Source organism: Gobio gobio (assembly GCF_949357685.1).
Source record: "Gobio gobio genome assembly, chromosome: 17".
Classification (NCBI taxonomy): Eukaryota; Metazoa; Chordata; class Actinopteri; order Cypriniformes; family Gobionidae; genus Gobio; species Gobio gobio.
In genome coordinates, this window is record NC_137110.1 from 16,527,617 (window position 1) to 16,815,974 (window position 288,358).

A 288,358-nucleotide genomic window follows, 5' to 3' on the forward strand; every position below is an offset into this window, starting at 1 on the left:
GCTATATATTAGCTATATTTTTTAAAGTATTACACAATTCACCAATGCCCGTTTGTCATGTATAGGCTATACACCAACCAATCGTGATCTGGCAAAGCAAGTTCAAATTCCATTGGGCGATAAGCGGTAATTTTCAGTTCTTATTCATAAATCGGTTGAAAATTACATGGACAGACGAACTAACGTTTGTGGAACAATTTCCTGCGGTTTGGCTCATTTTATAAATTGCATCACTGACAAAATGGATTTTAACAGACAACAAACAAATCCCTGCACAAAACCACAGCAGCAAAAGTCGCATTAATGGTAAGTAGTGTTAAATTCACTTGTGTTTATGTAGCCTATATTGATACACCGTTTACTATTTCATGAAACTATCAAAGTTAACAAAACCCAAGTGCCACCGGCACCTACAGGCCTATTATGTAAATGGCGAAATGGTTACATGAAAGGACTTTATTATATTACCATTTCTTATGTTCATCAAGCCTGCATTTATTTGATAAAAAAACAGCAATATTGCGAAATATATTAAAATAATGGTTTTCTATTTTAAAATAATTTAAAATATAATTTATTCCTGTGATGCCCGGGGATTTTCAGCATCATTACTCTAGTCTTCAGTGTCACATGATCATTCAGAAATCATTCTAATATGAGGATTTAATGTCAATGATGGAAACTGTGATACTCTTTTAAAGATTCTTTGATTAATAAAAAGTTAAAAAGAACACAATGTAATAATATTTCACAATATTAGGCTACTGTTTTTTCTGTATTTTTGATTAAATAAATGCAGGCTTGATGAGCGTAAGGATATGTATGTATTTATATATATATATATATATATATATATATATATATATATATATATATATATATATATATATATATATAAATATTTTACATATTGCCCCTTTTTTACATTTGAGCCCCTGCCCCTGACGAACTCTCTGCACGGCCCTGTTGGCAAGTGCTATTCACACTAGTGCCGCCTAACAATGCCTGGTTGGTCCAAACAAGACAAAAAAAATCCTGCATATTTCAATGGCGCAATCAGTAAAGCAGTAAGGTAAACTGTAAAGTCCCTGTAAAGTCAAAATTAAATATGTGTTCTGAGTTTATCACACCACAGACAAATGTGTTATTAACCACCAAGCCAAATTTGAATCATAAAAAAATTCACCAAGTTAATAAAATAGCTTATCAAAAACTTGAAAAAATAAGCAGCATTCTCTGCTCTCAAACGCTGGGGGCGTGGTGTCTCGTGGGAAAGCTGCCATTATGGAGTGAATTTTGTGCCATAATTAAACAAATAAATCCAGCGTTTTGCAAACAAACCCGATCTACTTTCCAAAGGAAAACTCGACTCGCAAACAAAGCGATGTGCAAATACAAAGGTCAGTTTGAGCGAAAACGCAGAGGAGTAAAAATATATATATTGTGTTTTGCAAATAATAAATGAGTGTACATCATATTTCACAAATAAATACAAACCATCCTACAAATTGCATGTAACCTTTGAACAAATATTAAATCTAGTCTATACAAAAGCATTCCTGTCTGTTACAATCTCTCAGCTTAATTTTCTCGCAAATGCAGTTTGGGCAGATTTTCTCACAAATGCAGTCGAGCAACTTGGGTCAGTTTACGCTAGTCGGAGAAACCCTGAAACACATTTTCAGCTGATGAAAATGAGCGGTGAACAGTTTGTGTGTTACTGTATCTATTATTAATCTTTTTGAGATTTTCACTATGCCAACCCTATTTCAATATTTAAAAAAATCGCAATAATTTAAAGATATTATTGTGACCGATCAGTGCATTAAAATGCATCAATCCATCCCCCATACCATTTATCCACTGTAGTGTAACAGGATATAAAAAAGAATTTACTTTTATGTAATTTGTACATATGATAACATGCAAAATAATGTAAGGGTGTATCGTGTCACAATATATTGCAATACGAAAATGCAACAATATGTATTGTGGATTAAAGTTTAGACAGATTTAGTTTTGAATGAGATATTTTAATGTCACATCAAATATGGTAAATCCTGAAGGGCACACATTTGAGCTTCCATTTTTATTAAATGTTTTTAAGAAATTAAAAATAAAATACATTTTAAGCAGAGTATGGCTATATATTATAAGCAGAATGAAGAATATTTATTGACATAGCTGTCACCATTTCCATGTGCATGGGGGGAGTATGACCAAGCCCAGCCTATAAATTCCCCTTACCTCAAGTGTTAAATGTAATAATTAAAAACTATAGCCTACCATTTGAACTATTTTGGATTTGTTCAAAGTATTGTGGGTGTATTGTACTGTATTGCAAGATCAGTATTTTGTATCAAACTCAGTTGTGACATGAGTGAATTATTACATGCCTGAAATCAGTTTTGGAAGAGGAAGTTGCTCAACTGCATTTGTGAGAAAATTAAGCTGAGAGATTGTAATAGACAGGTATCTGTATGGACTAGATTTGGTATTTGTTCAAAGGTTACATGCAATTTGTATGATGGTTAGTATTTATTTGTGAAATATGATGTAACGCTCACTTATTTATTATTTGCAAAACACAATACATATTTTTACTCCTCTGCGTTTTCGCTCGAACTGACCTTTGTATTTGCACATCGCTTTCTGTTTGTTTGAGAGTCGAGTTTTCCTTTGCAAAGCAGGTTGTGTTTGTTTGCAAAATGCTGGATTTGTTTGTTTAGTTATTGCACAAAATTCACTCCATATGCCGTGAGCACACAAGACAACCCTCACATACAGCTCACGACGGCATGGGAGGATGAAGGCCCGGGCGGGAGATAATCGGTTCGGCACCATTCTGCAGTGGATTATCAGTGAATCCCAGTGGTCTCCGATGAAAGTTTGTAAAACCATCCGGTGTAAAGTCACTGCAGATGCAGGTGTTGGTGGTGATCCTCAGCTCTCCGTCAAGGTAGCTGTTCACAAAATTAATCCACCGCTTCTTGATATCATCGGTTTTGTTATGTAAACTGTTTTGTAAGTTGTAGGGCCCATTGACCTTTTTTTTGTAAAGAAAGATCCAGAGAAACCAACTTTGATACATATTTATTGAATTAAAATCTGATTACATAATTCAAATACTAAAAGGCACGTTTATTGAGAGTAAAAACTTGGTTACGCTTAAAGTTTTATTCAGGATAATAGAAGAAAAAAATCTTGCATGCAAGCATTCAACAACACCATATAGAAAATATACCACGGCTCTCTCACCACAGCAAAAGCTTAAATAATCAGTCAATAAAACCCACTTGGCCATTTCCCCAAGTATAAAACATGAAAATGAGTAGTGCTGTGCTATCATTAACATATAAAAGATAAGTCATGTATCTATAATAAGGCACGAGTGTGTGTACAAAAAAAATCAACCTGAAATACACTAAGTAAAACTGTTTGTCTACATCATCTTAAAACATATATTAGCCTAATTTACCAAAGCCTGAGATGTGTGCAAAACCAATAATGGTACAATTGATTGGCGCATACCAAATCTCTCAACTAATCGCAAGGCAACTTACTGGCTCTGTGAACACTACAAGCTGGCATAAGAAAGGCTTCTTTAAGTAGAATGTGACAGTGAAACTGGTCCTAACTTGAGGATAAACTTGTCGCTAATATGTTCCCCTCTACCATCTTTTCCACTTCTAATTGGTGCAAATGTACGGCAATCTCAGTTACTGGCCAGTGACTGATGGATCGGAGGCTGAAAGCAACGGACATGTTCTACTGGCATGTTCTCTCCATCCCCCGACTTCAGGTACTTGTTCAAAATGGCAAAGATTTCGTCGTTCAAAATCTGGAACTTGCGAATTCGTTCACCCATTTTCTTTAGAGGCTAAAGTAGGAGGGAAACGAATGGATTAGTTGGTGTCTTGATTGCAAGAAGTTACATGGAAAACGCACTGAACTCGCTTAGAAAAACTCACCACGCTCTTGATGATCTCATCTTTGCCGTCATGTTTCTGCACCTTCAGGAGATGGTAGCTGAAGTCCAGGATATCGAAGCGTCTGTGCTGACCGAGTAATGTGATAATCATGCAACCGGCCCAGTTCAGACCATCTCCGAAACATTGCCTAGAAGAGGTTAAAAATGCTTTAAAAAGCTCAAAATCGTTATGTCATTGTAAACAGCCGTTCTACATGACGGGGAAAAACAGGTGATCAGTTTCCACTCACTCAACGGTGAACTCGTGAGCTCCCACCGGGATGCAGTACACAAACTGCATGGCGCTCCACAACCTGTGAAACTCCACGCACTCGTCCACGTGCATCACGCCGTTGCTGGGCAAGGGTCCGCGCCAGATCGGGTCGTCCAGATAACCACGGACGCGAGTCAGAATGACCTCGAACATGGAGAGACCGCAGCACAGTCGCTCTTTAGTCAGCAGGTCACCCTCACGGGCAATGGCAATTTGCTGATGAGAGATTGTACAGAGTATTGATCAAAATCGGACCAGCAAGGCTCACTTGTTAAGTCCGCATCAAGACACTGCAGACTTTACTACTACTTAAAAAAAAAAAAAGTTAAATATAGCTGCAAATAGGGCTGGGTATTGACACAAATTTCCCAATTCAATTCGATTTCTATTCACAAACTTTCGATTCGACTCAATTCAATATCGATTATTTTGGATATTATAATACATGGAACATTTTCTGCGTCAGTTGATACTACATTAGCCTACTAAAATTGAAGGTAAAAATTGACTGATTTGTATACAAACACTTAAATGACACTAAATTGTGTTTTTTTTAAATAATAATAAAGTTATAATATTAACTTTACAATTACATAATCATAATTCCACTCCAATTAGTTTTTTTTTTATGGATTTAAATGGTGGCTGTCATAAAAACTTGCCAGATTTATTCATACATACATGCATTAAATATTGAAGAACATTAAAAATGACAATGAATATCCTATTTAATGTGGCGCATATAATTATAGAGTACATTTTTCTCGCTGACTAACGAGTTTATGGACACTGGATATGTTTTTTCTGAGGTAAATGTGACGTGTTTACAAGGCGTTTTACTTGCATCTTTCTGTGGTTGAAACACTGATTGAGCTATTCTATGTGACTTGATACGGATTTCGGTAAGTTGTACTGTATCTTTTAACACACTTTCAGAGGCTCATTCATGTTTATTTCACGCTGTTACTGGTATTAAGGCGGAAAAGAAGATCCGTTCATGTTTGCTCCACGCTGCCGGTTCTCTTGAGCTGAACTGCAGCAGAGCGATCTCGCGCCAAAACGGCATATGTTTTTGAATTTCGTACAAAAATATACATAATTTACATATCAATAGTAATGAACCACAAAGATTATTGCGATTTATTGGATGGGAGGCGTGCTACAATGTTTATTTCATTCATTAACTGAAAACAGGATGACTAATCGATTCTTGGGATTTAAGAATCGATATTGTTTTGTAAAAGTGTGAATTGATTATAATCGAGAAATAAGTTATTTTTTACCCAGCCCTAGCTGCAAACCACAAATATTTAAGATTGTTTATACATTTTGACCAGTAGGTGGCACAGTCACATCATTAAAGGTCTGGGGTCAAACACCAAAGAATTCATTGGTAATCATCTTGTACTTAAAGTAATGTTTTGTTTATTTCACTTGCTTTAACAACTTCCTAAACATTCACTATAACTATGGAAGCAGATTTTTGCCACATAAGGAAAATAATTATGCTTTGGTAAATCATAATTATGACATAAGTTATAACTTGACGTGATCTGACATGAAGACCAAGCTTGGTAACTAGGGGTGTAACGACCCCCTCATGCCATGATTCGATAGATATCACGATACTGAACTCACGATACAATATTATTTGCGATAATCCAAGGCATATGCTAAAAGGTTAACAATTTTTTTTACTGTTGTTTAAAATGCTAAATTTGGTATTACATTGGGGGTGGAAATGAATAGGCTTAGACTTGGTGCTGGAAACCCATTGCACAAGACAATGGTGACATCAGAATAAACATTTTCATAATCCTGAAGATGAAAATACACAATTATTTTAGACGAATATGCTTGCCTTCTGTCACTAGAGCTAGATATATTTTAAATAATGCCACTTTTTACACTTTGAATAAGAAATTACCAATGCCCTTATAGAAATACCAATTCATGTAATGAAAAGTGACTGATAATAGCGGTGTTAGCAGAATAAAGTACTTCTAATTTCCTCAAGTAAACTTTAGCCAGAAATCACCATTTTTATTTGAAAATAATCAATTCGCCCATTACCACTGACACAACTCATCAATAAAAAATGAATCTGGAAGGCTCTGGGATGAGATCAAAGCAGCAGTTAAGTGTGTAATTGAAGATGCTAATGACAATAAGTTGATGTGTATGCTAGAGGCGGTAAAGCAGCAGAGCACGACTAAAGCGGCTGTCGGAGCGGTGATGTTTCACCCACCTGAGGGGTTCCCAGACGCTCAATTAGAGGCACCAAATGCAGTGCTGTGTATTTGGCCTCCAAACGCTTCATCTTTGCATCCAGACGCTCGCCTTCTGCTCAAGTGTGGGAATGTAGAGAGATTATTGGATACGTTTGAGGAAATGCTCACTTAAAGCATGCTAAAAATACTGAATATTCTCAAGAAACATACATAAACATGAGCTTACCTTTAACGTGAACTCTTGGCAAGATGTTCTGGAAGGGCGCTGCATGCAACAAGTCACACACCTCCTCTTGAGACTGCACGAAAGGAGAACTCATTTCAGAAACGTTCAATTCAAATAAGAAGTCTGAGACAAGTGCTGCTTTGACACATCCGTGCATAATCACAGAGTTTTGGTGCATTCATTTAGCTCTCAAGATGACAAGGATGAATTCTGGTCATATTGGTGAAGCACTGAAACCATTAATCACTGGCTCAATGTTCATGGGTCTTAATGCAATAGATATCATAAACTAACAATTTTACAACATTTATTAATCTTGATTAATGTTTTTTTCTTAAATTCTAGTAGCCTACTGTTCATTATACATGAACTAATGATAATATTGACGATTTATACAACTAAAAATGAAGGAGATTTTTTTTTAACCATAAACATGCTGTAACAGTACTGTTCGTTAACACTTCCTGTTAGCTATTGTAATGTTAATGTGTGGGATTACAAATATAAGAATCTGTTCAAAACTAAGGGAAGTACATTGTATTAGCATTTAAGGAAAAGATGGTGACATCAGATGAATCGTTATGTTAAGCAAAGTTTCGAGCAAGAGTTTTCTGCCAGTTCCTGTTCTCTTTATTGTAAATCAAATGAGCCAGATTACTGAGATTCTCACCTTTTGTCTTTGCAATGGCCCTGTCCCATTTTTGAATGGTTATGCTGATTGGATTAGGACTGGTGACACTCTTGAATCTGGGGCAGGTATCTTTACTTGGATACTTTATTTGCATGCTTTGTTTAAGGTCGTCACCCATTTGCTTTGTCTCCTCTGCACCCTAAAATCTATATACACTACAATGTATACTGCCTTAGTAGACATGATGACTACATATATCCTAGTCTCTTGGTCTTTGCTTCTGAGTTTCCAACAAGAGCACGTTTTTTTTTTAAATTCTCTATACATTGTTTTTATGATATACATCTCTAAAAAATAAACAACAGCAATCATAATGAGCATGCTGAAGGAGTAACCATTAGTAAATGAGTGATGCAAGCCAGAGAGATTAATATTTCATATAAATAATATATTGCATTTAGACAAATATTCTTCTATTTAGGGGCTCAAGAAATGCTGAATACCCTCACAAAAAAGCATGTCCGATGAAGCCGTTTAGACATCCTTGGCACAGATTTCTATGGTAACCAAGTGCGGTTCCAGTAGATGGAGCCATGCAGTCATATACACCACTGACAGGAGCAATTACGGACGAGGCTGTTGACATTTAAATTAAAATGCAGAGAATTACAGCCGACAGACTGGATTGCACTGACCTTGCCATCAGGCAGAGCAGGTACACATAGAGGCATAGAGATTTTCCTCAAGCAATTAATTTTGACTAATGGTTGACAATTAAACAGCAGTTTATCACATCTGAGAAGAGCCTCGAGTGTCTGGATGAATGACTCTATTCTCAACCATGCTGCAGTGATGTTTCAGCCATTATGCAGTGAAAACCCAACCAACTTCTAAACAGATCTAAAATGTAGTTTTTTGTTTTTTTTGATTGGATGCTTTTAGATTTCAGATAAGCTTGAATAATGATGATCATCATTCATTTTTGAAAATGAAATGTAGAATCGAAAGGGCACACAGACAAAACATGTTATACTGCACTTAAAAGCCAATGAAGTCTTGTATAATTATTATACACACAGTTTTGGATCTCACATTATTGAAATATATCTAGGTGTTAAATTGGGACTTAAGAGGTGGGGGGACTATTACGACTATAATATCACAATGTAGCACCTAAATATAAACATTTTCTCACTCATAAATTAATTTTAACCTAAAGTTGGAGATTTCAACTACCCCAATAAAAAAGAAAAAAGTGGCTGAAGTCTTGGTCGATGATTATTTATACTGTCTTCACGTGATATCGGACATTTCCTACTTCCCACTTCTGGAGTCCTGATTACGAGCTAAATCACCTTCAAGTGCTATATTGTCAGAAAAAACAGGAATCATGGAGGACATCAGGTTTCTTCTTGCCTATTTATTGGGAAAATCGTATTAAAGCCAAAATGATATTTAGCGTCCCATTCATAGACAACCATATAAACATTCACTCCGCTATCTAGATTGTCAGCTTGCTAACGAGTCTGGAAATTCGGCTATTACAAATACAGGCTATTTTCACTGTGTGTAAAACATACCATAAGCTTCAAATTATTACTTTAACAATAAGAAAAGGCGATGTAGCTTTTGTGGAAAAAAATAGCTGCAATCTTTCTCCTCTCTGTGCCATATTTAAAGTTTAGGGCCCATCCAAATCGGGAACTTGGGTATCAAAATTACCCCAGAGCTTCCCAGTGGTAAACATGACTTGAGAGGGCGTTCATGTCCAATTTTAAACAAGGAAACTCGTATTTACGATAATTCCAATTGCACGTGCTTTGGATTTATTTATCTCCTAAAGGGGATAAACTCATTAACAAATTACATATCAACCCAAATTCAAAGTTTGCAAGCAGCCAAATGGTCCGTCTTTGGGGACACAAACATTTAATTTCTAGAACATGTTAGATATAAAAAAAAGTGTCAAAAGGATGTGATAATCATTCATCACATTTGATTAAAGTGAATTGTTACCATTCAGAGTCTAAAAAGAACAGAAAATAAGCAGCAACGGCGATGCTTATTTGTCAAAAGGTGTATAAGCGATGTGACAGCATACCAATAACATTGGTTGTGCTTTTTAACACTAGATACCAGGGGTCGTTGCATACCACTGTGTAAACCACTGTGTAAAATATACCCATGCACATGACTACTGTTCAGATATGGCTAAAAAACTTATTATGTCACTGTATTATGCCACTGTCTTCACAAAGTCAGTCTAGAGTCATGAAATTATTATTTTTAGTCATCAACTATGTTTTCATCCTGTTGTTTTTTATGTTCAAGGCTATTTTAAGCAGGCTACACTAATCACTGAATATAGGCTAAACCAGCCTGCAATGACTGAGAATTTGAAGGAAATAAATACATATTTGGGTGGTGTAATATTTATCCAGTGTGACTAAAGTGATTACCGCTATCATTGCCTAGTAACATAGAACGTTAAAACATAAGCACAAAAATGCCAGCGTAAAAATAAAGCATTATATAGGTACATTTGACCTGCTGGCAGGGGATTGTAAATAACAAAATTTTAGTCAAAGTCAATGACTGGGAGACTTGGATATTTTGTTTAAAATCTGTACATTTGAAAAACAGCCATGGGTAAATTTTACCCTGTGGCGGTTCTAGTGTTAAAGTGACAGTGAAACAACAGCACTATACAAAATAACCTGGCATGCTCATGCAGGCAGTGTGATCTATAACCTGTTAATAATATACATTTTATCAAATGTGCGCTGCTTTCATTTACAGTATGAAATAAACCGTACTCTGTAAGATCATTACCTTATACCGAGCATTGTTATAGGGGCTGGTTGTTCAAAAGAAAAAAGGTGAAGCTGATCTGGCTTCTTAAAAGGGTTGAAAACTGACACAGAGAAAATTGACAGTGCTGCCACATGCAACATAACTGCAGATGTGTTCCCATGACAACAGTGTGATAAAGTCAGACATCGTAAACACTGAGCAGGTGGCAGACTAAATGGAAGTCACCTGTGCAGTGTATATATTCCTTTTTCCTGTCATGGGTTCATGAATAATTCCTAAAAACGAAGAGATTCATTCATGATTGAAGACTTTAGTGAAGCTGTGTCTCATGTCACTCATTTCAGCACAAAGAAGAGAATATAAAAGAAGCCAAATCTCAAAAGAAGATGTGAATTAGTGAAGCTCTCCACCCACACCTCTCTTTTTACTGTAAGAAAAGCATGTCAAAACCACATTATCAATCTACTGAAAAAGATCAGTTGTGATGGCATGTGTTAACTGACCCTTACATTTCTTCCCTTAAAAGATAATGGCAAAGTAGGATTAGTCAGTAACATTTTCAAGGCAGTGTTTAGTGATGTGGCGAGGACAACTTTCTGAATTATGGTGTGAGTGGTCAGAGACGATGTTAGCAGAGTTGTATCATACCAAGCTCTGTTCACTCAGAAGGCAGAAGAGCAGCGCATTTCCAACTTCCCTCAGGTTCTGGAAGCACACGGTCTTCAGCTCAGCATACTCCACAATGTCTTTCAACTGGTGGTGAAAGAACTCTAGAATTCCTGCATTCGGGAGACAAAATCACGCATTACAGTAATGACAGCTTAATTTTGTTTTAGGAAATGTTGAAGCATCTTTTATAATTTAACGCAAATTAGTCCAAATTAGTCTCAGTCTTATTCCATCATGTAAGCAGAGTCAACAGTGCTTACAGTGATTACAGTGTTTGGTTTCATTTCTTTGGTTAGACATCTATAAAATTTTCACTGACAGCCCAAATTTTGTCTTGTTTTAGCCTAGACGTCAGGGCTGTGTTTGCACGGCTATTAGATGTCTTTTAAACACAAAATTGCTAGCAGGGAAGTGTCGTAAAATGCAGTCCACTGTGGGAGGTACTTGATATTGATACACAGCTCCTGGGGGCTATATAGGCCTTTTGAAGCGAAGCTTTACAAACTGTAATCTCTAACTTCCGCTATCTGTCATACGTGCGTTCACGAGAGACTGGCGGTTCCAGTGTATGACGTAGGACGCAGGTGTAGCGCAAGTTCCGGTGACAAACGCAGAAGCACAGAGGACAGAGCAAAACAACACTTGGTTCTTGCAAGAATTAGCATATTCTCACCGGAGCGTCCTACCTCATACGCTGGAACGCCAGTCTCTCATGAACGCACGAATGACAGTTAGTGTCAGTAATGGATTACAGTTTGTCAGGGTATTTTTCTTACACAAACGCTTCGCTTTAGAAGGCCTTTATTAACCCTCCGGGGCTGTGTGGAGCACTTTTATGATGGATACATACACTTTTATGGACTTCAAAACAGAAAACAGCCATTCACTGCCATTATAAAGCTTGGAAGAGCCAGGACACTTTTAATATAACTCTGATCAATGTTCCCTCTAATTCCTTTTCTCGCAGAGCAAAACTTTTCTCTACTGGGCGGACATTTTGGTCACCTAGGCAAAAACATTCTTTATACTAGACCTGTACAGCATACGTAAACACACACAAAAAGTGGTTTCATCATGCAGTTATAACTTTTAACTTTAATGTGCCATTTCTATTTTATTTAACCCTTGATGTAACTTAGTGATATATACAATTTTTTTTTTTAAAGCAGTTAATTCAGAAGTCACTAAATTAAGCACATTTTATTTTGACTGAGATTGTTTTTATTGGTGACAGGCAGCATTAAACCATCAAACTTAAAGGGTAACTAAATCCTAAACCAACTTTTTTTAGTTAATGATCTGCAAGACTGGGGCTTTATTAGTGCTGTTCACTGATTCGAGTAAATGTTTTGACATTTGGGTATAAAGTGTTTTAATTCTATAATATATGGTGTAAAACCGCCTGAGTGCTGCCCTCTTAAGGTTGAACGGTGGCTACTGCAGTTGAATTTTCCTATTGGACATTGTAGGTCATCGTGACGTAGGATGGTTCTTCCAACGGCTCACTACACACACCCCTGGCATGAGCTCACCACGCCCTCAGAAATGTTTTCCCTAATCACATGATGAGAACGGCTTCACTGAGTTCACTATGAACTCTCATGTTACATGAAGTAGAAACATTATGAATGAAACTTACTTGACACTTGCTTTAACATTGTAATGAAGAAAATGCTGTTAAATAATGCAGTTGTCAGTACACACCAGTATTTTTTTGCGATATGTATGAAAATTATCTGTACACATGACGGGCGTCAATAAGGAGACGCACTTTCAAACTCTGACACGCAAGTGGTTGCCGTGGTAACGATCAACAATACCATAACTTGCTGGCTTATATGGTCTAACTTTTATTTGAGGAAATCTGTTTATAATAGGCTATTAGGTTTGAACCTATTGGTCCATATCCAATCCATATTTAAAACTTTATAAAGTAAAGTTTCGGCCGACCGCCTTCCGTGTTCAATTTATGGAAAAGTCTTGAAAGGTCATCTGCCGATCGAAAGACTAACGCGACCAGGTACACTCGTCTTGACGTCACGTAAGCAATCTTGAGTTTCACTTTCAACACTTTTCCACGGAAGGCGATCGACTAGAACTTTACTTGATAAAGTTTTAAATATGGATATTTTTCTTACACAAACGCGTCGATTCGCTTCAGAAGGCCTTTATTAACACCCCGGAGCCGCGTGGAGCATGTTATTCGATGGACAGGTGCATTTTTTATGGACTTCAAAAACTATTTAACTCTGATTATATTCGTCTGAAAGAAGAATGTCATATACACCTAGGATGACTTGAGGGTGAGTAAATCATGGGCTAATTTTCATTTTTGGGTGAATTATCCCTTTAAGCGCACAAACAACTGGGAAAGAAATCGAATGTGTGTCAGTATATTAGATTTGTGCATTTGCTCTTAAAGTGACAGCAGCATAATATTGCTGTCCGCGTCATTAATGTTAATCAAACAAAAAAAGAAAATCACCTAATGTTCTTGACTGAATAACTACAACCAGTGTCGCATATATTAAATTCATAGCGAAGACAGTGCAGTGTTGTACAGTTTTGTTAACTAGAAGAAAAAAAGCGGAGTAAGCTGTGCTGTGTCTTAATTTTGGCAATCAAAGGAAATGACTGAAATTATCCAATCTGATTTAATTTGTTGTATATTGCAAATTATGACAAAAATATGTGCATTTTTTTAATTGACTGCACTAATTTATATGTATGTGTGTGTGTGTGTGTATTCAACAATGATTTCTGCATCAACCTTTTGTGGTTTCATCCCCATTCGTATATTCAATCTTCAACAAGCAGAAGCTTTTAGCTACATATACAGACCCTTTGCCATTTTCTACCCTCCGCTTTTTTTCTCTCTTTTTACACCACCCACTTCATTTCATTCTTCCTTTAAATCTTTTTTTCTCCAGGCTGTCTGAAACCCACATAATCAGACAGTCATGATTTCGACATGGAGTGCACCCTCTCAGTATGGTCACCCAAAATGTAATAAACAAAGAGAGAGAGGGATAGACAGCGAGAGGTAATTACCAAACCATTTCAAGTCAAGAGGGGTCTGATTAAGTCTTATAAAACACCTATCATCAGCTTCGTAAGCTCTGCTAAAAGCACCAATGTGTGAAGGACACGACAAGACTGCCAATCTGCCCAGCAGCACAGTTGGACTTACTAAAGCTTAATCATTTAGTGCTCATCATCTACTTGGTGATATTTACACAGGGTCAAAGTTCCACTCTTGGGTCAGAAAATAAAAGGCTTGTTTAGGAGTCTCAAAGTAGTGTGATTTTCACCTGGTGAGCCGTACTCGTGGCGAGGCAGACGGCATATCTTGGGCATCACTTCCATCAGGGTCTTCACATACTGCAGGATGGTGCCCTGAAGCTGCACCGGAAAGAACAAGACGACGAGGTGATTTCAGCAAAAATGTTTGCTAATACCAACACAATGATCTGATTCAATTAAGATTCTTTAAAAATGATGCATCATGAAATCAGACATTTGGTATATACCCTATCATTGAATGCATTCCTGGGAATTAAACCCATGACCTTGCTTGTTGCTAGCACCAAACAATTTTCTTTAAGAGCTTTCTTTTCAGAGAAATTAACATCATTTAATAATTTTTCTGTTATCACTGTAAAGCTGCTTTTAAGCAATCTGTATTGTATAAAGTGCTTTATAAATAAAGGTGACTTGACAAGTTACACAGTTTGAAACCACGAAAATTAAGGCATCACTTGAGAGGCTCTAGTAGGAACGTGGTCGGGCATACATACAAAATACAACATGCCTTTCCTCTCACACATTTGAGAGCCGCTGATTAAAAAATAGATTATGCCTAGGGTCTGGCAAAGCCCCCAGATCGCCATACACACTTCAATTTGCATGCTCGTGCACATACCAGGCTTTTGACGACCTTTAACAGCTCTTCCATCACCACAGCGATTCCCTGGTATCCCAGAAGTCTGCAAATAGCCTTAATATGCGGAGGTCCCAGGAAGTTCCGGTAGAGGCTGTATATGCTACTGTATGCCAAATTCAAGGCCTGAATCATGATGATAAAGAAAAGAGAGCATGTTATGGAATGGAAAGCTGAATAGTTTATGTTGAGGCATAGTTTGATTTGTTAGTGACTACTCTTTGTATGTCTATATGTAATGAAAGTAATAGCAAACCAGTAACTTTTGCAAAATAAATTAAATAATAACATCTCCTCCCTTAGTTCATTATAGGGAAAACAATCTGGTTACTGTAAGTCATACCCAACAATACAGCTCAGCACCAACTGTGTTTTTTACCCAAATGCTGCCAAACTAAAAAGGTATGTGTATATATATTTCAATCATGGCATCTTTTGAAATGGCAATGTTCTATTGCTGTTGATTATTACTGCTGCTTCAGAGCAAGTATGGACTTGCTACTGCCAATAGATACTCATACATGCTGCTGCGTTCATGTCAGATATGCTGCTGCTGCATGAATAGAATATAAATCCCGTAGCGTAGCATATCTAGGCAGGTGGATCTGGAGGATTTCGGAGTGAATCTGACGGCGCACTGCAGGACTAGCATACAAAAAACACTGAACGAGACTATTTGAATGATAAGCAAGCAATCTCACTGGCTGTAGAATCAGCAGAGGCCAATCTTGCGCCATGTGGTAATGACATTATTGCATGTAAAGAACCTATCAGCACGCGCCCTCTAGAGTTTCATAACTCAGACACAATTCACAAACACTAATAGCATCTCATTTCATTCAAAATTAACCATGGCTAGCAAGGACTAGAAGGACCAAACTAAAGATACTTTACAATGTGATAATGATTTTCTTTTAAGCTTCCTTTGTTTATTGGTGTCACGCGGGGCCGGTTCTAGGCATGGGCAGGGGTGGGCTGAGCCCACCCAAACGTCTGCCTTGCCCACCCAATCAGAATTTAGGAACCGATAGTGTTAATCCATTTTTACGATTTGTGCATTGACTGAGGTGGGCTCGTTTTGTGTTGAAAGGTCGAAGGGCTGTAAAATGCCCCCAAACCATCACAAAAATAACACCAGAAATGTGCAAATTTTTCTTTATTAACTGAAAGTAACAGCGCAGCACATAACATACTCAGACTGTAGCAGAAAAGCAGAGGTGAAAACGGGCAGAAATATTTGCGTGTTATTAAGGTAATTACGAGGAGTTGTATTCGTGAATATGTATCTTGTAAATATTAATATACAGCTCTGATTTGATTTTTGATTTATGCCAAGTTGAAATTATCTAAAAAACCTTGCTCATAAGAACACGCATTTATTGCATGGACAGAGTTAGAACATAAAGTAAGTGTTTAAAAAGCATATGCATAGTTCAGTAGAAACCTTGCCCTCTTTGGCTTGCTGTTAAACTGAATGTAAGAGGCTGTCTGCTTCAATAACAGCACTGAATAAGAATGCCCTGTTTGTCTTTTAATCAGTTTAGGGCCATTCACACAGGGTGCGTTTTTGTGATTAAAAACACGAGACGCAGGTCAGTGCAGATCTAGAGACGCGTTTTTTAAAAGTTATTTTAAGTTGAGTGCTGCGTTTTAGAAAGCATGTCGTGTGCGGTCCTCTGCAAAAGTATGGAAGCGAGATGTGAGTGCAACAGTTGAACTCGTCTAGGGTGATGTTTACATTAGAAACGATAGAAAAGTAGCTCAATTGAAATTAAAAAACATTCTTTGTAGCATTGAATTGCCCCTTTCCACCCTTTTTGCCATAGTTTAGGATTTCATTCTGTTTTCTTTCCAAATTATCACTGGACAGTAGAATAGTCAAAATGTTAGCATTTTATGTGAAAATAAGATTAAATCATGTAGAGGTATGTTATAAAATGGTATAAATATAGTTAATAATATAACAAATATAGCTGCAAGCAGCAATACCGGGGCCAAGCGCAAAGAAGAAGACAAGACATGCCAAAATGGCTGGCAGTGTCAGATCAACTGGAGCAATGAGCAATTAATCACCTTTTAAGATGATTTTAAGCAAAAGGCTGAAAATGCATTGTAGTCTGAGAGTGTCAGACCAACTGCAACAATGAACAATTATACAGTTTAAGAAGATTAGGCAAAATGGCTGAAATATCATATATTGAGTCACTGATAATGTAAGTTAATAGTTTATCACTTTTGACCAATAGGTGGCACAGATACAAAATTGATATGGTGTGGTCAGAATAAGGGAACAATGACACATGCAAAGTTTGATGCCAATATGTCAAAGCATTGCAGAGATACATCCTCAAGAGTCATTTTGGCATCATGGCTCAACTTCGTCGCTGCGGTTTACAAAAACGGTTTCATCTATTGATGCAAAATCCCTAACTTTTTGTTGACACAGTCTGAAGATGATACGATTCGATTTTGGTAGAAATTGGACAAACGGTCTAGGATGAGTTTGAAAAAGTAGGTTTTGATCAAATAAGAACATTGAGGACAGGATGTTTGACCAAATATGGCAAAATTAGTATCTATGTTCTCGGCATGAGCCAATAAATGTATTATGACCAGTTTCATTAAACTAGGCTAATTTAATCAAAAGTTATTAGCATGTTTGTAAATTTTGTTATAACCTCTGACCACAAGGTGGCACTGCCACAAAACTTTTTGAGTACCTTGAAAGCATGGTGCGGAAGACATGATTTTTGGACAAACAGTTCAAAAGTTATAATCAAAAATAGCCATTTTTTGTATCTCCGGACCAGCAGGTGGCGCTGCGCCGAAACGCTGCATGTTGCCTCAGGTCATGCTTGTGATGACATATACCAAGATTGGTTTGAATACGATAACGCGTTGTGGAGATATAGGCTTATGAGTGTTTTTGCAACCGCTACGCAAAATTTGTGTGCGCGTTTATCAAAAACGATTTGACAAATCAACTTGATTTGCAAGATTTTTTGTCAGCATGGTCTGAAGATGATATGGTTCAATTTCTGTGCAAATCGGACAAACCGTCTAGGACGAGTTCACAAAAGTAGGTTTTTTGGAAAATTAAAAATGGCGGGGAAATTATCATGACCGAAAATGACATCATAGGGTGCAATTGAATCGGCATGAGCCAATGACTCTATTATGACCAGTTTCAATATACTAGGCTAATTTAATCAAAAGTTATTAGCATTTTTGTCAAGTTTGTTATATCTTTTGACCACAAGGTGGCACTGTCCTAAAACTTTTTGAGTACCTTCAGGGCATGGCATGGAAGTCACATACCGAGTTTAGTAACAATCCGTTCATGTGTTCATAAAATACAGCATTTTAGCTCATAATTCAAAATGGCCGACAGCCAAAATGGCTGATATGGTAAAATTGAATATCAGACGACTCGGCATGCCGTCCTGAATCTAACGAGACCACTTTTATGATTTTTGGACAAACGGTTCAAAAGTTATAAGCAAAAACAGCCATTTTTTGTATCTCCGGACCAGTAGGTGGCGCTACGCCGAAACACTGCATGTTGCCTCAAGTCATGCTTGTGATGACATGTACCAAGTTTGGTTTGAATACGATAAAGCGTTGCGGAGATATTGCCTTAAGAGTGCTTTTGCAACCGCTACGTAAAATTTGTTTGCGCGTTTATCGCAAATGATTTGACAAATCAACTTGATTTGCAAGATTTTTTGTCAGCATGGTCTGAAGATGATCTGGTTCAATTTTCGTGCAAATCGGATGAACCGTCTAGGACGAGTTCTCAAAAGTAGGTTTTTCGGTTAATTAAAAATGGCGGGAAAATTATTATGACGGAAAATGACGTCATAGGGTGCAATCGAATTGTCTTGAGCCAAGGAATCAGAGGAAAAAAGAATTTCGTTTCTAGCCCTTATGGTTCAAAAGTTATTAGCATAAACATGAGTCTAATTTTGGACTGATGGTGGCGCTAGAGGGATTGAGTTAGAGACTCAAAATTTCCTATGGTGACATTTCAGACTGTCCTCTATTAGTGTGCCAAATTTCATAACTTTTTACCATACGGTTCTATGGGCTGCCATAGACTTCGTGGCGGAAGAAGAAGAAGAAGAAGAAGAAGAAGAAGATGAATAATAAATATAGCTGCAAGCAGCAATACCGGGGCCAAGCGCAAAGAAGAAGACAAGACATGCCAAAATGGCTGGCAGTGTCAGATCAACTGGAGCAATGAGCAATTAATCACGTTTTAAGATGATTTTAGGCAAAAGGCTGAAAAATGCATTGTAGTCTGAGAGTGTCAGACCAACTGCAACAATTAACAATTATACAGTTTAAGAAGATTAGGCAAAATGGCTGAAATATCATATATAGAGTCACTGATAATATAAGTTAATGGTTTATCACTTTTGACCAATAGGTGGCACAGTTACGAAATTGATGTGGTGTAGTCAGAATAAGGGAACAATGACACATGCAAAGTTTGATGCCAATATGTCAAAGCATTGCAGAGATACAGCCTCAAGAGTCATTTTGGCATCATGGCTCAACTTCGTCACTGCGGTTTACAAAAACGGTTTCATCTATTGATGCAAAATCCCTAACTTTTTGTTGACATAGTCTGAAGATGATACGATTCGATTTTGGTGGAAATTGGATAAACGGTCTAGGATGAGTTTGAAAAAGTAGGTTTTGATCAAATAAGAACATTGAGGACAGGATGTTTGACCAAATATGGCAAAATTAGTATCTATGTTCTCGGCATGAGCCAATAAATGTATTATGACCAGTTTCAATATACTAGGCTAATTTAATCAAAAGTTATTAGCATTTTTGTCAAGTTTGTTATATCTTTTGACCACAAGGTGGCACTGCCCTAAAACTTTTTGAGTACCTTCAGGGCATAGCATGGAAGTCACATACCGAGTTTAGTAACAATATACTAATGCATTTGTAAAATATAGCATTTTTTGACAAAATTCAAAATGGCCGACAGCCAAAATGGCCGATATGGTAAAATTGAATATCAGACGACTCGGCATGCCGTCCTGAATGTAACGAGACCACTTTTATGATTTTTGGACAAACAGTTCAGAAGTTATAAGCAAAAATAGCCATTTTTCGTATCTCCGGACCAGTAGGTGGCGCTGCGCCGAAACGCTTTATGTTGCCTCAAGTCATGCTTGTGATGACATGTACCAAGTTTGGTTTGAATACGATAAAGCGTTGCGGAGATATTGCCTTAAGTGTGTTTTTGCAACCGCTACGTAAAATTTGTTTGCGCGTTTATCGCAAATGATTTGACGAATCAACTTGATTTGCAAGATTTTTTGTCAGCATGGTCTGAAGATGATCTGGTTCAATTTTCGTGCAAATCGGACAAACCGTCTAGGACGAGTTCGCAAAAGTAGGTTTTTTGGAAAATTAAATATGGTGGGGAAATTATCATGACCGAAAATGACGTCATAGGATGCAATTGAATCGGCATGAGCCAATGAATGTATTATGACCAGTTTCATTATACTAAACTAATTAAATCAAAAGTTATTAGCATTTTTGTCAAGTTTGTTATAACTTTTGACCACAAGGTGGCACTGCCCCAAAAAATTTTGAGTACCTTCAGGGCATGGAGTGGAAGTCACATACCGAGTTTAGTAACAATACACTAATGCATTTGTAAAATATAGCATTTTAGCACATAATTCAAAATGGCCGACAGCCAAAATGGCCGATATGGTAAAATTGAATATCAGACGACTCGGCATGCCGTCCTGAATCTAACGAGACTACTTTTATGATTTTTGGACAAACGGTTCAAATGGTATAAGCAAAAACAGCCATTTTTTGTATCTCCGGACCAGTAGGTGGCGCTGCGCCGAAACACTGCATGTAGCCTCAAGTCATGCTTGTGATGACATGTACCAAGTTTGGTTTGAATACGATAAAGCGTTGCGGAGATATTGCCTTAAGAGTGCTTTTGCAACCGCTACGTAAAATTTGTTTGCGCGTTTTTCGCAAATGATTTGACGAATCAACTTGATTTGCAAGATTTTTTGTCAGCATGGTCTGAAGATGATCTGGTTCAATTTTCGTGCAATTTTCGGTTAATTAAAAATGGCGGGAAAATTATTATGACGGAAAATGACGTCATAGGGTGCAATCGAATTGTCTTGAGCCAAGGAATCAGAGGAAAAAAGAATTTCGTTTCTAGCCCTTATGGTTCAAAAGTTATTAGCATAAACATGAGTCTAATTTTGGACTGATGGTGGCGCTAGAGGGATTGAGTTAGAGACTCAAAATTTGCTATGGTGACATTTCAGACTGTCCTCTATTAGTGTGCCAAATTTCATAACTTTTTACCATACGGTTCTATGGGCTGCCATAGACTTCGTGGCGGAAGAAGAAGAAGAAGAAGATGAATAATAATAATAATAGGAACGGGAACGGTTTCAATAGGTGCCTTCGCACCTTCGGTGCTTGGCCCCTAATAATAAGAACGGGAACGGTTTCAATAGGTGCCTTCGCACCTTCGGTGCTTGGCCCCTAATAATAAGGATATCTATCTATCTATCTATCCATCCATCCATCCACCCACCCACCCATCCATCCCAAAAAAAAAAAAGCCCACCCAGGATATCTGCCAGCTCACCCTTCTATAGGTGCCTAGAACCGGGCCTGGTGTCACGTTACTAAACCCAATTAAAACAAATTGTTTTTAAACTTTGGCAAACAATTCGAGTAGTAACAAAACTAGGAAGAAACAAGCTATAGTTTTCTTTATTGTTGACCGCTTAAAGATTAATCATAAATGCATGAGAATACATGTCCGTAGGTGTTGTGGCAGTGAGTCAGGGGAGACAGGTCACCAGTCTGAGGGAGTGTTTGAGGAGCACAGTGGGGGAGGAAAATTGCCATGTGTTCCTCAAATGATTGAGGGAGAAAAGATGCGTAAGAGACAGAGGACAACTAAGAGAGTTCAAGCTCTCCCAGCTGTAATTCTGTTTAAAATGCACTCTACGCAAAACATTGAGGTGTCGTCTCCCTCCTCCCCACTGCTCTCTCTCTCTCTCTCTCTCTCTCTCTCTCTCTCTCTCTCTCTCTCTCTCTCTCTCTCTCTCTCTCTCTCTCTCTGCTTTATGTGCCGTCTGCTCTTCTAATCAGATGGAAGAGCTTTTCAGTGCAGCGGCATGAATGCGGAGCTCTTTCTGAAGCAGACTTGAGCCATGCCAAACAGAAAGCTACAGGTCACACACTCTCACACTTCAGGGGGATTCTGTCTGCAACAGCGACACAATTTGTCTGTGAAGTGACTCTTCTCATCTCATACGGTAAGATTTTTTGCTTCTTTACCTCTCAATTTCAGTTTTTCCAGACACACCTCTGTCTCTGTTAGATTACCCCAAAAAATGTTTTTAAATAGGTGTGGATTACCTGTAAAGAATTGTAAAAGACCAATTTAGATAAGTACTGTCTGAAAATACTACTAAAGATAAATATTTAGCAGCTATGCAGATCTGAAGCAGATTGGAAAGAGTAACAGGTGCACAGAGCGAGAGAAGACACATTCTGTTTTCCTCAGAGGGACTTGTCAGTGTTATTGACAGTCTGGAAGATCAAAATGATTAGTGCTCAAGCTTTCACACGGTGCTGACTGCAGAGTAATTACAGTGTGAGAGTGTAACGTAAAGATTCACCACTCAAAAGTCCAATGTGGTGATTTATTGATTGAGTTGATGGGCTTCAAACAAACCAAAGCCATGAGTGGCAAGAGAAACAAAACAAATGGCAACTATTATGAACGAACAAATGCACATTTTAAGCCAAAGATAGAATATTCAGAAATATAGAGAAACCTCGTTCTGCTCTTGAAGAGTTAAAGCAGAGGATATTAGATACAACATTTAAGAAAAATAGAAATTAAAACTGTAAATAAAATAATCATGTATCAGTGTTTGACCATGCATAATGCATGGAAGATCTTAAAACAGGGAACATTGAATGAATAATTATTTGTTATATATAACATGGCAATTTTAACCTCAAAATTATATTTATTGGGCTGTGATGCCATTCAGTTAAAATGACTGGAGAGAATCCCTTAAGAACGTCTCTCTTGGCAAGGGGATATATAGATGTAACGTCAATTGGAAATTCCTCTCCAACTCATTCACATAATCCTGCTTTAGATACCTTGATACCTAGTTTTGGAGGGAAAAAAAATTGATACAAAGTAATCAGGGCGGATAAATAAAAAAATCTGGTCTTGCACTCAATAACCTGGTGCTTTCCCCCACTAGATAAATCTGCTTTGCTTAACACCCTGCTAGAGCAGGGCAATTGTACTTGAATGGAGAAGAAAATTGAAATGACAAAAGAGGATATAACCATGAAAAATTACCTACTCGACCATTTTTCACCAGTTAAAGACAAATTAGACAGAAAAGAACAAAAAGAACAGAAAAAAAAGATACAAATGTATTGACTACTGCAAATGGACAAAACGTATGTTTACAACAAAGCTGCAGGTTTTTTTATATATCCGTTCTCAACCATCAGTGTTACTGATGAATTCCTTTAATGCCCTTCAATTCAAAACCAATTTCAGTCCTGAAACCAATGATTGAAGTTTTCCAATTATTTAACTCTTTCCCTGCCGAACACAGAATTTTCAGTTATTTGTGAGAAAACGCTTCTCCGCCAAACACAGAATTCTCTGGGTTTCCATGTTTAAACTGTTATACGGTAGGGGGCGCTATGACACATCTTCTGAAAAAGTACTGAATCTCCTGATCAAAACACGTGCAAAAAAGATGCAACTCATATGTAATCATATGCATATGTAAAATAACGCGATCGTCAACATTAAACAGCATATTAATCAAAACTGCCTTATGTTACTAAATGAAATGGTGACCCAGAATGAGCTATATGACTGTGCAAGCCTATGGGGTGTTGATGAACTCGTATTTAAATATGGATATTTTTCTTACACAAACGCATCACTTCGCTTCAGAAGGCCTTTGTTAACCCCCCGGAGCCGCGTGGAGCAGTTATATGATGGATACATGCACTTTTACGGATTTTAAAAAAAAGAAACAAGTCACTGCCATTATAAAGCTTGGAAGAGCCAGGACATTTTAATATAACTCTATATATTTAATATTTTATTTGTCCGAAAGAAGAATGTCATATACACCTAGGATGACTTGAGGGTGAGTAAATCATGGGGTCATTTTCATTTTTGGATGAACTAACCCTTAAGCCAGAATCAAGCCCATTGGTAACTTGTTAGTTTTTTGTCCTCTATTCTTCCAGGTTCTTCCAAATCATTGCATGTCATCTCAAACCAGCCTTCATCATCAAACTGTGCGTGCATAAGAGACTGAGACTCGACCTAAAGACAAATTCAACATGACTATCACCATTCAGAACGTCACAGCCACCTCTGCCATCGTCAGCTGGCCGTCTTCTCCGGGCTGTGTGGACACATTCTACAGCGTCATGTATCACCCTAACTGGAACAGCCTTCTAATGGGTTACACGCGCAAGAGTTTCCTGCGCGAGGACAGGGTTCCCGTGAGCCAGACGTCTACCAGTCTGGGCAACCTCAGTCCTCAGACCACATACATCCTCTGCGTCACCTGCCAGTCTGCCAATCCCACCAGAGAGCAGTGCCAGGTCTTTAGTACCCTAGATGAGGGCACTGAGCTCGGGGGGAGCAGCAGGGAGCTGGCGATGGGTGTCTGGCTGGCCAGCAGCATTCTCTTGCTGATCATCGCCGTGGCTCTGCTTTGGGGATGTCTCCACACCATGTGTCCAGCAAAGAGGGACCCAGAAAGAGCCAGCCAGCCAGGTCCAAATAATCCACACTTGGCTCTGACCCCCATGGGTGGGAGCATGGGAAGTGAAGGAAGAAAGTGTCTATACATGCCCGGTTGCGGCGAGGAGGACTCTCAGAATGCAACAGTGATCGAGAACCCTTTTCGAGTCGAGCATGGCAGAGAAATGGCAAACGGGCAAAGTCGTGAACTTCGAACACCAAGTAATAAACACAGATTTGGCCTCGAGTCAGAATAACTGGGCTACCAAATTGTCACTGTTATATACTGACCCCTAAAAGTCTAATTATTATAACTTACACAATGAGAATCGCCGGGGTGGAAAGCATTTTGAGGAAATGAGGCGGAGACAGTTTGGATGGGCTGATGGGGTTAAATAAGCATTTAAATGTCAGATGAATACATCATTAGCTAATCAACCAAGGAAACTGAAGGAGGCCCTCTAGCTTACACTGTAATTCTATGGACTTAAAGGTGCACAAAGTATTGTTTTGGCATACCTTTATAACAAGGTTCAATTTGTAAACAAGTTAATGCATTCATTATCAGAATTTACTAATCTAGGTTTATGTTAAATTATAACATTTCACACCATTATTTTAATTTCATTATTTTAATCATTATTCCTGTTTGAAAATTATAATTTTTTATGCTTAAAGAAATAGTACCAAATTTTCTAATAGACACAAAATTAAGATTCCAGCCATACCAGACGTATATATAGCTTTAATGCAATGATTTTAGTGTCTCTGTGAGTTGATAGTCTCTCTTTGTGCATTCATGGATATCCGTCTCTGTTTGAAATGTACCTTGCGCTTACCTATCTACCTTGCTTAATAAAAACATTTCCCTGTATGTTATGGTTTGTGAGAGGCATATTGTAAGTGCAAGTGAACAATGGAGATGTAACTGATCTAGGTGCGATTTAAACTCTTTTAAACCCACCTTTGAGCCATAAAGGTATTGTGGCTGGGCGTTGGGAGGCTTGTCTCTCTGAAACTCTTGAGAAAACGGCAGTACAGTGCGAACAAATCTAAAAGAAAAGAGTGAAAAATTAATTTGAGCAATTTTGTATTATTGGCTTTGTCACCCAGTTATTGTCATCTCTGTTCAATCAGGCTGCGCTCAGCATGACCACTCGGGGCCCATTCACATGTAACAATACAGTGGAAAAACTCATCACACAAATCAAATCACAGATTTCAGAGTAGCAGGTTTCTAAGGGAAAATTACAAAAAGGCTACAAATATATGTTCTGGTTAAAGTAACTGTAGCTGCGAGTTTAATATAACAGGAGCAGGTGAGAAGAGGCATCAGTGTGCTCTGTGTACCGTATCCATCACGTCTCCCGAGAATCAACAAGACACAATGACTCAAATGAGTCATTCACGCTTTATCAAAAAAAGGTCTTCTCAGGGGAGAGCTGGGACCTTCTTTGCATCCCGAGCTGAAGCTAATATTGCATCCGAGTTTCTGAAATCTTATAAAGGTATCCTCCTTCCAGTTATGAACTGTATTGACACCACAGCTGAACCCCGATAGTTCATTTTGATACTATATGGCTAGTTATGATGAATTTTAAATTCCACAAAATGTTAAAGCCACCTCAACCTGACAGTGTAAAGATGACTTTAGTCTTATTTTTATCCCACATTCAGTTTACTTGCACATCACATCCATACACACCATCTTGAAGACCTCACAATTTAGTTTTGAAACATTTCTCACTATGGATCCTTACAAAGCGCTTTCTTTTTCTCTCTGCTGTATCTTTGAATCCTTGAAAAATTATTGTGTTCGGCGATTATTCAACAATAAAAGAGATGCGAACAGAAAAAGTAATTGGATATAACAGCAAAAGATCGACTAACCCTCAATTCACAGAAAAAATATTGATAAAAAGGTAATTGATTTGCCTCAATTTTCTGCAGATTACACACTTATCAAAAGCGGCAAACTCTGTGTACAAGAGTGTGTCTCAAGTGTGGAAAAACATTTCTGAAACATAACAGTCCTTTCCTGGTTCAAATAAAACAGACATTTCAAACATATCTTTTGATTATTCACATTTAAGCATAGACTGACTATCAATAACTAATGAATTAACTCAATAATTAATCATTCTCTAAAATTAAAGATAAAAGCAATGCTCCATCTTGATGCAAGTGCCTTGGGCGTCTGGCTTGTGATGAAAGAAATGTACTTTGCAATTTGACTTTTAATCTCAATCACTTCTGTTTAAATGAAATATGGATGAATCAATACATATTGCAACAGCTGAAGCCTGAAAGTCTACATAATATAGCTGCTAAAGTGCATTATACAGTTATATTATTGCACAACCATATCAGTAAAGATTAGTAAAGCCTGCATGACTCTTTATTTATATTTAATAATATATTTAACAACAACAAAAAAATCTATATCATTTCAAAATTTCGGGGGGCTGACAGGCTGACCCACCTGTTCGTGGAGCCGTTGTAACAGTAGTTGGGCAAGAAATCGTAGTTGAGTTCCCAGAAGACATGGAGAGTGATTCTGCCATAGGGTGCGGATACGTTGTGGTTTGCCTCGCGAAACATGGCATCAATACTGTCCAGTGTCAAATACTTACTGAGGAGCTTGTGGGTCATCCGGTTTATATCCAGTAAACCCTCTAACTCCTGATCGTAGACAAATAGAGAAAAGCAACTGAAAAAAAAAGCCCTCTCACGTTCTGACACAACAATGATGTTTACAGACAATGCATGTATATGCAAGCACACACAGACTTTGACAACAATTTGTATGAAAACCGATAATGAGCCTTGGAACAATTTCATGGCATTTTGAAATGCTCAGTCTCAGTCAGATGTCCAATGTCTATACATTCACGCACACACACAACTCTACAGGAAGCAAACATTAATAAAACGATTCACTCTCTTGGCTAAATTATTTCTGCTGCACTGAATTTCAATACTGCTATGAGAGCAACCTCTCTTTCATTAGAAATCCTGAACAGGCAAATTTACACAGCTAAAACAAGCTGAGCAAATTCAAGGTCTCCGTAAGAGAAAAATGAAAAATGCATGTTTCCATAAAAACACTTGAAGCATAAGGTACCATGATGGAAGTAAGGTCCTCGCTCTCAAAGCGGTTGATGGCTAGCTCTAGAGATTTGTAAAGCGCAGAGGACACTCGCTGGGTGATCAGGCGGTTCAAGTCAATTGATCGTCCAAGGAGCTGCAAGAGAAAAGGACAAAACAAGATGAGTGGACTTAAAGACAGCATTAATAAACAGAAATGAATGTTATCGTACAGAAGAGTGGCCATTCTTACCTGTACATGTCTCTGTTTGAGCAGCGTCTCGTAACGATTGGAGGAAGGCCACGAGATGTTGGCACCTTGATTCTTACATTCAGCTCTTAGTCTCTTATCCAGAAGGAGACTAAAGAGAGAAATCATGTAACAGAAAATAAAAGATACTTTTTAAGTTCCAACAGAAAAACTGTTATATATTGGTCCTGAAAACGAAATCCGTCCAAATAAGGTTTTGACCAGACTTACCTTCCGGCAAGAATCTTGTAGTAGGCAAAAATTTGATCAGCAAGTTTGTAAACAAACTGGTCAAAGCAGAGATTCACCTGAGAGACAGAAAAAAATCCAGATGCACAAATCACTTAAAAGACCATTAAAGGAAATGAAAGGGATTTTCAACATTCAACACTTTTCCATGGAAGGCGGTCGGTCAAAAGTTTACTTGATAAAGTTTTAAATATGGATATTTTTCTTACACAAACGCATCGATTCGCTTCAGAAGGCCTTTATTAACACCCCAGAGCCGCGTGGAGCACGTTATTTGATGGACAGATGCACTTTTTATGGACTTCAAAAACAGAGCAACTATTACTCCAATTCTAATGCTTTGATTAGCCTGGACTTTTGTAATATAACTCTGAATGTCATATACACCTAGGATGACTTGAGGGTGAGTAAATTATGGGCTAATTTAAATTTTTGGGTGAACTATCCCTTTAAATGCAAAATCCAATAACTGATTTAAAAGACTTTTTTTTTTTAGAATGAGTGCAGAAGGTCAAGAGGGTTTTACCTCAGCTTCAATCTCGTCGTAAAGGAACTGCTTTTTAAACTTTGTGAGAGCGTAGTGTGCGCTGTCGTTGTACAGATCCAGTGAATACAACACGTACCTGTGTAGATCAGACAGACTTGTGAGCATATTTCATGAAAGCATTGTTTGTTTTTGCACATATATGGGAATTCATGTACTAAAAATGTGGTTACACTTCATTTTTAAGGTGTTCTTGCTACAGTGTAATTATACATTTAAGTACTGAGTAATATTCATTAACAACATGTACTTACTATAGCATTAGGGTTTGGTTTAGGGTTAGTTGCATGTGATTATGCATAACTTACTGTTATTACTATAGTAAGTACATGTAACGCCTGTAACAAGGACACTGTAAAATAAGTGTTACCAAAATGTAATTTTTGTTCTCACTCCATCATAGAGGCCTCTTTAATCTCAAGGATGTGGTCAGTGAGGATCCAGGGCATGGACATCTCAATGGGGAACTGGATGCGGCGGCCCATTGTGAGCTCCAGAAAGAACTCACGGAACCAGAGCTGGGACAAATCACAGCACTGCTGCAGTGTCTCTGCAACACAACACGCATGTGCAGGAGACAAAAAATTTACAGCGTCTGATCACATTCAACTAAATAGACTGGTCCGAAAAACTATTTGTACACTTAAAGTCACCATGAAATCAAAATCGTCAATTCTTATTTTTTTAAATGGAACGCTGCCGTGTTTATTATAAATGATTTATCAGCGCACATAAAAAAACGTGCCCTAGTCTAGTAAAGCAATTAAAAACATTAATGTACCCCTCTCCCTGGCTATGACATCTCTCTGATTGACTGGCTGTGAGGCCAGTCAAGTTTCAATCCCTCCCCCTCTATCAACTTGTCACTCAAATAAAGCAATTGCAGCAATTAGCATACAAAAACTTTCTATGATCCAATTATTTCCTGATGGACAAAATCAAGTTCCTTCCTACAATTTTTTTCTTGTTTGAGAAACCGTTGCACTTGGATACACATCAATACAGAAGAAAAGATGGTTGCAATTCCAGTTTCATGCCTCACTTAAAATGTACACATTATTTAAATAAACTATTAAACCAAGTGGCATGTGCAGACAAATGATAATGGAACTTTACTCAGGACTTTTTAAAAGTTTGACAAGCAAGAAGTGTCCAAATACTTTGCAACACAAAATTGTTTAATAATATAAAACCTAGCAAATTTTTACAAATATTGTAAATATTATGCTGTTCACTACAGCTTGAAAGTGTGTTTGTTTTATCTTGCTTGTTTCTTTAAAACAATAGTCATATTAGTGCTAAAGCAATGACATTGACGCATTTTTAAATGTTAGGCCTCTGTGGACGCTGTATTAGTACATATTGGTATGCAAAAAAAGTTTGTTTAATTTGTATAGTTATATAGTTGGACACTAAAAACATGGTAATTTCAGATCAGTGAACAAACAACAAATGTCTAGACTGGGGAGGACAGGCCTGTTCCTGTTCCTTACCACTGAAGTTGAGCAGATGAGTGTAGAAGAATGATTCGCGATGGAACTTCTCGATGTCCAGGATGGTCGGTCCCTCAAGACTACTGCGCAGTGTCTTCTTTGAGCCGCTTTTATCAGCGACCAAAGACTCCAGCATCGTCCTGACCATGTACAGCTATACAAAGGAACAGAAAGCAGCAGATAAAATGACATTAAGTGTCTGATGCAAAGTTGGACACATCTTTACTCTCCACACGTTCAGCCACTCCCCGACAGACAGATTCACATCACCATTCTGCTCTCGACATTTAAACACTTGTGGGGCGTTCTTCGTTGCATTATAGTCTGAGAGCTTTAATGTGCTGATGGAGGGCACACAGGGGTCAAAACCTCCCTGGACATGTCAGACAGGCATCAAGGACTTGTCTGTATCTCTGCCCTTGGATTCCATCTGGAATTGTGTGTCCCCGTGTGGCACTGTATTCTAATACTGAGAGGCTACATTCACACAGTCATTGTTAGGATCAAATTATCCTGTACATAATACAAGACAGGGGTTTTCAAACTTTTTGATGCAGGTCCCTCAAATATGATCCCCTTGTGAGAGACAACCTTCCGAAAATATCTGAGATTAAGACTTCTCTTGTTTCCCCACAAAACTATATGCAGATTTATTTCATAATAGTGCTTACAATGGAATAAAATAATGGCAATTAATCTCATGATTTATGACCAGTTTTTAGAATAATATTTTTAAATATTTTATATATAAATATAACATTTGTCTTAAATATATACATGCATGTGTGTATTTATATATACACATAATAACGATACACAGCACACACATATATTATGTAAACACAAACTTTTATTTTGGATGAGATTAATCGATTGCCCAGCACTTTATTTATTTATTTATTATTAAAAATTTATTTATAAATGTATTTATTTTATAAATAAATAAATAAATTATATATATATATATAAGGGATGCCACAATTCTCAATATAACATTGAACCGTTCGGTACGGCATTCACGGTTCAATAAGCGCTTGTGAATTGCGTTTTTTTCGGTTTCGCATTTAATTAATTATTTTTCTACAAATTCTATAATTTGCCTCCATCCCAATACTGAACAACGCGACATACATTCACACCACACGTTAGTGGTAGAGTTATACTCACGGAACACTATAGTTATTCACAATCATGAAAGTTCATTATTTGCATGCGTTTTAAAGCCTTGCCGGTTTCATTCGCGTGCGCGGTTTTAACATGCGCTTTTCAGAGCGCGCGCACTAAAAGCCTGTCAAACACGTGAATACTGAACTAAGTAGTCGTCTTACTGCGTTAATACTGTCAAATACACACAAGGTTAACATAAACACAGTCGGTTATGTCTAAAGTGAAAGTAAAATCGCAATCGTGTCTGTATATTAGATGTGTAGAGGTCTTAAACTGACAGCAGCGCAGCCAGTGAACACGCGGTCCTTAAAGGGACAGTTCACATATAAAATTGTCATTATTTACTCACTCTAATATTGTTTCAAACCTGTATTCATTTCTCGATGACAGAATTTTCAGTTTTGAGTGAAATATCCATTTAATGTTAATACAACAACAAAAGAGAGAGAAATCACTCACTGCTCTTGACTGAAAAACCAATACAGTAGCTAAGAATCAGTGTATATTTTATAGTGAAGTCTATGTAGTGTTTTATTTTTACATTCGTTCATTCGTTCAATTTCATACTTAAATGCTGCTGTACAGCTCTGAGCTGCCAGTGTAAATCTTTATATATATTTATTTTATATTATCCAATACACTGAATGTGTACAAGGTTTTTTTTTAAAGTAAAGTTTTAAGTTTAAGTAAGGTTTTTCAATTCTTTTAAGTAAAATAAAGAAAGAGTATTGCAATAAAAAAATTGTCTTTTTTCTCTTTAACCTCTTGCGGTTCCTGTCGCCTAAGAATAGAATAACAAAAAATGTATGTGACAAGCCATCAGAACCGAACCGAACCGAACCGAAAACCGTGGGTAAAAACCGAGGTATGTATTGAACCGTGGACTAACTGTATTGTTGCATCCCTAATATATATATATATATATATATAGTAAACATGGTCGGTTATGTCTTGAGTGAACGTAAACACAAAACGCATGATCCGTCTTAAAGTGACAGCATCCTAATAATCCTGCGACTGTCTGTGTTTTTAATGTTAAATGTTAAACAAAACCAAAAAAAGGACAAAGAAGAAAACTATAAGACCTGCCTGAAGAGCACCATTTATTTCATTTGTATCTTTGTTGTATTGCTTGTAATTTGATTGTTTGGGTTTTATTTTATTACTGACTGTTTACTTGTCTTTAAATATGTAGGCTATAAAATTAATATTAATTTATACATTTGGTAAATTTTCTTCTGTCACGGGTCATTGGTGGGTCTGCCTGACCGTCCCATCCATCCATCCGTCTATATATATATAGACACACACACGCCTATGTACACGCCTATTATACAGAACATTGATGAGTCAAGAATAAAAAATGAAAAAATACGACATAAGAACAATCATTACTATAAAATTAAACTGAATCTGGACACATGTATGAATCTCTCTCGAAAAATACCAGAAGCAAAGCACTGCGATCATGTTGAGAGGCATCGCCGATTACAGCTCAAATCCCAGAGGCTCTATTGACATTCAATACAACACCCTTCCGCAGCACACCGGATTCAACTGTGCTTCATGCAACATCTGCGGCAGAAGCAAGTGGAAGATTACAAGCTCTACTGAATGACACTGGGGGAGTGTGTCACCGTGTGTGTGTGTGTGTGTGTGTGTGTGAGAGTGAGTGCTTGAAAAAGCAGATAGCAGTATACCTGGTTAGGTTGTTTCAGGTAAGGAGTTGTATACGGTGAAAAGGGGATTTTTTTAAATCAGCAAGAACAGCTTTCAATTTTCAATCAATTTTCTCAGCCTGAAGCATACTCTGTCTACACTAATACATGACCCCAATCGACTCAATGTCGACATATATAGCTATGCGATATAAATTTCACGTGCTGTAGCATTCAGAATGGAAATCATAAACTACATGCATTTGAACTCTGTTACCCCCTTGAGTTCTGAGGTTTGTTACAGTCACTGTAAGAAAAAACGTTATGCATATATAATGGGGTTGCTATATTGTCTGCATTTGTGTAGAGCATTATTCTGCCCTTTATATGGTATAGAAACTAGAAATTGGAGAGCTGCATACTTGAGTGCTGGAGGGTCCTACAGCACGACGAGGAACTTTGATATCAAATCCCCCTTTAGGGTCCTTCTCGCCCCTCAGCGCTGGGTCATTATGTGGCTCTCTGCCCGTCTCCCAATCACAGATGGTCTTACGGATGGCCTGGAGGACACTGGAACAACATCACTGTCAGCTGCCTTACACAGACTTAAACCACTAGAGCTAAGACAGAAAGGCCATCCAGTTTGCTGCTCTGTTATACCTCTGGACGACGTTCTTCTTCCTCTTGATAGCCTGACGCAGCGGTTCTCTGAGTGTGACCTGGGCAAAGTCTTGCAGAGCTGAATAGATGGTGTGACGGATGGCGTGGTTGAACACGCTTTCCATTCGGCCCATCAGCACCTGCAGGCCCTTTATCATCGCAATGACCTAAACAAGTAGACGGAAGCACATTCAGACAGAGAAATGGAAAACGAACACCGACTCCTAAGAGTTACTTTGGATACACTAAACCAGGGTTATTCAAATCTTGCCCCGGGGGGCCAATGCGATGCAGAGTTTAGCTCCAACCCTGATCAAACACACCTGAACATGCTAATCAGATTTTCATTACAAAATCACAGGTAGGTGAGTTTGATCAGGGTTGGAGCTGAACTCTGCAGCGCATTGGCCCTCCAGGTCAAGATTTGAATAACCCTGCACTAAACAATTGACACTTTTTTTTATTTTTAAACGAATACATTTATTTGTAAAATTCACAAAACAGTTCATCATTAATGTCAGTTCAATCATTTATCTGATTCATTAAATTAATTCAGAGAGGATTCATCAGGCCGATTCAAACACAATTTTAGGTACTGAATTTTAGGTATTCTAAAGAAATAAAAAAAAAAAAAAATTATACAAATATTATTCATTTTAATTAAAATAAGATTAAAATACAATTAATTTTATAATTTAAAAAAAATATATTAAAGGACACCTGAATGAATTGCTCAGCATCCCAAAAAACAGACATTGCCTAAAATGACAGATTCATTCTTTATTTTCAGACTAGGTGTCGAGTTCATAGTGGTGCAATGACCTTTAAAATAGTTGTGGATGTATTTTGTGCAGAAAATTATAATTACAATGCTACGCAGCTTTGGACCTGCGGCTGTACTGACCTCCACCAGAGCAAACTTCTCCTCGCTGGTGTAGTTGTATCTGGTGGCACGTTCATACTCCTCAGCATTGTCTGGGCATTCTTTGTTGGAGTATTTGTCTGTAGGGTGCACCAATTTCCAGGAATACTGCAAAAAGGAAACCATTTTACAATCTTTCATGTATAAATACTATGGTCCATCATCTCCAACCTAATTGGCAAAAAATATAAAAATACATTTTACTAATTGCCAAGAATGGACTTGTTTCAGGCTGTTTCCATGGCAACAACATTTCATAAGACTGCCAGTATCGAGTGTTTTGTTTGGAATGTCTGTTCCAAGGGGGAAAAAAGTATAGCTGGAACTGAATATTAAAGTAAAATTAATTATTCAAATCAAAGGTGAAAATGTTGATGGCCTTGTGGAAGTAAGAGAAAGAACATACACCAGTGGACTGGCAGGCCAGGTCCACTCAATGAATGAGGTTCAAGCTCTTTGTCTTGAATGGGTGGGTTTGCTGGTACTGAAAATTAGAGGTTAGTTAGTCTTTAGTGAGTGCAACAGGCTGTCATATCTTTAAGTGCGTGGTGGGAATGACAGTCCTCAGACAGAGTAAGACATTCGTGAAAATTTTTGCCTTTTGAGGAACTCAATTAAACAGCTCTCAGAGACTGGGCACTTCATTTAGACAGCACTCATTAAAAGAGCATTTGACAGGCTGGTATTTGGTACTTTGCACGCTCAGAAAGCCTCTTTCATGTCTGCTTGAACACAAAACACAAAATGATGTCAAAATGCCCACCGTGGCAAGAATCCTAATACACATTAGAAACAGTTTTTTCGCATTTACAGGTCACCAGGTGTACGTAAAAGTCGATCGTTCTTTACAGATGACGGTATGTTTGGACAGAAGACGAGACGGAGTTCTTTATTAAACTCATAAAAGACAAGAGAACTACAGGAATACTGGATTCTAAACAACAAATAAATGCCACAAATTATCATTAAGACCTCGAAGCAGATATGAGCAGATTTGTGCTTTCCTTGCCATTAATGCTTGGATACCATGCCTACGTCTCCATCGATTAAAAATAATGTGCAGTGCGGTGGATGGGATATACATAAACCTACCAACATATGTAGCATAATTTTGGACTTATCGCGAGAGGAAAAAAATAACATTGAATAACATCAGTTAATGGAAACGCTGTCAATTCACAATAATTTTTTATCGACTTTTAGAAAATATCGCAAAAGTTTTGCACAAATCTGTAATGGAAACGCGACTATTGTCAGTTATGTATTAATTGAACGTAAACAATTGATAACAAGCAGCAATACCGGGGCCAAGCGCAAAGAAGAAGACAAGACATGCCAAAATGGCTGGCAGTGTCAGATCAACTGGAGCAATGAGCAATTAATCACGTTTTAAGATGATTTTAGGCAAAAGGCTGAAAAATGCATTGTAGTCTAAGAGTGTCAGACCAACTGCAACAATTAACAATTATACAGTTTAAGAAGATTAGGCAAAATGGCTGAAATATCATATATAGAGTCACTGATAATATAAGTTAATGGTTTATCACTTTTGACCAATAGGTGGCACAGTTACGAAATTGATGTGGTGTAGTCAGAATAAGGGAACAATGACACATGCAAAGTTTGATGCCAATATGTCAAAGCATTGCAGAGATACAGCCTCAAGAGTCATTTTGGCATCATGGCTCAACTTCGTCACTGCGGTTTACAAAAACGCTTTCATCTATTGATGCAAAATCCCTAACTTTTGTTGACATAGTCTGAAGATGATACGATTCGATTTTGGTGGAAATTGGACAAACGGTCTAGGATGAGTTTGAAAAAGTAGGTTTTGATCAAATAAGAACATTGAGGACAGGATGTTTGACCAAATATGGCAAAATTAGTATCTATGTTCTCGGCATGAGCCAATAAATGTATTATGACCAGTTTCATTAAACTAGGCTAATTTAATCAAAAGTTATTAGCATGTTTGTAAATTTTGTTATAACCTCTGACCACAAGGTGGCACTGCCCCAAAACTTTTTGAGTACCTTCAAAGCATGGTGCGGAAGACCCATACCAAGTTTCGTAACGATAGACTAATGCGTTTGTAAAATATAGTATTTTAGCACATAATTCAAAATGGCCGAGAGCCAAAATGGCCGATATGGTAAAATTGAATATCAGACAACTCTGAATACCGTCCTGAATCTAACGAGACAACTTTTATGATTTTTGGACAAACAGTTCAAAAGTTATAAGCAAAAATAGCCATTTTTTGTATCTCCGGACCAGTAGGTGGCGCTGCGCCGAAACGCTGCAAGTTGCCTCAAGTCATGCTTGTGATGACATGTACCAAGTTTGGATTGAACACGATAAAGCATTGTGGAGATATAGCCTTATGAGTGTTTTTGCAACCGCTACGTAAAATTTGTGTGCACGTTTATCAAAAACGATTTGACGAATCAACTTGATTTGCAAGATTTTTTGTCAGCATGGTCTGAAGATGATCTGGTTCAATTTTCGTGCAAATCGGACAAACCGTCTAGGACGAGTTCGCAAAAGTAGGTTTTTTGGAAAATTAAATATGGCGGGGAAATTATCATGACCGAAAATGACGTCATAGGATGCAATTGAATCGGCATGAGCCAATGAATGTATTATGACCAGTTTCATTATACTAAGCTAATTAAATCAAAAGTTATTAGCATTTTTGTCAAGTTTGTTATAACTTTTGACCACAAGGTGGCACTGCCCCAAAACTTTTTGAGTACCTTCAGGGCATGGAGTGGAAGTCACATACCGAGTTTAGTAACAATACACTAATGCATTTGTAAAATATAGCATTTTAGCACATAATTCAAAATGGCCGACAGCCAAAATGGCCGATATGGTAAAATTGAATATCAGACGACTTGGCATGCCGTCCTGAATCTAACGAGACCACTTTTATGATTTTTGGACAAACGGTTCAAAAGTTATAAGCAAAAACAGCCATTTTTTGTATCTCCGGACCAGCAGGTGGCGCTGCGCCGAGACACTGCATGTTGCCTCAAGTCATGCTTGTGATGACATATACCAAGATTGGTTTGAATACGATAAAGCGTTGTGGAGATATAGGCTTATGAGTGTTTTTGCAACCGCTACGCAAAATTTGTGTGCGCGTTTATCGAAAACGATTTGACAAATCAACTTGATTTGCAAGATTTTTTGTCAGCATGGTCTGAAGATGATCTGGTTCAATTTTCGTGCAAATCGGACAAACCGTCTAGGACGAGTTCGTAAAAGTAGGTTTTTTGGAAAATTAAAAATGGCGGGGAAATTATCATGACCGAAAATGACATCATAGGTTGCAATTGAATCGGCATGAGCCAATGACTCTATTATGACCAGTTTCAATATACTAGGCTAATTTATTCAAAAGTTATTAGCATTTTTGTCAAGTTTGTTATATCTTTTGACCACAAGGTGGCACTGCCCTAAAACTTTTTGAGTACCTTCAGGGCATAGCAAGGAAGTCACATACCGAGTTTAGTAACAATATACTAATGCATTTGTAAAATATAGCATTTTTTGACAAAATTCAAAATGGCCGACAGCCAAAATGGCCGATATGGTAAAATTGAATATCAGACGACTCGGCATGCCGTCCTGAATGTAACGAGACCACTTTTATGATTTTTGGACAAACAGTTCAGAAGTTATAAGCAAAAATAGCAATTTTTCGTATCTCCGGACCAGTAGGTGGCGCTGCGCCGAAACGCTGTATGTTGCCTCAAGTCATGCTTGTGATGACATGTACCAAGTTTGGTTTGAATACGATAAAGCGTTGCGAAGATATTGCCTTAAGAGTGTTTTTGCAACCGCTACGTAAAATTTGTTTGCGCGTTTATCGCAAATGATTTGACGAATCAACTTGATTTGCAAGATTTTTTGTCAGCATGGTCTGAAGATGATCTGGTTCAATTTTCGTGCAAATCGGATGAACCGTCTAGGACGAGTTCGTAAAAGTAGGTTTTTCGGAAAATTAAAAATGGCGGGAAAATTTTTATGACGGAAAATGACGTCATAGGGTGCAATCGAATCGTCTTGAGCCAAGGAATCAGGGGAAAAAAGAATTTTGTTTCTAGCCCTTATGGTTCAAAAGTTATTAGCATAAACATGAGTCAAATTTTGGACTGATGGTGGCGCTAGAGGGATTGAGTTTGAGACTCCAAATTTGCTACGGTGACATTACAGACTGTCCTCTATTAGTGTGCCAAATTTCACAACTTTTTACCATACGGTTCTATGGGCTGCCATAGACTTCGTGGCGGAAGAAGAAGAAGAAGAAGAAGAAGATGAAATATAGCTGCAAGCAGCAATACCGGGGCCAAGCGCAAAGAAGAAGACAAGACATGCCAAAATGGCTGGCAGTGTCAGATCAACTGCAGCAATGAGCAATTAATCACGTTTTAAGATGATTTTAGGCAAAAGGCTGAAAATGCATTGTAGTCTGAGAGTGTCAGACCAACTGCAACAATTAACAATTATACAGTTTAAGAAGATTAGGCAAAATGGCTGAAATATCATATATTGAGTCACTGATAATGTAAGTTAATGGTTTATCACTTTTGACCAATAGGTGGCACAGTTACGAAATTGATGTGGTGTGGTCAGAATAAGGGAACAATGACACATGCAAAGTTTGATGCCAATATGTCAAAGCATTGCAGAGATACAGCCTCAAGAGTCATTTTGGCATAATGGCTCAACTTCGTCGCTGCGGTTTACAAAAACGGTTTCATCTATTGATGCAAAATCCCTAACTTTTTGTTGACACAGTCTGAATATGATACGATTCGATTTTGGTGTAAAATTGGACAAACGGTCTAGGATGAGTTTGAAAAAGTAGGTTTTGATCAAATAAGAACATTGAGGACAGGATGTTTGACCAAATATGGCAAAATTAGTATCTCTGTTCTCGGCATGAGCCAATGACTGTATTATGACCAGTTTCATTAAACTAGGCTAATTTAATCAAAAGTTATTAGCATGTTTGTAAATTTTGTTATAACCTCTGACCACAAGGTGGCACTGCCCCAAAACGTTTTGAGTACCTTCAAAGCATGGTGCGGAAGACATGATTTTTGGACACACAGTTCAAAAGTTATAAGCAAAAATAGCCATTTTTTTGTATCTCCGGACCAGTAGGTGGCGCTGCGCCGAAACGCTGCATGTTGCTTCAGGTCATGCTTGTGATGACATATACCAAGATTGGTTTGAATACGATAAAGCGTTGTGGAGATATAGGCTTATGAGTGTTTTTGCAACCGCTACGCAAAATTTGTGTGCGCGTTTATCGAAAACGATTTGACAAATCAACTTGATTTGCAAGATTTTTTGTCAGCATGGTCTGAAGATGATATGGTTCAATTTCTGTGCAAATCAGACAAACCGTCTAGGACGAGTTCGCAAAAGTAGGTTTTTTGGAAAATTAAAAATGGCGGGGAAATTATCATGACCGAAAATGACATCATAGGTTGCAATTGAATCGGCATGAGCCAATGACTCTATTATGACCAGTTTCAATATACTAGGCTAATTTAATCAAAAGTTATTAGCATTTTTGTCAAGTTTGTTATATCTTTTGACCACAAGGTGGCACTGCCCTAAAACTTTTTGAGTACCTTCAGGGCATAGCATGGAAGTCACATACCGAGTTTAGTAACAATACACTAATGCATTTGTAAAATATAGCATTTTAGCACATAATTCAAAATGGCCGACAGCCAAAATGGCTGATATGGTAAAATTGAATATCAGACGACTCGGCATGCCGTCCTGAATGTAACGAGACCACTTTTATGATTTTTGGACAAACGGTTCAAAAGTTATAAGCAAAAACAGCCATTTGTTGTATCTCCGGACCAGTAGGTGGCGCTGCGCCGAAACACTGCATGTTGCCTCAAGTCATGCTTGTGATGACATGTACCAAGTTTGGTTTGAATACGATAAAGCGTTGCGGAGATATTGCCTTAAGAGTGCTTTTGCAACCGCTACGTAAAATTTGTTTGCGCGTTTATCGCAAATGATTTGACGAATCAACTTGATTTGCAAGATTTTTTGTCAGCATGATCTGAAGATGATCTGGTTCAATTTTCGTGCAAATCGGATGAACCGTCTAGGACGAGTTCGCAAAAGTAGGTTTTTCGGTTAATTAAAAATGGCGGAAAAATTATTATGACGGAAAATGACGTCATAGGGTGCAATCGAATTGTCTTGAGCCAAGGAATCAGAGGAAAAAAGAATTTTGTTTCTAGCCCTTATGGTTCAAAAGTTATTAGCATAAACATGAGTCTAATTTTGGACTGATGGTGGCGCTAGAGGGATTGAGTTAGAGACTCCAAATTTGCTATGGTGACATTTCAGACTGTCCTCTATGAGTGTGCCAAATTTCACAACTTTTTACCATACGGTTCTATGGGCTGCCATAGACTTCGTGGCGGAAGAAGAAGAAGAAGAAGAAGATGAATAATAATAATAAGAACGGGAACGGTTTCAATAGGTGCCTTCGCACCTTCGGTGCTTGGCCCCTAATAATAATAATAATAGGAACGGGAACGGTTTCAATAGGTGCCTTCGCACCTTCGGTGCTTGGCCCCTAATTAATAAAACGCATGTGTCACATTGTATTTGCTCCGTGCATTAGGTCTTATATATATATACACACATATATATATATATATATATACACAATACACAATATATTTGTGTGTACTGTGTGTAATTATGTATATATATATATATATATATATATAAATACACACTCCATGTGTTTACATAATATATATATATATATTATGTAAACACAAACTTTTATTTTGGATGCGATTAACACTAATTGTTTTCCATCACCATGTCCCTTTAGGGGCTCCGTACAAATCTCTACTGTCTCGCACATGTATCCACAGCTTCAACAAATCTGAATCTCACATTTTTATTTTACACAATACTTAATTCGAGATTCAATTATTTGGTGTTTTCTGCAGATATATTGATGAGCAGCATGAATCCAGCCAAGCGCCACCAACATAATCATCATGGGTCAAAAGTTTCCCTGGGTGGCGTTCAGTTCACATACACAAATATGAGTGTGAGTCCACTCACCACTTCCATGACCTGAGCACTCCACTGAGAGAGCAGCTGCAGGCCCTGCAGAGCCAGATCAAACAACTTCCTATATTCAGAGTCGGTCTTCTGAGACTCCTGACGTCCTGAGCCGGTCACCACCTGCAAAAACGAGAAAAGGAAACGATGATAAACAGCAAGTGAACAAGATAGCATAAACATCTAACACAACTTCTGTCATTAGGGAGAAAGCGAGCAAATTAATGAACCACTGAAATCTCATCACACAAGCTAATGACAAAACACCAGGATACATGCCGCATCCTACAGGAGCAGGGGCTGCATTCGAAATGAACAAACAGAGGGGGAAATGCCACAACCCTGCATCTATGCATTTGTTTCAGCAATCCGAGACAGCACAAGATACAAGCACCGTGTCAAAACCCCTGACATCTGACAACCATCGCTGTGGAACGAACAAACTAATTCCTCCCCGCTTCTCCTCGCCACTGGGCTGCTGTCACTGATAGCGGACTCCAGTTGTCTTCTGGCTGTCAATGTGTTCTCATTACAGTGCTGCTGCCATGTCTTAATTCAAACCCACGCTAGCCTCCTGCCCTTACATTTCCATATTCATCTGTAAGACTACCGACCCCAGTGGCTCTGAATGCAAACTTTGAGTTGCGGAGACTGAGTCTTGAAACCAATCAGCCGTGGAAAAGGGAATAGTGTATGAAGCGAGAGCTGCTCGCCCTCCCACGGCTAATGAATATTCCTGAAATCTACTTTACTGAAATCTGATTTACTTTAAGAACTAGAGTACTAGAGACATACATACACATAAATACAAATATATATATGTATGTATATGTATATGTATATATGAATTAGGCATCAGCATATTGAATGTAGAAAAATCAGAAATACACTAATGGTTGTAATACTTTGTAGCAACTTTGTAGCAAAGTATAAGTAAAAGTTAAGTTATTTTAAATTGTAATAATATTTCACAATATTAAGGTGTTTACTATGTTCTTCGATCAATCAGACTGTGAGCATAAATGACATAAAAAAATTCTTACTGACCACAAAAAAAATAAAAAAATAAATCCATGCTTGATGTTTAGCAAAAAAGTCTGTAGCAGTGGGAGATTGAATCCATTTAGTTAATATCGAGGATGATCACTGCAGCCAAAATGTTGTTTTCAAAAAAATGTTTGTTTTCTCTGAGAACGACTCAGAGAACTAACTTCATCAGAGGTCTTATGTTTAGAAAGAGCAAGTCATTTGGTAGATTAGGTAACAGTCATTTCACCCCCCTGCCGACGTCATGGCAATATGAGTCAGTCAGTGCATGGTGACTGTGGAGTCCACACTGCATTTGTTTAGAAAGACAGTGAAGGAAATCTCTCACCTCATTGTTGCTGTAGCGAGCCAGCTCAGAAATGAAGCGCATATGATCTTCACGGATTTGAATCATCTGCTCGCAGATATTATACTGCGGACTACTGCCTGAAGATGTGCACGACCACCTAGAGGATGGAAGAGGCCAGGCAATTAAAAACCATGAAGGATCTAGTAAATACTTCACCCAAATATTCAAATAGACCATTTTTACTCTGAAATTCTGATTTGTGTACTGATAACATTTTTATTTAATTTTTTTCATTTTACAGCTCCATTTTTCCAAAATTTACAAAATCAGCATGTGGACATAGGCAAATTATTATATTTTTATGATGAATTTGCAATTTCAGTTCTCCATTCATTGCAGTTTCTTGGAAAAGACCAGCCAGTACATTGTTTAAAGTCTTCTTCTGTATTCCACAAACGCTAAAGTTATATGAGTTTGATAGGGCAGATTTTCATCTTGAATGATCTATTAATTTAAATAAAATAATTTAAAACACATCTGCAAGCAACAGTGTTCCTATTTAAGTATGGCCTGCTAGGGCACTCACCTGGACTTGTTTTCCTCATAGTGGGCGCTGGTTTTAATATAGCGGGACAATTCAATCTGCATGTCACCAAACAAAGGCACTACCTGCAATTGCTGTAAGGGTAGAATGTAGAATGTCAAATCACATCAAAATCTGTCTCAGGTGACCCTAACACAAGTGGTCAGACGAGACAGACTTCTCTGACCAAATGCATTCTCATTTGTAAAGGTCTGAGATTTCATGACCATTACATCATCAAAAGCACAGACACACACCTTGAAAAACTTGTCAATCTTTGTGAGGTTGATTCTCTTCTTGGCTTCCAGTTTGTAGATGTTGCTGTTGTTTCCATCCATGAGATAGAGACCAAAGCCCATCACCTACAAGACAGTCACAACAAACTATGTGGAACAATGCTTTAATAATTTCTAGATTTTTAGTTGTGTTTTAGTTTCTACATTAAACTTTTTGAATCTGCTTTGCAACAATGATTGTTTGGCCAAGATGATGATACATAAATATCAAGATTCAAATTTAATATTTTCAAAAGTCTGAAAAATCAAAAGTGACCATATGGACATCTATTATGTTACAAAATATGTTCAACTATTTCAAAAAAACATTGTTCTTTTAAACTTTCTATTCATCATAGAATCCCGAAAAAAATATTAAGCAGCACAATCATTTTCAACATGATAATGTTATTTTTTTTCCTAGAGTATACAATCAGCATATTAGAATGATTCCTGAAGGAGCATGTGGCACTGAAGACTGGAGTACTGATGCTGACAATTATATTAAAATACAAAAAACTGTTATTTTAAGTTGTAATGATATTTAACAATATTACTGTTTTATTGTATTTTTGATCAAATAAATGCAACCTTGGTAAGCATAAGAGACTCATTTCAAAAACATTAATACAATCTTATAGACCATAAACTTTTGAATGGTTATGTAGACAGTTCAATTATTTAAACTATATAGTAAATGTACATTTTACAAAACGCTAGAGGATAGTGTGTAAATGTCAGAGTGTTCATGCTTACTTTGAGCAGCATATGTTTCTCACTGGGGGTGAGGTACATCTTGTTTTCGTAGTAGTCAACACACAGGTTAACAATGTCTGCCAACAGCTCATCAAACCCACTAATCACCTCAAGCTGCTGCTGTAGGGACTGAAACAGAGATGCCCGTCAATATAAGTAAGTCATACACAGAACATGTCTGAAGCACTGACACATGTATTAGTGTTTATTATGCTGCTGTATATAGAGACACGAGTAAATTCACAGAATTTCAGGGTTCAAGAACACTCTGTCAATCAACGCTCTCTGTTTGTTTAATTCTCTGTATTAAGTGTTAGTTTACAGAAGATGGTGTGGTACCTGAGTGATCTTGTTGTGGTTTGCCAGGAACATGGATAAGTTCTGAGATTCCTGAATGGAGGATGGCTCGGACATTTTCCTCAGGAACTGGGCAGCTCTGATGGACAGAGAGGAAATTATAAGTAAAGAAGAGAAAGACTGATGAAGGACATATCGCAATGAGGTCAGTTCAAGCGTTGTGTCTCACTACAACAACAAAAAAAAATTAATTCAGGCCAAATATAATAAATTGTTGGATTTTTTTTTTAAGAAAAACTAACATTTCATGAAGAAAAAAAAATTCTGACACTTCAAAAAATACAATATATTTCCAAAAGTTTTGGAACGCCTGCCTTTACATTTTACTTTTAATGACATCCCATTCTTAATCTATAAGGTTTAATATGGAGTTGGCCCACCCTTTGCAGCTATAACAGCTTCAACTCTTCTGGGAAGGCTTTCCATAAGTTTTAGGAGTGTGTTTATGGGAATTTTTGACCATTCTTCTAGAAGCGCATTTGTGAGGTCAGGCACTGATGTTGGACGAGAAGGCCTGGCTCGCAGTCTCCGCTCTTATTCATCCCATAGGTGTTCTATCGGGTTGAGGTCAGGACTCTGTGCAGGCCAGTCAAGTCTTTATGGACCGACGCTTTGTGCACTGGTGTGCAGTCATGTTGGAACAGGAAGGGGCCATCCTCAAACTGTCCCCACAAAGTTGGGTGCATGAAATTGTCCAAAATGTCTTGGTATGCTGGAGCATTAAGAGTTCCTTTCACTGGAACTAAGGGGCCAAGCACAACCCCTGAAAAACAACCCCACATCATAATCCCCCCTCCACCAAACTTTACACTTGGCACAATGCAGTCAGGCAGGTACCGTTCTCCTGATAACCGCCAAACCCAGACTCATCCATCGGATTGCCAGACAGAGAAGCGTGATTCATCACACAATCCAAGAAGCTCTCTATGCACTGTTCTTGAGCTAATCTGAAGGCCACACAAAGTTTGGAGGTCTGTAGCTATTGAATCTGCAGAAAGTTGGCGACTTCTGCGCACTGTGCACCTCAGCATGTGCTGACCCCACTCTGTGATTTTACTTGGCCTACCACTTTATGGCTGAGTTGCTGTTGTTCCCAATTGCCTCCACTTTGTTATAATACCACTAACAGTTGACCATAGAATATTTAGTAGTGAGGAAATTTCACGAATGGACATATTGCACAGGTGGAAACCTATCACAGTACCACGCTTGAATTCACTGAGCAGAGAGCGGCCCATTATTTCAAAAATGTTTGTAGAAGCAGTCTGCATGCCTAGGTGCTTGATTTTATCCACCTCTGGCCATGGAAGTGATTGGAAAACCTGAATTCAATGATTTGGAGGAGTATCCCAATTCTTTTGGCAATATAGTGTATGTAGCTTTTGTTTTTTGTTGTGGGGAAAGTGAAAATGCAGGAAAAGTCATATCTACGGAGCCCTGGAAAAACAAACAGAATAAACAGCGATAGAGACAGAGAGAAAGGCAGCAAGAGCGTGACAAGAAAAGTTAGACGACATGGAGGAAAACCGGATGGGTGGTTGACAAATCTGACATTTCATAAAGTGTGTTCAGTGGGTGGGCATGCTGAAAATAAACTCAAATACACACGAACACTTTGAAAGAGCAGGGAGAATAAAACCAGAGCGCTCCTAGTCTCTTAAGGGATATGATGGCATGTAGTTCTGTTCTGTTTATCATAATTTTATATTGACTGTATAAATGCACTAAATAAAGTCTGTACTTTGTAAATTTCTATCCATCAAAGAATCCTGAAAACAATGCATCATGGTTTCTAAAAAAAAATATTAAGCAGAACAACTGTTTTCAACATTGATAAGAAGAAATGTTTCTTGGGCACGAAATCAGCATATTAGAATGATTTCTGATGTCGCTGAAGACTGAAGTAATGGTTCCTGAAAATTTGCCATTATAGAAATAAATTACATTGTAAAATATATAGAAATAGAAAGAGTTCATTTTAAATTGTAATAATAGTTCACAATATTACGGTTTTATCGTATTTTTAATCAAATTAACGCAGCCTTGTTGAACACAGGAGACTTCTTTCAAAGACATTACAAAAATCTTACCAGCCCTAAATTCTTTAACAGTAGTGTACGTGTAAACGTTTTCTTGGATTGAAATGTCTGTTTAATGCCAATTGAGTACCAAAAAAGCATGTATGGATCAGTGATAACAACTGACTAGAAGATGTAGCATGACTGCCATCTAGATGCCACATGTATTAGTGACTGGGCTAGATGCAGAACTGAGGCTTACAGAGAGCAGTCTGTGGTTACCTCTTGTAGGCGGAGTGATCATTTTTGACGCTGCACTTCATGTTCTTAAGTTCGTCCAGCACTGCAAACATGTTGATGAACTTCCCCAGTGTTAACAGATAGGCTTCAGACACAAAGTCCTTCCTCCGCTCAGCATGACAAAGACGTCGCACTTCCCCACAGAAGCGATCTATTGCTGTCCTCTGGGAGGGAAGAAAAATGAGAGTGAAGCATTAGTGTATTCTTACAACATCTTGTACTCAAATTCTGAAAATAGCGTTAAGCGTTACCTGAAAGTACATGAAGTTCATTAGTTTGGTGACTTCAGGCTCGAGCACCTCCACTGTCTTCTCATAGATCTCCACTCTGTTAGGCTGTTCATTACACTTAACCTGAGAGAGGGACAGATGGACAGGGTCAAACCAAGACTACTAGTCTGTGTTGGTGGTGTTGTGAGTTTTTTGAGAGGCTTTGGGCGTTACTAATTTACCTGAGGGATAGCTCTTGAACAGCTTCTCCATGTATACAGCATCACAGCATACTCCTGTCCTTCCTCTAACATCTCATTCTGCAACACAGCAAAATGTCATTGCCGAAATTAAAATATACTCAAGTAACTGAATGCAGCTGGATAAATCTTTCCTTCCTGCCCCCCTCCCTCAAAAAAATACAGTTTTAGGATACTGAAACAAGTTATGAAGTCAATGAAGAAATAATATAAACGGTTCTGCATCATTTCTAGATTAGTCTATAAAGTATTATTTCTATAAAATAAATCATGAATTATAAATGTTTTAATATTGTGAATATTTTAATTAAACTCAAATTGTGATGAAAATGTAAATGTATAATTAATAATAACATATTCGATTAAAAACGACTACTAATACTAATAAAAAAGAATCCTTGCAACAACAAAAAAAGGATTCCTAGGCTTGTGATCTCAGAATTTTGCATCAAACTGATTCAACAATAAACCTTTATCACATGTTGAATATATTCCCAAAGAACAGATTAACCCACTTAATCTTAAGATCTTAACAACTTTGAAAATCTATGCTAGAGTAACAGAAAAAAACCTTTCACTCAGTGTGTGTAACACCAAACTACTTCCACACACACACTCCTCAATTCCTCACTGATGCCAAACAGTTCCTGACAGCTATTACCTATCACTAATAGAGCACACAGCAGTTCACATTCAGTACAAAAACCATTCAGAGTGGCCCACTTTGCTTGGCCAGGCTCCTCAAATGAGCATGGTGAACGCGAACAATGAGAGACTCTAATGTGCCCTCTTGAATCATTTCAAGCCCCTGACCGACTCCTTTAGCAAGGCTTCCAAAGAGCTGGCTTGACAGACTGGTTCAGACAGCCGAGGTTAGCTTTACAGAGCTTTGATGAGTTGGGTTTTAGTGAATTAAAGAAGGGCAACCCATGAGTGGAGTCGAACAGGCCAAGCTGTTTGTGTGGAAATGCTGAGAGGATCTTACCATGTTGGAGTGGACGGTGGCTTGCTCGATGTAACGGGCGATGCCTGTCACGAAAGCATTGCGGTCCTCAAAGTTGGTGTTGAAGTTGGGCTGAGGGTGGCAAAAAGCAGCAGTATGGTTATGCAAGCACTATTTTGTATGCGTTTAGGTAATTTGGGTTTATATATATTCTAAAATACACTGAAGATCTAGATTCAGTGTGCCACACATGGCCTGAAAAATGAATCTAAAGCCTTTCGATCAGCCCCCCTGGTGGCTAGTTGCAGCATAGGTTATAAACCCCACCCTTTCCATGTAATCAAATGAGATACGAGCCAAACTAAGACTTTAAATAATTTTTTACCAAAGATGGGTTGTGTCATTTTAGGTAGTCCTTATCATGCAAACATCCAGAGTGCAGTTCCAGTGTTCAATTTTCCCAATCAGTTTGGTTTTAGTTCAATTTAGTCCAACCACGGACCATTGGCTGAACATCTAATGCATAAGGGACACTTTTCTAGAAACACTTCAGTTTCGAAGTCGCCATCTGATTGGTTGAATTCTACAGGATCTCCGCGAGACGTGTGTGTGCTGCGTTCTTTAACGGTCCGCCTGAAACACATATGCTGTGACAGCAAACGTGTTTACAACTGTGACAATGAACGATTACCAGGATCAACTAAATGCTGGATTTTCAAAAGTAAGTGACGTTCACATCTCCATTGTTGCAGTAAATTTGCACATCGTTCTTGAATGAATAATTAATATAATAATTTATGAATAATTTACTTTACATTTTCACACCCCTAAACATGACGCAGAACAAATCGAACTGTGCTTGGTTGCGTTACATGTCAGTCAAATGTCCTCTTGGGCGGTCCTCGTCCAATGAAAGCTGCAAAAGAGTCCAGACCTTCTGCCATCAGTCTGAAGGTCTGGCTACGCGAGACTAGGTTTTAGTTTGTTATTTGATGCTATAAAACAGGGTGTAACATCATGATTGACAGCTGTGTTTTTCTACAAAGGAAGGAAGTGGAGACGCATCATCTGTTTTTTTTACAGTCTAGGATCTAGATGATAGGCTGCTCTGGGGTCAGTTGCAGTGATGCCAGTAACGCGTTACTCTAATCTGACTACTTTTTTCCAGTAACGAGTAATCTAACGCGTTACTATTTCCAAACCAGTAATCAGATTAAAGTAATTTATCCAAGTCACTGTGAGTTACTATTTTTGTCATTTTCCTTAGTAAAAATATATATTTTTGCTTTCTTGTTGAGTCTCAGCAGGGGTTTTCCTGCATAGAGAATTACGAGGCGGCCACCTCCGTCAAATTTCTTGCCGCCTCCGTCTATCGACAAAACTCAAGACAGGCAGTCACTTGCTCAGATTAGGCATGTTGTGGTAATTAAATAATCATCAGAAATATATATTGTCACATTATCCTTCAGCAAGCATTATTAGCATATTATTATTTGCTAGTAGCCTACAAAGTCATCTAAAGCCATTCCATAGCTGAATGTCTTTCCTCCGCTGTAGCTGTCATTCTCCGTTCAGCAAAAATGCGCGTCGCGTTCGATTACAGTCAGCTGCACGGTAAAGCTCACTCCATATGATATATTCCCGTTATAATACTTGATATGTTGATAAAATACTTTATCTTGCTGAAGTTTATCTAGCGGTTTCTGAAAGATGTTGTGCTCGCTACCCAGGTGACAACACAAGGACTATTAATTAGCATCACACGCACAATAACCGGAATTTAAATCTGTGAAGAAACAAATAATCAGTGAATGTTTGGACCGATATAGGCTACATAGTAGACTAGGATTTGTGGGCTCAACGCTCATCTTCTCTTTATGCCGTGAACTTTTCAATGTGCACTCGCGCTGCACTGCACAAACTGATTCCATGTTGCTTTAAAGGGTTAGTTCACCCAAAAATGAAAATTCTGTCATTAATTACTCACCCTCATGTCATTCGACACCCGTAAGACCTCATATTCGGAACACAAATGAAGATATTTTTGTTGAAAGCTGATGGCTGAGAAAGGCTTCAGATAGGCCTCCATTGGCATTCAGTACATTTACACTCCCAAGACCCATAAAAGTCACTTAAAACGTCGTTACAAAGTCCATCTCACCACAGTGGCTCTACAATAATTTTACGATGTGACGACAATAGTTTTTGTGCGCAAAAAAAATCAAAATAACACCTTTATCCAACTTGTTCTTGTCTTCCGTGTAGGCCTCCACGACGCATGCGCGAGAATATGACGTAGCGCCGGTGTTCGGGAATCCATGAAATGCACACTTTAGCCCGATTTTGAGAACTACGCCGAGACCTAAAGCACGATAAATGTAGAATTCAACAGCTTAGATACGTGCGTCTTCCTCTGCTTGTAAACAAATCGCTTCTGGGTCATGTGTCCGAACGTTGGATCTGCGTAATATTCTCGCGCATGCGTCGTGGAAGCACACACGGAAGACAAGAACAAGCTGGATAAAGGTGTTATTTTGATTTTTTTTTTCGCACAAAAACTATTGTCGTCGCATCGTAAAATTATTGTAGAGCCACTGTGGTGAGATGGGCTTTGTAACGACGTTTTAAGTGCCTTTTATGGGTCTTGGGAGTGTAAATGTACTGAATGCCAATGGAGGCCCATCAGCTTTCAACAAAAATATCTTCATTTGTGTTCCGAATATGAACGGAGGTCTTACGGGTGTCGAACGACATGAGGGTGAGTAATTAATGACATAATTTTCATTTTTGGGTGAACTAACCCTTTAAGTGCATCATTCTGCACCCGGGATGCGCATAAGCGCTTTGTTGCCGCTCTGTTTTGAAGCGTTTCATATATTTTCATAGTTTTGTGCACTTAAAGATTATTAAAAAATATATTGTTCTCACGTATCGATCATATAATTGTTGTCCCTTTACAGAGCTGCACATTAGGTTTACAATAAACTATAAATCTTGTATTTTATATTATTTGTGTAGGCCCATATAATTATTTACATTCATATATAAATATAAATTAAAAAATTAAATATAAATTGTTTTTCATAAATGTATTTAATAAGAACACAAAGTAATTCAGGGTTCTTGCAGGTTTCAGAAAGTCAAATTTAAGACCTTTTTAAGACATTTTAAGACCATAAAGATTGAAATTTAAGACCTATTCGATGCATTACCAAAATTATTTAAATCAAAGAAATAATTAAAAAAAGCAATAAAGCAATGACATTAGTAACCCTCCACAGCCAACAACGTACCAAATGCCCAAAACCTTAGGCCCAAAATGAAAATAGGCTAAAACAAACTTGCCCTCAAATAGAATAGATTACAAAACAGCATATTAATAGCCTAATAGAGATTGAACAGGGGATGCACTAGGGTGATAGGATAAACTAGGGATGCACGATTTGGGGAAGATTTCTAATTGTGATTATTCTGGTTAAAATGCAATTTTTATTTTTTATTTTTTTACAAATTAAAAGTGTATGCATATAACATTTTATATATTAATGTTTATATATTAACGAGACTAATAATAATGATTATATTCAATAAATACAAATATTTAACAAATTAGAAATATTACTATTACAATAACATTTTAATTTTAATTATTAAAAAAATTAAAAATAGAGTATTTAAGAATAAATATAACAATATAATAATAATACTAATAAAATAACATTTATATTTTACAGAAAACTTATTTTACAAAAAATAAAACCTGCTGGGTTACCTGTTAATATGCAGACAGCCTATGACTAAAAATCATTAGAAAGGTCTAAAGATTTATTGTAAAAAATAAATAAAAAAATAAAGAAATTCTGTGCTTTTTATCTGTGATATCAATTTCTTAAAGTCTATGTATTTAATATGAAATATGAGCCTCTTATGCATCCACTGTGGGGGAAAAACTGTACATTGGAGAAAAACATATGGGTTGTCATATAAATTTATTTAGAGAGAAGTATTATTTTTCATATTTGATACCCAAACGTTTAATTCATACTGGAAGCCAGAGGGCGCCCTCGAGCAGAAACTCCACATTTCCCTCAGAGAAGTAATCCTTAGCCCTAATGTGAAGCTAGCGATGTAGGATAAACTGAAGATAGAAACGCTTTGACTGATGAAACGAAGACAATAAACACGACTGCATCAAGCTATGGTGTATTTGAGTTTTTCAAGCCTTCACTATTGTCATAATAATAAGGTATGCAGTGCTGATTGAGTGCAGACTGTACTTGTACCTTTTCATTAACATGTTTAGATTTTATAAAATTAGTCAAAATATTTTTTTTGGAGATACAATTTCAGGATATACATTGTTGACGTTACTGTTAAAAATGCACTTCCAATAAAGTGCTGGCAAAAACGGTTGTCATTTTTATGTTGAGGCTGCAGAGGTGTTGTCGGCAACGGATGAATGTAACTAATAAAGTAACTTGTAATCTAACTTAGTTACTTTTAAAATCAAGTAATCTGTAAAGTAACTTAGTTACTTTTAAAATCAAGTAATCTGTAAAGTAACTAAGTTACTTTTAAAATCAAGTAATCTGTAAAGTAATTAAGTTACTTTTTCAAAGTAACTGTGGCAACACTGGTCAGTTGTTACCTGGTAAATGAGGGACGAGGGCAGAGGCTCGATGCACGGCTGCTGATCCGGGAGCGGAAGCTCCTCCAGCAGGTCCACATTGGACAGAGCATCTTCCAGAGTCACTGTGGACGCCATCACTCTAGAACAAAACATGAAACACATATGAGACAAGAAACCTGGCTATGTTCAGGATAGCATACTGCTAATGCTATAAACAAGGTATGAATATTTTATGCATGTAGAAGACTACATTTGTCAAAATGTACAGTACACAACAGATCATTTGACAAGAATACTGTATGCCCATCTCAAAATGCAACACGCTTGACTTGACCTTCCACTTCAAAAGCGATGAATCAGAACAATATCAACTGCAATTTATTTCTTGAATCAGTATTTTATCATACTGCTAAAGATTTTCACACAAAGGCATTCCAGAGCTGAGATGACAACTGGACACCACTTGGTTTGAAGCACTTACATACTGCTTTTAAATACACTACCGTTTATAAGTTAAGTGAGTGAGTCAGAAATTAATGTCACTTGACAAGGATGCATTACATTAATCAAAAGTGACAGTAAAGACATTTATATTTTTACAAAAGATTTCCATTTCAAATAAATTATATTCATTTCAACTTTCTATTCATTAAATTCTGAAAAAAAGAAAAAATAATTATATAGGAGATCAAATGCTTTGAACATTGATAATAATAATAATAATAAGAAGAAGAAGAAGAAGAAATGTTTATTGAGCAAGAACAAGAGCATTTTAAAATTATTTCTGAAGGATCATGTAACACTGAAGACTGGAGTAATGGCTGCTGAAAATTCAGCTTTGCAGCACAGGAATAAATTACATATTACATTTAAAATGCATTAAAATAGCACCAAAAAATTTTTAATTGTAATTTTTTACAATATTACTGTCCTGTGATCAAATAAATGTTAAACATACATAATAATAAACTTTAGTGATCATAATAGACTTTTCAAAAAAAAATTACAGCAGTGTACACTCACTCATACTATTTGCAACATTTCATTATTATTATTATTAATAATAATAATAATAATAAAATAGCAACAACAACCATTAGAAGACATTAGTAATGTCTTCAAGACTATGAAATAAAAATGTTAAACCCACATCGTTCTGTACAAAACACTCCTGACACTCTATATTGTTTTGATATCATAGATAGTAAGCAATGCATTAACATAAATAAAGGAAATGTTTGGAAACCATGGCAACGGGGCAAGCAAGATGTTTAATAGTTGACAGGAAAAAATAAGACATCAAAAAAAATCCTAGCATTGAAAATGGGCAACTTTTTCACACCTCACAGCGTCGACTGTCAGAATGAAAGTGCCCTCCTCCTCCTTCTACTTCCTCTATTCCCCTCATGGGGCAAAACCTCATATTCGCAATAAATCACTCCTGTAAAGAGAAGTTCATGCTGCTGATTTAACTGCTAAAAATTCCAAACTCTCACAGAAAATTTTAATTGTATTAAATAAATTGGTCTGTCACTGCAAATAGCTGAGTGCAAGAACAACATTTTGCCGTTCACTTGTTTTTAATTTTTGCAGCTTGTCCAGAACTTGTTCACTAAACAAGTGAACTGGCTGTAATTGTACATCATGTTTTAGCATGGACAGACGTTGCTTAAACTGGTAATGGCCAAAAGTGCACGGCAGTTGCTGACAGGACAATTAAAGGACATCAAAAGAGGAAACACAAAGCAGGCCTGAGGAACTGGAGAAGGGCTACTGTGGTCTTGCAGAGGTAAACAACTGAGAACAAAAATTTGTCAGATAAATACTGAAGACATCCTTAGTGTGCTGTGGACATCACTAGCAAGCACACATCTAGACTTATTTAGGAAGGCACTTGTGTATCTGATCATGACACACTTGTAGAGTGATAAAAGAGAGAGGAACTTAGGGGGGGGGGGGAAGCAGAAGGAGATTTGTGATGAGGAAGAGAGTGAGTAGAGGCGAGTGGGTCACTGCAGTCTATCATGAAGAACAGAGTGTCTCTAGAGTCACAGTGATGTTATCAGACACTGCTGTGGTTAACACTGACAGCTGCATCTGCCGAGAGCTGAAAAAATGTATGTGAAAATGTGAATCACACACTGAATTAAAGCTGAAGAGTGTCATTTGTTTTAATGTTAAAATACAGTCTTCTATCAAGAACTGTGTAACGTGCATAGACAACAATAAGTAAGCACTCGTAGACTGACAGGACTACTTGTTTAGGCAGAAGGGGTGGCATTTTGGAAATCTGAGGGCCCTGTTGTTTTCCTTAGGTCATTTTTTTTCTCAACCTTTCAGGCACTTTTGGGGCCCTTAACATGCTCAAAAACTCTTGAACTTTTGCATGTACATGTTTGAATCGTCGGGCCAGGCACAAGTTGACATGGGGGGGGGGGGTCGCACATGATTAAAAACAACTTTGTCACAATTTAAAAATATATATATTTTTCTCCTTTTTTGTTTAAAATGTTAAATTCTCTGGCTTTAATGACTGGTAAACAGTTCGCAACTGCTCCTTAGATGTCAGAGTCTATTTTTCCAGTTGCCTGGATAAGAAATGTCATAGGCCTCATCTTTTAATATCAATTTGAATAACACAATAAAGGCATATAACCAGTTCATCTGTAGTGCCCTGACAATATAGTTTTATATAAATAGCTTATTTATTAGGTTAATAAAAATATAAAAATTACTTTTATTATATACAGTTTATTTAAATGATCTCATGGATGTGGCTGTGTGGATCATGGTCATAGTGGCACCAGCTGACTGCAGTAAATTTAGCTTATGTCTTTTTACATTTACCGGCTTTAAATGCATATTGCCCGTCGTGCCCTGAAGTTACCGAGGTGGCACCGGGGCTTGGGCCCATCATCATTGCTTGCAGCTATATTTATTTTTGCAATTCAGTTAAGTCACTAGTGGTGAATTTCTAATTTCTATTATTATTATTATTATTATAAAATTAGAAATTGCTCTACTTTAAATTAGGAAAATGAAAGGGAGCGGAGATTGAACACATGTTAGACTGAATAAATATCTGCTATGAAATCTAATGAGGCAAAGTAAATTTCAGATACAGGGCTGTGCGATTAATCGTTAAAAGACCGCAAACTCGATTCATAAACCCATGCGGTCTTATTCCAAAATGACGACGAATCCGCTGTTGGCTATTACGTCTGTAGATCTCAACAATCTGATCTGACAATGAACTTAGCTAAACACAAAAAAGGTGACTCAGAACTGACATCACACAATCACTGCGCCCTTCTCATGAGCCGAGTTTGTGTTGAGGAATGTACAGTATGAGCTGGGGCTATAATTGCAGCTGGTATCATTTCCTAAGGCATTACAGCATGTTACACCCACTTCTGGCAGTTCCATTATTTAAACCCTACATGATGAATATTTATAAACGAGCAGGATGCAATCGAATTACTGTCCTTTACAATTTTTAAAAAGGTCTATTTATTTGTATTATTAATTTTTGTAAGCTAATACAGCATGAAACCACTCAGGTCAGTGTTTTTGTCAAAAAGGAAGTGGGTAAGAGGTTGTGCTGTGGACATGTGGACATTGTGGGTTTTATCTGTCAAACAAAGTGGCTGATGAAGTCTAGCACTTTTCACCGTAGGCTCACTTGCTTCAAATATCATGCAGACCTGCATAATCACAATTCAATTCATAAATCCAATTTTTAACATTTAACAACCATTTTTTAATCCCTGTGAGGTAAAAAAAGGGAAGTTGTCTTGAGTGAGCTGAACATTGTTCCTCTTTAATGCTGCAGAGTTCCCTGAACTGCTCTTTCAGATGACACGACTTAGAAAAAAATGCTGACATGCAATCAGAATCTTGTCTTTTCTTATTACTCTTATTTTTCTTATTTTTCTTATTACTGGCAATAAACCAGATAATTAAGCCAAAGTGGCCTTGTCAGAGAATGATGCGTTTTGGTCCACTGCAGTTAAAAGCAGTGCAATGTTTTTTTAGAGAGACCACAATCATTCCACAGGCTTTACAAGCCGTGTCATGTCCCTGAAGTTCTACACGCCTGAATATTTCTGTTCGGGGCAGGTCATGATCAAGCACAGTCATATAAATGGGGATGGCAGCAGAGAAAATTAGAAAACACGATAAAACTTTTTGTCTATAATTCTATATCTACTCTTCTGGATGGCCAGATTTAGATTACAAATTATAGGCCTAATCAGTCAGTAATGACACTAATGCAAGTTTCACGAAATTTAATATGGAAATTTAGAGGGGGCAATATAAAACTTTAAATAAGATTTAGCTGTCTATGCAATAGAAACTTGTGAATGTAACTTTGCTTCTAAATTGATTGTGTTGAAACAAAAAGAAAGTGTTCAGCAAAATAATAGCAGACTGCATGCAAATATAAACATTAAGCAAGTATAGTCCCTTCACAAATAAAGGTTCCAGCGCTTTATAGTGAATCAAAAGCATGCAACCAAGTCTGATTCATAAACAAACAACTCTTATGAACTGATGAAATCAAAAACATGCACAAACAGTGTAGTCCAACAACAAATAAAACAACTCAGCAATTATAAAATATAATGCAGACCTGAATAAACGACTTCACAATTCATTCCCACACTCTAAATAAAATCTGTAAAAATAGGGTTCAATGTACTGTATTAATTTGGCAAAATTTTCCAATTTTGAAGTTCAAAATTAAAAATACAGGTAAAACAGCTGTAAAAAAAAAAAATATATATATATATATATATATATATTTTTTTTTTTTTTTTTTTTACAGCTGTTTTACCTGTATTTTTAATTTTGTACTTCATTGTGCTGTGTTTTATGGTTAACGGTAGGCTTGCCGCGATAGTCTGTGTTGACCGTGTTATCAGTGTTTAGGCACAACATCGGTTACATCACTTTCCAACCGCGGTACCACCCCCACCGTGTTTTTTTTAATTTTTATAGTAATAAAATCATTTAGTTCGGTTAGAGCAGTGGTTCCCAACCACGTTCCTGGAGGACCCCCAACAGTACACATTTTGGATGTGTCCTTTGTCTGACACACCCACATCAGGTCTTGGAGTAGCTACTAATGAGCTGATGACCTGAATCAGGTGTGTTTGATTGAGGAGACATGCAAAATGTGCACTGTTGGGGGTCCTCCAGGAACGTGGTTGGGAACCACTGGGTTAGAGAACAGACCATTAAAAAACGGAATGTGTCTGCTCAATACAGCGAGCCGAACGAGAGTCGCAGCACAGATAAGCAGCAGGAGTCAGATTTAATTTATCCCAAGAGACTGACAAGATGACGGCGGAAGATTTGGTTTCAAAGTGAAATGTAAAAACGTCTATTTAAGTGAGTTTGTCATTGTACTGTTTTGTTGTTGTGTTTTTCATTAAGAATAATGGTGCGTTCACACCGGCCGCGAATGACGCGATTCGCGCGAGTGATTACATGTTAAGTCAATGCAAAGACGCGAATAGACTTTCTGAACTTTGCCGGATATTCGCGCCGCGTTAACCAATCAGGAGCTTGCTCTAGTAGTGACAACAATGAGGAGAAAATCTGTATATTAATATCTGGTTCAGACAATATGATTATCACTGTGATATCATTAAATTACATGAAACACAACCCAGTCTCTTTTTGTTAAATGCAAGTTTATGTTTGATCATTAATACAAAAGTATAAGTAAAAGGTATAATAAGCTATACATGAAATAAAGCAAACAATTCAGTCAAACATTCGAAGTCAGTGCTAGTCCGCTACAACTGTAACGTAAAGTTGTAGCCTAAAAATATAGCCTAAAAATAAAAAAGTAATGAAACTTTAACTTTGCCCTCAGCCTAAACGATTTGCCAGGGAACAAATTATAGATCCATGAGCTCACAACTCCGAAAACGCCAGATAAAATGTTCAAATAGGCACTCTTTTTATAAATAAACCACAGATTTGAGCTTTAAACAACTACATTATCGCCTGAAAAGTCTTAAAACTAGGTTGTCGTCACACATTAGATTTTAACAAAAAAGACGTAAACACAGCCCATGTCAGCCATTTCTCAACGAGACGAGCCGGCTGGCAGAAGCCCCTCCCATGACGTGAATTCGCGTCTGTTGTGAAGTGAATGTCACGCGCAAATGAAGCGAGTAAACTCAAAATGTTCAAGCGTCCAACTTCGCATGAATTATTCGCGTCCGGTGTGAATGATACATAATAGTCTGATGAACCCACCATTCAAGTAACCCACCCAAAAATTGGCGCTAATTCTAAATCGAAAGTTTCAGTTCATTCCTATGGAAGATTTTCATTGAAAACACTTGCACTTCTCCGCACCGTTATGAATGCCAGAGCGGCCGTGCGCATTTTACTTTCACTTTAGAATTAGCGATTTAAAAGCCCCCGCCGGTGATACCGGTATTACCGGTATTGTCACATGTCGATCAACCGGTGGGAAAATTTCCTTCTTATTTCTAATAAGGAAAAAAAAATAATAATAAATAAAGATTTTCATTTACGATCACCTCTTCTTTTTTCCGAAATGATCCGTCATTAATTTTCATTTATATACTTTTTTTTACCTTGTAAAGCTACATTTTTAAAATAGGGAAATTAGTTTGGCTGTACTGCTCAGTCACTTGTAAAATAGTAAAACCAGATTGCCCACCCCCTAATGTGCAGGGTTCTGAATTTTGAACAGATTTCGATACACATTTTTGTATTCATGCCCACAGACAATAAGCTTGACAGAGGGGTGGCAACAAAATCAAAAGTGCATTATGGTTGTTGATGTTTTCAGCAAAGGGAAACACTAGAGCCCTTTTTCTGATTTCTTTTGCTGAGGTGCTGTGGTTTGTTGCTTCGATGTGGGATATTCTTGGTCAGAATAAGCTGTAAAGCGGACCAGACTTCATGCTGATTGTCAATAAACAAGACTGGAGACTAAACAAGAATGACTACATTGGACGTTGAACTGTCTCCAGTCCTACAGCCAAGGGTGGAGATAAGCCACTGATTCTGAGCATGAACATCAATCTCAATCTGAAATGCAAGAACACTTAAGCTACTCTCTAAAGTCACACAGACCTATGTACACTCGAGTCAGAATATCTAAAAAATATCAAAACCACAATAAACCGTCCAAAATACATTCCCTGAGACCGACACTGCCATCTTCAGTGTGACATCACATATGCCCTGGTCTGGCCGTCTGCCCTGAGCTCTTTTACTACCGGACATCCACTAAGTCAGTATTAAACACACTGAGAAGATTTCCACCCGTGCTAAATGTATATCAACTGACCATGCCAAAACATGACCTCAACTCCAGCTGCACACAGGATGGAAAAAAATGCCACGCTTTTTTGCACCACATGAGCTGTGCAGAATCAGATTCAACACCTGCTGCATACAGTGCCTTCCTCTCTGAAATTTTCGAAGATCCACACACACACACACACACACATTTTCCTCTCGTGGCAGCACACAAACAAAGACTTCATAACATGCAGAACACACTGGTGTGCTCTCCCTAACTGAAAATACACACAACTTTGACACATTGCCTTTATATCACACTTTGCAAAATAGAGAAAACCACACACTAACTTAGAATGTCATATCTTGCTGCATTACACAAAAAACATTTGTACTCATCAAAGTAAAACATGCGTTTGGTTGGATCTTTTAAGCCTATAAAGATGCCCTTTTCCACTATCTCCGACATTCTGACGTATGATTTATCCTCTTAGAGGCAGTTGCACAGAACTTTCATACTGGCCGTGATGCAGCCCTTCACTTATTCGCCATGGTAAAATGAATGAATAATAAATGTAAGAATATATATATATTCACACAAATCAAATGACTACCAATACATCTGAAAGAAAATCATAGTTTTCTAGGGGTAATCAATGTAAACAATTATAAAATAATTTCTCAGACATAATTAACTCAACCACCCATTTTACAGATGACATTTTTTGAGTGTAAAAATATTGGTAATTCTTACCTCACAATCATAGTTTTGATTAGAATACACATCCGGTCAGGCAGTCGCACAGCCGCAAAATGGATCAAGATTTTCACATATATTAATACTTATCACAGATCGCTCCATTGAAATTTAAAGGGTTAGTTCACCCAAAAATGAAAATTCTGTCATTAATTACTCACCCTCTTGCCGTTCCAAACCCATAAGACCTTCGTTCATCTTCGGAACACAAATGAAGATTATTTTTGATGAAATCCGAGAGCTCTCTGACCCCTCCATAGCTATTTAATTAACACTTTCAAGTAGGGCTGCGCAATATATCGAAATATCGCAAATGTACATATCGCAATATGCATATCACAATGGCACGCAATATCTGAATGATTTTAATAGGCTACTGTTAACTATGTGACTTGCTTGACATTAAAAAGAGTTAAACACATTAAACTTAACAATAAACAACTCCTTGCAGTCTCGCGCTGTCTGCTGTCTGACACACACACAGAAGCGTGAGCACAAGCCGCCTCTCTGAAAACGTGATCCCTTCAGTTCTGTTTCGTGCACACACAGTTATGTCAAAATGGCTGTCTTGATGAGTATTCATGTAAACACAGTCGATTATGTAAATGAACGATATCAGTTGGGGAAAGAAACCGAATGTCAATAGGATCCGTGCATTATGTCTTAAAGTGACAGCCTGCTAATACAGTAAACCTGCCGCTGTCTGTCAAACAACAAAAGAAAAAGAGAAAACCACTCTTGGCTGAATAACCTTTGTAGCTTTATTATGTATCAGTGTATATTTAATTCATGTGAAGACTACTGTTTTTAGTTCTTATTTTTAAAAACAAAGATAAATTAAAATAACAAAAATAATCGTCCACCCCTAGTTCAGGTGTCTTTGTTTACCTGGATGTTCTTGATGTTAAGTTTTAGGTTGATATAACTATATATTACCAAGTCAAGCAAAGAGTTTTTGGTATATAAATATTGGCATTACATTTTTGGTTTGTTTACATTTATGTGTTGTGACACAATTTTTTGCTAAAACACTGCTGGTCACTTTCAGAAGTTGTAGCGATGCTTTCTTTTCCCAGAAAGAATGTGAAACACATAAATGGTATCATTCTAATTTCTTAAACATTTTTTTTTATATAATTTAAATAGATTTTACACACTTAAAGCAATATCGTATCGCATATCGCATTATTTATAAAGGTATTGCATGTCGCATTTTTCTTCAATATCGCACAGCCCTACTTTCAAGGCCCAGAAAGGTAGGAAAGACATTGTTAAAATCGTCAATGTGACTGAAGTGGTTCAACCTTAACTTAATGAAGCAACGAGTATACTTTTTGTGCGCAAAAAAACAAACAAAAATAATGACTTTATTCAACAATTTCTTCATTTCTGTGTCAGTCTCCTATGCTGTTGTCGTAGTAAATACAGTACAGCGCTTCCAGAACGCCGGCTTACCATTGGCCGATGCTGTTCACGTGAGCACCACGACGCATGCGCACGAGTCGTTCTGCTGTAGAGCTAGGAAGCGCTGCACTGTTTACACTACGTCACCAGAGTAAAGGCCTGTTCACACCGGGCCGATTTTCGTGCGCGTTTATCGCCGACGTGTAACGCCTCCTTATTTTGATGCGGTGCGTTAAAAACTGGCCAACCAATGAAATCAGCGCTTTTGTTCACGTGCCTGGAGCTGCTGAAGTGACAGTAAAACACGACTTGGTGGCGCTCAAGCACAAAACGGTCTTGCCGAGCACACATTGATACGACGAAGAAGTAGTAAGTAGACAAAGAAGAAGATGAGCTGCTAATGCTGCTTGCCAGTTAACAAAAAGTGTGTGAATGGTTTTGGCCATAGACATAATATGTCTTATGGGTTTTGGCAAGCACGTAAATACTGTCTCTCTTCTTCTTCTGTGTGACAAGCGAGTGTCAGAAGCGTAAAGTGCCGCAGCACCACCTTGTGTACCGGGAGCGCATCTACTGAATGTGCACGTTCACTCGGCGCATCGCCAGTGAAAATCGATTGGTGTGAATACTCAAGACGCGCTGAAAAACGTCACGAAAAACGATGGCGATAAGTGCACGCAATATTCGTCCCGGTGTGTACAGGCCTTTTAGAGTCTGACGCAAGCTAGAAGAAATTGTTGAATAAAGTCATTATTTTTGTTTGGGGTTTTTTTTAGCACAAAATGTTTTCTCGTCGCTTCATAAATTTGAGGTTCAACCACTGTAGTCACATGGACTAATTTAACAATGTATTTCCTACCTTTCTAAGTGTTAAATAAATTGCTGTCTATGGAGGGGTTTGAGAGCTCTCGGCTTTCATCAAAAATATCTTAATTTGTGTTCTGACAGATTTTTTGTGGCTTAATTTGCTCTAAATAATCTGCTGAATCATAAAACCCACTCAGGCTGCCAAAGTGGAACAAAATAACTTCCTAAAGCATTATTATCAGCATCTCAAAAGGGTGTGGGCTGATGAACAGCGTGCCTGAACTTTCAACAGTCCCGCTGACCTCCAGCCAATAAAAGACATTTCCTTTTCTTTTCTGTCTTCAAATCTTGGATTAAAGATTAGGCGAGGGGGACTGACACCACAGAATCGGTTTACATACATAGCCTAAGCCTAGTTCTAGACTAAAGGGATTTTCAAAGAGATCCACCCCTGACAGAGCGGTTTAATCCATGTCTAGTCTTAATCTGCATCCAGGAAACAAACTGACAAGGTTTAAGGAGACAAACTAAAAGTTTACAGTGCTGTGATTCAACTGAAGTTGACTACTCTGATTGAAGGTTGCTTAACAGGCATGAAAACCAATTCAATTTCTCCTTAACTTTGTTTCTGTAAACCATAATCTTAGAATATCAAGTAGACATTCATAAATATATTAAACACTGAGGTTTTTTTTATTATTAAGGGACGATATTTGTCGCCTAGAATTTATTATCAGGGACATGTCTTCTTTACTTTTCACTATCAACAACAACTTTATATTATTTTCACATTTAACAAGTCTTAAAAACATATCTACAAGATAAACGTGTCAAACCAATATTTTAAATATCACCAAATTCTGGTTAACTTCAGATTCTGATGCTTACAGACCATGCTCGAATGAACTATTAAGCATTCATACAAATGATAGATAGATAGATAGATAGATAGATAGATAGATAGATAGATAGATAGATAGATAGATAGATAGATAGATAGATAGATAGATAGAGGGGTGTATCTGACAGGCAAGCATGGACAAATATCTAATATCTGAAAGACAAGCATACAAAAAAAACTCAAAATAACTACATTACTTGCTGTGCCATAATAACTACACACAGAAACACTAGTTTCAGTAAAGTTGTACAGAAAGCTGTTCACCCAAACTACGCGACAAACTATAATGCACTTATTATAAACTACGAAGAGTTATCTTGCGTTTGCAGTACAGGCAACTTCGTTTATTAGTTATTCTAGTTAGTCGCGTCGACTGTACGTGCTGTTCGCGTTTTCAAACGCGCAGTCGAGTGAACAGGCCCACTTCATCCACGACGTGAAACTTCAAACAACTCAAAGGAATTCAACCCGACAATACCTTTCCATTCTGCCTTGCACATACTGAAACATAAACATATATTTGAACAAAACGACGCGAACGCCGACTATGTTGACTGACTAATTAACTACAGAGAAAGCGTTTGAAAAAAGACAACACCCAGAATGAAAGTAAGGCAAAGCTCCGCTCTACCCACCCTTACGTGAGATTTCCAGGACCAACTATCCGCTTCGACTATTCATTCATGCATTTCCCGTTGTGATTTCCAGTTCTGAGGTGGCTGACAGGATGAAGTTAACTTGTAAGACCGTTTTCGGTGGTTAATCCGCGGTGGTTTGGAGTGGTTGAGGGAGTTTGCGGAGGAATCCTGCTCGCGGTGAGTGTTGTCGCAGGCGCAGCTCGGGCTGGAAGTTCCTGTTGCGCTCTACAGGGACATTCAACAGGAAACTCCAGCGCCGCAGTACAGCACACTGCCAGCAGGGGGCGTTCAGGAATGTAAATATTCTAACTCTTTTATATGTACATTCATCCATATTCTATCATTTTTTTACTTTGCGTTTATTTTCTTATATTCCTGAATTTCATACATTTCTTTACCACATCCTATGTATTCTCCTGTATTGTGTATTTCAGTGCTATAAGCAATTGTATAATATCAAGCCAATGAAGTTTTTGTTGTTGTAACAGTAACATTACAGTTACACGAAATGTGAAATGCGTATACAGTTCAAAAGTTTGGGGTCAAAAAATGTTACTGAATAAAGTCACAATGCTGCATTAATTTGGTCAAAATATATAATGACATACTGATATTGTGAAATATTAATACAATTCAAAATAACTTTTGGTAACACTTTGTCCTTGTTTGCACGTTACATGTACCATAGTAATAACAGTAAATTATGCATAATTACATGCAACTAACCCTAAACCAAAACCTAATCCTACCCTAACTCTATAGTAAGTACATGTTGTTTATTATTATTAATCAGTACTTAAATATATAATTACACTGTAACAATAACACATTAAAATAAAGTGTAACCAAATTCTCATATTTTATAATGTATTTCTGTGATGTCAAAGCTATTTTTTTGCAGCCATTACTCCAGTCCTGTCCTTTAGAAAACATTTTAATAAGCTGATTTGTTGCTAAAAACATTTCATAGTATCAATGTTTAAAACAGTTGTGCTGCTTAATATCTTTGTGGATACATTTTCTGAGAAAGTTCCAAAGAAAAGAACAGTGTAACATTTTATACGTCTTTTCAATTTAACGGTCCTTTGCTGAATAAACATTATTTCCTTCAAAAACAAACCCAAAACTTTTGAATGGCAGTGTATATGAAAAAAAAAAAAAAGTATGATGCAACAATATACTGTATCTCAAAGTCAGGGCAATTATTTTAATATGCAATCCGTCCAGCACAATGAAAAACAGCTTTAAGCAACCACAAAACATACAAATATAGGCTTGAACTGCATACAAATGTAGTTTACAATTTCCATTGTTAGCTTATTATGTACAGTACTATTGTTCTATTCACTGCTGTGTGTAATATACATAATTAGATCACCTGTAAAATTAAATTGCTTTTGGCATGTGCACTTATCCACTGCATGTAGAGGACAATTAAGTTTTACATCTGACATATTGAGCCGCAACACTGGCCAACAACGCTGAAAAACAAACAGTCAGACTCTCCACAAAACATGACATTATGTATCTTGATGCAGCAAATGTGCTGTAGACAGAGTAGACAATTGAACACAAGTTTCACTGTTTACAGACACAAAGTGCTACTTCTGTACCAATGAAGTGCTATATTGTGATTTTGTCTGTCTCATGTGCTAATATGATGTCAGATATCCTGGTACAGACAAACAAAAACAGTACAGCAGCCGTCATGCAGCAGTACAATAAATAATCTGTCTTGTGTTCAATGCTCGGGTCGAACGAAACCATGTTCAATCTGCTAACACTGTTCAAATCCAGCCATTAGCGACAGCGCCAAGGACTCCACTGTAAAAGAAAGTGGAAGCATACATGGTGAGTAAAACTAAATATATCTGGGTCATAATTAGGAGCAGTGGAAGACTTACAATGAGGAAATGAGCCTCTGCACACGGCCTTGTTTAAAATGGTCACGAGAAACATGTGACAGTTTTTAAAATCGGACTCCATTTTGTCAATCGACTCGATTCTGAGGAAGAAAAGAAACATTTATAGAATGGTAAAAAATAGCTAAAGGGAAGTAAAACCTCATCCTCATCAAGATGAACTTGAAAGCTGCAAGATGAGGACATGTGGCTAGACGGAAAAGTCTGAAAAGATTCCATACATGATGTAAAAGTTTTGAACTTACTTCCAGGCCCCAAAACCAGCCTGCCATCTGTCTGAAAAGATGAGAACTAAGTTCAGCACTTTCATGATGGCCTCCTTGACAAAACTGACCTGCAAAGACACAGTAACCCGAATTGATGGTTTAGAAACAACACAAATATCTATAACAGTTGTAAGTAGTTTAAAACTAGTACAACCTCCATGGGGTAGACAGCTTACTGAATTAAAGGGATAGTTCACCCAAAAAATGAAAATTTCTACTCACCCTCAAGCCATCCTAGGTGTTTAAGACATTCTTCTTTCAGACGAATACAATGAGAGGTATATTCAAAAAATGTCCTGGCTAATCCAAGCATTATAATGGCAGTGAATGCCAGCACAAAATTTGAAGCCCAAGAAAGTGCATCCATCCATTATAAAAGTAATCCACACAGCTCTGTTAATAAGGGCCTTCTGAGGCGAATCGATGGGTTTGTGTAAGAAAAATATCCATATTTAGCACCTTATAAAGTAAAATATCTTGCTTCCGCCAGACTGCCTTCCGTATTCAATTTACGAAGAAAGTATAATGCCTCTCACAGTTCAAAACGCTTATGCTACGTCCGACGTCATACATTGTGCCGGTTACGTTGAATACGGAAAGGCGGTTTGTTCGCTTCATTTCACCACGGAATCGATTGTGGATTTGCAGACAAACTGAGATTAAAACACAATGCTGTGCCTTCTATATTGGATCCAACAGGAACGGTGCAACACACTTATGTGAGTAAAACATGTTTTTTATATGTGTTAGTATTGCATTGTTACAGATCGTTTGATATCTATTGATACATTCCTTAGCACGCTGTCACAGGCTGGAGAATCTATTATTTGAGGTGTTATTGGTTCATTCGTGATCAGACTCAGACTTAACATTATGGGCCAGGGCTCGCAAAGCCCAACGTCCTGGGGCTATGTATTTTTCAGACGGGCTACCAAAACGTATCACCGACCTGTCGACGGGCTATCTTTAATAGTGAAATAAGATTCCTTTCTTGTGCATGTGTGTGTGTGTACGGTTCGCGGTTATATTCACTGATCGGGCGGGCCAAGTAATAAAAAAAATAACATTCCAATCAATCGCGGGAGGATGAGAGATGAATCATTGTGTTTGTTTGATAAAGATATTTTGCGAGTTCTGTGAACGTTTCCCCAGACGCTTTCAAAACAATCCCCACATGTACTGAGGGGAGCTGAAGCTCATTAAATATGCAAATCTTATCCAATCCTAGCCGTGGGCATTTACTTCCAAGTCTTCAGTGCAGCACGCCCATCAAAACCGAGCGTGTCTTCAGAGAGCCCCAAAACCAAGGCAGAAAATAGCCTATTACTTATTCAATATGATGTTTTTGAATGTAAAAACCATGCGAACGCCATAAGTTGACCTCAGACAACAGTATTAAAAAAAGCCAGTTTATACCCCTTTAAATATGTATATATATATATATATATATATATATAATATAACTTATTACGATTGTAAGTCTTATACACCTAGGATGGCTTGAGGGTGAGTAAATTATGGGGTAATTTTTCATTTTTGTGTAAACTATCCCTTTAAAAAGAAAAACTGCAAATGGCATGCAAGAATGAGCCAAAATCTAAACCATTTACAATTTGTTTCCTGACATACACATTATTTGGCCCGTTTCATTTCAGCTTACTTTCTCTCTGAGCAGACATCGGTCATGAATGGTGGACAAGTATCTGTAGTGGATTTTAATGAGCTGGTCCAGGTCCTTTGCCTCCTGCACTTGGTGTTGAAATTCTAGACCTGTACTATGTAGGATCTGTGAATGAATGCATAATAAATGTCCAGATGATAAAAAAAAAAATCAAATCAAATTTATCAGAACAAAAATTGTCTAAACTCTACAGCAAATAAATTAAGTCTATTTTACATAAGTCAAACTTACCCTAGTCATAATGTAGTTGTGGAGGCTGTTGACAAAGTGCATGAGTTTAACCCTCAAGAGAAACATCCTGTGAATCTGCTGGTTTATGGGCTCTTTGGCTGTGCTTTCCTCAGATTGGCCTCCTTCTTGCCTCTTAGCGGCTACTGTCAAATCTGTAGGAAGACTCTAGTTTAAGATCCCATAACAGCAAGTGACCTGAAACATCTTGATCTGAGAGTATTGTGAATAAAGTTAGTTCTTATGTCACAGGGAAAAACGAACTGTGATCGCAGAACAAAAATAAGGTACAATGAAAAGTTAAAGGGATAGTTCACCCAAAAATGAAAATTCTATAATTTACTCACCCTCAAGTTGTTCCAAACCTGTATGAATTTCTTTCTTCTGCTAAACACAAAAGAAGATATTTTGAAGAATATGGGTAACCAAACAGTTGATTTGTTTCTCATACAATGGAAGTCAATGGGCTCCATCAACTGTTTGGTTACCCATATTCTTATAAATATCTTCTTTTGTGTTCAGTAGAAGAAAGAAATTCAAAGAGGTTTGGAACACCTTGAGGGTGAGTAAATGATGACAACATTTTCTTTTTTGGGTGAACTATCCCTTCAATGAGCTAAATATGGAATTACGTCACTCTCATTTTATTACAAACAGAAGTATAAGAAAAATAACTCACCACTAAATCGTAATGTGTCCAGACTATATTTGGCCCATTTGATCTGAAGCAGCAGTAGGAAGACCTGATTGTAGATTTTCTGACACTCTGAACTAATAACAATATCTACAGGCCATGGAACCTGGTGAGAGAAATTACACACACACAAATTAAATATAATAATTATCATAAAAACAGATAAATTATTTTAATTTATTATAAATGTGTTAATACAATCCTTGAAGCAAAAAAGCAAAATGAATAATTTTCAATGATGGAATTAGGGTTTGTAACCTTGTAACTCAGAGTAAGACCATCAAGGTTATTCACAGGCTGTTTTTTTCTTGCAGGATCAATAGTTTCAAGAAATATGGACAACCTAGAATCATGAGAAAGATGCGAGAGAAACATAAGTGAACCACAGGATATTGAGTGATGATAGGTAGGGTTGAATGGTAAACCACAGAATCGCTAAAGCTCCATGTGGAGTACCGGCTACTGTCCTCTGGGTGGCGCTGTCCAACAGCCTCTTGCAGCTGCACATTGAGAAACGCCAGCTGCTGCCAGCTCTCCTTCTCCAGAACTTTGTCAAAGATGGCTGTGTAGAAATCATACATAGTATCCCCAGCTTCCAACAGGAAGTAGTTTCTCATGGCCTGCAAGTACCCTAGAAGCCTAAGGTGAAAAAAAGAGAGGTTTAAGCATAAATGCTCTACAAAACTACATTGTGAACTTTGTGCAAAAAGGATTCTCCTGCAGGATCTTACCTGTAGTCTTTCTTCAGGGTTCTCATGAGGTTCCCACAGCATTCAATGTATCTCCTCTCAATATGTGGATACAGACAGGAACGGAGCGTGAGCTCAAACGTCTGACATGTCACAGACTCGGAGGAGCGGTCCAAAATCACACTGCCGCCAGAGAATTTCTCATGGAAGTCATTCTGCTCTAAATAAAGCCTGCAAGAGATAACACACATTACCTCAATGGAAAACAAGCTAATGAAATTGTGAATGACCAAACATAGTGTCTTTGTATTAGAGCTGCATGATTCTGGATAAATTGAGAATCACAATTCTTTTTGTGTTTAAAATTGAGATCACTTTTCTAAATAGACAACTAAAAAAAATAATGTAATTTACTAGAGGTTCTGGCAAAATGCTAATTGCTGCATTTTATTTAAAAAATATTAAATTTAAATGCATTTATTTTTTTAAAAATCAGTTTGAATCAATTATTTAATGACTCAAAGGGCCTTATCATACACCCGGCGCAATGTGACGCCAGGCGCAGTTATCCTTTTCACTTCCAGCGCCACCTTGTTTAAATAGCAAATACACTCGCACCCATCTGTTTGTCTGGTCTGAAATCGAGGTGTGTTGGCACATTGCTATTTTATTCCGCAAATCCGCCATGGTGAAAGCGCAAATGGCTTTTAAAGGGAGTGGGAGATGAGACACTGATTGGTTTATTGAACGTTACGCCCAAAACACAGCCATGACTCATTAAGAGACTAGGTACAACCCTTTTAGACCATGTGCCTGGTGCACCGACCGCTTTTTCCATCGTTAAAATAGCAAAAGTGGATTCGGACACCCCCTAAGTGCACCTGCGCCATGCGCTTCAGACCATGTGCTCAGATCGTTAAAATAGGCCCCAAAGACTTGTTTCATTACTGGACGAATCAGCGTTTTTGAACGAATCTCTTAAATGATTGATTCAATGACAAATACATTTGTTTAACAGCCAAAACCACCTACTGGTGTAACAATGGAATTGATACAATCTTTATTTGAGGCGTCAAATTACTTTCAAAATAGAGTAAATCACCTTTAGATCGCTACTGTAGTCATCAGTGTTTATATGCAAACTATAAACTTTTATTCCAGTACTTAGTGAATGTTTGTAACAGAAATAATGATATTGTGTGGGTTTTGGTTTGTGAAGCTGGTAACTGCTCTCTCTGGGTCAGTGGTAGCGCAGATTTGAATGCTCGCTGTGAATGTACTTGTCAAAGGTTTAACACACACAGGCGAACTATTCATTTAAAAATAAGATTGCGTGGGTGTTTGAATTTAGATCTTTCAGTTATATTAAGACCTCCTTGGTCACACTTTATATTAGTTGTCTTTAACTACTATGAACTTACATTAAAAAATTGTTAGGTACAATGCACTTTCTGTGTTCATTTTGTATTGCAAACACTTCTGCTATCAAGGTGGGATACGGGTAAGGTTAGGAACTGGTTTGATGGTATAGTAAAGTTTAGGGTGTAAAGGAAGGGTCTACAGTGTAATTATAAATGTCATTACAGAAATTAACTACAGCTGTGTAATTACATGCAGGTATGTTTTAAATATACTGCAAGTACGATGTAAAAATATCTATGTGCACAATAAGTATATTATTTCAAGTTATTAATTTAAATGTTATTATGTAGTATTTAAAGACACTTCATATTAAGTGGGACCACTTTGCTCTTTTGTCTGTGTCTTTTGTCTTCAGTGACGTCCAATCCTTTATTCTGTATTCTGCTGTTACCTTGCAAAATTAATGGCCAGCAGGGGGTCATGGATGTCGTCCAGCTCCAGATGACGTGCTACAATGGACTGCATCTTGATCAGGCTCTTCTTAGTGGCCTGTTGCTCGGTAACCATATTCGTAGGTGACTCTTCCCCATACCGAAGTCGTGTCTGCACTGACTCCAAGAAAAGCGTGTACAGACTCTTTCTTTCGGCATCTGCAGAGACACAAGTGTCAGAAATATTAAGACAATCTTGTTAATCATCAAACTTTCTACATGCTATAAAAAAAAAGTTAAACATAAACCAAAACACAAAAAAACATAAATTTTTAAAAAGAAAAAAACGATTTCTTCAAGGTTATTACCATTAACGAACATGGCACATCTATAGAAATGTGAGCATGCAACAAAACTTTAAATATTGAAATTATAAAACAATATAGATAACTAAACAAAATTACAGAGAATATTACTTTTGAATATCAGTATCTGAACCACCATGTGACATATTCATGTCATGGTTATAACTGACACTGCAATAATAAACTAGCATGCAGCAAAATAGTAGCTAATGAATAGCATGAAACATTCCAAATTAAATTAGCTTCTCATTTAATACAATTACACAGGTGATTGTGTTCCAACTTTTGATTTACAGAAATTAAGCATATAATATAAAACAACTACATTAAAAAAAGTTACATTCTGCAACTATTTTTCAATCACGAACTTGTGTGACTTTTCACTTGTATTCTCCACAGAATATCACAATAACATAAAGGTTTTTAAAATGATCTTTAACTCATAAATGTAATTTTCTCAGCATTTTTTACTGCAGATATATTTTAGAGTTTGATAATAATGTATATTCATTTTAGAAATGTCCATTACTTAAGATTATATGAAATTACATGATTTTACCAGGTCTGGAAATCTTAATTTCCTCATATTTCCAGGTTCTTAAATAAAAAAATGACAGTTGTTAAGGACACAAATGAAAATAAGTAATATAAATTGCAGATTCTTTTCATCTTGAGTTTTAGCTGTTTTAGCTTATTAAAAACTTGTTTTGTCTTACTTTAAACAGTTTTAAGCCATCTTACAGCCTCCTTGAAAGTGTGCCGAAGCCCCCTAGTAGGTCCCTGTCCCCTGATTATTGTTTTAAATAATTCAAACACCCTCAAACGTCTTGAATATATTTCTAAAAGTCTGTGACAAACACAAACCGGATGCAACCTCCTGCTGATGCTAGATCTACGTAGATGCAGTTCATAGATACCAAGATACTGCTAAACGAGATACAAAACTTATCCTCTCTGACACTGACCTCTGGAGGAGCCATCTGACTGCTCGGTCTCCTTGCAGTCCAGGTTTTTCAGCAGCTGCATGGATTTGCCAGCCATGATAATCTGCTTGAGTACAGGCTTGAGGAAGGACACCATGGTGTGCTGTCTGCTGCTGGACGCCTGCTCCCCGCCAGAGCTTCCACTGGCAGCGTCGCTGAGCCTCTCTTCGCTCTCCACCGTCTCAGATACGCTATACAGCGTGTAAGTGGCATACCAGAAGTCCCTGTGGTTTACTGGTACATCCTTGTTCCTAGTAAACATGTCCATATATGTTTTTAAAGCAGGCAGCTTTATAATAAGCAGAATCATGTGAAGTCATCCAGTGATTAGAGCAAAATAAACCCCAAAAAAGTGATCAACACCCTGTTACGACACTGACTGATTTTCCAATAATGACTGGCTGACTTTATGTCATTTCTTACATAGAGTACAGTAAGATTTTTTGAAAGAAGATCAAGGCTGCATTTATTTGGTCAAAAATACAGTAAAAGGCATGTGATCAGCTAAAGGCTAAAGACAAAAAAGAAAGAAAACCTGATCTGCCCACCAGCAATTATTATTATTTTAAAAATAAATTAATTAAATAAAGACATATTTTATTATTGTACTACTGTACTGTACAATTTATTTTTAATAACATAATAAATGATATTATAATACAATATATGTTATAATACATATTAATAGATGTTATTATTATTATTAATATTATCATTATGTTATTTTTTATTTTAACAGTAAAATTTAAATCATAACATTTTAATTTCGCCTTAATTGCGTTGCTTTCAAACTTTGAGCTTTTATTTTGGCGGAAAACCACAAGCTTCTCTTTGCTGACAACAACAGATTTATTAATGATTCTCATTACAAATTTAAGATGGTTGGTGCATGTTGCATTCCCAAAATGCAAATTATGTGTGACCCAAACACAGCACTTGCAGAGTAGCACGAAACTGAAAATGAACACATTACATCACAACTGTTGCAATTTGGTGATTGCACTAAGCCATTTCATTACTGTCACTTTTGATTAATTTAATGCGTCCTTGCTGAATAAAAGAATATCTTTCAAAAAAAACTTTTGAACGGTAGTGTACATATACACATTTAAGTTTTTTTGTACCTCTGAATTATGAACTCTTTGGCGGGGTCAAATAAGTGACCGTGAACGATCCATTCATCTACAATCTCAAGATATGGCCGGACGGTTTCTACCCAGAGAGAGAAAAGGAGCGCCACCTGATAGGAAGAGGGGGAGGAATCATTTTGTGATCTTGTGAAGAAAAAAAAGATGAGCGGCACACTGATAAATGGACAAATTCAAGCATCTACTCCTAGAAAAAAAAATAACAGGCAAACTTACAGACTGCTCAGAGGCCTCGCCCGCACTGTCATATTCTATGATGGCCTTGTAGAGAGTGTTGAGTAAGTGTGAGGCTCGCAATACATTGGACGTTCCGAGCGGCACTTCAGCCACCCCTGTGCAGAAAACCCTGTGCAGCATCGTGATCTGAGCCAGATGAGGACTTAACCGTTCCAGCACAGATGATAGAGTCACTGTCTCATCTATGAAGAATCACCATAGAATGAATACTATAATCATACAAAATGAACTGTGAATACATTTACAGACACAGAAAAACAACCTTTGGCAATGATGTCTTTTTCGATAGCATTGAGCTCTTCTTTAAAGCTGGTGAAGTATTTATACAGGGCCCACACGAATGCTTGGTAGGTCCGGAAGGGAGGCTCAGAGCTCTTCTTGGAGGATGAAGAGGATGAAGTAGAGTTAAGACCTGGAGGACAGGGCTCTGCACTGTGGCCGGTAACTTCATCAATAAACTTTTGCAGACGGGAAACGGCCTGCCCATAGGCTGCTATGTGCTCCAGTACAGAGTGAAGACAGTTCTGTACACAAATAGGAATACATAAAAGCGCTTTGAATCAATCCTATCATCAATCCTATGGTTCTATCTTAAACAATTACAGAAATAAGAGTTCTTTATTTTAAGTGTTAGAGTATATTTTACATTGTAATTAAATATTTAAGTACTGTGAAATATTAATTGACTACATGCACTTACTTTAGGATTAGGGGTTGGTTTAGGGTTGGCTACATGTAATTATGCATAATTTATTGTTATTACTGAAGCAACTACATGTAACGTGTAACAAGGACGTTGTAAAATAAATTTTCTTTTGCAATAATCAAAATAACACTAATTAAAATGATAAATTATATTTAAAGATTGTGATATAATCTATGTGGGGAGCCTCTAAAAAAACGAGATGGCACATCTAAAGAGGTTTTTCCCAATCAATAAATAAATGTAATGAAATAAAATCTGACTGGCACCTTCTCTACTTCACATGAGCATGGTAAACTTCCAACAAACCCCAAAAACCTAGGCCTGAGAGGGAATGGTGAAAAACAGTCTCCACTCACATTAGTTAAATGAGTGACCACCACATCATTCCTCACAGTCACCTTGCCATCATTGTGCTGGAAAATGAAAAGTTTTTTTACACCAGAGAAGAGCCTGAGGAGAGGAGGAAAAGAACGAAAATAATAATATTTCCTGTGTAAAAGAAACCTTGATATGAGCAATCAGTCATTCTTTGTGATGCAATCTCTTCTGGGTAAGAAAGCCTGTTTAAACTTGCATCCTAATCCCTATCCACATATGCAGTCTCCACAAACATATACACCGGCATAACATTATGACAGGTGAAGTGAATAACACTGATTATCTCTTCATTACGGCACCAGGCAGCAAGTGAAACATTTTTCCTCAAAGTTGATGTGTTAGAAGCAGGAAAAATGGCCAACCATAAGGATTTGAGCGAGTTTGACAAAGGCCAGATTGTAATGGCTAGACGACTGGGTCAGAGCATCTCCAATACTGCAGCTCTTGTGGGGTGTTCCCGGTCTGCAGTGGTCAGTATCGATCAAAAGTGGTACAAGGAGGGAACAGTGGTGAATCGGCGACAGGGGCATGGGTGGCCAAAGCTCATTGATGCACATGGGGTGTGAAGGCTGTGCCGTGTGGTACGATCAAACACAAACTACTGTGGCTCACTGCTGGTTCTGATAGAAAGGTGTCAGAATATACATATTTTTATATTCATATTAGTTGCATATGGGGCTGCATAGCCGTAGACCAGTCAGGGTGCCCATGCTGACCCCTGTCAACCGCCGAAAGCACCAAAAGTGGGCATGTGAGCATCAGAACTGGACCACGGAGCAATGGAAGAAGGTGGCCTTGTCTGATGAATCACGTTTTCTTCACATGGATGGCCGGGTGCGTGAGCGTCGCTTACCTGAACACATGGCACCAGGATGCACTATGGGAAGAAAGCAAGCCGCCGAAGGCAGTGTGATGCTTTGGACAATGTTCTGCTGGGAAACCTTGGGTCCTGCCATCCATGATGTTACTTTGACACGTACCAACTACCCAAGCATTGTTGCAGACCATGTACACCCTTTCATGGACACCCTTTCCCTGGTGGCTGTGGCCTCTTTCAGCAGAATAATCGGCCCTGCCACAAAGCAAAAATGGTTCAGGAATGGTTTGAGGAACACAACAACAAACTTGGCCTCCAAATTCCCCAGATCTCAATCCAATCGAGCATCTCTGGGATGCGCTGAACAAACAAGTCTGATCCATGGAGGCCCCACCTCGCAACTTACAGGACTTGAAGGAGCTGCTGCTAACCTCTTGGTGCTAGATACCACAGCACACCTTCAGTGGTCTAGTGGAGTCCATGCCTTGACGGGTCGGGCTGTTTTGGCAGCAAAAGGGGGACCAACACAATATTAGGAAGGTGGTCATAATATTATGCCTGATCAGTGTAACCAACTTTCCTTTGGTCTGTCCAGTTTGTTTAATGTTATCACGGCAATCTTACAGTATATATAGCATACCAAAGAGTTTCCCGAATCACTTGGGTCTCTGTAACAAAAGACTTCTCCTCAGGCAGGTAGAGAGGCCCAGTGTTATACAGGTGCTGGTCCCTGGAGAGAAAGAGAGTGACTGTAAAAATTGTATGCAAAATGACAGCATAAAAGCTTGAACAGCATTTGCTTCAAAACTCTTATTAAATCACGGAAGAAAGGGCTCATGATGCTGAAAGAAAGTAAGATAACACAACAATGTCTCACCAGACGTTGTAAAGGTTGGAGTGCAGGTGGAGGCTGTGTGGGAAGCGGGGAGAGTTGGGAACCCAATATGAAGTGACAATATGCTGCTCCAACCAAGCCCTGGAGTCCGGCTCACCCACTACAAAAACAAGACGGTAGGAACTTTAAGAACTATAGGCTACTGTGAGAAAATGCTCTACTAATACTGTCCATTACCAGTCCAGGTGACTTGGACGGTCTTATCATTCTGCTCGTGGTCCTCCAGTGGCGTTCTGTCTACCTGTATACCAGAATCCTCTCTGCTCAGGGGCTGCTGGCTATCATCTTCCTCACTCTCTTCCTCGGACCAGTCCTGCCAAAAGATCAAATGATCTGTAAACTGCTAACATACATAATCAGTATAGTATACAATCACACTGAGGGGTCAAGCCATCTGTCGCCTTGTCCCCAAGGCTGGTGGGAGCACTTCACCAGCTGTCCTGAAGAATTATTGTGAGAAATCAAGTTGGGGTTTGTCTGCACACATACCAATTTCAACAAACCAGTTCCCAGGCTGTTGTGATTGGTCCACCTTTAACAGCGCATGTTGTAAAAGAAACGCTGATTACCATATCTGAATTTCAGCTCCAAAGTTTTCCTCCTTCAGCACTTGTATATAATGATATAATGATATGAACAGTAACAGTGTCGTTTTAGTCCTCATCCTTTGCAATGCAAAGTGGATTTGCTTCATTAGCGTCTTTTTGACACGTCTTCAACACGACCCAAAACTCTTCCAGGCCTCCGGTACAACTACTGTGTTTGTGGGTGGTATAAGATACTAAGAACTGATCTAATAATCTAATAGAGTTCACTCACTGGAGTGTCTGGAAAAGGCCCAGTATCGATATCTTCTCCTTCCATAAGGTACTTTGCCCAATCAAACGTGTCTTCTTTCACTGTAGAAATAAACATATTGTTTAGTTGTGTTGTCCAACAGTATGAATGACACAAAAGCACATCAAAATCTAACCTGCTTCTTTCAATCTGGGTCTTTCGCAGAAGTTTGTGTTGGATGGAGAGTCAGACAGATGGAGTAATAAAGCCAGCATACTGTAGTGGGCATCAGTCTGAAAATAGTAATAGAGATATTCAGCATATGTAGTTTTCCAAGTACTCTCTGAATAACATCAGTGTTATCCCACCTTGGTTCCCTCAGTATTAGGAAGAGGAGAACTGAGAAATTCTTCAGTTAGCCGTATCCAGCTCTCTGCTTTACTTAAGTCAGAGTGAACCATGAGTTTCTCATGAATCCTGGGAGAAAAAGAAATCTCAATAATTAATTTTAATAATCAAAATATCAGCATAACAAAAAATAAAGTACACAAAATTGTTTAAAGCTTCAGACTTCCTACCCATTAATGGATCGCTGCACATTATGTCTGTTGACATCAAGGAAATGGTGAAACCTATCAAGAAGGGATAAAACATGATGAGGGCGTCTTATTGATTTTATGTCGGGGGGGAAATGGAAAACTATTTTGTTTTTATTCATTATTTAGTTTCATTTTCACAAATACATGCAAGCCATTACAGTAATAAATAATGGAAGGATAAATGCACTAAGTACTTACGTAAAAAAACTGAAAAAAGTAGGCACACCACAGCTCCAAAAATATGCAAAAAAATTCAGAGTATAAACTCACACACAGGTTATGTTTCCAGCATGCAGGCTCTTCGTCAGACTAGTCTACTATTAATTTCTTGCATATTTTTGGAGCTGTGGTGTGTCGACTTTTATAATCTCTTTTGTCGAGCACCCAACTTTTGAGCATATTTTTGCCTGTAATGTACATGCGTTGGTCCTGATTTTACCATCTACTCACTTGAAATTGGACCAAGTAAACTTCAGAGCCATTTGAAAGTTTTGATCGTCCTCATCCTGAATGGCAGTAAAATGTGAGATGAGTCTCCGGGTCTCCAGCTCCAGCTCCTTCTCAAACCTGCTCCAGTGAGCCATTCTGATGATTCAAGGATCAACTGAAACCCAAAATATAAACAAAAGACAAATGAGATAGATAGATAGATAGACAGACAGACAGACAGACAGACAGACAGACAGACAGACAGACAGACAGACAGACAGACAGACAGACAGACAGACAGACAGACAGACAGACAGATAGATAGATAGATAGATAGATAGATAGATAGATAGATAGATAGACAGATAGACAGATAGACAGACAGACAGACAGACAGTCAGACGAGCACAAACCTGCTTTTTGGTTGTGATGCTGACAGGGGCGAGCCGTTATCAACAGCTGCGGCTAGCAAAACAAGAACCCCATGACAATGGTTTTCGCTACAAGTCACAGGTAAAGCGAAATATGCCTTCTATCTCCCGAATATAATCCGATAGCGAAAGTCGATCTGAGGGCTGAGTTTAAATCAATTTATCTTATTATTATTTACATGTATTATGATTTCCCCTGTTGCCGCCTCCATGACTTTAGACGCTTCTTCTGTGGTGCAGTGTGAACAATAATAACGCTGAGGGAAACTTTACTGCCATCTATCGACCAGATAGAACACGAAGAGACACAACAAATCAACACTGCCGGAAAAAAACATCATAAGTCCAGAAATAAATCCATTCCGTATACAAAAGCTATTTCGTACACTTTATGCGTACCTGTTTATTGTTTTGTAAAAGTTCCGAGGAGACAGTGCGTCTCAATCAGCTCCCTACCTCATTAGTCTGGGCACTGATCCTGATAAGTAAAATTACAGTTTGTTAATAATTGATATGTTACAGATTGTGCATTTACTACAAATAGTTTGAACAAAAAAGATCTCAAAATGTATCTTCAGTTAGCGAGCTCACTGCAACTGTACCTTTCCAACCAACTGCTGGCCAAAACAATGGTTTTGGTATTTCTGTTACCTTTTGTGTTATGTATGTGACCTTTTACATCATGTGAAAATATGGCAAATTTATATCGATTCATTTATTTAATTGCTTTTCGTATATGTCAATTATATTTAAAAATAAATAAATTAATTGTGCTCGTATTTTGGTGGGTAGTCTTGACTTGCTCGGCTTTTTGAGTGACCTCTTAACGATCCAATAACAATCTTCTTATGCGCAACTCCCACCAGCCAATCCTGGCGCAGGGGGGCGGGACTTGTCACATTACGGGTGAGAAAAAAAGATTCCACCCTCTAAACTTTATCGCTGTAATCCAACAGTATTCATACAGGTAGGAGTCGAGCAGTTCGCCGAGATCCGCGTCACTCACTCCGCTGAGGCCATGAAGAGAAGGCTTCAGAAAAAATACATCATCTTGATTCTAGGATACTCCGTGGCGCTGCTTTTAATTCCCTACGTGTTAGATTACCGGAGTAAATCGTCCCACATCAAAGATGGATATCAGCAACAAAAGTGTCCCGATCTGGAGACCACCATCGCTCTGTGGAGGAGCAGCAGGACGGTCAACTCAACGGAGGTGCAGGGCTACGGCAACAGGAGTCAGTCCAGAACAAACATATACCTCCACGCAACCTGGAGGACAGGTTCTTCATTTTTAGGGGAATTATTTAATCAGCACCCTGATGTGTTTTATTTATACGAGCCCATGTGGAACATGTGGCAGGCGCTTTATCCAGGAGATGCGGGCAGCTTACAAGGAGCAGTGAGAGACATGATGAACTCTCTGTTTAGATGCGATTTCTCAGTGTTAAAACTCTACGCGGGCTCGTCCAACGTAAGTACCTCTTTTATTTTCGGCTGGAAAACGAATAAGGTCATTTGCTCCGAGCCCCTCTGCAAAGCGTATAAAAAACACAAAATTGGCTTAGTTCAAGGGGACGTGTGTAGCAAATGCCAGCCCAGAGATATCAAAGAGCTGGAGAAAGAGTGCAAAAAGTACCCCGTGATGGTCATCAAAGACGTGAGGGTTTTAGATTTGGCGGTTTTGGTTCCTCTCATGCGAGACCCCGCCATCAACCTCCAGATAGTCCAGTTGTTTCGCGACCCCAGGGCTGTGCACAATTCTCGGCTGAAGTCCAAACTGGCTCTGGTGAAGGAGAGCATACAGGTGTTGAGGAGCAAGAAGCAGAACGACAAATACAAGCGCCTTCTGGTGCCTAGCAACAGGGTCCACCGAGCCGAGAACTACGTCTCGAGCGCCATGGAGTTAATATGCGACAACTGGCTCAACGACATGATGCTCATTATGAACGCTCCGCCGTGGGTGAGGAGAAACTACCTGCAGGTCAAATACGAAGACCTAGTGCTCAGACCTGTGAACGAGCTCCAGAGGCTCTTTCGTTTCGCCAACCTCACCCTTTCTCCGGCCATGGAGAAGTTTGTGGTGAACATGACCCAAGGACAGGGCTATTCTTCAGACAAACCCTTCCTCATATCATCCAGAGATGCCAAAGAGGCAATTTACGCCTGGAGGGAAAGGCTGAATGTGGAGCAGGTGAACCAGGTGGAAGCCTATTGCAGTGAGGTCATGAGACAGCTGGGTTATAAGAAGAGGAACATGGACAACACATAAAACCACCGAAACAGAAGAGTATGGTAAGTACGTGTCAACAAATGTCTGTCAACTTGACATTGGTTTGGCCCTAGAACATGGTGAGCTGACAGCATTATTTGGGCACTGTGAAGAAACGTCTGTTTTTGAGACTACAAAAATGTAAATTATATTAGGGCACACTTTACATTAATGTGCATTTTCAGGGGCGTAGCCATCTTTTCAGAAGTGAGGGGGACAGAAATGTCAGGTGTAATACCAGTTTTTTTTCTGACCTTTTCTCTAATTGACAGATTTAATTGATCTCATCTCTTGCTTTTAATTCAGTAAGATATCAAATACACTGCTGAACAATAACCACTAATATCTATAATGTTTTCCCTATATGTTATGCCAATTTTATGATTGGTTTATGTACTACAAACACTTGTGCATTAAGTCCCCATGGATTTTATGCTTTGTAAAAAAAAATATCACTGAATAAGGCAGAACATATACAGTACCATATCAAAAGTTTGGAAACATTACAATTGTTAAATGTTTTTGAAAGAAGTCTTCTGCTCACCAAGGCTGCATTTATTTAATAAAAAATGCAGTAAAAAAGTAATACAGTGAAATATTATCCCAATGTAAAGCAGCTGTTATCTATGTGAATATATAGTAAAAAAAGAAAAACATTTTTTTTTAATTATTCCTGTGATCAAAGCTGAATTTATCATCATTACTCCAGTCTTCAGTGTCACATGATCTTTCAGAAATCATTCTAATATGTTCATTTGATGCTCAAGAAACATTTATGATTATTATCAATGTTGAAAACAGTTGTGCTGCTTCATTTTTGTGGAAATCATGAAACTATACAAACATTTGTGGTAAGATAAAAAAAGAGAGAAATTAATACTTTCATTCATCAAACATGCATTCAATTGATCAAGTGGCATTTATAATATAACAAAACATTTATACATGCTTTATTCAATTCAAATAAATGCTGTTCATTTAACTTTCTATTCATTAAAAAATACTGAAAAATAAAATGCATCATGGTTTCCACAGCTGTTTTCAACAATGATTTTAATCATAAATGTTTCCTTTTCATCAAATGATCATATTAGAATGATTTCAGGATCATGTGATACTGAAGACTGGAGTAATGATGCTGACTTTGATCACAGGAATAAATTACACTTTACTATATCATTACAAATTAAAATGTTTTAACTGTATTTTTTATTAAATAAATGCAGCCTTGGCAAGCAGAAGATACTAAACATTAAAAAGGCTGTCAGTTAGCACTGCATTATTCATATTCTTTATTGTCAATAAATACCTTGAGATGGCTGGAAAAACACAAACCATATATTGTCGCAATCGTGTTTGTTGTCACGTTTCATCAGTCATAGCGATTCTTTTTATACAGCGCTGAATGCCTTTGGAACGTGACAGGGTTTTACTTCTACGAATAAGTTTTGTTTTTTCTTTGAGAGCGCGCCCTATGGCTTCCAGTATGAATTGGAGTGTTGCACTAGATTGTTAGCACTCCATAGTGTTCAGATTGCCTCATTTTTGGATACGAATAAAATGACAGGTCATGTATAGATTATTTTGTGTCTTTGAATTTAAATCTAGATTTATTTACGTTGGCTTCTACGTAAACGAACTTGCTTCTGTAACAGACGTAGGCCAGTAAGAGCGGTGCGACTAGACGTCGGTTCGAATCCCACACGGAGCGGGTCGACTAGGGGGTGCGACCCGGTAAAAGTGCGGGGGACGAATGTACATGTCCCCCCCGTCCGCCGCGTAATCTACGCCCATGTGCATTTTACAGCATTGTCACAGATATACAGAGTGTGAAAAGAAAAGTGTTTTCACAGTAAATGTTAGTTTTTTGGACATGTACCATGGTAATTATATTCCTTGAAGCAACTTAAATAACATGCTCCATGAATTTCAATTCCAAGAATAACACCACTGTACAAAGGTTTGAAGGTCAGTAACATTACTTTGTTTATGACAGGGCAAAGTAAATTGATAAAAAATAATAAAAAAGACACATTTATAGTGTTGCAAAAGATTTCCATTTCAAACAAATGCTTTTTTTTTTTATCCACAAAAATATTAACCACCACAACTGTTTTCAAAATTGATAATAATAGGATGTTTATTAAGCAGCAAATCAGCATAGAATGATTTCTGAAGGAAATTCTGAAGTTTGATCAAATAAATGCAGCCTTCGTGAGCATAAGAGACTTATTTCAAAAATAGCTCACAAACTTACCTTAAAGGTCCCATGGCATGAAATTTTCATTTTATGAGGTTTTTCAACATTAATATGAGTTCCCCTAGCCTGAATATTGTCCCCAAGTGGATAGAAATGTTGATCGGTGTAAACCCGAGTTCTGGCTGTCTTTCTCTGCCTTTGAGAAAATGACAGGCCAGACGAGCCAATCCTGAAGTCTCCTGGTTTGACGTCCAAGCAGGAACGGTTACCTCCCTTTCCTCCGCCCAGAGAATCTGGCACGCCCATGCAAACGCTCGAGAGATCATTGCTTGTGAACGAGTGAATGCTGGCAGTTTCTCAGTGTTTGGATGTACAAATGAAAACAGAAGTCTTTTTTCAGTTCCTTCTGATCTGTGATCAGTGATTTATGATGTGTAGCTAATTATTTATTATTCGTGCACACAATGTGGCTTCTCTCTCCAGACAGAACGGTGTTTTCGTGTTTTCTATCTTGTGAGTCAGTGTTTTTGTACGTCCTCGTCGCGTCTATCGGTTCTAAAATGTGCATACAGTCATGAGTTTCTGCTCAACATCGGCAGAGTAACATCTTTAGAGATAAACCTCACACACGCCGAAGCTCGGGCTGCACTGGCCGGTGGGCTTCAACATCCCCGACCCCCAGTACTGCATCTGGCCCACAGCGGAGGCACCAAACGCGGCGTGAGATTAAGCAGAAGGGGGGTAAGCGTGAGCATATTCGGGCTAGCCAGCCTAGCCCCACAATAAACTGGATTACATTCGATTACTGCTGTTGTGTCTTTTTTTGCGCTGTTTACTCAACGCGCGTCACTGACGCTTTTATTTTATTTTAAAAATAATGCTATTATCAACACTTACTTTTAACTCATTCATCTCGACAGCTGTAATGGTACTTTGCATGTGTTACAAAGTTGGTAATAATGATGAAGACGGACTCGGTGTGACTGGGACTCGTGTTTATTCAGAACTCTCAGATACAAACACAATAAACTCGCGCTGACAGCGCTCTCATAACTCAGTAGGTACTATAAATAACTTTGTTAGCAATCGTTGAGCTCAGTCTCTGGTACATTAGTGATGTCCGGTTCGCGAACGATCTTTCTTTTGAACCAGTTCTTTTTAGTGAACCGAATCAGTTCACCAAATCGGACTGAATCGTTCTAAACGGTTCGCGTCTCCAGTCAGCGCTGATCCATAATTTACTAAAGTTACTAACTTTCTGACATGAGTGACAGTCCCTCCGACTAGAAATAGACTAATAACCTGAAGTATATGCTGTAACTACAACAGTTCAGACATGCTGAGAACTGATGTGAAGTGAACTCAGGTCCATCCGTCTCTCTGGCAGCAGCTCGTGCCTGCTCGTGCCTCGTAGACCTCGTTAAACCACGCCCCCTCCGCTCATTTAAAATGCAAAGATGTCAGCCAATCACAACAGTGGGCGTTTTTACTGAAGTCTCACAGCAGACACGCCTCTTGAAGCAGGGCATTCAGCCACAGGGCAAACAGCAGTATAGAAAAAATGCCTTTTATTTCTAAATTATGACATTTTATGATGTAAAAGTCATACTAACAATATAAGTACACCTCAGGAAACATTATAAAATAATAGAAAAATGCCATGCCATGGGACCTTTAAAAATGTAACTGTCACTGTACATTTTTACAAGGGTATGGTGACTGAACTAGTACCATTCAGTACATGTACCACAGTATTCTTGGAATACCATATAAATGCTATCATATTACCATGCTATAACATCTGATACCAACTCTATTACGGTACTGGATATAGTACTTTATGGTAACACTTTATTTTAAGGTGACGTAGTTACACGTTAGTACATGCACTTACTATATATATATATAATAACAGTAAATGATGCATAATTACAAGTAACTAACCCTACACCAAACCCTAACTCTATATTAAGTACATGTAGTTAATTAATATTACTCAGTGCTTATTTGAGTAAGTACAATGTAACCTCATCACTTCAAAATAAAGGGTAACCTACTTTATTAAGGTAAATACAGTGGTATTCCTTTGAGAGTTAATACTCAAGTTAACACTACACTAATTATTTTGGGCACAGTATTATACCTTTGTTTTTTGGGACATACACCATGATAATACCATACAGTATTAACATGCCATCACTATGCCCTTCCATAGTATATTTTTGTAAGGGAAATGCCCTTTATTTAATATTATTACTATTGTAATTGAATTATATTTACACGTATATGTGAAATAGCCAGTGCATGATGTTCTACTACTCTACATCAGGTCAAACAGATATGAGCGAAATGTGGCATCCATGATAAGAAGGTGCATGTGTTATACCGTTTTCGGTTACCACAGACTTTAAAAGTTGTTAAATGGGTTGGTTTACTTTCATCTAGCACCATTCAACTATACATTGATGCTTCCATCCGTTAAATGACAAGTGTGTCAGTCCCAGATTGATTATGCAACACTGTAACCAGTGTAGTTGTATGGATGTAAATTGATTTCAATGGCAGTGTGGTGTTATGCAGTATATCTGAATGCCATGCACATACGCTGAGTGACCAACAGCCTTATAACAAGGGTTGAAGCACACTTTCTGTCAGAATTCTCTCCTTTAGAGGACTCAGTTTGATTCTATAATGCTTAGCAACCTATTGGAGAAGCCAACGTGATGTTTTAAAAAGTTATAGATTTGAGTTGTAGGCAACTGCGGAGAGGCTAGCAATAGAAAGCTAGTTTTGAAAGCATAAGATCCCACCCTCCCTTCAGAGCGTCTCCTCCAAAACACATGAACATGCACATCCAGAGTAGAGATTTCCACAGAAGATATATTGACTGCTATCAGGATGTGAAGAGTTAAGCAGTATAACAACAAACAAAGTGCTTATGAAAAAAATGGCCTACCCTGCCTTTAAAGGGGCAGTGTGTACATTTTAGAGGCATCTAGTGGTGAGGTTGCAAATTGCAATTTCGAAGCACATAGAGAAGCTACGGTGGCCGACACAGGACAAAGATGTCATCGTCTGAGACAGCAGGGAGTAGCTAGCGCTCTGTAGAGCAGTTTGTCCGTTTAGGGCTACTGTAGAAACATGGCGGCGCAAAATGGCGACTTCACTGTAAGGGGACCCGCGGTGTGTGTAGATAGAAATTCTAAGGTAATAAAAACATAACAGTTCATTATGCAAGTCTTTATACGCCACTGAAAACATAGTTATGTATATCATATTGCATTTCTGTCAACAGATCCTCATAAATACTACACACTGCACCTTTAAATCTACAGATAGTGTATCAATTACATTGTTACACCAGTAGGTGGCGACAAGTGACTTAAAAAATGTATTCATTAAATCATTCATAACCATTTTTTTTATGTAATTCAAATTAAATAGTTTTGAAATGGACTCAATTTATCTAGAATCGTGCAGCTCGAGCTAAAGTGTATCATTTCAATTAGTAATTGCGGTCAAACACTGGCGAGAAACAGCTCACTATAGCCGAGGACATTGATCCAGTCTGAAACTGATGGTGCCAGTCATGGGGTTAATACTATCCTCTTGAACTCTGTAAGGTTCTATGGTGGCATAATGTTTTTATTTCCAAACAGGCCCGGATCAGCAAAATTACCAGTTTCATTTTTACTCTAGTCAATATAAATGGGAAAAATGCTGTAAGTGGAGTCAGCACAATACATTTTCCTTTAATATCTTCTCAGCACTGTGACCGGTAAAAATATATAAATAAGCAATACATGTCATATCAATTAGCCAGTCTAATTTCATGGCAAAGCATGTAAATAGCAGACCGATGGATCATGATACAGACTTCTTTGTCATCGCTATCAGAGGCATGTGATGGGGGCTGGTATGACCTAACAGACTGACCACACGTGGTTTGGACAGGCTGAAATATAGGGACTGCTTTGTGCTGGTTAGTCCCTGGAGGGACCAGTGCTCCCTGAGCTGAGCCTGTCACCAGCTCAATCTGTGAGGGCTCGGCCATGACTTAGACATGTTGGCACCAGACATACATCCCTGACCAGTACAGACCTCTAACTGTCTCTTGGTATCAGAGTTCAGAAAACAGGCTTATTTTCAAAAATGACTTGTATAGCATTTTGAAATGTTTGGTTTAACTTTACTGTTTGGGCATGCCCATGCATTTCATCTGTCTAAAAGAAACCCTAAAAAAAACATAATATATGAATTATATAATAATTAATCTAATATTAGATTAATTATGTAAATATCAGATAAATTACATAATAATTTAACATTATTATTAAAGGGTTAGTTCACCCAAAAATGAAAATTCTGTCATTAATTACTTACCCTCATGTCGTTTGACACCCATCAGACCTCCGTTCATCTTCGGAACAGAAATTAAGATATTTTAGTTGAAATCTGATGCCTCTGAAAGTCCTCCATTGGCACAATGGTACTCTACACTCTCAAGACCCTTAAAAGGTACTAAAGACGTCGTTACAAAGTCCATCTCACTACAGTGGTTCTAAAATAACTTTATGAATCGGTGAGAATAGTTTTTGTTCGCAAAAAAACCCTAAATAACGACTTACATAGGTGATGACGATTTCAAAACAAAGCATCATGAAGCTTCGAAGCGTTATGAATCACTGAGTCGATTCAGCGGTTTGAATCGGCAAATTTCAGCAGTTTGGCGGTTTGACACGCGATCCGAATCATCATTCGGCTCAGTGATTCATAACGCTTCAAAGCTTCATGATGCTTTGTTTTGAAATCGTCATCACTATGTAAGTCGTTATTTAGGGTTTTTTTGCGCACAAAAACGATTGTCGCCGATTCATAAAGCTATTTTAGAACCACTGTAGTGAGATGGACTTTGTAACGACGTCTTTAGTACCTTTTAAGGGTCTTGAGAGTGTAGAGTACCATTGAGCCAATGGAGGACTTTCAGAGGCATCAGATTTCAACTAAAATATCTTAATTTCTGTTCCGAAGATGAACGGAGGTCTGACGGGTGTCGAACGACATGAGGGTAAGTAATTAATGACAGAATTTTCATTTTTGGGTGAACTAACCCTTTAACATTATATACTACTAATAATAATTCAGGGTTCCCATGTAGGCTATCCTGGAAAAATGACTTTTTTTTTTCTAGTCCTGGAAACTACATGGAAAATGAGATCAAATGTTTTTGTGTTTTCCTTTAGCCTCGAACAAAGAGTTCCTCCCTCCTTGAAACAATTAATGTTTAGTAGCAGAGAGCAGGGGTGGGCATTGCAATACACCAGTAGATCACACTAGACATTAACCGGTCGAAATTTGTCAACTGGTAGAGATTTTGGACTATTGTCTCTATCGTGGTTACGCTCACGTGACATTGCTGTGCTACGCAGTCACGAAAGCTTATCGCTTGCAATGCGTTTTTAAGTATTGCGGTTTAAGAAGAAGTGATTTTAAACCGTTGAAGCACCGTAAGCAGTGAAGACAACTCATTTCGCTATATATACACACACACATACACACACATGCTTTTTGCAGACTAATTGGGCTTAAACGGTTAAATATACAAACTTGTGTCAAAGTGACAATGTCTTTGCAAGTAAACACAGTCTTTTGTGTCTTAAGTGACCGTAAACAGAGAAAGAAAACGTACAAGTATATTGGATCCATGCAGTCTGTCTTAAAGTCACAGCATCCAAATTTACCAGCAGTTGTTATTAAGATTAAAAGGTTAGTTCACCCAAAAATGAAAATTATCCCATGATTTACTCACCCTCAAGTCATCCTAGGTGTATATGACATTCTTCTTTCCGACGAATAAAATCTGAGTTCTATTAAAAAAGTCCTGGCTAATCCAAGCTTTATAATGGCAGTGAATGTTGCTGTTTTTTAAGTCCATAAAAGTGCATCTATCAATCATAAAACTGCTCCACACGGCTCCGGGGGGTTAATAAAGGCCTTCTGAAGCGAAGTGATGCGTTTGTGTAAGAAAAATGCCGCAGTTATATGATGGATAGATGCACTTTTATGGACTTCATAAACGAGGTAACAATTAACTGCCATTATTATGCTTGGATTAGCCAGGACTTTTTTAATATAACTCGTCTGAAATAATGTCATATACACCTAGGATGACTTGAGGGTGAGCAAATCATGGGCTAATGTTCATTTTTGGGTGAACTAACCCTTTAAACAACAAAAAAAGAGTTGAGTCTCGTGTTGGCCCCTGCAACCTTTAGCTAATGTTATTAACTGCTTAATGTTTGCAGTGAATGTCAACTGGTAAGCAGCTACTTAATCTTGTTAACATTATTTCAGCAACTTGCTAACTAATCATTTTGATATTGTATATAGTAGGGGTCAGCAGGGCAACCTATAGCAGTCACACAGTCTGTTTTATTTACTTCTGATTGTTGGCAAAAGTACTTTGGTACCAAGTCAATGCTGAAATGTAAAGATTCCAGCCTTTCTGCAGTACCGGTAGTCCAGAGCAATCTGGTACCCGCTGATAGGGGGCTGCTTTCATACGCTCCTGTGATTATTTGTGTGAAGCGCTCTGTAAAGAGAATCAAGGATCTATTTGCAACATTTTTTTTTACAGCATTGTAGCCAGTGTTGAGCTTATGAACAATGCCCAATCAGAGGTTTTTAAATGAGTCAGAATGTTTAGTGTTGGGCTAGGTGTAGGCGTTAATAAAACACATCTGGTAAGTAGCAAATTTATTTATTGTTATTTTATTGTGAGATTTTACCTCACCTCCGACTGTTGCCGTACCCCTTCTAGCCACAACTCTTCTTCTCCATTTTTAGTGTATTTCTGTGGCAGAATTACAGTGCCACACACTGGCCTGGCATGTATACTACATCGTTTTGAGCCGTTTTCATGCTCTCGTGTGTACTACGCTGATATTTCTTGAAACAAGGAAAAAAAAAAGATCGGATAGGGAAAGTTCTGCCTTCGTGTGGACATGGCCTAAGATGTCAGCGCCATATTCAGACCTCCGGAGGCTTCACTAACTTCAGTGGAAGCGAATGAAGTTGCGTCGTCCATATTTTTTTACGGTCTATGAGTGCATCAGACACACTCGCAAATCTTTCGTTATTATCATATATATATATGTATGTAAACACAATGTAAACAAGAGATTTATTGTACAGTGTAGTCAGCGTCATTGATTATAATGGGAGTTTTCACAAGAGTGCAGAAATCAGTGAGCTAGCGCTGAACTGAAGTGATTGACAAGTTCAGTGATTATAAAAGGAAGTGCTCTGTTTGCTATCTGTTTATAACCAATTCACAATTTGAAAGTTTTATTTTTCATGCTGCTAAGTACACACTGCAAAATATTGGGAGTTACAACCATATTTAAATATAATTGAATCCAAAATTGTGTTGATTGACACAGTGATAAACAGCAACAGATGCGACAAAGCCCGATATGTCAAAATAAATCTGGGCTTTAAGTGTAAGAATATTTGACCTTCGATTTGTTCTATTATGTGTAATCCGTTTTTTTTGTTGTTGTTGTTGTTGTTTTTTTACATTTGAAGGCTACATGCTTATGTTTTAATGCATTATTTACTTATTGCCATTAATAAATAAATTGACTATTTAATATTTTGAAATATTTAAACAAATAATTTAAATGGTTCCAATATTTTTTGCTATGGTTTTGGAACTGAGAACCAGTTGTGTTGTATAATTTAGAGCTCATATTAAAGGGATAGTTCACCCAAAAATGAAAATTCTGTCATCATTTACTCACCCTCAAGTTGTTCCAAACCTGTATGAGTTTCTTTGTTTTGCTGAACACAAAAGAAGATATTTAGAAGAATGTTTGTTACAAAGCAGATAGAGCAACCCCCTACTATGGTAGTCAATGGTTGCTCTATCTGCTTGGTCACAAACATTCTTCTAAATATCTTCTTTTGTGTTCAGCAGAACAAAGAAACTCTCACAGCTTTGGAACAACTTAAGGGTGAGTTTTCATTTTTGGGTGAACTATCCCTTTAAAAACTATTGATTTTTTAGTTAAGTCATGGCCATAAACTGCTTTTAAAGACTTATCTGGAGATGGGAATTTTACTTTATGGCGTGATCCTTGTCTTTTATTTCTGCCGTAGTGAAATTGAAAATGTCCTGGAAATTGATCGCTGAAAAAGAGGGAGGTTAATAAAAAAAACAAACAAAAAAAAAACATTTTTATATGATGATAAGTAATTTTCTATGAATAACATATTCTATTATTAATTTCTCATTTTCATTTCCAGGACCAATAGGCCTATGGGAACATTGTTTCGATTTAAACTCTCACGCTGAATATATCTGTGACAAATTCTAGCAGAGTCAAATTACGCACTGAACTTTTACGACTTAAACTTTGTTGACATTCTACACAGAATCAGTGTTTTTAGTAAATGTCCCAATATCCCCTGTCTACAATAACACAGCTCATGTTATTACGTTCCTCTCTTTGCTGCAGGAGCCTGATGTGCTGTAGGAACACGAGGACAAAAGGAGAACAGCCTGATATGAAGCTACACCAGGAGGTACTGACGGAGCCGAGGAGCAACACCCCCGAGATCTCCTTCGCAGTGCCGTCATGGGGCACAGAGTAGACGACAGAAGAGCTTGATAAGAGAGACACTTACAAACCCACCGACCTCAAATGATACTGACAAGAATCCTATAAGGAAAAAGACTAACAATAACAGAGGGGAAACCCGTTCAAAATGAAACGGCTACCAAAGGCTCAGTCCCGGTTGTGTCCTGACAGCCAGATTTCATTCGCAATAATCCCCGCTCAATCCCCAGCCGCCCATAATCAGCCACACGAGACAGGCGCTTGGGTCGTTGCACATGCACTAGGCCTGGAGACAGATATCCCGTTGGGTGGATTTCATAATGAATGCATAATGCATTCTTGTATTCATCAACCAGGTATGAAAAGGGATTATGCATCATTGACACTCCAATATCTGTGGTACCGCCCAAAAAAAACGAAGCACAAAGTGCAATTCAATGAACTGAAGAGCTAGAGAAAAGGGTGTAGAAAGAGTTTTCCCAAAGGAAATTCTGACCTCTCTACATTAACTAGGGGTGTAACGGTACACGTGTTCGTACCGAACCGTTTCGGTACAGGGCTTTCGGTATGGTGCACGTGTTAACCGACCGGTTCTGAGTGCAATCTTTAACAGAACCGTCAGTTTTGTGCACCGTCACACCCCTAACAATAACTAATAACACTCCCACTGGTATGACATTTCCCAGTTCCCCATGGACATCACCTGTTTTTCCTGTTTGTATGAAGCCTGCTGTTAGACTACGCAGACTGTTGTGTTCATCTATGTTTAAAGAGGATAGTATTGCAGTTTGAATAGTTGAATGGACGGAATGTCTAATCGAAAACTAATACACACAATCATACTTTGAGGATACAGGTGTTATTGTGTTCTAATAGAAATGCTTTTACTGGTCAAGAACATTGGCGGTAATATCATTTTGTTAACGTTGTTTTGTCACCTTTGACTCTAAAGCTATGGGAACCATAAGAATTAATAAATGAACAAATCTTGTTATTTATGAATAAAACTTGAACATACATTTTTGTAGTAAACACTAGTTGTTTTCTTGTTTTATTATTATTTAATGACATATAAAATAAATCAAATACCTTAGTTAGGTATTGCTACTGAAGCCCACTTTGATATATTGGCTATTTTCATAAATGTACAATTGTTAAACTACAATGCATACCACAGTTTTGTCGCATTATTTGACAGGCTGAGTGCATCTTTATGTATAATAATAACAAATAGTAATAATACTAGGTATTTATATGGAGGAAAAACAATTTGGTGTTTCATATATCACAGACATAAAAATGGCAGCTTGTATATGTTTTATATGGCATATATTGACATGCAGAACAGCAAGTAAAAGATGAATGCTACAGGAGGGAGTTACATATCCTGAAGGTACATACAAGTCCACCAATAATACGGCGTGGGGGAAAAAAAGCTACCAGACATGTTGGAAGAATCATTGAGAAGAGGAGTGATTTCATAGCCCACGTGTTGCAGGATTACATGCAAATTCATCTTTTGCTACAGCCGGTTTAAGGTTCTCCGCCTCAAACTGCAATTGCCACGAAGCCCACAAGGCTCATTTTCTAGCAGAAACTCCACATAAATAGTGCAAATCTCCTTCATTTACATTTAGGTTCTGGTCAGGTGTTGAACTAGATTCTGTTAAAAGCAAACGACGGACAGACGCAAGTGCAGACAACTGAGGCAGCTGTAAAGGTTATTTCATGGAAAGAGTGCATGGTTAGTTTATGATGAAGTTCAATATAAATTGGAAAGAATGATAACTTATTTCAAACATCTGCAAGTTAGTTATTAACTAAACGTTTGGACTTTAGACTTGCATTCATTAACAAGGATTCATTTCTAGACACGTAGGATGAAAGGAATGCACGTTGGCGGTTGATGGCACGAGGCCATCCGTTTACTTTATGAACAAACAGCTGGGTCAACATCATGCCGAACATTCCAGATTCCAAATTTCAGAATCGACGACTGCCATATAGCTGCAAATCATACATAATGCAAAGATCCACCTACAAGAAAATTCTAACACGAGAAGGCGCGAAATAAACGTCACACACATGAAGTCTTTGATTGTGATATGAAGTCTCCTTGATGATTACATCAGCTCTCATCACATAAATTCTGGGAGTGTGCAAGTGGTTAATATTCTAATATAATATAGCAATACATGCAAGGACTGCAGCTCAGCTGCAGCTAAAGTGCATGGCTCATACACTCTGGTTGCATCCAGCTGTTTAAAAAAAAAACACGTCTGTGCAGATCAACATTCATATTAACAACGACCAGCACGTCAACCTGGCTTTCATACAACCAAGATATTGAAAGAAACGTAAACTCCAACTGACTACAGTTGCGTATCACAAGGTTCCAGTATGCAGTCATGAGATAAGCATGCACTCATGTCAAACAATGTTGCTATTGTGTTCGAAAGCTGTCGCAAACACTGCCATGTGTGGCCTGGAGTATTTACAAACATTATGAACTGCTCACTCATTTGCCTGAAGGTAAAGGTGAGCATTTAAATGCTCGCAAAAAAGATTATCATCTAATGTAATACTGGCTCTTTATATGTAAAACTGACTTCCCCCTCAAGAAAAACTGGCTCAGTCATACATGTCAATCTCATTTCCAGTTTGTGGCAGCATTGATAAACAAAAAAAACAAAGAATAAATGACCTACAATGTTAATGTGTGGCAGGCAGTGATCGTATGAAAGTGAATGTTAAGGGCAGCAGAGACCGTTCGGCATCAGTCCATTATCATATAAAACAGCAGTAAGGACATTTATTGTCCAAAGCTGTTCAAAATGCCTTGTTAACAGCAGTTAAGTTATACTTCTTCCTCCTATAAGTCACATTTTCACGAGGAGACACTGAATCGGAGTCTGCTAAATCAATTACGCCGCCTCCATCCTGGTAAAAATCCCGAGCACAAACCCTCCTGCTCTCCATCTTTCAGTTTCCTTGATTTTTCAGACCCTCTGCATGAGATATCTGGAGGGGTCATGAATGGTCAGATGGAGTTATGTGCAAGAAAAGTTAAGGTATGAAGCACAGGGAGGCGTGGTTTAAGGTTTGGGGGGCGGGGGTCAAGCGTGGTCCTCGATAGGGAAAACTAAACGTGTGCCACGGCTCAAGAGCTCATGTTCACGCGTGTCCAGTTCTCGCTCCAGAGCATCTTCCGATGTGCTGTCGCTGCGTTTGCCGTTCACGCCCCAGCTCCCGGCCGATCCCTCGGGGCCGGAGGAGGACGAGGCTCCGTTGGCCGTGATGGCTGTGTCGCCGTAGGACAGCGTCAGGTCTCCTTCGTTCAGGATGAGGTCTGAGTCACTGTCTCGCAGCGGCTCATGGTTCTGCGGAGCACAGTGACAAGTCGGACATGAAGGGAGGAGGACAGGATGCTTCAAGTGCACACACACACACACACACACACACACAATATTCAAGCACAACACAAAGGTTCATGAGGGACACTGTGGAGTCACAAGAAGACAGGATAAAAAGAGAAATACACTTAGATGTCCTTATGCAAGAGAAAAATCACACACTTACCTGTGTGTAATTGCAGCCTTCAAGTTCAGCTGGAAATGCCATCAAGTTATGTGTATATGAATAACCAAAAACGTCATTTAGAAGTGGAAAAATCAATATTCGCTACAGCAATGTCGAATGCTTGATTCTGACAAGGTGTTGACGGCATGAGCAAAGCAACATCAGCAGCGCAACCGGATAAAGAAAAAAAACAGAAACATTTTTAAGGTCTTTGCCCACTGAGTCCGAAATTTCCACATGCGTTTTTTCGTATTCGTCATACAGTGGCTTTGAATGGTCAAAACCCCTCTCAAAATGCTTGCTACAGACGTGAAAAAGCCGTCCAAAAAATGATGACGGATGAAAGTTTCGGAGGCAGTGTGTAAACGTGATTGACATAACGTGAGGTCGTATTCATTTTTTTTCGTGAAAATTTCAGACGAGAATTTCTAACTCAGACATTTAGTCTTGAGAAATATAATAAATACCAATTTTTTATGAGATATAAAAAATAAAAATAAATTTTTTGGGGGGAGGGGGGGGGGTCTTGATTTAAAATAATTCATTTTAAAGAATAAATGTCTAGATTAAAATGTCCTCGTTTAAAATGGTTTTAAATATCTTTATTAAAAAGAGAAAAATGTCTTGATTAAATGTTTTTTTTAATGGCTTCATTATAAAACAATGCATAAAATGATTATATAGGTTGTGTAAAAGTGACATATCCATTTATGCTTATCCACATTTTGTTTTTACTGTCGTTCATCGTGTATTTTTGTTTAGAACACGTGCCATCGCATCAATGAACAACTTGAATGTAGGAGCTTCCCAGGTGGACTTGAAGGCAGCATAAGCAATGATGGCAAATTTAACTTTGTTCACAATATGCATATGTAACAAACATTCTGCAATTAAACCATCTCCCACAGTTTAGAGACTTGCCATTCACAGATCACTGGGTTAAATGTTACTTCATACGGTCACTGGGTTCTATTGAAGGGGGTTGTCACTGAAGCACAATTATACCAGGGATTACACTGTGTGCCAACAGATCAAACAAACTAAACTCTGTTATGCAACATTTAGCTTCACATATAGCTGCTGTTTAAATCCTTTGAGAAGGATCTAAATAACGCCTGCTCCATGTTAATGGTTTAGGGTGGTGTGATTTAGATGGTGAAGTGAGCCTGTTCCGGTCAATTGTGGCATTCAAGCGAATATTTTTTTGTATGATGACCGCTAAACTGGATAATTAATCTTCCAGTCCCAGGCAACAATTGACTGAAAGAAAGAGGCTCTGTGGTATCTTTCTTCATGCATAATAAAATATTTAATGTTGTTTATTTGCGAAGTAGCCGTGGAATTAGAGAAATACTGTTCAGTTAAATCGGCCATTATAGCAAATCAAACCTCTCTTAATATTTAACCCACAGCTAATGATGTACATGTTAGACACAATAAGGCCGGTTTATTTTTGCGTTGCCACTGAAAATGGTTCCATAAGAAGACAAGACTATTGGAAACAGTTCTCCAACAGCTTCTCCAATCAAAACAGAGGAGTTGCATATTTTGTGACAATGACTTGTTGACTATACATTATCCCATATTTAACCACCATAAATGAACGATTCATACATTTCTGTTCTTCACTTTTGAAACAATACAAAACTGATTTAAATAGAGGAACTAAAAAAAAAAAGTTAAAAATATATAAATTGGCATCAATTTTAAAAAATTGTGCTGTCAAATCCATTTGTATATATATATATATATGTATATATATATACACACACACACACACATATATATACATAAATTACATATTAAATATTTATTTATAAATATAACACTTTTTACTTAAATATATACGTGTGTGTGTGTGTGTGTGTGTGTATTTATATGTACATAATAATTATACACAGTACACACACATATATTATGTAAACACAAGCTTTTTATTTTGGATGCGATTTGACAGCACTAAAAAAAAAAAGAACACATTAACAAATCTTTTTTTTTTTTTTTTCATTCTCAGATTTAAATGACCAAGCAACTAATAAACACAGATGGAGGAAGTGAATATGAAAATTTAAGCTTTTTAAACGAGACCGCAGAACAGAGAGGGAGAGGCGGGGTGAAATGAGCAGCAAAGCAAGAAAACATAATTCAAGTAAATAGTGAAAGAGACTAGCTGTGGCCCAAATGACGCACTATACACTATGTACTTATGCACTATGTACTCAACCGTGTAGTGCATGAACTTTACATGGCTATCTTGTCAGTCAACATCGGAATCTGGTAGTGCCTCCCCCTCCTCTACGTAATTAAATCTGTGACAGTTGAGTGCACGAAGTGTCCAACATTCCACACTTCGCTTTTTCCGTTAATTGAGTTCATCATCCGGGTATTTAAAGTGCCCTTTTTCCTTTTGGAATTTTCAGTGTGAACACACCACTTACACTATTTATACTTAAAACCGTTATAGAATAGTGCATAAGTATGCAAATTGGGACTGTGAACCTTATATGACATGTTTTAGGAGGGACTAGAGAGAACAATCAAAACCAGAAAAGAGGAATAGAAATATATATATAGACAGACACATTGGGGTATTTAGATGGTCTGACCCAGTGCAACAGGATGTACGTGACAAACATTATGACTCATGCACTGAGGAGAGAACCATCGTCATTATAGGTCTGAAAACGGATAACTCTTTGCTGGTGTTCGCGCCGTTCTCTCCTCTGCAGCTATGAGGGGCATGATTGTGTTAAGTGGGAGAGAGGTGGGCGATCAAGCAGTTCTCGAGGACATTTAGCTTATTGTGGCCCAACAGCACAAAGCAAGAATATAAGACGTTTGTGAGCTCAGCTAAGCAGCCCGAGCTACAGTATGAGCATTGTGATGAATAGGGGAATTTGCAGGAATGAATGGGGCTGTGACCACTGTGAATAACTGTGTTCTCCATGCTTGAGATATTGGAAAGCCTCTCGGGCTCACCATCATCAGAGTGGCATCATGAAAGGCTCTTTTGTGACCGGGCACACACTGAATGCGTCTTCCTTCGGATCTGTGTCCAGTCTAAAAGCCCCAGTGCTTTTGTGCGTCTGTCTTTCTTTCTCTCTTTTCTTTTCAAACAGGGTTTCACAGAGCAGCAACAACATTGGAAAGCAAGCTATGGAAACCAAAGCGTGCAGTTGAGGAACTCAGAAAAAGCTACTTCTCTAGAAACATAGCAAAGCGGAGTGTGAAGTGATGACCAATATACTGGAAGATAATGGGTCGCTTTGAGAATATTGCCATTGGGTTAATTCCAAAGCGTATCAGTTTGGATCTACCTTGTCAATGGATAATGCATGCGTTTGGTTTTCACATATTTTGAATTAAGAGGAAATGAAGGGTTTTATCCACCTTATTCCTGACGAGCCTACTACGTTTTGAATTATGGATGGCACTTCTCCTTTTAAAATGTAATTCGTTTGGGGAATTCCATTCAAAAAGACTTAAAGAGTCTTTTCAAATCATAAGGTTGCGCAACAAATAAAGCTTATCCGTCAGTTTGACTGAATGAGCTGTCAATTTTCCTTCATGTTTTATTATCATGAGAATAATGCAACGATTGGCATTTTAACGTGTTGATAATACATTATGACTAGGCTATATGATATGCTATAACAAGAATATCTATGGAAACTTTGCATTCCTTTCCTCATGATTATTTTCCCCTTTGAATTCCGCTGTAACAGTATGAAAAAGGACAACATATACTGCACATTTGTGGTCTGTTCTCAAGATTTAATTTACGATATATCCCATTAATAATTCACTGGAATGCATGAAGAATCTCTCGTTTTTCTCCTCAAATCATCATGTCTCGTTCCAGGTTTGTTTTCACAGGTAAATACAATTTATTATCTGTCAAAATGACGGAAATCACTTTGAAATCGTATCACACAATGCTGAAGTTGAACATTTTTGATTAAGGCAACGTATGTTACATAATACAGACCTTTCACTGAGAGCCTTTCACTAATTGTTTACAGCTTAAAGGATTAGTTCACTTCAAAGTGAACATTTTCTGATAATTTACTCACCCCCCTTCTCATCCAAGATGTTCATGTCTTTCTTTCTGCAGTCGAAAAGAAAATAGGTTTTTTGCGGAAAACATTACAGGATTTTTCTCCACATAATGGACTTCTATGGCAACCAACGGGTTGAAGGTCCAAATCAATGCAGTTTCAAAGGGTTCTGCGCAATCCCAGACGAGGAATAGGGTCTTATCTAGCTAAACGACCGGCCATAAAAAATTAAAATAAATAAATAATATATATATATACACTTTTTAACCTAAATTGCTCATCTTCCGCTGCTCTGCGGCATGGCACGGATTACGTAATCACGTTGGAAAAGTCATGTTAGACGTAGGCCAGAAGTCCCGCATGCAAAGACTAATACAAACACTCCTTAGGGAAAAAGGTAAAACAACAATGCCAGACGATTTTGAAGTTGGAAATTGAGTATTTTTGGTATTAGTATTAGTTTTGGTTTGTATTAGTCTTAGCATGTTCGCTAGGGGCGGTACTTCCGCCTACGTCTAGAGTTACCTTTCCGTCGTGATTATGTAATACGTGGCGTGTCGCAGAGCAGCGCAAGATGAGCAATTTAGGTTACAAAAGTATATACATTCTTATTTTGTTTTTAAAAATGGCAGATGGTTTCGCTAGATAAGACCCTATCCCTCTTCTGGGATCGTGCAGAGCCTCTGAAGTCCTTCAAAGTGCTTTGAAACTGCATTGATTTGGACCTTCAACCCGTTGGTTGCCATAGAAGTCCATTCTGTGGAGAAAAATCCTGGAATGTTTTCCTCAAAAAACTTAATTTCTTTTCGACTGAAGAAAGAAAGACATGAGGGTGAGTAAATTATCAGGAAATTTTTAATCAGGAAGTGAACTAATCCTTTAACGGAAGTTACACCAATAATTCGCGCAAAGCGTCATGGGGCGTAGGAATAAGGTGGATATATTTTTAAAAAATGCAATTACATTTGAAAAGAAAAATACAGTAAAAACAGTAATATTGTGAAATATTACAACTTTTAAAAATGTAAAACATAATTTATTCCTCTGATGGCAATGTTGAGAGTGTCAGCATTTTAGAATAATTTTTGAAGGATCATGTGATGGTAATGGCTGCTGAAAAGGAATAAATTACATTTTAAAATTTATTTATATGTAAAAGTTATTTTAAATTGTAATATTATTTCACAACATTACTGTTTTTGTTGTATATTTAATTAAACAAATGCAGGCTTGGTGAACGTATATTTAAAAAAAAATTGAATGCTTTTAAAAGAATTTACATTTTTATTATATTTTCCATACAAAATATTTTTTTAAAAATAAATTAAATTTGGGGAACATTTGATTTTTTTTTTTTTTTAAATATATAATTTATCTAATTTAATTGACTTATTTTTTTATTTATATTTTTATAATCATTTTATTTATTATTAATACATCTAGCAGTTTGATTTAATAACTGTGTGTGCATATGTGGTCTTACCTCATAGGCCTGGGGGCTGGTCAGGCATCGAGCCAGTGGACCGCAGCAGGCCGGCAGGGTGGTGGTCAGAGGGGGGCCGCTATGGGTCAGGATAGGCTTCAGGTAACTGTACTTGGGTTAAGGAAAAATCTGCTGAAGTGTCAATGTCAGGCAGATGTGAACCACAAATCTATACAGTCACACTGGTTAATGCGTCGGCATATCTGCAAACTTATGGCACACAGAGGAATAAAATCACCTTTGGTTGCACAAATGGATTGTCAGATCTGCACGCTAGCACAGGTTATTATCCCGTGCCAGTGATTATCCCTGTGCATGCCAAAGTTGGCACACGTTCCAAGGGTTGCTGATCCCCAGTTCTATTTACTTTCATTGAACGCAAAAGATTAACTTGGACAATCTTTTTGTGATCCAAAAAAGCGGAAAAAAGCACACTGGTTTTGAACCTTGTGAGGACGAGTAAATAATGAAAATGTTTTTTGACTGCAAGACTGTTACTTCCGGCATTCGTCCACGCTAAAGATTTCAAAACAACCAATTCAAAAATAGCTTTGCTCATAACGGAAGCTTTTAAATTTAGCATGGCAGCAGCGAGCACTCATCTCAGAACAGATATGATTGAGTCTCAGCATCATAATCGTAGAGTAAACAGATCACAGTCCCCTTAAATAGCTCACTCAGATCTAAGCAGGACAGCTAGTACGCATTTGGCAGCAATACTGTGTTTCTTATTTTTGACAGAGAATGATAAAAATAGTGTTGATGGCTTGAAACCAAGAACACTCTGTGATGTATTTGGAAGTGTATAATATCTTTGAGGGGGAAGCAGGATGTCCCCTACAGGGCTAGAGAGAGGTTGCCAGGTAAATACTCTGAAAAATATCTCTGTAGGATGTCCAATAGCGTGGTCTGGTATCCAAAGAGAAATAAAAACAGGCTGCTGGCCAATTCAATTGTAGTGGTCTTTTGGAAAGCACACAAACACTTTACTTCACACTTTCCACTTCCGAGGGCCTGTGAAAAAGTTAGTAGGTTGGTGTGTTGTCAACAATAAGACAAGACAACACGCATGTAAGCTCAAATGCTTGGCTGAGGACGCAGAGAAAAATCACAAGCTAAGACTCCTAATAAACATCTGACATAAGCTCTGAGGACCTGTGAGTCATCACATGTGGAGCTGCTAGCCACAGCTGTGCAGTAAGCGGATCGAGGAGCATGTGAGAAAATGTGTGTGCGCTACTTTCACCTTTAAGCATTATTTCTAGCAACTGTAATCTAAATAAAACCCTTTTTTTGCCATTTTGCTCCTTTCACCACCCACGACCCACTCACTGAAAAGGTACAGCTACAGTAAACCACCCAGCACAAAATAATTAAGTGTACAGGCCCTGCTGAGAGCTCAAGAATCATCGACTGCTTCATCCAGGACTTAACGACTTTGTGAAAATGAACTGCAGTCATTTTATTTGACTTTCTGTACAAAAAAAAGACGTAATGACATTTCCAGTGGCTCGTATAGAGGTGCAGAGCTCAGCCTGGAGCTTTTTTTGGAGCGGTAGTTGTGCAAAGGAGGTTGAGGCCTGTCGGTTTGGGGCTTTAAAGGCTCAGTTAAGGCCTCAGAGGAACAGCTATCCTATGAAATCTTGGAAACTTACTCTGCATTTATATTCATCCAGATCCGCTTTAGCTAGTTTCATCAAAATGTCTCTCTTCTGTTTGTTGTTTATGGTTTGGGAGCACATGTTTTTGCTAGTCATTTGCATGGAGCCAGAGCAACCTCACTGGCTAGTCTCACGGAAAAAAGCAGATAATAGAACGGTGAAAGCAAGAAGTAATGCTCAGCCGTGCTCGAGTTCTCAATGAAAGGACCACAAAAGTGTGTAAGTGTGTGTTGTTGTGAATGGCATGCTGAAAGGATACTTGTGGTCAAAAGTATACCAAAGTCTAAAGAGCCAGGCGCTCTCCTGCTTGGTCTTGCTCTGCCCTTCTGACTGGGTTCCATCCTGAGGAGAAAGAGGAAGCAATTCTCATTTGTATAATCTAGGGCAGGGTTTGGAAACCTTACTATAACATTGAAATATAGAGAAGAGAAGTACAATTCATTATTGAGGCAGACAAGAAAATCATTGAATAAATGTTACAAAGTCAATATATAGTTGTATTTGCATCATTGAACATCAGTCTATTTAGCCTACAGCAAACAGCAATCCAGGCTACAATCAGGTTTGAGGTAGAAGTAGAGGCTGTTCAAATAGAATAAAAAAGATATTTTGAAGTAAATCAACGGTTTAGAAAGCAGACACTTTAAATGCGAGCTCAAAAGTCTGCCTTTTAGGTAATAAAGAATTAAAAGTGCAGTGTGTATTTTCTGTGCCAAAAATGGCACAAATAATGAAAGTGAAAATATATTTTTCACCCAGCATTACAAATTACAAACTGTCAGCATTTACAGCTAATTTGCGGTCATTAAACTTCTATATTTAAAAGGTAAAGTCTAGAATTTAATTATATCACTACTGGCAACATAACACCAGGGCATATTAAAACTTCAGCAGACTTTCAAATGGGTAAAATGAAGTGTGATATTTAACCAGTTATTCTACACTAACAGTTAACACGCTTAATATTCATCCATATTTATCATCTGACTCTGTATACGTGGTTAAATCTTAAGTCTCGATCTGTTCTTTCAACGGCCAGTACGTTTCTCCAAGTTCTCATGAGTTCAGCTTCAACTTCAGCTTCATTGCATTTAAAGAGATTACAGATTAATGCTATCACAAACAAGCTCACAGTAACGCTATACTGCAACCTACCCTAAGCTTGCCATATTCCTTTAGCGTTAATACTGTAGTGAGGACCACCGTTAATAAGATAAGATGTGTGACAAAGACAGAAAGTGTACATCAACAAAAGTAAAACTGTACACATACTCATTAGGGTTGTCATGATACCAAAAAAATTCAATAGTTGATCCCAGTACAAGTAAAGCTGCACGATTTTCAATACCAAAGCAAAAACAAATAACCTCCTGAAAACACTACTACTTTTTAAAAAAAATATTAACAAATAAAAATGAACAATGGCATGCATGTAGTAATAAAGACATAAATTAAGAGCAGTACGTTCCTCTTTTCAACACTGTTGTTTGGTTAATAATATCTAATTTTTATTAACACTGAAACTTTTTAAGAATAAAATCCTTATTTATTATTTTCTTGCTTTCTATTTTGAAGTTATACATTTTAGTGTATATTATTTTGTAATATGTACAGTATATTGTAGTCCTCAAAATAAAATAAATAAATATATTCATGAAAAACTGTTTTTAGAAATGATCGTAAATAACCTCTTAAAGTTGCGACTTGTTTTACATTCCAAAGGTTTCAAATATTAAGCATCACAACATTACAAGTTACACAGAAATGTTTTACTTCTATTATATTTTACTTTTTTAATCTAGCATACTTGTAAGTCAACATACTTGAATAAGATTTAAATACTAAGGGATGTCAAAAGGAAAGAGAGACATAAAGGCCTCTTAAAGGTGCAGTGTGTAGTATTTATGAGGATCTATTGACAGAAATGGAATATACATTATTATGTTTTCAGTGGTGTATATACCTTACATAATGAACCGTTATGTTTTTATTACCTTAGAATGAGCCATTTCAATCTACATACACCGCGTTTCCCCTTAGAGTGAAATCGCCATTTTACGCCGCCATTTTTCATATTTCAGTAGCCCTAAACGGACAAACTACTCTACAGAGTGCTAATCACTCTCTGCTCTCTCCGACGGCGGCATTTTTTGCCCTGTGTCGGCTACCGTAACGCTGGTCGATTGGAATTCACAACCTCACTGCTAGATTCCGCTAAAATTTGCACACTGCACCTTTAAAAGACCAAGCAGATCCTTCTCACCCACTGACTATATCCTGCTTATGCAATATACAAAAACACTTGTGTCTGTTTAAAAGTTTACTATCTGACAGTAATGTTGAGAAATAATTTACAGTGGAAAACAAAAAGGTTCTCTCTCCTGACTTTATTTTATTCTTAAGAAAAAAAATATTTTTAAAGGGATAGCCCAAAAATGAGAAACACAAAAGAAGATATTTTGAAGAATGATGGTAAACAAACAGTAGCCTTTGACTTCCATATAATTTTTTGTACTATGGAAGTCAATGACTACCATCAACTCTCTGGTTACCATCATTATTCAAAATATCTTCTTAACAGAAGAAAGAAACTCATACAGGTTTGAAACAATATAAAGTTGAGTAAATTATGACAATTTTAATTTTTGGGTGAACTATCCCTTTAAAAAAATATTTGGGAACTTCAAAAGCTTTTTTTAAAGAACTGCACTAACTATAAGGAACGTTACTACAAACGACTTATTTTTTGTCTTATGCTGCGTTCACACCAAACACGAATAGAGCGTTAGGAGCGAGTTATTTCCATGTTAAATCAATGGAAAGGCGCGTTGACGCGCGTCTGGAGGTCCTGCGGCGCGGCGCGATGGAAGCGATTCCGCCTCATTCGCGCATCCAGTTTGCGCAAATGACGCAAATTTGACGCAAATTGAGCATCTACTCGCGAGTGGTGCTTTTTGTACATTCATGCGTTTGAAGCGAATTTGCGTCTGACGCCCAAGTTGAATTTTTTTTACTTTGGCGTCAATTACATTTCTCATCCCACTATGTTTATCAATAAGTGCGTTTGACCACTCACGGTCAGTCACAAGCACAAGCACTCTTCAAAGAGCATGTAAACTGTTTGACTACCGATACTTCACAAACGCTATTATTGTTACATCTTTATTATTTCAGCATCAACTTTGTACCACAGTACCAGTACTTTTGACATCCTCAGCGTTCATATTACTAGTGCTTGCGGTCTGCATTATCTTCTAAAGGAGTGTGCTTTCGCAAGAAGACAAGAAGATGATTGGCTTCAACTGATCTTATTTTTGTCATCGCTCTATAATGGAACCAGTTTAAACCAGGATAAACAGAGGTAGAAATGTCATTCGTTTCCAAGGTGTCCACTCCTAATTAGCTTTGCCATCCTTATTTGAGTAACAATTCGTGATATAAAAAGCAACTTGTGTCTCTACATTGATGCATGAATTTGCATTTCTTCAAAAACCACGGGTTTCAAACATGACATGGGCAGAAGTGCTGACACACAATGCAACAGCTAAGAGATTGTTTGCATTGCCACTTTTGAAGGGGTCCACAATTCTTTATCATTCTAGGGATCATTGCACAGTTTTTAGAGGCAGAGAACCGGAAGAATGAATTTACGTGTGGTTTTGGGGTAGCTGTATATTTGGTTTCACATTAAAGTGCAAAAGGAACATTATGATGTCAGTGGCGGCAATTCAATTGAAAAAATGCAAGTGAGATTTGTCAGTGCAAAACCATAAAACTAGTTCTGAGGGTTTTTTAGGGTGTTGCCAAGTTCTTTCTTCAAATGCAAGTCTACGGAACATTATAAGACTGTTCATCTAGCACGTTTCCTAGCACATCTAGCACATTGATTTAAAGCATCGCTCATGTACAAAGCAAAGTTTAAATCTTGAAATATAATGATGGTAAAAGCTTCATTGGCAGGAGGACAGAAACAAATTGAGACTTACTCCCTGAAGGACCTGGAAGCTGTCCCCACATTGCTGAAGATCCTGATCGGGATCCACTCCAACCCTGAAAGAGACAGAATTTGAACGTCAGTCTGTGTGTGTGCGCGCGCTTGTGTGACAGTTCAAAATGTAGCCACATATGTGCTGTGACCTTTTAGCAAAACCCACAACCAGCAGCAGCACGATGAAAAGAGAAGATATTGATCAAACAGAGAGATGTTGATCATGTTATGACCTTTTTTTACACAACACGCCAGCTTCAGCAAGGCAAGGAAATGAATGATAAGGTAATTTACAACCACTAGACAGCAAGTTAAAACAAAATAAACAAGGGATGTACAAAATACTAGTACCATATCGTTTATCATCAGATATTAGAGATATTTTATTTATCAGTATCAATTGTGTTTGCAAACAGCGATGACGTTTTTTGTGGGCGGATCAGGCAGAAAATGACAGTTCTTCAGTAGCAATCTGTGGAAGCCACGGAATAAAAGAATTTAAAAAAAAGTTAATTTCAAGTTTATATCTCACGATTCTGACATCTGCAATTTTCTTGCAAATCGGAGTTTATATCTCACAAGATACAGAATTATTATATGTCTTTTTTCCTCAGAATTGCGTGTTTATATCCCGCAATTCAGACTTTTTTCCCCTCAGAATTGTAATATAAACTCACAATTGCGAGTTATAAAGTCAGAACTGAGAGATATAAACATGCAAATGCAAGAAAAAGAATCAAGAATTGTGAGATAAAAATGTTATACGCTATGTAGAAAATGTATCCATGTAAAATGCTATAGGTTTAAATATTATATTTTTCCTCCACTTGTTACTTGTAGATTACTTTGCTAATTAATACTAATTGAATAGCACAATTAAAAGGTCCCATGACATGAAAATTTCACATTAATTGTATTTCACATTTTTTACATTAATATTAGTTCCCCTAGCCTGTCTATGGTCCCCCAGTGAGTAGAAATGGAGATAGGTGTAAACCAAGCCCTGGGTATCCTGCTCTGCCTTTGAGAAAATGAAAGCTCAGATGGGCCAATCTGGAATCTTCCCTATATGTCGTCATACGAGGAAAGGGTTACCTCCCCTTTCTCTGCTTTGCTCGCCCAGAGAATTAGGAGAAAATGGATTCAGTTTATTTTTTACATTTAATTCAGTCGCAATGTCAGCGCAGGCTTTACAGACTTTTACGATATGGATTCGACAGCACCGCCACAAACCGCAAGTAACCGTGTTCATTAATGCCTGATCTATGAGCAGTGATTTCTGATGTGTAGCTAATTATTCAAGTTCACACAGACTTTCTTTCTAAATCATTTAATACTGTTTATGCATCAGTGAATCAAGCCAGTGACTAAACGATCACATTGTTTCTCTTAGTAGCATGAAACAATTCTGTAATTTAAATTGTGATTACACCTACAGAGCGCGATCAAAGAACACTCTTTATAATGTTTGAAGCACATGGCGAGCATATCTGCACACTTTACCAAACTACCGTTACAATGAACGACGCCGTTATGCTGCACAACGAAGCTCTTACTGTATTCATGTCGATATTGTGTTTGCTGTTAGTTTAGGTGAAAGCATTTTGTGAGAGAAATCGTGTTGAAATGACGAGATCACTGCATTCAAGCGATCAACAGACTGTCATGTGATGGGAAAAGATCTACAAATAATGCTACAATCAACACTTTCACGATTCGTTAATCTCGACCGCTGTAGTAGTAAAAAAACTAGTGGTGGGCATAGATACATTTTTTAAATCTAGATTAATCTCACTGTAATCTTGGAATTAATCTAGATTAAAATGGCTCCTTTGAATTCTGCCGAAGGCATTCAGAATACGTGTGCTCATAAGTGATCGTTTGTCTTTTTGTAGTTTGAATAATAAATAACTTCTGTCCCTTTAGGACCTGACGCACGCATGGATCCCAAACACTGTTCCTGTGAGTTGGTTACGACTGTGTTTACGTCAAAACTCACCAAGATGGGCACGGAGACATTTTTGAGTGTATTTGACCATTAATAAGATGGAAAAAGGAGCTCATTTTTGCACTTGTATGTCAGAGGCGGCTTTATTATGGTATGTGTGTGTGTGCTTCAGATGCGAGCGCGAAATCTGCGGGAATTAGTAGAATTAACGTCATGTGCAACCCCGCGGGTTCAAATACACAAAGGTTCGAAGACTCATTCTCTCGCCCCTACAGTGCAATTCGGCTAGGTATACATCCGCGCTAAAATATCAAGGTGAAAGTCATCATAGCTTGCCTGGTATAGACCCAGCTCCCAACCCAATTTTGAGAATAGATTATTTTTTTTATAGCCCGATAAGAGTCTCACGTTAACGCAGCACGTTAACGCCGATAACGGCCCACCACTAAAAAAAAAACGTAGTAAAAGTATTCAAGAGGGGTTCCACATGTAATACGCATTTCAAATGCCAGCCAGTCACAGCAGTGGGCGTTTACATTGCAGTCTTACAGCAGACACGCCCCTTCAAACAGAGCATTCAAGCCAGAGGACTAAAATCAGGATAGAAAAATGACTTTTATTTCTAACATTTTATGATGTAAACACCTCAGGAAACATTATAAAATAATGGGACCTTTAAATATACTCTCAAAATATTTTTTTCATACTGTACATATTACATTGTGATGCCTAAATATGCTTTATTTCAGTTTTTAATGTTGTATTTTTTAGTCAAGGTATAGAATTTTAATAATCCACCATTTATTGGTTAAAAAACATTTCTACTTTTCATTTAAGTTGAAGTATTAAAATGACTAAAACTGAAATAAATATTAATTAAAATTGAATATGTAATAATAACAGCTTCTAAATATTCATAAATATTATAATAGTATATAACTAATACTACAATAACACTGATTGATTGCTGATTGACTTTAACATGATAATAATTATTGGCTTATCGGTATCAGTCAGAATTGTAATATCATTAGCATCCCTAATGATTTTTGATGGTTCTTGGCCAGAATAAGTTGCAAAGTGGACCAGACTTCTGTCTGTAGTGGAGACCAAACCTGTGGGAATAGCCAGACATGCTCTCCCATTCGCTTGACTGGCTGAAATACGAGGAGAACCCAGCAGACCTTTAGAGCTCATAGGGTTAGATTCTGTTGAGATAAGTGACACACTAGGTGAACTTTCACTTTGGCCTTTAAGTATATTTACTGATCTTTGATCCTATGGCTCATCTTTCATTCTCCCTCTCAATTAAAGCAGTGGAAATGATGTGGCTACTGGCTTTTGAACCCCAAGGATCAACAGAGACTTCATTGTGATGTTAGACAGAGCTTGAGGGTTAGCAGATGCTCAGGCATTCTGAGCCTCTAGTGCCGCCCATGTGGACAAGCGCCAATGAAAACAAAAAGAACTGACTTATCGGTCTCGCAAGTAGTAAAACCTTTACCGAATGTCTTATCTTTTTACAGTCAGCGAGGAGGATTTGTTTCTCAAAATGTAGGTGACATTTATTAAAATAGAGAAGTAAAAAAAAAAAACTGTTAACATGCTTGTGCCAAAGCCAGTGACGCATATATGTGACAAACTGGGTGTTTTAACAAGCTGATGTTGTTTCTACCACGTCTGGATAAGAACGGTCTGTAAAACAAAAGACAGTTTTCCTCCCCAATGGTTTACAGAGTTGTCCAAACAGGACTCTGGGTTGATTTACTCATATGCAAGTTACATTGGGGAAGGGAAAATGGTGGGGAAGGAGAGAGCTTGAACTTTATAGAAGAAAAAAAAAATCAGTTCAGAGGGGGGGGGGGGGGGGGGGGGGTGGAGGTGTTCAGAGGAGGAAAAGTAAGAGACAAAACTAAACAGGAAATGGAATACAAAGAAAAATCTATGAATGTAAAACAATATAAACATTAGGCTACTGTAATGACCAGGCCAGCAGCTGGAGAGTGGGCTACATTAAAAGTTCACAAGGAGGTCAGAGGGGCCAGTTATAACAAAAAGGCAAAGCAAAGATCGAGGGAGAGTACCAAGTGCCGCCCCTAACCACTTTCTACGCAGTATGCACGCCTGTGCGGAAAGCATATCAGCATGGTGGATACTAAACATACATATCCTTCCTGTAAGACGGTCAGAGCAGCTCTCGCTGTCAGCCTGTGCACGGCACTGCGGTATCAGACGTACTGAAGCCAAGGACAGCAGATTGTTTGTTTTTAATGCAGGTATAAGTGGAAGCTTATTCATTTTTAATTCCTAATCTCGTTTCTTTTGATGCCTTGGTATTACTCATCCAGTGTCAAGTCTTAGCCAGAGAGCTTTGTGTACAGATTTCCTTCAGCACACCAATGTGAAAACAGGAGTGACAGCACACACACACACACACACACTTTCAAAGCGACTCCCACCGGTTTTAAATGCAGCCCTGGAAGAAATGCACTGGCACATCATGAAGACTAACCACCAAGAACAAACATTTGAGTGTGCTACGGAAGTTAACTGCCCATAAAGGGGAGCTGTAGTACTCTATACTGAGTAGAGGAGAAGATTGCAGACAATATAACAGAATTGAACTCATACCAGACAGTTTTCGACTGAAAGTGATCACTTTAAAAAATATTATAATATCAAGAATTTGTTTAGCCATTTGTATAGGTATTTTCAGTCCAGTGTCTTAAATTGATGGTTTCAGACAGCATCCTTCTTTTCAGTGCATCGCTATAAAACAAAACAGGATAGCAACAGGAGTAGAGCAGATTTAGCAGGAACACTGAGATAGAGACTTAAGCAACCAAGACGTATGTGCTCGATAAAGCAGAAGCCCAGACATTACAGAATCACACACCCACACAAACACTGCTTTTAGTGTGCAGTTTACCAGGTGAGGCAAAAAGGTCACCACCACCTGTACAAGATTGCAAAGTCCATCATCACCTGACGTAATTCCACGGTCTACGCAGCCTCTCCTTCTCGGCAGCAGATGACTCTCCGACCCTGAGCACAACACACAACTCTTGATGATGATGAATACTTTATTCATCCCTTTAGGGAAATTCAAAAGAGACTAGCCCTTAAAACAAACATCCTGACAACTCTGATGTTTCATAGACTTCAAAGGTAGGCCTTTGTGTCTATGTATTGCTAGTTGTGTTTATTGGAACATATGGCATCACAAGTAACACGATTTAAAATGTTGAGGAAATTAACATTCCCGAAAGACTGATATAATGGTCTGTTTGGACACACTGAGACTGAAGAAATCAAATTATGTAGTTCGAAAATTCATTTAAACTCTTCTGCAAAACCGATACTCTTTCCTTTCCGATACATAAAATGTGTTCGGTGCTTCGCATTCCTTCTATGAATTGGCTCTCTGTGCTCGGAGCTCAGTGTTTATAGAGTAAGTGGAACCTCCCGGGACTGTTCTAGAAAAGGGAGAACTGGCCAACACAGAGGAAGAAAGTCTAAACCAATGCAGAAGAGAGCCTTTTCGGCTTAGGATCTTGAGCAACAGACAGCCTCCAACCACTGTCAGGGCATTTCAAAAGTGTCATAATACTGTATATAGGCTTTTCTCAACATTTTCATACAGCAATTTATTTATAAAAAATAAAAAAAACATTAATCATTAAATAAAAATTTTACAATTTAAATTAAATATAATTAAAACAAAAATATTAAAATACAATAATAAAGTATCTTTACGGAAACAGCACTTAATGTGAATGTGGCCATGCTTTTTCATTCTGATGTCTTTTTTCCCCGCAGCACTCACTCAGACATTACATTGACAAATGCCTAAAAGTACACCATCAATTCCAGTTTCAACAGGGAGCTCTCTTTAAATATCAAGTGACCTGGTCAGCAGTGGTCAAAAAAAAAAAAAAAATTCAAAGAAGCACTGGCATCCCATCTGTTTATTTGAGCTAAACGTGATCCTCTTCTCTCATTCCCACTCAAGTACAGGAGCTTTGCGAAATTATTTCAACAAGTTATCTGATTGCTTTTTTAATTGCACATTGATTAGTTGCCCAAAGCAGGAGACAACCGCAGTCGAGGTAAGAATAGTCTGTATGTGTGAACATTGGAGAGTTGCCCTCACTCAACATGGAAAAATGTAGCGTGAGCTAGTCCAGAGGTCAATTGCAGTGCATTTGTGGTAATGGAAACCCTTTGGAGAATGAGAGAGAATTACATCCATCAAATTTAGCTGGAAAGTGGAACAACAAAAATCCAGTGGTGGAATCCCTAAATGCTCAGGAAACACAGCTGGCAGAAAAATCACTAATGTTAATACACTAATGCACCATGAGACCAGAGGACTGTTACTCTTACTGTGCAGAATTTAAATTAAGAGAAACGCCAAATGTCTCTCTGATCTGACGGTGTATTGTCTGATTATTGTCCTACATCCATTATATATATTTTCTTACATTTGCAGGGTCCGCTTCATTGGAATTATCCACATACACACACACACACACACAGGATTTGGCACAGGTTTTACACCGGATGCCTTTCCTGACGCAACCCAGAGAGTGCTAGGACACACTCACACACACTCAAACGACCATTTTGGCAAATCCAATCCACCAAACCAGTATGTCTTTGGATTTTGTGGGAGAAACCGGAGCACCCGGAGGAGAACATGCAAACAGCACACAGTAAGGGTTCGTGGCTCAGCTGTGACTTGAACCATGGACCAATATATTGCCAAAATTCATGAATCTAAAGTTGCTGTGCTGTTACACTAAATTAAGATATGAATCTTTATTTAGAGGGTGTATGCATACAGAGGAAAATGAAAGGCCCTTCAGAAAGAAACAGGAAATTATCAATGTCTGCTTTGCATACAGTACGTGCACTTGCATGCCACATTGAGGAGTAACTGTGCGTTCACACCGCCGCCGGCGAGAGCGTCAAAGTGGCCGGAAGTCATTCATTCTCAATGGGAGCCCGGCGGCGAGCTCCGGCAAGAGCGGCGCGGCGCGTCTTGGACGATTTGGGCGTCAAGGAGAGTTGAAGTCAGGTCAACTTTATGGTAATGAGCTATGACGCGGTTCGGCGGCAGCCGGCGGCAACCAATGGGAATGTAGAAGTGCTCCGCTTGAGATGATTCTAGAGAACGCAGTGCTGTAAACTTCGGTTCCGACCACATTAGTTCCCAAGCAAAATAGAGGAGGTTGATCACTGCTGGTGCGGCGGGTTTGATAAGAAGACGTGCAACATTATTTATCCACCACACAAATGGCTTTTAATTGGTTTATTTCGTTAGCAAACATGTAACTATAATTGTTAAGTTCTTTCCATCGATCTGCTTTTTTTAAACTTTCACATTTAAATGATTTCATGAGGTTATATTATACGGTTATACCCTACCTGTGGTTAGTCTGCACAAACGCAGATCAACATGAGTGTTTGCTTTGCAGCCCCTTTAAATGCCGTTTCAAAAAAGACCAAGCATTCGATCTACGTCAGAGCGGCAGCGCGTCCACGAATCTTTCTACAGCGTCGATGGCAGAGCGGCCAGAGCGAAGTTTGACGCTCTCGCCGGCGGCGGTGTGAACGCACAGTAAGGATTTAAAGTTCCTTCAATAGTGCTTTTTTACCATTAAAACTCAAAACTCACCGCCACAGTAGGGTTTATTCAAGCCCCTAACCTAAAGCAATTGCAATAGTAAATTGTAGGAACCTCACACAAGCAAGGCTACGCTCCTCTTTCTCCATGATGTACACACTGGACCAATGGATACAGACAGCCGGACAATACAATCTTTATGCTAATGTTATGAATGGTATTAGCATTAGAGGAACTAACCACTTCAGCAGACCAAACATTAACTATTTACAAAGCATGATTGTTTACACAACTTCTACTCTTACGATTGGCTGGTTGGCAAAAGCTTTGGTACAGAACCAGCTCTGGTGCCTCAGCGTTAACACAAAATCTATACTTGATGCAACAAATAAAAAGCCTCAAACATGTCCTGAGCATTGTGGGCCTTTAGGTGTGTTGATTCACCTCATTTACCATGTACACAAAGCCTAGAGATGGTTGTGCGTGACAATCCCAGTAGATCAGCAGTTTCTGAAGTACTAAGACCAGCCTGACTGGTACAAACAACCATGCCATGTTCAAGTCATTTAAAAATCACCTTTCTTCCCCATACTGATGCTCAGTTTGAACTTCAGCAGATCGTTTTGAGTTTCTGCCAGATTAGATATTTGCTTTAAAGTCCCCCTTGTAGTCAATAATTGTATCCCTTAAAATGCATCTTTGATCACCAAAATTACATTTAAGTGACATATTTAAATGTCTTCATGCCTTAAAATAGCTTGAATGTAACTACCCTAGCTTCATTTAGTACATGTGGACCCATGAATATGCAACAGCTCAGAGATTGACTCAGTCAACTTTACTGTAGTAAACGCTGCACAACAGTAACAGTATCGCTCTTCACAACATCGGAAACATTACAGTAATTAATAATGTGATTAGCTTTTTGCTTGACTACATTATAAAAAAGCAGAAGAGAGAAGTGAATCTCAGTTTCACTGCTCCACAGCGTGTGATTGGCTGTTCACTACTGATGTCACAGCTAAACTCCTAAACTCAGGATCAAAGCCTGAGTTGACAGAGAAAGCTGATGATCAGCATCATGGGACCAACAAAGCCTCAATAGATTGGTTTGGTTTTGTCAACTCGAAACTAATCTTGTAACCCTGAGTTTGTTAAACGCTTCGGTTACTAACGTAACCTCGGTTCCCTGAGAAGAGGGAATGAGTATTGCGTTTAGCTAAACGCTAGGGGAATTTCCTTTCCTCGAGATTTTGAAGCAAATTTTTACCCTAAAAATACCATGTAAAACGCAGTGCAGCTGCACAGCTCTCAGCAGGAAGCAGCTGCGTGCTGATTGGCTGTGCCGCTGCAACTGCAGGAACCTATGGCGAGAATATTGAACTGACTCGCTCTGTGAGGGGTGTACGGCTTCCACCTCCCCTTTCATTAACAGTTTTGATATTTCGGTTCGAAGCACGTGACTTGTGTCGCTTCTCACCGTTGTCTCTACCACGGCACGAAAGTCGCTGGGTAACAGGGACTCGGTGGCCCGATAATGTTGTGTTAAAGTGGCATTCATCAGAGCGCTTTTGTTCACAGACTCTCTGACTGGGAGGGAATTGTTTCCCGCCGCCTGAGTGCAGGGGGCCGGGGGACATAGAATATTGGTGCTTGTGTACAGGCGAGCGCGTTTGAGTACGGGCTCGTTGACTGTGAGGATGTTTCCAACCACCTGAGTGCAGGGGGCTGGGGAACATGGGGGAGTGATTGAGTGTAGGGGTACATGCTTTAATGCTGGCACACTGCCTACAGAGAAAAAACCCTTTTTGTGATTCATATGCGTTGCCGTGAAAACGGCGTCTGTGTACAGGCGAGCGCACTTGTTTGCGGGCTCGTTGGCTGTGTATGTAGTGTGCCCAGCCACCTGGTTGAAGGGAGCTGGGGACGTTTTGGAAGAGAGCGAGGTGGTAAACCGGCCGAAGCGGGTATTATCCACCTTCTCTTTGTGCCTCTGGCTAGGACGGCTTCGGCGACTCAGGTTTCGACACATTGCTGGGGAACGCTGTCCGGCCTTAGAAGCCGTGTGAGGCTGGTGAGCTGGTGGCGCCGCCTTGGTGGGCTGGGCTGGTCCAGCCTTAGCGTGACGGCTAGCGGAGGAGCTGGAACGCTTGGGCAGGAATTGTCTCATTGCCTGTGAGGCCTTTTGAGCCTCGGTGAAGCGTTCTGTGAACCCAACCACGGAGGGACCGAATAATCCTGAAGGCGACATGGGCGCGTCCAGAAAAGCGGTCTTGTCCGAGTCTTTCATCTCGGCTAGGTTAAGCCACAAATGGCGCTCCAACACCGTCAAGTTGGCCATGCATCTGCCGATCGCCTAAGCGTTGGCCTTGGTCGCACACAGGGCCAAGTCAGTGGCGCCGCGCAGGTCCTTCAGGGCCTCGGTATCAGGGACAGACCCATCCAGGGAACGGAGGAGTTTGGCCAAGAATACCTGAAGCACCGCCATAGAGTGTAACGCTGAGGCCGCCTGGCCGGCGGAGGCGTATGCTCGACCGGCGAGGCTGGAAGTAGTGTGGCAGGCTTTAGATGGGTGTACAGCCTTTGACTGCCATCCCCTGGCGGAGGGCGGACAAAGGTGTGCAGCGACGGCTTCCTCGAGGGGAGGAAGAGCGGGATATCCCTTTTCCTGAGTGCCATCAACCACCGAGAGCGCGGGAGAAAAAGCGAATTTGGCGCGAGATGAAAATGGAGCCTTCCACGACTTGGATAATTCCTTGTTGACTTCTGGGAAGAAGGGTTTTTGAGTGGTCGGGTGGCGGCGGTTCTCGAAAAACCACTCGTCCAGTCTGCTTCTCGTGGGCTCCTGGGGTTGAGACCAGTCAATACCGAGGTCGCCCACGGCCTTAGTGAGCAGGCGCATAAGCTCATCGTCAACTGAGGTTTTGCCGCCCATGGCAGTTCGCGTCGAAGTAGCGTGCTCCGAGACGGTGTCCGACCACCCGCTTTCAGATGCAGCAAGCGAAAAGCTGTCATCCTCCTCCTCTTCCGGTCCGCCGAAGGAAACAGTAGCAGCCGCCAGACGAGGGGAGCTGTGCTGTTCCTCGGCGAACATGACAGGCGATGGCGAGGCACGAGGGGAAATGACCGGGGTGTGCTCGTCAGAGCGCTCCGGGGCCCTCTGATCGCGCCGTTTCTTCTTAAGCGGCTCGAGAGGCTGAGAGCAAGGGACGGAATTCGGATCAAAACTGGCGAGCCGAGCCCGAAGGGTCTGCAGCGCCAGTTCGTCGCACTCCGGGCAGCCGACCTGGTTGAGTGCGGCCTGCGCATGGTCTCGTCCGAGACATGAGAAGCAGATGATGTGCCGATCCTCGTCCGGGAGAAAGCCTCTACACGAGGCGTAGGAGGAACGAGACATTTGCAAAAACGTCTCGGCTCTTTTCGTGTGTGTGTAGCAACGGCAAACACACGGATTGGTATAAAACGATATGTGCCGGATGGCGCAGCTGGAAGGCAGGCTGAAGGTGGAGAACCCGAAGTCCTCAGGCTGCAGAGTTCTGCTGGGTAAGTGTCGACGGCAGGCTTTAATCCAGAGCTCAGCGAGGTGAGTCGCTGAAGAAGAAAAAATCTGACTAACCTGGCGAGACAGGGTCTTTTATACCCTTGGCTATGCAAATTCTGCTGCCCCTTGTGGTGGGAATATTAGAGGGACCTGATTGGTCCTTCCCGCCCAGCGGGCTGCTTCCTGCTGAGAGCTGTACAGCTGCACTGCGTTTTACATGGTATTTTTAGGATAAAAATTTGCCTCAAAATCTCAGGGAAAGGAAATTCCCCTAGCGTTTAGCTAAACGCAATACAAGAGTACTCTCGAAAGGGAACTACCATCATGGTACAGGCCCCAGGTGTAGTTTATTCAACAACGATGTACTAAAAACAACCATTCAATGTTCAAGCAACATGAGGGCGAGTAAATAATGACAAATTAAATATTAGGCTGAAATATACGTTTGACATCTGTTATTGTTGCTAAATATTCACTGGACATGCAAACATCTCTGAAACAGCATCAGTGCATTGTGATCATGATCCTGAAATAAAAAAATATCCTACTAGGAAAACTTCCTCATGCATTTGACATCTGTTATCGTTGCTAAATATATTTACTGGACTCTGAAACAGCATCAGTGCATTGTGATCATGATCCATGGGATGCAGTGCAAGCTAAACAAAAAAAGCCTCCAAGATTGTTATGTAGCAGCAGGAGACTCAAGACAATTACAGTTATGAACTTATCCCATCTGTCTTAATTCCAGTTAGCTTACGTAAGGCCAGTGCATTAGCTCTCAATTACACAAAGCCATTTAGTGTGCATTTAAAATGAATATAAACCTGTATTGTCCTAATTTGTTGGCATTAAAGGACAAAAGCAACTTGTTTACAGAAATACTGTTGTTAACACAGCTTAGATTCACCTCGCCATGGCCACCCTACACATATCTGCGACTCCATGAGTGCACAGCAGTTCTGCAGATAATAATGTGAGCTTCTCAATCCCATTCTACATCAGCTGCCATCAGCACTGGTCCTCAATAATCCTCTTTATTCTGACAAACAAGCAGCACTTATTAATGGCGCCGTACCAGCCAGCCCCTGCTGAGGACAGCCAGACAAACACCAGCTCTTGGTGACATAAACAACTCCAGCTCTTTTCCCGTCTGCTTAAGTGCAGAACTATGGTTCATTTTATGCGCAGATTTCACCTCGGAACAAACCAAAATGGAAGAGTGTGCACAGTTGACAAGCACAGTGTGAAACTAGCCACAGTCCCAATAATGCCTGTTATACCCTCAATACATCATTCACACCCCAAAATGATCATGAAAGGAAGAAAACACACATGACCTCATTTGCCAAAATCTGCTTGATTAATCAAATTAATAAACCTGTTTATGGTGAGCTTTTCTGCCACCTGCTGGACAGTCTGTTTAGGCCCGTTCTCCATGTCTATGCACTGTACTAATTGAAAAACTCAATTTTACGTTGTCTAAGTGTTGCTTGTCCATTTAAAACTGGATGCCTTGCTTTTCAATGTGCTTTCCAGGGTGTTGCCATGCTGTTGCTAAGGCGTTCTGATAAGTTGTTAGTACAATTCTATGTGGTAGCTTACTGGTCCAGGTCAAAAGAGCCCACCCAAAGTCTGTATGATGTTCTAAGGCTTTACCATCCTGTTTGTAAACACTGAAAAATTCCTAAAATGTCCCTGTAAACAAATTATAAAACTTCCTATGCATGAAAAAGGCTCCTCACTCCAAGCAAAAAGGTCAAAAAGCACTGATCAAGGTCTTCTGAACTCTGACCTGATATGTAGCCAGGACAGCATTGGCGTGGTGCCACCTCCAAAAACCCAAACTGTGAAGAACACAATGAGCAGGGTCGTGGTGAACATCATCTGTCGCGCGTACGTGGCGGTGTCGCGGATCGCCAGAGCGAATGCCATTGCCCCTCGCAGCCCTGCAGAGCACAAACACACACGCAGCAGTCACAACAGATTTTAGTAAGAATGACAGCGCTGCTACAAATAGAATGTTAGTGGACTTTAACAGGCAAACAGAGCCATCACACTCGATCAGATGTTTTAAGGGTACTGCACTTTGCTGCCCTTTTAGCTGGGTGGTGTTGCTGATCTGGAGGGAGCTGCTCCACATCAAGAGCCGTTATTAGAGATGTTCTGATTCTGATGCCTCATTTCACTCTTAATTTAGATCTCGATAACCTTCAGAAAGGGTGTTGAAATCTACAGAGTTCACATCAAAGAGTGTGACACTAAAGGACACTAGATTCCCCTGATTTATATTCTACTTCTTTATTAAATAGTCCCGCATGTCATCAAGTGTCAGAGAAGAGGAAGTTACTAAGCCAGGTGTGGTCACCATACCTGCAAACATCATCATGTGCTTAAAGTTTCCACTGATTTTGTGTCTTCTGCCTAGGTTAATCAGGAAAGACAGGGGGTAGATGTTCAAGGCCCGGCCGATAAAGATGGCTAACTTGTAGTACAAAGGTTAAGGACATTTCTTCTCACACAAGACAAATAAAATTGTAAAGGATATTATTTAGACATATACAACCATCCAAAAGTAAGAAATTAATACTTTTATTCAGCAAGGATGCATTAAATTAACCAAAAGTCTTTTACGTTGTTACAAAAGTTATCCATTTCAAATAAATGCTGTTCTTTAGTACTTTCTATTCATCTAAGAATCTTAAAAAAAAAAAAAAGTTTGGTCAAATAAATGCAGCACTGGTGAGCACATAAGAGACTTTTTCAAAAACATTAAAACCTCAAACTTTTGAAATGTATTGTAGATTGTATACTTTAAATTGCTGGTTAGAAGTTTTAAAACAGAGATGATGCTGAAGATCAATTATGTAAACTGGCATATTGTCCAGATTCAAATTTACATTAGAATCTGTTAAAAAAAAAAAATCCCCAATTTAAAAACAAGTACTATATTACATACGGAACACTTTTATAGTGCTTTTTGTCCTTTTTGGATCTTGCCAAACATGGTGACATTTTGGAAATTTCTAAAATAATAGTAAAGTAGCCATTTCTTTAAAACCTGTACACAATGCCACCTAGTGGTCAATAATCACATAAATAAAAGAGCTGATAAAACAGAGTTTTCCCAGATGTTCTGGAGTCTTTAAAATGGCTTGGTTCACAGGGAATTCATCTGTAACGTGCTGTCAAACTCTCAAAATTATCTGACTGAGGTGAATGCTAGAAGTTAACAAGATTCATGTAATATATTACCATCTACTCGTGTGGAAACACACAATGTGAATCCGATTGTGAAAAGACCAGGTGTAAATGCCCTCCAAAACACTTTCGAGATGGATTTAAATTGCTGATTACTCAAACCCATTCAGGAGGTGGTTTGATATGCATTCCTAATCAAATTGGACAATTGTAAATGCATCTGGTTGTTGAGGCCACATATGTAAATTTTACTCCTCCCAAAATGGTAAAACAATAAACATGTGAGCGTGTTATACCAGTTCCCAGTAGCCAGATATGAAAGCGCTATAGCAACACACGTTGCCACATATATGGCCCACCACAGAAGAGTAGCAAGCCGATGCTCAAACTGCCACAGATTAAACTGAAAGTTTGGCGTCGCATCCTGAAGCTCAACGCATAACCTTCTTCATTAACAGTAGCGAGGCTAAATTATCTTACAAGTGCTGAAACCGCTCTCTCTCTCCTATTGCGGTCTTTGATTTTGAAAAAAGCTGACGATAAATAAAATGCAGCTCATATCTGTTGCTTTCTTTGATGTGAACTCTAAATTTGCACATAGCAAACAGAGATTGGATTTACATACAGATTTAGATTCATTTTGTGGAGACACATTTATGTGACCAAGTGTAAATGCAACCGTTTTAACAAATCAGATAGCTATCCGACGTGACAAGGTGTAAACAGGCCCAAGGATACAAAGGCTCCAACGATGAAAATGGGACTGAAGACGTGATTCTGGAAGGTGAAGAGTGCCAGGCCCATGTAGGAGAAGATGAAGTTCTCTGCCAGGAAGTGCAGCACCTCAAACAACTGCAAAGGCAAAGAAACATACAACACATGAAGCCTTACAATAGCACAGTTGTTCAACAAAACAGCTGAAACAACATTAACAGGAAAAATGGCACCTTTTCAAAGCCAGGTCCTAACTGAACTAGAAATGGATGCTCCTCCTCTCTATACTCTACACTGGCTTTTATAAAATATGTTAGATATAAAGTCAATTCGACTTCGCCCCACAGACTGAAGCTTTGATAATAGGAGTCCAGCCCCCTGGAGAGAAATCCAGTACCACAGGGGTGTCGAAATTACTGCATGCACCTCACCTCACTTCATCACATTGCGCCGCTCTGACGACACCGCAGGGGTGCTGGGAATTCATTTAGCATTATCCCTCGACTTACCGACCCCCTTGTATCAAAGCATCTTTTGAAGTAGAATACACAGGACATCCCTTCCGGAAAAAAAACATCCTTCCTTCTTTCCTACATAACTTACTTTTTTAACTTTGCCACAGTTCAAATCACTCTGGTTTTATACCAGCTGCTCTGACAGAAGAAAACCAGAATCCAATTAAAAAATATTTTACCTGTTTAGTACGTTTAGTCGACTCCTCCGAGAGATTGTTGTAGGTATAGTGAGCCTGTGTGATTCCGCAAAACAGCACAGCTACAACACCTGGAAGAGTAAAGGAAGTCAGCATTATGTGGCTTTTTTTGTTTCAAGTGGAAGATGGTGTGCAATTTCAATCCAGGCTGGAGGTGACCAATAAAACAATTAAATAACAAGTGCAAGTGACTGCACACATTTACACATCAAGGATGTCAACATTCAGCCACATGACCCTCCCAGGTACAGCAACACAGAGTTTAAAAGGAATAGTTCACCCAAAAATGAAAATGATCCCATAATTTACTCACCCTCAAGCCATCCTAGGTGTATATAACATTCTTCTTTCAGGCGAATACAATCTGAGTTATATAAAAAAAATGTCCTGGCTAATCCAAGCTTTATAATGGCAGTAGATGGCAGCCCAAGAAAGTGCATCCATCTGCTATAAAAGTAATTCACACATCTCCAGGGGGTTAATAAAGGCCTTCTGAAGTGAATTGAAAGGTTTGTATAAAGAAAAAAAATACATATTTCAAACATTATAAAGTAAAACATCTAGCTTCCGGCGAAACGCCTTCCACATTCAATTTACTAAGAAAGTGTAACACCTCCCGCAGTTTAAAACAGTTACGTTATATTTTACTTTATAACATGTTAAATATGGATCAGAAGGCCTTTATTAATCCCCCAGAGCCGTGTGGATTACCCTACAATGATAAAAAACCATTCACTCCTTTTTTTTTTTTATCCTCAAAAAGCCTAAGCACTCTCAATAAATCAAGCCTTTTTTAATTTTCGGAGCAATTTGATGTCGTATTGCTCATGCTCCGCCCACGGATTTGTATTTTATTTTACTACTTTTTTTTGCAAATTATTTGGCAAAAACATGGGTTTTTTATGTTTTGAGGTTGTTGTTTTTTGCAGTTTTTACATTTAAAAAGTACAGCTTGAGAGAGGACAGGAAGCGAAGTGGGATCATGAAAGGACCACAGGCCAGGACTCGAACACATGTCGCCCGATGCGCAACTGCGCTACATGTCAGAGCGCTGCCCACGAGGCTGTGTCGTCTTCGACCATGAAGGTTATTTTTCCTGATCCTTTCAAATCTTTTAAACACCAGCTTATTATTCCAGTTGATGTTTAGCAATAGTAAATGTTGTACTGTTCCTAGAAGGGTTATATATATACTATAGTTTGATCTCTGGGTTACATAGCGGATTAACCACTATGCTTTCATTACCCATCCACATTAACACCCACCTGTGAATCCACATGCTTCAGCCAGGAGAAAAGTACTCCAAGACATGAGGAAGAACAGAGCCGTCTCCAGTAGAGGGAAACAGTGTAGCTTGGTGAATTTTGTCACGTGGGTAAAGTTAAGAATTGAAACCACACATTTGATTAGCAAAAAAAAGTGTATAAAAATAATCAGAGTTTAAACACAAACACTACGGTTAAAAAAGTTTGGGGGTTTTAATGTTTTTTTGGGGGGGGGAAAAAACGTATGTTGATTAAAGCTGCATTTATTTGATCAAAAACATAACATAAAATAACGTTCTAATTTTATATATTTTATTTTATATAGCAAAGCTGTATAAAAGTGTCACATGATCTTTCAGAAAATATTATAATTGGTGCTCAAGAAACATCTAATGCTGTTTAGAGGATACTGACAGTTACTAATTTTGCAAATAAATAAAAGAATAAACATCACAATGCAGTCAAAGCATGAATGTAGCTTATTTGCATAAATCTAGATTTATAAAATACAATTTCATGACAACATGCAAAAGGATATGAGGGCAGTGACTACTCCAATGACTGCACCCATGGCGAAAGAGCCACTGAAGATGCCCAAGAAAACGCCCACCGATTTGAAGAAGGCAGAGGCATCAAATGTGTGCGTGTTGGCTCCTGCTGGCTGATACGCCACAATTGACCTTCATACCAAAGACAAAATCCAAATTAACTAACTGTGCTGATATATGACCAACGCAGCCAATGAAAAAGGACATTTAAGATTACATATAAAATCATTCTTTGACCTGACTTGAAGCATAATGTGAACCCAACGTCATTTTATTTTACAATTATTTTTATTTTATATGCAAGTTATTTTTTCCAGCAAAGTCTAAATACAACACAGTTTTGCTGTGATATTCTGGACAAATTGTGTAAAAGGTGCTGAAGCAGGAAATCAGAAACAATAAGCTCTGGCTCACTGTGTCCAAAAGGGGGAGCCAGAGCGCCATCCTGAAATACCACTAGAGTTGCAGCATCATTAGTTTTTACTATTCAACACTACAGTGAAAAATGTCCCTAGCACCCTCTGCGCTGGCAGCCTGGGAAATCCCGCCAACTGCCGCAGACCAAACACGTGATTTTACCCTTCTTTTTTTGTAGCAACAGAAAAGGAACAAGAAACTGATACTGTTTAAAGGGGGACTTACGATGAAAGGACTATGGAGACCGCGTCGTTCATGACACTCTCTCCAAACAGCAGTGCATAGAGATCACCATCAGCATGGAGCTCATTAAAGATCGCAAGCACTGTGACTAAAACCACACACATAAATCGGCAACATTATGTATTAAAATCCTGAAATGCCATTGCTCCAAATGCAAATATTCAGTTTGATAAAAAACAAATGTTAGCAGTTAATATACACCGATCAGGCATAACATTATAATCCTAATATTGTGTTGGTCCCCCTTCTGCTGCCAAAACAGTCCTGACCCATCATGGCATGGACTCCACTAGACCCCTGAAGGTGTGCTGTGGTATCTGGCACCAAGATGTTAGCAGCAGATCCTTTAAGTCCTGTAAGTTGCGAGGTGGGTCCTCTATTGACCGGACTTGACAGCACATCACCTGTCACCAGTTCACCACCGTTCCTTCCTTGGACCACTTTTGATAGATACTGACCACTGCAGACCGGGAACACCCCTCAAGAGCTGCAGTTTTGGAGATTCTCTGACCCAGTCGTCTAGCCATCTCAATTTGGCCCTTGTCAAACTCAAATCCTTACGCTTGCCCATCTTTCCTGCTTCTAACACATCAACTTAGAAGCTAAAATGTTCACTTGCTGCCTAATATATCCCCCCCACTAACAGGTGCCGTGATGAAGAGATAATCAGTGTTATTCACTTTACCTGTCATAATGTTATGCCTGATCGGTGTAAGAGATGCTAAATTTCAACATTTAACAACAATAGCATGTTTATACTATTAGAAAAGAGAACAAAGAGACAGAGAAATTAAAATGGACAGAGAGAGAGATGACAAACCTGGATCTGTGGCAGATATAATGGCACCGAAGAAGAGGCAGTCTGTGTAGTAGAACTTGTCAGTGAGTTGACCGAGAATTTGCATCAGTTTCACCACTCCATACATGAGGTTTCTTTCAAATAAATAAATAAAAAGTATGTTTAGATTAGCATCTTACAAAACTAATCATATTATTTCAACAGAATGGAAACATCTAAATGCATGAAATACACATTTTGAACATCTTTTTTTTGACACTGGTATTTAACACTGAGAAATCTTTAGGCATTCAGAATGGCAGGACAAAATGTGTACTCAAGCTATTGAGCTCAAAGATGAAGCTCAACCGGCAGCAAACGGAATGCATCTGATGGTGACTGATTACTGCGGCCACAAATTCCATTACGTGCCTGCACCTGGCTCTTGCACGGCGTCATTGGGTAGCACACAAACTTTTAAGAGATTAGGTTGAAGTTTAAATGAATTTATAAAAGGAAGAATTTACATGCTTTAACTGGCCGTTATCAACTTCTGTATTCTTTTTGAGCTTCGCTTAAATCATCCTACTCTTGTGACAAGTCATCAAAAGTAGACAATTCACTCCTTAGTACAGTTCTGTTACATCTGTAAAATGAAAGATTCTGAGGCATGTCATGGCTGCTCCCACTGTCTGTCTGTAAACACAATTCCACGGTCAGTGGGAATACTATGAACCTTAGTGACTTACCCAATGACAAAACAGGAAATGGCAGTTCCCAGGAAAGCATAGGTTATAATGGATCCTAGGTTTCTGAAGAAGTGTCTCTGGAGGAACAAGGAAGATCATGTCAAACCCAGAAAAATGGTGTGAAAAATATCCTTGCCCTGAGAAAACGGTTCAACCTCCATTGTATGTATTATTTATACCCTCACCTAAAGGATTATTAGGAACACCATACTAATACTGTGTTTGACCCCATTTCCCCTTTCGCCTTCAGAACTGCCTTAATTCTACGTGGCATTGATTCAACAAGGTGTTGAAAGCATTCTTTAGAAATGTTGGCCCATATTGATAGGATAGCATCTTGCAGTTGATGGAGATTTGTGGGATGCACATCCAGGGCACGAAGCTCCTGTTCCACCACATCCCAAAGATGCTCTATTGGGTTGAGATCTGGTGACTGTGGGGGCCATTTTAGTACAGTGAACTCATTGTCATGTTCAAGAAACCAATTTGAAATGATTCGAGCTTTGTGACATGGTGCATTATCCTGCTGGAAGTAGCCATCAGAGGATGGGTACATGGTGGTCATAAAGGGATGGACATGGTCAGAAACAATGCTCAGGTAGGCCGTGGCATTTAAACGATGCCCAATTGGCACTAAGGGGTATAAAGTGTGGCAAGAAAACATCCCCCACACCATTACACCACCACCACCAGCCTGCACAGGGGTAACAAGGCATGATGGATCTATGTTCTCATTCTGTTAATTCTAACTCTACCATTCTAACTCTATATGAATGTCTCAACAGAAATCGAGACTCATCACACCAGGCAACATTTCTTCAGTCTTCAACTGTCCAATTTTGGTGAGCTCGTGAAAATTGTAGCCTCTTTTTCCCGTACCCGGTGGGATCTTCTGCTGTTGTAGCCCATCCGCCTCAAGGTTGTGCGTGTTGTGGCTTCTCAAATGCTTTGCTGCATACCTCGGTTGTAGCATGTGCCGGTATCAAATTTTCATGTTGCGATTAATTGCTGAAGCTTTTATCACGGTATACGGTATTATCACGATATTGAAATAAGTTGCAAAAAAAGTGTTATCATACAATAACAGGTTAAATCACTTTCTTATAACAAAAGAACCAAACATTTAAATACAATAAAGCAATACACAAAAATGTATAAAGTAAACAAATATTTAAAACAGATTAAAGTGCAGAAGAATTATAAAGAACAATAGGTATGCTGAAATGTACATTTACCTAAGATTAATACAAGCTTTAGAAGTATTTTTCATTGTCACTAATGTTAAATACTGGAGCCTTGTAGAGTGTGTGATTGAACAACAGTCAGAACACATTCAAACAATATCTAGGGCATGTAATTTAGTCCAGATTAAAATATAAAATGCAAGTCTTTAAGTATTATGTATTAGGTTATGTGATTACTGGGGAAACGGCTGCATTTCTGCTGTTCCGTCAGCGCCCTCTGCTGTCGAAGAATGAATGTGCACTTCAGCGAGTCTCCTCATTCCGCCATGTGCTCGGCTCATGCACGGTCTATTTACATCAGTGCACGTTCCTCTTTGACGTGTTTTTCATTTTAAAGGTTGATGGGTAAAGTATTCTTAAAATTAATTCAAAAAATCTGAATAATTCGTAATAATTAATTATTCACGGTATTTTGAAGTGCCCACGATAACAATATTGTGCATGTTCATTATTGCGGTATATTGTATTACCGTTTACCGGCACATGCCTAGTTGTAACGAGTGGTTATTTCAGTCAAAGTTGCTCTTCTATCAGCTTGAATCAGTCGGCCCATTCTCCTCTGACCTCTAGCATCAACAAGGCATTTTCGCCCACAGGACTGCCGCATACTGGATGTTTTTCCCTTTTCACACCATACTTTGTAAACCCTAGAAAGGGTTGTGAGTGAAAATCCCAGTAACTGAGCAGATTGTGAAATACTCAGATCGGCCCGTCTGGCACCAACAACCATGCTACGCTCGAAATTGCTTAAATCACCTTTCTTTCCCATTCTGACATTCAGTTTGGAGTTCAGGAGATTGTCTTGACCAGGACCACACCCCTAAATGCATTGAATGTGCCATGTGATTGGTTGATCAGATAATTGCATTAATGAGAAATTGAACAGGTGTTCCTAATAATCCTTTAGGTGAGTGTATAAGAAATACCATAATATATAAAATCACCAAGGCTGCATTTATTTGATCACAAATACAGTAAAAACTTGAATATTATTTAATTATTATTACAGCATAAAATAACTGTTTTGCATTGTAACATTTTTAAAATGTATTTCATTCCTGATGGCAAAGCCGAATTTTCAGTAACCAATATTCCAGTCTTCATTGTCACATGATACTGATTTGGAGCTCAAAAAACATTCATGAATGTTGAAAATAGTTGTGCTGCTTAATATTTTTGGAATATTTGGAAACTGTAATACAATATTTTCAGGATTCTTTGATTATTAGAAAGTTCAAAAGAACAGCATTTATACGAGACAGGCAGATAGAGAGATCTTATTCTTCTATTTTTCTATTCCTTGCTTGTTTACAGAGCAGATTTTCCCTGTGTGAGTATCAGTCACAAGATGCTGAGTCACTCTGTTACTACAAAGCACAGCAACTACAAGATAATTGGATGTTAAACCTCTCTTTCACTGTCAAAAGCAAGGGCTTCTTCTGTTGTAGCTCTGGCAATGCTCTTTCTGACTGTGGTCTTTCTGTGACTGTGCAGTAAGTAGATGGCAACTGATAGAAATCACTGAGATATAAATACAGATAATACAGTCGGTTTAAAATAAACCCATGTTACCACCCAAACTAAGTTGCAGTCAGCTAAACTAATTTTAAAAAACAGCTTGGGAACTCAAATATGAAAACATTCCTGAAATAATTTATAGCAGTTCTTTACAGGAAATGAAACCATTATCATAGCGAGAGAGTAAATCAGTACTGTGAGCTGAATGAAACTAAGAAAGGTAAAGAAGAGGATCAGTGACTTTTACAGGAGTTTCTCAGAGTAAATGGTCTAAAATCTAAGCCCATCAGTTACATATTTTACTTGACATCTATACTGTATACATTGAAAATTAGGGGCGTTTTCTGTAGGAGATTTTGTGGTGGGTTTAAAAGGATAGGTCAGCAAAAAAAAGTGATTCTGTCATCATTTACACACCCTCATGTTTGTATGACTTTCATTCTATTGCGAAACACAAGAAGTGCTTTGAAGAATGTTTCTCTGAATATCTTCTTTTATGTTCCACAGAAAAATGAAAGTCACAGGTGGAACACCATGAGGGGGAAATAAATGACAGAATTATTTTTGTTTTAGATGAAGTATCCCTTTAAGGCCTGTTCACACCAAGAGTGTGAATATGTGATGCGCTAAACATCTTCATTTCAATTACTGCCAAAGTTAATACAATCTTTGAACTGCTCACTTTTCCTCCATTCTGTAAGGCTCATCAAAAAAAGTCAAATGTATTACAAAGAGAGGAAACAATGTAGCCTTGTGCTTCGGTCTCAAACACACACAGCTGGCAGAAGCCTATTCCTCTCACTTCCTCAGGGCCTCCCTGCTCACTCAGCACAATCTAAAACATCACATTACTATCTGGAATCCAGAAGTCATAAACATGGTATTCTTCTGATAAAAACTGCAGTAAAATGAACTAAAAGATGTAATACATCTTCTCTCGATTCATTAAACAGAATAGTCACAATATTGCTGATATACACCAATCAGGCATATTGTGTTGGTCCTCCTTTTGCTGCCAAAACAGCTCTGACCCATCATAAAAGGGACTCCACCTGACCCCTGAAGGTGTGCTGTAGTATCTGGCACAAAGATGTTAGCAGCAGATCCTTTAAGTCCTGTAAGTTGCAAAGTGGGGCCTCCATGGATCGGACTTGTTTGTTCAGCACAATCCACAGATGCTCGATTGGATTGAGATCTGGGGAATCTGGAGGCCAAGTCAACACCTCAAACTCGATGGTGTACTCCTCAAACCATTCCTCTACCATTTTTGCTTTGTGGCAGGGCGCATTATCCTGCTGAAAGAGGACACAGCCACCAGGGAATACAATTTCCATGAAAGGGTGTACATGGTCTGCAACAATGCTTAGGTAGGTGGTACTTGTCAAACATCCACATGGATGGCAGGACCCAAGGTTTCCCAGCAGAACATTGCCCAAAGCATCACACTGCCTCTGCCAGCTTGCCTTCTTCCCATAGTGCATCCTGGTGCCATCCATGTTTGGCATGGATGCACACGCACCTGGCTATCCACGTGATGTAAAAGAAAACGTGATTGATTCATCAGACTGTTGGTGCTTTCGGTGGTGGACAGGGGTCAGCATGGGCAACCTGACTGGTTTGTGGCTATGCAGCTCTATACTCAACAAACTGCGATGCACTGTGTATGCTGACACCTTTATATTAGAAACAGCATTAACTTCTTGAGCAGTTTGAGCTACAGTACCTTGTACTACCCAGTACCCAGCCATCACAATTTGGCCTTTGTCAAACTCGCTCAAATCCTTACACCTGCCCATTTTTTTCTGCTTCTAACACATCAACTTTGAGGACAAAATGTTCACTTGCTGCCTAATATATCCCACCAACTAACAGGTGCCGTGATGAAGAGATAATCACTTCACCTGTCATGTTATTCCTGATTGTGTATGATCTGAAAACACAGACAAACATGCATGTTGGAGTTTATCAATCTCCATTGGGATATTCTGCTCAAATGAAAGTGTCATACAGCCAGTTTGTGTTGCATCATGAGGCTGCTGCTACTAAATCGGCGAGCAAACATTCTCAGTGATGTATTGTTATAAGTCCAAGCATGAATCTTGATTAATTTTGTTTGCAATTGTGGTTGCAGAATAAATGCACTTATGCAACCTCTGTGCTACAACACAAAGTAAAACATAAAAACTATTTAGAATGATTGGAATTAATATTAGGAATTTCACTGTTTTAGCTTTTGAGAGTTTTTTATAATTTGAGCGTGTAAATGTATATGACAAATACAATAAATCAGGAAACTCTATGGAGGTAAAATAACCCTCCGTAAAAGATGACATTCCCTTGATTTGTGCTTACGTGAAAGTGCAATAATTCTCAAGAAATGTAATGACATTTTTCAAAATGACACCAATTGTGATTAATGAATCGCAATTATAATTTGAGCTAAATAATCATGATTATCAGCCCTAGTAGAGAGTACTTAATGGATGTCTTTGACGAAGAGCCCTAATTACATGGAAAGTCAGAGTCTAGTTAATTTGACACAACATGAAAACAATGAAGAATAGATGTACAGTGTTCAATTTGTCATATTGTTGTGTACTTGGGTGTCAAACACCCAGCCAACAAAGCTTCAAAAATAGCTTCTTAGATGAACTACGCCTTTAAAGTACAAACCATAAGCAGAAAAGTAAGCGATGCGCCTCTGTACACTACTTCTGTGTATAGGTATTTGTGTGAATACTGTTAACTGGCCTATTTATAGAAGTAGTATAGACCTTTTTGGCAAAGTAACACTGTAAGCTACTGAATAATAAGGTCATGAGGAACAATAACGTTAAACACTACAACCAAACCTGGCTTTTACAATGGTCACAACCTGACTTCCTAAGTTAAATACGCATTAATTTAAGCATAACACAATTTAAAAGGCGACAATGTAATATAAGAGAAGTTTGCCCAGCTCTTAGTCACTCATGATCATTAGCTTCTGGTCTGTATCGCACTTCTCTTCTGCGGTTAACCTTCCACTGAGGCAAAATGGAAAGAGAACAGAGATCAGGTTGCCTTAGAATATATCATATCTTAATTTCATAATGTAATTGTAAAGACGTAAAGAAGCACCTTAACGGATGAACGCTTTACTAAACAAGCAAAATGAAAGCTTAAAAAAAGTAAAAGGTTAATACCCAGCTCACAATATCACTCTTACCTTTTTGAGGCTATATCCGGCATGGAATATGATGGGAGGTAGCAGAATGTTAAAGAACACCTCTGGGTCAAAGGTCAACTGCAACAAAACAAAAAATGCAATTGTTACAAACAAATGTTTACAGTAAACATGTTAAAGACCTCATGAATAAATTGACATTGCAATTGCCAATCCTGTGTTGATGTATTTTCTTTTGAAACAGGAAGCGCAGACGAGACATTGTTGGGGCATGTCCTTTTTCAGTTTGTGTCATAATGATAGGCTTTCAAATGTATAATTTACAATTTTTATTTATGAGCTGCTGCTGCTGCTGTCTGTTTGCTGTCAGATCAGATCTGAAGATCTGAAGCAGGGGGGATTTAATAATTTAAATAAATTAAATAAAAAATTAAAAAAAAAACATACTGACATCAATATTATTGGTCCATTTTCCATTAAGAAAATAATCAGTTTAAAATGAATTTACATATTTGCTTATTTTGTCAACTTTTAAGGACAGACTAGCATACATGACTCGGTCTTGAAGAATGACTGGACCTTGCTATTGCCTTGAGGGAAAAAAAACACAGCAGTGTTAATATTATTTACTATTATAGTATTTATTCATATTTTGAGTCAGCTTTTATTGTTACATTTTCAGGTTTTATTTTAATTTTAGTTTTAGTCATTTTGTTATGTGCTTTTGTCATTTGGCTTTTTTAATATTTCTATTTATCTTTCATTTATTTTTATTACAGTTTTATTCATTTTAGTACTTCAACTCTTCAAATTTCAGTTAAGGCAAAAATTTTACTTTTTTAAGAGTTTCATCAAATATTTATATTGTATTATTTCAGCTTTATTTCAATGAACAAACACTACTTTGATAGTTTTAATTATAATAAAACTACTAAACAGGAGACTTCAAAACTTCAAAATTTAAATTGACTGGCAAACCTCTGCTGCAGTTTTATCAGAGGTGTTTTGATACGTGTGTATATTGTTGCTGTTGTACCTTGCGCAACATGTCGTTCTGCTCCACACTGTGGATTTCTCTAAGGTTGATCTCCCCCTTGAGCGTGTACTCAAAGAACTTTCCGCTAACGTTGAGGAGCACCGTGCTGACAGGACCCTCCTTCAGGGTGCAACTCGGAGGAGTTTTATTATGGTAGCTGGTGGAGGGAATGCCATAGCGCAAAATAACACCCACCAACAGACCTGTCCGACACACAGAAGATAAAATCACTCACATACACATTCAATTCATAGTACACTTTGTGAAGAAAAAAAAAAAGGCTTCCTGAAAGGGAAACTTGTTTGGAAACTTTGAAATTACACTCTTCTCCTTAAAAGCTCAGTATGAGCAGATTTGTTTCTGTGTGATGACGGGGAGTAGAGATGAGAGCCTGCTGTGTCAAATCTGTTGGAGGGTATTTCCATACTAATGAAGTGCCAGCGGAAGCCAAAAGCACACACAGCATGGGATACAGAAACAAGAACAGAGGCAAAAAAACTTTTTTTTTTTTTTTTTACAACCTCCTGCTAAAAGCAGGTAAAATACTCTAAATCAACTCTAGGTCTACACATGACAATGTCAACTGATGACAATGAAATGTGCTAAATGCACTTTAGTCTACCCACACTCAGAGAAAAAAAAAAAAAAAAAAAAAAACATACCTTTAGGGGTACAATTGCCCAGTACCCTTAAAGAGACTACTTCATACCTTAATTAGATATTAGTACCTTAGGTTAGATATGACTACTCTAAAAAGGATCGAATATGCAACATGCATTCTCCTTCTCAACTATTTACATTCCATAACTGAATACTCACCAAGACGGGCATTTTGACATAATTTTGTATGTATTTGTCAATTTTAGCGCAGTAAGCCACTGATTTTGGCAGGCTCCTTGCGACTCACAAGCTGTTTGAGAGGCAACTTGTGCACTCCACTTATAGATCAGTGGTGCACGTGCTTTGGGTGTGAGCACAAAACCTGTGGGAATGACTTAAATTATGTGCAATACAAGCACTATTAAACCGGAGCTGAATGAGATGAGTGAGAGGAGGCGGCGGTTGTGCCACTTCGTCGCGAACGCCAGCTGACGTTATTGCCTGTGCCGCTGGCAACAACACGGACCGGCTCGGAATCAGAAAAACGTCAGCCGATCACCGAGCATGCAGAAAATCGGCCGGTCGATCGGTGCATCTCTAAAAAAAATATACATTTTAAATAAAGTGTAAAGTGTTATCGTTTAAAATATAATATTACATAATATAAAAATTCTTCAATTTCAAAGATCATTAGCAAAATGTAATTTCTTTAAATTAAATTGTTTTCGGGTACCATTTGGAATGGAGGCCTTTGGAAAACAATTTATTTTCAGAAAAAAGATTTCACTTCCAATCCCTGAACTACTGACTACAATCTGGCTACAAGAAGCATATTCCTCCATTAATGGGCACACAAAAGAAGCTTCTTGCGGTGCCGTCCGAATCATGACATAATATTCCTGAGGTTTGAGAGTCATAAGTCACATGCCATTCACAGCTTAAGTGATTGCAAGAATACATCAAAAATGTTGCATTAAACATGTTTTCTTAAAGAAAGCATCTATTTCAGTATAGCAGCAAGCCTAATGTCTGCAGTGAAACTAAATTAGAGTGACGAGTTGTGAAGAAAGTGTGTGTAAACTTAACATACGGAAGCTATAGTTTACAGTTGAAGGACAAAAAAAGACACGCACATGCTGCGCAGGCTTAAAGGAGCATGTGTACGGCATTAGTAATTGGGTTAGCATTACATAGAACCCGGAAACAACAATGAGTGACCTCGGATATCTCCCATCCAATCAGAATCCAATTAATGCAGCTTAGTGTTTGTCTTCCCCAGCACTGTTGAAAATGTCACAGTACACCAACGCAAAACACAATTACAAAACTTTATTGACAGCATCTCTCGTTCTTCAGAGACAGAAGGGGTGGTAGAGCAGAAAGCCCCTAACAGCCCAGAACTAATGCTGTAATACAGTAGACACAACTGTAACATTACCATCTGTCCAGCACATGAGCACTGAGCAGGTGTCTCCATTGTGTGAGCCAAAGCATGTCAACCTTGATTCCAAATGGGAAAAACTACTACCTTGAGCCGAACAGGTTCAATGCAACAGCTGAAGTCAAACCTGCTTTGTATTTTCAAGCAATTCATCTTAAAAAGACGTGAGGAGTAGAATGGGGCAGATTAATAAGGAGGAAGTGCATACTATTAAAGCTAATTACACACTAGAGAAAGCTCTGATGAAGCATTTGATGGATAGAATATGAAATATCTCATTTGAGGGTACGGAAAGAGACGGTGCAGATAAAAAGTTATACAGCGAATTGGAAATTAAAAATAATCAGATCCAGAAACAAGGGTGTTTAAAAGCATTTTCTAGCTATAATATTTCTGTAATATAAAAAGAAAAGCCTCGACATACATGTTTGAAATCAGGGGAGTAGCAACAATTTTAACTTTTAAACAGTCTACATTTGCCCTAGAGAAGAGATAATTCTTACTTTTTAAACATGTACACTACCGTTCAAAAGTTTGGGGTCGTTATGATTTTCAAATGGTTTTTGAAAAGAAAAGAAAAACATTTCTGATGCTCACCAAGACTGCATTTATTTGATCAAAAAGGCTTTTTTATGGGGAACGTAATTTATTCCTGTGATGGCAAAGCTGAATTTTTATAATGCATTTTAAGAAATCTATACCATATTAACAAATTATAAATGTGTCGGATTTCAGTTCACTTATCAAGTGTTCTAAAATAGAGGCAAATTAAGTGGGAGAGCATGTGTCTAATTTAAATGCTATGGCCTTTGTGTAGATGTTTAAAGATGGCCATGACTTTATATGAAATGGTAACCAGAGCCCATTTGTAACACTAACTAAGGTTAATAAAAGTATTGTTCATTTCAACATTTACTAAAAAAAAATTACATTTACATTTATTTTACGTGGTCCAACATTGTTATCGGTAAAATCCACTATCGGTCGCACTCTACTGACAATGAAAAATACTTCTAAAGCATTTATCAATCTTAGTTCATGTTAATTTTAACATTTAAATACACATTATTAAAATCAAAAGTTGTAACTCTGTTATTTAATGGACCTGACATAGCTATTGCATTGTTAAATGTTAGTTAATGCATTAATTAACTAATAAGCCCTTATTGTAAACTATTGCCTATTGTTCTTTTTTATTATTTTGCACTTTAATCTGCTTGAAACAATTATTTACTTTATAAATTGTGTATTGCTTTATTGTATTTAAAAGTTCAGAGTTCTTTTTGTTAATAAGAAAAAAAGTTATAGTAGGACAACACTTTTTTTGCAACTTATTTCAATATCATGATACACTCTTAAAAATAACGTTTTTTTTATTGGCATTGATGGTTCAATGAAGAACCTTTAACATCCATGGAACCTTTAAATTGCACAAAAGGTTCTTTATGGTGGAAAAAGTTATTTATATTATTTAAATACTTTTCACATGGAGGAAAAAAAAGGGTTATTTTAAGAATTTTCCATCGAAATTTTCTTTGTGGAAACTGGAATTTTTTTCTTCTACAGTCTTAAAAATAAAGATTGGAAAAAAAAATTTTGTTTGTATGTTTTTGTGGCGTTGCCATGGAAGAACCATTCTTCAAAGAACCTTTCAGTGAGAAGTTAAAATAACTATTTTTTTCTTAGAGTAAAGAACATTTAAAAAATCTAAAGAACCTTTAGTGGAATGGAAAGATTCCATGGATGTTAAAGGTTCTTCATGGATAAATACCAATAAAAATCACCTATGATTTTTTACTGATTTCCCTGTAAGTGTACTGCAAAGTGAACTGGAAGTCCCAAAGACTTTTTGTGAACCGTTTAAAAAAAAAATGTTGCAATGTGGTTCTTCCCCAAGGTCACATTCTAATCTAAACAAAGTAGACTAGACATGAGACTATATCTGATTTTCAGTATGTCAGACAGGTATGTAAAAACCCCCAGGTATTTTACACAATTTAGATGAACATCTGTCAAATTTATCTAAACCATATTTACAGCAAAGGTTTGACTTTTGGTATGAAACCAAACCACACAACAATGAGCTCCATATGTCTGAACATAAATATGGCCAAACATACAACCGGCTCAAAAGGATAAAATATGACCCTAAAGGTCCCATGGCATGGCATTTTTCTATCATTTTATAATGTTTCCTGAGGTGTACTTATATTGTTAGTATGACTTTTACATCATAAAATGTCATAATTTAGAAATAAAAGGCATTTTGTCTATACTGCTGTTTGCCCTGTGGCTGAATGCCCTGCTTCAAGAGGCGTGTCTGCTGTGAGACTTCAGTAAAAACGCCCACTGTTGTGATTGGCTGACATCTTTGCATTTTAAATGAGCGGAGGGGGCGTGGTTTAACGAGGTCTACGAGGCACGAGCAGGCACGAGCTGCTCTCAGAGAGACGGATGGACCTGAGTTCACTTCACATCAGTTCTCAGCATGTCTGAACTGTTGTAGTTACAGCATATACTTCAGGTTATTAGTCTATTTCTAGTCGGAGGGACTGTCACTCATGTCAGAAAGTTAGTAACTTTAGTAAATTATGGATCAGCGCTGACTGGAGACGCGAACCGTTTAGAACGATTCAGTCCGATTTGGTGAACTGAATCGGTTCACTAAAAAGAACTGGTTCAAAAGAAAGATCGTTCGCGAACCGAACATCACTAATGTACCAGAGACTGAGCTCAGCGATTGCTAACAAAGTTATTTATAGTAACTACTGAGTTATGAGAGCGCTGTCAGCGCGAGTTTATGGTGTTTGTATCTGAGAGTTCTGAATAAACACGAGTCCCAGTCACACCGAGTCCGTCTTCATCATTATTACCAACTTTGTAACACATGCAAAGTACCATTACAGCGAGATGAACGAGTTAAAAGTAAGTGTTGATAATAGCATTATTTTTAAAATAAAATAAAAGCGTCAGTGAGCGTTGAGTACACAGCGCAAACAAAGACACAACAGCAGTAATCGAATGTAATCCAGTTTATTGTGGGGCTAGGCTGGTTAGCCCGAATATGCTCACGCAATAACAATCCATTGACAACGTGATATATTCATATCAGATACACACTGTGTAAGTAAAGTTTACTCTATTCTTCTGCCAATTGTAGTATGCATTTCATGTATTTCAGGAAAAGTGGATGAATTGTGTTGCAACTCTGACAGATCCGATTCTATGAACTGCGGCGCAAACTAACATGGCAACGCCCATCACACATTATAGATCAACTAACATGATCATTATATTTTTCGACAACAAAACACATTCGCTTACATGTATTTGAGAATCTGAATATCAGGTGGTTGATGACATAGCCAGCAAGTTTGTGAATAGTTTTAATAAATAAGGAAAAACTAAATAATAGCGATACATCTGCCATACAGCGCTATTGTGGTTGCGGTGTGTCACGTGAAGGGCATGACGTGTCGTCATGGAAATATTACTTTAATAATAATAATAACCCCAATGGCAATAATACTTTTGTTATACATGTTGTGTGTGATAATATTTTAGTAATGTTTTCTTTTAAACTTATGCTTGTTGGAAGCAATGTCCAGATTAAAATATCTTGCAAATATCAAGCTTTTAGTCACGTCAATCTTTACATCAACGCAAAACCAGCAAATATAAATCAAGAGAACGATTCATCAACATGCAAGGTCATTATGATTAATATTTTAAAAATGGTGCGACCAAATTGCAGGTCGGTGCGACCAACTGAGAAGCATAAAAACACCATAATATATCTGCAGATATTTAGGAAACTAAAGTTCACATACTTGTTTCTTTACATTCACCAGCCATTTTATTTTGAAATGTGCGTTCCGTGTCGGAATGTCTGTTTTTGTTTTGGTCTGTGTGATTTCGCCCACTGTCAATTTACCCAATAGTATAATTGGGTTGCCAGTTGGCGAAAATAACAGTGTACTGCAATGAAACTAAACCACCAGTAGGTGGCAGCAGGTGACCGTCTTAACGAGTGAGTCATTGGGCCCTATTTTAACGATCTGATATGCAAGTGTCAAAGCGCGAAGCGCAAGTAACTTTGTGGGCGGGTCTCGGCACTGTTGCTATTTTCCCGGCGGGATAAATGGCTCTTGCGCCCGGCGCAAATCTAAAATGGGTTGGTCTGAAGTAGCTTCATTATTCATAGGTGTGGTTTGGGCGTAACGTGAATAAACCAATCAGAGCGTCATCCAACATTCCCTGTAAAAGCAGGTGCGCAAGTTCCATTATGGATTGCTATTATTATGGCGTATTTACCAGGCGCACGCCAGGAGCGGTTCACAGCCGAGGAGACTGATGTTCTTGTAAGAGCAGTGAAAGACAGAGAAGTTGTGTTGTATGGGGATGGGAGAAACCCACCCAAAATAGCGTCGGTTAAACAGGCGTGGGAGGAAATAGCCACAATTGTTTCATCAGCTGGCATCCCCAGGACGTCGCACCAGTGCCGCAAGCGCTACAATGACATCAGAAGACGGGGAAAGTCCAAGCTTGCCAGCATCAATCGGGCACGCCGTGTAACGGGAGGTGGATCTGCCTCTACTCAGGACCTGACGCCAGCAGAGGACATCGCTGCGTCCACACTCACCGATTTTTTTTCCTGGTTCTTGACGGACAAACCAATTTGTTAGATGTCCTTATATACATATATGTCTTGCCAGAAGTTGACACTATTGGGCAAACAGGTCTCCTTAATTATTAGACTACAATTAGCCTGAATAATTTGTAAGCTAGATTTATGTCTATTTTTTCACATCTTCGTGGCACACCACAATGATTTCCGTCATCTCATGTGTTAATATTTTTTAGTGTAACAATTTATGATTTGCAAAAATAACTGTTGCATCTGTGTAGATTACATGAGCAAAGTGTATGCACGTTGTGCACGCTATACATTATGGTCAAGCATGCGCCCTTAAAATAGCATAATGAACAACGCGCCACTGACTTTAGACTAGGTTTTTTCTGGTCAGTGGCGCAATTGTTTAATGGAACAGCAAAATAGCACCAGGGATTGTTTGCGCCGGAACACGCCTCCTTTTTTGCGCTGAACCGCCCAGGTAGCGCAAGTTCATTCACTAGTTTAGCGACGTGCTTCTGTGGAGGGAAAAGCGCGCTTTGCGCGGGTGCAAAATAGGAATGACACATGCGTCGGTGTACAAAGTCAATTGCGCTGGGTGCAAGATAGGGCCCATTGAGTCAATTCGTTCAAACGGTTGATTCATTCAAGAATTAGGCGTCGTTTACGAATAGGTCATTGAATCTTTGATTCAGCCGATTCATTCAGAACGCTGAATCATTCAATAACACACTGTTGCTGTGAGATGCGTAATGTTTCTGTTGTGATCTTTGTTTGGAACTATTTTCGCAGCTGAAATAGAACAAAAACAGTCCATATTGCATCGAAAAATGTAAGTGACTTCATGTTAATTAATTGTTTATGGAACTGGCGTATGCGTCATTTTCAGTCGTGATGGTATTCAGGAAAACAACACTCTTGTTTGTGTGATGTTGCTTAACTGTATCATATGTTACAAATATAAAAACTACACAATTTTAACCGTGTATGTTAACTGAGTTTCTTTGTTTGAGCGGCGCTCATTTGTTTTCGACAGGACAACCTTGTTAACGTCAGTTCGTTTTATATTATCCACTATCGATCTCCACTTACACTAACAGAATGCAGAATCATTATTGCACTTTGGTGTTTTAACTAGGATACTTGTCCGTCGGGCGAGTAAAATTATTTTTCACTTGCCCCTTCAAAAAATCCACTTGTCCCGGACAAGCAGACAAGCGTTAATGTCGAGCCCTGAAGACGGTCACCTGCTGCCACCTACTGGTGGTTTAGTTTAATCTTTCCAACATTTCTTAGTTGTATATTCAAAAATAGTCTAATAATCTCATTCATAATCTCATAACATTATTTAATGCAGTTGTAATTTTTCAGTGTAAATAATTTAATTTGATTGTTAACAGCCTATATGGTCTTATTCTAATTTAATTTATATATCAAATTTAAAAATATAAAATGAAAGCTGAAGCATAGCCCTATGTTTAATATGATTATGGAAAAATGCCCTTTATAAAAAGGTAAAAATAATCACAAATATGCATATTTAAACATGTCAAAGCTGATTGAACACTGGTGAGAATATTGCTTCAGAATAGATTATATTTACAAAATAAATCCGGACAAGCTAATTTTTTACTCGGATAAGTGAATGACAGATTTACTTGTCCGAAAGACAAGCATGTGAACAGGCTTAATGTCGAGCCCTGGTTTACGGATATACACAGTTGGGTTTGTGTAATGTTATTGATTATATCCATTCTGTAACTGCGTTGGTTTGTTTGATAATGTTCTTGATTATATCCATTCTGTAACTGCGTTAGATGCGTAGGGATGTAGGCTAGTTAGCAGCAACTTTAGCAATGTTATGGTCTTGTGTCGTTGAATTGCTGTCAGAGTTGTACGATATGGTTACTTTTGCACCCAAATCTGTTCTAGAATTAACAAGAATATTGTGTTTAAAAACAAATCTTTCCTCTTGGAAATTGGTAGGCTATGATAACGGTATTGTACTGGTGAGGGTTATTTAAGAGTAAAGGACAACTAAAAGTCTCACACCAAAATATAATAGTCAGAAGTATTAAAGGTCCCGTTTTTCATGTTTTTTTGAAGCTTTGATTGTGTTTACAGTGTGCAATATAACATGTGTTCATGTTTCGCGTGTAAAAAAACACAGTATTTTTCACACAATTTACTTATCTGTATACTGCTGTTTTCACTGTCCTCAAAACGGCTTGAAAGATTTCCCTGTTCTATGAAGTCCCTCCTTCAGATACACGTAACGAGTTCTGATTGTGCCAGCGGTTCCCGTGTTGTGATTCGACAGCAGCTTAGGGCACGCAGAGCGCACGTTACCGGAAAGGTCACGCCTCTCACCATAACGGGGATGCATGCGCTCAATGATCTCTAAGTACAGCGTCCCTGGGAAAGCCAAACAAAGGTGACTTGACTCCGGGATGAAAATAACAGCGTCTCGACGACATGGCAACAAACAAACTATACGAACGCAACCGAACGCAACCGAACGCAACACTTCCTATTCTCCACGCAGGAGCAACAAGACCACGCCCCCTTTTTCGCGCGTTCTTCTGGGCGGAGGTTAGTCGACATACTGCTCTACTGACGTAATTAAAGCAGGAAATACCAGGATGTAGTCCTAACCAGCCGTTCGCTGTAGGCTTTGAAAGGGAACTTCTGTTAAATAAAATATCTCGCTTGGCATTGAACTTTGAGCTTTATAATTTTACAGGTATTATAAATGCTCTAACAGCAACATTACACACTAACTAAAGTTTGAAAAATGGGATCACGAAGAACAGGACCTTTAATGGTGTGAAGATTTTTGATCATTTTACATTATGATCCAATATATTGAGATTATAAAATAAGAAATTTTAAAAAAGGCACAACTAAAGTATAAAATACTTGTAAAAAAATGTATTTAATGTTATTCCCTGGATAATTTATTTGGTTTATTTTATTTGATGCTGCTATGACTGTAACAGTAAGTTTACTGTGTATTGTGTATTGTGTGTGTGACGTTCTTGTTCTGCAATTAAAAAAGACCAACGTTGACGTGATGGGTTTCTTTTACTTTGGGAAAAATTACATGGATTAAGTATTCTCATATTACATGACAAATTTCACATCTATTAATGCAAGGGGTCTGAGAGGAACCCCAATATTATCCCGTTCAAGAATAAATCTAAGCTTTATTTTGAAAAAATGCAAACACACTGTGTAAGAGTCACTATGGGAACTTTGGGAAGGAGAAAGTGTACGAATTCAGTGCCCTATTTTCAACTACTCTTCCGGCTTCAAATGGCAAACTTCGCCAATCGGTAAATTCACTTGAGATCTGCCAAATGCCTCACCTTGAATGTAGACAAAAGTAGGCACTGGAGTAATCCTCTAACCGTATTTGTGGGCAGATATAAAAATATTGGGTGTACTTCATTTGAGTGGCGCTAGAATTCCACTATGCTGACGGAAGTAAGAATACACCGCTTTAAGTCAAAGCGGAAGTTGTGAGACATCATGTGAAAAGGGCCTATTATTAAAATATGTGGATGTGCACAGATAAATGATTTATAAACACTCTAAAAATAAGAATTGATTTTGATTTCATGGTGGCAAGTGAATAAAATATAAAATAATTGCATAGGTCTGAAAATTATCCTCCATTTTACAGTCTACTGTAAAGATGCAAACACTACTGTCTATTAAAGCACCTTGTCCAAAGAACGGTTTAACCAAATTAGACAGACTAATCCCAACAATTAAGTGTGGCGAAGACTTACCAGCAAAGACAACAACCATAAGCCACAAAATGACATTTAACCCAGCCTCTCTCTCATCTCCAAGCAATGTTTTCATTTTCAGAGATATCATTTTCACTGAAGACATTGTGAAGACACAGGTGTTTGCTGACCTTGCTGAAGGCCTTTGATTTTTCACACTTGTCTTATTGGATTACTCTACCAAAAAACATTTTTCATAACATTCTGTCATTATTTAGTCGCCCTCATATCATTCCAAATCCATATGTTTTTACTTCCATGGAACACAAAAGGAGATATTTTGAAGAATTGTACATGCTATTACAATGAATGGAGAGAGAATGCATAAGCAGCACCACAAAAGTCATTGAAGTATCACAAAAAAAAGAGTGAGGAACAGACCAAAATCTAAACCTTTATGCATTGCTAATCTTTCAAGGAGCTGTTAAACAGTGCGGCTGGGTTTTCTGGATAAACTGATTAAAGATTCAACCCAAAAGATATGCATATATCATCAGACATCACTCCTCTCAAGAATGCCAGGCAGATGGGAAGGTTTCCAGTTAAAAATGACTTAAATTTCGACCTGTTCCTCATACCAAACTGTCATATGTCTTCAAAAGACCTGGTATATGAATTATTCTCATTGGTTGTATTGTCCTTTTTGGAGCTTAAACAGGATTAGTTCACTTCAAAAAGAAAATTTACTCATCCCAATGTCATCCAAGATGTTCTTGTCTTTCTTTCTTCAGTCAAAAAAAAGTTTTTGTGGAACACATTTCAGGATTTTTCTCCATATTATGTATTTCAATGGCAACCAAAATGTTGAAGGTCCAAATCAATGCAGTTTCAAAGAGCTTTGAAGTGGTTCAAAGGGCTCTGCACGATCCCAGCTGAGGAAAAGGGTCTTATCTAGCGAAACGATCGGTGACTTCCTAAAAATAAAAATAAAATGTATATACTTTTTAACCACAATTGTTCGTCTTGTGCTGTTCTGCAACACGAAAAATGGCAGATTGTTTTGCTGGGATTGTGCATAGCCCTTTAAAGCACTTCAGAGCTCTTTGAAACTGCATTGATTTGGACCTTCAACATTTTGGTTGCCATTAAAATACATTATATGGAGAAAAATCCTGAAATATTTTCCTCAACAAAAAAAAACTATTTCTTTTCCACTGAAGAAAGAAAGACATGAACATCTTGGATGGCATTGGGGTGAGTAAATTATCAGGAAATTTTCTTTTTGAAGTGAACTAATCCTTTAAAAGTTTCAGTTGCCATTTGAGAAAAGCAAAAGCAACCAGTACAATTCTTTAAAGAAATTCTCCTTTTGTGTTCCACAGCAGAAAAAAAAAGGTCTGAAGCAACATGAGACAAAATGCTGATGTAGACTGATCTAACGGTGAAAAACAAAAGCTGTCACACTATTCAAAGCTAGCATGAGGAACTAAACACAGAAAGCGTCCGAGACCATGAGAAACGGGGGTAGAATTTCTTAAACACGTAAAATATTATGCTATATCAAAACGGTGGGTTTCATAAAGGCAAACACATGTGTCAGCTATTATGATACATCCAACAACATTTACGAAAACAACAGGATATACTTCAACAGCCAATTGAAATGACATGACATTTGATCCACAAGGTTTGTTTTAGCACTCGTTCAAGCTAGCAGGCTACACGAGCTCATTCATATGAGGCTTAGCTAAGGGTTTACATGACGGCTGTGTTTCAAAACCTAATGAGCTGCCTATCTAGACAAAAAAATGCGCAAAAAAAGCGAACTAAAATGGTCTAGCTCTCATGACTCGGTACTATAACGGCCATAAAATGCTGTCGAGCTCGGCGGCTTACTCGGTTGAGACACAGCCGATGTCTAACGCCTTTCGCTGTCTGAAAATGATTCATTCTCACCGTATATCATAGCAAGCCCGGTTTCGTGCAAGAAGCGCACCCTTCTGTGTTTGAAGAGCCATATTGTGAGGATGGTGAGTGTCAAAAGCAAAATAAATGTAAGTAAATTCACGCTGTCCTGCCTGTGACTTTCCTCTGCCTCTTTCTCCGTGGCAAGTTCCCCAATGCCGCCGTCATCTGCTCTTATCCGACAACATTCGCTTAAAATGAACATTAAAATAGGAAACAGTGAGCTGTGTCCTGGTGCATATAATGTCCATGGCTTTGGTGCTGTGACCGCCTCCATGGTGCAGGATGCTTGTGGCGAGTTCCCTCAGCTGCGTCAGGTAGAGTCAGAGGCAATAGTGATGTATCAGAGCAGACCGCAGCTCAAACTCTTAAAGGCACATGCACACAGCTACTCCACTCTTACTCTATTACTATACTTTCCTAGCCTGGATGCCAGCCGAACTTAGCCCCGCCCACAACATTTTTACTCGGGCAGTTCGGTCTGGACTTGCTCAATAGAGAAGTAATTATGCCCGAACAGAAGCTGTTCGGACCAATGAAATTGTCAGGGCGGGCTTTAGACGATGATGGACAGATGATCAACAGTAACGTAATCATCCACGTCATCAAAAGCCGCTTGGGTTGAGTTTGTTCTAATCCTAACGGAGAACTTGTTCATATATGCATTCACCTTTACTATTTCTCTCAGAAATGATGATCGTGTTGGTAAGTACTCTGTGTATCCTTAAATTCTTTTTTTACAACACCGGCAAAGTTAGTTTACACTCATCTTTTTCTTCTAACGTTAGTCCAGCGTGCGTGCAGACAGGGTTGCCAAGTGTTTACAACAAAACCCGCCCAATTGCTAACGTTCCTCAAAACTAGCCAAAAACAAGCCCAATAGCTTTCCAAGGGGGTTCTCCGGGAAAAAAGGCATTTGGGGGGTAAATTATGTGTTATTTTGGAAGGACTGCCTGCTAAAATTCGCATTCCTGGGTCTGTATATCACATAATTGCGGTCGCTTCAACCCGTGGACTTGGCAACACAGTGCAGTTGAGTTTTGTTGACATTTGACAACTAACGTCATGCGTCGCTCGGTCGCTCCGTTGCTCTGATTGGTTGTAGGTCTATCCAATTGAGGTCTTTCCTGGTTCGGTTGAAACACGCCCCATAATCACAGCCCAACGGAGCAGAATCAGACTCATATTCTGACTAGAATTGAGTATGACGACGTCAGGCTAATACTTTCCATGAACATAATACAAAATTGGGCCTGAAACTACTTTTTTTAAAGTATTTTTCAACAGATGATCATGGAAGGATGTGCTTAATCCTCTGAAAATGTTGATTGTCATAATGTCATTTGATAAAGCTGCTGTCCGTAACTTTTTTTGTGTTCAAAATTTACAAAAAATATATAATGAGAATGTACAACATGAATCCAATTTCCAGACCATGTTTTTGTCTTAACCTGAATCATTATGGTACACTTATAATAAGTGTTTATATTGGGACTATTTCAGACCGTTCTGGTAGGAACCGCTGCAGAGGAGCACAGTCCCTGCGTGACTCGCCATAGACATAAACAGAGAGAAGTAGCTCCGGCTGCAATGTTCTTCCGCAAGATGCATGCAGTTCTGTTTATTAACCCCTAGAGCGCAAAAGTTACAGACTGCAGCTTTAACCAAAGAGGTCAAATACGATAGGCCTATAAGCTGTTTAGTTTCTATGCATTTTATAAAAGCTTTAAAGAAATAGTTCACTTTGAAATGAAAATTACCCCACGATTTACTCACCCTCAAGCCATCCTAGGTGTATATGACTTTCTTCTTTCTGAAGAAATGCTTTATAATGGCAGTGAATGCATTATAACTCCACACGGCTTCCGGGGGTTAATAAAGGCCTTCTGAAGCAAATCAATGGGGTTTTGTAATAAAAAATATAAATATTTAAAACTTTATAAAGTCAAATATCTAGCTACCGCCAGATTGCCTTACGTATTCAACTTATGAAAAAAGCATAACTGGCACGACTAACAAGCGTTTTGAACTGTGTTACACTTTCTGCATAAGCTGAATACGTAAGGCAGATATTTAAAGTTTTAAATATGGATTTGCTACAGAAGGCCTTTATTAACCCCCTGGAGCCATGTGGAGTATGTTTATTATGATGGGTGTGCTTTTTTGAGCTTCAAACTCAATGGACCCCGTCACTGCCATTATAAAGCTTGGAAGGATCAGGATATTTATTAATATAACTCTGATTGTGTTCATCAGAAAGAAGAAATTCATATACACCTAGAATAGCTTGAGGGTGAGTAAATCATATGGGGTAATTTTCGTTTTAAAGTGAACTACTCCTTTAGTTTGCAGCCTAAAAACAGCTTAAAGCGCTTGTTCTGGTTTTGCAGAAAACAAGCAAATAATGTAACATTATGTCACTTAGCTAGTAATTGATATGCTTCAATTAAAGAAAATGTTTAAATTATTAATCTTTACAATAATTTGTGTAACTGGGTTAAAGTTTGGGCTTGGTGACTGAGAACAGGCCCATTTTAAGAGGTGATAGGGCTACAAAACATTTTTTTACATTTCAGTGGAAGATACAAACATTTGAAGCAAAATACTTTTTTCAAATTCACTGAAAAGTGTGTTGTTTTGAAGAGAGCTCTTAATATTACTAACCTCTGAGGACTATAGCTGTCACAATGATTGAAAACAGGAATTTTAGATTTCCTTTTTGCTCTTCTGTATGCTATCACATTTCCTTTGCCATATGAAAAAAAGGAAAGTCGTCATCATTTTCTTGTAGTACTAAAACTAACTTTGTAGTAAAGTTATGACTAAACTCTTTATAGTTTCATTTACAGAGTTCACAACTGACATCACAATTTTTTTTCAGAATTTAGCTGTAGACGGGTTTGCCACTTTACAAGCAATTTCTTTCTGCTTCCTGGAAAAAAAAGTTTGGTATTTTATTTTATTAGTTGATGTTTTTGTTTCCTGTACGTACACTTTTGTTTTAAAATATAGTTAATTTGCAGTTGAGAGCAGGAATGCTCTCTTGTCATTGCAACAGTTTCCTTTTATTTCCGAGGTGTTAACCTTAAATGTTTTCATTGGGCACCATGTCACCTATACTACCCAACAGATTGTGAATAAACACTTTATGTTAATATTTTAAGAGAGATTGAACTTTGCTCTTTATCAAACCATGTTTCACAGAAATCCTCATGTAGAACTTTCTAAGTTGATTGGTTCACAGAAAAGCCAATAACTGACATATTTCAGTTTTTTTGGCACAACGATAGAAATATGTCCTAATTCACAGTATCATAAAAGAGTAAGCAAAAAGTACCCGGATGACCTACTTCTTCCAGCGAGATTCTGAAGTATGCATACAATGGACACTCTGCTATATCCCATGAGGCCACAGGAGGGGATTTACAAAAGGAGGTGAAGCGACGTAACACGCTGGTAGGGCACATGATAATGACCACACAGTGAATGCATGTCCAGATTACATTCATATATAGAATTTTTGTGAAGTGAAGTAATTACTTACTGAAAATAAGTCATAGCCACTTGCAGCATTTTTTACATTTAATTCAACGAGCTGCAATGTTACTTTCCTTTCTTTTTTTAAATGCAGTTCAACCTCATAGCGATATCGTAAAATGTTTAGAATGCATATGCTGTAGTTTTATTTATATGACACAAACTGATAAGTTTGATGAATAGGAAAAAACATCTGAGGTAAGATGTCCCCATTAGAAAGGGAGCAAAAGTCCCCCTAGCCATGTTTGATATTATGATTGTTTAAATTATTCTTGCCTCAGGCTCAGACAGAGGGTCATCTTACACCAGTGATGGGACATGATGGCCCCTCTTTTGGGATTTTTACATCTGAATATTTTCTGTAAAAAGCTATATGTTGAATAATATTAATTTGTTGCAATCCACATTGTTGCTGAAAGCTTCAGGCTACAACCTGTCTGTGAGTTGCCATTGTGTCGAGTGATAAAAATGCGTTCCAGTGCTGGAAATTTAGAAAAGTAATCAAATGTAATCAGTTACTTAACATTTTTTTTTAATAGTTACACTACTTATTACATTTTAAATAGGGTAACTTGTAATCTGTAACAGTAACCTATTAGGCTACATTTCCAAAGTAACCGTCCCAACACTGAATAAATAAATATAACAAACTAGACAACCAAACATCTAATCCAAGGACAAATTGTCTGACAACTGCCTAAAACCCTGAATATTCAATATAAATGTATTTATTTATAATATATATATATAATAATAATTTATATATATATATATATATAATTTATATATATATATATATATATATAATAATTTATATATATATATATAATAATAATTTATTTATATATATATATATATATATATAACAAACCAGACAACCAAAAATGTAATCCATGTGCCCAGTATGCTTCACATTGATTATTAATGTGCAAATATGAGTTTACACAATGCACGAACAAAATGTTCTTTTTTTCTTCTTTTTTTCATGGTCAAATATCAGTAATTACTTACCACCCGCCCCTCTTTTCGCAGATCCGTCTCGGCTTTGATTCGCTGTTACCTAGTAACGCGGTCCGCTTTAGTGATTGGCTGATTCCAGGGTCAAGGAAACGGGAAGCGCACAGGTTGCGTGTTCTTGATTACTTTCTGGGGAGGGTGAGAGAGACGGAGCGCTACTGCGATTGATCGAGAGTATTTCAGAAACGCGTGGCATTTACAACAAGCGGGGCGCACTGACATATTGCTCGACTGATCGTCCATAAATGGGGTGCTTTTTCTCCAAAAAATCTAGGAGAAAATCTCCTCCAAAAGACTCTGCTTTGCCCAATGGGGACGAGAGCGCTACGGGCAATGACCTCCCCGAAACCAACAACACTGCGCTGGGCAGCAACAGCAACCAGGAGGCTCCAAAGCAATACAGCTGGGACAAACGAGAAAAGGTACGACGCTGCGTTATTACGCGTTTTTGTTCACTACTAGACTATAGGTGCACAGGGTATTAGCTATAATGTTGCATAACAGCTTTACGAATGATACAGAATGCAATATAAATCCATAAGAAATGGCTATTATCATATGCGTAAGCTCAATTGTCTTGTTAAAGCACATTTCACGCCTTTCACTACGTGCGTAATCACGCTAGCGAAGGGTTTGGCCCCTGTTCAGTGTTTTTGACTGACTGACTGCCACTGTTGCTTTCGATTGACCGTCGATACGAGAGTTTCTCGGCTGTTATAGGTTTTCACATGCTATGGTAAATTACTGACAGATCTTATTATCGGCTTAAAGTCAGTACACGTAACTTGTTTGCCTGGCGCGTGTCCAGATAACGCTGTGTTAGGGATTAGCACATAAGTGGTGTCGCCATCAACATGCATGACACTATATCAGAGAGAGGAAGGGAGGGTGGGAGTGTCCGTCTGCCCTGTCGACCTCAAGACCATTAAAAAGCTTCGAGAGCTTTTGAAGTATGAATCTATTATGTTTAAATATTTCCTGGTCGATGCATTCAAGTGCAGATTTATAGGCAATAAATGCACGAGACAGCTCCAACAGTTTGTCAGTTTTCTCAAATGGTTTGTCAATGGCAGTGTCTGATTTAATGGATTAGACCAGTAATTCGCATATGGGGGTCAAGGCCCACTAGAGGGCCCGTGCAAACTTCCAAGGGCCCCACAAGATACTTTTACATAAATCATTTTATATGTAGCCTATTTATATAAAAATTGAGCACTTTTAATTTTGTTGTCCTAAATGGAAACTGACATATTTTCAAGCCTTTGGGAGTTTCCAATGGATTTTTAGTTGGGCTGCGTAAATTAAGGTCTGTGGAATGAAATTAAAATTCACCCTATTGTGTAAACACATTATAGTATAGATATCATTGTGAATGATTCATCCATGTACTATGTTCTTTTTTTTGCCTCCTAATTTTTAATTGAAATTACATAACTCTGGTGATGTATGCAAGACTCATATCATTGAGTCAACTTACCCGCACACACCCACAATCAACGGCAAGGTCACATTCATTTTCGACATCACATCTCAATTCAACCAACGACTGATGCATAGAACTAAGCCCCCATTCTATATATTTTTATTTTCGCATAATCCTTTACACTCTGTACATCACAGTATGGTAGAAAAGTTCTTTATGCTACTTCCGTTTCATCGTGACTTGAACATTACTTGGAGAGACTTTCACATTTTGTTATACAACATAAATTACACAAAGTCATACCAGGTTTTTTTAAATACTTAAACTGGTAGTATGTTGCTAATTAAGGACTTGATCTACCAAAAGGATGCAAGTTTACAAATGCAACAAATCTGACCTGTAGTCCTTATATAGCAATGGGTTATCAACAAGCTAAGCAGATGTTATAAGTAAATATCTGGCCTGGTATCCCAAGTGTCTCAGGTTTGATCCCTGGTTGGCAGGGACAATCTGTAAACTCAAGAGTTCTATTTAGCAAGGGAGTTGCCAGGGTGTTGATAGGGTGTTCTGGGTGGTTGCTAGGTGGTTACTTACTGGCCCTAGTCAAAAGAGCTGGTTTTCCCATTTTCTATTGTATCATCTGCCAGACTAAAACTGTATAATTTGTGTCAAACAATGCAGAATGAGTTTCCAGTCAAAGCGTATAAAATCTAAATATATTTTTTTTGTATCATTTGATACATCCATTGGCTATGTAGTAAGATATAGGATTATATATAATATGGAGCTCACACTTGAGGGAGGGGAAAACATCCATTTTAATCAGAGCCCCAAAAACTTAGCAAGAATATGGAATTGGGTGCAGATGTTATTTTAATGGTCAAAGTGTAAGTTCTGATAGCTTGTAATGTAAATCAACAAGTTTTATAATAGTATAACAGACTACTTGCTTAAAATGCATATAAATAAATTGTCACTCTCTACCTCCCAATAATATGTCTTAGTAAGATGATATTTAAATACTTAGTTTTATGAAAGTTTATGAACCATTTCAGTATCCGACTCTTGGTGATTCTATGGCCATGAGTTTTATTGGCAATGTTTTTTCTGAGGTAGGTTCAGTTGCCAGGTCTTTCCCCAATCATTCCCATTACATGGTTTGTAACACACACACAACCAGAGCACCCGGAGGAAATCGTATGGGCAGAACATGCAAATTCCACACAAAAGGGCCTCCTGGCTGTGAGCCACCATGCGAGCAAAAAAGAAGCATCAGACGGCCATTGTATCATATTGATACTTGCATTTTAACATTATTTTTCCAAAAAAGAATCTATGGATAATCAAGTAAACCTAAGTTGTTTCAGTCCAGTAAATGTTAATCTTGAAATATCAATAATCTAAAAGTTAATTTAATAAAAAATCATTAAATATTTCACAGCAATACCTTCAGGTTGAGTTTGACATTTTAATAATTATACTAAAAGGCCTTTTTCTTGCTAAAAACCTTTAAATCAGAGGACAGAAGGGAAGTAGACGATTGTGTACAACAGATTTTTTCAACAAAGTTTTAATCATGTTGATGCCTTAGAATTTCTTTACAGGTTCTGTAGGCTTTATAGGTTTAATACTTGGGGTTATATGTTTGTTCTAAAGTGTGTACTGTGTTAAGCCCCTAACAGAAGTTGTTTAGATGGACCAAAGAATGTTCATATGTCTAACTAATAAACACACATCCTGTTACACCCTGTTGTGAAGGGAACCAGAAAGCAAAAGATTGCTGATAATGGTTTTATCGCTTTTTTTTCTTCTTCTTCTTGTCCTTGACTATTGTATGCATTTATTCACCTTGACATGTTTGCACTTTTGTTGCAGGTTGATCCCAAAGACTTCATGCTGACAGGCCTCAAGAATGAGACTGTGGGTCGGTTGCCAGGCAAACTCAATGGCCAGCAGTTTGTCATTCAGGACTGTGAGAACTGTAACATCTACGTATTCGACCATTCAGCGACCATTACCATTGACGATTGTGTGAACTGCCGCATTATGTTAGGTCCGGTCAAAGGCAGTGTGTTCTTCAGAGACTGCAAAGATATCAAATGTGTGGTGGCCTGCCAGCAGTTCCGCACCAGAGACTGCAAGAAAATGGATGTCTTTTTGTGCTGCGCCACCCAGCCCATCATCGAGTCTTCTACGGGCATGAAGTTTGGCTGCTTCCAGTATTACTACCCTGAGCTGGCTTTCCACTTTAAAGATGCAGGCCTCAGCATCTTTAACAACAACTGGAGCAATATTCATGACTTCACACCTGTTTCTGGAGAGACCAATTGGAGTCTCCTACCGGAGGATGCTGCTGTCCAGGAGCATGTGCCTCTACCAGATCCTGAGTCAGAATTCAAGTCTGTGAGAGTCTCTTCTGAAGCAAGTCGGAGCATAGTGCCCTTGACCAAAGGAGGCCGGCGTACAGAGAGTGAAGAGTCCTGCCTGTTTGTCTTCTTTGCTGGGGACTACACGACTGCTAATGCCCGCAAGCTTATTGATGAGGTTAGACCTAGTTTGAGAGAGTTGATACTGTAGAACCGCATTCATGGTTGCAAAAGTGGGCTATCTACAAACTGACATCATGTGCTGCATATTTGTTCTTTGAATTTTATTCTTGTTGCAAGCTTGAAGTTTGTCAAGCTGGAATTAATCAAAATTTCCTAATGTGGCATTTCTATAGAAAAGCTTTGCGTTTATACCCTCAGTTTCACGTCTAATTGAAAAATGCTGTTCATAGTGAGTTTTCTATGTTCATTTCTTCAGTCACTAAATCTAGAAAAGGGGATGTATACTACTCTCACTTCACTTATTTCATAACTTTCATCCATCTTTGTCTGCTGGAGATGTTGCCCGCAAAAGTGTGTACAATATCAGCTCTAGTATGCTTTTTAGTTTTATACTTGCGTAATATAAGGAAATGATTGACCGTCTGAAAATATCTTTGATTGTGGGCATCTATTTTGTCTGATCTAGTATTTCGTCACCAAAAACAGGATGGGCTAAACGGGAAGGGAAACTTTGCCTCATAAGCTGGGTTTCCATCCAAACGTGAAGCGAATCTAAAAAAGAAAAGAAAGCAATGCGATTTAGGTGCGTTTCCATCAAATTGTTGGAGTGGATGACGGTGGTATTGGTAACCTAGTAACCAACAGTAAATAAAACCCCATCAGCTGAAACAGTCATGTGAGTTTAATGTTCGTTACGTCAGAATTTATTCAGCAAATGCGTTTCCATCTCCCATTATTTTTCGCATAAGTCAAAAACCACCTCAAGCGTTCAGAAAACCTATTTCTTTCTTCAAAATTTGCCATTTTCATCACTCGTTTCTGATGCAATACTTCAAAATGCGCATTAAAACAGTGTGATGGAAACATAGCTATAAGGGTCTGATTTGGCAATCCAAAGAATAAGTGCCTTAGTCATAGTTCACAGTGAGTTGATCTGTGGCTTCATGCAATGAATCCAGCAGTTAAAGGGATGGTTCACCCAAAAATGAAAATTCTGTCATCATTTACTCACCCTCAAGTTGTTCCAAACCTTCTCAGGCCCCCATTGACTACCATAGTACCCCCCCCCCCCCCCCCCCCATTATGGTAGTCAATGGGGGCTGAGATCTTCTTGGTAACAAACATTCTTCCAAATATCTTCCTTTGTGTACAGCAGAACAAATACATTTATACAGGTTTGGAACAACTTGAGGGTGAGTAAATGATGAAAGAATTTTCATTTTTGGGTGAACCATCCCTTTTAATTTATGAGACGCTTCACTATTTTATAACAAAACAATGCAGAATGCAACGCATTAAAATCATTATAATGTACTCAAAAGAACCACACATTTTTAGTTATCAACCCAGCATTAATATTATATATATATATATATATAGTATTATCAAAAACATATTTAGAACAGAAAAACAGCACATTATAAAAAGTTTTAAAGTCTAAGTTAAGAATGAAATAGGGTTGATTTCATGCAGATAATTACTAGATGAATATTGTGAATTCATATAGTTTTCACTAAACCCAACCTGTCGCACTGTTCTCAGAAGTAGCAGCAAACATTTAGATATCATCTAAAGCGACTGTATGAGGAAGAGACAGAAATAGACAATGTATTTGCTCTCATGTGACCTTTCTGTCACTGATGACACGGAAGTAGATTTAGAAATCTACCACTTTATTGTAATGATATTTTAGTTTGATTTTTATGGTTCTCATTACAAAACGCAAATCCCACATTTTTTTTCTGTATCCACCAAAATGCAGGCGGCCACCAAAGGCTTTGTCCTCATTCAGACCAAAGAGGTTTCCATGCGCCCTGAGGATGTGAACCGAGTGTTCCAGAATAATGCTGAGAGCCTCACTGAGTGGATCACCAAAGGTGCCGTAATGCATTGTGTTATACCAAATAACAACATGCACAGCTTCTTGGGGAAATGTTGAATGTTGCAGCACAATGATCTATGTTCCTGCAGGTCCAGTTGTAGCCCTTGAGCTGAACGGAGAGGGTGTGGTGGAGGCTTGTCGATCCATTGCCAATGAAGTGTTTAACGGGACTAAGGTAAATATAAGAGGAAGCTGTTATTTCTCATGCCCATTTATCGAGGATGTGCTCGGATCATCTAATGTTCTTCATGCTATCTGCTGCTTTTCTTGCAGGTATTTGTTTCTGAGAGCAAACATACGTCCTCGCGGGATGTCGACAACTTTTTCAACTTTGCTGACATGCAGATGGGACTGTGAAACTGTCGCAAAGGGGCACTTTACCTTAATGTGGGTTTATATTTGTTTGGTTTTGTCATTTTAGTGAATTGGGATTACTTAATATGCGAAGCCACTGATATCTCAACATTTTGAGGGGTTTATAACCACTATTTATTCTTACAAGACATTTTTTCGCTGTGATCTGACAATTTTACATTTTCATGCCTATGAAACAGACATAGTCAGTTAGGTTATTTGGATCCAATCAGGAAGGCAAGTGCCTTTAGATAGAGAACAGAATCAAAGAGAACTGGAACTTTAGTCTAATCAAACATTGCTGTGGACAATTTTATCACTTATGCTGAAAATATTGAATTTAATTAAATAGATATTTATTTAATTCATTTTTCCATAAATGTATAGCTGGAAATTGTTTTGTTCTCTTTTGCTCCACTTTGTGTCCATTACATAATGTATAGTCGTTTAGTTTGTGTATACTGGATAGCTGTAAAAAAAAAAAGAAAAGAAAATTACTGTTAAAATATGTCAAATGCCAGAAAAAACGTGAATTGTGCTGAATCAGGTTTTTTTATATAACAGATAAATAACATGTATTTTTATTTCTTTTCCCATTTGCATGTATTTTGACTCGTCTCCAACTTATATTTTCTGTTTTTTTTTTCGCCAGTATTTTTTTATTGTAAACAAATTACATTTGTCCTCCATGTAAGTTTTTACGGTAACACTGTTCTGAAAAGAATGTAAAAATTTCAAACTGATACTTTGAATGTAATCCTAAAGGAGTTGTCTCCTTCTCACTGCTCTATTTTTGTAGAAACGTTTTAGAGAGCTCAACTTTCCTGTGACCAAAAAAAAAAATTGTACATGAGAGAATCACAGTGTACCTTTTTTTTTTTTACTATTATTATTTCTAAACGAGACAATTTTGTAGAGTTGAACATAAGCTGTGATTTGTCAATACATTCATTTTGGTCTAAAGTTACGTCTCATCTCTTTTCATCTGCATATAGACACAAAGCTAAACTACATCTTAAAGAACTTTAAATGAAAGTTACCCCATGATTTACTCAACCTCAAGCCATCCTTGGTGTATATGACTTTCTTCTTTCTGATGAACACAATCAGAGTTATATTAATAAATATCTGCCAGACCGCCTTCCGTATACAACTTATGCACAAAGTGTAACACCTCTTGCAGTTCAAAACGCATACGCTACATCATAAGTCGCGTCAGTTAACACTTTTTCCTTAAGTTGAATACAGAAGGCGGTCTGGCGGAAGCTAGATATTTTACTTTATAAAGTTTTAAATATGGATTTGCTACAGAAGGCCTTTATTAACCCCCTGGAGCCGTGTGGAGTATGTTTATTATGGATGGATGAGCTTTTTTGAGTTTCATACTCAATGGACCCCGTCACTGCCATTATAAATCTTGGAAGCTTGGAATATACAGTGGGGAGAACAAGCATTTGATACACTGCTGATTTTGCAGGTTTGCCCACTTACAAAGCATGTAGAAGTCTGTAATTTTTATCATAGGTACTCTTCAACTGTGAGTGACGGAATCTAAAACAAAAATCCAGAAAATCACATTGTATGATTTTTAAGTGATTAATTTGCATTTTATTGCATGACTTAAGTATTTGATACATCATAAAAGCATAACTTAATATTTGGTACAGAAACCTTTGTTTGCAATTACAGAGATCATACTTTTCCTGTAGTTCTTGATCAGGTTTGCTCACACTGCAGCAGGGATTTTAGCCCACTCCTCCATACAGACCTTCTCCAGATCCTTCAGGTTTTGGGGCTGTCGCTGGGCAATACGGACTTTCAGCTCCCTCCAAAGATTTTCTATTGGGTTCAGGTCTGGAGACTTACTAGGCCACTCCAGGACCTTGAGATGCTTCTTACGGAGCCACTCCTTAGTTGCCCTGCTGTGTGTTTCGGGTCGTTGTCATGCTGGAAGACCCAGCCACGACCCGTCTTCAATGCTCTTCCTGAGGGAAGGAGGTTGTTGGCCAAGATCTCGCGATACATGGCCCCATCCATCCTCCCCTCAATACGGTGCAGTCGTCCTGTCCCCTTTGCAGAAAAGCATCCCCAAAGAATGATGTTTCCACCTCCATGCTTCACAGTTGGGATGGTGTTCTTGGGGTTGTACTCCTCCTCCAGTCTTAAACATGATCCTTCAGAAATCATTCTAATATGATGATTTGCTGCTCAAGAAACATTTATTATTATTATTATCAATGTTGAAAACAGTTGTATAAAATTTTTTTTTCAGGATTATTTAATTAGAAAGTTCAAAAGAACAGCATTTATCTGAAATATAAAGCTTTTGCAACATTATAAATGTCTATACTGTCACTTGATCAATTTGACGCATCCAATTGCTGAATAAATTAATTTAATATTAATGTATTAATTTCTTTAAAAAAAAATCTTACTGAACCAAAACTTTTGAATGGTAGTACAATGTTACAAAAGCTTTCTATTTCAGATAAATACTGTTCTTTTGAACTTTCTATTCATCAAAGAATTCTAAAAAAAATTTTTTTTTACACAACTGCTTTCAACATTGATAATGATCATAAATGTTTCTTGAGCAGCAAATCTTGATTTCTGAAGGACACTGAAGACTTGATCCTCAAAATTCAGCTTTGCGTCACAGGAATAAATTACATTATAAAATATATTGAAATAGAAAATAGTACTTTTTACATTTTAATAAAATATCACAATATTACAGCTTTTTTGTATTTTTAATAATATAAATGCAGCCTTGGTGAGCAGAAGAGACATCTTTAAAAAAATTAAAAAAAATCTGAATGATTCATAATTACACTACTGTTTAAAAAAATCTTGTCAGTAAGAGTTTAAAAACAAAACAAACAAAAAACATACTTTTATTCAGCAAGGATGCGCTATGGTGTTGAAAAAAGCGATTTAAATAATTCTGTTCTGTTGACCTTTCTATTTATCAAAAATTCCAGAAAGAAATGTAACTCCGTTTTCCACCAAGATATTAACCAAATTAAATAACTACATCACAGCCCTCGAAAGTGACAACTAGGGGACATTTAACTACCACAGAAAAAGAATTATGCTATGAAGTTTACACTGGCGCTCTCAGTCTGAGTAGGGCCATGAATTGGGCGGAGTTTAGGACCCAGCGGTCGGGCAGTACAATAGAGCTGTTGTGTCGTGGTGAGAGGGTGATTTCTGCTTTTGGGATATTGACAGTGGGACAAGAAAGAAAAGAAATAACGAAAATACGGGTATTTGTCGCACATCTGGACTGCTGACTTCAATACAGCCTTGCGGAGTCTATCGCCGTGTGCGATCGTCCCGAAACACTAGCTTTTTGGATGTGAGGTAAGGGTGCTGCATGAACAATACTGCTCGTGTCTTCACACTGGGTTCACTGTGCCAGTTATCCAGGCAGCGGGGCCTGCTGCTTCCTACAGATCCTTTATGAGCGTCCTTTTACGTCCACATTAGACAACTGAAACCACATTGGTAGTAACGATACCATTATGTTTGCGTTAAAGTTTGCGATCACGCTCTGAATGATGTTATATACACACAGGAAGTGTTATTATGGAGGTAGAAGGGATTGTAGTGACTGGAGAGGGTTCGTCATGTAGGGCGGCTCGAGTTTGGCGCCAAGGCCGTCAGAAACCCTCGCGCGTACAGCAATGGTGGACGCCAGCACATAATGCTCACACACAGACACTGTTTAGCGAGACTTTGCTGTAAAGCATTGCTGTGTTTACCCTCCGAGTCTTTATTTAGCTGTGTGAACTTGCAGATAGGTCCTCATAACTGAACATTAATGCGAAATGGTCATAACAAGGATTCGCCAAATATTTCTCCTCGTTGCATCATGTTTGAGGTTTACAAATAGTTTATGTTGTGTTTGAATTGAATTGAAGTGTCGTTCACTTCTCATGTTCTGCATGTAAACAGCGTGGCCAGACAACTTTGTTTTTAAAACCTTGTGAAATGTATTTATCATCACATCACTTCAAGAACACTTGAAAATTGTATGTCAATTGCACAACAAATGATTCAACAGATAAAACGAATAAATGTATTGAAATGGCGTGCACTCTGTAAAATGTAATTAAATGACACGTAATCAAAATTAAGCTTTAATTCTGACGCTGTGCACCGTGCAACAGAAAGTTTGGAGCGGAAGTATCGTTATTGGAATGCGGGAATGCCCTCCTCGAGCTTCCGTTTCCCCCCACTGCTTCCCGCGAAATCCTATGCTTCTCGTCGAGGGTTTATTCAACATTACAGAATAAACTATAGGCATTTAAGGCGCTTATTAACATTTTTTGCTGACAGTTGGTAACGAAGGATAAACGTTGCGTGAGCTGAGTAACATCAGTTTTATTGTCCTTCTAATAGTCAGTGAATGAAGGTTTGCTGGTCTTAAGTCTAGTGTGTGAGGTAGGTGTCGAGGTAAAGTAGTCTGGGCACTAGGTGGACGGAATTTGCGTTTTGTGAGCCAAATCTTCTGAATCTTTTCACTAAAAATATTTATTTGTAGAAGCGTTCAATAGAGATTCGTTGTCATTTGTAGGGGCCTTGACAGCCATCATTATGTTGATGGCCTCAACCATCTACAAAAATAATACCCAAAATACATTTTCACAATCCTTTTCTCTTAAAAATAAAGTTTTTTTTATTGATATCTGTGGTTCCATGAAGTACCTTTAACATCCATGGAACCTTTCCATCCCATAAAATGTTCTTTAACTTATTAAAATGTTCTCAAAGCACTAAAGTTGCAGTCAGATTTACAGCTATTCCAGTAATTTCAATAGGAATGTGGTCAGAAGTTTTGTGATGTTGGAAGATTTCCCCACGCAGATTTCACAACGGGATCAAGTTGGTCAACCTGATTTGCAAAGTTTTTTTTCTATTCTGTGTTATCTGTGCTTCATATACAAGGGCCCTTTTCCCCCACAAAAATGTGCTAATTGTGACTGCACACCTTAAGAAGAAAATTTTTATTTTAAGAGCTGATCACTGAAAGTTTTTTTGGGGGGAACCCAAAGTGACTCTTATATTAAGTGTTGCTTAATTTTAATTCAGTATTTTTCTACCTCCTTTATGTTCTTGTAGTGAACGTTGACTCGCATGACATACTCGACGAATGACACGTCCTATCTCGTTCGGTCAGTCAGCAGATTCTTGTTCAAAAATAAAATCTCTCAATTTGTTATTTTTGTTCACAAACAAGATACCATATTTCAGGTGTTTTCAATCTTTTAGATGCTTCCAAATATGATCCTCTTCATGCGAGGGACCCCATTATAAAATTCAAAAGGCTTCTATATATTTTCATGTATAAAGACCAAATTTATACTGTGGAAAGTTAACATTATAAATATGCGTAAAATAAATGTGAAAATATTGTTACATTAATTTTTTATTTTATTTTTAACTTACTATAGCTCTGTACTGTTAGATTATTTATTTAAATCACATTTATATTTTACTTTAATTAAACAATTTAAAGAACATTTATTTTTATTTAATCTTTTTTTTCCCCCACGTTTTTCTCTAAACTTTTCCACAGACCCACTAGCACTCCCTTGTGGCCCCCTGACCCCAGACTGAAAACCCTTGTCCTGGTTAATTTCATTCAAGTTTTTTGTTTAGTAAAGAAGCGTATGCTTTCAATAGGTACACCAAATATTGCTCCGGCTACACTTAAATACTATTGGTTCATGATGCGGTCAATCTTTAAAAGCAGGAAGTGAATGAAAAAAGAACATTCTATAAGATTTGTTCAAAACATTTTGTTCGCTAGCAAAACACCACTTCAATATAGTTCTTTGTAAGGGTCAGTTCAACACAAAATTAACAGCAAATTTAAGAAGATGCATAGGAGAGAAATTTAATTTTAAAGATAATTTTTACAGTGCATTTCTAAAAGAGCCAGTAAATGGGACGGTTCATTGGCACACTAGGTCAGTGTGAGGTGGGTGTGTGGGGGTGAAGTAGCTCTCAGCAGCCTCTGATCTGTTAGTTTTGGGGTGTGGGGTGGTCTGTCTGGGTAGAGCATTGTGCTTTATCATGGTGCCGTAGGAGTGGGGGTTGGTTTTAGAACTGTGTCATTTTGTCTTGCCATTTTGAGCTAAAATGCAAGGCCACCCAGATTAGATGGTCTCCCCTTCATGTTTGCCTTAAAACCTTTCAAATTTGAGAAATTTGACACAACCCTCCTATTTGGTCTCGGTTGAATTGGTCTTATTTACACAACCACACAATACTGATTCATTCTAGGTGCACATAAGACTATTTTTTTCAAATGGAGCTGATAGATATGATCCAATTCCTAATTATCAATGTGGTGAGCTAGTCACAGCCATTGTTTCTGCTTTCACTGTTTTAGTTTACCTCTCTGTCCTTCTTAAATGCAGAGCCACAGAAATCTTCAGCACCCATTCAGTCTCATTAGTGCTTCCTTTTTAAAACATTCGCACTGTGCGAATGGGGGAGTTTGTGCGTCACAAGCAGATGTTCTATTCTGCGTTTGAAAGCTGGTCTGTTACTGTCACAAATGTGGCTTTAGGTCCACGTCAAAAGTCCTTCAGGGAGCAGTGAAGAGGTGCACTGAGTGCTTTTTCCGTTTATTTAGTCTGAAGATATTGCACTGCACAGCAGTCATAATGAGCATGCACTGCAGTCTAAAAACGTATCTTATATCTAATACTTGTTTGGTACAGTAGTAGTAATCCATACCAGCTTGATAATGATATGAATAAGGATCATACTAGACATTTACTGACTGTTTCCAAAGCACCGTCCACTATTGTTGGGGAAAACCGATAACCTCTCCTCAAACGCAAGCCATCGGTTAAGTCAGAAGTTGTCTAGTAGTTGTTGTGGCAAATACACTTGTTCTTACGTTTGTGGTCAGCAAATTCAATATATAATGAATATTCAATATATGGCCGTGTCTATTTGACCACACGCTTAAAGGTAGGTTAGCCAGTTTCAGAGAGGCTAGCAATAGCAAGCTAGCTTTGAAAGCATAAAGCCGCGTTTCCACCGAAATTACCCGGAACTATTTGTACCAGGAACTTTTTTCCCAGGAACTTTTTCTCCCCCAGACCTGCTACAATCTGCGTTTCCACCGCGGTCTAAAGTACCGGGGAGATTAGGCAAATTAGTCCGGTGACGTGGCAATGCGCGCGACTGCTTCTCCCAGTCACCGACGGACAGTAATCACTTTTGCGCGATACTGTCTGCAACAATAACAAGTGTAGGTGATGCAAGCAGCGCTGCTTTTGCTGATTATGTACACACATTACCAACACTGCTTATTTAAACGTGCACTTTCACCTGGTTTGACCATTTTAATGCAAAATGGGATGATGGGCAATCCAAAATCTGAATGTGTTGTAATAGCTCAATTCCAAAACAAAACATTTTCTATAAAAGGATAATGAGGTTTCAGTCATGACAGATGTGTGAAAAGTTAATTGAATGAAAACAATAGACTGAATTAAGCAGTTGAAAGATTAGGTACTAGACTGCAAGTATTTTATTTTTTATCACAATAACATCTCTTAACATTCACAACAAAAAAAATTCACATGACTAGTATTACAATATGCTTCATTAAATGTATAATTTTAGAGACTTTCTTCCTCAAATTTGAAATGAAGCAGGACCACACTTATGGCTTCACTTAAGTTGTGGTTATAAGTTATTATCCTACATTCACATAGTTATACATTTAAAAATATAATATTTGGGTTTTCTAGATATGTTTATGTGCATATTCAGAAAGACTTGCGAGCAGCAGCCCTTTTATTTGCTTCCTACACTATATGAATACAATTAGAATGTGGTTATATAGTTAGAATGTGGAAATTAAAGACACAGTGACATTTTACACATTTTACTTTATTTTAGACAGATTAGTTCTTACAAAATTAAAATAAAAGTGTGCAAAGACAAATAAATTACTAGAACAATAAAATGAAAATATAAAATGTGAAAACAACAATATAAAAAAAGTGTATTTTTCAATAACCTGTCCAAGAGCTGTGCCAACACGTACAATATATAAAGTACAAATGTGGTAGTGCAAATGCTTCATTCAAGCGGCTGGTCATTGTGGCTACTTCTTGAACGACTGGACAAACTGTCCAAGAACAGACAGAAACCCGGTCTGAAAGTCCCTCTGCTTTCTTCCGCTTCTGACTGGTGGAATGCCAGCTCTTGCCTCCTCATCTCTCCTCGGCCTGGCTATCCAGTAACAGCTGCATATATTGATCACGCTGTTCATGTCCATGCTGCAGGACGGCCCGGCCCATGTCCCTCAGTGCATCAAAAAAGTCACAGTCCTTTTTCCTTTTCCCTAAGTAGAAAACTTGCACAGAAACACATGGAAATTAATACACAAGGCAACCATGAAACAATAGAAACCATCAATTAATTATTTAAAGTGTTTTCACTACAAATAATGAACAATTGTTTGGCCAGCTTGAACAATGCCCAGTGTGCAAATTTTATCATGGGCAATTTAAGTTTACAATTAAAAACAACAAAACCATTAAGGATTACACATCAGTTTTTAAATATATACACATTTTTGTCAGCTTTATAACGTACTAGTGACCGCGGGGGAAAACACGCTGGTCTCCGTTGCCTGCGATTCATCAGGGCCACTCGTTACGTCTGGAAAAGCACGTTGAAAAAAGTTACTGCAACGTGTTTAAACACTGCAACGAGTTTAATAGATGATACCAAGATGATATATTTACCTTACCTTTACCTTCGGATTCTTGGATGGTTTCCAACAACGCACTAGCCGAGTCTTTCGTTACCGCTGCCCTAGAAAAGGACGGTCTGTCCCAACAACGCGTCCAGGCGGTCATACCACTTGTTGATACGCCGGTCGGAACCGCTCCGGTTGTTAAGGCCAATTTATACTTCTGCGTCGAGTGCACGCAGAGGGTACGGCGTACCCTACGCATAGACGCGTTGGATACGCCGTACCCTACGCCGTAGCCTGACGCGCACCTCTCCAAAAATGTAACAACGCGTCAATTCTACGCGGAACGCAAGCGCTGTGATTGGTCTGCCAGAACCCTTCCCTCAGGTCAATAAATAAATAAAAAATCTGCGATAGGAGTGTGTGTGTGTGTGTGTGTCCAGAAATTGGATGATAGTTCCTTACGTCTGCTATAACACACTATTTTGCAGTCCAGCGATTCTTTATGGTAGTAAATAAATACATAGATCCGCTGAGTATAGTTTATTTATTTTCTCATTAAAACCAAAGATGTTAATCAGTAATTGTATATCAAGAACAGGGACACATTCGGGTATATTTCGTGAATGAAGTCTCCGCAACAACAATCGCTTGCTGAGCCACCGCTGCTGAAAACAGCGGCCACGAGCTCCGCATAGTTTCACAAATGCATTCCAGCGCCAGATCGCCTTATTTAACTTTACTAATCAACTAGAGATGCTTAATTTGTATTAGATACAACAACTCAAGCTGCAAGAAAAGCCGCTCTCTCACTGCTGCTGATATTCCGACATGAATGTACAGATTCTACACATCAAGCTGCTTCTTCTTCGGCTGTTGTCTTGATTACACCAACATGCCCGAGGACACTGCCTTCTAGTGTCTGCATGTGGAATTGCACATTGACGCAGACAACAGCGCAGAAGTATAAATGCTCACGACGGCGTCGGCTACGCGCGTAGCCTACGGCGTAGCCTACGGCGTACACTCGACGCAGAAGTATAAATGGGCCTTTATGATCCTTTAATTTCTTGTAATCTTGTCTTAATTTCTTCAACTTCTCTCTGCACTGTTTTCCAGTGTGACTGGAACCGAGTCGATATCTTCAGGTATACCTTTTCATTACGGGTCGCCGTTTGCAGTTCCCGCTGGATGTCCTCCTCCGCTTATATGCTCAATAAAGCCTGAACCTCGTCGTCGGTCCATCGGTCGAATTTATTGTTGAACTCCATTGTTGCAAAAAAAAATATTTACTGAACGCAAAACCCACAGAACTCACCTCGCAAAAGACTCGTAAATATGGCGGTGGAAAAAAAAAATAGCTGCGAGAGCTGAACCAATCAGCATGTTCAGCGCCCAAGTCCCACCCCCGAAAGTTCGGGAACTTTTCAAAAGTCCCACCTCGCAAGCAGGGCCGTTTGGAGGGGGAAATATTTACCCGGAACTTCATTTAGACCCTGGTTCCTGCGGTCGAAACACACCGAGTTCCCCCCCAAAGTTCCTGGTTCCGGGGTAAAGTTCCTGCGGTGGAAACGCGGCTTAAGATTGTTGTTTTGGTTCAGGAGGAACTGTGAAAGGCGGCTGCTGTTTGTTTTTGCGGCGCTCTGTGACTGTCAACAACTTTGCATAGCTTCAAGGAACACTGATGACGTGTGATGTCTGCGTGAGCAGGGAGTTATGGAAATACATATTGACAGGCAGGTAGGATATCCTATTGGTGCATTTAGTGCAATGATTGGACAAATATTTTTTGGTCGTGAGACCCCACAGATCTATGGACTCTTTTTTTTTTCTTTTTTTTTGTTAAAAATATGTAGACCACTTCTATTATTGATTGCTAAAAGGATGTGAAGAGAGTTTCAACCAGTAACACAATAGGGTTTATGAAAAACATTTCCTAACCTACCTTTAACGGGTTGACAGTGATGGTTTTTCCTATAGACTAGCGCTGTGCGATATTGAAGAAAAATGCGATATGCAATACCTTGTTAAATAATGATGCGATATTCGATATGCGATACGATATTGCTTTAAGTGTGTAAAATCTATTTAAATTATATAAAAAAAAATATTTAAAAGCTGAGAATGATACCATTTATGTTTCACATTCTTTCTGGGAAAAGAAAGCATCGCTACAACTTCTGAAAGTGACCAGCAGTGTTGTAGCAAAAATAAATGTCACAAATCTGACAATATAATTTTAACATCAATTTAAACAAACAAAAAATGTAATGCCAATATTTAAATACCAAAAACTCTTTGCTTGACTTGGAAATATATATACCGTAGTTATATCAACCTAAAACTTAACAAGAACATCCAGGGAAACAAAGACACCTGAACTAGGGGTGGACGATTATTTTTGTTATTTTAATTTATCTTTGTTATTAAAAATAAGTACTCAAAACAGTAGTCTTCACATTAATTAAATATACACTGATACATAATAAAGCTACAAAGGTTATTCAGCCAAGAGCACTGAGTGATTTTCTCTTTTTCTTTTGTTGTTTGACAGACAGCGGCAGGTTTACTGTATTATCAGGCTGTCACTTTAAGACATAATGCACTATGACGGGGTCTAAATAAAGTTCCGGGTAAAAATGTCCCCCTTGAAACGGCCCTGCTTGCGAGGTAGTACTCTTTCAAAGTTCAGGACCTTTCGGGGGTGGGACTTGGGCGCTGAACATGCTGATTGGTTGAGTTCACGCAGCATTTTATTTCAACCTAAAAATCTGTTGCGGTGCGTGCAGTAAGAGTTGATTACTATTCAAATCAACAATGGAGTAAAAAAAAAAAAAAAAAAACGACTTTTTTTTTTTTACCACTAGGTTCAGGCTTTATTAAGGTTATATGCGGAGGGCGAAATCCAGTGGGAACTGGAAAGTCGCGCACAGCCCTACGTCACCGGACTAATCTTTACGTTACTTAAGACTGTGATGGAAATGCAGACAGCAGCAGGTCTAGGGAAAAAAAGAGTTCCTGGGACAATCTTTCCGGGTAATTCCGGTGGAAACGGCTTAAGTCATTGGATGTACCTGTTTAAGCAGGTCATTACATTCTATTGCTGAAGTTTCTAGACTGTAGGGGGTCTGGGCAGATCACTAGTACTCCATCTTGTATGCTAAACTGTTATATAACACAGTCACACAAATTCCCTCTCTTATTGTAAGTGTTAGGGTTGATATGATGGTGAAATTACTCTAAAGTCTGTAAATTCCTGTTTTGTTTGTACAATGAGTCCCTCAGGGAGCACCATGTCTTTAATTCACTATTTAAAGCAACTTGCTTCTAAAAATGCAAATTCCATCTCGACTCTTCTCATCCTGCCTGTGGTACTATTTATAGTGTCCGCTCTGTCAGGCATTTGCCTTGCCACTACCACAGAAATAACCAACTCAAACAATAACACAGTATTTTCAAAGGTCGCTACACAATGGTCAGAGACGCTTGTCTGCATTTTTATGACTATAGCAGCTTTTAAGATGCAATTTCTCCCAGAAGTTTACTATGCCGAGTGTCTGAGAGCTAAAGCTTTTTGAAAAATATCAAAACAATACATGAGAAAAAATCTAAAATGAATCAACTAGTGAGGAGTAATAAAATAACTCCTTGCTTTAAATAATTTGCTTTGCTTAATAAAAGCTGTCCTTTCAAGGTGTGTCTGTACATAGTTTCATATGTGTGGCTTGGCTGCAATTGCTCCTAGTGAACTAGGTTAATATTTATTTAAGGAGGCCCCTCAGTCAGGTATCGGAGCCTAATAAATCACAGTACAGGCCTGTGCTTTGCTGGGTGTCTATCAGTCCTGTTACCCTCCACTGCCTGTTTTACCACCCCACATTTTCATTTAGACTGTAGTTTGTGGTCTGTCCTCATGTCTTATTCTTTTGTTCAGGCATGAGCGAGAGGCAGATGCACAGCAGAGGAAAACAGTAGCATGCTCTTTGAATTTATGGTAAGTAAAAAACAGCTCAATGAAAGAAAAAACATTAAAGCTGCCCTCTATGGTAATATCATTCGATGGGGTATTGATATATAGTTATTACCATGTTCATGTGATTTGGTACTTAAAAGAATACCATGGTAATACCAGCACGGCTTCCTATGCAGTTTGGAAAATAAGTCAAATTAAACAGAGTAAATAAAGATATTTGTGTCAGACAATTGCACTTATTCCGTTTTCTAAAGTATAAGAATATAAGAATTTCTAAAAACATAAATTCAGAGTGTTTTCATGGCAAAAGTTTAGTGATCCTTTAGTGAATGAATTCAAGCCACACGTTTTCATTATGCAAAAATGCTGGTTTTAAAGCATCTTATCACTTCGAGAACCAATGTAAAAATAAAAATAGTTACAGATGACTGTACTATATACCAAATATAATGCTGTATGAACCATTTGAGAGCACTGAGTGATTTTCTCTTTTTCTTTTGTTGTTTGGCAGACAGCAGCAGGTTTACTGTATTAAGGCCCGGGTATACTTCGGCCGTCCGCGTTCGTGCACCGCCCGCATGACGTAATTTTCGTCACTCGGAGGGCTCGCGGCCGGCCGCACACCCGGTCCGCGCGCAGCCCAAATTTTGTGACCGCGCGGACGGTCCGCGTGCAACAGCGCATGCGCCAGCAGTACAGAAGAGTCCACTAGGTGGCAATAAACACAGTATTGAGCACAGTGTTCAGCCGTCGAAGAAGAGTGTGCAAAGACCGGTTTAAAAACAACACGCTTGGAAAAAAAAGAGAGAATTTTTGATTCTTCAGTGTTTCTTCCAAACTATGTAGCAATGGTGGATGCACTACAATTCTTCTCCGATCATGCCCAGCGAATGTCCCGTTGATGACAGGACTCAGTGCTGCCCTCCGATGTCTGGTAGTGCATAGACACTTTTTTACTGCGCATGTGTCGAACGCGATCCTCCGCGCGCATCCGTTGTGTAGTATACTTTGAAAGACGCGCGGACAGGGCCGGTAAGTGAAGTATACCCGGGCCTTTAGGCTTCTGTCACTTTAAGAGCTAATGCATCAAATATTCATACAATCATTCAGATATTGCATTCCGTTGCTCTATGCATATCATGAAATGTACATTTGCGATATTTCGATATAATGGGAACCGTGTACCATGGTAAATGTAAAATTAATAATCATAGTAATAATTTCAACAACTATTCAAACCACAACAACAATAATACAAATGTTTCTTATTCTAAGTAAATGCAAAGTAGAATTATTTTATATTCTTGAAATTGTATTTTCCTTGATTTGCACCAAAACAATGCATGGTAATAACAGCAATATTTACACTACTGTTTTAAAAAGTAAGTCAGTATTTTTTTTTTTTTTTTTTTTTAAGAAATTAATACTTTTTTTTAGCAGTGATGCATTACATTTGTCAAAATTTAGAGTAAAGTCTTTTATAATGTTATTATAAAGATTTCTATTTTTAAAAAAGGCTGTTCTTTTAAATGTTCTACTCAGCAATTAAACCTGAAAGAAATGTATCTCAGTTCCCACAAACAATCTGTTTATTACTGATAGAAATAATAAATGTTTCTTGAACAGCAAATCGGCATATTTCAATAATTTCTGAAGGATCATGTGACACTGAAACCTGGAGTAATGGCTGCTAAAAATTCAGCTTTGTCAATACTATTTCATAATATTACTGTTTTTACTGTATTATCAAATAAATGCAGCCTTAGCGAGTATATAATACTTCTTTCAAAATCATTCAAATGTTGAACCGACCCCAAACTTTTTAACAGTAGTGTAGATATGCCTGTAAACCAAGGTAAACTAGCATTAACTAATTCCCCCGTTATGTTAAAACATCACTGTTGTTTTAATGTTGGAGAAATAATTGTGCTTAAATGGTTTAAGTGGAACGTGGTTGAGTTGAAGACAAATTTGAGCTGGACTTATTTTTCATTGCAGGATATGTCAGGATGAAACGACTCAGGACTTCAAGCAGCAGTGACAGTTCAGACAATGAGAGTGAGTCAAAATTCAGAATCTGTATAAGTTTTATGGAGAACAAAAATGTATTTATTCTTGGCTGACTCTGTTGTTTTATCATAAAGGTCCCTCGACGTCCTTTTCCTCTAACAAGTATGGAAGCAAACCGGGCACCCCCGCCTCTGCTCAGAAGAAACCAGCAGAGGTAAACACAGAAGAAGAATACCATAACCTATTTTAGATTGTTTTTTTTTTTGTTTTTGTTTTCAGGAGACCTATGAATGATTTCTTTTATAGTAAAATTGGGCATATCAACTCATTCAGGTTGATATTCTTGGTCTTATTTCTCCCTTGTAGGTGTTCAGAAAAGACTTGATCAGTGCCATGAAGCTGCCGGACTCTCACCATATTTCTCCAGAGGATTATTACCTGTTGGCGGACACATGGAAGCAGGAATGGGAAAAAGGAGTCCAAGTACTTGCCAGTCCAGACACTATCCCTCAGCCCTCTATGAGGTATGTCACTTTGAATAAAAGCAGGTAAAAACAGGTTTTTGGACATGTACCATCTTGCATGTGACTTAAAGGGATAGCTCACCCAGAAAGGAAAATTCGGTCATCATTTACTCACCCTCAAGTTGTTTCAAAACTGTATGAATTTCTTTCTGCTGCTCAACTCAAAAGAAGATATTTTAAAAAAATGTTGGTAATCAATTGATGGGCCCCATTGACTTGCATAGTTTTCTTAATAAATGATGACAGAAATGTAATTTTTGGGTGAACTATCCCTTTGAAGTTAGCATGTAAGGGAACTTGCGATAGTCTTTTCTTCCCTATTATGACGCGTGTCAGAGTGAAATGGCTTCTTGAACAAAATCAAATGTAGGGTGGGAATTGATTTTGTCTATCGGGAATTGATTGGATTGTTATCGTTTGCTATTGCGGTGATCTTGCGAGTGATGGGTTGTTTTGCCCTCACGACAGTAAATGCATCATCAGAGAAGAGATGGTATTTCAAGAGGGAGGGGAAGTTATTTAGATTACGAGGGCACATTAATTTTTACAAGATAATGATGTGCACTTGGGTTGTCATAGTACCAAAATTTCAGTAGTCGGTCACTACGAGTAAAATTGTGTTGTTCTCTGTACCAATTTCGGTACCAGAGCAAAATCTGTTGAATTAAATACTTTTTAAGTACTAAAATTTGGCCCCATTTTGTCTTGTCCATTGGTTATTACTGTCAATTATCACAGTTTCCAATTCAGTCGCACACTTGTGTATGGTGGTCAATCCAGAAACCTTGCAGTGTTCTTAGCCCCATGAAAAACTAGACTTATATTCAGATTGTGCATTGGCTGCAATGCTCAACGCCTGTAAATAGAAACCTATGAGAGTCATAGAACAATCAAACATGAACAAGTGCGTTTGAAAGCAGCGCCTATCAGTAAGTACTTGGTACTACCGGTACTCCAGAAATGCTGATATCGTCAACTTTTCTTTTTTTTATAGTACCAACTGGTACATGTAGTATCGGTACGTTTCACAACCTTAAAGGGATAGTTCATCCAGAAATGAAAATTACTGATTTACTCACCCTCAAGCCATCCTAGGTGTATATTATATTCTTCTATTAAAAAATGTCCTGGCTCATCCAAGCATTATAATGGCAGTGAATGGAAGCCCAAAAAAATGCATCCATCTATAATAAAAGTAAATCACATGGCTCCAGGGGGTTAATAAAGGCATTTTTAAGTGAACTGATGGGGTTTTGTAAGAAAAATACTCATATTTAAAACTTTATAAAGTAAAATATCTAGCTTCCACCAGACCGCTTTCCATATTCAACTCAACAGAAAAAGCGTAACTGACGTCGGACGTAGCGTAAGCGTTTTGAACTGCGAGAGGCGTTACACTTTCTTCGTAAGTGCATGGAAAAATCATTTATAATAGAGCTGCACGATTAATCGTTAAAGGTGCACTGTGTAAATTTTAGCGGCACCTAGCAGTGAGATTGTGAATTCCAACCGTCTACCGCCCTCCCTGTTGAAGCACATAGAGAAGCTACGGTGGCCGACACATGACAAAAATGTTGTCATCTGAGACAGCAGAGAGTAGCTAGCGCTTTGTAGAGCAGTTTATCCGTTTAGGGCTACTGTAGAAAAATGGTGGTGCAAAATGGCGATTTCACTGTAAGGGGACCCGTGGTGTATGTAGATAGAAATGGCTCATTCTAACTAAGATAATAAAAACATAACAGTTCATTATGTAAGGTCTTTATACACCACGGAAAACATAGTTGTGTATATTATATTGCATTTCTGTCAATAGATCCTCATAAATACTACACACTTCACCTTTAAAAAGATCACAATCTCAATTCAAACATCCAAAACCAAAATGACTGATTCCGCTCTGTCTATTACGCCTGTTTCACATCGCAATGTCAGTGGTAATTTTGTCGCTGCCCATTTTAATGAATGAGCGCGTAGGCTGTCACACTTCCACTCCAATTTATGGTCTCAGTCATTGATATTGGCAGCGACAAAACGCATGCTGCTCCGCTGATGCTTGTGATATGAAACTGTTTAAACCAAAGACTTTGGGGACTTTGGTTAACCTTTGAAATTACGATCATCAACATTCAAATCTGTGTTCGGGCTGCCGCTGATCCGGAGAGAGCAGCTTTCATGTAAATGCACAGCTTCAGTCTTTTCAACCACATTTAAATAACGGGATAAAAGTGTATTGGGTTAAAAGTTTATAGTTTGGGTATAAACACTGATGTCTAGTGATCAAAATAAGAGTAAACCATCTTTTGTAAGTATTTTGACACTGTATTGCATTGCTTATTACACCAGGAGTGTTTAAAAAAAAGGGTTTGTCATTGAATCATTCATTTAAAATATTTATTGACAAATGCTGATTCATCCAATATTGAAACAAGTCTTGATGAATGAGACATATTTTTTTTATTTTGTTTAATTTAATATATTTTTTAAATAGACTAAAGCAATGAACATTTTGTCGGGTTTGCATGTTATTTTGTCTAGTTGTAGTTTTCTTTAGAATGGTGTGAGAATTGCAATCTCCATTTTACACAAGATTCTCAATTTATCCAGAATCGTGTAGCTCTAATTTATAACAAATATGGCAATATTCCATATAAATAAAGAATTAATGGTGACTTTTTGTGTGTAGGATGATAGCAGAGAAGCAAAAGGAGGTCCTCTTCACAAAACCGAGGAAATATATTCAGTGCTGGAGTCAGGACTCTACGGAGACGGGTTATGTCAATATCAAGGAGCTGGCGGAGGCTATGTGCAGATATGACCTAGATGATATGGATCTATACTGGCTCCAGCAGCTCAATGCAGAGCTTGGAATGATGGGTAAGAGAGAGGGGATGCCTTTAAAAGCAAGACCTTGTCTGGTGTCTTCCCTGTTAGATTTGCTGTCATGATTTGCTTTAAGGAATAAAGTACGATTTGTATGTTACATTTAGGTGACGGGCCGGTGGATGAGCTGACGATGGAGCGGGTCATGGAGGCACTGGAGAGGCAGTGCCATGACAACATGAACCACGCCATCGAGACTGAGGAAGGGTTGGGAATAGAGTACGATGAGGACGTCATCTGTGATGTATGTCGCTCACCTGACAGCGAGGAGGGCAATGACATGGTCTTTTGCGACAAGTGCAACATTTGTGTGCACCAGGTGAGACCTTTGATATCATCAGTAAATTGTCAAGAATCCGCAGGATGTTTTGTCAAGAAAAAATTCATAAGACATTTTTTGTTTAACTATTACATTTTTTGAAGTATTTACTTTTTATTATAATATTGCAGATATTATATAAACTACTGTTCAAAAGTTTAAGGTCAGTAAGATTGTTGTTGAATGAAATTAGTAGTTCTTTTCAGCAAGAATGCATTAAATTGATTGCAAGTAACAGTAAAGGCATTTATAATGCTGCGAAAGATCTCTATTTAAAAAACTTTTAAACTCAACTGTTTTCAACATTGATTACTGTATAAAAATGGTTTTTCTTGAACACTAAATCGACATATTAGAATGATTTCTGAAGGATCATGTGACACCGAAGACTGGAGCTTTCAGCTTTGCTATCATAGGAATAAATTACATTGTAAAAGCAGTAATAATGTTTCACAATATTATAGTATGAGCAAAAACATAAAAAAATCTGACGACCCCAAACTTTTGAATTGTAATGTAGTTTCTGTTGTGATGTTGTAAGAAGTTTAATTTTACATTGTATTTTTTTATGTGAATGTAGCCTTTGATGCTGACGAACATAAACAAATAAATCCATATTTGTAATATTTCTATAGTATATGATGGTATAAATATCTTCTTCTAGTTTACAATACAATACAAAAACTCATCACACTTTTATTTTGTTGCAGGCCTGCTATGGCATTGTGAAAGTGCCAGATGGAAACTGGCTGTGCAGAACTTGTGTGCTTGGTATCAACCCACAGTGCCTTCTGTGTCCCAAAAGTGGGGGCGCAATGAAGGCCACCAGGGCGGGCACTAAATGGGCTCATGTAAGCTGTGCCCTCTGGATACCGGAGGTAAGTCACAAAAATGGAATTAGACCTCCTTTATTATCATGCTTGTATGATCTTAATGTTGTTCCACTAATAATAACATTATGAATTGAGCTTTCAGCATGTTTCTATTTGTTAGTTTTATATAGATAGTCTCAGAATTAACAGACATGGGCTAAAAGCCTCAACTCATTTTGTCATTTTATGGGATCCTTAAAGAAAATAAGTATTAAGAATTTGTTTGTTTTTAGGTGAGCATTGCATGCCCGGAGAGGATGGAGCCCATCACCAAAGTGTCTCATATTCCCCCCAGTCGTTGGTCGCTCATCTGCAGTCTCTGTAAACTCAAGACTGGAGCCTGCATACAGGTAATGCTCTATAGGTCAAAATGACAGTGAATTATTATTGCTTAGGTGTATATGTGAAATTTAGCACTGGAAAATTTCTTCAGTGATGTAATTTTTACATTAGTGAAATCGAGTGCAATAGAGTGAGATAATTTTGATTGTATTTAATTGAAATTATAAGAACAGTAACTCATGGAAAAAATGTAATGAAATAAAATTAAAATCTGTACTTTTTTTGGAAGCAACGTGTAGCATACAATCTTTCATTTATGTTTTTTAATAGCTTTCAATGTGCAAATAGTTTTGAAGAACATTGAGCAAGATGTTTTTGTGTGTGTAAAATACAGGAAATAAAATGTGTTATCTCCTAATTGAAGAAATGATTTGTTTAATCAATTATTAAAATAATGATTCTAGTTTTGTCTTCCAGACTGTCCATGTTTTTTAACACCGTCTCTTGTCTTCTAGTGTTCTGTTAAGAACTGCACCATCCCTTTCCACGTCACTTGTGCTTTTGAGCACAACCTGGAGATGAAGACCATCCTGGATGAAGGTGATGAGGTCAAGTTCAAATCCTACTGCCTGAAGCACAGCAAACCTAAAGCAGGAGAAGCGGGTTTGAGTCCGGCCCGTCATAAACCTCCGACTGAGACTGAGAAACTGGGCTTGAGGGCGCAGAAGCTTCAGGAGCTGGAGGAGGAGTTCTACACACTCGTTCATCCCGAGGAAGTGGCACAAGACCTTGGAATGCCACTCCACCTGCTGGATTTCATTTTTCAGTACTGGAAGATAAAGAGGAAAAGCAACTTTAATAAGGCCCTGCTGCCACCTAAAGAAGATGAAGAGAACCTCCTGCAGCAGCCACAGGAGGACAGCATCCACACACGAATGCGCATGTTCATGCACCTGCGGCAGGACCTGGAGAGGGTGGGTACTCCTGTCATAATAGATGAGATGATTTTTTTTTTTTTTAGGCATGGGTGTGCAACAACCAAGCACTTTTTTTTCTTCTTGCTTTGAGCAAATTTCCCTGTTTTTTTTTTTCTTTCTTTTTTTTCTATTTTTTCTTCATCTTTCTATGTGAAGACTTTTAGTTGAGGTCTGCACTTAATGTTCTAGTAGATAAAAACTATATACACACACACACACACACACACACACACACTGTCGTTCAAACGTCTTTGATCGGTAAGATTTCTAATGTTTTACAGAAGTCTCTTCTGCTCACCTAGGCTGTATTTGTTTTATTAAAATACAAAAAATGTAATTAAAATGTAAAAACTTTTCTATTTGAATACTCAATATTTCAAAATGTAATTTATTTCTGTGATGCAAAGCTAAACTTTCAGTGTCGCATGATCCTTCAGAAATCATTCTAATATGATGATTTGCTACTCAAGAAACATTTATGATTATTACCAATTTTGAAAACAGTTGTGTAAAAAGTTTTTTTTCAGGATTCTTTGATTCATAGAAAGTAAATATAATCTTTTGTAACATTATAAATGTCTTTACTTTACTGACCCCAAACTTTTGAACGGTAGTACAATGTTGCAAAAGCTTTCTATTTCAGATAAATACTGTTCTTTTGAACTTTCTATTCATCAAATAATCCTAAAAAATAAAAAAAGTAAATAAAAAAAACCACCACTGTTTTCAACATTTGATAATAATCATAAATGTTTCTTGAGCAGCAAATCATCATATTAGAATGATTTCTGAAGGATGTGACACTGAAGAATGGAGTAGTGATACTAAAAATGTAGCTCCATCCATCCATCCATCCATCATCTTCCGCTTATCCGGGGCCGGGTCGCGGGGGCAACAGTCTAAGCAGAGACGCCCAGACTTCCCTCTCCCTAGCCACTTCCTCCAGCTCTTCCGGGGGAACCCCGAGGCGTTCCCAGGCCAGCCGGGAGACATAGTCCCTCCAGCGTGTCCTAGGTCTTCCCCGGGGCCTCCTCCCGGTGGGACGTGCCTGGAACACCTCCCTGGGAAGGGTGCACCTCCAGGAGGCATCCGAAATAGATGCCCGAGCCACCTCAGCTGGCTCCTCTCGATGTGGAGGAGCAGCGGCTCTACTCCGAGTTCCTCCCGAGTGACTGAGCTCCTCACCCTATCTCCTCTCCTTGAACTGTCACCTTATCGTGGTGGAGAGGTTTGAGTACCCGAATGATCCTGGGAGCTATGTTGTCTGGGGCTATATGCCCCTGGTAGGGTCTCCCAAGGCAAACAGGTCCTTGGTGACGGGCCAGACTAAGAACAGTTCACAAACCCTTATGCTCACAAACACATCAAGGACCGTGACGTCGCCCGGCATGGCGCAGCCGGGGCCCCACCCTGGAGCCAGGCCTGGGGTTGGGGCTCGTATGCGAGCGCCTGGTGGCCGGGCCTCCCCCCATGGGGTCCGGCCGAGCTCAGCCCGAAGGAGTGACGTGGGGCCGCCCTCCTGTGGGCTCACCACCTGCAGGAGGGAGCGTAAGGGGCCGGTGCATAGCAAATCGGGCGGCAGTCGAGGGCAAGGCCCCCGACGACCCGATCTCTGGACACGGAAAAATGTAGCTTTGCGCAATAAATTACATTATAAAATATATTCAAATAGTAAAGTTATTTTACATTTTAATGATATTCCACAATATTACTGTTTTGTTTGTATTTTTAATAAAATAAATGCAGCCTTGTTGAGCAAAATAGACTTCTTCTAAAACAATAAAAATCTTACGATCAAAAAAAAGATATACGTTTATGTATGTTTTTTTTTTTAAATCAGGGTTCATATATAACATAATATAATTTTTATTTTATTTTTTTGAATGAATTTTAAATAAAAATCTTTTGAAACAATTTTAAATGTGTTTACTGTTTACATTTGAATTTTGCAATTTAATTTTGTCATTTTGTCAGGTGAGAAACTTGTGCTACATGGTGAGTCGAAGAGAGAAGCTGAAGCTGTCCCAGAGTAAAGCACAGGAGCAAATTTTCAATCTGCATGTCAAACTCATTAACCAAGAGTTATCTGCAGGTAATTTTAATTTATTATAGAATTAATTGTTATTTTAAAAAGAAATGGTTTTGTTGTAATTTTATTTTAGTTTTTTGTAGCTTTGAGTTAAAATAAACTTGTATTCTATTTTTAAAATTAAAATATATATTTTCTAATTATTTCATAAGTGGTTAAATAATTTGTTCACATGTTTAGCCTTGGACTCTAGATTTACTGGAATTCAAGTTAAATTCATGCAGTCAAAAAGATCCAGTGAATTTAAAGATATAACCGTAATCTTGCATAACCTGTATTTTAACTATCCAGTACCACTGACTGACTTCTGCTTTTATTGACAGGACTTCCAGTGTCCCCTTCTGTAGAGAACCTGTTACACCCTCCTCCCAGGATAACCCTAAAACTCAAAATGCCCAAAGTGTCACTTGGCAATGGCAAAACCAGCTCCAAAACTGGTAATGGACCCCTGTGCCCGGATAACAGCAGCAACGTATATGACACTGGTGAGGGAGGCATCGGACAGGGCAAACCGCAGCTCCATCTCGGACGGGTACGGATAGAGGAGCGTGCAAACGGTCTCTTGCCCGCCTCCATCTACATACGACGAGACGGTGGCACTCCCCCATTGGCCATAAAGCAATCCGGCAAACCCCTGGCTCTGCACGCTGCCCTCCACGGTCATTCGTCCAATGGGAAGGGCAAGACTGAACCAGAGAAAACCCGCCCATTGAAATCCAACGGCATTATGGACAAGCCCGTACTCCAAAGAGACACTTCCTGCCAGACGCCCACTGAGAAGGACACCTGCAACAAGATTTCAGGGAAAGGTCAGTCAGGTGGATTCCACAAAACCTCTCTTGAGCACTTCAGTCGATCTCTCAAGGAGGCCACTGTTAGTTTAGTACGGACTGAGGACCTTCGGGCCTTTGAGAAGAACGCACGCAAGTCCTCCGGATTCCCCAAACCTGTTTCCATTGAGCAGCCACTAGGGGGCAGCAGAGCATGCCAGGAGAGTGATGGTTACTGCCCAGACGCAGAGCTCAGTGACTCTGAGCCCGAGGCTAAAGGGAAATGCCGGCAGGGAGGGAGGGGGCAAAAACAGAGAGGTCCAGCTGGGGACTATGTCAAGCCAGCCAGCCGAGCAAAACTGTCTTTTGGCTCTAGAACGTCAGTGCAAAGGTGACAATCTTCAAAAGCATCTCAAAAAACCCCACTGCCACAAATTACCCTAGTTCTTCGGCGGTAATTGGAAGTGCCAGATTCTGTTTTCCTCTGTTGAGGATCAGCCGACGGTTTTTAGTGCGGTGTGCCAAAAGATCCTTGCTGGCTGATTGCAGAAGTACAGATTGGTCTATTTTGTGGACTGATATATATCACTGTGTCTCTCTACCCAGCCAGAGTGTTTCTGCTGCAGCTGCACTTGGATCTAATACATGAGAGCATGTGTAAAGTAGGTTTCATGGGCCGTGAAGCAGTGTTTCTGTACATAAAAGGAACCTCCGTTTTTGACTGTACATAGTAGTTTGTTTTAAGATGTGGAGCACGTTGAGATGCTTTCCACGTCCTGAAACATCATCATACTTTCTTACTGATATGCTTATGCAAATAAATAAAGACTTAAGAACTCTGATCTGACAAATCATGATTGTTTTGAGAATCTGGCTGGACTTCTTTTTTTTCTCTGTTCCTTTGTCTTGCGTTGTTGTTTTTTAACTTCTTTGCTAATGTTAGAATTGCTTTAGTTGGAAAAGAACGTGTTTGTGTTCAATGGTCTTCCATCTGTCTTCAGAGTGTGAAAGGATATATGTCAAACCTTAATGTTTATATTCAGAATAAACTCTTAAGGATTTTTTTTACTCGAATCTATTTTCTGTCACTTCTCAATGGCAAAACCTAGGATTTAAAAAAAAAATTGTGTGCTTGAGATGTAGCATTTTAGCGCAAGAAAAATAACATTTTGGCATAAAAGCGTTCACATGTCCATCCAAGTCAGTCAAATAAACCGGGCTCTTGATATTAATTACAAAAAAATACTGAGAGCTCCTGAGATCCAGGCATAGACTTTTGTCCTCTGTAAAGGGCATTATATTTTGGCAAATGTCTCTGAGACCACACATGTGACAGTTTTAAGACTGGATGTGCTGCACATTCAGGGCTTTCAGAGATGCCAAATGTTTGGAGGTTTGACCATGACAACGCCATATCATAGGTCTTTAAAAATTATATAAAAATGATCATATTTTGTAATTTAAATCTGACTTATTTTAAAATTGTTTGTCGTATATAAACTTATCAGGAAAACATTATGGGATTCCAAATCAAAATATGATTTTTCGGTTACATAACAGGGCATCGATTTCATACATGTCCTTTTTAGAGGACACCAGACTTACAGCATGTTTATCAGGCATTTTGGGGAGACACAACAAGTGAGGAAAAGACATTATAAATCAGTATTTCTATTAAATATGAGCCAAGTTATTACTCCCATGTTACACTTTTTTCATTACATGACCCAAGAACTCATTAATATATGCTAATTAAATACGTTGTATAGAATGGGACTACCCATATGGCCATGTTTACACACATTCTGTAAATTATATATACAATCATTATGTATTTCATAACATAGTTGAGAATCATCTTTATACAAAGTATGGTTAAAAATTAGCCTGAAACCTAAACATTTATTGATGAATGAAAAAAATAGTTTTTGCCTATACATGTCTTTTCATTTTTTTAAATGAGGACATAGCATAAAATACATTTGTTGCTCCAAACAATGTATTGACAAAAAAATACTAAATTCCTAGAACTTTTTCTGGTTCTAGGAAGTTATACAATAATATGATAATCAATTTTTTTTAAGACTTTTATTCAGCAAGGACACATTAAATTGATGACAGTAAAGACATTTATAATGTTGCGAAAGATTTCAAATGAATTCTGTTTTATATTTGAACTTTCTACTCATCAAAGAATCCTGACAAAAATGTATCATGGTTTCCACAACAATATTACGCAGCTCAACTCTTGTTGATAATAAAAAGATAATAATGTTTCTTCAGCACCAAATCAGCATATCAGAACGACAGGAGGAATGGATGCAGAAAAAAAATGCCATCACAGGAATAAATAGAGATATATTATAATTGAGAAGAGTGTAATAATATTTTACAGTTTTTGCTGAATTTTTTTTTTTACATTTGTGAGCATGAGATTTTGCAACTCTTGCGGATTTTGAACGTTAGTGTGTATCCGCCACTTCAAATTCTGCAGTCACAGGTCATGTTCATGTAAAGCTCTAAAGCAGTAATTAGTCTGTCATTTTCCTTCAACATCATTCTCCTCAGGAGCCCTCTGGCTAGTCCAAATGGAAGTGTTCTTCACAGTTTTAATAATTTTCTTCGCTCCAGAAACCACAATTTCTGCACTCTGTGGTGTTTCCTCAGGCTGTACCTGCCTCCTGTTGTCAGCTAACACAATGAGAGAACTCGATAATGAGTGAATCATTTACATTCTGAAGGGGTTTTGTTTAGTCATATAAATTGTGTTTACTGGTAAATGATTGCAGAACAGTTCAAATCCTTCATTCTTAATGTAAGTGTCTTACCCTCATAATTGAATCATTGGATGTGCATTATGCGTAACTTGCTTCAGTTTTAAATACTCATTAAGCAGAGTAGTGTATCATTCATTTTTGCTGCATAGCGATATTTCAATTTAACTAAAATATTGATATGGATAGATAAAAATTTGCTGATTGCTGATTGCTGAGCTCCACTGTCATCTTATGTTCTTTTCAAGCTTAACCAAGTTATCTTCAGACTCGACTGAATCTTTTGGTTGAGCGGCTGCTGTGTTAGCTGCTATACATCAGGACTTCAATGCTGCCTAAGGCTTATTGATCATTTGAAGAAAAAGCTGAGTTTGACTCCAGTGTAAAACCAGTGAAGCACTTGCTCTGTTGAGAAAGAAATATAGATCATAGCAAGTAAAAGAAACATCCATTTCTGCAGCTTAATTGGGATAAGGTACAGGACCTCGGCACTAAACTGTGAAATAACATATAGTTCTGAGCATTATATTGCTTTTTTAGAAATAAGAAATTATTTAGAAGGACTGATGTTACTATAAATTTCAGAGTAATGATAATTGTCAGTGCATGCACTGAATACTCCCAAGTGAAACATTTTGTATATCACCTTATATTGATGTGTACTTTATTCAACATTGACTTTGCCAAGTATAAATCAATTTTAGCATTGCTAAAGTACTCCTTTTACAAAGCACCTTTACTCTAATAAAAACTAAATCAGGATTCCAAACCGCAGAAATGACCAACCTGCTCTAAAACCTCAGTGTGATTTTCGTGAACTCTGTCCTTGATTCAGGCAGCAGGTGTGTTTGACTGGAGCTGGATCTAAAATGGAAACTATCACATTCACCATGAACAATGGTTAGACACTCCTGGCTTAAGATGAACCTACCCACATGAGAATAGAAAAACTAACAGGAGAAATTAAGCTTAAAATTAGGTTATAAACAAGAAGTATTAACATTTTTAAACTTACAGCACATATGAATGACTGAAACATCTTACTCTTGAATATAAAAGTACACTACCGTTCAAAAGATTGGGGTCTGTAAGATTTTTTTTTCAGTAAGAAATGAATACTTTAATCAGCAAGTTGATCAAAAACGACAGTAAAGACTTTTACATTGTTAAAAATATATATTTAATAAAATAAAAATAAATGCATTCTGTTCTTGTGAACTTTCTATTCACCAGAGAATCCTGAAAAAATCATGGTTTCCACCAAAATACTAAGCAGCTGTTTTCAGCATTAATAATAATAAACGTTTCTCAAAATCAACATAGAATGATTTCGGAAGGATCACGTGACACTGATGAAAACTGGAGTAATGATGCTGAATATTGAGCTTTGCCATCACAGAAATGCATTACATATTAAAATATTATGTAAAATAGAAAACAGTTATTTTGAATTGTAATAATATTTCACAATATTACTGTTTTACTGTATTTTTTTATCAGATAAATCCAGCCTTGGTGAGCAGAAGAGACTTCAAAAAACCCAAACATTTGAATGAATATTGCTTCACCTCTTCAATGTCTATAGACTTCCAGAGGAAAGAGAATCATGTAGACCAGTAATGCTTTATTCCTTAATGGGTTGTTTATTTTCCAAAGTAGCTACTTGGCCAACTAGAAAACTGACACTGTATACCAAAAATGTTTTCACCTGAAGCTGTTATGTATCCTATTATTTTTTATTATGAGGAATGGGATTTGCCTGATGGACAGTAATGTGATAAAAATGCATCCATTAGGATCTTTCTATTACCATCTAACTAGAGCCATTGAAAGATTGCAGCTTGGAGCACAAAGACTGAATACCATCTGCTTGTGTTCTGTATTAATGTAATGAAGACTATTCGTATCGCTGTTCGACAATTTGCATAATGTGCAAAAGCCCTATTGTGCTATGGCTGAAGTACTATATTGTCTTGTTTTTTCCAAACTTTGAGTTTTGTAGCATAATACAAGACAAAGAAGCCCTTGGAGCCACTCCATGCTGTTCTTATGGAATTCCAGTGAAGTAAAAGGAAGGTCAGCTGGAGTCACTGCGCCATAGTGAACTGCATTAAGTTGGCTTTGTCAAATTGAAAACAATGGAACTTCACAGCTGGAATGAATAGGTTCCATTACTTTATTTTCACAGTTGTTTTTCTGAAGATGTTAGGTAAATGTAACTGATCAAATTAATCTGCATAACATAGTGCTATAGATATTTCTCTTCTGTGTAGTAGTGATTAGAGAAAATTCCCGTGTCATCGCGAAAAACAGTTTCTCTTACAACACTGAGGTCAGCAGTTTAGCATTCTGCCTCACTAACAGCAGCAGAGAGGAGGTGCATCACCAGTCCCATAGAGAAAACAATGAAGAGAATAAAACTTGTCCAACCATATGCTGGATTAAAATATGCGTGTTGACGCGCTCATTCATCGGTTGAACTATTGTCTCGTTATAAAGTATAGTAGCATCTGCCTAATAATTAAACCACTCCTTCGCCCGCTCGCATGACAAAACACGAATCCTACTATGGGGAAGGTCATGAATATTAATGACGCAAGGCTGACGACGCTTGCGTTCGTCAAGCCAACTGCCCTAATTAATATTCATTAGCGAAGTTTTTCATTCGTAAATTTTGTAGTTGTCCTTCCAACGTCTGCCTTTCAGCAAATCATTTCGCCCTACGTCTCGTTACGTCACTGATTTGCATAAGTCAAGTTCAGCAAATCACTTCGTCCTACTGGCCGAGCGTCGTTACGTAATTAATATTCATGACACAAGCCTTCACCGTAGTACGCTTTTCCTGAAACTGTCAGACTGGCCGGGTGGAGAATGCGGTGGTCAAGTGCGCCGTTTTTATCACCATTTCTTTTCTCTAATATCTCGTCAATGGACAAATTTTCGAAACGTCCAGTAGTACGTAGATTCGTCTGATGATTGAGATGAAAGGAAAACTCTGAAACAAGTTAAATTTCATCATTACACGGAGAAGAGAGAGTTTCTTCCGGACTATTTCGGTTATCAACGCGGGATTTTGTTGTGGATACCCAGCCCTGTTCAACCTTGTGCCGCCAATGACAAGTTCAGCGCCGCTTATCATAAACCTCCCTTTTACACGACCACTATGGTGCTTTGGGAATCAATGAAGTGGACGAATATACATGTCATTTCCTTGCAGCATCCGAGTCCTTCAGCATCAGAATCTGTTGAAGCCGGTTTAACCTGTCCTGTACTTACGTGTCAAGTACACCGAATACAATTAGGCTACTTTAAACATCATTGCTGAAATTTTCTCTCCTGGACTAAGAAACAACAGTTAAAGCCTGGTAAATCCTGATATTTTATAACTCCTCCTGACAGTTCACATGTCAAAATCCTGTATTTGCATAGCCAATAGTCTTTTCCCTGCTAAACAAACCACAATGAATTTCCATTGCTGGTTTGGTGTTGGTCTAGTCTAGATGGTGGACCAGCAACATGAAGCTATGGGGACTTTCTGGTTAAGCCTTAACTATACTGGTGTCTTTTTAACAGGGTGGTCTCTTCGTGTTTATTTTGTATATTTATCAAAGTTTAAGACTGAAGTTACAGTAGACTGAAATACAGTACACATTCTCTCAACTTTTACATTTTGACAGTAATCCAAGATGTCATCAGCGATCAGCCAAGTGTCATTAAGTGAGCTGCCCACGGATAACTGGATGGCCAATCTGCCCAGTGCACTGTGGGATACCCCTCTCTGTTACATAGCTATTCCAGGTATTTAACCTCTAATTTTATGTGTTCACTAATCACATGCAAAATCTTTTTCTTAATATGCACCTCTGAGTACTGAATTTTTTTTTTCTGTTTTCATTAAGTACCCACAATGATCGATTTTTTTATGGTTTACATTTAATAAAAATTCACAGCTATGTATTGTAAGTGTGGATGTTGTTACTTTTGGAGGGTTCTATTACTTGACCGCAGTTCCAATTTCTGATTAACCGGATACCTTATTTTTTTTTTTTTTTTTTTTTTTTTTTTTTTAACAGTCTGCTTATATTTGCTTAGGCAGTTTAGTTCATTACCATTAATGCTCATGGTCATTGTGTCATCGTCCTGATGGGTTTGTAGGGAGCCATAATGCCATAACCTACTGCCTGGATAAGAATGACCGCTCTCCAGTGGACCTCACTCAACCAGATATGTTGCAAAAGCTGGACAAGTACATGAAACCCATCATAAGGCCATTTGTATACAAGTGGGCAATAGCACAGGTACGTAGTTATGATCTGATCGTGGTTATTCAATCTAATTGCAATTATTTGAGAGAACTGCAATAAGTGTGAAGTTTACATTTTATTCACGTTAGTTTTGCCTTCCAAATAAGGGGAATTATATTACAGTTATTTAATATTCTATTATAAATAATTAATTATAGAAAAATCACAGCATTAAAGTAAATCATATGGGCCTATTCTTATTATAAATTTAATAATGACTTTTAAGTTTACATTTTAATCATGTTTTGCCTTCCAAATAAGGGAAATTTATATTGCATATAATATTATTTTCTAAATAACTAATTATATCAATATTATTAATTAAATATTAATAATTAATTAACTGGTAAATAATTTTTATTATAGATTTTATTATTATATTATGACCGATTCCAAGTAAAAAATAAGCTTTTAATTTTTATATATATTAATTAGTCTTTTTATTTAAAGGAATTCAATTTTAAGGTAATTTAAGGGAAAAAAAGAAAATAAATAAGATATGTAAATAATAATGTTATAATATTTTATTTTAAAATATGCACACATTCATGAGTTTCTGGATATTACCGTCTGTCGTTCAGCATTTCTATTATGAAATAGTTGTGAAATATTAAATGTTTCATATTGATGAGCGCTGTTAGACTGATGAGGCACACCAGCCTAAAATGTAACTGTAAAAACGTTTTGTCATCAAACAGAACGGAGTGTAATAGAGTGCAGTCTGGTGGTTACAACCCTGACTGTAAATGACATGAACAAAAAAAATTGTTAATTGCAATTATTTGTATGACAATTAATTGTCAGTACAAAATTCATAATTGTGATAGGCTTAGTTTGTTGTCGCTGACTTTTATATATTTTTTTATTAGTCATAATCTCACAATCACCATTTTATGTTTCTGCATTTTCCATTGGATTACTTGGAACCATTTGGGACAATGGTTGCACAGTTCACATTTTCAATTACATGAACAAATAGTAAACTGTCTGGGTTCATTGAAAGCCTTGGTGTTCTTCATTATGTTAAAATACAAAATCATTAATACTTAATCAGAGAAGGCATGATCAAATTATTTGTATCCTACATTCTTTTGAAATTCATAATTGCCAAAGACATAAAAGCTGAAATAAATGCAGTTATGCTGGGTATGGTATCCCTCATGAGGTTATAGACCAATTTATGTCAGCATGCATCAGCAGATTCCCTTAGAGCACGAGTCTCTCAAGTCTATCAGCATGAGAGGCAATAAAGTGCCATCTGTTGTCATGGAGAAATCAATCAAACACTCAGCTTTGCTACTGTAAAAGCTTTGAAAGCACAATTCGATGGGATAGTTATGACAAAAGTAACATTGATAGATGAGCTTTGTCCCAAATCTATTGGATAGATACCGATCAATATAGATACAGTTACGTTTTTACAGAAATGGTTGTCACTTTCAATGGTTTCACTCACACTGTTTGTCTTCAGCTAGCTGTTCAGTACTATCTTTACTACACCTGCATTGTTAATGAATGTGCTTTACATTATTTACCATAGGAGTCTTGCATTAGGGAGCAGTTAGATTGTGGAGTGCGATACTGTGACCTGAGGATAGCACATAGGCCTAATGACAGCTCAAATGATCTCTACTTCTACCATGGTGTTTATACCACTATAACTGTGGAGGTAAGACTATAAAAACTATTGATCGAACAAAAGATGTATGTTTAAAAGACTGCCAAGGCGTTTAATGATTTAAAATATAGCATTACATTTCCCAGTATCTGTTTGTTGTGTATTTTGATATGTGCAGTGTAGTTCTTATTTGTTTGATGTCTGAAGAATAGAAATAAGTGTTTTTTTAATTGAATCGAACTAATGTATTGTGTTATTTCAGATAGTGTTAAAAGAGATCAGAGAGTGGTTGGATGTTCATCCAAAGGAGGTAGTCATCCTCTCATTTAGCCACTTCATTGGCCTCAGTCAAGAGCTTCACACACTGCTTGTCTCAACTATAAAGAGTGTTTTTGATTCCAAACTCTGCCCCAAAATGGTATGCATCAATTTTAGAAATAGATGATGGGAACAATATACACAATATAAGTAACAATATATTTCTAACGCGTTATGAAAATATACTTCCAGGACCATGTGACATTACGGACATTATGGAGCCAGGGTCATCAAGTTATTGTTTCATATGAGCACAATATTGCCAACTGCCACAGAGAATTGTGGTTCCATATACCTTATTGGTGGGCCAACAAGTGCAAGGCTGAAGCGCTGATCGAGGAATTTGAACGAAGAAAACAAAATGGCCGGCCAGGTAATACTTAATGATATGCCATAAATCAATAAATTAATTAATTTATTCTCTTGATAAAAATATCATCCTTGGAAAAGTGAAAATATTTCCTCTAACAATAATTCATAAGCTGTTATTTTATTAATGATTCTCTTGATAAAACAATCATCTTTAGAAAAGTGAAATGTTTCTTCATAACAGTAATTTTAAGATTGATTTATTTATAATTTTATTTGTTTTATCATGATCATCCTTAAATGTGAAAATGTTTCCTCTAACAATAATTCAAAAGCTGTTGTTTTATTAATTCTCTTGATAATCTTGTAACAGTAACTCATGAGCTTTTATTTATTTTTTTTTTTGAGAAAATGATCATCCTTAGAAAAGTGAAAATGTTTCCTGTAACAATAATTCATAAGCTGTTATTTTATTAATGATTCTCTTGATAAAACGATCATCTTTAGAAAAGTGAAATGTTTCTCCATAACCATGATTTTAAGATTTATTTATTCATTTTATTTGTTTTATTTGTTTATTTTATTTATTATGATCATCCTTAAATGTGAAAATGTTTCCTCTACCAATAATTCAAAAGCTGTTATTTTATTAATTCTCTTGATAATCTTGTAACAGTAACTCATGAGCTTTTATTTTATTTTTTATTGAGAAAATGATCATCCTTAGAAAAGTGAAAATGTTTCCTGTAACAATAATTCATAAGCTGTTATTTTATTAATGATTCTCTTGATAAAATGATCATCTTTAGAAAAGTGAAATGTTTCTCCATAACCATAATTTTAAGATTTATTTATTTATTTTATTTGTTTATTTTATTTATTATGATCATCCTTAAATGTGAAAATGTTTCCTCTACCAATAATTCAAAAGCTGTTATTTTATTAATTCTCTTGATAATCTTGTAACAGTAACTCATGAGCTTTTATTTGATTTTTTATTGAGAAAATGATCATCCTTAGAAAAGTAAAAATGTTTCCTGTAACAATAATTCATAAGCTGTTATTTTATTAATTGTTCTCATGATAATCTTGTAAAATTAAATTGAGCTTTTATTTTTTATTTTTTTATTGAGAAAACAACCATCCTTATGCGTGAAAATGTATCCTGTAAAAGTAACTTGTTTTTATTATAATTATTATTTTAATTTTATTCTCTTTATAAAACCATCATCTCTTGGAAAAGTGAAATGTTTCCTGTAACAGTAACTCATAAGCTTTTATTTTATTTGCTTGACAAAACTATCATTCTTGGAAAAGTTAAATTAAAAATCAGTTTTCATGTACTATTTTCCACAGGTGGCTTTTTTGTGACTGGCATCAATCTTACCGAAGATCTGAAGTACATATGCTCCCATCCCACAGAATCACTGAGGGATATGGTGATGTCTACATATCCCACATTACTTAGCTGGGTCAAGCAACAGAAGCCTGGCTCTAACACGGGCTCCCTTAATATCATAGCTGGAGACTTTGTGACTGAGAGCCAGTTCATACCAACTGTTATTGCACTGAATGAAAATCTGCTCAACAGGACCATAATACCAGAGCCTTGACCCTCTTTTAGTCTGCACAATGTATTTAACATTTGAAGAAAGAAGTGCTTCTTGTTCTCGTGACGTTTTTTTATACTAGTCAACTTTGCACTTTTTTTATAAGGGTGCTTACACACTTAGAGTTTATGCTGCGTCAGCTCCATTCATTTCAATAGTGATGGTGCATTGCAAGGACTTTCCATACCCTCAAAATGGATGCTGTTCATCAAACGCTCCGTCATAGAGCTGTATCTAGTGTGTAAGCACCCTGAGGGTGATAGATATTTTGAGTTATGGGTAGAATAATGTAATGCACTGACTTTTATGACTTGAATTTACTGTCTTAAGCTTATTTATGCAGTCGCCAATATATACCTCTGATTTTGCAAAACTGTTGATCATTTTTAAGGACCTAGTTCCAAGTGGATGTCATTATCAAGGTCCCAGTTACCACAACTTTACATGCAGTACAGCACCAGACACAAGCACATTACAGGACGCAATAAGTTCCCTGGGAGCATCAGAGTTTCACAGTTTGCATGAGAATTGCTGACTATACTGAATTCAAGCCTGCACAAATGGATTATAAAACACTCAGGATTGTTCATTCTTTATGATATACTCTTTTCAGCTTTCTACTGTGTGGTATGGTGATGGAAATATGATTCAAATAAGTACATTTCTGCATGGTGCACACAATCAAAAGCATGAAGAGACACTGGAATATTTCTGTGGTCGCTCATATGTTCTCTGCCATAGAAGCATGCGATTTAAACCAGTTTAATCAAGATATTAGTTTTGCATTATAAACAAATATGCTTATACTAACACAATATCAGCAGTTGAATGGAATAGCAAATATTCACATTTAATATTTGAAGATTTACAATAAATAAAACATATCTAACAATGTTTATTCAATTGTTTTTAATTGATAGTTTTCACAGTCATAAATTTTTTTGTCTGTAATTCCTTAAAAAGCTTTTATGTAACCACCGAATTTGGCACCGTCCTTCAGTCTGTCCTGGTTTAATGTTTGTAGTTATTTTAGTTTCCAGACTAACCCTCATTTATTCAAGGAAGCAATTTCTTAAGACGTAAATAAATACCTATTATTTATAGTAATATTTATGTTGTGTTTGAGTTTTAGTGTAACATTAATAACAGGTGAGTTATTAATACTGAATTCTGGATACTGAATACAGTATTCTCTGATTATATCAACACACAAACAGAAGCAAGAGAGAGCAAGAATTAGCTGATATGCAAATCGGCATTAAACTATGCTTTGTTCTATTGATTATGGACTGTGCTGAAAGCCTGTAGTCAAAGTTTACCTTTGATAATGTTTTTTTTTGTGTGGTCTTTTTCCAGCTCAAAGATGATAAAATGATGAAAGGTCACCAGATTTCCAAACCACAGAGAGAGATAGAGAAAAAAGAAAATTAAACTAAATGATTAGTGTGTCTAAGGGAATATAAGATTTATGCTCTGGTAAAACTTGATTATGGTCAAAATAAATAAATAACAGGATGGTGAAAAGAGCTTATTCAATGATCATCTTATGAGAACGTCTAAATTACATTTTTTGGAATTATTTTTTTTATTTATTTTTTTATTAAGCCCGTTGTAATTTTGTTTAGAGAAATGAAAAAGAAACATGCAATAGGCTTAATAAACTGTAAGGTTTTTATTTTGGAAATGTGTTAAGTATCCAGGAATAGCCTATGGCAAACAAAACAAAGTTACAGATTTACCCACTCTTTCTTTGCTTTTGTAATACTGTGATACAAGATCAAAATGTTTTTCTTTTATGAATGGAAATTGTATCCAAAATATATAGACTTAGGCTAAGAGGAAATGAAAATGTAGCCTACTTCAGAACAGGAATGACCACGATTTCTACCAGTAAATGAAAATAGTGTTTTGGGGCGGTTTTAACAACTCGTGAACGAAAAAGCTGTTCTGCAATCAGCTGTAAAGCGTGAGAGACTGAAGCAGCAGGGAACAAGGAAATACAGAGCTAGCACGCCAAGAGTCTTTCATGTTAATCGTAACACGTCCAAAATACTTTTATTTTCAGTTCACTAACCGATGTAGTTATGTGGTTACATTTAAAAAGAGTTGGGCTTTGAGCCTCATTATCGATGATGGTGTGTTATCTGTTGTTTCGCTCAAACACGGACGGTTTCAGCGGATCAACTCATTTTGTTTTCAAACGCAGGCAGAGGCATCTGTAAAGAGCAGCTGTTTCTGCTTTTATACACTCCGGCAAACCGATGGATCTCACTAAAGAGGCTGAAATGAATCATGAGGAATGGATGTCATGTTTGCCAGAGAAACTGTGGGATGTCCCTTTAACACATCTCTCAATACCAGGTGAGCTCCTGTGGTGGAACAAGGATTGTATGTTTTTTTTTTTTTTTTTTTTTTTTAACTATGTAGCTGGTTTCATTTATGAAATGTTATTATTTAATTGTGCAAGTTTATAACATTTTACCATTCCTTTAATGGTCAAATATAATCAAAATGGAATGCTGCTTATTTATTATATATGATTTATCCATGAACATCATTATTTGTTGACCAAAATAACTTCGCTTTTTTTTTTTTAAACTTTCGCCGCCTCTTGCTACACGGCTCTTCTCTGATGACGTAGTTAATGGCACGAGGGCGGAACAACCTGTCACTCACTTGAGATCCCAGCAATGACAACAATCGTTTGATTATGGGGAAATACCACATACATAAACAGAAATGGTCTAAAGGAAAACCCAACTTTTTTGTTATTTCAGATAGATATGAAACACAAGCTTTTAAGCCATTTGGATCATTATCTCATAGGCTATCTGTTTATTTTTCTGTTGTTATTATTGTATACATTTCTTTTACTTGTATTATTTATTTGATATATTATTTGCCTACTCTGTATATTCTCTTTTTCTACTTGTAGTCTATATTTGTTCAATATTTTATATAGGCAGGGCTATATGTTGGTGTACGATTATCATGTAGGCCTACTCCTATACTATTGTTGTCATGCTCATTGTTTGTAATGAAATGACTGGCATTTCAGTAAAAAAAAAAAGACAATCAAATCAATCCTAAATGTTTAAAATCGAGTCCCACCCAACATTTTACATATTACTGAATCACATTATTGACATTAGCTGCCAGTAAATGCATACATTTCAGTGCCTTTAAAGCATTCCATATTTGCTTTATGTATAATTTAAATAATTTATAAAATGTGTAAGTAAAGCTTTATTTATAGTAAATTTTAAAACAGTGTAATAGGGAAATACAGAGAAATAAAATATACATACACATAGAAATATAGTAAAATTACCAAAAATAAAATCACATAATAGAAATAAGAGTAGTACATCAAGGAAAGGCCCTAGTGAACAAAATGTGTTTTGAGATACTTTCTTTATAAAAGTGCATAGTGAGTCCATTGCTCGTATGTTGTCAGGAAGAGAGATCCATGGCTTGGGACCGAAATAACTAAAGGCAGACTCAGATTTTTAGCCGTGTTTTTGGCACAACCAACAGTTGCTGGAGTAGGCTATATTTATTCAACAAATTAGGAAGGTATATTGGGGCAGTTCCATGAGACATTTAAAAATGAATAAAAGGTTCTTGAATTCAATTCTGAATGATACAGACAGCCAGTGAGGGGATCTGAGTGTTGGAGTAATGTGATTTCCAGTTTTAGAGCGAGTTAGCATTCGTGCAGGTCCATTCTGAACTCTTTAAGTGTTTAATAGAGCTCTTTGGTAACCCAGTAAAAACACTATTGCAGTAGTCAAGTCTAGACGTAACAATGAACAAGTTGGTGAAGGGAGAGAATGTCACACACTTTGGAGATGTTTCTGGGGTGATTTGCCATTTTAGTGACAATGGTAATGTTTTTTTTGTGTGTGTTTTTTTTTTAACTGAGGTCACTGTCAAACATGATTCCAAAGTTCTTGGCCTGATTACTGTCTTTTAGTGATAGAGAGTCTAGATGTGGAGCAATAGATGTTCTCTGTGTCATTACCAATAACAAGTACCCTTGTCTTATCTTGTTTAGCTGTAGAAAGTTCTGAGACATCCACAATTTTTTCCTCTCTATGCAGTCCAGTAGGGTGGAAACTTGTGGGCATCTGGTGCAAATGAGAGTTAGAGCTGAGTGTCATCTGCATACCGATGAAATGAAATATTGTACTGATTAATTACACCAGCTAAAGGAAGCATGTATAGGTTAAATAATAGAGGACTTAAAATTGAGCCTTGAGGAACACCACAAGAAATGTCATAGGTACCCAGTACTACATTAGTAATACAGTACATACACTCAAAAAAATATTCTGGTCTAAATATAAGTTTTATGTATTTGAATTACATTACAATTTTCCATCCATTTGGACTACATAGTTTTAACATAAACAAACAAATAAACTTAATGTGATTCATATTTGTCAGTCAAACGTAAATGAAATAGGTAAGTTTTATGTAATGGTACACAGAAAAATGCCCATGATAAATTAACACAGCCTAGTGCACACTACTGAGATAAAGTACCATTGAAGCAGTGTTCAAGTTAATGAGATAATTGAGTGATGATTGATAATTAATGATGAACACCTGATGATAATGAGCAGAATCACTGACGGAAAGAGAAACACAAGAACTACAACTGACTTCAGCCACAGCCTTAGATGAAATCAGCTGAAGATAAAAGAAGACATTAAATCTCTGAAGATATCAGTAGATGAGGATTAAACAACTTCACAAACAGCATTATCAGCTTCACGCATTACTAACCAGACTGACTTTATTTCTGTAATTTCTGTTTTAATGAAAATAATAGTTTCATAGTATGGAAGTCGCCATACTGGAGATCAGTGTCTGCTTTAGTTGGGCTCTTGCCCCTTAATTTTTTTAGCTTTAGTTTTTATCTGGCTCCTTTAACTGTGTGTTTATAAAGCACATTTGTTATTTCAAGGGAATCCAAGAGAAAATATTATCAGGTGATGTTGGCTATTTGTTTTGGCCTGAATCACTGCTCTAATTTAGAGGCTAATTTGCTGGTTATAGAGGTAATGTGTCATTAATTGTGTTGTATTCATAGTATTAGCCATGTGATTATGCAACACAAGATACAGGATGGTTGTGTTAATTGAATAATATCCAGATTAAAAAAAAAAAAGTGCACAAAAGGTTTTAATCTACGGCATTACTTAGACACACACAGACATCATGAATCAGCATTTGAATCTCTACAATGGTGACAATCAAAAAAAATTAAGATAAACAGATCAACTTTGAACATAAAACAAGCAACTAAAATGTCACGACAAAAACAGCAAAAGTAAAAGCAATTAGTAAGTATCAAAGAAAATTTGTCAATTCAGATGCATAATTTATTCATGCCGCAATGCATGCTGGGACACATGGGGGGGTTGATTGGTGGTTCCCAACATGCACTGCAGCTTGAAGATTTTAATTGATTGTCACCATTGTTGAGATTCATACATTGATTCTTGATGTCTGTGTATATCTAAGCAATGCCATAGATTTAAATCCTGCATATTATTCTAACTCGTGCTGTAGAATCACATGGCAACTATTATGAATAAAACAAAACTATTAACATAGTACCACAATAACCAGAGTATTAGACTCTGAATGAGATCAGTTATTTAGCCACACGATGTCATTAACAATATATAAATAGACAACATCACCAGATATTCTCTTGGATTCCCTTGCCATAACAAATGTGCTTTATAAACACACAGTTAAAGGAGCTAGAGAAAAAAGTTAAAGAGTTAAAAGCCCAACTAAAGCAGACACTGATCTCCAGCATGGTGACTTCAAACAAAACTATAAACAGAAAATTACAGAAATAAAGTCAGTCTGGTTAATAATGCGTGAAGCTGGTAATGCTGTTTGTGGAGTTGTTTAATCCTCTTCTGCCAAGATCTTCAGATTTAATGTCTTCTTTTATCTTCAGTTGATTTCATCTAAGGCTGTGGCTGAAGTCAGTTGTAGTTCTTGCGTTTCTCTTTCCGTCAGTGATTCTGCTCATTATCATCAGGTGTTCATCATTAATTCTCAATCATCACTCAGTTATCTCATTAACTTGAACACTGCTTCAATGGTATCTCAGTAGTGTGCACTAGGCTGTGTTAATTTATCATGGGCATTTTTCTGTGTACCATAACATAAAACATACCTATTTCATTTACATTTAACTGACAAATATGAATCACATTAAGTTTATTAGTTTGTTTATGTTAAAACTATGTAGTCCAAATGGATGGAAAATTGTAATGTAATTCAAATACATAAAACTTATATTTAGACCAAAATATTTTTTTGAGTGTATTCCCTGTTGCTAGGATCTGATCCAGTCTAAGACAGCACCTGATAGACCGACTCAGGTTTGAAGTCGGTTGAGTAGAATCTCATGATCAACAGTGTTGAGCACTCAGATCTAAAAGAACAAGGATTGCCAAGTTTTCTGAGTCCCAAATAACTTGCAGATCATTTAAAACCCTAATCAAGGCTGTTTCTGTGCTGTGGTTTGCCGGAAGCAAGACTAACATGTCCCATTAAGTGCATTGTTATTGAGCTAGTTATTGAGCTGCATGGATACTATTTTTTTTCCAATTATTTTACCAATTAATTGACAATTACCATTACACACCTGACTTGTTGTTAATAGATAGGTGCGTAGGAAAGAGGATAAAAAAAATCCAAAAATCGCAAAAGTTACAGGAAATCCCGCACACAATCGATACTTGCAGAAGATATGTTTGAGTAATATGTGTATATGCCTGATAAAGATCATGAGACCGAAACGTTGCTAATAAAACGTTTTTGATATCTTCTGCAAGTATCGATAGTGTGCTGGATTTCCTTTAACTTTTGCAATTATTTTACCAAGAAATGGTAGATTAGAGATTGGTCTGTAGCACAGAAGAATGATTTTGTTTTCAAAATAATATAAATAACTGCATAATACATTGTTCTTTACTTTCCAAATTATCATTCTGAAAATAAAAAGCACATCAAATACACACATTTCTATCATACACCCCAGTTTTCTATTAATATAAATGTCTAAATCTGCAAAACAAATGCAATATTTGCCCGTCCACAAAATTCACAAGGATATGAAATGATGAGTTTAAATCTTTCCAAAACATTTGATTTTAGGTAGCCATGATGCAATGAGCTACTGTCTGGATATCACTTCTCCCCTGCTCCGGTCTGAGTCAGACACCTTCAGGTTGCTGGATGGAGTTTTCTGCTGTTTCACCCGGCCAGCTATTTACAAATGGGCCACTACTCAGGCAGGCATATACCTAAAAAAAATATATTTTTTATTATTTTGACTACTTAAAATGCTTAATTTTTTATAGTAGAGATATAACCAGTGTTTCTCCCGTTGCTCTCATAGTGTCAATATACATTGTGCATTTTTTACATGAGAAATGTATTGTAACATCTTATCAGAGCCCCTTGTTGTGTTGCATGCAGGTGCAAGACATTGTGGAGCAACTTACAGCAGGCATTCGATACTTTGATCTTCGAATTGCCCATAAACAGTATGATTCTTCCAAAGAGCTTTACTTCACTCATGTCATTTACACACATGCGACCGTCATTGTAAGTATATGCACATGTTGAGATGGATTAGCTATTTGCCATTTTATTCATATTTTACAAATGTACAACATTCTTTGTTTTGTTTTATAGAAAACTCTACAGACAGTTGCTTCATGGCTTGAATCTCATCCCAAAGAAATCATCATTCTAGCTTGTAGTCATTTCGAAGGGCTGGATCATAAACTGCATGAGGAATTTATCTATTCTCTGAAGAAAATCTTTGGCTCTAAGCTGTGCCCGTGCAATGTAAGAAACCATTTGGAATCTCAAACACAACAACATTTTTCCTTAAAGGGATAGTTCACCCAAAAACTAAATTTTTATGTTTATCTGCTTACCTCCAGGGCATCCAAAATGTATGTGTCTTTGGTTCTTCAGTAGAACACAAATGAAGATTTTTAACTCCAACCATTGCCATGTGATAGTCGTATAATGCATGTCAATGGGAATATTTTAGAGTATGAGAGCAATGAGAGTAAAAACACATAGACATACGAATCCTTACTAAACCATGCGGCTCGTGGCGACACATTGATGTCTTAAGACACGAAACGATCTGTATTTTTTTTACCTCTTATCAGACGAATGTTATCTAGTATTCCCAGCGCCATAACTTCCGGCGAATAAGGTCAAAATACTAGCACGATCAAAGATATATATATATATATATATATATATATATATATATGTATATATGTATGTATATGCCTCATTCGACCGATCCGCACAGGCACTAATGAGGAATCTATGTATATATCTATGATCGCGCTGGTATTTTGCATGTATTTTGACCTTATTCGCCGGAAGTGATAGCGCGGGGACGGCTGATGCAGAGCCATAGAAAAAAATTAAATACATTTTTAAATATGGATATTTTTCTTACACAAACGCATCGATTAGCTTCAGAAGGCCTTTATTAACACCCCGGAGCCGCGTGGAGCACGTTATTTGACGGACAGATGCATTTTTAATGGACTTCAAAAACAGAGCAACTATTACTGCCATTGTAATGCTTGGATTAGCCAGAACATTTTTAATATAACTCAGATTTATTCGTCTGAAAGAAGAATGTCATATACACCTCGGATGACTTGAGGGTGAGTAAATCATGGGCTAATTTTCATTTTTGGGTGAACTATCCTTTTAATATCATTCTGATTAATACACAATGAGTCAAAAGTTTAAAATAATTAAGATTTTAAATGTGTTTGAAAGAAGTCTGTTATGCTCACCAAGGTTGCATCAAAAATACAGTAAAACCGATAATATTGTGAAGTAATTAAAATAATTGTGTGATTATTCCTGTGATGCAAAGCTGAATAATCAGCAACTATTACCATAGTCTTCAGTGTCACATGATCATTCAGAAATCATTCTAATATACTGATTTAGTGTTTAAGAAACTTTTATTATTATTAATGTTGAAAATAGTTGTGCTGCTATATATTTTTGTGAAAACAGTGATATACTAGCATTCAAAAGTTTGAGGTAAGCAGGGACACATTAAATTGATCAAAAGTTACCGAAAATACATTTTTTAATACTACACAAGATTTCTATTTCAAATAAATGCTATTCTTTTAAACCTTTTATTCATCAAATAATCCTGAAAAAAAGCATCACGGTTTCAACAAAAAAAGAACAAAAACTATTTTCAACATTAATACCAATAATAATTGTTAAATGAGCACCAATAATAACGGATAATAAAAATGAGCAAATCAGCATATTAGAATGATTTCTGAAGGATCATGTGACTGAAGACTGGAGTAATGATGCTGAAAATCCAGCTTAGCCATCACAAGAATAACATTTTAAAATATATTAAAATAAAAAAACAGATATTTTAAATGGTAATATTATTTACAGTTTTTACTATATTTTGGATCAAATAAATATAGCCATGGTGAGACTAAGAGACTTATTTCAAAAACATAAAATAATAATAAACTTTATTTTATACAGGGCCTTTAAATGCTACTTTTCAAAGCTTCTCAAAAGGACACAATGTAAAAGCAAAAAGAGATGCACAAAAGCATAGAAAAAATCAAAACAATATACTAAACATACTACAAACATATACCAGATATACAAAAATACAATATACTAAAAAATCACATCTAAAAGCAAGTCTAAAAAAGTGAGTTTTAAGAAGGGATTTAAAAACACTAACGGATTCCGCTTGTCTAATCTCATACGGAAGAGTTCCAGAGTTAAAAAAAAAAAAATCTTCGAGTTCGAGTCCTGGCTAGCAGACCTTTCCCGTTCCCATCCCCCTCTATCTCTGTCCCATTTCGCTTCCTGTCTACTTACTGTCCTATCATAATAATGGCAAAATGCCAAACTTTTCACCAAAGGTATATATGAAAACATTTTGGAGTTTGTACTCACAGGCTCAAGCAACAAGCTCATAAAAGATTTGTTTTGTGTCATACATATTTTTAAAGGAGGCCCTACTGACCTTGCAGAGCCTCTGGACATCAGGCTATCAAGTGGTTCTATCATATGAGGACAAGTCAGCAGCACGCCATGTGGAGTTGTGGCCGGCTATCCCGTACCTTTGGGCCAATAAACCTGATGCAGAAGAGCTGATCCAGTATCTAGAATGGCAGAAACAGCATGGTCGACCTGGTGAGAGAAGCTTTTGGCTAAAAAACAAAAGATGTTTCACATACTATCTGGTCTCTTATCAGAATATTTCTATTGTCCAGACGGTTTTTTCGTAGCAGGCCTGAATTTGACGACAGATCGATGCTTCATCGCCTCGCACCCTCGGAAATCTCTCCAAACTCTGACCATGGAGAATTGGAACTGTGTGAGGAAATGGCTAGAAGATCAGAAACCAGGAGCTGAACCCACAAGTCTAAACATAATAGCAGGCGACTTCATTGGACCCGTCCCATTTTGCTCTCTTGTTATTGCGCTCAATAAAAAACTGCTTTAATCAACGAGCTGTTGAAGCACAATGTGTTAAGATGTAAGGTATTTTAGGCGTTTGAGAGAAGCCAAACTGCAGGACTGGGCGTCAAATCTTCTGACACTGACAGAATTTCATCTGAGGCAAAATATGATCGTATTGGTCATTAATCGGCTGTCATGAACATGTCAAACAAGCAAAAAAAAAGACTTCAGATTTTGGCCTAGGATCTTTTAGGATTCACAAAATGTGTCTCAGGTGGCCAAAATCGTACAGTGTGAACTGGGCTTAAAAATGTGTGCAGGTTAATGCCTACATGTTAGTGCAATATTTAATCCTCGGTGTGTTTACATATGCCTTTTACTGTATCATGCTGCTTAATGACATTTTTTTTGATAGACAGCATACATGTACAGTATTTTATAACAATATTGCTTATATTAACACAAATACACTTTGCTTCCTAATGTCTGATTTTATTGTAGTAAAATACAGGTTTTGAGATATTTTAAATACACTGTTCATAAAGCAAATAAATATTTACACATCATTATTGTGTGAATTATTTTGGATGATGTCATTCTGGCTGTGAAACGGGCCAACTGTTGCTAGGTGACCTGAAACAGCTTCCTGTAGCGGCCATATGCTGCTTGGCTAATGATGACCTTGACATTGGCGGTGCAGTCATCTCCAACATCATCTACCGCCTGAACTGTCGCCTCCTTATACAGCCAACTGTGAAGGGAAAAGGGCACCACATTAGCAAGTCTGTGGATAAAATAATTGAATGCCTTATACATTTTTACTTAACTTACGCTAATTGAGGGGTGTTGAGCTGCACCTTGAGGGTCATTGTTTGTTTTCCGGTACACTTAACAACAGCTTCTTCAACCTTTTCTTTTAATACCTCCAGTCCGTGCAGGTTAAGAGCAGATATGGGGGTAACCTCAGGATCACTGGCCTCATATCTGTAAAATGAAGATAAAACAGATCTCGCTCATGCAAAATGTAATTGCCTGGGAGTTGCTATGTGGTTACTTAAGTGTTCTAAGTGGTTTTTAAAACAATTTAAAATCATCTCAAGTCACATGATTTAAGGCATCATTTACAACTAGCATAAAATTCAAGGTGAGGTATGTTTGGAAGTTTAATAATTTGGGTTTAAAATTAGAATCAGCAATATTGATTGTTTTAGAGAGCTCCACTAACACTTAATTTTAAGGGGACGTAGTTACACGTTAATACATGTACTTACTATGGTAATAACAGTAAATTATGCATAATTATATGTAACTAACCCTAAACCAAACCCTAACCGTAACTTTATAGTAAGTACATGTAGTTAATTAATATTACTCAATACTTATTTAAGCACAATGTAACTACGTCCCCTTAAAATAAAGTCTAACCAAACTAATTATTTGACTATTCGTTACTAAATGACTGACTATGTTAGCCTAGAAATATAGCTCCACCCTGGGTCGTCTAGCAACTCTCCGTTGGCTTGTAAGCTGGAAAAACCAAACTCTGGTCAGGCCAATCACATCGTGTATAGAGTCGGTGGGCGGGCTTAACATAATGACGGCAGAGTTGCCGCGGTTCTGCCTGCTTTCAGCAGTCTTTCGAATCGGCTTTGGCCGCGACTCTGGAAGACTTGGAGTTAAGCTTTTCTTTGAGGAAAGAACAAAGAACGGCACTGAAGTCATTCTTAAGAAAGGAAGATGTGTTCTGAGTTTTGCCGACCGGATACAGCGAAAGTTTAATCTATCAACTAGCTCCGCTTCACCTTCTTCGTTGCTCTGGTTGGTTGTAGCATTAACCTATTGCGTGCAGAGGGAATCTGAAAGACAACCGTTTATCCCGCCCCTCAGATTGAGCCCTGACAATGGTGTGTTCCCAGACCCAACATCTTAATGTGGGTCTGGCTTGTCAGGCTATGACTATGTCTCTCACCCTTCAATTAGGTCGATCTTATTATGCACTTCTATTATGGAGTTGAGTAGTCTTTCTGGAATCTGAAGATCCTTTAGGACATGTAGTACATTGACCTTTTGATTCACAGTTTCTGGATGACTGATGTCTCTCACGTGAATTATGAGGTCCTGCAAAAAGAGAGGGTGTTAAAACTTCTATAACTTCGGTAACATTTTACTAAAGCTTTTATATATGCATTACAGTCTTGTAATGCACCTCATGCATAATTGAAACCACAGTTATAATACTTATCTATTTATTGAACACACCTTTAGAGAGTATAATACATTAAAACATGACAAACAACCAATTTCAAATGAAACAAGTAATGTGCACATAGTATAATGCATTTTAACTTTGGTTACAACTATTTATAAAAAGTTATAATGCATTCACTGATCTATAGAAATTATAATAAATTACTGAATGCATTATAACGTACATTATGAAAAAGCGTCTTAGTCTTGTGTTTCGGGTACATACAGAATGTGTCACATCCTCCAGTGTGGCAGAGAAAGAGTCAATAAGCTGGTGAGGGAGCTGGGACAAAAAGCCAATGGTGTCTACATACAGTACAGTCATGTGACTTGGCAGCTGTCCTGCATGTACTGTAACATCCAGGGTGGCAAAGAGCTGGTCTTTAGGCTGAAGACCAGCATCTCCAGTCAGTGCTTTAATCAGAGTTGTTTTCCCTTCAGAAACAAACACTGTTAGTGTGTTTCTCATATACTAGATTAACAACTTAATATTTATGCAAACCTCACCACAGTTGGTGTAGCCCATGACAGAGATGACAGGAAAGTCTTTGTGTTTGCGCTGGGAGCGCAGCAGGTGCCTCTTCTTCCTAAGTCGCTCCAGAGCCGATCGGATCTTCAGCTCTCGCTCCTTCAACAATCGCTGCTGCACTTCATACAAGGTTTCACCTGCAGACAACATTTTAGTGCCAGTTAAATACATTAACCTGGGATTAAAAATGCCCCTGAATTAAAAGTTTCCTCACCTGAGCCCATAATGTACCTTGAGCCGCCACCTTGCTGGTCTAAGTTTGCTACTTCATTTCTCAGGCGTGATCTTATATGTTCAAAGAGCAAAATATGTTAAATCTGTGTTTAGTGTTACTTATTAGCATGATATAACAGGGATTATTCCTGACTAATAATCATTATGTCGCATGTACACTACCGTTCAAATGTTTGGGGTTAGGAAATAACTTTTTTTTTGGCAAGGATGCATTAAATTGATCAAAAATGACAGTAAATATATTTTACATTGTTACAAAAGATTTCTAATTCAAATAAATGCTGTTCTTTTGAACTTTTGAACTCAAAGAATTCAGAAAAAATTTATCACAGTTTCCACAAAAATATTAAGCAGCACAACTGTTTTCAGTTTAGATAGGAAAAAGTTTCTTGAGCACCAAATCAGCATATTATGAATCTGAAGTAATGGAGTAATGGATGCTGAAAATTCAGATTTTCCATTACAGGAATGAATACAATTTAAATTAAAATAGATAATAGTATATTGTAATATACTTCACAGTATTGCAGTTTTTACTGTATTTTGATCAAATAAATGCAGCCTTTTTTGAGCATAAGAATTCAAAAACATAACCTAACCTTGAACTTTTAAACGGTAGTGTTTGCTAGGAAAGTATTTATTGATTTTACCAGGAAACAATATAGATAAGAAAAAGAGTGAACTAACAAAAATAATTTACCTGAGCAAGGGAATCTCTGCTAAAGAGATCTGCAGTTTGGCCTCTTTTGTTCTAGCGTTACATCGGAAAATATGCAGAACAAGTGAGTATCTATCAAGAACTTTTACTCCCCAGGCTTCCTGCAATTCTTTCTGAAACACAAATATAATGCATTGCATGTTTTAAGTATTAAAAGTAGAACGTATCATTATATTACAGCCACAGAGAATCTAGTTCTGTTTTATAGTAATTATATACTTCATGCATAATAATAGTTCAAATGTGCACTTGTTTTAGAAGCCTTTAAAGTGAACATTTATCACAGCATCATTCTCTGAATACTCACTTCCGAGGAAGGTGAAAGACGCTCCACGTTCACAAAGACAGCTGTGACCCCAGGAGTAGCTCTGATCTTTTCTTAATGTATCAGAGCATAAAAAGGATGTGTCAATTTGTGTCTAAAATATATTATGTTTTCAAAACCAGTAAGCTATATACCTGTAAGAGTCTGGAAGTTTCCCTTGCCGAAAATTCTTTTATTTTCTGGTGTCTTGGTGGAAAGGATGATCTTGTCAACAACGCTCCATTTGTGTAAAGTGTTCACCAGCCCAACAGCCTCTTCCATCTGAAGTGCCGCTGTTAAAGAGAACAACACTGTATTCTGCAATATGTCACATTTATACACTAACTGAATAAGCAGTACACTTTTTACCTGTGGTCAGATACTGCTTTCTGCTGCCCCATTTCACATCAGGATGAACAATGAAGATACTGTGGTCTTCTTTACCAATACCTGTGGGGATCTGCTGCTGGAACAGCTCTTCTATTTCAGCTTCATCAATTTCATCTTCCTCTTCCTCTTGATTGTTATCTGTGCTATGATTTTTGCTCTTGAACATGCGAGCTGTCAAAGACAAAGTCCTTGCTGGCAGAACTGGAACTGCAACCCCAGTCTTTAAACTTTGCCTTGTGCATGGTAAGATGATGGTAGCAACTGATTTTGAAGAACATATGATTGGTTTACTTTTAGCAAAGTTCATATACCACCTACCTAAGACATGTTTGCATAAAAACACATGTTTGGTCAAGACACTGATCTTGTTAAGATTCATCTGCTCAGGTTCAAGTTACAATATAATCAACGTCCAAAACATGTCAGCGATTCAGAGCAAAATCAGCAAGAAAGTTATTTATTTTACTGTACTAACTAACTCTTCATAACGCATATCAGTTTCACCATGCATGTTTTGGTGCGTCTTCCTCTCTTGTGTTTAACACCGGCGATTGCTCAACTGCGCCACCGGTAGGATGCGGTATTAAATAAATTAATTCTTTATTTTTTTTTAAATACGCGGTTATTTCAGCCTCCTGAATTTTAATAAATTATAAATAACATGAGAATAAATGTAAGTGTTTATTTTTTGTTGAATAGTTAAACATAATCCATCTACACAAAGAAAAATATGACTTCCGACCGAGGACTTTTATTTTGAATGTATTTTAGTGGGCGTAAATCTTGTTCTTGACTATCAATGTACTGTCTGTTTTGAGCAGTAGCCTGTAATGTCTGGTATCTTCAAGGCAATGTCGAGTGAGTAGATATATTATATATATATATTTTTGTATTCACATATATTGTTATGTCTATACTATTTCATACTTTTAGTTACTGATTATCTAAACGTTGCATCCATCATTCACTTTGCATTGCAAGTTCACTGTCAAGTTTTGGACTGATTAAATGTTTGAACCTAAACATGTGTTTTTGTTTTGACTACAGTTGTAGTTCACATAGTTCATGTTTTGACTGTGTTTTTAGCTTCAATCACCCAACATGTTTTTGTTGTTGTTTTGACTGGATCTGCTTTGACAAAAGTACAAAAGTCCAGAGTCCCCCCAAATCAAAATTCAACAGAGGAGACAGCTGGTTGAAAAAGATGTGAATCATTGATCCTGGATCAGCTAATAATCAAACTTGATCTTCTGCCCCCCTAGAGTTTCGTCTGGCTGTGGTGCAGTTACATGTGTCAAATATTAAGGCTGACAACTTGGGAAGAGCACAAAAACTTGTGAAGGAGGCTGCAGGCCAAGGTGCAAAAGTTGTAGTCTTGCCTGTGAGTATTACATTCACTATCTTAGATCATACAGGGCTCCATACCTTTTTTTTCTCCTGTGGGTGCAACTCAATTTTGTTAAAGGGTTGGTTCACCCAAAAATGAAAATTCTGTCATTAATTACTCACCCTCATGTCGTTCCAAACCCGTAAGACTTTAGTTCATCTTCGGAACTCAAATGAAGATATTTTTGATGAAATCGGAGAGCTCTCTGACCCCTCCATAGACAGCCATATAATTACCACTTTCAAGTCACAGAAAGTTGTCCATGTGACTACAGTGGTTCAACCTTAATGTTATGAAGCGACGAGTATACTTTTTGTTTGTTTTTTTGCACATAAAAAGTATACTCAGCGCTTCATAAAATTAAGGTTGAACCACTGTAGTTACATTGACGATTTATATGATGTCTTTACTACCTTTCTGGGACTTGAAAGTGATAATTAAATTGCTGTCTATCGAGGGGTCAGAGAGCTCTCAGATTTCATCAAAAATATCTTAATTTGTGTTCCGAAAGGTCTTACGGTTTTGGAACGACATGAGGGTGAATAATTAATGACAAAATTAAAATTTTTGGGTGAACTAACACTATAAGAGGTCGCACTGGTGCCATCACTACATTGCCCAACTGGTAAGAGCTGCCATTTCTGTTACATATGAGAAACATAAAACGGCAAACGAAACGGAAGTAAAACGAAACCGCACTAGTTGTTAGTGCTGCGCAGCGCAAGCTCAGAACAGGTTTACTCACAGACCACAGCGATGGGAGATCACGCGAGAAAGCGTTTAAATACGCCGCTAAATTAATAACATCGCAGCTAGTGGGAAGCATTTAAATTCGCCGCAGAATTGACCTTATGCACATTTACTTCCTGGTTTTCGATAAGCCAGCTTTGGCATTTCCGGTGAACTGTTAGCTGTCATTCTGTACTCTCTATACATTGACACAAAACCATCAATGGGTGACTTTTTAATGTTGTGTTTATATTTGAATGTAGTTATCACACTGCTTTGCCAATAAACCAGTTTTATTGATGGCAATAATGACTAAGCTAATGGGAACGTTGGAATCAGAAACACAGTGTCTGTTATTGGACACAGGCAACATTTTTCCAGCACTTCAATGTTATTTTTAATGTGAAGACATTATTTGTTCACCCTTCTGAGATTGTCCCCATTTGTAAAACCGAACGTTTCAAGATGTTGGAAATACAGAATTTGATAGAAAACACTTTTATTTAAAAATAAAAAATACATTAATTACCACTATAACCAATAGATGGCGACGGAGGAGCATTATAAAATCACCAGGTTTAAAAATAAATGTGATCAAGGTGAAGTATGAACTCCCGTTTTGTTCAATGAATCTAACTAAAGTGCACAATAAATCTTTAATTTACAGTGTGTAGACCCTTTTTTCACACGAAAGTGTGAAAACTGATGGTCGAATTGAAATGTAGCTGAGGAGGAACACTTCTTTTTTATGTTGTCTGAAGTTTTAAGGACTAAATGTTAGGCCTGACTATTTAAGTGACTATATTCTGTTTATAAACTAAGTATTACACTATTGATGCTGTTAAAGCTACCTCAGGATATTGAAGATACATCAACAAGTGACATTTGATCTGAAGTTTTCCAGCTGGCTTATATTATGGAAGCTCTTAAGAACGTCCTGTGCATATGGTCAATTCTGTTATGAACCACAGATATCAGATCAAACAGCGCTGACGTGGAAACCAGGAGAAACATTGTGCCATGAACAAAGTTTTAAAAGGCGTTTCAGTCCACAAATCACTAACTTTTATCATGGATTTAAGTTAGTATGGCTAACTGTAACCATGGTATTGTGGCAGAATTAGTTAAATGTTGTTGTTGTTGTTATTATTTTTTTTTTTACACATTCTTCATCTCAGGGTTCATACAACCTTTGAGTGAAATTCAAGTAGTTTTCAAGGGCTTTTAAGTGCTTCACACTTTTTTCCAGCACTTCAAAGCTCTAAATATGATCAAATTTTAATGTTATTTTTAATGTGGTGATTTGTAAAACTAAAAGTTTAAAGATGTAGAAAAACTAACACTTTGGCAAAAAAAAAAGACATGATGAAATTATCACCATAACCAGTAGATTGTGGCTAATTATTGATATATTAGCAATTTCTGCTCTCTAATTTATGGGAAAAGTAGGACGTCACAGTCTCATGAAAAACTAAAAACTTTTCTTCAAATTGTGACTGAATTAAACAGAAAGCAAGTAAAGAGCACTCATTTTATAATCACTGAAGCTTTCTGTCAGTTCAGTATGATAATATAAAATAATGTAGAGTAATGTTACATTTAAAAAAAAGTAGAATATTTAAAATTTCCCTATAAAAATTAGGCTTTTACACGTTACTGTTGTTAATAAAAGTTAATTTTATCTGCATATCAATTCCAGCTCAGTGCTTACATTTCCAATAAATAAACATCTATTATTATTAGAAACTGCACTCAATTAATGCAAAACAATAGTTATTTTTATGATTAAAGTAACTTTTATTGTGTGATAAGTTTTCCCCAGTGCTACCAAATCAGGTGATGGCACCACCATCTGTAGAACTTGGTGGCACCGGTGCCACTGCTCTCAAATGTAAATCTGGAGCCGTGTAATAGGCTACTCACCACTGATGCATAATGCATGTGTTCGATTGCTACACAGACATTGGTTTATAGAACAATATGACATTTAATAATCCCTTATCCATTTTTTGTAGGAGTGCTTCAACTCCCCTTATGGAACCGGGTTCTTTGCTGAGTATGCTGAGAAGATCCCAGGAGAGTCCACACAGGTGTTGTCAGAGGCAGCCAAGGAGTGTGGGGTGTATTTAGTGGGAGGTGAGACCGTCAGACACGAAGCAGCACATTGGTGTGGTTGATGCCATTAAATTCTTTGTCTCTTACATGATTTTGTCTGTTGTAGGTTCCATTCCTGAGGATGATGGAGGGAAGTTCTATAATACCTGCTCAGTTTTTGGACCTGATGGAAAGCTGCTTGTCAAACACAGGAAAGTGAGTGACAGTAAAGACATTTATATAATGTTACAAAAGATCTTTGTTTCAAATAAACGCTGTTCTTTTGAGCTTTCTATTCATCAAAGAATTTCGAAAAATCTGCCACTGGTTCACAAAAATTTTAAGCAACACAAATGTTTTCAGCATTCAGCCAGACTGAAGTAATGGCTGCTGAAAATTTTGCTTTGCTATCATAGGAATAAATTACACTTAAAATAGAAAATATATTAAAAAAGAAAACATTTATTTTAAAATTGTAATATATTTAGCCATTTTAGTGGTTTTGCTGTATTTTTGATTAAATAAATGCAGCCTTGGTGACCAAAGGAGACTTAAAAAAATACTCAAAAACAATTTTAAGATTAATTCAAATTGAGCATTATGAGTGTTTAGGTTAATAATTTGGCTAATGTGGAACATATTACAAAAACGACTTTATGCATTTTTGTTTTCTTCATTTCCTTCAGATTCACCTCTTTGATATTGATGTACCTGGGAAAATACGGTTTCAAGAGTCTGAAACATTAAGTCCAGGAAATAGTTTATCCATGTTTGAAACCCGTGAGTGTTATAGAAGTCTTTATCATGTTGCCTATGGAGATACTGGTACTATATTGCTCATTGGCCAATATTAGAGATTTTTTTAATTTATTGGTATCAATGTTGGGTATATATCTGATTGTTGTGCAATGCATGCTTATTTCCCCTATTTTTACATGTACATTATATGTTTATACATTATATGTAATATTTAGCAAATCTCAATCCGAATATCCATTTTCCATTCTGTACATTATAATGTTCTGATGTCTAAGTTCACTTATAGGCTTTAAAACAATTGATTTCAGTTTTTAGTATATGTAAACTATGTAAAAAATATTATAACATTTTAATATTGGTAATTTATCAATAATTGCCTTATCAGTATTGGGCAGAATATAAATATTGGTCCATTCCCAATGTTACATTTGTATTTTTGATCTCCCCAGATGTAAAGTCACACAGTTTATGTCTTTCTTTGCAGCATTTTGTAAAGTAGGTGTGGGAATATGTTATGACATCAGGTTTGCAGAGCTTGCACAGATCTATGCCAAGAAAGGTGAGTATTCTTAAAATGGCATATGTGAACAAATTTGATGAAATATAATTTAGGTATGCTTGATGTAATTTCTTCATATCTCCGTCTATGTAGGTTGTCAGCTTTTGATATATCCTGGTGCCTTCAATATGACCACAGGACCAGCTCACTGGGAGCTTCTGCAAAGGGGAAGGTCAGTATCCCAGACCACCAAGAGTTACTGAACTATTTAGTTCCCCATTCCCCTGTAAGACAGTTTGTGTCCTTTTCACAGGGCAGTAGATAATCAGGTATATGTGGCCACTGCTTCTCCAGCAAGAGATGAGAACGCCAGCTATGTGGCCTGGGGTCACAGCTCTGTGGTTAACCCTTGGTAGGAGCTTTGCATCTTATTTGCTACAGGTAATGCATACATTAGTATAGATTATCATGGTTTGGTACCTGTGCCTTCTTTCCTTGCAGGGGGGAGGTAATTACCAAAGCTGGGTCAGAGGAATCTGTTGTATATGCCGACATAGGTGAGTTTCAGTGTTTTACATTTATATAAATTGAGAGCTGTATAGAGCCAGTTGAGCATAATGCAAACATACTCTTCCTCTTCTGCTTGTAGACCTGCAGTATTTGGCTGATGTACGTCAGCAGATCCCAATCACTACACAGCGACGGAACGATCTATACAGTGTTAACAGTGTTCAGGAAGGCTGAACACTCATACAGGCGAAGCACTCCGGTGGACATTAAATCTTGATTCATGGCAGACTTAGTCAGCACTTGTCAGGTGTTAGAGAGAAGCCTTCAACTTTGGAATGTGGGGAATCGCACAACAAAGATGTTTTAATAATTGTGAACAAGTGTCTCATAATTTGCACTCTTGCTGACGCTCTTACAATGACAAATTATATTTGGAGTAAATAAAAGAGCTCTTTCATTCCTTCTTTAACATCTTAATATAGTGGTTAAAACTTTGGACAGTTATACCTGGTGTTGGGGTAACAGTTTAGGACCCAGGACCAGTAGTGAAAAATGAAGACCAAGAGTCAGGAGTGCAATTAATTAAAGAAAAAATTATTTTGCAGTTTCATCAGCAGAAGACAGCTTCAAGTCTCACAAGGGGTTCGTAGGCCTCTCTCCCAGAGCTTCGTACATACAATTTCTCAACAGTTATACTCTTTTCAAGGTCTAGCCACGTCATTACTGCAAGTTGAATGATTCTGATTGGCTAAGAGAAAATAGACAAGAATTGGTAAATTTCCACACATTATCAGTTAATCAGATTCACGTGTGCATAGATCACTTGTTGACGCTTTCACCCTGGAATTAGGCACATAGTGACCTTACAAATCTGGAACAGGCGCCAGCTTGTCCAGAACAAGAAGTCCACCCATCTCTTAGGATGCCCGTAATCTACCTCCAATACTGATCTGTAACGCAGAACACTGCACACATACACAGATACACGGTTTCTCCAAGGTTGGAGATGATTGAGCTCCAGTTCTAACCAGAAAGTTTCCCAAAGCATACTGATAACATATGCTTTCTTAAATACAAACTTTAGAAAACAAATATGAAGAAACAAACAATCAGTGGTTCGATTACGTAATATCATAACTGGAAAGTGGTGCATTAGAAAAATATGAAGCATCATATTATTAAGATAAGGGATTTTCAAATCAAAATAATTGCCTTTTAAATTGCCATTCCCAGGTGAAAAATGCGTACTAATAAATGCATTAAAAATATACTTGAGTATGTTAGTATACAAATATACTATAATGCATTTTTACTACATTTAATAGTGTGTCTTTTTCACCTGGGTTGTTTTAAAGCCAAAATAACTGATTTGTTTTTTTTTACTCACTCTTGGAGTAAATTTAATTGTTACCAGGCTAATTTACTTTCTGTGCAATGTAAGATAATAGGTAACAACATTGAATAATGAGACAAATAATTAATTAAAAATATTGCGCCAGGATTTGAAAGACAAAACAATTAAGGGATTCCAGTGCTTGTATATATAATCCATAAAAATTGGAACTTGGTGTCTGAAGAATGGAAGGTGAGTTTTGTTGTTGTTGTTTAAATCACATCTCTATGGTTTACTCACAAAGATGTGTTTTGTGGCTCAGTGGCCAATTATGTGCAATGTTGTATGGGTTGGCATGGTAACGGTGCTCTCTTTTCATGCAGGGGTGAAATTGACAAAAGCGGGGTCAGAGGAGGCTTTTGTATAATTGCTGACATAGGTGAGTTTGATAACTGTTGCATTTAGATAATTTAAAGTAAGGGCTTTAGGTATTCACAAAAAGCTATTCAGTTCCCAATATGGCATGCATCTGTCTTGATTTAATGTTACATTCACTTATTGGACAATAAATGAACTACAGACAATGCCAGAAGACATCCATGTAACCTCAAACAAGATAAACACAATAACCAAACTGTAATATACATTCAGCATGTTAAAATTGTTTAAAATGCCTAAAAATGACCTTCACTCATGTTCTGCCGGGGTAACTAAAAGTATTAATGTGGGTTACAACAGAGCAAAAACATTTGAAATTTTTTTTTTTTTTTTTTTTTTTTGCTATCAGATGTTTATTGAAGGGAAAGGAACAACAGAATATTACAAAGCATTTCAAAATCACAACATAAGGTTACTAATTCAAACAATTTTATGTTCAATACAATCCCTGGGGACTTCCATTTACACTGACTCTAAAACAATAGTTACACAACAATATTACACAGTGATTAAAAACAAGTACTTTTATATATGAAATCGTCCTGCCACATTCAGTGCTGCTAAATATATTTGACATTTCTTTAGTAACAACAGCTCCCATTAACATTTTACATGAGAATGACATGACAGTGGAACATATGACTAATACTGTAACTCATCTGCATTTCTGCTCAAGCCTGTCTAACCACTTCGGGAAAAAGGTGGAGTTATTAAACTTATTTTGAACTCTTTCCCATCAACATATCTGTCATGGTCTAAAAATGTAATGTTTAATCCAAATATCTTAAAATGCTGCAGAAAGAACGTATGTGTATCATGTCTTCATACTTAAAGGATTTGTTCACTTTTAAATAAACTTTTGCTGATAATTTACTCACCCCCATGTCATCCAAGATGTCCATGTCCTTCTTTCTGCAGTCGAAAAGAAATTAAGGTTTTGGATGAAAACAGTCCAGGGTTTTTCTCCATATAATGGACTTCAATGGGCTCCAAACAGTTCAAGGTCCAAATGACAGTTTCAGTGCAGCTTCAAAGGGCTTTAAACGATACCAGATGATGAATAAGGGTCTTATCTAGCGAAACGATCACTTTCTGCGAGAAACCGAGCAGTTTTTATGCTATTATTTTACCTCTTAACAGACGAACGCGATCGTCCCTGAGCTCCGCCATAACTTCCGGCAAGTAAGGTCAAATTAGGTCGTGGTCATAAATATATCGATAGTAGATGCCTCATTCTATTGATCCGTGCAGTCGCTAATGAGGCATCTACGTATACATCTATGACCACGATCTAATTTGACCTCACTTGCCGGAAGTTATGGATCGCGTTCGTCTGTTAAGAGGTAAAATAATAGCATAAATACTGCTCGGTTTCTCGCAGAAACTGATCGTTTCGCTAGATAAGACCCTTATTCGTCGTCTGGTATCGTTTAAAGCCCTTTGAAGCTGCACTGAAACTGTCATTTGGACCTTGAACCGTTTGGAGCCCATTGAAGTCCATTATATGGAGAAAAACCCTGGACTGTTTTCATCCAAAACCTTAATTTCTTTTCGACTGCAGAAAGAAAGACATGGACATCTTGGATGACATGGGGGTGAGTAAATTATCAGCATAAGTTTATTTAAAAGTGAACTAATCCTTTAATAATCTGCGTTTTGAATACAGATCAATTCATATTCTTAGCTTGACAAGTTTGATTATATTGTAGCCTACTCAGTTGCAGGTCTTTTGTTTAGCAGATAGTATGGGGGAAAAGAGGATATCCAATGAAAGAAAGGTATAAACCAATGGCCTTAAATGCAGTTTGTGCCATCTCAAGCTGATTCATCACCTGATTCAGATGATGAAATTAAACTGTGAATTATTTCCAGTCAGTCACATTAACAATAAGCATTACGGAAGTTAGTGGTATCAACCCACAATGCCTTTCCAAACCATGTTACACATCTGTCTCTGGAAGGGAAGCCCATTGCTCCAAATCGAACACAATCATGTCAAAGCCCTCGCTAGATGAATCATCTGCAACACAAAGAAATGATCGTCATATAACAAATCCACACAGTTAGACCATCAAATAAAAAGGTCTTTGGTACCTCTAAATTTGTGTCGCTTTCTTTTTCTATCTCGGTCCAATTTCTTTTGAAAACGCAAAGATGCAGCCACCGTCAAGAATACAACCACACACAGAGCTGTGCTGAATGCCCACAAGTGCTCCGACAGCCGCACCGCCGATGAACTTGATCGAACACCAACTGACCACACACAAAACTCACATCTTCATATTTATTTTGAATCAATGTATGGTTGTGTATGCTACGTCTCAAGTTCTGACTACAGTATTGTTCTCATTATAGGACATTCACTTATTTTACATATTATCTGGAGTGTATGCAAAAAAGCCACCACATGATACTTACAGCTCGTTGCTCTTAAAGTTTCGTTCAGCAGGTTGTTTTCTATGACACAGGTTACGGCAGTGTCGCCTGATATGTTGATGGATAGGACACTTGTGATGTTGTAGAGTTCAGACTCTGGAAGAGTATTTATATATGTTGTGACTAATGTTTCTGGAGGACGTTGTGTGTGGTTGACAAGCCAGTAGACAGATGGAGCAGGAAATCCTCCTATAGAGTTGCAAAAAAGTCTGGATTCGCCACCATCCACTCCATTCTCTCTCAATAAAGTAGGATGGCTGAAATGACCTGCAGATAAATGAATGCTTGAAACCAAAATACGTATCAGAATAAAAAGTCAAAGTAGGCTATAGCTGCATTAAATATCTTATCCTTACCTGCTACGGTGAGACAGACAGTGCAAAGAGAGCAGTTTTTTTCACCATGAATCTTAAGATGAAAACTGTAATTATGTGCATCTGATAAATGTGTATCATGTAACTCCATGGAGAAATCTCCAGTTTTGGGGGCTAAAGATGACACTGTAGTCCGGATACTGTGGGATACATTTTGATTGTCCACGTGTCCCTCTATCCAGACTGCAGTGTGTATTATTTCCATTCCTCTTCTCCATTCAGATGAAATGTGGAAGGAGGTCAAATTTTTCACCCCATTATAAACACAGGGAAGGAGGGTACGCTCCCCAATCACTCCCACTATGCATTCATCAGCTAGTAGATATGAGTAAAAATGTAATACTTGAATCTAAAGGCAGATCTTGTATCAAGGCAGAATCAAGAGAGGCGATTGACCTGGAAGTAATTCAAACAGACCTTCAGGACTTACCTTGAACTGAGGCAACACTTGTGACGCTAAGCAGCAAAGCACCAAGCCAGGTCTCTGTCATCGCTTAAAGATAGTCATGTGATTTTTGTCAAAAGCCCACCTCAAGGAGACATGTACAGCAAACTGCTATAAAAACTGCTGTCAAACTGCTATAATACTGCCGTCACGTCAAGTTGTTGTTAGATCATATTTTTGGGCTGTGCCCAAAACCAGCATGACCTGCCAGACTGCCTGCATAGACCTGTCTAGTTTCCTTTGGCTATAGCGCGAGTAATCAAATGAATGGAACTTCCTGGTGATTTTAGAAATGCACTTGCCTTAACAGCAAGCAAGTAAATCAATCAATCAATCAATTTTTAAAGTAAAAAAAAAAAAATGCAGTTTCACAAAATTTTGTTTCATTTTCAACTTGATTTTCAAGATTCAACTTGTCTTGTTATAGATAGATAGATAGATAGATAGATAGATAGATAGATAGATAGATAGATAGATAGATAGATAGATAGATAGATAGATAGATAGATAGATAGATAGATAGATAGATAGATAGATAGATAGATAGATAGATAGATAGATAGATAGATAGATAGATAGATAGACAGACAGGCAGACAGATAGATAGATAGACAGACAGATATATAGATAGACAGACAGACAGACAGACAGACAGACATAGATAGATAGATAGATAGATAGATAGATAGATAGATAGACAGACAGACAGACAGACAGACAGACAGACAGACAGACAGACAGACAGACAGACAGACAGACAGACAGACAGATAGATAGATAGATAGATAGATAGATAGATAGATAGATAGATAGATAGATAGATAGATAGATAGATAGATAGATAGATAGACAAACAGACAGGCAGATAGATAGACAGACAGACAGACAGACAGACAGATAGATAGATAGATAGATAGATAGATAGATAGATAGATAGATAGATAGATAGATAGATAGATAGATAGATAGATAGATAGATAGATAGATAGATAGATAGATAGATAGATAGATAGATAGATAGATAGATAGATAGACAGACAGACATAGATAGATAGATAGATAGATAGATAGATAGATAGATAGATAGATAGATAGATAGATAGATAGATAGATAGATAGATAGATAGATAGATAGATAGATAGATAGATAGATAGATAGATAGACAGACATAGATAGATAGATAGATAGATAGATAGATAGATAGATAGATAGATAGATAGATAGATAGATAGACAGATAGATAGATAGATAGATAGATAGATAGATAGATAGATAGATAGATAGATAGATAGATAGATAGATAGATAGATAGATAGATAGATAGATAGATAAACAGACAGGCAGACAGATAGATAGATAGACAGATAGATAGATAGATAGATAGATAGATAGATAGATAGATAGATAGATAGATAGATAGATAGATAGATAGATAGATAGATAGATAGATCTTATCTTATCTTAAAAAATAAACTTGGATTTTATGATTGGAAAAGCACTCAGTGTACAGCCTGGTTTAGTGTTTGAGATGTAAATGTTGCATCATCAGATCACTATCATTGCGCGGAACCCTAACACCGGTCACGTGACCCCGCACGCCCCTGCGTAATCGCCAATCCACTTCATGTCCTACACTACACATGTAGTGATTGGCGTAGAAAGGTTTTATTGCGACAGCCCTCTTTTTACTGTAAACCATTTACAGTAACTAAGAGAGAGCGAGAGAGAGCCGTTCACTCTTCTGTGAACTCAGGAACCTTGTATCTCATCGTCAGCCATATCCGGAGTGCGCATGGCTTCACACATGCAGAACGACAGCAGTTTTGCCGGCTTCCAGCCGATCTTTAAATCGTTCGCCACAGATGCGATCCACGTTGGTTCAGAGCCGGAGCAGTGGAACTCTATGGCCGTAGTGCCTCCCATTTCATTGTCTACCACCTTTAAACAGCACGGTCCGGGAAAACACGCGGTAAGTTATAAGGGTTTGACATTGATAATATATTAAGTGCCGTTTCGTATTAGACCGCTGTTTGGTTGTGTAGATTGTGTTGTTATGGACGCAATCCATGCGTGTACTGATCGAGTGACAATAGAGCACGCGACTGTTGTTGTGATTAGGGCATTGGGTGTGAAATGTACAATGGCAGGACTTTTAGTGTAAAAGAAAAATTATAATTTTTTTTTAAATTATAAATGTATTTCTAAATATAAACTAATAAATCCAGGGTAACTATGAATGAATCCCAGAGTTAAGGTTGTTGGCCGTTAAATCTGTAAATGTGTCACAGTGACTAAGCACAAAGCTTCTCGTATCGTGCTGAAAAAACGGTCTAAACCGGCTTACTGGTTTTATATGGTCTATAGGCTGGTCTTAGTGGGGCTCGTCTTTCCAGCTCGACTTTACTTTGTTGTAAAATCCTAACCACGACACGCCAGGCCTATTCATGTCAACACTTGATGAATTAACGAAATGAACTTGACAACACCACAGCTTCAGGTCAATATTATGCTATTTGCCCTGCTTAAAAAAGTTAGGCTGGTTTAAGATGGTCTTGGCTGATTTAAACTGGTCCCTCAACTCCTCTAGAATTAGCCAACAGATAATAATATTTAGGATAGTATAATATTTAGGAAGTTTTCTGGATGTGGTTACAGATTACATCAGCAAAGATGCTGCAAGATGACAGAATATTTACTCAACCATGAGTCATGAGAACAGCCACGTGGTTAAATGGATGTGCTGGCTTGTGAACTGTTTCTCTTCGTAAAGGAATTAAACTACAATGTAACAGTGCCAAATGCACTTTTGACGTCTGTAACCTTTCTATGAATTTACATTGTTTCTTTATTGCTCACTCAGATTTGACACTTTTTTACACAATTCAAACCACTGTTCTATGCGTAGTATTTTGAATTCAACACTTTTTTTTTTATCTGCCAGGGTTTTGAGTACAGCAGGAGTGGAAATCCCACAAGAAACTGTCTTGAGAAAGCAGTTGCTGCTTTGGATGGCGCACAATACTGTGAGTGCATCACCAACACAGAATAATTGATATTGATATGTACAAATGACATTGCCATAAACCTAAAGCTCTGACTTTCCTAATAGGCCTTGCAGTTGCCTCTGGATTGGCTGCAACTCTGACCATTACACATCTTTTTAAGGCCGGAGATGGAATTTTGTGCATGAACGATGTTTATGGAGGTGAGTTACTGTTCCTAATAATGAATAATACAAATAAACTAGCCAGGAGAGATACTGAGCCTGTCATGTTTTCCCCACCAGGAACTAACCGATATTTCAGGAAAATAGCTTCAGAAGTTGGCCTTGATGTCTCTTTTGCTGACCTCACAAAGCTAGAGGAGCTAAAAGCAGCTCTAAAACCAAACACAAAGGTACACCTGGCAAAACATTTGTATAGGTTTAAACCTGTTAAACCTGACACAGGTTTATACAATGTGATCAGGTTTCTTAATTATTCCTTTTGTTTTTTGACCAAATTACTGTGAGAAAGTGGGTGAATCTGGAAAGATTTGCTCACACAATTAAACCTAAAATTAAATCTCTGGGAAGTACAACTCTAACTAAAATGGGGTAATAAATATTCCCGTTTCTACAGATGGTATGGATTGAAACGCCCACAAACCCTACTATGAAGGTCGTGGACATTCAGGGCTGTTCAGATATTGTCCATGAGCACAACAAGGACACAATTGTTGTTGTGGACAACACTTTTATGTCAGCCTACTTCCAGGTATACACATTTATTTTTTTGGCTGATGGTCTTTTAATGACTTGGAATAGATAACTAAGGATATGAAAGACTATGTTATAGTTAACTATGTAAAAAAAAACAAAAAACGATGTTTCCTTATACAGAACTAGTCATTCATAGACTGGGTAAACCCAGCCTGATCTGGCGGCAATTTGATTTCGCCCTGCAACTCAGTCTACTGCTTCTGTTACACTTTTTACGGGAACCAATCCCAGACTGGCTTATCCACCTGGCGTGCTATGGGTGGGTTTAACACGATGACGGATAGAGAAGCGATGGGTCATTGCCCGTTGATCACGCCTCTTGTGGTCAGATTGGTTGAAGGACTATCCAATTGCGTACAGAGTCATTTCATTTATGCTCGTTTATCACGCCTCTTGTGCAGTAGAAAATACATAGCAGACTCCCAAGACCAATGTTCAATCTTAAATTGAGCTTGGTCTGGTGATAGCCAGACAGTTATTCATTGAAATATTTCACAATTTTTCTCATCCCTGGAACAGCGCCCTCTTGCACTTGGAGCAGACATCTGCATGTACTCCGCAACAAAATACATGAATGGTAAAAACAAATGAAAAACGAGATATAAACATTTTATATTATTGAAAACATGCTTGATCAAAGTTAATATTATATGTATAATTCCAGGACACAGCGATGTTGTCATGGGGTTGATTTCTATCAACCGTGAGGACCTCAATGAACGACTGAAGTTTTTGCAAAATGGTAAGTCTTTACTTAATCTAAACTGAAACTTTTAACTTGATTTTGAGTGTGACTTGACATGCGAGTGACCGGTTGTCCCCTACCAGGACACATTAATAAAAAAAATCATATGCACAAATAAATTATTTAAAATAAATACTGCAATATCTCATTTAAAACAAGGATCGTCAATTTAGATTTTATGTAGATCTTATAACATCCTTATTTTCTGCAAGCAGCTCTTTTCTTTATGGCATGACTTTGTGACTCAAGATCAAAAGGGCTGTAGTGTGTTAGTGTATGTCACAAGCAGTTTATAGCATGTTATTTAATAAGAGAAGTTTATTACCATTTGAAATGAAGTCAGATTATTGGCGCAATGCATATTTTGCAATAGATGATTGGTGCATACTCATTTGGTGCCATATTTTTTTATTTGGACAGATGCATCTTTGAAGAAAAAGAATGATTTTATTGTTTTTAGATTTGAATGCTGATAATCTTAACAAATGTGCATAAAAATGTGCTAAACCCGATTGCTGTTGTACCATCACATCAGCTTTTAATATTTTAATGAGGCAATCGCAAGGCCAAGGAATCATAGACCACTGAGCTTATCACCAAAGAGTGTTAAAGGTTCAGTTATAAATGTAACATAAATATGCAGAATATGTTGTGTTTTAACATGCCAGAGAGGCAACCGGGGGTAAACTTCAAATATAACCCTGCGAACAAGGAATTCTAGAAAGAATGTAGTTCTTTTATCAACCCTATTGGGGGTCTTTTGTAGGGGATAAGAAAAATGTTTTTCATTCACTTGAAAAGAAAGTTACTTGTCCTCAGGTGAAGGTAATATCCTGTTTTAATATCTGGTGGCGATGTTTCCCTTTTTTTTATTACTTGTAGCCTCATTGCTAAGCAGTTATGTAAAATGTAAATTTTATTGCTGCACTGAAAATGAGCTTGAGTCATTTGTAGCAGAAGTGGAAGGTTTATTTTCATCTCTCTTCCTCTATCTTTAATTCAGCACTTGGGGCCGTTCCCTCTCCATTTGACTGCTATATGTGCAACCGGGGTCTGAAGACACTGCACCTGAGAATGAAGCAGCACTTTACGAACGCACTGGCAGCGGCACAGTTTCTTGAGGCTGACCCAAGGGTGGACCGAGTCATCTTCCCAGGTGTCTGTGATTATTTTCGCCTCATTACATAGAAGTGTATGTTAGTGATTAATCAAATAACCCATCTGAAAATAAGATTTCAAATGAATGCAATGGTAAATGTTTGGTTGAGTCAATATTAATCATGCATGAGTGTGATATAGTGAATTTATATACACTACCCAAAAAGTTTAGGGTTTATGTATTTAAAAAAATAAATAAAAAACACCCGTAAAAATAGTCAAATGAAACATTTATTATGATTTTAAAATTGTTTTCTATTTTAATATATTTTAAAATGTAATTTATTTCTGTGATTTCAGCAGCCATTACTCCAATATTCAGTGTCACATGATCCTTCAGAAGTCATTTCCTATCATGGCTGAAAACTTGTTTAACTTAATATTTTTGTAGAAACTGTGAAGCCCTTTTTCTTCCCTGATTCTTTGATGAATAGAAAGTTTTAAAGAACAGCATTTCTTTGAAATAAAACTCTTTACTGTCACTTTTAGTCTGTTTAATGTATCCTTGCTGAATACAAGTATTTTATTATTATTAGTTTTACGATCATCAAACTTTTGAGTAGTAGTGTAGGGCTCTCATTAGTATTAAACCAACTGTGGACAACCTTGAACTTTGTTTAAATGTAACTGATATTAAAAGATTCTTGTCGGACATGATTAACTCTCAATCATCTTTTTTTACTTCAGGTCTTCCATCTCACCCTCAGTATGAGCTGACAAAGAGACAATGCACAGGCTGTCCTGGGATGATCACTTTCTACATCAAAGGAAAACTGGAGCACGCCTCAACTTTCCTCAGCAATCTGAAGGTGCTTTGAAGCTTCTTATTGTTTGAAAAACCTTTACATCTTACATTATTAAAGAATTTATGTTGTGCTTTGCATTTCAGTTGTTTGCGCTTGCTGAAAGTCTTGGTGGTTATGAGAGTCTAGCAGAGCACCCGTAAGTACTGAGCACATTACTATCCAAATCCACTGACTGTGAGGGATTTGATTTAAATCCAAAGCATTTAGATAAGAACATTCACAATCGTTTTGTTTTTTTTAAACAAATATGCCAAATATGCATGGTATAATAAGTGTGGATGTATGTGTGGGCGTTTTATGGCCACAAGGGGGCGCAAGCACTTTGTTGTACTAAACCAGTGCTGTTCAATCCTGCACCTGGAGGGCCGCTGTCCTGCAGAGTTAGCTCCAACCTCAATTAAACACATCTGAAAGAGCTAATTAAAGGGTGCTTCTCAATATCCCTAATTTCCTCGCTCCTCCGTCCTCCATCCCATGACCCGGAAACCGATCGCGCTCCACCATCTTTAACTCTCTAATTGCATCGTGAGGATCGAGGTGTGAGGAGGCTTCCTGCGGAGTCATGAGCGAGAATGCACAGGTGTATCCTTTGAGGAAGTGTTTTATCTACTAAACGTGACGCACATAAATTCTCCACCCCCTTCATATCTCTCCACAGTTTTTAATTATTATTATCATTATTGTTTACATGTACAAGATACAAATGTATGTCATATTAACTGTAGTAGGACATATTGTGGTCAGCCTGCAATATAAAAACAAAGTTAATCACCAGATGGCTTTTGAAACATCGTGTGACAGATTATTGATACTTAGGTTTCACAAGGAATTCACCATAAATCTTTCTCGATATCGCACCTGCGCCTATGTTATCTTGATTTTTTTTTTTTTTTTTATGAATCAAAAACACTTTTTGAGAGGACATTTAATCCAATTTCATTTCCCATGGTGCACTTTTCTTTTCCAGAGCGATTATGACTCATGCTTCAGTGCCTGAGAAAGAGAGAAAAGAGCTGGGAATCAGTGACACACTCATTCGTCTGTCGGTGGGCCTGGAGGATGAGGAAGATATTATTGCAGACCTAGACCAAGCCCTCGCTGCTGCAGTGAGTGTTTCACAACACATTTGTGCACATACACCAGTATATATTTTGTTATACTGGTTGAAACTCCAACTAACTGTGAAACATTTTTCAACTACTCAAACTGTTTGAAGCCATCAACATTTAGTGGAACAACATTGACTCTTCTTCCTGGAATCTAATGTCATGCAACCTGTTTCTTTTTTCTTCTAAAACAGCATCCAAAAAAGTGAGAGGCTGATCAAGATCAATCAGGAACAGCAGTGATGCCACATGTGGATGAGACAAGGACACTGTTTTGTAGCACATTTATAAATGACTTGGGTATACAACTTAAAATTTAACTGTATTTGTCAGGGAACAAAATAACCTCAAGAAACTCATCTTTTCATTCAAAGAATAGGAGATTTGCTGCTTTTGTGTTTCTACTTTTTGTAATTATAGTTTGAGGTAGTGGGCTAAACACAACAGGCTCCACTATTAAAGTTTGAATACAGGAAAATGCCAGGACTGCAAGGGAAATCTGATATACGATACAAATTAAGATTTGTATCTTTTTTTTTATGTAGACTGTTCAAATGAGTGATTCAAGTTAATCAAGACGTACAAAAAAAGACACCCTCTGAGTTCCTAATGCACTAGCAAACAATAAATCTTTATTTTCTGCATCATGATGTTTCAAATCACTCTTCAAAGATCAGTTTTGTATTTAAAATACTAGATATTGGTTAGATGCCTAAACGTTTTCAATCCTAAAGGGATCACATCTGATCATTGTCTGTGCTGCCAGACCCATTAAAAGCCATTTGTAATCTCTTCCTTTCTGTTTTGTCTTGTTCCTGAACATCTTTGAGGGTTGTACACCATAAGCAAATCACTTTGAAGTCATCAAGCACCACACATGTAATTGGAAAATAAATACTAAAAGACATATCCAATGAGCCGATCTAACAACACCATCAATAATGCTACAAGGACAGCTTGAACTGAAATAATTATTTCTCTACAGTATTTATTAGGCTTAATTATTTCTTTGATGGCATAATGTGATAATTGCATTACTAAGGCTAAATCATTGTCTCTTAATTTTGAAGTGTTAGAAACTGAATAATGACGAAAATATATTATGTGAAAAATATTTAATCAGGATGACAAATAATTCTTGACAGTCAGTTTTGCTTTTTATATGTTTATATATTTTACTGACAAAAAAAAGAGATTCAGTGGGAGTCCGTTAAGGCATAAAGCTGTCAGAAAGCGTATCAATGCCTTTTTATTTGTCACTATATTTCAATGCCTGTTTTCCACCATCTTGACACAAGGCATAGGCTACAGTATATTGTGTATCAAAGGAAAAGGATCTCATTTATGTTATTTACTGACGCAAAGGATGTCCATAGCAAAATGTACACACAGGAAGCACAACACCATTTAGTAAACAACATAGTATGTTAGTCTAAATGGATCAGGGGGTATTCCAGAAAGCAAGGTTAACTTACCGTCACATATACCTTGAACTCTCGGTTGATTAACCCAAACCTTGCTTACTCAAGGTATGCTGGTTCCTAAAAACGAGTCCGGGAGTAAGTTCGGCCAACTCAGAGTATGTTAACCGTGAACACACAAGACATTCTTAACAGAGCAACGAATCGATGATTCACCATGGAAATAGATGCTAAGAAAAAGCACGCCATCTACTTCCTCTTCTTCTTTTGTTTAATGGCGATTTACATAACCTACTTAGTGCACATCGCAACCTATTTGGTGGTTGTGCAATCATCTTTTCGTTTAATAAGTAATCTTAAAAAAAATATATTGTTTGTTTGATGCTAATTAATTGAATGCAGATCCATGTGTGAGCTCACACATGGATGATAATAAAATAAATAATAAATATATTTTAATTGAATTAACATTTAAACTTATTTTTAATTTACTTATTTCTAAGTCTTTATTATATAATGTATATTATATAACTGAAACAAATTTGGTTATATTAAAAACTATATTAATTATATAAAACACATCTGAATACCTCTTAAAGGGTTAGTTCATCCAAAAATGAAAATTATGTCATTAATGACTCACCCTCATGTCGTTCCACACCCGTAAGATCTCCGGGCATCTTCGGAACACAGTTTAAGATATTTTAAATTTAGTCCGAGAGCTTTCTGTCCCTCTATTGAAAATTTTTGTACGGTATACTGTCCATGTCTAGCCTGACAAGCCAGACCCACATCAAGATGTTGGGTCTGGAAACTCACCATTGACAGGGCTCAATCCGAGGGGCGGGATAAAAGGTTGTCTTTCAAATTCCCGCAGCACGCAATTGGATAGCGCCATGACCGCCACAATCAACCAGCAAAGAAGAAGGTGAAGCCGAGCTAATGCAAGTTAATAGACTTTCGCCGTATCCGGTAGGCAAAACTTTGAACATATCTTCTTTTCTTAAGAATGACTTCAGTGCCGTTCTTTGTTCTTTTCTCAAAGAAAAGCTTAACTCCCAAGTCTTCCAGAGTCGCGGCCAAAGCCGATTCAAAAGAAAGCTGTTCGCCAGCTTCTTTGTTTACGAGTAGCACACGGAACCACCGCAACTCTGCCGTGACGTGCCGTCATTATGTTAAGCCCGCCCACCGACTCTACACACGCTGTGATTGGCCTGACCAGAGTTTGGTTTTTCCAGCTCTCAGGTCTACCGAAAGTTGCTAGACTACGCTCGCGGCAAAATAAATGTTCTGCTGCTAGGGTGCCTCTAGAATTCTAGGCTAGTCCATGTCCAGAAAGGTAATAAAAACATCATCAAAGTAGTCCATGTGACATCAGTGGGTTAGTTAGAATTTTTTGAAGCATCGAAAACACATTTTGGTCCAAAAAAAAAAAAAAAACTACGACTTTATTCAGCATTGTCTTCTCTTCCGGTCTGTTGTCAATCCGCGTTCACGACTCCACAGTGACGCTGCTGACGTGTTAACTGGTGCGCCCGAGCTTCGTTTACAGTCTGAGGGAGCTCGGGCGCAGTTTATGTTCAGAGAGTGAGTTGCCATGGTTACTTACATACCCTGAAAGTTACCTCCGTTTTTGGAACCGAAAGTTGAGGTTATCCGCTAACTTACTCTTAAACATACCCAGGTATGTCACATAACCTGCTTTCTGGAATACCCCCTTGACCAGTGTTAGCTGCCACTGTTAGCCACTATAACAATCGATTGTGGTCATAAGTTTATCATAAGGATCATAAAAAATACATTTATCTAGTACTGTCCCAAACCGATGTTTACATATTGACCACAAGACAAAATAATAACTGCTATTTATGAATGTGACAAATGAATCAGTTCAAAAGTTTACATTCAATTTATTCTTAATGTGTTGTTGGATGGTCATCAGCTGTTTTTGTAGTTGTTCTCCATTGTTTGTCCACACCCTGCATTTTTTTCTTTTTCAAAAAATAAGAAAAGATGTGTTGCTATTTCATTTGTCAGAACTATAGGTAGGCTTACACATTATTTGGGTTTTCCTATAGCCTATGTTGTGTCATGCCACAGGCTGGTAAATTCAAATGCATTATATAAGCATACCTGTATAAAAAGTGGAAACTGACATTTCAGTTCTCACCATCACATAGCCGAAAAAACAGCTTAAAAGCTTACCTTTGAGCAATTTGATTAAATTAAGGCTTTAACTGAGTCGTGCTATTACAGGACAGACTAAATGTTGTGATAATGAATAGCCATTTCATCCCCAGAGATTTATTTTGCTTTCAGACTTTGATTTAAAGTTTCTTTCAATACTTTTTACTTAAATTGGCAATAACAATCTCTTCCCATTCGAATAGGCGCAGGTACAAAATAATGAAAAGTGACTTTGGTCGGTATTTCACATTAAAAAATGTATAGGTGTAATTACTGGATGATGACACACTTCGTTCCTCAGAGTGTCCTTGTGAAGATGTGCCAGTTCATATGTAGCTCTGATCATGTAGGGTCATTCAGATCAAGTGGAAAATTACTGAGTAAGAAAGCAGTTTTTAGGGATTAGACATGCTCAAAAATGTAAATGGTCAATGATTGTAATTATGGCTATGGACAAAAATTTTTGAGTGTTTGTTGTTGCTTATTTACACATATTGTATGAGTCATTTTTCTCTTTCCCCTTTTCTCATTACGCAGTGCAGCTTTGTTTATTCTAATCACCTCTTAAAGATGCTGTTTTTATTTTGGACTTTGTCCAAAGCCATTGGTAACCTAAAATAAACCATACATAAATCATTTGTGTGCTGTTTTTGTCTTGTATACGTTAATGCTAATCTTTTCTACTTATATTAACTTCTAGCACTTAAATAATTATAGTTTTCAAGAGCATTTCTGCCAAATCATTGGGCAAAGTACAAAGCACAGTGCAGGCCATCTCAATTTGGAATGAACTTTGACCTTCATCTGGTGAGAGACGCCTCTCTTTGAAAGCCCTAATAGGATATTATCCTCTCCTGCTGTGATGTAATTGCAAACCCACTCCACTCATTATCTTACTCAGTTATCCGAGGATGTCTGTCGCAAACTCGTTGTGCTTCATGAATCGGACAATTCATTCATTGAATGACAATTCAAGCTCCAGTCTTCTTGAAATGCCAGGCCTTTGTACACATATTATTTATATTTTTAAATAGGCTGTACATTGGCGGTCAAAAGTTTGGAATAATTAAGTTTTTGAAAGAAATCTCAAAACAGATTTCTTTATGTACATAATTATGAAATAAATAGAAAGCATAAATATATATTAGCAGAAATTTCTTTGAATATACAATAAATATTAATACATTCAAGCCCCTATTATACTTCACTACATTGAATAAAATCCAATGCATCATCTTGCGCGGAGTGACAGTATAAATGTGTGGAAATAAAGCTTCATGTCTGTAAATCCATACACAGTCAGCTTTATAAGTTGTAGAGCATGTTATTTCCTGATGTCTTTTTGTGGACCAACATCCACTTCAGACTCTTGGAGATCTTGCAAACCGTTAAAAAGCCATAGAATTTTACGTACATCTCAGAGACATCTATTTGATGTGAGTGTTGACATCTGGAAGACGTATTTTTTCTGTCTTTTTGTTGACCAACATCCACTTGGAGATCTTGCCATCCACCAGCAGACTCTTGGAGATCTTGTAAACCATTAAAAAACTATAGCCTAGCTTTTTATGTACATCTCGGCTACATCTATTTCAGGTTTGCCAACTTTTAAGTTCAGGTTGGAGCACACAAATACCGATTTCGATCTTGATTCAGTATCAATTCTTATTTATATAAGGGGAAAACATTTGTTGAATGCACTTTGCCTTTTTTAGTACTTTTTTAAACTTTTCTTGGGTTAAATTCAGTATTTGCTTGCATTCATTAATATTCACTTGTGTGTGTGCTTGTACGAGTAGCCTATCATTAAAAAAATATTAGGATGCAAGTTAGTAACTTTCTTAAATATCACATTTAAAAAATCTAGTGTTTGATCATGTCTAAATATTTATTCAAATGCAAAACTTAAAAATAAGTAAGCAGTTGTGACCTGCAATACTCATGACCAGACTAGTGGATACATGGATATTTATTATAGAGCCAATCAGGCAACAATATTATATAACAAAACTAATTACATAACCACAGTGAATAACGTGACCCGCACACCCCTGCATGATCGCGAATCCTCCTCACACACGCGTAGGCTATAAAGGTTCTGTTGCTGACACACTCTTATTTTATGTAGCCTAAACTATTTGCAACAAGAGAGAGCTGTTCACTCTTCTGTGAACTCAGGAACCTTGTATCTCATCGTCAGCCATACCCGGAGTGCGCATGGCTTCACACATGCAGAACGACAGCAGTTTTGCCGGCTTCCAGCCGCTCTTTAAATCGTTCGCCACAGATGCGATCCACGTTGGTTCAGAGCCGGAGCAGTGGAACTCTATGGCCGTAGTGCCTCCCATTTCATTGTCTACCACCTTTAAAGCTACACTATGTAACTTTTCCGTCCACTAGAGGTCGCCTGTTCATAACAAAGGCGTAGTTTGATGACGCCACGTTTGAGCGCAGAATCTCGGGACATGTGGTCTTCACCTCACAGCCGGTGGGAAACAGTCAGGATAGGACTCGGGCAGAAATCATGTTCATGGATGCGATTATTAACATTACTGTAGTGAAGCAGAGCAGGACCGAGTGTTGTGGAGCTGAGCAAGGCCGCAGGAGCGATTGAAGAGCGGGACTGTTATTATGGCATAGTCGCCGGCGGGACTTTTATTATGACACAGTTGCCGGCGGCACTTCCTCTTCTCCAGTGCTGAGTGTGAGGTAAGGCAGCTCTGTTTATCGTATTAGATATATCTGAGTGTGTTGAAAAGGAAGTTATGACGTTCGCTCGGCGGCTGCTATGACACTTGTTCACAATGCAGTGAGAGTAAAGTGTTTCACTGAATAAAACCGGAGACCGAGGGTGACGCAGATATGACGCAATCGACAGGCGACTCCCTCACACGCATAGCTCACACGTCCCGGCTCCTTGGTTAAAATAGCAATTTTCTCACGATTTACAAATAGTTGAAAACATTTGGGATATTCTAAGTACTCAACTGAACAAAATATATAACACTGGCCTAGTGATTTCTGGATGTTTTACTGCAAAAATCCTACATAGTTCACCTTTAAACAGCACGGTCCGGGAAATCACGCGGTAAATTGTATGGGGTCGACACTGAGAATATATTAGCCTAGTATTGTTTGGTATTAGACCGATATTTGAGTTAGACTGTGATATGCTGTGAACCTGGGACTGATGTGATGTGAAATGAACAAGCTGTTTTAACTGAAAGCAACTCACTGACATATCTTAAAATATATCAGTGCCATTATTTTGTCTCAGTACACCAGGAATGTTTTTTATTTTCTTTCTAAAGTAACGTTACGTTTATTGAACTAATGCCTAGTCCTGGTCTAATCTAAGCCCTGTCTGTGAAACCAGGCCTTAGTGTGGAAAAATAACACAATTAATTTATATATAAACATATGCTAATATACCAAGGTTCACTACATGAGTAACTCACAGGTTTTGATTTAAAGTTGTTAATAGTTAAATCTGTGTCTCTCCTCATATTCAGCTGACAATGCAGTCTGGTTTACTTGTTTTAGATGGTCTGGTTTGCTAGCTGGTTTAGAGGGGCTTTGGGCATGTTTCAGCTTGTCTAGACACGAAGACCAACAAATCTTAGGCTGGCTTAAAGGGATAGTCCCCCCCCAAAAGGAAAATTCTGCGCAGCGAGATCTCGGCAGCCATTGACAAGTTTTTTCTTCTCTCCCCATTATAGTCAATGGCTGCCGAGATCTGCTTAGTTACAAACATTCTTCCAAATATCTTCTGTTGTGTTCAGCAGAAGAACTAAATTCATACAGATTTGGAACAACTTGAGGGTGAGTAAATGACAGAATTTTCATTTTTGGGTGAACTATCCCTTTAAGTTTTTAAAGTTTTTTTTTAGCAGGGAAACTAAAGATATAGTACTTTAAATTAAATTAACTTGATATTAAACAACACAACAGGTTGGGGTCAAATATCTTCATTATTATGCTCAATTGCTCCTCTGAAAACGTGTAACTATCTGGTTTAAGATGGTCTTAGCTGAGTCAAACTGGTCTCCCAGCACCAAACTCCTCTAGAACCAGTCAACAGATAATAATATTTAGGATAATTGTTCTGGATGGTGGTAACAGATTACAGCAGCAAAGATGCTGCAAGTTGACTGAATATTTATTCAACCACGTGAGTCATGAGAACAGCCAGGTGGTTGAAGTAAAGGCACATTTGCTTGTGAACTGTCTCTCTTTATAAAGACTCCACAAACTAACTGTACCGACTATACCTTTGACAGTTTTAACTTTGTTTACAATGAATTTACATCTTAAATGTACTTTTTTTTTATTGCTCCTTTACAGATTTGACACTTTATTTGCACAATTCAAATCACTTTTCAATGCGTAGTATTTTGAATTCAACACTTTTTTCCCCCTCTGTTTTATCTGCCAGGGTTTTGAGTACAGCAGGTGTAGAAATCCCACAAGAAACTGTCTTGAGAGAGCAGTTGCTGCTTTGGATGGTGCACAATACTGTGAGTGCATCACCAACACGAAACAATATTATATGTACAAATGACATTGCCATAAACCTAAAGCTCTGTCTTTCCTAATAGGTCTCGCTCTTGCCTCTGGATCTGCAGCGACTTCTGCCATTACACATCTTTTTAAGGCCGGAGATGGAATTTTGTGCATGAATGATGTTTATGGAGGTGAATTACTGCTCCCTAACAATAAATAATACAAATAAACTATTACAATTGATGGAAAAGAGAGTAAAAGGCTGAGTTTAGCTTAGAGAGATACTGAGTCTGTCATGTTTTCCCCCACCAGGAACTAACCAATATTTCAGGAAAATAGCTTCGGAATATGGTCTTGATGTTTCTTTTGTTGACCTCACAAATCTAGAGGAGCTAAAAGCAGCGCTAAAACCAAACACAAAGGTACACCTGGCAGAGAAAGCATTTTTTATTTATTTAAATAAATAATGCTATCAGGTTTTGAAATATTCCTTTTGTTTTTTTTTGCAGTAAATAGCTCTACATTTGACATAATTACTGTGTGAAAGTGGGTGGATGGGGAAATATTTGCTCACACGATTAAACCCGACAGCATGCAGTATATGTTAATTAGCTCTGGGAATTACTACTTGAACTAAAACTGGGTAGGTAAATATCCCCATTTCTGCAGATGCTTTGGATTGAAACGCCCACAAACCCTACTATGAAGGTCGTGGACATTCAGGGCTGTTCAGATATTGTCCATGAGCACAACAAGGACACAACTGTTGTTGTGGACAACACTTTCATGTCAGCCTACTTCCAGGTATACACATTTATTTTGATGGTCTTTAAATGACTTGAGTAGATAAGGACATGAAAGACCATTTTAAATTGAGCTAACTATGTTAAAAGTACATTTTGCTAAGCTTAGCATACAATACTTGTTGAATAAAAATCAGTGCATGGATTTCCATTATTTAGAAACTAGTCATTTATATATTTTACCATTTTTCTCATCGCTGGAACAGCGCCCCCTTGCACTTGGAGCAGACATCTGCATGTACTCTGCAACAAAATACATGAATGGTAACAATAAAGAGAAATTAGATAAACCTTTTTTAATAATTTGCTTGATCAAAGTTAACGGTTTGTTTAATTCCAGGACACACTGATGTTGTCATGGGGTTGATTTCTCTCAACCGTGAGGACCTCTATGAACGGCTCAAGTTTTTGCAGAGTGGTAAGGCTCTACTTAATCTAAACCGCAACCTTTAAATTTATGTTAGATAATCTGTCTGATCACTTCCTTATTTTTTAGCCCTTCTTTTTAAGGCATGACTTTGTGGCTGTAGTGTATTAGTTTATTTCACAAACAGTTTATAGCATATTATTAATAAGAGATCTTTATTACTGTTTGAAATACGGGCAAATTATTGGGCAGTACTAACAATAGAGAACAAATGCCTTGCATTTTATATAGAAATAAAATGTATAGGCCCAATGCATATTTTGCAATAGATGATTGGTGCATAGACTGCATACTCATTTGGTACAATATTTTTTAATTTGGACAGATGCATCTTTGAAGCTTTGAAGAAAAATAAAGATTTTATTGTCAGATTTTAATGTTGATTTCAAATATAATCTTAACAAACCATCATGTGCACAATCAAGAATCTGTTTATGAAGTGATAAACCTGATTACTATCAGCTTTTAATCTTATTTAACGAGGTAATTGCAAGGCCAAGGGATCATAGACCACTGAGCTTATCACCAAAGAGTGTTAAAAGTTCAGTTCAATGTTATAATGTACATAAATATGCAGAATATTTTTTAACAACCCTATTGGGGGTCTTTTGTAAGGAATAAGAAAAATGTCTTTCATTCTCTTGGAAAAAAAAGTTACTTGTCTTCAGGTGAAGGTAATAACCTGTTTTAATATCTGGTGGAGATATTTCCATTTTGTTATTACCTGTAGTCTCATTAGTTAAGTAAAATGTAATTTATGCAAATTTCCTTGTACTCCCTCTTGATTTCGAAGTGCATAGCTCAGAGAAAGTGTCAGGAAAAAAACGTTTGTTCATTGCATATTATTGCTACATCCTTCATTTTAATGTCATTTTTAAATCCGTGTCTTATACCTGGATGTTTAATTTGAGCAAACTTTAATTTTATCAACTTCATCACCTACTTCCCAAATGTTACAGTCCTGATGTGATGATTAACCTTGTGCTTTCTGTTAGGTGCTTACAGTATAGCAATATATCACATTGCAGATTTGTCCCTGACTGTAACACTGAAAATTAGCTTGAGTCATTTGCATAGCAGAAGTAGAAGGTTTATGTATTTTCATTTCTGTTCCCCCATCTTCAATTCAGAGCTTGGGGCCGTTCCCTCTCCATTTGACTGCTATATGTGCAACCGGGGTCTGAAGACACTGCACCTGAGAATGAAGCAGCACTTTACGAACGCACTGGCAGCGGCACAGTTTCTTGAGGCTGACCGAAGGGTGGAGAGAGTCAACTTCCCAGGTATCTGTGATTATTTTCGCCTCATTACATAGAAGTGTATGTTGGGCAAATATGACATACACTATATTGCCAAATGTATTGGGACACCCCTCTAAATCATTGAATTCAGGTGTTCCAATCACTTCCATGCAGACTGCCTCTACAAACATTTGTGAAAGAATGGGTCGCTCTCAGGAGCTCAGTGAATTCTGTGATAGGTTTCCACCTGTACAATAAGCCCATTCGTGAAATTTCCTCACTACTAAATATTCCACTGTCAGCTGTCAGCGGGATTATAACAAAGTGGAAGCAATTGGGAACAACAGCAAATAGCCAAGTAAAATCACAGAGCAGGGTCAGCACATTAATTACATTCGGTCCTACCTGCCTGTTAACTAATTAATTTTCATACCTCTGCACACCCTGCTCATGCAGACATCACACATCATCAGCGCATTTCATGCTATGCAGAGTTAAGCCCTATTCGGATGGGATTAGGTAGATGGAGTAATGTAATTTTACCACAGGACGTCTCTAATATTAATGACCAATTCACATGGGATAAGAAATCTCGGTAACACTTTACAATAAGGTTCATTAGTTAACTACATTAGTTAACATGAACTAATAATGAACTGCACTTATAAAGCATTTATTTATCTTTGTTAATGTTAATTTCAACATTTACTAATGCATTATTCAAATCTTGCTAACTTTAGTTAATGCACTGTGAACTAACATGAACATACCATGAACAGCTGGATTTTTATGAACTAACGTTAACAAAGATTAACTAATGCTGAACTAATGCATTAATTAATGTTAACTAATACAATCTTATTGTAAAGTGTTACCGAAATCTCAGTAAAACTTGCAGAAGTGGGATGGGTCAATTTATGCACCGCTGTCACCTCCCTGTCGTCATGTCCGTATTAAGTTGCTTCCTGATATAATGTGCGCAAATGCATATAATCTATATATAACCTATACATAACGGTTAGGTCCCATATAACAATTTAATTTTAATTAATCAAATTCTGATTGGATTATGTTGGTAATAGTCACTTACCTAAAGCTAAAAGAAGGTGCTTTCAACCTTTTTTTATTTTTTTATTTTTTTTAAATCTGAATGGTAAGCAGAAAACACTTGAGGTTTGCCACAAGCACATTTTCCAAGCGCCTCCATACTCGAAAAACTGCTGAAAACTTATTTTAAACAGGAAATTAAGGAATATTCACGAACATATTTACAGCTCGTCTATTCGCACGGGATTAGCATTATCTGAGGGAATTTTTCCGGACCTTTTTTTTTTTTTACAGAAGGTAAAAGTCGCAGTAAGCTTTACTGACATTGTCCATAATGATTACTGAGATGGCACAATCGGACAAGACTAAAATCTCTGAGAAGATCTGGTAATTACTTTACCTCACCTTTCCATGTTAGACTAATCCCATTAGAATAGGGCTTTAGACAGACGTCAGTCACTGTGCACCGCAACTGAAACAGCAACCACATTTTACTGTTCCTCCTGAACCAAAACAACAAGCTGCGTTCATGCCATAACTACAATCATTTAGAAGCGATGAAAACCTTTGATGTTTTAAAATTCAAAATGGTTTGTGGCTAAAATGTATGCGTTTCAATGGCAACACTATCAACGGCGAAATGAATCTGCAGCAGTCAGGTGGTACAGGTCTAAAGGCCTGTTCACACTGGGACGATTATTGTGTGCGTTTAACGCCTCATGACTAAACAAAGGGCGCCAATGTGAGGCACACCGACGCACAAAACGGCAGACGTAAAAGCGTCTTTTTAAAAAAACGCCTTGTGTTCCTTTTTTTTGGGTTTGACGCGACACTTTTGTTTGCTACCTGCTGTGTACGTTCATGTGTTTTGAAGAAGGCTTGGCTTTGGAATCTCATGCTTTCAAAGCTAGCTTGCTATTGCTTGCCCCTCTGAAAATTGCCTACCCTACCTTTAATGTATTTGAAATAAGTCTCTTATGATCAAAAAGGCTGCATTTATTTACAAATAATGAATAAAAAATAATGTAAAAATAGTAATATTATCATTTAGAAATTAATATATTTTAAAAAGTAATTCATTCCTGTGATGGCAGGATTTTCAGTAGCCTTTTCAGCACATGATTCGTCAGAAATAATTTGAATATGCTGATCTAGTGCTCAAGAAACATTTGTTCTTCTTATTATTAATAATTATGGTTGAAAATAGTTTTTACTCTGTAATATTTTTGTGGAAACAGTGATGTATTGTTTTCAGGATTCTATGAATAGAACGTTTTTGTATTTTTTGTTACAATGTAAAAGTCTTTACTATCACTTTTAATAAGTTTAATGTGTCCTTGCTGAATAAAAATATTTAATCTTACTGATTAATAATTTAATCCTACTGATCTCAAACTTTTGAGTAGTCGTGTAGGGACCTCATTAGCATTATACCACCTGTGGACAACCTTGAACTTTGTTTAAATGTAACTGATATTAAAAGATTCTAGTCGGACATGATTAACTCTCAATCATCTTTTTTTTACTTCAGGTCTTCCATCTCACCCTCAGCATGAACTGACAAAGAGACAGTGCTCAGGTTGTCCTGGGATGATCACTTTCTACATCAAAGGAAAACTGGAGCACGCCTCAACTTTCCTCAGCAATCTGAAGGTGCGTTGAAGCTTCTTATTGATTGAAAAACCTTTTACATCTTACATTTTTTAAAGAAACTATGTTGTATTTTGCAATGCATTTCAGTTGTTTGCGCTTGCTGAAAGTCTTGGTGGTTTTGAGAGTCTAGCAGAGCACCCGTTAGTACTGAGCACATTATTAGACTGTTCTGAGGGATTTTATTTAAATCCAGAGCATATAGGAAAGAACGATTGAGTATATTCCCTTTTGTTTGTTTATGAAACAGTATGCCAAGTATACCATTATATTGGATGGCCACAAGGAGGCGCAAGCACTTTAATGTTGAACTAAAAGGAAATTGTAGAAACAACACTTTTGTTGTCCGAGCCGTTTGCGTCATTGTAGAACATTATTCCGCAAGAACTAATGGAACATTTCTTTAGGCTATTGTCGTCAGCCTTCAATATAAAAACAAATTTAAGTTTAACCACCAGATGGCTTTTGAAACTTCATTGTGACAGATTATTGATACTTATGGTTCACATTCACTAGTAATTCACTAGATTGCAAGTGATAATGTCACCTGAATTAGTTACATCTTTCTTGATATCGCACCTGCACCAATGTTACCATGATTTGTCCTGGAAAACTGATCGATCAAAAGACATTTTATCAACCTTCATTTCCCATGGTGCACTTTTCTTTTCCAGAGCGATTATGACTCATGCTTCAGTGCCTGAGAAAGAGAGAAAAGAGCTGGGAATCAGTGACACACTCATTCGTCTGTCGGTGGGTCTGGAGGATGAGGAAGATATTATTGCAGACCTAGACCAAGCCCTCGCTGCTGCAGTGAGTGTTTCACAACACATATGTGCACATACTTATCTGAATGTGTATATAATTAATAATTTATTTAATATATTAATTAATAATAAATCAGAAAGGAAGCATTAATTTGATCAAAATGACAGTTAAGACATTTATAATGTTTAACTTATTAAAGAATTCTAAAACATGTCAGTAAAATATTTTCAACATTGATAATATTAAGAAATGTTTCCTGATCACCAAATCAGCATATTAGAATGATTACTGAAGGATCATGTGACATTTATATTAAATAGAAAACCGTTATTTTAAATGGTAATATCTCTAAATATTACTGTATTATTTATCAAATAATTGCAGCCTTGGTGAGCATAGAAGACTTATTTCTAAAAATTTAAATAATAATTTTTTTAAATATTACAGTGTAAACACAGGGCTCTATCAAACACCCGGCACGATGCGACACCAGGCGACGCAGGTGTTTTTTGCTAGTTTCAACCCGACACAGTTATGATTTTCACGTCCAGTGCCACATTGTTTAAATAGCAAATGCACTCGCGGCCATCTGTTCGCCCATGGGTGTGCTGGTCTGAAAACGAGGTGTGTTCTGGTGCATTGTTGGTGCGTTGATATTTTGAGGCAACTGACATAGACTGCACCATTGACCAACAAAAACCTGGTCTGTGTTATTTAAAGGGCGCATTAGTAATATGTGCCCATAGGCGGGTGCACAACGTGCGTAAACTCTGCTTATTACACACACAGTGGCACTCAGCAGCACACAAACATGTCAAATATTAAAAATAAAAGGATTACAATGTAAAAGATTATTATTGTGTACATAAAAATGCAAATGTCATTACATGTATTAGAATTACCTATTTGCAGTAATGATGCAATGAAATTGGCAGGTTGAGGGTGTCTATATTCTGCCATTTAAATAGCAAATCCGCCATGGTGCAAGTGCAACGAAAGATGAGACTCTGATTGGTCTATTACACGTTACGCCCAAAACACACCCATGACTCATTAAGAGACTAGGTACAACCCTTTTGGACCATGCGCCTGGCACGCTGTCTCACTGGTCCCAAATAGATACAGATGGCCATTGCATTGTGTATATGATACTGATGTTATTATCTCCATACTAACGGCATTATACGTAGGCCTAATGGTGTGCATTTCTATTTGTAGAGCTTCATTTTCTGACCAAAGGTTCTTTCGTGTGTTTAATGGTGCATCCGCATGTAAATTGATTTTTATTCCCTGAATTTTTTTTAAGCGCGTGTCAACACTGAGATCCTTTCAGCCCATAAAGTTCAGCGAGCCATCTCTGAGAGCTCAGGCTATTTCCCCTCTCTCTAAAGTGCACAGAAAAATAAGGTTCCAGGAAATAAAGACAAATCAGCTCAGCTCAGGTCAGAGTCTGAGAATTATTCCCATAGAAACATATTTGTGAGGAGAAAGCTAGGAGTTTGTGGGCTGTGCGGTGGCTTTGCTCTGTGCAGTCTCTCTCGAGAAACATGTTTGCTCTATTCGACGCCTTCTTTAAGTGTGATATCGCAGCATTGCAGATGTGTGAGCAGGTGCTTATTATAGAGCAAAGGTGCCAAAGTATAGGTTTATATATATATATATATATATATATATATATATATATATATATATATATATATATATATATATATATATATACACTCACCTAAATGATTATTAGGAACACCTGTTCAATTTCTCATTAATGCAATTATCTAATCAACCAATCACATGGCAGTTGCTTCAATGCATTTAGGGGTGTGGTCCTGGTCAAGACAATCTCCTGAACTCCAAACTGAATGTCAGAATGGGAAAGAAAGGTGATTTTAAGCAATTTTGAGCGTGGCATGGTTGTTGGTGCTAGACGGGCTCTTAGTTCTCTTAATTTATTGATATCTCATTTTAAATCTGACTCCATTAATAATTTTATCTGACTCCAATTCTAAGTCACTCCATAAAGTGTGCTACATTTAGAGTTTATCAGCTGATTTTACGATTAGTTGCGATTTAATTTAGATCGTTGATTTTGTTTGTATCTTCCTAGTTTTTATATTCGTTCATCGAGAGACCCTAAATCGCAGAGAGACATGACGCGTCCGGATCCGCGCGCTCACGGGCACAAAACGGTTACTTCTGTAATTAGTCAAAGGGTGTAGAGTGAATATTTTACCTTTAAGTGGTTGCACATGCTCACTCAACAAAAAGTGTAATTTTAGTAATATTCACGGACTACAACTTGCTAACCCAGCGATAGTCAGAAATCGGAATATCGCGCACGCTGCGCTCCATGCTTCAGTCGTGGCGTCATCGGTGTGATCTATCATAACCCTAGATTTTGCGGTAATAAAGGAGTATACATCGATCCATACTGCCGTCCAAAGGCAAAGCGCAGTAACTACACATTTGGTCAAAATTGAGTTGAGACTTGAAATGGGCTTTGTGACATCTGTTCTGTCTTGTGACAAAGTTTGCTGGTTCAATTGTGTCCAGTTTTAGAGAAATGAGCGTGTCAAAATTGCAGTAACTACAAAATCCAATCCAATACCAAGGCAAACCGCAGTAAGTGATGTTACTGCGTTCTAGCTTTGTTTCCCCGATTTGGACACAGCAGATACTGCGGTTTCAGCCTTGTCACAATGGGGATTGTATGCGGTTTGCCCCTATCGTAACACACAGAAACAACAAGCCAACCATGGCACAATCCCGCAGCCAAATGATGGTTGAACTCGCGTTAAAATGCAAATTCAAAGACTGGTAAGGAAGATAGCAAAATAATAACTCATAGTAAGGCAACTGACAGCTTTATAATCAGTTAACATTGACTAGCCAGCCGCTAGCAAATTTTGACTTACCTGTGCTGCTCTATTAAAGGCAATATCCTCTGACAACGTAAAGATAATCGATTTAATCACGTTGGTGTTTGTTGATTCGGACATCTCTCCGTTTCAGGCAGCTAATCCAATTGTATTGACTGGGGTTACTTCTTCAAAAGTTAGCTGGGTCTGGTAAAGTTATCTTGTTAGACAAAGTTACTCTAAAAGTTAGCGGCGCCAGTCAGCAGGTGACAAACGGACAACCGGACAAGCGCAGCCGGGCCGACAGCAAGCACACTAGGTGAAAAAGTACACTTGCATAATGTACTGAAAGTACTCTATTTTCACGCACTAATTTCGTAGGCTACTTAATATACCAAAAAAAAGTGCTCAGTTTTTTTGGATTTCACAGATAGCCTATCTAAGAATACATAATAATTATATTTTAATTATTAATTATAGCTTTAAGGGTGTAGATAGCATAAACAGGAAATGTACATGTTTGAGAATAGCTTAGAAGTTAGGCTAAAGGGAGAAGAAATACGTAAGTTAACTTACTCTCTAACCTCTAATTCTAGGAAATTATGTATGGCCATATTAAAGGCATAGTTCAACTGAAAATGAAAATTCTGTATTATATAAAGTTTATTATTACTATAAACATGTATTAAGAAGCATGAAAAAAAGTTGGATGAACACATTTAGTTTGTAGATACTGCACTTTGCCTTTGCAATAGTGTTTTAGTTGTTTAAGATCATCCAAAGGCAGAGTGCAGTATCTGCATTTTGGGGGTCAAAGATCACATCGGTGGTCATGGTTTTTATCTATAAAAAATGTCTTCCTAAGAAGGCAATACATGAATGCATTACCACTAATCTACCCACAACATGTTTGACTGGCTGGTGTAAAAACTTTAAAGCCATTTTTCTCAGTTTCAGTGTTTGCGTAGTTACTGCACTTAGCCTTTGTAGGGCAGCATACTAGAATAATGATTTCGGAACCATACAAGATAAATCAAGATTAACATTTATTTTGGCCAGACAGGAAAAGTAAATAAGTAAACAAGAATCCATGGTACACAACTGATCAGCGTAAAAACATACAACACAATTGCAAAGCAATATGAAAAATAATTTAAAAGAGTCATCATGTCTGGCACATCTACATGCAGTTTGCACGGCACGGGGGGTCTGACTACAGAATATTCCCCCAGAGAGTTAGAACATCCAGCCTTAAATACTCCAACTAGAACAAAAGGTTGTAAATATTTGCAAAACCCCCACCTGGTTTTGGGGGAGTGGATCAGATATCTTTGAAGAAATTCCTCAAACAGAGGACTGAATTCTCATTAGTTTTCCAATCTTTCTAATACTACCAGTGACTGCAGTGAAATTGAGACCATTTTACCATTCGCACTGAGACCTTTAAAAAGACATCAAACATGAAAAGGATAAAACAATAAATTTACAAATAACATCATCACTGGTATATCTGCATTTGGTGACTTGAAACCAGGACAAGGAGAGGGCAAAATGGGGAGGGGGGAGGAATGTTTGTCAGGGTGTTGTCACAGTTTCTGTGAGATCTTTTCCTCAAGATTAGTGACTTTTATTGTTCAATTGCTGAGGTGTGTATCTCAACTTTTGTCTTAGCACCAAAACCGACTCTTACACAACCTTGAGGCGGATGGGCCACAACAGCAGAAGACCCCACCGGGTACCACTCATCTCCACTACAAATAGGAAAAAGAGGCTACAATTTGCACGAGCTCAGAAAAGAGTCAGAATTTGGTGTAAACAGAATGAGAACATGGATCTATCATGCCTTGTTACCACTGTGCAGTCTGGTGGTGGTGGTGTAATGGTGTGGGGGATGTTTTCTTGGCACACTTTTGGCCCCTTAGTGCCAATTGGGCATCGTTTAAATGTCACAGCCTACCTGAGCATTGTTTCTGACCATGTCCATCCCTTTATGACCACCATGTACCCATCCTCTGATGGCTACTTCCAGCAGGATAATGCACCATGTCACAAAGCTCGAAATCATTTCACATTGGTTTCTTGAACATGACAATGAATTCACTGTACTAAAATGGCCCCCACAGTCACCAGATCTCAACCCAATAGAGCATCTTTGGGATGTGGTGGAACGGGAGCTTCGTGCCCTGGATGTGCATCCCACAAATCTCCATCAACTGCAAGATGCTATCCTATCAATATGGGTCAACATTTCTAAAGAATACTTTCAGCACCTTGTTGAAACATTGCCACGTAGATATATAATATTATACTTTTTGCTCTAAGAGTATTTCACAAAGCATTTTAGCACTAAATCCAGCTCCTAAATCTGTGAAAAGTCACTAAGACCAAATCACAAACAATCTTAAAAAAAGGCTGTTGCTGGCAATCCACCCAAAGACACCGTACACCATTGAGGCAATGGGTGATAGAGCCTTGGCTGCGGAGCCTTCTCCCCTTATAAATGCAATAAATGTTTTGATTTATAGATTTTAATCTGCGACGACATAACATAAAGGTCCATTTGTGTACAGGCAAAATGCATTGGATGATGGAGAATAAAACTTTGCAGTCAAGTTGAAAATAATGTCCTATCGTCTGCGCTGATAGCCGTGGGCAGCTCGTGTGACCCGAGTTTGAGTTCTGGCTCGTGGACCTTTCCCGATCCTGTCTCCCCTCTCTCTCTTCCACTTTGAATCTGGGCCTGTATTCTTAACTCTTCTAAGAATCCTCTCAGAAAGCTCCTAATTTACCTTAAAAAACTTCTTCTATGTTGGAGTCTTCGCTTAAGAGGGATTCAGGACTGATTTGAGAGCAACTCTCTGCGAGGAAAATGCTAAAACTTTTATCTTAGTGAGGAGAGAGGGCTGACCCTTTTGCTACATATGACTATGAATTCTGACCCTCAAAGACCTGTTAGTCTACTTTTAAAATGTCCACCTCCACTCCATTTATTATCCTAAATTAGATGCACCTGTTTGAGGTCGTTAGCTGCATAAAGACACCTGTCCACCTCATACAATCAGTAAGAATCCAACTACTAACATGGCCAAGACCAAAGAGCTGTCCAAAGACACTAGAGACAAAATTGTACACCTCCACAAGGCTGGAAAGGGCTACGGGGAAATTGCCAAGCAGCTTGGTGAAAAAAGGTCCACTGTTGGAGCAATCATTAGAAAATGGAAGAAGCTAAACATGACTGTCAATCTCCCTCAGACTGGGGCTCCATGCAAGATCTCACCTCGTGGGGTCTCAATGATCCTAAGAAAGGTGAGAAATCAGCCCAGAACTACACGGGAGGAGCTGGTCAATGACCTGAAAAGAGCTGGGACCACCGTTTCCAAGGTTACTATTAGTAATACACTAAGACGTCATGGTTTGAAATCATGCATAACACTGAAGGTTCCCCTGCTTAAACCAGCACATGTCCAGGCCCGTCTTAAGTTTGCCAATGACCATTTGGATGATCCAGAGGAGTCATGGGAGAAAGTCATGTGGTCAGATGAGACCAAAATAGAACTTTTTGGTCATAATTCCATTAAAAGTGTTTGGAGGAAGAAGAATGATGAGTACCATCCCAAGAACACCATCCCTACTGTGAAGCATGGGGGTGGTAGCATCATGCTTTGGGGGTGTTTTTCTGCACATGGGACAGGGCGACTGCACTGTATTAAGGAGAGGATGACCGGGGCCATTTATTGCGAGATTTAGGGGAACAACCTCCTTCCCTCAGTTAGAGCATTGAAGAAGGGTCGAGGCTGGGTCTTCCAACATGACAATGACCCGAAGCACACAGCCAGGATAACTAAGGAGTGGCTCTGTAAGAAGCATATCAAGGTTCTGGCATGGCCTAGCCAGTCTCCAGACCTAAACCCAATAGAGAATCTTTGGAGGGAGCTCAAACTCCTTGTTTCTCAGCGACAGGCCAGAAACCTGACTGATCTAGAGAAGATCTGTGTGGAGGAGTGGGCCAAAATCCCTCCTGCAGTGTGTGCAAACCTGGTGAAAAACTACAGGAAACGTTTGACCTCTGTAATTGCAAACAAAGGCTACTGTACCAAATATTAACATTGATTTTCTCAGGTGTTCAAATACTTATTTGCAGCTGTATCATACAAATAAATAGTTAAAAAAATCATACATTGTGATTTCTAGATTTTTTTTTTTAGATTATGTCTCTCACAGTGGACATGCACCTACGATGACAATTACAGACCCCTCCATGATTTCTAAGTGGGAGAATAAATTTGCAAAATAGCAGGGTGTTCAAATACTTATTTTCCTCACTGTACTTGTTTAATTAGTGACACTTAGCCTGATTAACTTTGTTTAGCCTACATCTTTATTTGAATAATGCAACATTTTTATTTTAAAATCTTATTTGAATATGGAAACATGATACCTTGTTTTACAATATTTCTATGATTAAATCACTGACAGAGACCCCTCCCGATCAGCCAATCAGTGTGCATAGTTAGTAAGCATGTTGGCATCATCCATAGCAACAAAGTCAACCTTGCCCTTTCTTTTAGCTTGAGACTTCTCTCTATTCCTTAGTAAAACTTAGTAAAAGTAAAAGGCCCTTTTTTCTGTCAGAAATTCAATACCAGCACTGCAGTTCCATATCTGATCCCTTTAGATGTGCTTTGCTGCTCATCTGAAGAGAATAGAAATGAAATCATGACTTGTATCCAATTGATATCCAAAAACCCTCTGAGATCATTACAATAGGAGCTTTTGTGATTTGCGGTGTGTTTTAATTTGATGACATGTTCTGAGGGGGTGAATTCCATTAGGTCCTGGCACACAGTTTTCCTCTGAGAGTTATAGATCTTCAGTCTCTTCCATTCTTTCTGAAAACTGTAGGTTAATTATGTGCCATTTTGTGAGGTTAAGAGTTTTTGGTTGAAAAAAAGGACTAAATATGCTAATATTCACTGCATTTATTGAACCACTCACTGAGATGAGCCTCAAATTGCTGCCTGTTTGGCCGGGTACTGTTTCAACCAGTTGGCAGAGACTGCGAGGCTCTCCTTGAACTGAGGATAAACCTTAACCTTCAGATATGTACAGTCAAACCAAAATTTATTCAGACACCTTCAACATTTTCTCACATTATTAGTTTATTCACTATAGTTTAGAAAACGGTAATAACATATGACAATAACTCGGAGTTAAACTGTGTCAGAACAAATTAATCTTGATGATGTCAGATTTTTGATAGAAAGGTATGCAATAGATTACAATAAACCAATCAGCTGTCAGCTGTTAAATTTAAGTACACAATTAATACCATTTTAGGTCAACCAATTACCAAGCAATGCTTAATTTTTGTAATTTAGTTTTTTCTTTAATTGCTAATGCGACCTAAGCAAAACATGGTCAGGTCAAAGTGTCTGAATAAAATATTGCTTTTACTGGTAGTCCACTGTATAAAGAATTTTTGGGCATATGTCACAGTTTACTTTATTTAGTTAATTTATGTAAGTGAGCATAGCAATAGTTTCCTGCACCCACTTGTAAAAAGTTATATCTGGTGTCTGAATATTTTTTGGTTTGACTGTATATACACTGATCAGTCACAACATTTAAAACCACTTACAGGTGAAGTGAATAATATTGGTTATATCAGCAGTGCCCAATCCTGTTCCTGGAGATCTACGCTCATGGAAAATTCAGCTCCAGCCCTGATCAAACATAACTGAACTAATTAAGATTTTCATGAGAACTTGAATAGACAGGTGTGTTGGACCAGGGTTGACTCCAGGAACAGGATTGGGCAGCCCTGGATTATATCATTATAGTGGCATCTGTCAAGAGGTGGGTTATATTAGTCAGAAAGTGAACAGTACGTTCTTGAATTTCATGTGTTGGAGGCAGGAAAAGTAGGTAAGCAAAAAGATCTGAGTGACTTTGAAAAGGACTAAATGGCTAGACAACTGGGTAAGAGCATTTCCAAAGCAGCAAGTCTTCTGGAGTCCTCCCAGTGATTAGTACCTAAAGTGGTCTAAGGAAGCATAACTGGTGACCCGGCATCAGGGTCATGGCTGCCCTAGGCTCATTGATGCACGTTGAGAGTGATGGTTAGCCCACATGGTCCGATCGCACAGAAGAGCTACTGTTGCTCAAATTGGTGAAAAATGAATGCTGCCCATGATAGGAAGATATCAGAAAACACAGTGCATCACAGTTGGCCACATGTGGATGTGTAGCCGCAGGCCAGTCAGAGTGCCCATGATGACCCCTGTCCACCACCAAAAGTGCCTACAATTGGCACTTGAGCTCAGATCTTGACCATGGAGCAATGAAAGAAGGTTGCAATGAAGTAATGGAAGGTTGCCTCTGATGAAGCACGTTTTCTTTTAGATCAGATGAATGGCCGGGGGCTTGTGTGTCAATTTCCTTTGAAAGAGATGACAGCAGGATGCACTATGAGAAGGCAGGCCGGCAGAGGTAGTGTTATGCACTGGGAATTCATGTGGATGTTATATTAACATGCACCACCTACCTCAAGATTGTGGCAGACCACGTACACCCCTTCATAGCAAAAGTGTTCCCTGATGGAAGTGGTCTCTTGCCACACTGCAAAAATTATTCAGGAATGGTTTGAGGAACATGACAAAGATTTCAAAGTGTTGTGCTGGACCAACAAATCTGATCCATGGAGGCCCCTCCTTGCAGGACTTAAAGGATCCACTGCTAATGTCTTGGTGCCACACATGTTCAGAGGTCTTGTTGAGTCAATGCCTCGATGAATTAGAGCTGCATGAAGGGGACCTACAAGATATTAGGCAGGGGGATTTAATGTTGTGGCTGATCAGTGAATATATATACTGTATGTGAGCTAAAACATTATGACCAGTCACAGGTGAAGCGAATATCATTGATCATAACAAGGCCACATGTTGAGGTGGTAAGAAAACAATCAGTTCTTGTAATTGTACATTTGTTGGATGCGGGAGAAATGGGCAGTAATAAACTTGACCAGGACCAAATTGTTGTGACAAGGCGACTGGGTCAGAGTATCTCTGAAATGGCAAGGCTTGTGTGTGGCTCCCGGTCGTTTTCCAACAGTCTTCCGAGGAGGGACAAACCACAAACCGGCGACAGGGTGCCAAATAGACACTCAAGCATTGGAATTGGTCCTTGGAGCAGGTCCCATTTGTCCCGTTTTATTTTACATCACATAGACGGCGAAGTATGTGTGCGCCATTTAACTGGGGAAGTGAGGGAGTGTGATAGATCTCAATCCAATCGAGCATTTGTGGGATGTGCTGGACCAACAACAGGATTCCCAATCGTCCTGGAAATCCTTGAAAAACCTCAAATTGCTGACAAATTTTCCAGTCCTGGAAAACACATGGAAAATTTGAGAAAATGTAAAATGTCCTGGAAAATCTTGTTGTCCTGGAAAATTATTCAAAAAAAAAGTTCTGTTTTTCTTTAGCCGAGTACAAAGAGTTTATCACTGGCCCAAACAAGGAATAAAGTCAGATGCAAGTTATATATCTGACTTTTTCTCACAATTGCGAGTTTGTTTTGCAATTCTGACTTTTCTCAGAATTGTGCGATATAAACTTAAAATTGCAAGTTATAAAGTCCAATTCTGAGGAACAAAGACTGACTTTTTTTCAGAATTGCGAGTTTATATCTCACAATTCTGACTTTATAACTCACAATTGCGAGTTTATATCACAATTATGTAAACTCGCAATTGCGAGGAAAAAGTCAGAATAGTGAGAGAAAACGTTGCAATTACCTTTTTTTCATTCTGTGGCAGAAACAAGCTTCCATAGTCATAATGTATATATATATTAAAAAACAGTTTTTTAGTTGAGTCATGGCAATAAACTGTACGCCTTTTAAAGACTTATAGTAATATTTGGCATGATCTTTGTATTTTATTCCCATCATAGTAAAATTGAAAATGTCCTGGAAAATGATCGCTGAAAAAGAGTGGGAACCCTGAACAAGTTCGAGCAGCTCCACCTCGCAAACTACAGGATTTTAAGGATCTGCTGCTAATGTTTTGGTGCCAGATACCACAGGACCTCTTCGGGGGTCTTGTAGAGTTCATGCCTCAGGGGGTCAGTGCTGTCTTGTAGTGATGGGTCGATCATAAACGATTAGTTCATTTTGAATGAATCTTTAATATGACTCAACAATGAGTTGTCTCAGAGAGTTATTCGTTCATTTTATGTTGAACGTGTATGCACAACATTCTAAGGTTCTGTACAGGAAACAGAAATGATTTGAGTTGTTCGTTCATCCCGTGACAGCCACATAGACTATAAGGCTATGCAATCTATTCTTTGAGAGTCTATTCATTGAAAGTCTTTGGGATGTGCTGGAGTGGACTGTACAGAGTGCTTGGCTCTTGCATTGTCAATACAAGATCTTGACCAAAAATGTTTGCACCTTTTGATGGCTACCAGTAATCATTTGCCTTTTTAAATCCAAACAGCAAGTTTTTTTTTTTTGGCCAGGCATTGTATATGTATGCATATCTATTAGGGCTGTTGATTTAGCGTGTTAATTAGATTAATTAGCTACGGTAAAAAAATGGGGCAGCACAGTGGCTCAGTGGCTAGCAAAGTTGCCTCACAACAAGAAGTTTCCCGGTTCGAGCCCTGGCAGGGCCATGGGTCCTTTCTGTGTGGAGTTTGCATGTTCTCCCTGTGTCCGCGTGGGTTTCTTCTGGGTGCTCTGGTTTCCCCCCACAGTCCAAAGACATGCAGGTTAGGTGGATTGGATATGCCAAATTGTAGGATTGTGTGTGAGTGTGAACGTGTCCCAGCACTCCCAGTGCTTAAAATGTATTAACGCATTTAACGTACCCCGCCCGAGACCTACTTATGTCACCTTACATTTCATACAGTTGATTGATGAAGAATATGATGTAGGGCAGCAACTCGCTGTGTGATGAAGCATATAATGCAGTTAGACTGTCCCTAAAATTCAAGATATGGGGCAAAAATGCCCATATTAGGCGTTTTTATATGGGGCACGTTTGTGATGGTCCGCATCAGAGCGTCCTTGTTCCCGCCGGTGCTTTACGCGAATACACTTGCAGGCTCCCTCTCGCTTGCATCCGAGGTAAATCATCAACACTATCATCCCTTACATGTGTTTAACTGAATTAAATACATTGACATCTGCATGCGCAGGTTACTTTTCTTGCGCACAGAGTCCGTGTTGCTTTCACATTCACATGAATCGCAGCACAGTTTTTGAGCAACCGAACTCAGACCACCTCGAACTCAGGCAGTCTCGAATTCGGTAACCCTGAGCTCACCCGGGTCCACATGACAGCTTTCACATTACCAATTTTTCATGTGAACTGTGCCCTGTTTCGAACTAAACTGGCAGTGTGAAAACGGCCTCACATTTACATCATGAGAAGTAACAAGTGCAATATCAAGTTCTGTTAAGTTGTGTTTTTCACACAAGTGCAAATGCGATACTGATCTCATACAACAGTTTAATAAAATAAATAAGATAATATTGTCTTGTTTTAGACACGATATTGTCTGTTTTGCTCAGTTTTGCCAATGAAAATGTAAGCAGAACGGTTTGTCTCCGATTCTGAGCAATACACATTTTCTGAATTCATTGGCCCATAAAGAGAACCATTTACAGTTACCATTTTCATAAAGAGAACCATTTACTTCACTCCTGAATGAACCGTTTGAAAGAATCGAGTGAGTGAATGAATGAATGAATCAATCAATTAGACATTTACCGCGACCTACTGGCAGTTTTAGTTCCTTATTTTGAGTATAATTTCATTAAAAACGATTTCATATTTCCATATTAATAAAACAAACATTAGAGGAATAGTTCACCCAAAAATATTTCTGTCTGAAGCTACTTTTTGTAATGTCTATTTTTTATTTTATTTTTTTACACAATAATGACTTTAAATGATCTTTTGGGAGTAATTTCTCAGCCCAATTTGGTGTGTGATTTAATTAGCGATTTAATTAGATTAATTAATCGCCACATTGTGTAATTAATTAATAAAAAAATGTTATCGCTTGACATCCCTAATATCTATATATGTATATGTATAATTTATGTATACGCACGTACACACTAATAATTTTATTCGACAATGATTCATTAAATTGATGAAAAGTTACCATTAGATTGTTACAAAAGATTTCTATTTCAAATAAATTCTGTTCTTTTGAACTTTCTATTCATCAAATAATCAACATAAGGATATTAATAATAGAAATGTTTTTCCTGAGCACCAAACCAGCATTAGAATGATATTGGAATATTGGATCGTGTGACACTGAACATAATATTTTAGCTTTGCTTCCACATGAAATAAATTGCATTTTAAAATATTAAAATAGAGAAGTTTTAAAATGGTTATTTTTTTTTAAAAATTCAATTGTAATATTTCACAATATTAGCCTGTTTTTTGTTGTTGTTTTTTTTTTACTGTACTTTTGGTCAAGTAAATGCAGCGTTGCTGTTCACAAGAAACTTCTTAGGAACACCTTACCAACCCCAAACTTTTAAATAGTATTAGTGTGGATAGTTTTTTTCGTATTTATATTTTATATTGTAAACCATATTAAACCAAACAATAATTTGACTGCCATGTTAAAAACCAAGATATTTTTCTGTTCAATATTTTATTAATCTAATGTCAATGTTTCTTTCTTAAAACAGCATCCAAAAAAGTAAGAGGCTGATCAAGATCAATCAGGAACACCAGTGATGCCACATGTGGACAAGACAAGGACACTTTTTTTTGTGGCACATTTATAAATTACTTCATATATGACAGTTATGCTTGAAAAACATTAATTGCCATCTTTTCATTCAAAGTATAGGAAATTAGCTGCTTTTGTCTTTCTAGGTTTTGTAATTATAGTTTGATGAGGTAGTGGGACTAAACAAAACAGAAACACTCTCAAAAGAGTTCTCAAGTAATGCACAAGCACACAATCAATCTTTTTTTTCTGCATCAAAGATGCAAAGTCACCTCATGATGTTTCAAATCACTCTTCAAAGATCCGTTTTGCATTTTCATTACTAGATATTGGTTAGATGCCTAAACGTTTTCAATCCTAAAGGGATCACATCTGATCATTGTCTGTGCTGCCAGACCCATTAAAAGCCATTTGTAGTCTCTTCCTTTCTGTTTTGTCTTGTTCCTGAACGTCTTTGATGGTTGTACACCATAAGCAATCACTTTGAAGTCATCAAGCACCACACATGTAATTGGAAAATAAATAGTAAAAGACATATCCAATGAGCCGATCTAACAACACCATCAATAATGCTACAAGGACAGCTTGAACTGAGAAATAATTATTTCTCTACAGTATTTATCAGGCTTAAATGTATTTCTTCGACGGGCACGATGTGATAATTGCATTACTAGTCCTGACAAAGCTAAATCACTGTCTCTTAATTTGAAGTGTAAGAAACTGAATAATGGCGAAAATATATTATGTGAAAAATATTTAATCAGGATGACAAATAATTCTTGACAGTGCTTTTTATATGCACAATTTTACTGACAAAAAAAATGAGATTCAGTGGGAGTCAGTTAAGGCATAAAGCTGTCAGAAAGCGTATCAATGACTTTTTATTTGTCACTATATTTCAATGACTGTTTTCCACCATCTTGCCTCAAGGCATAGGCTACAGTATATTGTGTATCAAAGGAAAAGCACCTCATTTATATTATTTATAGACGCAGGATGTGCATTTAGCAAAATGTACACACAGGAAGCACAACACCATTAACCCAAGTATTCTGTGACAAAAGTTGTGCTCTGAGCCATTAACTCTACATATTACTGTCCATATATCTCAAGTATAGGAACCACTGACATTTCCATTTAAGCTAGACATTGCACATGAAAAATCCCTAATCTCGTAAAGGGTCAGGGGTGCAAAGTTCATTCTGTAATGTTTTTTTATAATTTAATGTTCATACTGTTTAATATTTAATGTTCATACAGTTCGGGTGCAGCACATGTTACAGGCTAGTAATAGAATGAATTGGAATAAGAACAAAGCTGAAGCTGCACCTCTTGTGTGACCTAATGTTCTTTTCCTTCATCAAGATTCATGTTTGATCTTGCCAGGCTCCTTTCATGCTCTGCTTTTCGATTTTCACATGTCTAAAAGGAAAGATATTGATTCGCACCCACAAGCCTATCACAACGATGATGGCTGATCATTGACAATGTCATTATGAGTTTAGCAGGATTTTAGCATTAACATAAAATGCTAAATATTTTTTTGTCAGTTATTGGTTGTACGACCAACTTATAAATGATTTTGCAACTACTTTTTGAACATTTTCACAGTGGGGTTGGTGGCAGCGAATCCTCGTAATTCTCTTGACCTGAGATTATAAAATTAGCAATTCCCACAGTTTCATGAATATATGTAATTTCAGGGAACTGTTTAAGCAAACAACATTGTATGTTAGTCCAAATGGACCAGACCAGTGTTAGCTGCCACTGTTAGCCACTATGCTAGTAACAATCGGTTGTGGTCATAAGTTAATCATAAGGATCTTAAAAAAATACATTTTGTTTTTATTTAGTACTGTCCTGAACAGATGTTTACATATTGACCACAAGACAAAATAACTGCTTTTAAACAAATGAACCAGTTCAAAAGTATAGCCTATACGCTTGATTCTTAGTACTGTGACGTTACCTGGATGATCATCAACTGTTTTTATGTTTTCTTCATGAATCCATTGTTTGTCCTGGGCAGTTAAACTACCTACCCGTCTTTTAAGTCGGCATGAAATAAAAATGTACCCTATTTTCACCCCATCTCTATTTTCTAAACGATTGTGAACCATTCATCCATCGTCTATATTTGTTTTTTTATTTTTTGACATGGTAATTTTTTAATCAAAATGCCATAACTCAATCATCCCCTTCCCTTTTCTTACAATTAAACAGAAGCTCGCATTCAGATCTGCCTCCATCCAATCAATCCGATTGAACAAAGTCTCCACCATGCATTTTTCTTTTTCACAATATGGTCCTATGACCGCAATTTTACATGCTGTGCCACACTCTGGCAAACATTCTAATGCTTTATATAATGTTCTTGTATAAAAAGTGGAATCTGAATTTTTATTTACACATTCTAACCATCACAGAGCCAAAAATTTGCTTAAAAGCTTACCTTTGAAGTTGATTACATTTGATAAAATGAAGGCTTCATGCTATTACAGGACAGACTCAATTTTGTGATAATGAATAGCCATTTCATCCCCAGAGATTTATTGTGCTTTCATATTTTGATTTACAACGTTTCTTTCAACAATTTTCATATTTCACTTAAATGGGTAATAATAATCTTTTCCCATTCAGGCGCAGGTACAAAATAATGAAAAGTGACTTTGGCCAGTATTATGCATCACATTAGAAATTTTATAGGTGTAATTCCTGGATGATGACACATTTCGTTCCTCAGAGTGTCCTTGTGAAGATGTGCCAGTTCATATGCGGCTCTGGCCATATAGGGTCATTCAAATAGATCCAAATGGAAAATTACTCTGTTAAACTTTGAGCCGTTCATTTGATTTAAGAAAGCAGTTGGCTTTAGGGATTAGACATACTCAAAAATGTAAATGGTCAGTGATTGTAATTATGGTTATGGAGGACAAAAGGTATGATTTGTGAATGTTTGTTGCTTATTTACACAGACATTGTATGAGTAATTTTTCTCTTTCTTTTGATCCTCTCTTTGTAATCCATTACGCAGTGCAGCTTTGTTCATTCTTCACCGCTTAAAGATGCTGTTTTTATTTTGGACTTTGCCCAAAACCATAATGTAAAAGAAATCATACAAAAATGGCTTTGAGTGCTGTTGTTTTTGTCAATGCCAATCTTTTCTCCTTACAATAAACTTTTAACGCTCCAGTCATAATAGTGTTCAAGAGCATGTCTGACAAATCATGCTAAACTATATTTCCAATGGACAAAATCAGAAAACAAAAACAGATCAGAGCCTCACAATCAATAAGGTCCTGTTGTGTTCATGGAACCTCTCATCATCAGTTTTTCTTTCATTTGTGCTGGTGTCATTGCACATAATAGACTGTCATGTATCAATCCTTCAGAAAAACAATCAAGGTAATAGTTTTGGCTGTTTTGGTTGTTATCTTTGCTAATTGGAAAGGATTCCTCTGCTGCTTGTACATATACCGATCAGGCATAACATTACGAAGTGAATGACACTGATTATCTCTTCATCACGGCACCTGTTAGTGCATGGGTGGGATATATTAGGCAGCAAGTGAACATTTTGTCCTCAAAGTTGATGTGTTAGAAGTAGGAAAAATAGGCAAGCGTAAGGATTTGAGCGAGTTTGACAAGGGTCAAATTGTGATAGCTAGATGACTGGGTCAGAGCATCTCCAAAACTGCAGCTCTTGTGGGGTGTTCCCGGTCTGCAGTGGTCAGTATCTGTCAAAAGTGGTCCAAGGAAGGAACAGTGGTGAACCGGCGGCCAAGGCTCATTAATGCACGTGGTGAGCGAAGGCCGGCGTGGTCTGATCAAACAGACGAGCTGGTAGCTCAAACTGCTCAATAAGTTAATGCTGGTTTTGATAGAGTGGTCATAATGTTATGCCAGATCGGTGTACTTCTAAATACGAGGGATGGAAACTGCGTTATTTCTACTCAATTAAATAAATCTGATGTCTTATGAAACCATACAGAGTAACCATGGAAATCCTTTTTTTATTCTTTGCAATGAAGAGAGGAAATGTAACCTTGAAGTGTAACTGCTTCAGCACTAACCTTTCCTTTTAATTTCTCAATTATGTCTGTTTAAAGAATACAATTATTTAGGCGCTCCAGGTTCAGCTCTGTAAGGAGTGATGCATGCATCATGGCACAGAAGCATCTGTTGAGTCAGAGACAGGAGGTTCATCAAGGTAACATTCGGTTCTGACGGGAACAGGATTCACTCCTGCAGTGTTTCACTCTGACGCACACTAGAATGAAGATTACTTGTTGTTCAGTGGAACACAATGCTGAATTACTTTATTTTCCTGTTTGAGGGACGGTATTTTCAAATGCGTCACAGCACAGAGACGGACCAGTTTCCTGTACACTATAAAAAGCTGAACTTTATCATAGTGTAATAACACTCAGGATTTGGGTTTCAGGCATGAAAAGGATGCACTTTGTTGTTGCCTTCCTTTCTGGGATGCATTATACACTTTTAAGAAGCAAAAACAAGACATTTTCGTCTGTATTAAAGTATTGTTACAGAATTATTCATAACAAAAGTATGACATATACTTGGATATTCTCAGTGAATGCTAAGTAGACTGGCACTGGTGTATTATCAAGGTGACTTTCAAGGTGACTTTCAGATGAATCAGTCAGAGAACATCAACTTCTAGATAGGTGTTCTTGGAACACGAAGTTCTATCAAAAAAGAAAGAAAGAAAGAAAAATTACCAACCCGTTCTCACTCCCAAGGCGTCAAAATCTGAAGCATGGTCAAGTGCCTTCCGTGTCACAATGAAGACTATAAAGTTACCCCTAGGCATCACTATATCGACATGCAGTTGCTCCATTGATTTCAATGAGAAACCTTTGGCGTCATACACAGACGCGTTGGGCATGGGAACGTTATTGTCATGATGAAATTATATATTGGGTTATGATTTTGCCATTATGACATGTTGGAGTGTGATTCTCAATTTAATCAGCCATCATAATTTTATTTACATTTATTTTATTTATGCTATTTAGACATGTTTGAACATGTAACCCAACCTCATCCCATCCCTAAACCTACACATTTGAGTATTATATGATATAAAACAACAGGCAGATATGACTGCATGCACAATTTATTCAAAAAGTATAAATATTCCGAGGCCAAACGATTGATTTGTGTGAAGAAAATCCCCAAAAATGATCAGCGTCTCCATCCGCCGAAGATCATGCACACATTTAAATTTCAAAAATTGCCTCTCGAAGAAACGTTACATCAGATTCCATAGTGAAATTGCATTGGCTCTCGTATGTCTCGTGACCAATAGCGTCATTACGTCAGCTTTGATTGTAAAATGTCATTGGTGCTCGTGTGTCTTGTGACCGATTGCGTCATGCTAAAGAGTCGTGTATCATTTGAATGAGATATGACTGAGTGAGTGAGTGAGTGTGTGTTTACTGAGTGGCGGGATCATCATCTCAGCGATTAAAACATTAAGATCAACTCTGTTCTGTACATGAAGATATCGTATGACTTCAGAAGACTTGGAATGCAACATACTTTAATACTTTTATACTGTTTTTGGTCAATTTTGCAATAAATATCTGTGACTGTACTTTTATTTGCTTTTTATGTGTTTTATATTGTTTAGAAGGTAGGTTTAGGGTAGGAGTTGGGTTAGTTGCTCCAAAATATAAAAGTAGCCTATAAATATTAATAAAATCATGTCTGCTTTTACAAATGCAAAGAATTAAATGCGTCTTGATCTGATGCATTGGGCAAACAACTGAAATTAATGGAGTACCTATGCGTCAATATAGTGACTCCTTGGGGTACCTTAAGCGTCTTCATTGTGATGCGGAAGGCACTTTACCATACTTCAGATTTTGACGCCTTGGGAGTGTCAGAACGGGTTGCAATTACAGGCCATGTGTCACAATATCACTCTGTTTGGACTTCTGTTTTGCACCATTTCCCGCCACTAGTCTATCACCATAGTTACTAATCACATTCATCATCACTGTCAGCTGTGTATTGTTTATCACCTCGTTTTTGTCTGTGTATTTAAGTTGTGTTTTCAGGTCTCTGTTGTCTGGTCTCGTTCAAGTATGGTTGTGTTGTGCTTGCTGTCTGAATGTGGATTCAACCTGTGGATAATATTAAATGCTATTTGAACTGTTCTTTTTGGTCTAGGTTCCTTGGTATGCAGCTCAACTGTGACACCATGATTCATAAATCGGGACATTTATGCAAGACCAACATTTTTTTTTAATTCACCTATATGGAATTGAAAGTAGGCGTCTTACAGTATGTATCACAAGGAAATGGTGAATAAATCAATTAATAATTAATTGTTACATTTATACATTTTGTATTTTTTAATATTGGGTTTTTCTCTGTTTCTGACAAAGGCTAAATTGTAATACAAGTTTGGTTTTATAATACACTTGATACTGTATGATGAGATTTTATATATATAGCAAGAAAAAATCAAAGTTTCCTGAAAATAGTATGACTAAAACGTCCAGCGCAGCACAAAGCAAGAGTTTGGGCCAGCACAATTTAGAATGAACTTTGACCTCCATCTGAGAGAAGCCTCTCTTTGAAAGATAGTATCCCCCTTTCCTGCTGAGGTGCAGTTTCAAACCCACTCCTCTTAGTTATCTGAAGATGTCTGTCACAGATTTGTGGTGTGTTTCATGAATGGGACAATTCGTTCATTAAATGGTATATATTAAAATTATATTAAAAATGATGCTCTAATATCACAGTACAATGTGTCTTTTGCAGCACATACTATGTATAATTTAATTTAATTTAATTTTGGTCAGTATTGTCAGTGTGGCAATTCTCACTTATAGGAGGCTTTGAGAGAGTTTCAGTTCATTAAACCATTAAATTCTTTAAAAAATATTAAGGGGAATTCATTTTTTCATAATATGACCCCTCTAAGAGTGCACAGTATTTACTTGTATTATACATTTGTGGAACAGAGGGTAGAATTTCTGTCCGTCTCTCTCTATATGTACAAGATTCAGTGATACGATTATTGTAGATGTAGCTGTAAAATGAGTTAATAGGCTTTTCCCAAGACTCAGTATCCTGGGAAAGCCATAAGCAGCACTTTCAGTGCACGGTCATAAATCAAAAAGCTGCACCACAGCACCAACAATGGCAGCTCTTATCCATAGACTTTGACTCAGCAACATGCTGTGAATTTGCCTGAGCAAAGGACCGTCCAGCCTGAATTATAGGGTCTTCACTCATTTAGACAGTACCTCCACATGTCAGGCACAGGTCATATAACTCCTGGCCTCCCCTATACGACACGATAAATGGATGATCAACCATCAAACCACAAAATTACTCATTTATGTTTATGTTTGAAAAACTGTTGCCCATGTTAAAGTCTAGAAAAAAAATCTAGTTTTCTGTGAAATTACTGTATGTTTGTTTGAAATTGTTTTAGTAGTATTAGGAGAATATCGTCCACCAATCCAGATTCTTAATAAATAGATGTAGAACGGATTATGCAAGGAGGTGTGTCCGCTTGCATTGATCGATGTGAAAAAGGAATGATGAGAAATGACTCCCAGATCCATGTTTGGCAGATATCCGCTTCAAAGTGAATTGGAACATACCTAAAATCCTATAAATTACTAACATGAGGATCCTTTTATACTGCTTTATGTATTCCCATATGGTCAGTTTTATGTGTATTCTGATATTTATTATTAGCTGCTACTTAAGAATACAGACCACTTTATAATTATGCAAAGCCCTAAACGTACAACCTAATCAATTCTGAAAATGCTTCTAGAGCAACATTCTGGCCAACACAGCCAGTTATTTAAAGCCCTTATAAAACACAGTTTTAATGTACTATACTCTAATGCTTAGCTCTCTGCTGTGGTTATCAAGCCTATATTTCACCTCTGCAGAGGTCAGACCAACCCACAGTAGCTGAAAATGTGAGGTGTTTACAAAACACTTAAAAACGGGTCTCTTATCTTAGTCGAGAGAGGGGAGAAAATGTATAGATCTATAACTAGATTTTAATGCAGGCAACATAAACTATTATAAATGCTCTGCTGCACATAGAGTTAGAACCTGTCCTTTACTTGCCTTTCAAACACTTACTGGGCGATTTCTGCACTACTAATGTCACACTGTGAACCCAAATAAGTTGGTAAAACTCAAAAAATGTGAAGCAATTTCTGAAAGAGTATGGCAATATAGAACATTTAACATATACTTTTTCTCAAACCAAGCTCATGCTCCATGATGGTAAACCCCAAAAAACCCCAAATAACTGAACATTTTCTAAATTAGCATAGCAAAACATTAAACACTACTAAATCTCACAATAAACATAACATTGCACAAAGAATGCTGGGAAATAGCCCAGTTTAAGGTAAATATAAGTTTGTCTAAATTAAACGATAGAACTGAAAATAATGAAACAATTCAGATTACTTCAAATGTGTCAATTTCGTGAACTCAAAGAGAAAAAGAAAGTTCTAAATACTTATAAAAGTTCATTTGATTGAACTAATTTGTTTAATTTGAGTTTTCTCTACTCAAACCAATTCGTTTACAGAGCACCGAACGGAATTGCTAATTTGCAGGTATTCCTAACACACTTCTGTCAGCTCCTCCCCAAACTCACACCATTGATTTAGCCAAGGATGAAATTCAGATTGAAATGAGTCTGTATGATTAAGCCTATGGACTAGAAAACATACAAACAAAAATTGTGAGATAATATGAAATTGCAATGGCCTTCTCTGTGGCAGAAAAATATAATACATACTCATTAGTTTATACGTTAACCTTTGACTTCATTGTTTATAGATAAATGACTCCAGGCAGAGTCAAATGGCAAAACCAAGACCGTCTGACATTTACATTCTCATTTATCAACTACATTGTTTTCCAAAGCTTCAGGATGAAGCTGACCAGCACTTCCTCAAGGGATCAAGAACTCTATACTCGATGCAAAATCAGTTTCTGTGATACTCTATTTTCCTCAAAAGACCAAAGCGGAGAGAAATAATGCCACTGAGTGCACTTTAGAGTACTGGATTCTAATGTGAATTTCCCAAGTGTTCCAGCTTTTGAAGCACATTTCCAATTTTTTGGAGTAGATGCCGAATAATTTGCCATGGAAACAACCTCAAGCTTTGAAGAGCTGGGTGCTGTGATGTGCAAATGAAAAAAGAGTCATGGTTTACACGAATGGCCATTTAATTGCTTTCATTGTGTAATAATTCCTGGAGCTGATCATTAATTGCCTCACCGCAAGGAGCCGTGGAGATTACATTTCCAGGATCCCTTATTTCATTATGGATTGCTACATGATGTTACATAAAACAAGGATTTAGAATGTATTCTAAAATACATGCAGACATACACCGATCCGGCATAACATTATGACCTTCCTAATATTGTGTTGTCCCCCATTTTCTGCCGAAACAGCCCTGGTTTCCCAGCAGAAGGTTTCCCAGCAGAACATTGCCCAAAGCATCACACTGCCTCTGCCAGCCTGCCTTCTTCCCATAGTGCCTGTTCCCTGGTGCCATGTGTTCCCCAGATAAGCGACGCACACGCGCACAGCCATCCACGTGATGTAAAAGAAACCAGGCCACCTTCTTCCATTGCTCCGTGGTCCAGTTCTGATGCTCACGTGCCCACTGTTGGCACTTTTGGAGGTGGACGGGTCAGCATGGGAACCCTGACTGGTCTGCGGCTATGCAGCCCCGTACGCAACAAACTGCGATGTACTGTGTATTCTGACACCTTTCTATCAGAACCAGCATTAAATTCTTGAGCAATTTGAGCTACAGTAGCTCGCCTGTTTGATCGGACCACACGGGCCAGCCTTCGCTCCCAGTCCCCACGTGCATCATTGAGCCTTGGCCGCCCATGACCCTGTCACTGACCCAGTCATCTAGCCATCACAATTTGGCCCTTGTAATATTGCTCAAATCCTTACCCATTTTTTCTGCTTCTAACACATCAACTTAGAGGACAAAATGTTCACTTGCTGCCTAATATATCCCACCCACTAACAGGTGCCGTGATGAAGAGATAATAAGTGTTATTCACTTCATAATGTTATGATCGGTGTATGTATTCATTTTTTGAACATGCCCCAGCTCCAGCCATTGTAATTTCATTATATACAACTGTTTATCCCTTTTAGAGGCAGTACACACATCATAGCAGTTTAAAGTGGCACACATATTTATTGACTACTATGTAATTTTCTTATTTGTCATTAGAAATTAGAGTGCTGATTGATATGTGACCCTGGACCACAAAACCTGTCCATTTTTTAAATTGAGATCTGAAAGCTGAATAAATAAGCTTTCCAATGATGTATGTATTTGTTAGATATATAGAACAATATTTGTTCGCGATACAATTATTTGAAAATCTGTAATCTGAGGGTCTTTAAAGTTGTCAAAATGAAGTCCTTAGCACCTCAAATTACTAATAATATAATTGTTTTAATATATATTTACAGTAGGACATTTACAAAATATCTTCATGGAACATGATCTTTACCTAATATCCTAATGATTTTTGGTATAAAAGAAAAATCTATAATTTTGACCCACAATGTATTGTTGGCTATTGCCACAAATATACCCGTGCAACTTATGACTGGTTTTGTGGTCCAGGGCCACATATAGGTAAAATGATAGAATACCTTGTCCCAGAGGATATCGCATACATATTTATAATGTTTTTCTTTAAGTAAACACATAAATATTAATGACGAGCATTCATTCAACTTTCCACTGTACAGTGAGAAATAAAAGGACTTGATGAAATACGTAAAAAAAGGATGTTAGCTTTACAGAAATGTTATGAGTTATACCATCACTCATTAGCTCTTAGTCTTGAGGCAATGTGGTAATTCAGTAGTGTGTGCAGCTAACTACTGCAAAGGAGATTTTTCCCCTGTGAAATACTGTATTTCAGTATGCTGTATTTTAAGCGCCATTAATAAAACATTTTATACATGCTGGATTTGCTTATATGACAGTATCTTTTACTGTGGCCCAGAAATATATATATTTCTCTAAAATCAAACTTGGATGCATCATGTCAGGTTTGTCATTGTCACTGACATCAAACCTGACATGATGCTTTTAATGGTAGCATATTTTTTTTTTGTCCGTTTCTCAAAGGAATTGTATGACTTCAGAAGACAGTGAAATTGGACTGTAGTTTTATGATACTTTTGTGGTGCTTTTATCTCATTTTGGAACTTGACAGCCTCATTCCACATTCACTTTCATTATAAAGAAAAAAGCTATGATATTCACCTTTGGTGAAAGTCACACAGGTTTGAAATTACATCAGATTGAGTTGATGAGCATACTGAATTAATTTAAAGGGGCTTTATGTAGAATTCAGAAAGCCTTAGTGACACATAATGTAAGAGACTGAACATGATTCAATGCCCTGATAAACTCAAGGCAAAGTTCTTTTTTGGTCCTTGCTTAGAAGTAAAAAATAAGCTGGAAATACCTTTGCAGCGATATACTTTTAATGAACATCCCGACGCCGTTCACTAGTGTGGCCATTTCCATAACGCCAAAAAGAAGGACACTTTGCGGAATTTAGTGAGGCAAGAATAATTGCATAGGACTCTGGTGTACTCACAACAATACAATTTTGTCCATCATATCAATGGTATTGTGATACAGTGATTCTGCAATAGCATACTCTATTCATTGCCAGACAATTTGATCTACAATATATCTTGATGTTGACCTATAACAGAAGAGGCAAAAAAGTGTTCACAGTATTTGTATTTATTCAAGACATTGTGATGTCTGTTTCAAAAACTGACTACTGAGAGGAACCTGTCTTGTGCACAATGGCTGAAAACATAAAATTTCTGGACTTCTGGGAATAACAGAAATACATAAATAAACAAATAATGGATGCGAAAAATAAATAAATACACATTTCAGTTCTTAACAAAGAAGTTCACCCTCTGCAGCAGCTCTTTTTTATCTGAAATGTGTATTTATTTATTTTATTTTTTGCATTCATTATTTGTTTATTTATGAATTCTGTTATTTACAGAAGTCCAGAAATGCAATGTTTTCTGGCACTGTGCCAGATTATTTGGTTATGTATTTCTGTATGACTGGTGATGCTTGACTGCATGATTATGATAGACTTTACAAAGCTCTGCAGCGGAGATTGTCATCCTGAGGTAATGTTGCTTCCCAAAAAAATGACCGAAAGGAAGACGTATCCCTACCTGCGGCTCGTCGGTTACCTTTATTTTTTTCCATGCTGGCATGTCAGTCAATGGCTTTCCCTTGACTACTAACGTCCACTTCACAGTGACACAGTGTGCTTTTTGATATAAATTGTGCTCTCTTGTCCATTCCGGATTAAATGAGGTCTGAGCGTCTGACATCCTATTTAACTTTAAGATATGACGCCAGCACATCGTGGATGCTTGTTTATGTTTTTAAACAATGATATATTTGATATTTATTTGACACTGCTTTCAGCCAATAACCAGAGATCTCACTGCATTATACGCTGTGCTGCTGCGTCCCAATAAAGATTCTAGAGCGGGGTTTTATAAGCCGATTCAGCGCAACTCCGAAAAGGAAGACAAATGAGTGTCCGTCTTGAGGCTGCGCCGGACGCCGGACAGGGAACTTAAAATCCGGACTGTCCGGCCAAAATCCGGACGTATGGCCACCCTTCCATTCATGCTGCTGAGAGCAACGTTGAGATGAATATGTACATGCTGTATGCTTTCCTCTCAATTTAACCACACAACAAAAATGACAGCGGAGAGAAAACAGCAGTCAAGAAAGCATTGTAGCGATGTGGATATGTTTGCACATTAAACATACAATGAACATTGTATATGCATTCGTTTCATGTGTCACAGAACAGAAGAGAGGCCTGGGAGCGCTTTGCAACATCACATCGTTTTGTTTTTCACACAGAGGCCTTTTTTGTCCGTTTCTCAAAGCGGCCTTTGCAATTCGGCAATAGCACAGAGGCCTGTTTAAAACAAACAGTTGAAGATGTTATTGGATGTTATTTGGCTCTGCAGTGAGCACCTATTGTAATGACCATGCCATGAGGGCAAAAAAAAATAAAAAATAAAAATTGAGAATAGGGATTAAATATGTGATTTAATACAATATGAACACGCTACATCAAGAGAAAATGTTTTGCACTTAATTCGATTTTGACGTTTAGAACTTGGGTTTCCGATGATGGAGTGCTGCAAATGCTCTGACAAGTTTATCCTTATCTAGCGCTCTCATTATGTCGTGTTCAACTGGCATCAGGGCAAGTGCGGAGAGTCTTTCTTGCAGCATGGTGGACCACAGGTATGATTTTATCAGCCGCAGATGCAAGATCTAAATATAAAAAATTAAACAATGGAAAAAAATTTAATGAAATCAAAACTGCCAGTAGGTGGCGGTAAATCATTGTTGTATAAAATCAATAGACTATAACAATGGCTATTTGTAATTGTGCTGATATTCGGGAAAACAGCACTCTATCTGTTATAAATATTAAAAACAAGAACTTACAGGGGCATTTTTGCCTCATATATCTTGATTTTGGGGGGCGGGGTTGGGGGGCATTTTTATTAATATTGGTGGCATTTTTGCCCCAAGACCCCATTAATTTCTGTGATGGCGAGACTCTTTTTTGAGCTCAAGTGGACAGAGGCCCCTTCTGTTGCAAGTGAAGTGAAAAAGTTTCAAGTGAAACACATCAAATTATGTTTTTTTTTTCATTAAATTTAGTCTACAGGTTTTCATAGACAACCTTGAAAATCAGGGAACCTCTTCTTTTTAGTTGGCCATAAAAAAGCTATTATACATGAAAAATCTTACAGCAACTTCAATTTTGGATGAGTTATTCCTTCAAGGGTACACTGTGTAACTTTTTTTTCTTTTTTCTAAATTAACAATTTTAAAAACATTGACTCATTTAAAACATTTAAGTGAGAAACTACGCCATCAATCTTCCTTCCAAAATGTGTTTTTGTCTTACCCTGATTCACTATGGTAAGCCTATTATAAGGCTTATGGGTCTGGTTGGATTTAGTGGAAAATTGCATACGTACGTCACTCACTTATGCATGTCTTGTCATATCTGTAAATAGAGAAAAGTTGCTTTGGCTACTTTGATGTGTGTGTATGGTGTTGGAGCAGCATATGGTAGTTGTCACAACGAGTGAGAAACTTTGACATGGAGCACACTAAATCTTGAACTTCCAGGGAATCACCCGTTTTAAATGCCAACCATCGTTTAAACATTGATCAGTGAACATCTGAAATCGAATACGTCCCTACTATATAGTATGCGAAAACAACGAGAAGCTCATCACTTGCTCGACTCGCAAGAAAACTCATTGGTTCTTGCAGAAGCTCAAACGTGCGTAACACATGAGACTGAATGTCATTGGTTCTCGCCTGTCAAGCAAGCATGCCTGTGTCACAACCACGTTCTGTTTAATCTAGTTTTCTTGGACATTCTGTTTGTTTTCAGTCACATGAGTTTCTTTGTTCCATTTCCCGCCATAATCTGTCACCATGGACTCTAATCACATTCATCTCTGTTCGTCATTTGAGTTAGTTTCACCTGCTGTTCGTCATCTATCTTGATTCATCTGTGTATTTAGTTCATGCTCGTCTTCTGTTCATTGTCTGGTATTGTCTGTGCATGAGCACACAGTTACGCACCCTGCTTGCGTCGTGTTTAATAAACTTAGTATTTACTTTGACCTGATCCTCATCTTCTTCCTCATCCTCAGCCTCGGACTGAGCGTTACAGCCTGAGCTTTTTTTACCATAACTGATGTGTGCGTTAAAGAATGCGTGTATTTATGAATATAAGCCTAGATTAAATCTGTTCATTTTTTGGGTGAACTAACCCTTTAAATGTTATCAGGATTTCTTCTTATAAGGTTTTTGAGATTGCTCCAGTTGATATACACAGTAAAGTATAATCGACTAACAGCTAATGGCATTACTTTGTGACCTTTGTCACATCTAAAAAATGACACTGAGATTGGCAGCCAGCTTTTAGGATGATGGCTAGTAGTGATCCAGAAAATTCATTCAATTAATGCTCCACAGACTCAAGCTTTAGTGTATTATTAGGTTACTTTCAGGTAGTGTTTAGGATGGACAACCACATTGCACTTAGGCCTATTAAAAGGTATATTCTCAAACTGTCCAATTCATGTAACAGCTTGGTACAGTATTCGAGTCGCTACTAAAATCCGAAAATAAATCTGCTTTTCTACTCTCACGATAGCTGTGAATATCCCCTGTTACCATATCCTCCTGAGACCCAGGAAAAAAGTTATATAAGCATCTGACAAATCTGTCTGAATCTCCCTCAATGATTTTATTCAGAATCTCAGCCATGTCATAGAACTGTCTACTACAAAAAAGGGAAACAAACATAAGTACAAAGTCCTGGCGCACACTAGAGTAGACATTTAGCTGTTTTTCTTATGAAAATAAATATGTTTAGCTCTGAAAATTCACTCGAATAATATTGCTGAGATGTTTTCTTACTTCAAACAAGCAAAGAATAATGTTTAAAATACTTTTTACTTACGAATATCATGCTTACCTTTATTTCTTCCATAAAATGTGCTCGTCTTGATGGCGGTCATTTTGAAAAGATGGAATAAGGAAGTTAGCAAGGTCACATTTTAAAGTCCTCTTTAAGGAACAACAGGACTTAACAGAGTGATATGCACAGCATGAGAAATATGAGCAAAAATAAAAGGGATAGTTCATCCAAAAATGAAAATTGTTTTGACGATTTACATGATTTACTCACCCTCAAGCAATCCAGGTGAATATCACTTTCTTCTTTCAGACGAATGCAATTGGAGTTAAATTAAAAAATATCATTGCTCTTCCAAGATTTATAATGGCAGTGAATGGCGGTCCTGATTTTGAAGTCCAAAAAAGTGCATCCATCCATCCATCCATCATAAAAGTAATCCTACAGGGGGTTAATAGGCCTTTTGAAGCAAAGCAATGTTTTTTTTTTGTAAGAAAAGTATCCATATTTAAAACTTTATAAACTAAAATATCAGGCTTCTGGTAGATGACCTACACAAGTCAACCTATGCCAAAAGAGTAACCCCTGACCCGATGTAGGAGTAGTGTAAGCTGTGATGCCTCGTGGTTCAAACAAATAGGGCTGGGCAACAAACTCAAGCTTCTCTTCTCTTATATCGAAATCCTCCAACTTTTCTCTTTAAAAATTCTTGTTTTAGACTTTTTTTTGTGTTTTGTTATGCTCTATCCGCTGCGCTTCCTTGTTCATCAATACTTAATGGTTAGGGGTTACTCTTTTGCCATAAATTGATGCGTACGGCCGTCTGTTGGAAGCTAATAAAGCTTATAAAGCTAAAGCGTTTTTTGGCTTATAAAGCTTTAAATATGGATTTTTTTCTTACACAAATGCATTGCTTCGCTTCAGAAGGAGCCGTGTAACCCCCACGGAGCTGTGTGGATATCTTTTATGATAAATGGATGCACTTTTTTTGGGCTTCAAAATCTCATCCCCCATTATAAAGCTTGGAAGAGCCAGGACATTTTTTAATATAACTATGATGGATTCGTCTGAAAAAAGAAAGTCATATACACCTAGAATGGCTTGAGGGTGAGTAAATTCATTTTTGGGTGAACTAATCCTTTAATGTCCACTAAACTGGACAAAAATGAATGGCTGGGTTGCAAGATAACAGTTACTAAAGTAAATATCATGAGTGATTGCAGCGTGACGCAAGCTCATCCGTCAAATCATAATTATCGGACAGCGACTGCACCACAAAACCAATGGAGGCAGCTCTGGACAGTGATTCAGTGTAAAACCTTCAGTTCATAAAGCAGCCTAATGTAAGTTACCGAAACCACACATGATAACAGTAACACGCACCACACAGGAGACACACTCGCGAAGGAGAAGAGAGATTCGAGAGAAGAGAATTTAAGGGTGTCAGTTTCTTTTTAAAATGATAACCAAACTGTGTGTGAAGTTGAACATTGAACCTTATAGCACTTTAAAACACGACTATGCATTTATGATTCAAATATGGCTAAAAGTATCTTAATGCACTGTAAAAAATTATATGATCGATAAGTTTTACATACATTGCTTTAACTCATCAAAATAAGTTAAGCTATTTTCAACTTTTGAAAATAAATTATACAAGAATCAACTCATTTTTTTAAGTCAGTTTAATATAATATAAGTTGAAATTACTTAAACATCCAAGTTGATTGTACTTAAAAATGTAAGGCAGCAACTTTTTACAATGTGGAACCAAATGTGCTTGTTGAATACTTTTTTTTATCAAAAATATCTTCATTTGTGTTCCGAAGATGAACAGTCTTGAGGGTTTGAAACAACATGAGGGTGAGTAATAAAACCAATCCTTTAATGATTTTATTGTAAGCAATTCATCCATCCACATTTCTTTCTTTCTTTTATTTATTTTAATTTCTTATTATTTTATTTTCAAAACTCAATCTTCCTTTGAAATTACTTCTCCAAACATTTATTTTGTTTAAACTCCGCCCCTTTCTTACAACCGCAATTATAATTGTAATTTGCCTCCATCCAGTAAAAAATCAATGGATAGAATCAATTTTTTTAAATAATTTTTTTTATCTTTTTTTAATAATCTGTTTTACTCAGATGTATGTCACAATATGTGACAATTTTTATTGGGTGAACTGTCACTTTAAAATTAGTCTTCACTGGACTTAAATCTGTTAATTAGAAGTGTCCATGAACACTGTAGTGTATTAACCCTTGACAAATGTCCTTATCACACTCTTAAACCTCAAATCTGAATGTTCCAGTAGGATGCATTATTGACCAGCATCTAAGATGAAGATGAAGTTGCTTCTGAGTGTGACATGCCCACTATATTGCCTCTAAAACTGGCTGTGAATGCTAATCATATTTAGACATCAGGGCTTTGGCAGGCCTATAATAGAATCTGAATGAGACAAATGCAGCTAACAAAATACTTATTGTGTCTGGATATCGCCCTATGAATCAACCACTCTGTGGAATATAAATAGATGACAGTGCGTGTTAGCAGAGCCAGAGTATTCTGTCACAGAACATTTTTGGCCATCCAAATAAGGTAACAGTGAAGGCGTTAAAAAGCAGCACATTTTTACTCTTTTTTTCCCATAATTGTCTCACAACATTTCCCAAAAATTCTACAATATATACAACTAAAATGTTATATATAAGTTATATAAACACTGTAATCGACTGTTTGAGCTAAAGAATAAACACAGATAATCAAGCTGTCATAAAGTCATTTCTAGATGATTTCTCTAAGGCAGTGGGCCACATTAGAGAACATAATCTTCTATTGCGGGACCCTCGAATCGAGCTTATGTCTCTCTATCCAGATCTCAATAGATTAATTTGTGCTGAATATCCTTCTGAATTATTTATGAAGTGCGCAGACTAGGTCTAAACAGCTCGATAGCGTACAACTAGAACAGTTCACTGCAAGCCTTCATCATATTGGACTACTGTTTGTTTCATTGTGATTATGTGTGATTCAATTATGGACAGCATTATCATTTCTACCCACATTGACCTTTTCTGACACAAGGCGTTTTTTAATTAGTTAATGATGAAATTGTTTTGTAAAAATTAAGCACAAAAACCACAAGGCGCTATGACTAATAATGCTGATAGTGTAGCTGCTGGACATTTACATATTGTTAGACATGTGACTATTTATCCTATTAGCTTGCTGAGTAACATCCCTGCTGCACTCAAGTTCAACATTATTCCAGCCATCTGGTGTATTCCCTGCTCATCCTGCTAGAACATTTATATAAATTATTCTGTGATGGTTTCTGTTGCTGTGGTGGCCGTGGATGGTAGATCCTGAAGGTCTCCTCAAGCGCTAATTTATTTACGCAGAGCCCTGAGCTCATGGTAACCTCAGCTCCATCTGTCTCTAGAGCTGGAGAGGAAGTATAGTTTAATAACCTGCTGGATTTTGTAAAATGCTGATATGTGCATGACAACAAACAACTGGTCTTAATAATCAGCAATTAACAAACCATATGGTATTTAAAGTGACAGTTATTGTGACAGCATCTATGTATAGTGGAGCTAATGACACAAAACCACTGCCAGTTCATCCAGTCTGCATGCTTAAGCAGTATGGAGTTGATGCTTGGCTCTTAGATGCAAATGCCTCTATTATATTTGATGCGAGTTATATTTGCAAAAAATTCCTTTCATTCAGACCCTGGAGGACCGAAGCAATCAATCCAATGAGTCTTTTTCCCGGTAATGCTCTGGACATTCAGTTGCATATGATGAGTCCAGACAGTGTATTTGATATCTGAGATGTGTATTGCTTTTTCTGCCCCATATTGCATCATGGATCATCCCATATCTATTAGTTTTACTGCACGGTGTATAACCAATAAATGATTTTACTTTAACTTTTGATCACAATTGCTTTAAAACTTGTGACACATATACTATTACTTTTGAAAAATGTCAGAGCAATTATTGATTGTTTCAGGTCCACAAACCATTAGAATCAAAACCTTTTCAAAAATGAAACAGCTTTTGATGATTTAAAAGGTAGTACGTGAAAGTAATCTGAAAATGGTGGTAAACTTGGTGGTATTGATTGAATTTAAAGATGTGAACAGATCCTATAGATTCAGATCCAGCTTATATTAGATTCATGGATCTTTTCATTCGAGTTGAAACTCACATATGGACCCTAAATTGACTTTGAACAGATCTGACAGGCTAATTAAATGGCTACGGCTGGTTCATTGTTCTGCTTCTGCCTTGACATAAAGAAAGCTTGTTGTCCTGGTTACTCTGGTTGCCACTTGACATGGATACATAGTGCTGTGGACAGGTATTATAGTTTTAATATTGCTTAAAAAAAATCAATGTAAATACAGTAAGTGGTAGAATAATAGTCTCTTGCAGGGGTGCACATAACATTTTTGGTCTGATTCTCACGGGAGCACCTGGAGAGCCTGCTTGGTACTCCTACAAGCTGTCGTAATCACTTTCCTCCTGACTGCTGTCACTTTAAGACAGAATGCACAGACCGAATATACTGACACACATCCGTTTTCTTTCTCAACTGTTCACTTATGACATAGGCCGAGAGAATACTTGCCGAGATGGGTATTTTGACTTCATTTTGTGTGTATGCGTCCGGTCAAGTGCAAGTAAACGCAAAAGAGTAATCAATTCCAGTGGCGGCTGGTGGGTTTTAACCCTCTATGGCACGGTGTTGCCTCCAGGCAACATAGTATTTTAGTTTATTTTTAATAAAATTAAATGCCAATTTATTGTTCAAACCTATCTCTGGGAAGAAGAACTCAAATACTAATCAATGAAAGTGCAAAAAAGTTGTCACATGACCCACAGGGGTCAGCACAGTTCTGGGCTTTGCAAATTTCTACAGGCGGTTCATACGCAATTTCAGCAGAGTGGCAGCTCCTCTAACTTCCATGACGAAACGTCAAACCTCTCATTTACACTGGTTTCAGAACGTGTGCACAGGTCACATGGCTCCATATTTTCTCCAATGAAAAGTGCATTTTTCACTAATTTCTGTCCAGTTAATCACCCACAAAAATACGAGTCACCTTCACTGGTAAGTAAAGAAGTATTTTCAAGAACTTTACATTATATATCATCAAACTGTGTGTTGCCTTAAGGCAACATTGAACCATAATGGAGTCGCATAAGGCCATACCAGACACACTGGGATGGATACAAATATAGTATATTTGTAAGGAAATGAGCTAGAATTCTCTAAATATATTAGCATTTTTGCATGATTTTGTAATGCACTTATAAGAATAGTAATTCACATACTAACTGCACATATTATGATCTGCACATTTTCTATAGCACAAAGGTATAAAACACAACTGCCAGTTGATGAGTGTGAGGATGAGGTGTCATACTGTGATGAGGAAGATGAGGGTCATAGTGACAATCAGGCAGGGAGAGAGTGAGGTTGAGGGTGAGATTGAAGATGGAGATGAGGAGGAAGATGGATATGATAACTTGCTAAATTTGATATGATTTTGGTAATACTTGTGTTCCACGATGGTGCAATGTTGCCTGAGAGAGCAACAGCTGAATTTGAAATGTTACTTTTTATTAAATATGAAATTTGTAATATATGAAAAACTGGTTAAATGTGTTTGTTCAGTTGTCTGGTTAAAGAAATGTATGTTTTCAATAAATATATATTTTTTTCTACATGAAAATGTCAAATGTTTCAATTTGTCCGTTGTGGTACAATGTTGCCTTGAGGAAACACAATTTAAAAAGATAAATAAATAAAAGAATTATGACATTTTTTATTGCTATTGTTATAGTGTCCAATTATAAGCAGGAAAAACACCACAAATATTTTTTTACTCATTGAAATCATATTGCGTACCATAGAGAGTTTTAAAATAGAGGAGGCACATAAAATTCCCTCTCCCTCTCCCCTCCCAGTGATTTTGTTAACTGCTTTAAATTGGCATTTTTTGATCGCTTTTAGACTGAAAATTTACAGAAAACAACACATTTACAGCAAGACAATGATAATTTCACTCACCTATCAGTTGAAGCAAAAATCCACACTTCTGTCCTTTAAATGTCCGTGTTCAACCGTTTAGTGAAGCTGATTGCTGTAGCCTATATCTTAGCTTAGTTTATAGGTGTGGGGGTCTTCCTTCATTTTTAATTTGTAGCTGTAGTTCGAATGGTAGTTTGATAAATTAGTTTGAGATCAAATATTCAACATCTCTTGAGCGGCAGCAGTTCGAACAACCCGATCTCACTGCAATTCGTACGTATTTTACGAGGTGGCTAATTCGTACGAATTTGTACGACCTCACTTATACGAATTCATATGTTTTTTTGCTAAATCATACGTATTTAACAACTTGGTCAATTTGTACGATTTCGTATGAATGACCTACCCCTAACCCCACCCCTAAAACCTACCCATCTCTGCAGTATAGACAAATCACATTTGGTATCTTGAGGTGAATGTTGCTTGATGAGGGAATTATGTAAAATCTATTAAAATAGTCTTCATTGTATATAAACTAACATTGTATTGTAGAACTAACATCACACTTTGTTTTCAACATTAGATTGTATTTCACATCTTTGTTTGAAGACCATTGCAACTCTATTGCAGGGCCGCTCTAGTAATGCACTTACATTTATCATCCAGACGCACAGACATGAATCACTGTAACACAGGTTAAATGAACTATTAATAATTTAGGGTTTAAACATAGACTTTGTTTTGTGCCTTTAATGTTTAATGTTAAAATTATCATAGTATTTTTATAGAGATTGCAAGATATCAACACATATCAACAGTACACAGGTATTCCAGATGTTAAGATTAAGGTCCCCCCAACAATTTTCTACTTTCAAAGCACACAATCGGCCTTCAGAGCAAGATATCTTCTCAGCAAAGTAACCATAGCAACAGAGGAACATCTAGTTATATGTAGCACTAATGGAGAAACAAACAAGTGAACAAATGAATGAATGAATGATTTTAACCAAACAAGCCCAGAAGATTGCATGTGTATCTTATAGATATAAATAACCACCCATTCAAACTATATTGTGCTTCTCAAAAGTGATACAATCCCTGCTGTTCCTTTTACGCAGTGTTTATTTTATCCTACTTATGTCATTTACTTTTTCAGCAGTTGTTTGTTTTGAACGTATCTCTTTAGAGACCTGCAGCGGATGTGTTAAATAAATAATATGACCTCAATGACAGTAAATTGACACTTTTAGAAAATCTATCTGCCACGATTAGTCATGAATTAAGGATGTATAATTTACAGAGCCAGACATCTGAAAGTAGAACTACCGCCTTAAAGTTTAAGAAGTGTTTTTTGTCTTTATACATACGTAAAAAGAGCATTTTTAATTACAACATTAATACTGTTTTCTTGGCATGTTAAAGTGTTTATTATAAAATTGAACATGCAGTTAAAATTATATAGCATTTTTGATTGTTTCATCAAGTCAGCGAGGAGGCAGTTGGCCAAAGGTTTCATTACATTTGTTCAATCTTCCCCTGGCACACTGACAATGCCCAGATACTTGCCAGGTGTTGATAAACTGGCCCCTGGAGGTGCAGTGGAGTTGTCCAGGAAACACCTCCTCATTTCAGCAAACAACAGACACTCTTAACTGCATAACCAGAGGGCTGAACGTGACATGCCGTATAACAAACTCGTAACTCATGTTTCTAGATGAAATCCTAGCTATTACAGTACACTTGACATGCATTTATGCAATAACATTGTTTACTTGCTTCTAAATCCTCTGGTTTGTTTGAAAAGACGGATTTGATGAAACACTGCATTGACATTGATATTCTGGACAGCAGACAGGCACACATCTCTCTTTTTCTGAGGTAGCAATTTTGTACAACGCATTTGATGAATTTTAGCAATCGCCACAAGCCTTCCAGCAAACAGATTTAACATCTTTTGTTTGCTTAGAATACAACAGGCACCAGCGAAGGTCAGATTGGATGCTTGTCAGATAAAGGTCTGTGAGGGCATGAGTTTAAAGTCTCTGGACGGTGTTTCGGTCACGGTCCTGTGTGACAGCTATTTGGCCAGTGCGTACGACTAGGGAGAATGAGATTAGTGAAACGTTTAGCAGGCTCTACTGTGGATAAAGCCAAGAGCAAATGTGACACCTGGAGACCAGTGTGTATCTCACTATAGTCACATGTCCGGAAAGCGTCTCAGACAAAATGAGTTTTACAGTTCATTACTCTGTGAATTGCACACCAGGTTGGTGCATCTGCTTGATTTAACTGGTGAGTGATTGCTTTACATGTACAGATTGGCTTTATTGGAGCCTTGAGCTTTCTTTCTCTGTGAAAGAGACTTTATGAACCCAAGAGACAGAGAAGTGTAATTTGGGAAGACAGAGGAAGAGAAGCAAAACATATATTATATAAATTGAAGTTCTTACAATCTAGTGCTTGACTTTAAGATGAATTTTGGAAATAGTATGAACCAATCACATACAAAGCTCTCATCCCTCAAAAAGCCCAGTGGGACCCATCAAACTCTCTATAAGAAGACATTTATATTCATAAACACCTGGTGTGGATTAGGGAACAATTAAATAAAGGTGAAAATTTGCATATGTGAAAGGAAAGTGTGTTTTGAGAATCATGGGACTAAAGCATAAAAGGATTCTTGGAAAAGGATGATAATTTTTTTTTGTTCTGAAAACATTAAGATGCATGAAAAATCATCTAATTGCTATAACATTTTTAAGTCTCTGTAATAAAAGAGTAAAATAGATCCAACTCTCTAGAGGTGGTAATGAGTTTGACTAACCCCAAATTGTCTTTAAATGTAAGAGGTAAGAGATAAATTACTCAAGGATTCATTTACTAATAAAAACAAAGCAATAGATAATGATGCCAACTGAGTACACATAATGTCTTTTAAATGACAAAGATCAACTCACTGTAAAGTGAATATGTTCAATTATGATATGTATAAAGCTGGAAATAAACATTAAAACCCCAGATGACTTTAAATGAGTAAAGCTTGAAATTACTTCAAAGCTCCAAGGGTTATGACAATTTCTCCAGTGGAATATTAAGAAATATTAGCACATTGGTCCCAAATGATCATTATGAACTTAATCTACTTTTAGATGACAAGTTACCGAAGCACTTCTGGCAATATTATAGTAATTTTTAGACATTTTTAATTGATTAACTAATAAAACAAATGCTGTTAATAATTTAAAAAAAAAGCTGGCTTGAGGCGTAAACATTACACGGTGGAAACAGCATTAGATGAACAACTTCCTGTATGATATTAGTATGCTCTGCTATAGCTTTACTAAACAAGGTTAAATATCAGTAACATGAATACTGATCATCCTCAGATGCTTGTTAATGAGTATTCTGGAGTTGTGCTATGCCTAGGAGGATACTAATGTAGGCTAATAGAGGAGGAAACCATATAGTTTATAGTAAACAAGTTATTGGAAGTAGCAGAGTAATGAGCTAAAGTTATTTACTATAACAAAATGAGCATGAATGGCTCTTTCTTTCTTACCTAATAAAACTTAATGAGGTTTAATTGACTATGATTAGTGCTGCACCCTGCAGGCTTGATAACTGTGCTCAAGAACCACAAGCAATAAGAAACAATCAGTGTAATAATAAGCTTGACAGAAAGATTTCAAATTGAACTGAGCAGCCATTTGTTGTTAAGAATTCATTCTGCATGTTTTTATTCAGAGGCCAAGAGTGGGGCTTTAAATGATGGTCTTTTCTGGCAAAGAATATCTGTTTTTTTCCCAAAGATCTATTTTTATCTGTTTTCATCGGATAATTAGATTACGTGTTGCATGTGGGAACATCAGGAATTGCATACTTTTTGTGAGAATTTGTTTTGAATTCATTTACAATGATTAGTTGATGACCAATGATCCTGTTCTTTAGAAAAAAAAAACTTCTTTCAGAGACTCAAATTTACAGAAAGTTCTTTATTACCTTAGGATGTTAGGTCAAGCATTTTGGCTGACTTTGAAATTGAGATTGATCATTTCAACATTAGCTAAATTGCTTGGAGCAGACACACAATTGTCCAAAAAACCTTAAAGTGGTCTAATATCAATTTCCTGAAACAGAGTGCCACTACATACAAATCAAACAAGATAAAAAAAAGAAAAGTTTAAAACAGAAGCACAAAAGTCTCTTTGTTTTTGTGGCGACACAATGTCTGTTGTTGTTTTACTACTAAAGGCTTTTACTACTAAAGGCTTCTAATATATGCTCATTCTCTCAAGACTGATAGTAAGAACAGACATTCTTTTGGACTAATTTGTATTTTAAGCATTTATTTCAAAGTGATAAACTGACATTGACTCTCTTGCTGACATTGATTCTCTTGCAAGAGACTAAAGTGCTTCATTAACAAACTCCCTGAGCTTGTCACTAAAAGAAACTGCAAAGATTTTATAGTATTTACATAAATTAAGTAAAATAGACAATCTTTAGCTGGAAAGTCATAAACAGAATCCATGGTGAATTTGATGGGATAAAAATAGACCATCCGTCCATCAGTTTCAGAGTGACTTCCTAATAACTTATTAACTCTGTCACGTCACTGAAGGAGAAAAATGCACTAGAGATATTTAAATAGACCTGAACAATTTATATTCTGTACAGGAATGGAATGCAAATGGAGGAAGTCCAAAAACCACTGAAAAACTGGCAGAACATTCAGACTAATTTCAGACAGCAACCTCAAATGCTTCCCCTGGAATTCACATAGAGTTAAATTTGTTATCAAGTTTTTTCAGTTTTACTCATTTTAGGCGTCTCACCCAATCAGTGGTCAGGAAACCGAGCAGTATTTGAGATCATTCTCATTCACACCCACTCACAAGGCACAATTTAGACATTGTGTTTTAATGCCCAAAAGCTTCCTCCATTCCTGGAAGTTTTAAATATTTATAAAAGAGATGAGAAAAGTTTTGTGAAAAATGTTTTATCATCTCAGTACTGCATGTTTAAATAACACATTGCAATTAGGAATCTAAGAAGCAATGGAAGGCTGCTGGTTTGTAATCTATGACATCATCTTTTATAGATCTTCATCATATAAAACAGATGCCCGGCCATTAGGTATGACATTGTTATTTAAGATGTCTGTTTGCACATGCTGCTAGCCACTGCAAAAAGGCATGTATTATTGTCAAGGCAGAGATTTATTTATTTATTTATTTTGCCAAGCGAGGTAAAGTAGGCTACGAGTGGTTATAGTGAAACTTGAAATACACAATAAATTATTAATCATGCTGGCTATAGCAATGTTGATCCTTGAATAATCCCATTTCTGCTTTAGAATAACATCAAAGTTGGGGTAAGTGGTATCTCAAAACTGCTTTAGAAAAGTTCTCGGGCCGAGTACCAAAACAAACTTATTGCCAATCAGCAGTAAGGGGCGTGTCTACTAACAAAGAAGAGAGCGCTCGGTGCACGTCATTATTCAAAAGACACGACACAGGACTGACATTAGCCGAGTGACGTCAGAAAGAAAGAGATGGCAGATAAAAAACAAATGTGGAAGATGTCTGTGGATCAAAAGAAGGCTTATGGTCAGGCAAGATGTAGGACCGTGTAAATATCGGATCAGCTTTCCAGCGCTGGAGAGAACTCAAGGAGCGAAGGCTGAGTTTGATTTATTTCTTCTCGATAGGCGAGTAACTTGATTTTGTTTTGTTTCACAGAACTAATATATGCTGGCTTTTGCCTGAATATGCTCATGTGTCATGTTTGCTTGCTTGTCCGTTTGCGATCGTATTGTCGTTCACTTCAGCGATGATAATTACCTGGAGCGTCTAAACCTCCTCGCTGTCTGTTTCAAGCGTCAGCTCCCAAAGTGTGTCCGATAAGTAAGATAATATACTCCTAATATATGTTTGTTTCCTTTGGTTCCTCTTTTCGTGATCGATATAACCCTCTAATCTTGTCATAATTGTAATATGTTCGTTAGTTGGACTGTCGTGCTCGTGTAAGCAACGCTATCTCACGACCAATTCGTATGTATTTTACGAGGTGGTAAATTCGTACAAATTTGTATGACCTCACTTGTACGAATTTGTACGTTTTGTTTAAACCCCAGTGACGGGTAGGTTTAGGGGCGGGGTTTGAGGTGGGTCATTCTCATTAATTCATACGAATTTGGCAACTCGTCAAATACGTACGATTTAGCAAAAATCGTACGGGTGAGGTCGTACAAATTTGTACGAATTAGCCACCTCGTAAAATATGTACGAATTGCCGTGAGATCGAGTTGGATGTAAGGGATGACTTTTTCACTGAATGTTCGACCTGGATTACCATTATAACACACATTGCTTTCACTTATTGATGACATCATACCCCCGGCCGGCTGGCACAGCAGATTCCGCCATAGTCGTTGCCTTGGTTACGTATGTGTGGGGCGGATCTATCAAAATAGGGGCATGTTTGTTTTGGTGATTTGAAATCAACATCGGTTACCAGAAAGCACTTACCCCACCTTTAATATGTGATAACGTAACACACAGACAGACAACAGAAAAAAATGCTGTCTATTTCCCTGTTGGTGAGTATAAGACTTATCATGAGAGTGTAAAATTCTTTCATCTTTCTTTTAATATTTTATTAGTTCCTTTTGTTTGTGCACTGAAGTAACAGAAAGACCAGGGATAGTCTGGTGTAAGAGCAGCGGTTTGACCATTCCAGTCCTAAATCACACCTTCCAGTGTTCCTTGCTGTCTGACGAATCCGAAGAAGCTGCACTTGTGTCTCAGTAGTCCACATCTAATTGCTTGCAGCCTCTCAGCAGCCTGGTATTAATTCTTTCTGACCCCATGAGCCATTGATTCCACTCCATTTGTCCTTCCCCTCATTAGTGCTAGTTTCTAATCATGTAAGACTTACTGGCAACTAAAGGGCTTTTAGTCCCTCCAGAGAACCCTCCAACAAAGCATGGGTTTAGCAAATGAGCTCTTAGGATGTCTGGGGAGGCATAGTAACACCCAATGCTGAATTATGAAGACTAGGCAAAAATTGTACACATGCGCACATAGAGTGCAAACATGGACCGAGAGCTGTCGGTAAGGTCTGATTTACCAGGTCTGCTGCCCGTGCCTCCAGTGCTTCCATTGTGATAGAAAATTGAATAGGTGCAAGATCAATAATGCATGTTTGGGCAAGAGTTTTAAAAGCTCTTTTCAATTTTTATTATACTCTTAATTGAAAATTGAGGAGCTCAGTATTACAGTTTAAGTGTTCCATTTATCAACTATTTTTCATTTAACAACAAACATGGCATTAAAATGGCATAACGTGTATCATTATAAATAACTCAATTAATAATGCTAATACAGTTGTGGTCAGAATTATTGGTACGCCTGATAAATAGGATCAAAGACGGCTATAAAAATAAATCTGCATTGTTTATCCTTTTGATCTTTCATTCAAAAAATGCACAAATTCTAACCTTTCATTGAAGTAAAAGAATTGAGAGTGGGGGAAACCCATTTTTAATCCAAAATACGTTGGCCACAATTATTGGCTCCCCTGAAATTTTTTATGAGTAAAATATCTCTGAAGTATATTCCCATTAATATTTTTTTTTAGCACACCAGGAACTTGTCTTGGAAATTGTCTACCTATGACGTCTTGTTTCACAGCAGTAAAATATGAGGAAACACAAAGGCCAAATTCCCTTAATCAGCCATCACAATGAGAAAAAACAAATAATATGGTTCTGATGTGCAGCAAAAGATTGTTGACCTTCACGAAATTGAAAGTGACTATAAGAAAATAGTTAAAGCATTGACAATTTCCACCATCAGGGCAATAATTAAGAAGTTCCAATCAACTAAAGATGTTACGAATCTGAAGAGGACATGTGTTTATCATCCTAATGCATGCTGAGGAGGAGAGTTTAAGTGGACAAAGATTCACAGATGGAGAATTGCAGAGATTAGTTGAGTCTTGGAGTCAGAAAGCCTACAAAAAAAAAAAAAAAAAAAATCAAACAACCCTCAAAGTTGGGGTTTCAAGAAAAATCTCATTTGAATAAAAATATGAAACCTTTCAGTTTCTTGGGGAACGCAAAACATTTGTGAGAGAATGCAAAAGCATTTTTTCTCCATCTCGTATTTAAAAAAAAAAAATAATAATCAAAAAAATCAAACAACCCTCAAAGTTGGGGTTTCAAGAAAAATCCTCCTCGCTCATCCAAAAACAAACTCCAGAATATTTAGTTGTCAGACACGACTGGAACTTCAAAAGGGACCTGGTTCTGTGGTCTGTGGTCAGATTAAACTAAAAAAAGAGCTTTTTGGTATAAAAAGTACCCCATGGCAACGTTTAATTATACCGCTGGATCTTTAATGTTGTGGTCCTATTTTTTAGCTGGGGGTCCTGGACATCTTGTTCAGATACATGGTATCATGGATTCTAGCAAATACAAACAGATAAAAAAAATCAAAAACTGACGGCCTCTGCTAGAAATCTTATTATGGGCTGTGGTTGGATCTTCCATCAGGACATCGATCCAAAACAAACTTCAAAATCAACACAAAAATGTGTCACTGAGCACAAAATGAAGCTTCTTCCATGACAATCCAAGTCCCCTGACCTGAACCCTATAGAAAATGAGTAGGGTGAACTGAAGAGAAGAAGCACCAACATGGATCTGCAATCTGAAGGATCTGGAGAGATTCTGTATGGAGGAATGGTCTCTGATCTCATCAGGCATTATAAGAGAAGACTCAGAGCTGTTATCTTGGCAAAAGGAGGTTGCAAAAAGTATTTAATAAAAGGGTGCCAGTATTTATGGCCAACATGTTTTGGAGAAAAGCATTTATTTCATAATGTGATTTACCCCCACTTTCAATTAGGGTAGATTTTTGCAATTTTTTTTTAATGAAAGATCAAAAGGATAAACAGTGCAGTTTTATTTTTATAGCCGTCTTTGATCATATTTACCAGGGGTGCCAATAATTCTGACCACAACCGTACATGGAATGTATTGTAAAATGATGAATGAAATTTGAACTCCACAACAAGGTTCTGATCACACATTTGGGGTTTATTCTGCGAGAATGACCAGATGACTGTATTATCCTGCTTTGGCTACTCAGCCAATAAATAAATACCTGGACATAAAATATTGATAATTGGTCGTCATAACGCTTGTATTGTATTTTACAAAATTATCTAAAAACAAGACGAACACTGTAACAATATAACAGTAGTCTAATATTAAAGTCGGCATGAAGTGGAAATTGTGATAGTATTTTCTTCATTATTGTGACGTATATCTGAATGAAATGGCTTCTCAAATTAGAAGAATGTAGGGCGGGATTTTGTTGAGAAGGAAGATTGCGCCAGTTGTTTGCACAGAACAAGCGCAAGCACATATGGAAGCTTGTTTCTGCCACTGAATAAAAATATAAAACCTTTCAGTTTCTTGGGGAATTATTGGCACCCCAAGAATTTTTTATGAGTAAAATATCTCTGAAGTATATTCCCATTAATATATTTTTTTTAAGCACACCAGGGTGACTAGGAACTTGAAATTGTCTAGCTATGACGTCTTGTTTCACAGGAGTATAAATATGAGGAAACACAAATTCCCTTAATCATTCATCACAATGAGTAAAACCAAATAATATGGTTCTGATGTGAAGCAAAAGATTGTTGAGCTTCACAAAATAGGAAGTGGCTGTAAGAAAATAGCTAAAGCATTGACAATTTCCACCATCAGAGCAATAATTAAGAAGTTCCAATCAACTAAAGATGTTATGAATCTGCTGGAAGAGGACGTGTGTTTATCATCCTAATGCACGCTGAGGAGGAGAGTTTGAGTGGACAAAGATTCACAGATGGAGAATTGCAGAGATTAGTTGAGTCTTGGAGTCAGAAAGCCTTAAAAAAAAAAAAACAATTAATTCAAACAACCCTCAAAGTTGGGGTTTCAAGAAAATTCTCATTTGAATAAAAATATAAAACCTTTTAGTTTCTTGGGGAACGCAAAACCTTTGTGAGAGAATGCAAAAGCATTTTTTCTCCATCTCATATTTTTTCCTTCACCATGTCTCTTTAGGGGCTCAGTGAAGTTGTGAGTTATAGTCAGAATTATGAGATATAAATTCACAATTGTGAGAAAATGTCAGAATTTTTAGCTGTTTTTTCTTCTCAGATTTGGACTTTATAACAATTACTATTTTAGTCTATATCTTGCAATTCTCCCTATGGGAACATGGTGGTGGAAAATATATGAGATGTTTGGAAAAATAATTTGTCAATGGTTTTGTGTTCTCTGGCAAATATTTTGTGTTCCACCGAGGAACTTTGCGTTTGCTCGCAAAATGTTTGCGTTCCCCCAAGAAACTTTGCGTTCGCTCGCAAAACCTTTGTGTTCCCTAGCAAAAAAAGTTTGCGTTCGCTCGTGTTCTTTGCAAGTGAACGCAAGGTTTCTTGGGGGAATGCAAACATTTTGCAAGCCAAAAACTTTTTCCTTCCATCTCATTATTTTCCTTCTCCATGTCCCTTTTAGGTTTATATCATACAATTCTGAGAAAAAAGTCAGAATTGTGTCCGAATTAACTTTCGTAGCCTATTTTTTTAACCCATGTCGGAAACAAGCTTCCATAAGTCCGCGGTGTGGTATAGAGACATGAAAGTACAGCCATTTTCAATTGTACGGGTGATCGGCCGTGGAGAACAGCACTGAAAAATGGTGTTGGATTTACTTTTAAACAATTTTTCACTCAGAAATTGCTAGTAAATTCCACAAATATTTACAAAGAAATGGCAAGTAATAGCCTGGTCCTACCAGACTCTCGTACATTTCATTTGTACAGAGAGTCTGGCCACTCTCCATTGACATGCGTTTACTTCCTTGAAGGCGGGTACTCCCGAGCCACTCTGCCCAGAGCCACTCTGGATCTGCCATAACCAATCGCTAACGTTTGGTCGTGACGTATGTCATCCCAAACTAGCGCACGACATCAACGGCATCGTTCTCAGCCACTCCCTCTGTTCGCTGATTGGACCGGTTAAAATTTGACAGGAGAAAGCCAGAGAATATACCGCAATCTCAGACGGAGTACTGAAGGAAAATGAAAATTGAGCGGAAGTACGTAGGAGGGTTGTCAGACAAGACTGGCCAGGCTAGGCAAGTAACACATTAAATGTGACATTTTTAAGTAGAATGACCAAAAATAATATTTTCTTTTCAAATGTACTTCAGTAATATCCAATAATTTTTCACAATGTATCAGGAAATATCAGAACAAATGCCATGACTCCTAATGCCACGAGTGACCAATCAGAATTGAGTATTCCATAGTGTAATCTAACAATCAATAGCTAGATGCTTATACTATAATACTCTGTGAAATAGCTGGCATTTTGATGTAGAAACCACCAGTGAGCAATTGAATTAAAGTGATGCATGGGCTGTTCACAGCTCAGTTGCATTGAGCCTCATGGCACATGAGTCTAATGGCATTCTATTACTTTCATTACTCATGCTCAAACATCGGGCACACATCTTTCAGGGTGTAATCAGACACAACGTACTTGAATGCATGATGAAACACATTATTTTTTTTTTGTTTTTCTTTTCAAAAGACAATTATTACATTGCATAGAAATTGAAATGCCAAGCCAGACCAGCATTTAGGCAGGCGAGAGGGTAATAATGACATTCCAAGCCATCGCTATGAATTCAGACAAATGGTTGTGTGATTAGTTTGCGGTTATATCAGTCAAATGGACGTTATGAAGATGGGGAAAACAGCAGTTATAAATCAATGGCTCGTTTTGCGCTGGTTCTTTCCCCGCAATTACCATTCAGAATTGATTTGCATATAGAAGCAAAACATGCTAAAAAGTAGAAAATGTTATAATCTAGAGTGAAAGTAATTATTACAGAGTTAGTGGCATTGCAGCATCATTTAAGGATACATTTGTTAGATTATTATATTGAATTTTTTTAATTAAGAACTGTCTTGTCTTTTCATCACTGTGTCTGTTTAATAAAGATGTAAAATGAAAAATATTATTGTTTAACTACCGTGCTAGCACTATTTAGACTACTTAGTGTCAAATTTGTGTGGAGTCATGGGAAACCATTTGAAAAATAAGCTTTGCTGTGGAGAAGTTGCTCAGTAACCACAGAGAGCTTCACAGGATCTGCCAACTCTGTTATATAACAGATTGTTTTGGAGTGTCTGACAACGTTCTGAAAAAGAAGTCCACCTAGTGTTGAATTCTTGATTGCTAAGGTTGAAGAGCCCTGCGGTCTTCATGTCTCCATTCTGTAAATAATATACCAGCAGAAGGAAAAGATTTGAATGTTACTTTACAGCTTTCCTACAACAGAACTACTGATCTCCAGAAAGTGCTCTGGGATTTTGGCTCAAAATATGCATACAATTAGAACACTTTCTGTATTCTACAAACATGTTACTGTCTTTGCAACACTTTCAAGTGTTCCAGTCTGTTAAGCTAAAAGCTGGTAGATACTCTCTTTTAATCAGCGACCAGTGATGTTACCATGACAATCGATGATGCAGTGAGTGTAACCGAGGGCTGCTGTTTTCTTAGGCTTCCAAAGAAGGACAATATTGACTTCTTGTTAATTCAATCAGTCCATCCTCTCATTAACTACATGATGATGTCCTGCACTTTTAAAACTATTATGTTTCATTATGTTAGAGGGCTAGTGCTAGGCCAAAAAAAAGTTATAGGCCATGTGACACTAAATCATTAACAACCACCAATACCAATTTTGAAGAAGTTCCCTTAAACAAATTCCCTTAATCGTCCATCACAATGAGTAAAACCAAAGATATGCAGAAAAAGATTGTTGAGCTTCACAAAGTAGAAAGTGGCTGTAAGAAAATAGCTAAAGCATTGAAAATCCGCATTTCCACCATCAGGCAATCAACTAAAGATGTTATGAATCTGCCTGGAAGAGGACGTGTTTATCATCCTAATGCACGCTGAGGAGGAGAGTTTGAGTGGACAAAGATTCACAGATGGAGAATTGCAGAGATTAGTTGAGCCTTGGAGTCAAAAAACCATACATCACCACATGTTGAAAAATCCTCCTCGCTCATCCAAAAACAAACTCCAGCATATTCAGT

General features: G+C 37.6%; 13 protein-coding genes across 18 annotated transcripts; 9 read left to right on the plus strand and 4 right to left on the minus strand.

Annotated features, from left to right (window-relative positions):
* Positions 1 to 3,077: 3,077 nt before the first annotated feature.
* cyfip1 (cytoplasmic FMR1 interacting protein 1) lies at positions 3,078 to 65,480 on the minus strand. Of its 3 annotated transcripts, none has more exons than XM_079840713.1 (31): positions 65,213 to 65,480; positions 53,431 to 53,551; positions 48,825 to 48,914; positions 47,822 to 47,899; positions 47,622 to 47,723; positions 47,353 to 47,534; positions 45,035 to 45,131; positions 44,696 to 44,824; positions 43,922 to 44,026; positions 43,668 to 43,759; positions 43,121 to 43,238; positions 41,746 to 41,868; positions 34,597 to 34,722; positions 33,693 to 33,859; positions 33,455 to 33,602; positions 30,208 to 30,361; positions 29,108 to 29,264; positions 28,697 to 28,793; positions 28,153 to 28,229; positions 27,925 to 28,033; positions 27,709 to 27,828; positions 27,067 to 27,266; positions 25,549 to 25,636; positions 14,738 to 14,881; positions 14,127 to 14,217; positions 10,795 to 10,925; positions 6,702 to 6,774; positions 6,493 to 6,587; positions 4,222 to 4,460; positions 3,972 to 4,119; positions 3,078 to 3,880 (listed from the first exon to the last, which is right to left on the minus strand). In XM_079840713.1, exons 2-31 carry the CDS (start codon positions 53,545 to 53,547, stop codon positions 3,716 to 3,718), a joined length of 3,762 nt encoding a protein of 1,253 aa, XP_079696839.1. In that variant the 5' UTR covers positions 53,548 to 53,551; positions 65,213 to 65,480; the 3' UTR covers positions 3,078 to 3,715. The 3 variants fall into 3 exon arrangements, with proteins under 3 accessions (XP_079696839.1, XP_079696840.1, XP_079696838.1); XM_079840714.1 differs by having other exon boundaries at positions 65,219 to 65,457; XM_079840712.1 differs by lacking the exon at positions 65,213 to 65,480 and adding an exon at positions 61,463 to 61,501.
* fndc9 (fibronectin type III domain containing 9) lies at positions 24,072 to 24,841 on the plus strand (the record flags this gene model as incomplete). The annotated part of the gene is made up of 1 exon (XM_079840662.1): positions 24,072 to 24,841. Exon 1 carries the CDS (start codon positions 24,176 to 24,178, stop codon positions 24,839 to 24,841), a length of 666 nt encoding a protein of 221 aa, XP_079696788.1. The 5' UTR covers positions 24,072 to 24,175.
* Positions 65,481 to 65,565: 85 nt separating the features above from the next.
* Positions 65,566 to 80,500, minus strand: tubgcp5 (tubulin gamma complex component 5). Of its 2 annotated transcripts, XM_079841147.1 has the most exons (24): positions 80,236 to 80,500; positions 79,844 to 79,997; positions 79,373 to 79,426; positions 79,163 to 79,271; positions 78,991 to 79,087; positions 78,837 to 78,916; positions 78,195 to 78,330; positions 78,000 to 78,117; positions 77,763 to 77,852; positions 76,284 to 76,377; positions 75,484 to 75,745; positions 75,201 to 75,403; positions 74,961 to 75,076; positions 73,819 to 74,087; positions 72,509 to 72,707; positions 70,738 to 70,926; positions 70,463 to 70,645; positions 70,265 to 70,349; positions 69,992 to 70,112; positions 69,316 to 69,467; positions 69,064 to 69,189; positions 67,383 to 67,471; positions 67,120 to 67,220; positions 65,566 to 67,039 (listed from the first exon to the last, which is right to left on the minus strand). In XM_079841147.1, exons 2-24 carry the CDS (start codon positions 79,975 to 79,977, stop codon positions 66,993 to 66,995), a joined length of 3,054 nt encoding a protein of 1,017 aa, XP_079697273.1. In that variant the 5' UTR covers positions 79,978 to 79,997; positions 80,236 to 80,500; the 3' UTR covers positions 65,566 to 66,992. The 2 variants fall into 2 exon arrangements, with proteins under 2 accessions (XP_079697273.1, XP_079697274.1); XM_079841148.1 differs by lacking the exons at positions 77,763 to 77,852; positions 78,000 to 78,117; positions 78,195 to 78,330; ... (4 more) ...; positions 79,844 to 79,997; positions 80,236 to 80,500 and adding an exon at positions 77,159 to 77,593.
* A 617-nt stretch (positions 80,501 to 81,117) lies between these two features.
* Positions 81,118 to 94,391, plus strand: chst7 (carbohydrate (N-acetylglucosamine 6-O) sulfotransferase 7). The gene is made up of 2 exons (XM_079841152.1): positions 81,118 to 82,545; positions 93,242 to 94,391. The coding sequence occupies exon 1, from the start codon at positions 81,272 to 81,274 to the stop codon at positions 82,520 to 82,522; it is 1,251 nt and encodes a 416-aa protein (XP_079697278.1). The 5' UTR covers positions 81,118 to 81,271; the 3' UTR covers positions 82,523 to 82,545; positions 93,242 to 94,391.
* slc9a7 (solute carrier family 9 member 7) lies at positions 94,368 to 147,676 on the minus strand. 2 transcript variants are annotated; one of them, XM_079841150.1, is made up of 17 exons: positions 147,186 to 147,603; positions 134,822 to 135,024; positions 133,828 to 133,905; positions 127,858 to 127,934; positions 127,151 to 127,263; positions 126,313 to 126,418; positions 125,661 to 125,802; positions 125,123 to 125,228; positions 123,840 to 123,928; positions 123,170 to 123,283; positions 121,604 to 121,715; positions 121,026 to 121,179; positions 113,046 to 113,105; positions 108,111 to 108,174; positions 104,384 to 104,466; positions 102,464 to 102,569; positions 94,368 to 96,723 (listed from the first exon to the last, which is right to left on the minus strand). In XM_079841150.1, exons 1-17 carry the CDS (start codon positions 147,469 to 147,471, stop codon positions 96,460 to 96,462), a joined length of 2,157 nt encoding a protein of 718 aa, XP_079697276.1. In that variant the 5' UTR covers positions 147,472 to 147,603; the 3' UTR covers positions 94,368 to 96,459. The 2 variants fall into 2 exon arrangements, with proteins under 2 accessions (XP_079697276.1, XP_079697277.1); XM_079841151.1 differs by lacking the exon at positions 113,046 to 113,105 and having other exon boundaries at positions 147,186 to 147,676.
* A 4,143-nt stretch (positions 147,677 to 151,819) lies between these two features.
* Positions 151,820 to 158,922, plus strand: rp2 (RP2 activator of ARL3 GTPase). Its single transcript, XM_079841153.1, has 5 exons — positions 151,820 to 152,170; positions 155,047 to 155,715; positions 157,483 to 157,597; positions 157,692 to 157,777; positions 157,876 to 158,922. Exons 1-5 carry the CDS (start codon positions 151,994 to 151,996, stop codon positions 157,957 to 157,959), a joined length of 1,131 nt encoding a protein of 376 aa, XP_079697279.1. The 5' UTR covers positions 151,820 to 151,993; the 3' UTR covers positions 157,960 to 158,922.
* A 2,207-nt stretch (positions 158,923 to 161,129) lies between these two features.
* Positions 161,130 to 182,460, plus strand: jade3 (jade family PHD finger 3). The gene is made up of 12 exons (XM_079840150.1): positions 161,130 to 161,319; positions 170,625 to 170,684; positions 172,662 to 172,721; positions 172,808 to 172,887; positions 173,040 to 173,197; positions 175,881 to 176,071; positions 176,185 to 176,396; positions 177,107 to 177,274; positions 177,502 to 177,618; positions 178,066 to 178,524; positions 180,502 to 180,619; positions 180,940 to 182,460. The coding sequence occupies exons 3-12, from the start codon at positions 172,673 to 172,675 to the stop codon at positions 181,779 to 181,781; spliced, it is 2,394 nt and encodes a 797-aa protein (XP_079696276.1). The 5' UTR covers positions 161,130 to 161,319; positions 170,625 to 170,684; positions 172,662 to 172,672; the 3' UTR covers positions 181,782 to 182,460.
* Positions 182,461 to 186,988: 4,528 nt separating this feature from the next.
* plcxd1.1 (phosphatidylinositol-specific phospholipase C, X domain containing 1, tandem duplicate 1) lies at positions 186,989 to 193,733 on the plus strand. 2 transcript variants are annotated; one of them, XM_079841596.1, is made up of 7 exons: positions 186,989 to 187,525; positions 187,838 to 187,958; positions 188,316 to 188,458; positions 190,005 to 190,133; positions 190,345 to 190,500; positions 190,593 to 190,773; positions 192,066 to 193,733. In XM_079841596.1, exons 2-7 carry the CDS (start codon positions 187,847 to 187,849, stop codon positions 192,320 to 192,322), a joined length of 978 nt encoding a protein of 325 aa, XP_079697722.1. In that variant the 5' UTR covers positions 186,989 to 187,525; positions 187,838 to 187,846; the 3' UTR covers positions 192,323 to 193,733. The 2 variants fall into 2 exon arrangements, with proteins under 2 accessions (XP_079697722.1, XP_079697723.1); XM_079841597.1 differs by lacking the exon at positions 190,005 to 190,133 and having other exon boundaries at positions 187,005 to 187,525; positions 192,066 to 193,216.
* Positions 193,734 to 194,274: 541 nt separating this feature from the next.
* On the plus strand, positions 194,275 to 203,432 carry plcxd1.2 (phospholipase C, X domain containing 1, tandem duplicate 2). The gene is made up of 6 exons (XM_079841723.1): positions 194,275 to 194,680; positions 199,511 to 199,647; positions 199,835 to 199,963; positions 200,054 to 200,209; positions 202,411 to 202,594; positions 202,675 to 203,432. Exons 1-6 carry the CDS (start codon positions 194,581 to 194,583, stop codon positions 202,905 to 202,907), a joined length of 939 nt encoding a protein of 312 aa, XP_079697849.1. The 5' UTR covers positions 194,275 to 194,580; the 3' UTR covers positions 202,908 to 203,432.
* gtpbp6 (GTP binding protein 6 (putative)) lies at positions 203,343 to 207,832 on the minus strand. The gene is made up of 10 exons (XM_079841721.1): positions 207,266 to 207,832; positions 207,052 to 207,189; positions 206,900 to 206,970; positions 206,575 to 206,705; positions 205,855 to 205,925; positions 205,619 to 205,777; positions 205,338 to 205,546; positions 204,834 to 204,982; positions 203,696 to 203,848; positions 203,343 to 203,615 (listed from the first exon to the last, which is right to left on the minus strand). The coding sequence occupies exons 1-10, from the start codon at positions 207,663 to 207,665 to the stop codon at positions 203,489 to 203,491; spliced, it is 1,608 nt and encodes a 535-aa protein (XP_079697847.1). The 5' UTR covers positions 207,666 to 207,832; the 3' UTR covers positions 203,343 to 203,488.
* A 216-nt stretch (positions 207,833 to 208,048) lies between these two features.
* nit2 (nitrilase family, member 2) lies at positions 208,049 to 215,036 on the plus strand. Its single transcript, XM_079841724.1, has 10 exons — positions 208,049 to 208,144; positions 208,549 to 208,667; positions 211,418 to 211,538; positions 211,624 to 211,712; positions 212,183 to 212,276; positions 212,740 to 212,814; positions 212,908 to 212,986; positions 213,068 to 213,166; positions 213,256 to 213,311; positions 213,404 to 215,036. Exons 1-10 carry the CDS (start codon positions 208,117 to 208,119, stop codon positions 213,496 to 213,498), a joined length of 855 nt encoding a protein of 284 aa, XP_079697850.1. The 5' UTR covers positions 208,049 to 208,116; the 3' UTR covers positions 213,499 to 215,036.
* Positions 215,037 to 219,843: 4,807 nt separating this feature from the next.
* Positions 219,844 to 226,658, plus strand: cth (cystathionase (cystathionine gamma-lyase)). Its single transcript, XM_079841722.1, has 12 exons — positions 219,844 to 220,260; positions 221,233 to 221,314; positions 221,401 to 221,496; positions 221,578 to 221,687; positions 221,912 to 222,046; positions 222,571 to 222,628; positions 222,716 to 222,793; positions 223,800 to 223,952; positions 224,642 to 224,763; positions 224,844 to 224,896; positions 225,728 to 225,866; positions 226,061 to 226,658. The coding sequence occupies exons 1-12, from the start codon at positions 220,084 to 220,086 to the stop codon at positions 226,073 to 226,075; spliced, it is 1,218 nt and encodes a 405-aa protein (XP_079697848.1). The 5' UTR covers positions 219,844 to 220,083; the 3' UTR covers positions 226,076 to 226,658.
* Positions 226,659 to 231,620: 4,962 nt separating this feature from the next.
* LOC307141483 (cystathionine gamma-lyase-like) lies at positions 231,621 to 244,571 on the plus strand. Its single transcript, XM_079841725.1, has 13 exons — positions 231,621 to 231,865; positions 232,542 to 232,562; positions 233,910 to 233,991; positions 234,073 to 234,168; positions 234,290 to 234,399; positions 234,647 to 234,781; positions 234,987 to 235,044; positions 235,121 to 235,198; positions 236,338 to 236,490; positions 239,027 to 239,148; positions 239,236 to 239,288; positions 239,820 to 239,958; positions 244,440 to 244,571. Exons 1-13 carry the CDS (start codon positions 231,692 to 231,694, stop codon positions 244,527 to 244,529), a joined length of 1,311 nt encoding a protein of 436 aa, XP_079697851.1. The 5' UTR covers positions 231,621 to 231,691; the 3' UTR covers positions 244,530 to 244,571.
* Positions 244,572 to 288,358: the final 43,787 nt, after the last annotated feature.

What these genes read in the sequence shown, in the direction of transcription:
- jade3 (XM_079840150.1), top strand. Translation starts at nt 172,673, where the DNA reads ATGAAACGACTCAGGACTTCAAGCAGCAGTGACAGTTCAGACAATGAG. An exon ending in TGACAGTTCAGACAATGAGA is followed by an intron (nt 172,722 to 172,807) that starts GTGAGTCAAAAT and finishes TTTATCATAAAG; the next exon opens with GTCCCTCGACGTCCTTTTCC. An exon ending in GTGCCCTCTGGATACCGGAG is followed by an intron (nt 177,275 to 177,501) that starts GTAAGTCACAAA and finishes GTTTGTTTTTAG; the next exon opens with GTGAGCATTGCATGCCCGGA.
- plcxd1.2 (XM_079841723.1), top strand. Translation starts at nt 194,581, where the DNA reads ATGGATCTCACTAAAGAGGCTGAAATGAATCATGAGGAATGGATGTCA. An exon ending in ACAAATGGGCCACTACTCAG is followed by an intron (nt 199,648 to 199,834) that starts GCAGGCATATAC and finishes TGTTGCATGCAG; the next exon opens with GTGCAAGACATTGTGGAGCA. An exon ending in CTAAGCTGTGCCCGTGCAAT is followed by an intron (nt 200,210 to 202,410) that starts GTAAGAAACCAT and finishes ATATTTTTAAAG; the next exon opens with GAGGCCCTACTGACCTTGCA.
- plcxd1.1 (XM_079841596.1), top strand. Translation starts at nt 187,847, where the DNA reads ATGTCATCAGCGATCAGCCAAGTGTCATTAAGTGAGCTGCCCACGGAT. An exon ending in CTGTTACATAGCTATTCCAG is followed by an intron (nt 187,959 to 188,315) that starts GTATTTAACCTC and finishes ATGGGTTTGTAG; the next exon opens with GGAGCCATAATGCCATAACC. An exon ending in CCAAACTCTGCCCCAAAATG is followed by an intron (nt 190,501 to 190,592) that starts GTATGCATCAAT and finishes ATATACTTCCAG; the next exon opens with GACCATGTGACATTACGGAC.
- tubgcp5 (XM_079841147.1), bottom strand. Translation starts at nt 79,977, where the DNA reads ATGGCTCACTGGAGCAGGTTTGAGAAGGAGCTGGAGCTGGAGACCCGG. An exon ending in AAAGAGTTCATAATTCAGAG is followed by an intron (nt 74,088 to 74,960) that starts GTACAAAAAAAC and finishes CATGTTTACTAG; the next exon opens with GAACAAGGATGTACCAGTAA. An exon ending in CACCCAGAGGACAGTAGCCG is followed by an intron (nt 70,350 to 70,462) that starts GTACTCCACATG and finishes TCATGATTCTAG; the next exon opens with GTTGTCCATATTTCTTGAAA.
- LOC307141483 (XM_079841725.1), top strand. Translation starts at nt 231,692, where the DNA reads ATGGCTTCACACATGCAGAACGACAGCAGTTTTGCCGGCTTCCAGCCG. An exon ending in CTACACTATGTAACTTTTCC is followed by an intron (nt 231,866 to 232,541) that starts GTCCACTAGAGG and finishes ACCTTTAAACAG; the next exon opens with CACGGTCCGGGAAATCACGC. An exon ending in TCATGTCAGCCTACTTCCAG is followed by an intron (nt 234,782 to 234,986) that starts GTATACACATTT and finishes TCGCTGGAACAG; the next exon opens with CGCCCCCTTGCACTTGGAGC.
- gtpbp6 (XM_079841721.1), bottom strand. Translation starts at nt 207,665, where the DNA reads ATGAATCTTAACAAGATCAGTGTCTTGACCAAACATGTGTTTTTATGC. An exon ending in AAACTTCCAGACTCTTACAG is followed by an intron (nt 206,971 to 207,051) that starts GTATATAGCTTA and finishes TGATACATTAAG; the next exon opens with AAAAGATCAGAGCTACTCCT. An exon ending in GTCTTTCACCTTCCTCGGAA is followed by an intron (nt 206,706 to 206,899) that starts GTGAGTATTCAG and finishes TTTGTGTTTCAG; the next exon opens with AAAGAATTGCAGGAAGCCTG.
- nit2 (XM_079841724.1), top strand. Translation starts at nt 208,117, where the DNA reads ATGTCTGGTATCTTCAAGGCAATGTCGA. An exon ending in ACAGATCTATGCCAAGAAAG is followed by an intron (nt 212,815 to 212,907) that starts GTGAGTATTCTT and finishes CCGTCTATGTAG; the next exon opens with GTTGTCAGCTTTTGATATAT. An exon ending in GAGCTTCTGCAAAGGGGAAG is followed by an intron (nt 212,987 to 213,067) that starts GTCAGTATCCCA and finishes TCCTTTTCACAG; the next exon opens with GGCAGTAGATAATCAGGTAT.
- cyfip1 (XM_079840712.1), bottom strand. Translation starts at nt 61,494, where the DNA reads ATGTGTATTCTAATCAAAACTATGATTGTGAG. An exon ending in TACAAGATTCTTGCCGGAAG is followed by an intron (nt 28,034 to 28,152) that starts GTAAGTCTGGTC and finishes TTCTCTCTTTAG; the next exon opens with TCTCCTTCTGGATAAGAGAC. An exon ending in GCTCACGAGTTCACCGTTGA is followed by an intron (nt 4,120 to 4,221) that starts GTGAGTGGAAAC and finishes AACCTCTTCTAG; the next exon opens with GCAATGTTTCGGAGATGGTC.
- slc9a7 (XM_079841150.1), bottom strand. Translation starts at nt 147,471, where the DNA reads ATGGAGGCGGTCACAGCACCAAAGCCATGGACATTATATGCACCAGGA. An exon ending in CGACTAAACGTACTAAACAG is followed by an intron (nt 123,284 to 123,839) that starts GTAAAATATTTT and finishes TTGCCTTTGCAG; the next exon opens with TTGTTTGAGGTGCTGCACTT. An exon ending in TGGTATACTTTTGACCACAA is followed by an intron (nt 102,570 to 104,383) that starts GTATCCTTTCAG and finishes ACCCAAGTACAG; the next exon opens with TTACCTGAAGCCTATCCTGA.
- cth (XM_079841722.1), top strand. Translation starts at nt 220,084, where the DNA reads ATGGCTTCACACATGCAGAACGACAGCAGTTTTGCCGGCTTCCAGCCG. An exon ending in ACGGTCCGGGAAAACACGCG is followed by an intron (nt 220,261 to 221,232) that starts GTAAGTTATAAG and finishes TTTATCTGCCAG; the next exon opens with GGTTTTGAGTACAGCAGGAG. An exon ending in CGCAACAAAATACATGAATG is followed by an intron (nt 222,629 to 222,715) that starts GTAAAAACAAAT and finishes GTATAATTCCAG; the next exon opens with GACACAGCGATGTTGTCATG.
- rp2 (XM_079841153.1), top strand. Translation starts at nt 151,994, where the DNA reads ATGGGGTGCTTTTTCTCCAAAAAATCTAGGAGAAAATCTCCTCCAAAA. An exon ending in CACTGAGTGGATCACCAAAG is followed by an intron (nt 157,598 to 157,691) that starts GTGCCGTAATGC and finishes ATGTTCCTGCAG; the next exon opens with GTCCAGTTGTAGCCCTTGAG. An exon ending in AAGTGTTTAACGGGACTAAG is followed by an intron (nt 157,778 to 157,875) that starts GTAAATATAAGA and finishes CTTTTCTTGCAG; the next exon opens with GTATTTGTTTCTGAGAGCAA.
- chst7 (XM_079841152.1), top strand. Translation starts at nt 81,272, where the DNA reads ATGAAGAGAAGGCTTCAGAAAAAATACATCATCTTGATTCTAGGATAC.